This window comes from Drosophila mojavensis, unplaced genomic scaffold, assembly GCF_018153725.1.
Source record: "Drosophila mojavensis isolate 15081-1352.22 unplaced genomic scaffold, ASM1815372v1 contig_82, whole genome shotgun sequence".
Taxonomy (NCBI): domain Eukaryota; kingdom Metazoa; phylum Arthropoda; class Insecta; order Diptera; family Drosophilidae; genus Drosophila; species Drosophila mojavensis.
In genome coordinates this window covers 374,134-650,704 of record NW_025318908.1, presented here as the reverse complement: position 1 = coordinate 650,704, position 276,571 = coordinate 374,134, and the positions used below count along the sequence as shown (strand labels likewise).

Below are 276,571 nucleotides of genomic sequence, written 5' to 3'. Positions count from 1 at the left end.
TAGAACAAACCAACAGTTTTAGCTGTATTTAATTTTTGGCAATTCGTTTTTGTTGCTGTTGACGCCGCCACCGCCACAACTGCTTGTTTGCTGGGTGTTTTTTTTTTATACCCTGAACCCATCGAAAATGGGAAATCAGGGTATAATGGTTTTGTGAAAAAGTATGTAACGGGCAGAAGGAATCATCGCAGACCCCATAAAGAATATATATATATTCTTGATCAGCTCGACGAGCTGAGTCGATATAGCCCTGTCCGTCTGTCCGTCCATCCGTCCGTCTGTATGAGTGCATCGATCTCAGAAGATACAAAAGCTAGAGAGCTGAAATTTGGCATGCACACTCGTGTATACCATACGCAGCACAAGTTTATCTTATTTTTCCGATAACTTATCCGATAACTTTTTTATAGAGAATAATCGAAAAATCGACTTTGTTTTTTCAGCCGCATCGGAATACTATGTATTAGACCTGGAGACTTCAGATTTACCGTGTATATACATAAGATGAATACAAACATTTTGTAATTTTCAGATTTTGGATATCACGCCCCCTTCGCCCAATTGCACTTCAAGTACTAGAGACTTGTGCTTTGGAATGTATATACATTTAAACATTATGATTACGTTCTGAAAGTTTCATTAAGATTTTACGTCTAGAAATTAAATTATCCAACAAATAAATTCGTACATATAATATTGCCCACATTGCAGCGCAGCCCAAGTGCAGTCGCTGCTTACTGCGCAGTTAGCAGAGTGCGTTCTAATACGTGCGTGTGTATGAATGTGTGCTTAACTGATGTGCAGAGTGATTAGAATATCAGATTGGAAGGTTCAGGGTATCTCCTAGTCGAACAGTCTCGACTAGAGCCTTCTTACTTGTATTTTTTTTTTTTTGCTTAAACGTTTCGGCTTGTCATGCGATGAAAGAGCTTTTGTATCTGTATTTGTGAATGTGTGTATTCTCTGTCTGTGCGCATATGTGCGTGTGTGTGTGTGTGCGTGTGAGTTGTGAGCTGTTACGCGTCGCCACCCAGAAGCTCAAGTTTATAAGAGCCTACATATTCCATCATCATCATCAACATCGTCATTGGCGGCATCATCATCCTGCTCCTCATCAGGTTGTTGTTATTATTGTTGCACAACTTGATGTGTGGGTTTTCAGTAAGTTGTTGCTGCCACGCAACAGCAGCAGCATCACCAACTAACAAGGGATAGCGATCATGAGGATGTCATGATGAAGTTGATCATGATGATTGTGGTAATGATGATGATCGATGCCGTTGCCAAAACAAAAACCAATGCCGAATGGCAATAGTCAACGCCAACAGCAGCAGCAGCAACAACATTGGGGACGGCAGCGTTTGATTTGCTTGGCCTGCTACGCAGCCCATTAAAAGTACAATGACCAGAAAATAACGTTATAAAGCGAGCGCCTTGGCCAGGCACAAAACCCAAAAACTTCGGAATCAAAACAAAACAACCAAGAATTGCCCAAGACACGCACACAGATCACAGCCAGACGCGAACACCCAGTGTCCAGGTTCCGGTATATGAGAAACGAGAACGAGACGGAGATTGAGATGGTTAAAGATCCCAGTTTCGATTCTCAACTCTTGCTCGAGGCACGATCGAAAGCGAAAACGTTGGAGGTCCGCCGCATAAACAAACTCAAGGCAGCAACAGCAGCAACCAAGAGAAGAAGAAGATGTCAGAGGACGCATGCACTTGATTGAAAGCTACCCTGTAAATAATCATTTATATTGTCGAATATGAGATGCCTTAGAACATTTGGTTAGTCTCTTAATTTAAGCTTGAATCAATAACAGGAAGTCCTTGATGCATAACAAATAATAGATAATGTTCTCTCTTAGTAACCCTAAGGTTACTAAGTAACAGTAGAAGTGCCGACGGCGTTTAAAACAATTCCATATTTCGGGCTTGTCAAGTAGGGAACGATATAATGTAATATAGAATGTATGATGTATATCATATATGGACTGAGATCCAGTTCAAGACTAGACGAATGCATGAATCGGATTTTATGTCTCTCGAGCCAATAGCTCTCAAAATGTAGCACTACACCTATCTATGTATTGAACCAAGCCTGGTATTCGTCAAAAAAACAACAACTTAAGCCGACATAGTCGACATAGCCAGTGTGGCAGCCCCTTAGGGTATAACTAAAAAACATCCACTAACAATTTTTATTTCATTCTTCTTGATTGCTGGACTAACTGTTTATCACATGAGTCCCGGCTAATTGGTTGACTCTTTTGAGTTGGGTTAGTTTTGATTAGAAGTCAGCACTACTGCAGCAACAACATCAGCAACAAAAGCAACAACAACAACAACTGCTGCTGCTGGTGCTGATGTCCGACAAACAAGTCAAATTACATAGTTGAACAGTGTTGAAGCCCCCGACAGGACAATGGGTCGCCAGGGCAATTGTCAGCAATGCAGCAGCCACTCGAATCAGGGGCCCAAATTGCAGTTGCCCAAAAGGCGGCCAACTGCAAAATAGTTCTCTGTGACTGTGGCTTAAAATTGATTGAAATTATCAGCTTTGGGCTTTGCCATGTCAACTGTGAGCGTGTGCATGTGTGTGTGTGACGTATCTGTGTGTGTGTGTGTGTGTGTGTGTGTGTGTATCAGACATTTAATGGGTTAAACGAGCCAATGTGTCGTCGATGTCGCTTGCCAAGTGGCTTACGCTTGTTACTTAATTGGATCTGGGTTAAGCCATAAAATTGCAGCTAACATAGCGCACAATAACACTAAACACATCCATGTGTGTTAGTGTGTGTTTAATTTAACTTTATTAAAATAATTATCAACCAAAATGAAAATGCAGGCAGCACGTGAAAAAGTCAGAGCGAGCAGAGGAGAAGCAGAATCTTTATCGGGCGAGTCAGCTCTTCTCCTATATAATTAATGTCAGCAATCAAATCGTAGCCACATTTCAAATATTGGAAATATCACAGGACTATTCATATACATGCACAAATATTTTGAATACAATTCAGCTTTCGTATATTTCTTAAGAGTTCTCTTTTTGGGCCAAAACTAATTTACATGACTAAAATTAATTACCGAAATGAATTTATAGTCCTACGCTGAAACTACAGTTGGGCACATAAAGATCTACACTGGAATTAGAGCTGCTCATAAAATTGGAATTAATAACTGAAAACAATAGTCATTTGGAATATCTGGACTACTTATTTTTTCAGCAATTTATTCATTCGTTGAAGCATAACTTAGTAAGTTAGTAGGCGATTAGGCATTTTCCCAAAATAAAAGACCTGACATCCGATTCATGTCTCATACGCAATTTGTTAGTCGAATCTGGTGTTAACTGTACGTGCGCTGGCAATTGCGCGTGAATTATAAATAAATAGATATAAATATATATATAAATATTTTAGGATCAAGACCGAAATAAACAACTAGTTGTGGCCACATTTACTGTCACATGCCGCAGACTGGCAATAATGTGTGCAATTACTGGGGCGCACGTCTCGTGGCTGATCTGGTTTACATAGAACACTCTATATGTGCTATAAACAATGAACACTCAGCACTAATTCATGTGGGAATAGTTTTTAAATAGCTGGCTCGGCGCCAGCGAAAAGTACCTCTCTAATAATTTAGATTAATTGATGCGTGTTTGTTATGTTATTTCACACAAACATACATACATATATAAATGTACACGCGAAAACAAAATATATATGTCGATACAGTTATTTCCGGATAATATGAATATTTCTAGACCCTGCCAAATATTATCGAGTGAGATTTAAGCATGTGAGAAAGAGAACTGAAATATTTGAGAAAATTCCTTCTCGCATGATTCACTTGTGTTCAATCTTGAACATTTTTAACATCTGTACAACAGAGCTGATTAAAATAACTGTCATGGAATGCTCGTTTAGAAGATCAAAAAGATGCCAAGTCGAAGAACTCAAGCAGATTTTGATGAGTATTTAAACTTCGGTATATGTGTATCTTATTATTAATATTCATTTTATTTTAACAACATTTCAGAGAAAAAGGAATTTTTTTTTTTTTTTTTGTATGTTAGTTTTGTTTAGACTTTCTTGAATCAAAGCATAATCATCATTGATCATCATTCCAGTGCAATGAAAGAGCCCTTTCGATAAGAGTCTCCACGCACTTGGAGTTGCTGCGTTCTTCGCTGTTTTCCATTTTCGAAACACAGCTAACACTTGCAGCTTGAAATCTTGACATGCTATTTACATTTCTAACTTGACTTGCCTCAACTGGGGTCCCAATTCAACTTTCAACTGAATTTTACTATTATTGTTGTTTTGTCTCTTGTGGTTGTTGTTGCTGTTGTTGTTGTTGTGCCCTGTAACATGTTGGCATTGCATCCGCCATCGTTGACATCGCCTCCTTTCCATCTGTCATATTTTCTTGTACGACAACTGTCAGTTTATATATATGTATACACACACACATACACACACACACACACACATGCGCGCGCGTACACAGGCAGACATATTTCGGGGTCTTTTATATCGGCATGAGGAAAGAATGTACACTGCACTCATGCTTAAACACTCACTTAATGCTGAATTGGAACATCTACGTTAGGTTAAGCAACAATTCTACTTGAGAAGTTAAATTGTGTATTATTCTGTGATATCATATCTAACATATGGCAGATTGCAGAACATTGTAATTGTAATTATTTATTTATATTCAAAGTGAACTGCTTTGAGCTCATACGGCACATACAAACGTGCCGATGGACGGACAGGAATACGGAAAATAGTAAGTGATTATATAATTAATAATTATTACAAGTTATGAAAATAAACATGTAGAGTCCGGTTATACCGATGCTCAATGGGCCGTCGCTATATCCGGAAAACGCTGTTTAAGCTAGCTGGCGATTATAATTGGCATCTCAGTAACCATAAGGATGCTATAAACAGAGTCGTTTAGTTCTTTCAGCTGGGTTAATTATCCTTACATACCACTACATCTGCAAAGGGAGTTGGGAGAGTAGAAGTACTAGAGCGAAAGGGCATAACTGCTTCGGCATAGCACATACATCCAACACGTATTTTGTTTTTCTCTCTCATCTATTCTATTTATATCCTTCCTATTCCAATCCCCTCTTTTTTATTGTGCTCGGTAGCAACATATTCCACTGCATTATTTCATAGTTGAGCTCGTAACGCATGCAAAAGACAAGAGAAACCCCCACAGTGAGCAGCGAACAAAAAACTTGGCATGGGGACAGTCGTAGCCGCTGCCGTAGACGGAGCCGTAGCAGTAGCCGTAGCAGTAGCCGGTGTCGTCTAACTGACAGTTGTCGTGTTGTTGTTGTGTTGGGGGCACTGCCTTGTTATCATTTTTTAATAACATTGTTGCGCAGAGCAGCGAATTTGCATAAAGCACTAACCGAGAGACAGCAGAGGCAGCGCCGGCCAACGCGTGGTATGAGTAATTTTTTCTTAAGCACAAGAGAATGACACGCGCGTGCATTAAGTACGTGTGACTGGGCGAGTGTAGTGCGTGTTACTTAAAATAAAACAATTTTCATACAAATTCCGCGCATTTGCATAAATTTCACAAGATTTCAGAGACGTCAGAGCTAGTGCCACGCCACGCTGATCCTGTCATGACGCGACACAGCTGACAGCATCAGTAGCAACTGCTGCAGAGGCAACAGCAACAATTGCAACAAGAGTAACGAAGGCATCAAAGCGCGACATTTGGCCAAGTGCATAACCCGTGGTTGGCAAAAAACTTTTGTGGGCAAATTTTTTGTCTTTTGTCTTTTTTCGGCAGTAATCATAAAATTTCATTGCATATAAAACAAAAACCAAGAGTTTGGGCAAAAAAAAAAAAAAAAAAAGAGAGACTTATATACATACTGGAGATGAGAACGCGTGATTGCAACATAAAAGCGTCATTTACATGACGTCGTTGTTGTTATTGTTGCTGTTGCTCCCTTAGCTGCTGGCAATATGGTCAGGGGTGCTGCGCCTGCGCCGCAAACTTTTCCGTTTGCCATTTGCCGCTTCAATAGTTTGTAACGACCTCCAACCTCGCCTCCTGCTAGCCACCTCCTACCTCCCACCTCCCACCTCCCCCCCCACCACCATCCATTCTGGCAACGGCCAACGGCTTTATTGAGGTTTTGTTTAAGCTTTTAGCGTACTTTTCTTTTCCCAGTGCAAAGTTGGGCTGTGCCGTATGTGTGTGTGTGCGAGTGCTCGTATGTTTGCCCGGCAGCATTTTTGCAATTAGGCAACAGTTTTGGGTTTTTTTTTTTGTGCTGGTAAATGCAATGGAACTTTTCAGTTTCGGCTACAGTTGCAGAGTTTTCATTGCTAACAGCGTTCGACACATACAAAAATGCTGCGTAATTGAGACTGATAGTGGATGAGGGGGCGCAAGAGAGATTGGGGAAAGTGGGGAGCTGGAGGTAGAGCTCGGTAGTGGGAGAGCCGGGACGCGGAGAGCCGCTTGTAGCTGCTTTATGAAAAAGCTGAGTCCTGTACGGCATTTGAAGCGAATTTGGCATTCCGTCTCCACACTTACACACCCACACTCACACACACACAAACTCATCTATATCAAGTGCGTTCTATGCGTGACTATGTGCGATGAACGAGTTAAAAGTATCGAGTAAAAAACTTATATATGGAACACATCGGGCTAAGAGCATGAACCAATATTAGTGACAGAAATTATTTTATCATTTGTACGTTTAACGAAATAACTTCGCAGTCAATATTCTTCTTCTTTTGTGCTAATGGCAAAAGTGAGGGGAAATTGATGACTTATCAAAAATGAAATAGTAGAGAAAGTAGCTCATAAGAACTCCAAGTCTCACCTCTAGAACTGGGGATAAATAGTTATCGCAATTCTACGGTCGACGATGCAGTCGAAAGTGTACACTTTCACCAGATCATAAACTTCGAGCAGTAAAAGAACGAAATGAACGCCTAACCATTGCATACTCATTCGCAAATTCAAGTAGATTTATAGGTTGCTATCTGTCCGTGTTACCATCTCGCCTCTATTGAACATAGAGACTTCGAATTCTGAATACATGCTGCATTTGAAATACCAGAAGCCCTTCTACCTAAATCGATTTTCTATGCTAAGATAATCTCGTGAAAGGCCACTAGTGTTGATGCGGATTTTTAATACCCAACGCTCGCAGCCAGATGAGAACCTTATCATTTCATAGACCAGCTCAATTGACTAGGAGACAGGTTATTAGATAGAAGGAGACAATTACAGTATTGAATTCAAACTCAAACATATATCACCTGAGTGTATTTATAGCTTGGTGAATGAAAATGTGCAGTAAATAAAATATGTATATATGTAAATAATTTCTACATTCAACGCTCAGAAATGTAACTAGAGTTAAATTCTATTTAGGTTAGCCTTTGGTTAGTTGCTCAACTGCAGTCTCTGCAATGAACAGCACAATAATATCTACCTCAAATTATTATTAATTAATATTTTAACCACATTTGTATTAATATTGAGATCTGGAAATAAATCTCCATTCTCACCTCCGCAAATGCTGCTGAGTAGTAGAAAATTCACTTCAACTAATTTCAGGAAGAAGAAGTGCTTAGGTCTTCATTTGAGAATGCATTCGTCTGCTCCTCTGCCCAGGGTCTAGAACGCAATTGTCTGAATGTGAAATGTTCGGCACTTCATTTAATTTAGCACCCATGGGCTGGGTGGAAACCAGAGGTCGAGCAAACAGCTACAAGAGGTAGATGAACGGAAGTGCACAAACATGGCAAAGCCTAGGTATAAAGATAACCTTGGACGAACTTATCTCTGGGGCTATCCTGCTGAAAGCAGGAGGAACGGCCGCAAATATTTCTGGACCCAAGAAATCGACAGGCGAGCAAAAACGTGCGTGAAAAAAGAACAAAAATAAATAAATAAAGGACTGTCGGACTGTCGGTTCTATCGGATTGCCAGACTGCCGAGCTGCCGGACTGCCCACCGTTCAAGTCACGAATAACATACAAAAATATTGACCACGTTGACAGCTTAACGTACAAAATTAATGTGACAATCTAGCTAAATGCGTGTGTGTGGGTCGAACATAAATATACGAGTATACAGCATACATATGTATTTGCGCATTGAGGCAGATAAACATGTTGCCGAAATGACCAAACGAACCTAACGAAACGAGCAGGAAGTGGAAACTAGCAGCAGCAGCAAGACAAACAGCTGCCAAACTGTTGGACATTAATTACGCACAGAAATATTAGTGGGCAACAAAAACTACAGCAAAAACTAAAACAACACCAACAACAACAGTAGCAGCCACAGCAACAGTCATAGCTCAAACTCATTAAATGGGTCTGACCAACAAATTTGGCGGCACAGCCGTGCGTATGCGTGATGCGATCTAATGCTCAGAGATATTCCAGCAAACAACATTAAAAGTTTTTATTGCCGAAGCTCCCACTTTTTTGCTGCCTCTCGCTCGCCTTACTCTTGCCATCTCACTCTGTCTCAGTTAATGGACATGCCCTGGCACCCTTGGCGACTATCTTATCGTGCAGACAACAAAAAGCATTAAATTACTTTATAATCCGTTTATAGCTCCAGCCGGAAGTGGCCGAGACAATCACCCACACACACAAACTCACGCACACACACACTCACTCACACACTCACCAGGGAACTAGAAAAGGACATCTCAGCACGTTTTGTGCACACAGTGGAGCCAGCTCAACAACATAATCAAATCAAAGATTATGTTGAAACATTGAAATTACGTACAGAGCCGAGATACAGCACTCACACACACACACACACACACACACACTAGCGCAAAACAAACAATTACAGCTGCACACACACACACACACTCATAGATATCTACACTCAACTGATGAGATGTCAGTAACCTTCCACTAAAACACTGCAAAAACAGCAAAAGTTTTAATTTAAGTTGCGAAAACTGCAAGACTTACAAATACCCTGTAGTAGGATGTAAAAAAATCTTTGAAATTTATAAGATAAATTACTCCATATAGGTGAACTAAACTGAATGTTATTAAGAATTTAAATTAATTTGAATTTAAATTAAATCTTAAATAATGTTAATTCAAATCAAAAATAAACAAGTAAGAAAGCTCTAGTTGAGACTGCTCGACTAAGAAATCTCCTAAACCCTTTTAAGAATTGTTATTTCAATAATTATTTGCATCTTTCTGCTTACACAAGAAACACACACACAGACTAGCATAGACATGCACGCATAAACACGCTTACTATGGGAACTTAATTGTTTAATAACTTTTCTTGTCGATCGACTATGCATGTGCCAAAGCGCAAGTCTTTACTATTTGAAATGCGCCTTTTACAAAGGTGAGGGGGTGAATATAGGGGCTGGGTGTAGAGGGGGTGGTTTAAAGCTTGGAGACTGTAGCTCTAAAGGTGTAGATATAATTAAATAACAAGTTTTCGATAAGGTATTTAATCGATAACGAAACAAATATCGGGAGTTTAGGGTGAATAACGCGTGATATACACGGACCCAGGAAAAAATGTCACGTCTATTGCTCTTATATCTTCAGCGATCGACGCGTTCATTACATTACATACGGGCGTGCGGACGGACAGACAGATAGACGGACAGTGCTAAATCAACTCAGCTCGTCACCCTGATGTGTCTCTGTTTCATCGGTTCCAAGGCTTCCGCCTTACCTCCGCTTTTAAAGTTGTTATGAATTTGGTGCTATCATTGGGAGTTGGTTTTCTTCTCTTATATAATATTTCGAAATTTTTCGCTTCTTAGTTAAACCATTAACGGTTGCTGGAAAGTCTACAACCGTTTTTTAGTTTCCTTTCCTTTATGCATATTTGTATACCCTATCTTCAGTATTTGTTATCTCTTTTTATCAGAATTTGTCATGACTTATTGTCAGAGTCTTGTAAACTCGAATCGATTCCCGCCCCTTCTCGACAGCTTCATTATTACAGGGTATTTTAAAAGACTGCTGCATAGCACGAGGCGCCGCTCGACTGCCGCCAAACAATTACACACATAAAGCAAAACGCGCTACAACTTTGAACTACTACCCGCTCAACGTAACGACGTAACATGCCCCTTGCCACGCCTCGCAACAGAAATCACAACAGCAGCCGCAGCAGTCGATGCAGAACCAGCCAACGTAAACAGGCAAAAATCTTTGGTTCATTCACAAGCAGCTGCCAAGGGCGCACGGCAGGTGACAGCTTTTTAGCACTCACTGTGCGCCCGACATGCGCAATGCCCGCAGTCAGCTGCTCTCTCCGCGGTCTGGCAACGCTGCACCACCTCGACAGCCCAAGCACAAGCACGGCGCCTTGCTATCAGTTGGCTGGCTGCCCTCGGCTCGTAAGCATCGCGGCTGCTCATATCTCTCACCTGAACTATGCGGCTGTCTGTGTGTGAGAGAGCGTAAGTGAAAGCGTATGCGTATGAGGGTGTGTGTGTGTCCGTTCGAGCGTTTGCGAGTGTGAATTTGTGCGTGCGGGCGCCAAGCTTTTGTGTGCTTAACTACCAACAACAACAGCATCATTGAACCACCTGCCACAGCTCTCTGCTATTTTCAGTGACTGTTAAAAAAGGAGAAATAAATACACACAAAATAAAAGAATCCCAAACTTCCGGCTGGCGATTTGCATATAAAAAAGCGAACGAAACTGTCGTAAACTCTGCTTTAATAGCAGCAAAGAAACACCAGGAGCAGCAACAACAACGACAAGAACGACAGTAACGGTAAACAAGCAAAAACATTTCGCAAATCAACACAGCGCGCAGGAAAGTAGGCAACAGTTTTTTGTTGCGCACCATGGAAATGGACGTCAATCGCCAGACACGCCACAATGCCAACCTAATGACCATATCCGCCCGCTGCTGTGCCAACAACAATGCAACAACAGGGACAGCAACAACGACAGCAGCAGAGAGTGAAACGCCAGCAGCGAGCGGCTGCTGCGGCATCTTAAGTCGTTTGTTCTGCGTGAGCCGCCACAAGGCGACACAGTCCGTGGCAGGCACCGAGTGCAGCCAAGGCGAGCCGCTGTTCATGCAGCGCAAGACGCTGACAGCGCAGCCGGCAGCGCAGCGACGTCGACGGACTCCGCAGGAAATCTATTTCGAGAGTCGCGGCAAGTCCTGCAAGAAGCTATTGAAATTCAATGGCCATTCCAATAAGGTAAGTGCCACAAAAAGCATCTGCAGCTGAATAGCTGAACGAGTGTGTATCCATGTGTGTGTGTGTGTGTGTGTGTGACAAGCCAAGAGATAGACGCCAAGTAGCTTAGCCTTAAGAAACCTATTTGCATGAGGCTAAAGACGACCTCAAAGATTCCTCTGATTGAATTTTCTTTACAAGGGAGAGGGACTTTCATATAGAGTTACGGGATATACATACTCCAGTATGAGTTCTGCTAATTATCAGTAATGTACTAAGGTCGAATTTGAAGATTATCGATAAATATAATGTCTTCTGAGGTAAGTCAGCCAACAATAAAGTATGAGATTGACATATATAAATAAAATAGAATCAAAAATATTCTTTGACTATGTAATACGAAAAAGTAGAATTTAGCCATTCAGTCGACTGCTTGTAGCTAGTTCAAAGCCCGATTCGATGCAGCCTGGCACAGGGAAAAGTCAAACCAATACACAAGTGATTTCACTTCACGGAGCTCACACACGTATTCTGTGTGCGCGCTATTGTTACAAAATTTGGAAAATTTGTAGCTATAACGAGTCGTATGGAATCGTATGAAGTCGATTGTTGGTCTTTTGTTTGTGGCGCCTGTAAAGGTGCACACAGTCACACTCACACACTCACACATTCACACTCACCCCATGTGGCGCACACGCACAAAGAGAATGGAATACTCATAGTAATACTCATATTCAAGCTCATGCCCACAGTCTGAGCACTTTGCATAAATCATCTGGCATTGTGGCTGGGTCGCAATGCGCTTATGAAATATTTCATGTTGTTTAATGCGCCAGCAACTTAAAGCACTGTTGCCACATTCAACACGCCATACGCCACATGCCACACGCCACACGCCACATGGAACTACTTTTTCTATGCTCCCCTGCACTAATTAAAAACGTGCAAAAAGTAAGCCAATCAAACAGGTCGATGCACAACAATGGCCTACCCAAAAATCGCATATGCGCATATGTGTGGGTGTTATCGTGTGCCCGTGCATGTGTGCACGTGTGGGTGTGTGTGTGCAAGGCTCTCGTGCGCTGCCGGATGCAATGCCATGTGATGGCTGTCCAACCCAGCACTAGGCACGCACTGAAGCGCAAGCAACAGGATGAATTTGTTAAACAACATGAACGTGAAGCTGGAGGAGCTGTTCGGACTGGTCAAGAGCCTGGCTGGCCTGGTGTGGGCTCGACAGCCCTGTTGGAGCCTCAAACACAACTGGCTTCAATGTGAAAAATGGAAAATGAAAAACTCATTCGCCCTATCAAGTGACATCATCAATTTCAGTCAATTTTGCACTGACCAACCGAATGCAGCTGCCACGGACAATAGTAGAAACAGAGGTGGGAAAGGGACGTTGAGCGCCAGAGAACATTAGCTATTTCACCAGACGGAATCGCACTTTGCATGTGCTGCTCGGGTTTGGGACGGCAGAAAGACTATCAGGTCTCTGTGGCCTAGCAACGAAACTACAAGCTGCATTAGAACGGCTCAGTTTCGGTTGCTGAGCCAAAAGATACCCTTCGGCCTGACTGCACATACATATATGTAGGTCCTTATCCTAGAGCATATACCTTTATAGCCCTGAATACATAAAATTTGTATCTAAATGTATTTTGTAATGATGATTTGTGATTTGTAATGATCAATCCAAAGCTAGAGCAGCAACTGATAGATTCAAATGTAACTTCTTGAAATGAAATTCAAGTACAAGTATTTAATTTGAGTGCATGAGATTTTGCCTATCGATTGACGTACAAGTTACATAAGATTCGTCTGCTTTCTAGGAACAATACATATTACATATACAATATACAAGTATTTAATTTGAGTGCATGAGATTTTGCCTATCGATTGACGTACAAGTTACATAAGATTCGTCTGCTTTCTAGGAACAATACATATTACATATACAATAGAATCATCTTCTGCTGCCTGTTACATTTACATAAGCAAAGCCAATATACCCATAATAAATAGAAAATAATAGAAAAATTCTCGCTCGCCTTGTTTCAAGCCAAGCTGTTGCTTCTGGTTTTCAGCCGGAGCAGATAAATCTCTAGGATGATGTTTGTTGAAAGCTGAAGAGAGGGGAGAAATAAATGATCGAGATTGAAAATGTAAAGTCCTAAGACTTTGACTTGAATCGACTGAAACCCATTAGAAACCCATTATGGTATATAAGAGGCGGACAGACAGACAGGCAGACAGGCAGACTGTGCAGATATAGACGCTATGAAATATCTTTAGCCAACTAAACAGATTGGGCTTCAGTGGAATATAATTGCCTTGCCAGGCTTAGTAACTTTATTTGAAAACTTCTGGCGCATCTCATTGCTGACTTTTGCACTTTAATTATGACTTGAAACAGGTTTTCAGCTGCGAACAAATTTAATTCACTTCATGTAATTAAAGCTGCTTTAAATTTTCCATGTTGCTTAAGGGACACAAGCTTGAATCCTAATGACTTACATATAGTAGAATGTAGCTCCGAGCCAAGCAAACTTCTATTAAGTCCTATCACGACCTAAAGTTTTGTTTGTGCCTAATTAAATTTTAAGGAAATCGAATCCAGGGTCGGGTCGGAGTCTCAGTGGACGCGCATTTCTGTGACTTAACCCTTAGGTCAGCGCTCAGCTTACATCTCAGCCCACTCATCGATTTTATAATGAAGCTCTATAGCAGATTGAAGCCAAATGTTTGCTTCACCACAACGGACTGCACGGGGTGAGTGGAGCACGAGACACCGTTTGCAACCACCGAAAAAACCTACCCCGACGAATATTCGGATTATTTTGCATTACGGAAATTTGAGGGCGACGCCTCGGTTGTGTTACCTTCAAAAGCGCCCTAATGTCATTACTTTTATGTCATCACCGGAGCTCCGCGTGTTCCGTGGCAGCCTTGAAGTGCATTCGCATCCCAAGATGCCAAGGCCAGGCGGAGGACAGAGCTTGAACTGTGGACCAAATGTGTGCCTGCACGAGCTTGATTGCAAAACAAACTCAATTTATTAGCAAACACATAGATCTTGAAAATCATTCAGAAGAAGCCGTCTTCAGCTAATCAGCTTGAAATATTCTTATGCAGATTGAGCCAATTTGTTGAAAATTCAATTCTTCATTTTAGGATGTAATTACGATACAAATAAGTTAATTAGATCGACAATATTAAGGGTTTATATTTAAAGAAAGACAGCAATGGCCCCCTTATAATATGGGAGAGTGCCAACAATGGCCACAATGAGGTCTTGTAAATAAATAAATAAATTATATGTGGGCTTAAAAAATGGATTCATTAAAGTGAATCAAATTCAAACCTTGAGGTCCTACATATATTTTATAACTGTTAGAGCTATACATTCAGTCAAATAAGTTCCCGGAAATTCTCATTTTAAATTTTCCCCGTAAGAATATTTCTAAAAAATGTTTTCCAAGGCTGGCACAACTGTCAGCCACTATTCTGTGAATTTTTAATGCTATGTGTCATTTAGTTTGGTTACGGCGTCATTAGGAACAAGTCAACCTTTTGTATGCGTTGCGATTTTTACTATGGATAAAAATATCGAATAAAGAGTTTGTGTGAAATTTGGTGTTATATAAATAAATATATATTTACACAAATATTTCTATTCCTTTATATATATATAAATAAAGCTGTAGTACTTTTTACTAAGATTTTAGAATGATTTTATGCTTTATGCATTACTTATCAAATATATTCTATATTTTTACGCATTTAGTGCTTTGTAGAACTTTAAATTCACGAGCGTTCAATCTTCTCGAGAAATTTCGGTAGTGCAATTTTCTGTCAGTTGAAAGTTTAATTTTGAGGACATACTTGAAGAAAATTGATTGAATTGCATGCACATATATATGTGCTGAAAGATGCTCATATGCAGTGGAAAGCTTGGAAAACTTCGCAGGAACTGAAGAGAGCTAGCTGCTGCTCCTCAATTGCAAATATTCAAATGAAATGAAATATTTCAGCCCATCGACCGACGCTTGTCTTTCTGATTAAACAGCAGCAGAGAGTAAGCTTCAGTATTTACCCCGTATAAAGCATTTACGTTTAATTGTTAGCACTTTGTGCACAAAAGTGCCTATTACGAAGTAAACAAGCCAAAACTATCCAAAAGTTTGTGGTAAGCGGCTTAAAAGCTTCAGTTCGTTCAGATCAGAGTGTCGGAGGAACTTGCCCCACTCACTGATTGCTGAGCAGTCTTGGCCAAGTTTGCACTCGAAAGAAATCATCATGTGCCAACATTAGTGACCCGGCGAATGCATAACAGACTAGCTGGACCTAGTCCTTCGTCCTTTCATCGTCATCCATAATTATGCTGCAGCTAGCAGTTCAGCTGCTGGTTGCCATTGGCCAGTGGCCAGAGGCTGGGCATAGGGCTCAAATGCAAATGCAAAGCAAGCAACTGCCCCGGCAACAAAAGCCCAAAGAGCTCAAATAAAAAAGGGTATTATAAAATGGACAGCCCTCGCCTGCAAGCGGAAGTGACTGGCCCATCTGTCCGCCTTCCTGTCCCCTCCCTCTCTTTCTGACCACTCTCTTTCAAACTGTCGCCTCTGTCAGCTGCAGTAGCTGAGTGTGTGAGTATGTGTGTATGTGTAAGTGTGTCTGTGTAAGTGTGTGCGTGTAAGGCTGTGTGAGTGACTGTGTCGCTTTGAGCTCGTCGTGCTGTATGCGAGCATTGTTATACCCGTTTCAGCTATGAGTTTACTGATACTGATGATACTTCCATATACATATATTTCAATATATCATATGAGAGTCATATATGAGCTCTTCAAGCGACCTATTCGTTTAGAATTGGGTATTTGGGACTCGAGTTTATTACATTAAACACTATAGTGAACAAGATATATTTAGTCAACCGACTTGGCTTGATATATTAGGGTCTTCTAATATTCTTCTTAATATTACCTTAAGCTCGATTGTCGGCAGTGGTACAACTAATGAAATTCAAGCCAAGTGCAGGTATCACTCGGGCGAGCTGTTTGATTTTGTCCCAAAATCTTATAAACCAAGTAAGAAAGCTCCAGTCGAGTGTGCTCGACTACGAGATCCCCTAAACCCTTCGAGCAATAGCTATTTCAATAATTTTTCGCGTCTTTCTGCTTACACAAGAAACACACACACACATGCACACAAACATACACAGACACATACACACACATGGGCTGCAGTGTGCGCTTACTATGAGAACTTAATTGTTTAATAACTTTTGTGGACATACGATCTTCATGAAACTTTCTGATCGCAATTATAACCATAATATGCGTGCACTTGGCAAAGCACAAGTCTCTAATATTTGAAATACGCCTTTTACAAATGTGAGGGTGAGGGGGTAGAAATAGGGGTGGAGGTAAATTTTAACAAAAACCGAAATTGTATAAAATGCATATCAATATACATTCAAAATTTGGAAACTGTAGCTCTAAAGATGTATGAGATATAATTTTCTAACTGATTTTCGATAAGGGTTTTTATCGATAAAAAAGACCGGGATGATTTATCGATTTTTAGTGATAAACTCGATATCCGCGCTGTAAATACGGACATTTTAAAAAAATTTGAAGTCTCTAGCTCTTATATCTTCTAAAATCGACGCGTTCATACATACGGACAGATCGACAGATGGACGGACATCAATGTTTCCCATTGAAAATGGTTTCAGGGTATAAAAAGTAACAAATATCGCATCAACATTGTAACGTTGTAATTGTCAACGGACAACGGGAAGCAAGTGAGAACGGGGAGCTGAAGTTGCAAACAGTTGACTGCTGCCACAAGTCCTGCAGCCCGTTAAAGTGCCTCAGCCCAGTCGGAAAGTATGTGTGTTAGTGTGCCTTAACAAGAAATCGCGTTGCGTGAGCTGTGCAACATGTAGAGCCCTTGGCTTAGAGCTCAGAAAGCCACAAATGGCGACACCCAGCGAACTGCAAGTCCCAAGCCTGATGAGCCTCGGCATCCTATCGGAGGACCTAGCTGACATCATCAAGCCCGACTGCTCGCATTATTAGAATCAGGCCTGATTAAGTTGGGCCGAAAATAATCTGGCGCCAGCGACAAAAACTCAATTCAAGAGCAAATTTATTCCAATGTCGACGTATGGCCCAACAAAAGCATCACACACAAAAAATTGAGAAAAAGGAATACATAACAAGTAAGAAAGCGCTAGTCGACTAGCTGCCCGACTACGAGATCCCCAGAACCCGTCGAGCAACAGCTATTTCAATCATTTTTCGCGTCTTTCTGCTTACACAAGAAACACCCACACACAAACACGCACACAAACACACAAGCACACACGCACGCACACACACAGGACCCACGCATAAACACGCATTGGCTGCAGTGTTGGCTCACTATGGGAACTTAATTGCTTAATAACTTTTCTTGTGGATATACTATCTTCATGAAATGATGATGATGATTCATGAAATGATGATCGTGATTATAATAATGAAATGTGTGCATTTGCCAAGCACAAGTGTCTAGGATTTGAAATACGTCTTATACAAAGGTGAGGATGAGGGGGTGGATATAGGGGTAAATTTTAACAAAAATCGAAATTGTATAAAATGCATATAAGTATACATATAAAATTTGGAGACTCTAGCTTTGAATATATAAGACATATAATTTTATAACTGATTTTTGATAAGGTTTTTTATCGATAAAAATATCGGGATGAGTTATCGATTTTTGGTGATAAACTCGATATCCGCGCTATATATACGGACATTTAAAAAAAATTGAATTCTCTAGACAGGACAGGACAGGCAGACGGACAGACAGACGGACAGAGCCAAATCAACTCAGCTCGTCACCCTGATCAAGAATATATATATATTGTGTGGGGTCTGCCAAGCCTCCTTCTGCCCGTTACATACATTTCAACAAAACCATTATACCCTGATTTCCCATTGAAAATGGGCTCAGGGTATAAAAAAAACAAAAAGTCATAAAAATGAACCGTTAATCCAAGTAGTTGAGGCAATGGACTCCAAGCCGTTCGGCCCAACCAGATGAAGCATTCGCTCGCCTTTTTGGGAGCTGGCCCCGCACTCTGGGCCGCTGCTGCCAAGTGTTGACGATGACAAGGGTGCTTTGCCGCCTCACTGACTAAATAAAATTGGAATTTATTATCACGATTTGTAGCAAAAAGAAGAAGAAGCTGGACTGCAAGCGGTGGCGGAATCAGCAGCCGAGGCAGCGACAGCAGATAAAAGAGATAGAAGCAGTCAAAATGCCAACCTCGCCCCAACTGCGGCACTTGGCTCGTTTACCAACACTGGCTCATTGGCTACCGCCAATGCAGGCCACCAGGCCAGAAGGGCAGAAGGCCAGAAAGCCAGAAGACGCCGATAAGTAGCCGCTCTCTTAGATTTATGCAGCACGGCACTGATTTAAATGCCAGACGAAGTTTAAATCACGCCTACAGCACTGGCTGCAGCCAAAAAGACTTAACTATGCAATTCAGCTAGTTTATTGAGGCTTGAAACTCACCAACAGCAGCAGCAACATCAACAGCAACAGCGATTTACGCCGGGCCACGCATCGTATGCGTAATTCAAGATGCGGCGTTGGCAAAATCTTGAATAGATAACGATTACTGAACTGCTGAGTGGAAACTTTTACGATTGGGCGAAAGGATGGAGCCGCGGCTGCAGCCCACCATCAGATTGTGAGCCGGCAACTTAATAATTCAATGGCAAATATGCAAAAGCCTCAAAAGCCCGAATTGCATGCGCTAAAAAGTGGACTTAAAATATGAATTTACCTTAAAGCAAGATGTGTTGTTATACTTATGCCACTGAAAAATACCACAAAATCGAATTATAGTCAATGATATTAAAGTATGTTTACATGTAATTAATAATTGACTTGGTGTCTGAAACTAAAGATTTGAAATATCAAGATTGCTTAAAATAATAATAGATAAAGACTCTAGTTCAACTCTAGTTCCAGCAATTCAAAAACAGAGTTCAATAAAAATTGCTGTCGATTTACAGTACAGTTTATCAATTGATTTATCAACATTTTATAAATGAACAAGTAAGAAAGCTCTAGTCGAAACTGCTCGACTACGAACTCTCGCAAGTGATATTTCAACAATTCTTGGGGTCTGTCTGCTTACACAAGAAACAACACATACACACACATAGGCACATAGACACGCACACATAAACACGCGTAAACTGAGCTTACTTTAGGAAGTATTTTAGATCGTTATTATTAAAATGCGTGCATTTTGCAAAGCACGCGTTTTACAAATTTAGTGATAAGTGGGTGTATAAAAGGGTATAGCAGATAAAATTATATTCACGAAAGTGAATTATTATACTTATTCACGAAAGTTAGTATATTGGTTTTGTGCAATGTCCGTCTTGCTATCCGACCGTCTGTCCGTATGAACGCAGCTTATTTCGGCGCTTTTGAAGCTAAAGACTGAAATTTGGAACACATACTCGTGTATATTTCCGATTTATAAAGTGCTAAAGTTTTCCTGATCCGCCTACTAGTGCGTGGCAAATCGGAAAATGCATGATTCTATAAAGTCTAATGACAAAATTATATGTCTACGCCGATTAGGGGCGTGGCAAATCGGACCTGAAGATATAATGATTTTTTAAATTCTGCTATATATTGGACACTATTGATGCCAGAGACTTCAAATTTTGTATATATACTCGCGAATTTCCGAATCTCTAGCTTCAATAGTGCCGAAAAAACTGCGTTCGTATGGACAGACTGACAGACAGGCAGCAAGACGGACATGCACAAAACCAATATACTCTCCTCACTTTCGTGAATGAGTATAATTATTGACAGTCCTTATTCAAGACCTAAGCTCCTTCATTTCCTTAACAGTCTTATATAAGCATCTTGAAACTACTTTCAGTCACCGGCTTACGCAAGTGTCCTTCTGAGCCGTTCGCAGGGCTTATCAGCCTTTGTGTTGCTCACTGCTTTCAATGGATGATATATTTAACTTTAACTTAGTGTAATATTACGCACAGGCTACTCAGCATAATTTATTCTATATGTGTGGCATGTTTTCCTTGTAATGCATCTACAGATCAGTGCCTCGTTTCTTTCATTTATTGGCTATATTTACATTAAAAATGAACCAGACATAACTAAATAAGTCAATTCGGCCACAATTCATTCAATGCGATTCTGAATGAATCGTCCATCCGCATAGTGTTGATCATCATTGAGAGAACTCAGTTTAATAAGTCGGTGTGAGTGGAAGTGGGGGAAGTGGGGAATACAAATATTCTCCGACCATCAACGCTCGTGATGCTCTGCGTCCAAAGGGATTACCAAGGAGGGCGCCGCTGGCTCCCCAAATATAAAACAGCGCTAACACCTGCACTTGCACCTAAAAGGACAAAATACCAGAACCGGCCAAAAAGAACTCGTTTTCGGTTGAGTTGAGAGCAAAGTGCAGGCGCTGTTAAGCCAGCCACGCCCATTCAGATGGGCTGCTTTTTGCTGCTCTTCGAAGAGAGCAGTTTTAGTATTTTGAGCCGAGAACTTTTAGTTAGCTGGTAAAACTAAAATTTGTAGCTGTCAATTCTGCGAAATTTTTTCATTCTCATGCCGTTTGCATTTCAAATGAATGTGGTGCTTGAGTATGGTGTGTATTAGGATATATGTATATGTGCGCGCGTGTGTGTGTGGGTATGCACACACAGTTTCATTTTACCTGTCGGCTCAATGTGCCATTGTTGCTGTTGCTTTTAGACAATGTACGAAGGGAATACATAAATAAAGCATGCTACTTTTTTGTTCCGTTTTTGGCTAAGCTATACAGCTCGTTGTTGGATGAGGCGGTGCCTCCGGCCTGCTGCCACTCGCCAGCCGCCTCCCGCCTTACGCTCGGCTGGCGTGACAAATTGCGTTAAGGCCACGTTAAGCTGCAGGCAAAAGGACGCTCACAAGGACTCAGCTGCCTGCAGCCGGCTGTCCTACTGCTAGCTTAATGCAGTTAATTATTGCAGCATCTACTAAGCATTTGGCCAGAATGCTTTTCAAAATTATAACCGACAGACGCTGCACAGTATCCTGCGCTCTTTATTTCAGGCCAGTTGTGGCATAGACAACAATTTGATGCGGCACACAGCTGCCGCTTGATTAGCTTTGGGTATGTGTGTGCGTATAAGCATGTGTGTATATGTGTGTGGGTGCAATTTCGATGCCACATGTGCTGTCAACAACATTTTTGGCTCTTCCTGAGATTTTAGCCTGGCACCCGATTTTGATGGCAACAAGATTTGTCTGGACCCAACCAGCTGTGTTCTGTGCTCTCATTTTGTCTTTGCCAAAAATCTAAAAAAAAAATGGCTAAATCAAAAAAAGGAAAGAGAAAAAAATAAAATAAAAAAAGATTTGTGCCAAAATTAAAAGCAAATTCCTTGCCAGTCCAAAGACCAAAAAAGCAGCTCAATTTCCAAGAGCCAGTTTAATTCAATTTATTTTATGGCCATGTCCGTGTGTGTACCTTGTATGTGAGTGTATGTCGAGCTAATTCAATGAACTAGACAACAAAACAACTTTAATTTTATGTAGCAGATAAAGCCCTGCGTATCAGCTCGGCTATCATAAAACCGCCTGCCTTTAAAATTTCGTGATACGCGTCAGCAGAGCTCCCGCTAGGCCATGTTGGCGAACGGGTATGGGTGGCTCTTGCAAATTTGACGACTTGACGGGAGGCAGTCGAAGTTAGTCGACCCGCATACACACACATGCAAACACACACACACATGCATATAGACATGCCAGCAACTCCTGATATTTGATGGATGGTATCGCAGATATGTTAACGTGCTGGCAGGCAACGGATTCGCGGAATGGCGACGTATTCAGCGACTTGGCAGCATGCCTTTGATATACGAGACACAATGGGCCTGAACAGAATTGAAAATCAGTAAGGGACAATACACTCCGAGGGAAGCACTTCAACAAAGTAAAAACCGAGACACCATAAAAAGTCTGATTAAATGAAGTCTGATACAAGCCTAAGTCTATTTAGATCAAGCATAAATTCCAATGGCTTTATGTATTTGATATTTTATTTCTACAATTAGTATACATAAAAATGGTATACCTGTAAATGAATACATAATAATCAATGTTTAAAAAAAGTGAAACGCTAGTGGTTAAGCAGCTGCAGTAGAAAGTTCATTTGTAATTTTGACACTTAATAAATTAAATTTGTATGAATTCGCTGTCCAATGCTACTATTTAGCAAAATTTATTTTTAAGTACATCATTTGAGCAAGTGGAAAGCTCTAGTCGAGACTGCTCGACTACGAGATCCCCGAGCCCCAGCAACAGCTATTTCAATCATTTTTTCGCGTCTTTTTGCCTACACAATAAACACACACATGCACGCAAACACACAGGTTTGGTTTAAAGTTTGGAGACTGTAGCCCTAAAGATATAATATTATAACTGATTTTCGATAAGGGTTTTTAACGATCAAAAATAACGGGATAAGATATCGATTTTTAGTGATAAACTCGATATCTCCGCAGTATTATTATTTTTATGGATACTCGTGTATACCATAAGCAATACAAATTTATCTTATTTTTTCGATAACTCATCCAATATTTTTTTTTATCGAGATATTGGACAATAATTTTGGATACCACGTCCCCTTAACTTTCAATATGTAAAAAACGTATTTGAAGTATTAAAGACTTTTGCTTTAGAATGTACACGCATTTCAACCTTATGATAATGTTCTGAAAGTTTCATGAGGATCATCCAACTATAAGAGAAATTATTTATGAAGTAAATTCTCATAATACTATCCATACTGCAGCGCAACCCAAACGCAATCGCTGTTTACTTCGCAGTTAGCAGAGCATGTGCTTGTACGTACGTCCGGAAGTATGTGTATGCATGTGTGCATAAAATAAGTTCAGAATGATTAGAATAACAGCTTGGAGGGTTCAGGGTCGTCCTAGTCGAGCAGTCTCGACTAAAGTACACTTACCTGATTTCAATAGTATAGAATTTTTGCGATTTATCGGGATTTTTCATATAGCGGAGTAATAATTATGCAGAGACTTGACTGTATAATTACTACAAACCAATTTAAATAGTTGTCAAATTAAATATTAGCAGGAAAAAAGAAAATATTTTTAAAATAACGATAAGAGGGCGTAATGAGAAGCAAAGAAATGAGAAGAAATGAAAATAAGAATAAGATAGGATTGGAAATCGCTGATGTGAGTTTAGAGAATTTGATCACATCTGGGTATTTCGAGTGCTCTTCCTAAGATTAGTTGAAAGCAATGATTTTATCAACAGATTTTTTTTTTTTCAAAATATATACACTTGCAGCTTTTCTTTTCTTTGTATAAGCTTAACTTAATAAAATGGACAGAATTTCAAAATAAAATGACAATAATTGAAGGTATAATTAAATTGTCTATTCCAGTCATTAGAGTTTTTCCAGCTTGCCGACTTTCCACTGTGCAATGTATTAAGGAATCTGCTGTTGCCGCCTTTAAAGCCATCTCAAATAAAATAATTTTATGTTATGCGAGTGCGAGGGACGTGCGGCGTGAGGCAATAGGGAGGGGCTCAGTTGAGCGGCTTTTATATGGCGCCACATAAATTCGGGGAGCCCATACTTCAGGCGCCGCATTACGTTTATGGCTGGCTAAATTAAACACAAGAAGGCAGCGACGCTAAAGTGGCAAGGCAGTCAGTAGTATGTGAGTACGTGTGTGTGTGTGTGTGTGTGTGAGTGTGGCGGAAGTGAGCAGGGAGCTGTTTGGAGGGAAATTGCTACAAGTTGCTTTATTTTATGCGCATATTTGCGCATATTACTCATACGCCAGGCTGGCATACATCTTCATTTAAGCAAACGTCTTCGAGTCGACTCCGGCTCCGGCTCCGTTTCGCTCAGTGCGCCCTTCGGAGGTCTTCGCGCTCGGTTTGCTGGCGCGTAAGCAGTCGTATATTTTTATTTTATTAAATTTTCATTTCATTTGGGCTGCTTAACATGTTGCATGCTGCTTCAAGCTGCCACATTCGCCTCCTTTCAAAGGAGAGCGGAGCATGGCAGTTGAAGCCGCCTGTCATTAACAGTAATTGAACGAACAAGCAATGGAAACAGTTTCCACTGATTCATTGATTGGCTGCCAAAAAACTTCAACACAGAGGCTATGGTATTTCATTTCCGCGGCTGATTCATACGAGCCGATCGAGCTCCGAGCGCTATCAAAGTATGAATACGCTTTGAATAAATGTGAATCGGAGGTGGCCTCTTTGAGGTGGCACACGCAAACGGCATACATTCGCTCGGCACGTCTCCTAAGCTACACATCGCCATCCGGTGACGACTCCCAGCGGAGGTCAGGCCTTGCCGTGCCCTGCCCTGGCCGACTGTGACCTGTGCTCAGCCTTTTCAGCAGCCTAGCATATCGGCAAATGGGTTATTGATGAGCTATTTTGCAATACGCTGGGGAGCTTGGCATTCAGTTCGCATAAGTTACAAAGCGCGCCAATTTCCAAGCTGCTACGGCTCGGAGCATCTGCCAGAGACGGCGAGAGAGGAAGCAGGAGAAGGAGTAGGGAAACGAGAGACAGCAGGCTGAATATGTGAATGGAGGCGTGACTGGGATTTAACTGGGAATACAGAATGCAGCAACAACTTGTGGCTGTCTAATGAGAATTTTAACTTTGAATCGCTCAAAGCCCTAAGCTCAACTGCTTCAGAGCTAACCTTGCGCTTGGAATTCAGGAAACATATTTCCAGCCTTAGGCTAGCGACAAGGCAAGAGAAATGAAAAGAGTCATTGAAGACCTAACGTGTGTTTGTGTTTATTCAACTTGAAACATAAAATTTCACCTTGTTTCAGAGGCAACTGCTCAGAAGTAAGCATATAGTGGATATAGTATTGCATTATGATTATTTAAGAATATTGCTTTGGTCAAAAATAACATCAGTCGATTCGAAAACCCTTCTAATCTATGACTGTCCTCTAAATTTACAAAATTCAAATATTAAAATATAAATTTGAGCTGTGCCTTCTGCCTAGGCCCATTCATTCAACACAGCCTCACTTTTGTTAGTCCTGTCTCACCGAAACTTTTACTGTGATTAGCTCACTAATCTCATTTATGTCTTAACTCACGAATCGTGCAAAATGTTGAGTTTATAGCAGAGTTTTCACTGCTTAACTCTGACTGCTTACGATTTGAAAGAGTGTTGCTAAGAAAAACTATAACTCTAAACTTATCTAAACACCTATCTGCTGAGCCAGGGATCTGCTCTATAAAGTTTAGTTGCTCTTGGCTTATCCTGTCAGCCGATTTAGTGCCCCTTTAATGCCGACAGCGACCAGCATGCTCTTGCTCCTTAGATACTCAAATTCCTCTGCGTAACTTTCGACTACTTCAATCCCCCATATACATATACACATATATCTATATATAAATATATTGCATATGTGTGCGTCTGTGTTGCCTGCTGCTCAAATTTCATTAGCGCTACTTTAAAGTTGTGGCACATGCGAGGCACATCGTCTACGCTCGCGACTTCAGCTCCGTTACATAAATGTTCTTAATCTTTTACACGACAACCCGCCGAGCAACATAGTCGTTAGTGTGCGTTTGTGTGTGCAGCACAGTGGAAAAGCATTGTTTGGCATAGAATATGACACGACATTGTGATATGTGATTATCCAGCATAAGTGTTGAGTCATGTCAGCCCTCAATTGTTGGGAGTTGAGGAACATCAGTTATAGACTTACGTTAATCTTAGTATCATGTATGTATTCAGTATAGGTAAAATGTATATTGACTGGCCTCAAAATATTTCTACAACAAAATCTAGATATTTGAAAAACAGAACAAGTTCAAAATACAGGTCATTGGTACAACAGCATAAAGCTATTCAATTTCACTCTTCAAACAAGTAATGTTTACATGACCGATTAAAAATGTGTATTGCGCATTGAATATATTAATATAAATATATCGAGACAGCTCGACTAGGAGATATCCTGAACCCTCCAAGCTGATACTCCAATCATTCTGTACTTCTTTTTGGCACACACACACATGCATCCGCACGTACAAGTACGCGCTCTGCTAACTGCGCAGTAAGTAGCGACTGCGCTTGGGCTGCGCTGCAGTGCGGGCAGTATTATGAGAATTTACTCTTGTAGTGGGACTATCATCATAAAATTTTCAGAACGTGATCATAATATTGAATGTGAGTATATTCCAAAACACAAGTCTCTAGTTCTTGAAATATTTTTTTTTACAAATTGGGGGCGAAGGGGCGTGGTATCCAAAATCTGTAAGCTACAAAATGTGTGTATTTATCAAATGTATATATACAGTAAATATAAGTCTCCAGGTCTAATAGTGTCCAAATTAGTCTGAAGAAACGAAATCAATTTATCGATTATTCTAGATAAAAAAAAAACAAGTAAGAAAGCTCTAGTCGAGACTGCCCAACTACGTGATCCCCTGAACCCGTCGAGCAACTGATATTTCAATAATTATTCGCATATGCACACATACACGAACACACACAGACATACGTACGCACGCATAAACACGCATTGGCTGCAGTGTTGGCTTACTATGGGAAGTTAATTGTTTAATAATAATAATTTATACCATGAATAAAATTATAAAATGTAAATAATTTATAATAATATCATATCAACCCGCAATAAGCAGATATTCCAAAATTGCTACACACACACACACAAATGCATCCCATGCGCATAAGCGCAAGCTCTGCTAACTGCGCTGTTGACACTGCGAATGCGCTATGAGCTGATAATAACATTAAAATTTGTGTATCTCGAATCTCCATCTGTAAGAGTATTCAAAGTACGATTCAAAAATGAATTCAAATTATCGACTATTGTCAATAAAAATTAATGAGATGGGTTATCAATCAATTATGATAAACTTGTACTGTGTTTGGTATTAAATCCGTAAAAGTTAATATATTTGATTTATGTATATTACATATATGTATTTAAGGACTAAAACTAATTAAAACAATTGAATGGCTCAATCAAAATTGATAATAAGCAAAATCTACGCATTAAAATGTGCTCCACATTGTCTTAACGGGGCCCACTGTGGCTTCGTTTTCGCCACATCACTTGTCTAACATATCAAATTTGTAGCGCCGCATATCCGGCGCCTCAGCTTGTCAACTGCGAGCTGTGTGAAAACTTTTGGCGGCGCTTGTACTTTGGCAAAGAACTTTAATTTCTGCATTACCAGCGTCGCCGCAGCGAGAATGGGGCTTGCGCTTGGGAGGAGCGAGTGCATCCGAGACACATGAAAAGTTTGCCATATAAACTTACGCTTAACAACGCGCCCTGACTTGAGCGTGGAGCCTGGAGGCTGGTTAGGGCGGTGGTTGTAAAGCGGTTGTTGCAAGGAAATAGTTACGCCGTGACAAACTTTGAGGCCGTGGCATCTTATGCCAGGCGTCTGCCTAACATCCGTTGATATCTACATTTACAGCTCACCGTAAACTTGGCCGGAATGCGGCTCCAGCTGCGCCGGACTTGAAAGGATGGATACATTCAGCTAGCATGCTTCCGCTCGGGGCACTCTCCAAGACATGAAATTTAAGTTGCGTCAAGTTTAATTGCAACGGATGTTGGGCGTGTAAATTATTTTGTTTCGGCTGCCTCATTTTGTCTGCTAATGAGGAACTTATTAAAACTTTTCGACCTGCCAGCTGCAGGCCAATTTGAATGCCGGACTCGTGGTTCAACTCCGTCTGACTTGACTTGGCACTCGCTTTCAGGGCATGGTACAGTGCGTGAGGTGCATAAATAAATTCGAATAGCTACGCCAATTGAAAAGAAATCCACTGATAAGTTTACTACCAGCCAAAAACTCATTTACAGTTGGCGAGCGAGCTCAAAGAACAACAACAACAAACGGAACAGAAAGAGGAAGCAATGAAGAAAACTTCAATTTCTGCTGCACTTCCGTAAAAGCAATAAAGGGGAAAAGCAAATTCTATGAAATGAGAAGACGGCAAAGCGAATGAAGGACTCTGAGTTGCCTTATCTTAGATTTGGCTTAGATTTAACAAGAGAAATTATATATACAATATTTTAATTACGGCTAACATTTCGAAAATGTATTGAATAAATTCAGAAATCAAATTGATTTGATGTACGATTGCAGTCAGTAGATAGAAATTTGGTAGACTAGCTATAAACAAATCTGTTATTCTGTAGAATATCTGTTGGTTAGAAAAAAGACTTTTAAATTCTATTATAGATAATTCAAATCAATTCAATTACAAACCTAAAACAAATAACAACGTTGCAGTAGGGCGTTACTGACTGCGGAATACTCATTCACATTAGAGCTGGGGATCCATTGATGGTGGCCCCACTCGATGGATATTGCAGGTAGGGTTGCAAAACTATCGATTTTTTCACAACCGATAGTGAAAACAATCGATAGTAAAACGATTGATGTTGAAAACTATCGAGTATGAAACCCGTCTGTACTATCGATAGTACTATCGAACATTTAAAATAATTAAAATTTTTTCTTCGCTTTAATTTCTTTCAGAAGTCTTAGCTCTTCAAATCTAAACTCAGCTCTTTCAGCTTCAACTCAGCTCTCTCGATCTTTCTCTTCTGTCATTACTCATTATGGCATGCCAACCATCGACCTCCTCAGCCATCGATATGGTTAACTATCGATAGATGAGTATCTTGATGATAGATGATAGATGAGTATCTATCGATAGTTAACCATAGTGCTGGTCCCTCAAATCTTATACTGGTGACACAGATTTTAAGTTTATATATTCAAATCAATTGTTTTATATTCATATGATTTTTTGTTTTTTTAATGAATGATTAGAGTGAAAATTTTTATAAAATATATAGAATTATTTACAAAAGCATTTATAAAACAAATATATTATATATTGATCTTATCTGAATCAATTAGCAAGTTGGAGTTTTTATAGAATAGTTATTTGATAATGTGGTATATACGCGCTGTAAAGACTTGCTATTGGCTAATGGAACAGCGAATACGGGATGTCTTCTAGCAACTGTTTTCGTATGCTACAGCCTGTGCATCGAGTGCTCAGACAATCATGATAAAGCTTTGATTATCGGGCTTACGCCGGAATTGGCTGTGCACTGTAGCATACTTATGAGGACTGCTAATTACCTTCGAGTGCTCAAAACATACATACATGGGTAGAGTGAGAAATTTTGGCTAAGTAATAATCAAACTGACAGACTGAGTGACTGTTAAAGTGTTGAAGTGTCTGCGGCAGCAGTTAATTAATTAATGTCAGCAGCCATCGAACGAAATGAGAAAAGTTTTCCACTGCCTCGAAAACTTGGAAGTTACTTAAACATTTGTTAAGTCAGAGCGAGGCGTGCGATATTTGTCAATGAACTCATTAAGCAAATTAATAGACAAAGTTGCCAGCTGAGCACTGACAATGCAATGCGGTTCGACGATTCTGTTGCCGTTGCTATTGTCAGTGAGTGGCTGTGTGCATGGGTGTGCAAATTTATTTACTCTGCTGCTGTATGGCAATAAAATGGCAACGCAATAAAACCAAAGTCAACAAACAATTGCGTGCCACGCAGAAATCGATTATGGACGCCTCAAGGCAGGAGCTACTTTAGTGCGCTGCCGCCCAAAGAGCGCCCCAGTCACAAACACAAACACAATCACAGCCACAAGCCACGCTTTCGATTTTGCCAGTGCCAATGGTCTTGGCCACCTGATGCCCCGGCGCTGAAATTGCCAACGCTGCAGTTGGCAAACCAAAGCGGAAGTGATTTCCACGTATTTGTATGAGTGCTGTCGATGTATGTGTGTGTTCGTGGGGGTGGAGGGATTTTATGACCCTTGATAGTCGCTAGCGATTTGTTGCGTTGCATTTTCAATTTCGCAGCATGCACTTTCGTAACTTTGAATAATGCAATGGCAGAGCGGGCCCCAACTGCAGCGCGCACATGAACCGAGCCCGAACTCCAACCCCAAATTTAACTGGCTTTGACTGCGCATTTTGGCAGCTTATTAAGGCCATCCTTCTGCTGCTGCCGCTGCTGCCCATAGCCTGTAAGTCTTATTTTATACCCTGAACCCATTTCAATGGGAAATCAGGGTAGAATGTTTTTTTTTTAATGTGTTTAACAGGCAAAAGGATTCGTGGCAGACCCCATAAAGTATATATTCTTGATCAGCACGACGTGCTCAATTGATATACCCCTGTCCGTCTGTCCGTCCGTCCGTCCGTATGAGCAAAAGGATCCCAGAAGTTATAAGAGCTAGAGCGCATGCACACTCGTGTGTACCATACACAGTACAAGTTTATCATATTTTTTCGATAACTCATCCGATAACTTGTTTTTTATCGAAAATAATCGTTTTTTCAGCCTAATTTAAACACTTTTAGACGTAGAGACTGCAGATTTACTGTGTATATACAGTTGATCTATACAAAGATTTTGTAATTTACAGATTTTGGATAACGCACCCCCTTCGCCCCCAATTTGTAAAATTCAAGTACTAGAGACTTGAGCTTTAGAATGTATACTCATTTTCACCATATGATTACGCTCTGAAAGTTTCATAAAATTTGTATGTATACAAAAGAAATTATTCAACAAATAAATTCTCATAGTATTGCCCACACTGCAGCGCAGCCCAAGAGCAGTCGCTGCTAACTGTGCAGTCAGCAGAGCGCGTGATTATACGTGCGTGTGTATGCATGTGTGCATAAAAGAAGTGCAGAATGAGTAGAATATCAGCTTTGAAAGTTCAGGGTATCTCCCAGTCGAGCAGTCTCGACTAGAGCTTTCTTACTTGTTTCTTTTCTTTTTGATAATTTTCAAACACGAGCGCGCAATTCGAGTGCAGTAGCATTTGGCATGTGGGACAGCTTGACGTATATATATGTGGCACGTGCGCTGCTATATGTTACCCACTGTGTATGTGTGTGCACGTGTGTGTGCTAGTGAGTGCCCAATCTGCGGCTGACGATTGCAATTTTGTGTACACTACCTTAAAGTTTGGAGTTCAATTAAGATGGTAACATAAAAAATAATACATTTTAATACTTCGAAAAAACGACTAGATACCCAAAAAACGGCCAAATTTCCCATAGTGGATTAATGCGCCATACCCACAAGTGCACTCACATAGATATGCGACTGCAATCACAAGCATTCGTTATTGACCTCTGATTACGGCTGGCTCTATGAAGCATACCAAAAACAAAAGCTTCAACTGCAATAATAAAGAATACCTAACTTATTAATTTTTTAAATCAAAAGAGACTTCGAATGACACTTGAGCACAAATACGGAATAATTTCACGAGTTACGGTCCAAAACAACTGGAATTTAAGATAACTAAAACGATCCGAGAGATTCGTTTTTACTTTACCAAATCATTCCAGTTTACGATAATTTAATTACGATAATTACAATATAATCTTGACAAATCGAACTGGAAAGGTGCGAACATTTTAATACCCTTAATAATTCAAAATGGCAATGGAAATTGATAAGGGGAAATCAGGGTATAAGGGTTTTCTTAAATGAAAGTATGTATTTTCTTAAACATATGTAACAGGCAGAAGGATAAATACTCATAATTAAAAAGTATATGTAAATATTCTTAATCACGGCGACGATGTGTGAACGCGATGAAGTTGAAACTATGAGCCAGAGTTTGAAATTGTTTTCTTTTTCGTAAGTCTGTAAATCGATTTTGCCTTCGTTCGATTCGATTGAAACACATATAGAAAATCATTTATAAAATTATATCTCTTACATCTTCAGAGCCAGAGTCTCCATTTCACAATAGATTTAGATGTATTTTATATATTTCGAATTTTCTATAATTATAAGCTTAAAATTGTTGAAACATTTGTTCCTCAGAAGGTTCATGGGATCTTGTAATCGAACACTCTCGGCTTCTTTATTACTTTTACTAATTTATTTATTTATTTATTTTTTTTTTTTTCAATTTTACAAATCATGTTGGAGAATGTAACTATGTAGCATACTAAAGCAACCGAAAAAAAATTAACAATTTGGCTAGAATTTTCTTTACACATTTCTTCTAAGTATTTCATCTAAGTTTCATTGCTCTAAGTACTAACACGAGATATTTCCTAAAAGTATTTACACTAAGTATTTCTTCTAAGTATTTATTATAAGGGTAGTATTTAATGACCTGGGCGACTGAAAAAATGCTCAGCTGCTGCCCTCTATATAGGACGACTGTCCCTCAAAACCAAAGTCGAGCTCAAATGTTGAACCCGATGACCTGCAGGGATCGTTGCAGTTGAGGTTTAAATGACCAATGGGATCACTTTATGCTACTGCAAGCATTTAAGCTTGATTTTACTTTAATATGAATATCAAATTAATAATGTTGGATACATATAAAAAATTAAATGGTCTTCGGTAGCTCTAGAAAACAGAACAAACAATTTTTTGGTATAAATTTGCAATTTAAACTACATTTGCTGATTCTGCAGTACGCCTTATTGTTATCGTCATCTCGGGGTTATCCACGACTTGAAATCTGGCTTCTGTAGCCAACAATCTCGAAATCGTTGCCTATAAGTTGCCTTGGGCAGTTTATCACTCGTATCGCATTGAACACAATTACAAACGATATCAATAAGACATACAAAGCACCTACACAATTCAATTTATCACTGTTATACTCATTTTTTGGCACCGTTCTTAGCCAAATATCGGTACACAATTAAGTTTATTTAATGCTAAAGTTATGTTCAACTCATTTCCAAAGTTAATTAATAAAATTCTGTTGCATCCACAAACGATTAACTGAAAAAACTACCAGCCAACTGAGAAAATATGAACACGATTCGGACAGATTTTCCTATATGTTTGATATTTTTTTCCGGACGAAGCCTTTAAAAACAGGACAGATCTGTCCGGAAAAAGGTCAAATTGGCATCACTGCTAACCATAGATCACAAATGCTTCTATAAGAGTTATTCCATAATTGTGAGCATCGCGTCCCCTGCGTACACACAATCAAACTTGATCTACCAAATGCAAATGCTGGGCTTTAACATTACTGCAGGCAGCAAGATACTAGCAAATACTAGAGACTTGTGCTTTGGCAAATAAATGTATATCCATGTTATAATCATAATCTGAAAGTTTCATGAAGATCGTATGTCAAAAAGGTTTTTAAACAATTAAGTTCTCATAGTAAGCGCACACTGAAATATCAGTTGCTCGAAGGGTTCAGGGGCTATTGTAGTCACTTGTTTTTTCCTAGGTCCGTGTATATTACGCGCATATCGAGTGTTTCTCTAAATATCAAAACTACTCCCGATATTTTATTATCGATTAAAAACCTTATCGAAAGATAATTATTTTATATCCTACACCATTAGAGCTTGAGCTTCCAAATTTTTAATGTGGATTTATATGTATTTTATATAATTTCGATTTTTGTTGTAATTTCTCCCCCACCTTTATATTCACACCTCACCCACACCGTTTTTAAAGGCGTATATCAAATACTAGAGACTTGTGCTTGGGCAAATGCATGCATATCTATGTTATAATCATAATGTGAATGTTTCATGAAGCTAGTCAATCGACAAGAAAAGCTATCAAACAATTAAGTTCCCATAGTAAGCCACCACTTCAGCTAATGCGTGTTTATGGGTGCGTGCGTCTATCTGTGTGCGTGTGTGTGTGCATGTGCGAAAGGTTCAGGGGATCTCGTAGTCAGACAGTCTCGACTAGAACTTTCTTACTTGTTTTACCTAAAGGGGATTGTATCTTCCATGTTCAGGAGCAAATACACATATCAAGGTAGCTTCCTTCTGCAAATTTGGTTTTCTATAGCAAACAAGCAAGAATGTTGCCGTCGACCGTTACCGGTTGCGGAATAGTCATTCACATGCCATCAGCAATTTAATAGTTTTTTTAAATTCTAATACTGTAGAAAATTTAGCTTTTTCCGATTTGCCTTATTTCTGGTCAGTTGTTAGAACGAGCTAACGGTAACCCAATTGCATAATTTGAATGCTTACTCTCCAAAAATGTGAAAATTACAGGGTATTTTTCGATATGCCACGTCCTTAAAGAGGCGTAAAAATTATTTTTGGGGCATCGATAGAAGAGGTTACTTGTAACTTAACTATTTATTTATTTATTCAATTTGAAGCTTCTGGCTATTATACTTTAGGTGATATAATCTTTTGCGGTTTGCCGCACCCTCTGTGGGCGGACATATATCTTTCGAAGCTTTTTGTGTGGTCAGCCCGAGTATATATACAAAAATTAAGGTCTCTACCATCAATAATGTCCAAAATATTGGAGAATTAAAAAAATCACTATATCTTCAGGTCCGATTTGCCACACTCCTAATGGGCGTAGACCTATAATTTTCTCATTAGACTTTATAGAATCATAACATTAGCTTACGTGCGAATTTTAGCATTCTAGCTATAATACTCTTGGAGATACTGTTTTATCCGATTTGCCACGCCCCCAATAGGCGTAGATATATCCGCCATAGCTCGGGATCTTGGGTGGCCGACGCGGATCTACATTCCAAATTTCAGCTATCTAGCTCTTCAACTAATATGATTTCTGGCATATCGGAAAATGCATTTTCTGAAAATTTTAACACTTTATAAATTGCAGATATACACAAGTATGTGTTCCAAATTTCAAGTCTCTAGCTTCAATGGCGCCGAAATATACTGCGTTCATACGGACAGACGGACAGACTGCAAGACGGACATTGCACGAAACCAATATACCAATTCACTTTTGTGAATGAGTATAAAAACTAACCAAAAATCGGCATAAAAACGCACAAAATCTACCCAAGAGGCCAAATTTGCATGTGGCTGCATGCAGTAGGTAGAAATTCTTACGGCAAATCGAAGGCTTGGGTTTGTTGGTAAAACAAACATTTTTTTACAAATAAATTTTTTTTACAGAAAAGTAAAATTTAAAAAAAAATATCATTTTCAGCAGATAATATTCACAACACAAAATGGGCTAATGTCTTACTGTGCGTCACCTAGGGCTGTCGAAAACTTTTAAAATATCGTATCGATAATATTTTAAGTTAAGTTAATATCAAAGTGATATTTGATATGCAACTTTAAAAAATCAATATATCAAAATATTTCGATTTTGTTTTAAATTTTTTTCCCTCAATAGATTTATAATCCGACCCAAAAAACAAATATAATAGGTATACGTATTTTTTTTTAATGATAAAGAACGCTTAACTCTAGTATTCGGTACTGTCGTTGACAACACATTTTATTGCCGAAGCAAGTCGCTCCAAAGGCACTGAACTGGGATAGGCATCGTAATGCGATCGTCAATATTCCTGGCACAGCCGCCATATTTTCCCTTTCACCATATTTGATTCTTTTACTTTGTGCTTGCGAGTGACCAACTCAGATATATAAATAAATCGGAAAAATATTCGATACCTTGCCAAAAAAATATAATTTTAAAAAAAATCGATATATTGATAATTCGATATATTTTGGGCAATCCTACCGTCGCCTTATATGAAGGACAACACCTGCAGCATTTCATAATTAGCAAAAATATTTGGACGAATAACTTTAAAGAAATAAGAAATACTGAGATAAAACAACGGAAACACAGGAAATACATCGAAATCTACATTAAAATTTAAACTCTGGCACTAATTGCAAACTAACGAGGGGACCGAAATGTATGGAGCTTTCACGTATTATCAAATTTTGTAATGGCTATTGCGATTTTTGATTTTTGTATTTTATCAGTTCTAATCGCATTTTTATGTCCTAGCATTTATGTTAACTCAAATATAATTTAATCGATTTGTGGTTCAATTATTTCAGTCACTGTGCATTTTATTTTTAATTTCGTTTTAACAATGGAGCGACCGCAAATGTTCTTGATATTGTTGCTGTGGTATGTGGCACATGGCACATGGTTCATGGCGCATGGTACATGTCACATGCCACATGCCACATGCCACATGCCGCACATAGTGGCTTTATCTCAATGCCAGCTCATAAATAAAATGTGTTAGTTAGTTTATCATCAACTGGCAGCGATTTTGCATCGCGGTTACTGCGGCCGCAGCAACAATTTTATTATTAATGTGAAGCTGTGAGCTTTTCCCTGTTTAACTGGGCGCATGCTTAATAAGCCAATGCAGCTGGCTAGACGACGCTAATCAAATACGAAATTAACCGCACAATGGAGCGACAGTCAGCATCACCACGGTGAAATGTGTCGCGGAAGCGGGAGAGCAAAGATAAAAAATCTCTGGAATTCAAAAGAATGTTTTCATTTTGTATACTTTTCTTTTGATATGAATTGAAATAAAGCAGCAAAGCGTAAAAGAGAAATGGAAGCTTGAGCTGGCCCCAAAACCCCACAGCCAACGGTGAACTCGCATTTACCACCAGCAATGACTATAGCAGCGACTGCAGTAGCAATAGCAGCAGCAACAGAAGCAGGAGCAGGAGCAGCTGCTTTTGAAATTGAAGTGGCTGCAGTGCAGCTGCAGGCGCTCGGCTTCTGGGAACTGCGATGCGTTAAGTTCCTGACTTTAAAATAATATGCCTTTGTGGATTTTTTTTTTTTTTTTTTTTTTTTTTTTTTTTTTATGCCTTATTTTGTGTGCATGGCAGGTAAATTGTTTAAAATTAATGCGGTGCAGACAACGGTTAAAAATGCATGCATAATTTCCTCCTTTATTTTTTTTATTTAACTTAATTTTTTATGCTCTTAACGCATTTAACTAGCAAACGGCGCACGGAACACAATGCGAATTCACTTGCCATGGCCATGGCACATTAATCCCGGATAAAAACCCACTTGACTATTAATGAAAATTAAACGATTTTCGAGTGGCCGCAGTTAAGAGAATATTATGGAAAATTAAATCGCGGGCACATGCAAATGAGACGGCAGCAAGTACTCATTAATACATAATCAGCGTTGTAAAGAATTGATAGGTCGTTCGACTTAACATACCATATATACATATATATATATATATATATATATATATATATATATATATATATATATATATATATATTTATTTATTTATTTATTTATTTATGTTGTTTCTAACAAAGGTGAAAGGTATATAACTAAATATGAAGCCAGATGAGTACACGTGGTCCACAGCATAAATCATAATAAATACATGAGATACGAGAAACCGTTGATTGAGTCCAGCTAGGCAATTTAGGGCGATTTTTATATCATTGAATCATAGTGTTCGCTTGACTCGCCTAAAATTCGCGATCTCGCGCCTCGTCTTCTGCTAACATCATTCTCATCTTATTATCGATGGCATTTTTTATTACTATCGATACCTAGCTATAAGTATATTGATACATAGCCTTCAAACGAATTTAATATCAACTATTGCTGAATCACATTATTACATTCAAACATTTCACACAAATTTTTTAAGCAATCTTTCGGGTAGAGCAGAACGTATGCCCCATGGAACTATTCATATGACTAATGACTGGCACTTAGTTGCTGACATAAATTTCGTTAGTTGCGAGATAAACAATGACCCAAGGCTACTGTAGTTGCTGCGGATGCAAATGTGGGGCAGTTTGCACATTTTAATTACGATTTTCAATTAGGGCAGAGATAGCAGCGATACACAAAACCAATTTGCAATTGGCGCTGGCTAAAATCTCACTCGATTTCTCTTTGCTTTGCATTCGCACACAGATATTGCTGTATCCGGAGGAGGGCTGGGCGCGCACCGCCTCATCCAGCTACTGGACCATCACGCCCTGCTGGTGGCAGCCGAACCGTTGTCGCATTGTAGAGTGCGCTGGCACGCAGCGGCAGGCGACCAAGGCCAGGATGCTGCCCATGAACCAGCAGGGCTCTCTGCTGATTGCCGGACACTTTCGCAGGCCGTCAATAACATCGACAGGCGGTGCTGCAACAGTCGCAACAATGGCAGCAACAACAACGCCACCATCAACGGCTGGAAGGACAACAGCAGCAGCGGCAGCGGCAGCAGTCGGAGCAGCAGCAGGAGCCATATCTCGAGGAGGAGGAGGAGGAGCCGCTACTGCTGGCCCAAATAGTAGCTCGCAGTCAAAGTCGAAGTCACAGCTGGCATACAATGATGAGTTCAAGCTGTATCTGACATCGAACATATCGATGGAGGACTACAACATGGGCTACTGTCTAACTGGATTCGTCGAGCGTCGCTGCCAGCTGACAAACACCTTTCAAATGACGCACTTTGCTGTTATCAAGCGGCAATGGCCGCCACCGCCGTCCAAGCTCACCAACTCATAGGCATCCTGGCATCCAGGCCCCCAGGGATCCCTCTAGCCACGCCCACTTAGTACGTAGCAACATTGTAAGTTGGAGTATACACTGTGCATACTCTCTATTCTCTAACCTAGCCATTAAGTAGTGAAATTTCGCAATGCTGTGGCCAACGTGATAGCAGAAAAAATGCAATACGAGAAGTGCAGCATACTTTTCAGCGCGGTGTAAAAATATTGAACTTGTAGAAACCGCAAGCGCTGGGCACTTTGTCGCCACATTTTTTATTTTTGCTATAGCAACTTCTATATGTGTACTAGTGCGTAATTTGTAATTTTAACTAAATGCTCTAAACGTGCTTACTTCGTGTGCTTTCGATGTTGTGCAAACAACGAAACCGAACAAAACAAAAAACAAAACTTTAAAACATTAAGCAGTGTAAAGTAAAATCAAAATATTCAAAAGCAGTACGCTTCGGTATACCGAAGACGGAATACCCTTGCAGGAATTTCATTTTATTACATTTATCGCGATTCTTGGTCAAGTCGAAAGGACCAATGCAAGGGTAGGACTAAAGCCGAAAACAAATAACTGCAAAATACAAATACTAGATGCTTTTAAAAGCTAAAATACAACTAAACCGCTTTGCCGGCCAACGCACACGCACAAATACACACACATTGCATTGCACACTCACTCACACACACTTACAAACACACATTCCATTAAAGCCAGGGCAGCTACTTAATGCTTAAAAAGTGCAACAAATTGAAACTTGTGCTTGTCGAAGCATATGATTGTGTGCCAAGTAGAGTTTGTGTGTGTGAGTGCATGAGCTTTTTTGTGTAAGTATTTGTGATTGTATGTCCATGTTTCTCTCAACTACGTAAACCACCATGTTCAAGCGTATTGCCTTTAAGCTTAAAATATGCGCAGCTTAATAAACAAATTTTCCTGTTATTTTCATTAACGAGCATTAAGGCTCATCATCATCAATTAATACCGGCATCACATGGCATTAAGGCCAACACACTTTTTCTGTTCACACTTTATTTGAAATACGAAATTTCATTGTAACCATTTTAGATCTATTTTGAAGGCTTATTTAATGCTCATTAATTGAATTAAACTTTTCATGTAACAGGAAATATTTATAAACAATTTTCATTTATATTTACTTTTAGATTTCCTAGCATACATATTATGGTTTTATATTTGAAATATTTCTGATTCCACGAAAAAGTGCTACTGCTCTCTAGCTCTTTACTCCACGCTATACTCTACTCAAGACAAGTCTGTCAAAATTTTCACTAACACACACTCTCACATACTCTATTTCTGTGTCTATCTCTCTCACTTTTTGAGCATAAACCGCAACGTATATCAACAATTCGTCCAATAATTGGAGTCTTTCGGCGCAACAAATGGCGCTCACGCCAATCAAGGCCGAAACTCCAATTGCCAAAACCCTAAGTGTTAAAAACAAATGGTAAAAGAAAAATGTAAACCAAAGCTATTTAAGACAAAAATAAAGCTACAGCTAGGCTAAGTGCTAGACATTAATAAAAACTTTAATAAAAACAAATAACAAAAATATTTACAAGATAGTTTATATATATGATATATACCTATATAAGCTATTAATATGATAAACTATTTATGTGTGTGTAGGCTTGAAGTGAACTCAAAGTTTTTGCCATACTTGTATCGGTGTGTTTAGATATATATACCATATATATGTATATATGCTAGGAACTCAATCACTAACATTTTTTGCTGTAGGGCATTGCTCGCTTTTAGGCGCTTTTACACGCAGGAGAAACCACGGAGAAAAACAAATCCAAATCAAAAAAAAATATATATACATATATATTAAAATCAATAAACTTTTATTTATACATATATTATTATACAAGGCCTATAATAAATGCGCTATCATTTGCTCTTACTCACAGCCTGTCCCAGTAATTGATATTCAAGTATCAGGTACCTGCAAAGAAAAACAAATAAATTATATTAATAAATGTGAAACAAATTGCCAAAAACGGAAAATAGAATGCAAATATTTGAACAGTCCCAAGTCCAAAAATTTAACCAGGTAGCACCTAAACCAACTAATAAATTTTTTCTAAATATACACAATCAAAATGTTTTCTATTATACAAATCCCATGGCACATACACACACACAGGCACACGCGTGCATTTTGATGTTGTTGTTGATTTCTATGTGTCTAGGTGAATGCGTCTTGGTGTGTAGCATATTTATCAGCGCTTATCTTAGGGCCGTACTTCAAACTTAAATAATGAACTGGAAAGAGAAAAACATCAAAGCATAAACATAAAAAATAAGAAAATACAAGAAAAATAATAGAATATCATTCGTGGAGGACACGCACTGAGCTTCTTTCTAGCGAACGGTAGACTAAATATAAATAGTTTCCAACTAGAATCATTTTAAAAAGCAACCAGAACAAGTCAAGCATGTGCGCTGCGCAGAGGGGCCTCAAATTACAATTAATTCATTAAATTAAGCTTGTATTAAATTAATTACATAAATGGAAATGTTTGTACAATTAAGAAGCATTTGTCGGCAATCGAAAATTACTGCAAATACAAAATAAAACTCGATCACTAAACTGAAATCAGAAAACAAATTTAATAACAACCATTAAAAAGAACAGAACAATTAAAAGTACTCTCAAATGAACTGACAGGTAATACCCTGTAGCCAGCCTTTGAAGCTTATTATTGACTCGGTCTTTGAGTTTTGTCCTTTTCTTTCAATCCAAATATATATCTCCTTTAATTAATAATAATTAAAGAACTTGAAGTCATTTTCAGAATCATCAAAGATCCAAGATATTCTGAAAATTTTATAAGCAAAGTTGAGCAAAAACCAAATATCCAAAATTTCGACATATGCCCCTTTCTGGGACAGGGTATTACTTGGCAATAAAAAAAATGTAAGTATTTTCTAATAAAACGTTGTGTGCAGAAAAGCAAGTGAAGTAGTTGTGGCCCGGTGCAAAAATAGAAAATTCGAAGAATGTATTATAATAAACAAAAGAAGTCTAAAAGCATAGAAAATAAAGCAAACATCAAAAACTAAGAAAACATATGTTTTACTTTATGTTCACTGAGTATTTATGCATTCTACGAAAAAAAAAAAAATCCTTAAAATGTGAGTATAATGTATTATATTTTATATTAATTGCCCTTATTAAGAACGTAATCACAAATTATTTAAAAAAGAGATTTTTTGGTTTTCATATTATTGAATAGTTTTACTTTCTAACTAAAGGAAAAGCTCAGATAATTCACAGCATATGGAAAGAGACTGGACATGCTTGCCCTTCTCTGCACAGCGTTTCGCTTTTGAGTTAGTCTGAAAAAATATTTGATTTGATTCCCCTAAAAACTGAGCGGTTTTCAAAAAGAAGAATTCACAACGTCTCTTTTTTCCAATTTCCCTTGTCTTCCGAATCTTTTATTTCAATAATGGAGCTCTTTGTCTTTTTCGCGTTCAGCTTTAAATTGAAATTAGCATTTTTATACTCATTCACGAAAGTGAATTATTATACTCATTCACGAAAGTGATTTTTTCGATCCGCCCACTAGGGGCGTGGCAAATCGGAAAAGGAATTTTCCGATATGCCAGAAATCATATTAGTTGAAGAGCTAGAAACCTGAAATTTTGAATGTAGATCCGCATCGACCACCCAAGATCACGAACTATGGCAGATATATCTACGCCCATTGTGGGCGTGACAAATCGGATAAAACTGTATCTCCAAGAGTTTTACAGCTAGAGCGCTGAAATTTAGCACGTAAGTTAATGTTATGATTCTATAAAGTCTACTGACAACATTATATGTCTACGCCTATTAGGGGCGTGGCAAATCGAAAGATATAGTGATTTTTTAAATTCTGCTATATTTTGGACACTATTCATGCCAGAGACCTAAAATTTTATATTTGTGGCAAACCGCAAAAGTTTATATCTCATAAAGTACAATAGCTAGAAGCTTCAAATTTAGATAATTAAGGTACTAGTACTATGGCAACTATGGTACTAGATGGCAACGTTCTTAGTTGTTTAATTTGCCAGAGCTGCAACTTCATTCAACTATTCCGATTCGGTTCTTTTGCTCGATTTTATTGCCGACATTTCAGCTGTTTTCTGATTTCGATATGTAAATTAATTAAATTGATTTTACATGCGAGCCACGTTTTTTAGTTCGCTTCTCTATCTATCGCTCTCTCTCCCTCTCTGTCTTCACTGCTTTCAAGCTGAATACACTAACAAAGAGAAAAGCAAACCGAATTCGCATTTCAATTACAATTTCTATGGCAGCAGCGCTTTTCATAATTATATCTCCAATCGGAAAACTCGCAATTACAGTTTTCATTGCCGCTGCCGCTTGTGGAGCATCGCTTTGTTTGCATGGGAGCTATGTGGGAATGCGCGTTTTTGATTTATTTGTTTCAGTTTTTTGCGCAATTAAGTTTATATTTACATGCGATATATGTATGTGCTCGATCGGTCCGAATAGATATGTAACACAGTTTGAATTTCCCCCGTTTTTTATTAAATCAACATTATATTATTTTATTTTCCTTGCGTTTTGTGCTGAAACTGTTTTGTCTTTTACAGAGACATGCTGCAAATTAAAGAGGTCTATCTGGGGACAACGCATTTCAATTAATATCCGTTTCATTTGAAAAACTATTTTTGATTTAATTTGTTATACCCTGAACCCATTGAAAATGGGAAATCAGGGTATAATGGTTTTGATAAAAGTTTGTATAAGGCAGAAGGAGGCGTGGCACACCCCACAAAGTATATATATTCTTAATCGGGACGACGAGCTGAGTATATACCACGCGGATATGGAGTTTTGCTTCGAAAATCGATAAATTACCCCGTTATTTTTTTATCGATTAAAAACATTATCGAAAACCAGTAAAAGATGTTGACGGCTTCCAACTATCCAGGAATCCTTATCAGGGCGTTTGGAATACAAACAATATAAGACCCTGGGCAAAAGCATAAAAAAGATTTTTAAGTCGTTTTGTAAATATTAATTTCGTAAGTAGAACGTAACATTATGTTTAAGAATTTCATTTTCAGAACATGTAAATTTAATATCTGTACGAATTTGTATACCCTGAACCCATTGAAAATGGGAAATCAGGGTATAATGGTTTTGTTGAAATGTATGTAACAGGCAGAAGGAGGCGTGACAGACCCCACAAAGTATATATATTTTCTATCAGGGCAATATATCATATCAATATATTATTTTATATGCAACTATAAAAATATCGATATATCAATATTTTTGGATTTCTTAAAAACTTTTTTCCCACAAAAAATATATAGTCCGCACCAAAAAAATAAAAAACAAGTAAGAAGGCTCCAGTCGAGACTGCTCGACTAGGAGATACCCTGAACCCTCCAAGCTGATATTCTAATCATTCTGCACTTCTTTTATGCACACATACATACACATGCACTTATAGGCACGCGCTCTGCTAACTGCGACTGCGCTTGGGCTGCGCTGCAATGTGCAATATTATGACAATTTATATGTTGAATAATTTCTTTTGTAGACATACAATCTTTATGAAACTTTCAGAGCGTAATCATATGGTTAAAATGTGTGTACATTCCAAAGCACAAGTCTCTAGTACTTGAAATGCGTTTTTTCCAAATTGGGGGCGAAGGGGGCGTGGTATCCAAAATCTGTAAATTACAAAATCTTTGTGTCCATTAACTCTATATACAACGCAAGTTTGAAGTCTCTAGGTTTAAAAGTGTTCAAACTAGGCTGAAAAAACCAAGTCGATTTTTCGATTATTCTCGATAAAAAAGCTATCGGATGAGTTATCGAAAAAATAAAGCAAACTCGTACTGCCTATGGTATACACGAGTATGCATGCCAAATTTCAGCTCTCTAGCTCTTATATCTTCTGAGATCCTTTTGCTCATACGGACGGACGGACGGACGGACGGACGGACAGACGGACAGGGCTATATCGACTCAGCTCGTCGTCCTGATCAAGAATATATATACTTTATGGGGTCTGCGATGATTCCTTCTGCCTGTTACATACTTTTCACAAAACCATTATACCCTGATTTCCCATTTTCAATGGGTTCAGGGTATAAAAAAAAAGCAAAAATAAAACAAGTAAGAAGGCTCCAGTCGAGACTGCTCGACTAGGAGATACCCTGAACCCTCCAAGCTGATATTCGAATCATTCTGGACTTCTTTTATGCACACATACATACACATGCACTTATACGCACGCGCTCTGCTAACTGCGCAGTAAGCAGCGGCTGCGCTTGGGCTGCGCTGCAATGTGGGCAATATTATGAGAATTTATTTGTTGAATAATTTCTTTTGTAGACATACGATCTTAATGAAACTTTCAGAGCGTAATCATATGGTTAAATTGTGTGTACATTCCAAAGCACAAGTCTCTAGTACTTGAAATGCGTTTTTTACAAATTGGGGGCGATGGGGGCGTGGTATCCAAAATCTGTAAATTACAAAATCTTTGTGCCCATTAACTCTATATACAACGCAAATTTGAAGTCTCCAGGTTTAAAAGTGTTCAAACTAGGCTGAAAAAACCAAGTCGATTTTTCGATTATTCTCGATAAAAAAGTTATCGGATGAGTTATCGAAAAAATAAAGCAAACTCGTACTGCCTATGGTATACACGAGTATGCATGCCAAATTTCAGCTCTCTAGCTCTTATATCTTCTGAGATCCTTTTGCTCATACGGACGGACGGACAGACGGACAGGGCTATATCGACTCAGCTCGTCGTCCTGATCAAGAATATATATACTTTATGGGGTCTGCGATGATTCCTTCTGCCTGTTACATACTTTTCACAAAACCATTATACCCTGATTTCCCATTTTCAATGGGTTCAGGGTATAACAATAATAATAAGAATATATATTTTTATACCCTGAACCCATTGAAAATGGGAAATCAGGGTATAATGGTTTTGTGAAAAAGTATGTAACGGGCAGAAGGAGGCGTGGCAGACCCCGTAAAGTATATATATTCTTGATCAGCGCGATGAGCTGAGTCGATATAGCCCTGTCCGTCTGTCCGTCCGTCCGTCCGTATGAGTGCGTCGATCTCAGAAGTTATAAGAGCTAGAAAGCTGAAATTTGGCATGTATACTCGTGTATACCATACGCAGTACGAGTTTGCTTTATTTTTTCGATAAATCATCCGATAACTTTTTTATCGAGAATAATCGAAAAATTGATTTTGTTTTTTTAAGCCTAATTTGAACACTTTCAGACCTAGAGTCTTTAAATTTGCGTTGTATATAAAGTTAATCGATACAAAGATTTTGTAATTTACAGATTTTGGATACCACGCCCCCTTCTCCCCCAATTTGTAAAAAACGCATTTCAAGTACTAGAGACTTATGCTTTGGAATGTACACACATTTTAACCATATGATTACGCTCTGAAAGTTTCATTAGGATTGTGTGTCTACAAAAGAAATTATTCAACAAATGAATTCTCAAAATATTGCCCACACTGCAGCGCAGCCCAAGCGCAGTCGCTGCTTACTGCGCAGTTAGCAGAGCGCAGGCTTATGCGTGCGTGTGGATGCATGTGTATGTATGTGTGCATAAAAGAAGTGCAGAATGATTAGAATATCAGCTTAGAGGGTTCAGGGTATCTCCTAGTCGAGCAGTCTCGACTAGAGTCTTCTTACTTGTTTATTTATATGATAGAGACTGCTTAACTCCAGTATTTGGTACTGAAAACTATCACAGTGTTTGATCAGGAATATATATACTTTACGGGGTCTGCGATGATTCCTTCTGCCCATTACATACTTTTTCACAAAACCATTATACCTGATTTTCCATTTTCAATGGGTTCAGGGTATACAAAATTAACCGCATTTCACAGCACCTTCACGTAGCCTAAACCGGTACACAATAATAATTATTTATAATTATTGTTAATTTTCAAAGCAGCCGAGCAACAGCCACAACCCACAAATATATATATATATTTTTTTTAAACCTAAAACTAAACTAAAAAAAAAAAAAATGAGAAGCCATTAGAAAACCACAAAGAGACCTCAATTAAAATTCAAATTAGACCGCTTCGGAAATTTGCTCCCGACGCTGGCGGCCAAAGTGCGAATGCTTAAAACCGCAAAGCCGGCGCAACGCCAACTCCGCAAACTACGCTCCAGGAATGAAATATGAAGCCCGGTAGCACGGCAACAGCAGCGGCATAGGAGTAGCAGCAGCAGGAGCAGCCGCCTCGTTTCGGACAAGTAATAAGAAATTTGTGAACTTTGCAAATTTGCCATCATTAATTCTGTGTAGGGCTGGCCGCTCACTAGTCCCTGTCACAAAGCATATATATATAAATTGTCGAAATCGCATTCGAGCGCCAAGCTTCCCAACCCGCATAGCCCCAACACCAACACTAACAAAAACGACGATGATGAGGACGTCGCGATGTAGTCCCCGTCATTGTGTAATAATTGTCAAGCAATTTAAATCGAAGCTGGGCGCATAATAAATTGTCATATGAAGGCGCGCTCACTGCAAACGCCTCCTCTGCTGGGCCTTCCCTTGCCCTTCCCTGCCCTGTCCTATCATGCCTAAAGGACAGTCCTGAATATGACTCAAAGGAGCATGGTAGCGAGCTGCGGAGAACTACTTGACTGGATAATACCCTGTATGCTTCAGTTCTTAATCTTAAATATTTAGTTGAAATGATGTATTATATATATATGTATGTAGTATAAAAAGATTATTTAGTATATTCTATATTTATATATATTTTGTAAGTTTACACAATTCAATTTTGAATCAGTTTTCTTTACTGTTATCCACTCGTTCTGTAGTCATATTTATGATATAATCGTCTTCTCTAATAAAATATTCCACTAAATATCAATAGATTTAGATATATATAAACGAGTATAATACCTACTTTACCTATACCTGTACATATGCAAAGGACAGAAAGATATGAAAGTAAGTAAGGTAAACAAGATAAATAACTGTAATCGATTAGCTGATCGATTTAAGAGCTTATCGATTTTCTCAGGCGAAGAGCTAGAGTCTTGGGAGGAAACGCATCGAGCCATGGCTAAGATGAATCTCGGTGATAGAAACTTTCAACACTCTTTTGGGCGCAGGGTATGGAAAAGGTAATGAGGAAACGGAAATTGCTGCCGGAAGTGTATGCGAAGGCGGAAGCTCATTTTGCAATATTCACAGTTGACTGATTTCTAGCGACTTTTTGCCCGTCGCCATCCTGGCGCCATGAATTGTAAATTGATTGTTGCCAAAGTCGTTGCCCGTTGCCCGTTGCCGATTTTAATCATTAATAATGGGGGAGTGAGTGTGGGTGGGGGCCGGAGAAGTACTGACTGTATTGGACTTTAGCCAAGGCCAGACACAAAACATTGAGACACTGCAGAATGACACAGCCGCAGCCGGAGCTGAAGCCGGAGAGAGACAACGACAAACGCTGACTGAGCACTTGGACTGCGCCTAAGGTTAGACAACGACTTTTCAAGTGCCTTTCAAACGCGCTGGCAACAAAATGGCTGCGCACACCCACAAACTGCTAAACGGGGCAAGTTACCGTTGCTGCTGCCGTACTTCCAAGTTGTTCTTTGTGAAGAGCTGCTCAAATAGCAGCAACGGGCACTGCACCAGCAGCAGCCGCGCGAGCAGCAACAACAACAACTTAGTTTCATTGTTGACATTGCAGAAACAACAACAACAACAAAAATATATATACATATAAGGAAGGTAGCACGGCAACAAAAAGCAATTAACTTGGCTTACATCTTTGTTGAAAGTTGAAACTCATGGCGCGATTTATGCCGCTGGTTGTGTTCTTGCAACTGCTGCTCTGCTGCAATTTTTGCTGCTGTTACCCTGATTTTGGCTCTGGCTTGACTTTGCCAGAGGAAGTGCGGGTGCAGCCAGTTTGCCCAATCCTTGAGCTGTCAGCACAGCCAGCTGGCTGCGAGTCGTTGCTGTGTTACGCTGTGCAAACGAATGCAGGTGCAGCCCGGACCTCGCACCCAGATAAAACTTAATGGCTTGCCCCACTTCAAAGGTTAGATCCTACTCTGATTTTGTGGCAAATTGCATAAGCACCTGGTAGCGCGCTTAGCCGCTGTGCACGCACGCCAGCATAGTTGGAAATATTAAGAGCAATCTCTGAAGCTCAAAATTGTGGATTGCAAAGCAACCTTGTATTAAAACACTTATTATCTAAGTATGTTTATTATATTTATTGAACCCATTGAAAATGGCAAATCAGGGTATAATGGTTTTGTTGAAATGTATGTAGCAGGCAGAAGGAGGCGTGGCAGACCCCACAAATATATATATTCTTGATCAGGGCGACGAGCTGAGTTGATTTGGCCTTGTCCGTCTGTCTGTCTGTCCGTCCATCCGTCCGTCCGTCTGTCCGTCTGTCTTCTGAACACGTCGATTTCAGAAAATACAAGAGCTAGGGAGCTCAATTTTGTAGTAAAATGTCCGTGTACACCACGCGGATGTCGAGTTTTGCTTCAAAAATCGATAACTTGCCCCGTTATCTACATCTTCAAAGATTGTCTCCAAAATTTTAATGTATATTTATTTGCATTTTATACAATTTCGTTTTTTGTTTAAATTTACCCCCGCCACTATATCTACCCCCTCACCCTCGTATTTCAAATACTAGGGACTTGTGCTTTGGCAAATGCATGCATATCTATGTTATAATCAAAATCTGAAGATCTGAAGATCGTACATCCACAAGAAAAGTTATTAAACATTTAAGTTCTTATAGTAAGCGCACACTGCAGCCCATGCGTGTTTAGGCGTGTATGTGTGCATGTGCGCGTGTGTGTGTGTGTGTATGCGTATGTGTGCGTGTGTGTGTGTGTCTTGTACAAGCAGATAGATAGATAGATAGAATGATTGAAAAAGCTATTGCTCGAAGGGTTCAGGGGATCTCGTAGTCTAGCAGTTTCGACTAAAGCTTTCTTACTTGTTATACCCTGAACCCATTTTCAATGGGAAATCAGGGTATAATGGTTTTGTTGAAATGTATGTAACAGGGAGAAAGAGGCGTGGCAGACCCCACAAAGTATATATATTCTTGATCAGGGCGACGAGCTGAGTTGATTTGGCCCTGTCCGTCTGTCTGTCCGTCTGTCCGTCTGTCCGTCCGTCCGTCTGTCCGTCTGTCCGTCTGTCCGTCTGTCCGTATGTATGAACGCGTCGATTTCAGAAGATATAAGAGCTAGAGACTTCAAATTTTTTTTTAAATGTCCGTAATTACAGCGCGCATATCAAGTTTATCATTAAAAATCGATAACTCATCCCGATCTTTTTTTATCGATAAAAAACCTTATCGAAAACCAAATATAAAATTATATCTTCTACACCTTTATTGCTAGAGTCACCAAATTTTTTATGTATGCTTATATGCAATTTATACAATTTCGGTTTTTGTTAAAATTTACCCCCCACCCCTAAATTCACCCCCTCACCCTCACTTTTGTAAAAAGCGTATTCAAATACTAGAGATTTGTGCTTTGGCAATTACATGCATATCCATGTCATAATCATAATCTGAAAGTTTCATAAAGATCGTACGTCCATAAAAAAAAGTTATTAAACAACTAAGTTCTCATAGTAAGCGCTCACTGCCGCCCATGCGTGTTTATGCTTGTGTGTGTGTATGTATGTAATTGTTTGTGTATGTGTGTGTGTGTGCGTGTGTGTGTGTGTGTGTGTGTGTCTGTGTGTGTGTATGTATGCCTGTGTGCGTGCGTGTGTGTGTGTGTGTGTGTGTGTGTGTGTGTGTGCGTGTTTCTTGTGTAAGCTGAAAGACGCGAAAAATTATTGAAATAGCTATTACTCCAAGGGTTCAGGGGATCTCGTAGTCGAGTAGTCTCGACTAGAGCTTTCTTACTTGTTTTTTAAATGAATATTGTACGACGTCTAGCAATTTCTTACTTTCTATACAGATATAAGTTGCCAATCAAATCATACTGATAACGTAATCCCATATACCTTACACTTTACATTTCATTTCATTAACGCATCCCCATCGATCTGGACCATTAAAGCTTCTCGTCAGTCAGGTGCAGCATCCTCCTCGAATCATGAGTCCATGAGACAGTTGGGACTGCACTCAGATTTGATTCCATTCCATTGTATTTTAATCCATAAAATATTCTGGAGTGTGAGCCATAGACATTTATTCAATTTCATTTAAAAAGTTAGCCACTGCTCTAGGCTCTTACCTCAATAGCAACCACTTGGGCAGACCAAAGAATTTTGTAATATAAGATGTGCAACAAAAATTTGGTTAACTCGACTCGAGGGTTTTGCATACTTTTCCGTTAAGACTAGTGAAAATTCATTTTTCCAGTTGGAAATCAAAAAATCTTGCGTAAATTGCGAGCACAAAAAAACTCAACTCAACTCGACCCTGAGTCTGAGTCTGAGTCTGGCTGGGCAGGGGAAGAGTACTGGTCAAGGGATGGCAAGCCCTTAAGCCAAAGTTAAGTAAATATGACTCAAGGACACTTGACGCATGGAATCCTTTGGCCACTTACTTTTGTGCTCGCAACGGCTGCAGCTTCAGCGTGGGCGGACGAACGGATGGACGGTTGTTCGGGCAGGCACTTTGTCTCATTCAGTTCCATTTGAGAAACGATTTTAATACTTTCTCCCACACAAAAGCTACTTAAAGTTTTCCTTGCCGGGCTTAATTCGCTTTATTCTTCTTTTTTGTCAAACAACAGCAAACAACAAAACAGACATTAAAGTAAAAAACAAAACCAAAAATAACACGAAAACTTTTTAAATTGAGTTAACTTAATTTTTATACCCAGAACACATTGAAAATGGAAAATCAGGGTATAATGGTTTTGTGAAAGGTATGTAATAGGCATAAAGTATATATATTCTTGATCAGGACGACGAGCTGAGTCGATATAGCCCTGTCCGTCTGTCCGCCCGTCCGTACGTATGAGCAAACCGATCTCAGAAGTTAGAAATTTGGCATACATACTCGTGTATACTATACGCAGTACAAGTTTATATTATTTTTACGATAGCTCATCCGATAACTTTTTATCGAGAATAATCGAAAAGCGGCATTGTCTTTTCATCCTAATTTGAACACTTTTAGACCTAGAGACTTCAGATTTACTGGGTATATGCAGTTGATGGATACGAAGATTCTGTAATTTACAGATTTTGGATACCACGCCCCCTTCGCCGCCAATTAGTAAAAAATGCATCAAGTACTAGAGACTTGTGCTTTGGAGCGTACATAGATTCTAATCATATCACGCTCTGAAAGTTTCATAAAGATAGTCCTACTAGAAGAGAAATTATTCAACTAATAAATTCTCATAATATTACCCACACTGCAGCGCAGCCCAAGTGCAGTCGCTACTTACTGCGCAGTCAGCAGAGCGCGTGATTATACATGCGTGTTGATGCGTGTTTATGCATGTGTGCATAAAAGAATATCAGCTTGGAAGGTTCAGGGTATATCCTAGTCGAGCAGTCGCAACTGGAGCCTTCTTACTTGTTTGTTCTCTCTCTGTCTGTCTCTCTCTCTCTCTCTCTCTTTCTCTCTCTTCCTCTCTCTCTCTCTCTCTATCTCTCTCTCTCTCTCTCTTATCCTGTCTTTAAGGTATTTCTTATGCCAACTTGGTTTTCTGGTTCTGGTTTGCCTAATAAATAAGCGTGCCAACAAAAGGCCAGATAAACAGCTGGCCAGCAATAGAGAGAGAGAGAGAGATAAAGAGCGAAAGCGAGTGCGAGAGAGACTGACAGTTGTAGCGACAGCTAAAGGATAAAGGATAATGACAGCCATTAGTCGTAAGTGCGCGTTGGCTACTCTGGGCACTGGGCAGTTTTTGCCCGCCGCTCATTAAAGTTGTTAAGTACTTTGCGTAAACGCTTTCCAGGCTAAGGAGAGCGACTGAGGTGGATAGAGTGTTGGGGAGCGACTAATGATCAAGGCGTTAGGTCTACCCCCGAATTAAGTCAATTTAAAGTCGCCCAAATCCCGCCGACTTAATTCGTTAACAAAAGAATATTAAATAAGAAACTTCGCCGTCAAAAATATTTTGCGTGGCTAAATTTTGTCATCGCGATGGAACTAAAATCACCCCACAATTCAGATTTCACCACACCAAATAAGTTATTTAGTGTTAATAGAGAGCACACTTGCTCGGAGAATTTTACCGCTTGTGGCGGAACTAGAGTTTAAATAAATTTATTTTGGATATTTGAGTAGTCATACGAATATAAAATGATATTGATTGAAGAGAATAATAATAATAAGAGATGGGCCCTATATATGCAATACATTTCAATAAGTGTACACTTGCCTCGGTTAAAGCGTGAATGCCAACACCGCCTAGAGTGCCGTATTCGAGCTCATGGGCCAGCGAGACGATTTTTCGACAAAAATGAAACTTTTAAAGCTAGGTGATAGTGTCGATGCACATAAAAATATATCTAAGTTTCAGACCGCCCTTATGATAATGGTTTTCTCTTATTTATACTTTACGGTAATTAATATTGCTACCACTCATTAAATTCAACAAACGTTTGTAATTTGTTTAACTTTTATCCTTAATATTAATAAGTTATAATAAAAAAAAAAATAATAATGCTTTCAAAATGACAAAGTATTTCACATTTAAAAATGTTCTAAAAGTTCTGCTAAAGCTTCATCACCGAAATTTTTCTTAGCCTTATTAAGGTTACACGGATAAGAAATGTATTTTTTAACACAAGGGATGTATCTTTTTCGTTCGATTTTCAGCCGAAACCGCGGTGGCAGTTAGAGATGTGTGCTGACCCTGATTTACAGCTAAATCGGGTACCAGTTTTCTCTGCTGGTGGCGTTAACATATTCACATCGATTTATACACATCGGAGCAAAATGGAGCAAGCAAATTTTTTTACATTAGTTTATATACACTTGGCACTATAATGCCACATAATTACTTTTTAGCAAAAAGTTAAAGCAAAAATCGATATGCGCGTGGTATACACGGACCTAGGAAAAAATTCAACTCTCTATCTCTTATATCTTCTGAGATCGACGCGTTCAAACATATGGACGGACGGACAGACGGACAGGGCCAAATCGACTCAAATCGTCGCCCTGATCAAGAATATACGCCTCCTTCTGCCTGTTACATACCTTTAAACAAAACCATTATACCCTGATTTCCCATTTTCAATGGGTTCAGGGTATAATTGCCCGATCGTATGTTCATGATTTTTCACGTCATGATATATCTAGTATTTCTAAGTTAAAATGTGTTTCCCAACAAGAAGGCATATGAAGATAATTTAAACTTAATTCTCGTACAAAATAGTAAGAAATCAAATTCAAATATCAATCCTGATAGGCCCTCTAATAAAGAAATAAATAATACCAAAATAACTTCATTCAATAACACTCCATCCCAGCAAAGTAAGAAGGCTCTACACACGCATCCACACCAGTGCTGCCAACTATTGTTGAGCAAAAAAAGCTGTTTTTAGTGGGAAGAATAAAAAAAATCTGAAATTTTGTGAAAAAATCGGACATAAAAACTGATGGTTTTTGCTTTGATTTGATTGATATTTAAATATATTTTTAGAAACGAAGTCGTGGCAGCATTTCTTCAACCGTGGCAAGCCGTATCTGTAAAGTTTTACACTATAATATCTTTTGCAGATATACAATCTTAATGAAACTTTCAGAGCGTAATCATATGGTTAAAATGTGTGCACGTTCCAAAGCACAAGTATCTAGTACTTGAAATACGATTTTTATTAATTGGGGGCGAAGGGGGCGTGGTATCCAAAATCTGTAAATTACAAAATCTTTGTGTCCATTAACTCTATATACAAAGCAAATTTGAAGTCTCCAGGTCTAAAAGTGTTCAAAAAAGGCTGAAAAAACCAAGTCGATTTTTCGATTATTCTGGATAAAAAAGTATTCGGACGAGTTATCGAAAAAATAAAGCAAACTCGTACTGCCTATGGTATACACGAGTAAGCATGCCAAATTTCAGCTCTCTAGGGCTTATATCTTCTGAGATCCTTTTGCTCATACGGACGGACGGACGGACTGACGGACGGACGGACAGACGGACAGGGCTATATCGACTCAGCTCGTCGTTCTGATCAAGAATATATATACTTTATGGGGTCTGCGATGATTCCTTCTGCCTGTTACATATTTTTCACAAAACCATTATACCCTGATTTCCCATTTTCAATGGGTTCAGGGTATAAAAAGTCAAACTTGACGGGAAAAAGCTGATTTGGCAACACTGATCCACACACACGTATAACAACGCGCTCTGCTAACGGCGCAGTAAGCAGCGACTGCGCTTGGGCAGCGCTGCAATGTGGGCAATATTATTAGAATTTATTTGTTGAATAATTGAATTTCTAGACATACAATCTTAATGAAACTTTCAGAACGTAATCATAATGTTTAAATGTATATAGATTCCAAAGCACAAGTCTCTAGTACTTGAAGTGCAATTGAGCGAAGGGGGCGTGGTATCCAAAATCTGTAAATTTCAAAATGTGATAAATACAAATATATGAATATGAATATGTATATACACAGTAAATCTGAAGTCTCCAGGTATAATACATAGTATTCCAATGAAGCAGAAAAACAAAATCAATTTTTCGATTATTCTCGATGAAAAGCTATCGGATGATTTATCGAAAAAATAAGACAAGCTCGTACTGCGTATGGTATACACGAGTATGCTTGCCAATTTCAGCTCTCTAGCTTTTGTATCTTCTGAAATCGACGCACTCATACAGACGGACAGGGCTATATCGACTCAGCTCGTCACCCTCATCAAGAATACATACACTTATATAACTAACGAAATTGTCAGCAATCAATATCTTATGCCACACTATGTCCGACAGAACACATTTAATCAGGGACGACCTTCTTTACCAACCTGTTTATCATCACCAAATCCACAAATATTTAAAGAATTTCAACAAAAACTTGTACAAGGTCAACAAAGTGATGCCTATAGAAAGTCAAGTCAAGGTTATTCGATACCAAATTTATCTCAACCTCAAAAACGCCAACGTGAAAGTACAAGTGGCCATCAAAAGATTGAAATTAATGATTACCATCATATAGAAATGCCGTTTGATCAATACTATAATCAAAGTTGCGAATATCAAAATAATAGCGACGAACTTTATTGCGAAACCGACTAACAGAATCTTAGTCATCCATACCAATAATCAGATGAAGATATTGCCGAAAATTTTCGTGTCTCAGCCTCCCTACACACCAAAATATTGCCTTCAAATTTAAAAACAAACTCTGTCGCTGTCTAATTGATACAGGTAGTTCAATAAATATTATGAGCCATAATTTCCTTAACCTACCCATAACATTAAAACCTACAGCAGTTCGTGCATTACATGGAATAGTGAATTTCAACCAAATAATTACTGTTCAACCTAATGAACTTTTCCAGTACAGCAACATTTTTACATATTTCCATTTTCACACTATTACGACATATTATTGGGACGCAGTTTTCTAAAGGCAACTAATTCAATTATCGGTTATTCCAGAGATCAAATTATAATAAACAAAAAACATTTTCTCGCCAACTTGATTTTCCTGACAATAATAAAAATGTCACAATTACTCCAGAGCTTACTTACGCAATTGAAAATCCAAAAGACGAGCAGCTCGATCACCTCAATAGAGAAGAACAGGCTTAAGCTTTTAAAACAGTTTATTGACATTCAGTATCGCGAAGGCCAAATATTAGGCTTTACTAATAAAACCAAACATAGAATTGAAACCCTACACAATAATCCCGTTTACAAAAAACCCTACAGTTATCCGTTTGCCGCCGAGCAAGAAATAGGGTATCAAAAATATTGAGTTGTCGCCGATTATCGAGGATTGAATGAAATTACTATAAACGATAAATTCCCTATCCCAAATATTTTACGACAATGGATCTTGCAAAAAATTTCCACCAGATACAAATGGATCCAGATTCCATCACCAAAACTGCATTTTCAACAAAAAATGGACATTGTGAATACACACGAATGCCATTTGGGTTGAAAAACGCACCAGCAACTTTTCAGCGTTTCATGAATAATGTTTTAAATGCGTTAATAAATAAATGTTATTTAGCATATCTCGATGATGTAATTTTATTCTCGACATCATTAACCGAACATTTGGAATCGTTGAGAAAGGTGTTTAGCAAATTAAGAGAAGCCAACTTAAACTTGCAGCTTGATAAGCCGAATTTCTTAAAAGGGAAACAAAGTTTTTAGGTCATATTATAAGTCTATATGGTATCAAGCCCAATGATGATAAAATAATTAATTAAATATTTTCCTCTCCCCAAGAGTTAAAAAAAAATGAAATCATTTATTGGATTATGTGATTAGTATAGGAAATTTATCCCAAACTTCGCACAAATTGCCAAACTTATTACCAATTGTCTTAAAAAAGGAAATAAAATTGATTTAAGAAACGAAGCTTATCTCCAGCCTTTTAAAAATGAAAAATTCTAAATTTAAGTGACTCAATACTTGTTTGCCCTGATTTCAAGAAAATGTTTCAAATACAGCTGACGCTAGTAATGTAGCAATAGGTGCTGTTTTATCACAAGAAGGTAAAGCTATTTGTTTCGCTAGTCGAACACTAAACGATCACCAACAAAACTACAGCACCATTGAGAGAGAATTATTGGCTATTGTTTGGGCAACAAAATATTTTCGTCCATATTTACTTGGTAGGACTTTCGAAGTATTAAGTGACCATAAGTCATTGGTTTGGCTACACTCAATACAAGATCCCAACATGAAACGCCAAAGGTGGAAAATTCGCCTGTCAGAATACGATTTTACAATAAAATACATCCAAGGAAAAGCCAATTATGTAGCCTATGCGCTTTCACGCATACAATCACAACACGAAAAAGTAATGTAAGGAAGTACTTGTGCAACTGTACATAGTGGAGAAGAGGATAGTTCACTTTTAATCCCTTTAACGGAAAAACCTTTAAATGATTTAAATGATTAGAACAGACAATATTTCTGTTAAAGTAAAACATTATTTCAAAACACAAAAAATTATAATAAATTATAAAGAGATAACTTTCGAATCTGCAAAGCAGTTATTAATAGACCACTTTTTTGCAAAATCTAGTTCACTCTATATTGAAAGTGATCCCGACTTTACCATCATCCAAAAAGCTTACAAGGAGATAGTCCATGACCATAAAACTTAAATTTTAAGAGCATTACGAGCATTTGTATGTGAAAGATATAGAGAATTTACGCTGAATTTAGAGAATTAATATTAGAACAACATATTAAGCTGTGGTATAGGAAAAATGTTAGGAATCTTCAAAGAAAGTTATTAAGCAGAAAGACGCGAAAAATAATTGAAATAGTTTTTGCTCGAAGTATTCAGGGTAGTATCTAGTCGAGCACTCTAGACTAGAGTTTTCTTACTTGTTTTTTTATTTTTTTTTTTTTTAATTTTTTAGTAATTGTACATGAAGAAAAGCATTAGAAATGTTTTTCAATATATTCAATTTATTAATTATAATAAAATAGAGAAAATTCGAAGTATCATATTTCATTGCATAGTGTCTCAATAATAAGAAGAAAATGTGCAAAAGAAAAGCTCAAAATAGAACTTTTGCACTTGTTCGGCTTTTTGTCTCAATCTATATATATAAAAGAAAGTTGTGTAAAAGTGAAGACTGCTTATAACTTGATTTGGGCTGAACCAATTTTCATGGTTTTTGATTTGTTGGATTTGTCTCCGCAACGAGTTTAGTATAGGGTCTTAAAAATACTGAAAAAATTTGCCGAATACTTGAAAAACGCGGTTTTTTCCCCAAATGTTCAAATTTTTTTTATACCCAGTAGGCTTGGTAACAGTGACAGTTTTGACAATAGTGTAGAAGTAAATAAACAAATGTAGTCAGTCAGTCTACGGCACAGCCTCAGGCGAACCTGACTATTCATAAAAAAGCACATTTGTTAAAAAAAAATTTTTGAAAAACAATACGCATACGGACAAAAGCAAAATATCTCGAAAGTTCAGGTAGGTATTGTTGAATTTGTTTTTCTCAGACATTATTTTTGTAAATAATTTATATTTGTATTTCTCGACATTATTTTTGTAAATAATTTTTATTTATATTTCTCGATTTCTCGATATTTTATGTGGTTTTGTGCGATTGTGCATATTCAGTATTACTATTAATGAAAATGCCGCGTCCTAGAAGATCTAATCTTTCCCAGCGGACCCATAATGCAATTAGGCTACGGAATACCGCGAGTCAATTATCTGACGAAGAACGAGAAAGGCGCCGCGTTAGTACCCAGCAAAGAAGGGCCTTAATTCGTGCTTCTCAAAGAGGGAGCCCGTGAAACGGCAATAAGAAATGGTTCAAGGATTGATTTGAATCGAGCAGCGTTTCGATATGATTGTACCATTGACTACAGCTTGAATCGTTTAGTTTGCATTGGTCCAATGGACGTTGTTTGCCAGCATTGTGGCGCATTGAAGTTTGCTGGTGAAACGCCCGGTTTGTGTTGCCTTAGTGGTAAAGTGACATTGCCATTAGTGGTCTCGCCACCAGAGCCATTGCGTTCCCTGCTTTATGGCGAAACACTAGAATCACGACATTTTCTAGCGAACACTCAAAAATACAATGCCTGTTTCCAAATGACTTCATTTGGGGCGGAAATTATTGAAGAACACGGATATAATCCGACATTTAAGGTAATTTACGTTAAAAATTTTATTTTCTTATTTGGGATAATGTAGTTGGTTAGATTTCTGTAAAAAGTGTTTGTAAATCTAACTATAACTATGGCTTTGAATGTAAAGATTCAAGGCCAGATTTGCCATCGCATTGGATCATTGCAACCTATTGAAGATGAACAGCACAAATTCTTGCAAATATACTTCATGGGCAATATGGAAGAGCAACTTGATCGGCGCCAAGAAATCAACACTGCGATGAAAAGAGCAATTCTCCAAAATTTGCAGCAAATGCTTCATGAACATCATGCATTGGTCAAGTTGTTCAAGACCGCTTTAGAGCGCATGCCAAGAGATGACTATAAAATAGTAATCAGAGCAGATAAAAGACCAGCTGGAACACATGAACGCACATTTAATGCTCCAACAATCGATGAAGTGGCAATCCTGATTGTTGGTGAAAGCTTGGAAGCACGCGATATTGTGCTTACACGACGCAGTGCTGCGCAACTACAAAGAATATCTGAAACGCACCGTTCATATGACGCTTTACAATACCCGCTGATGTTTTGGCAAGGAGACGATGGATATCACTTTAATATCAAAATGATAAATCCATTGAATGGTAAGATCAATCATTGTTTTCATTTTAACTTTATATATACATTTTATTCTGTTTGCTTTTGGTACACAAAAAAAGTTATCACTCTTAATTTAGTAGAGAGTAGCTGTAAGAGTCGTAAACCTATTAGGGGCTCTAAAATACAATTTTTACTGCATTTGTTTCAGGTGAGGAAACTGGCAAGAAGGTTAGTTCTATGAATTATTACGCATATCGTTTGATGATTCGTAAAAATTCTGACAATTATTTGTTGCGATTTCGTCGACTGTTTCAACAATACTGCGTTGACATGTACGTGAAAATCGAAACGGAGCGCCTGACTTTCATCCGTTTGAATCAAGCTAAATTGCGTTCGGAAGAGTATATTCATTTACGCGATGCAATAATTACAGACGGAGATTCTGAAAATGTTGGTCGATTGACTATTTTACCAGCGACATACACAGGTAGCCCGCGTCATATGCATGAATATGCGCGAACCAGGAGATGCATAACCAAGCCTTGCTTTTGATCGAAGATATATGTTACCTCATATGCGGCAGTTTGTTAGATAGGTTAGGAATGCCAGCGCCAGATCGCGGAATGAATAACGCATTTAATAGAGAATTAGAACGTGAACGTGAATATGATCCACATGAACTAATGCAATCAGTTCAAACGAATGTACCACTGTTAAATCCTAAGCAGAGGGAAATCTATGATACACTGATTAATGCAATTAATGATGGAAATGGTGGCTTATTTTTTTTTGGATGCCCCCGGTGGAACTGGGAAAACATTTCTCATGTCATTGATTTTGGCAACTGTACGTGCGAGATCCGAAATTGCGGTAGCAATTGCTTCTTCTGGAATAGCGGCCACATTGTTAGACGGATGCCGTACGGCTCACTCAGCGTTAAAGTTGCCATTAAATCTTCAAGCTACTGAACAACCGACATGTAACATTTCAAAACACTCCGCAATGGCCAAAGTTTTAGTAGCATCAAAAATTATCATATGGGACGAATGCACAATGGCGCACAAACGCGCATTAGAAGCACTAGACCGAACATTAAAAGATCTGCGCAATGACTCGAGATGTTTTGGTGGTTCAATGATTTTATTATCTGGCGATTTCCGACAAACACTACCAGTAATTCCAAGATCTACTGCTGCCGACGAAATAAACGCTTGCCTTAAAGCATCAAATCTGTGGCGATATGTAACCAAACTTCAACTGTCTGTAAATATGAGAGTTGCATTGTTGAACGATCTATCTGCTGATGATTTCTCGAAGCAGTTGCTGAATATCGGTAATGGCCGTATTCCTGTTGACGAAAGGAGTGGCTTGATTTCATTTCCTCAAAATTTTTGCAATTTCGTCTCCTCAAAAGATGAGCTTATCAACAAAGTATTTCCGAATATCATTGCTTTCCACAAAAATACTAAATGGTTAAGTGAGCGAGCAATTTTGGCAGCTAAAAATAAAGATGTGGATGACCTTAATTTTATAATTCAAAATAAAATCGTTGGTACTCTGTATTCATTTAAATCTATCGACTGTGTAACAAACGAAGATGAAGCCACTAATTATCCAACTGAATTTTTGAACTCCTTGGATGTGCCTGGTTTACCACCGCACAATTTACAACTGAAGGTTGGCTCGGTAGTTATCATGCTTAGAAATTTAAACCAACCAAAACTGTGCAATGGAACGCGTTTAGTAATAAGAAAACTGTTGAGCAATGTTATTCACGCGTCGATACTCAAAGGAAAATTTAAAGATGAGGAAGTTCTTATTCCAAGGATTCCGATGATCCCAACAGATATGCCCTTTGAGTTTAAACGAATTCAATTCCCGATTCGTCTTGCCTTCGCCATGACGATCAACAAATCACAGGGCCAATCTTTGACTATTTGTGGCCTCAATCTAGAAAATGCGTGTTTTTCTCATGGTCAATTGTACGTGGCATGCTCACGTGTTGGCAAACCATCCGCATTATTTGTTCTTGCACCTGACCAAAAAACGAAGAATGTCGTTTACCACAAGGTGCTTGAATGAAAATCTGATTAATAAATTAATTAGAGTGTATCCCAACCTGAACAACATACCTTTTAATCATTTTTTACCTAGAAATAAGGGTAGGGCAATGCAACGCTTGCTGGGACTGCTAGTATTATGATAAAATGTAAACTTGGTTTATATTAGTTAAATTTTATGGATTATTTATAAAAACAGAAAATGCTTTCATTGACTTTGAATATTTTGGCTGTGGTTGACCTTTCTGGAGAAATGCCCATATACATGTTTATCGAATTTTTAGCATATATGAGAAACGAATGACATAGAGCTATCAAAAATATCAAAATTAAGAAATCCTTATAGTTGTGCTGTTTTATAGTTATCATATTAGTGAGGCATTTTTGCCAGAGCAAAACCGAAAAGTCTGGTCCACACGACATATAGGCAAGCCAGAAGGTAGGGGCGCTACAGCGGATAATACATATCTGGCCAAAAAGTGTCTTCAAGAAAATCGGTTTCATTTTCTTCGCTTTTTCCCATTCCCTATTTCTGGTGCTCTTTGTTTTTAAGTCGCCCTTCCCCACTCCTTTATGGTCTGCGACAGAACGCCACATTTGCGTTCAATGAGCATGAGTTAATGTCATCATCAACGCAGCGTCTGCCCCTCCGCCGGTCCTCGCCCCAGCGAGTGCATCATCCTGTCGAGCGTGTCTTTGCCAGTGGCTGGGTATGGGGCAGGTGCGACGCTTTCGTTGTCTGGCATTTTGCTTGAGAAATTGCATTCAATTTAATGAGCTCTACGTTTTTAATTAAGTCGTGCGGTGTGTACGGGCTGCATAAATGAATGGCCACACACAAATGGACGGAGTGCTAGGTATTGTATGTAAATAGATAAGCACAATAAAGATCACGATAATTATGATTGCAAACAATTAACTATGAGCTGGCCACAGTGGATCCGAGAATAATTAATGTGGATTCATTACAAATCACTGAATAACAATTTCCCCTGCTTAACACAGAAGAACAATAACTATTTACTAAGCAACCACCACATACTTTTCTCATATTATTTATATTATTATAATACTCGTATTATTTATAGTCGATTTAGATTGAAAATATATTCAATTCAATCTCAATAAGAAACACCTAAACATTCCAACGCTAGTCAATAATAACATCAGTCAATCGACGGACGAAGAAAGGCTCGATCCCTTTAACTAAATCATACGGTATATGCTGGGCTCGGCGATCCGTTAACTAATGCAGCCGTCGTTGCCTCAAATCTCTCAGTCTCACATTTATCTATGAGACCACGTCTACTTTGTTAGCATTAATGTTATAAAAGACATATTGAATAGGCTTAAAAAGAAGAAATCACCAGGGATTGAACAAATTGACAATACCTACCTACCTACGAAGGGTTTAAGATTTATTTATTATTTGCATAGTCAATAAATGCCTAGACCTATGTAATTTTGCTTCTGCCTGGAATGTGCCAAAGTTGATCCTATCTTAAAACAAAATAAGCCTGTCGAGTTGCTCTCTTCCTATAGGCCTATTAGTCTTTTGTCGGCAGTCAGCAAAATCGTTGAGAAGGTTATCAAAGATAAATTAACTCATTTAATTGATTCTAATAATATCCTTCCAAATCATCAGTTTGGCTTTAGAAGCGAAAACACAATACTGTTCAGCCCCTTTGTAGAATTAAACAAATTATTAAAAATAATTTTGCTAGTTCTATGTCATCGGGAATGGTACTGCTGGACATCAAAGCCGCATTTGACTCAGCTTGGCACTACCGCTTAATTCACAAAATGTAATGTTTTAATACCCTGAACCTATTGAAAATGGGAAATCAGGGTATAATGGTTTTGTGAAAAGTATGTAACAGGCAGAAGGAATCATCGCAGACCCCATAAAGTATATATATTCTTGATCAGGACGACGAGCTGAGTTGATATAGCCCTGTCCGTCTGTCCGTCCGTCCGTCCGTCCGTCCCTCCGTCCGTCCGTCCGTCCGTATGAGCAAAAGGATCTCAGAAGATATAAGAGCTAGAGAGCTGAAATTTGGCATGCATACTCGTGTATACCATAGGCAGTACGAGTTTGCTTTATTTTTTCGATAACTCATCCGATAACTTTTTTATCGAGAATAATCGAAAAATCGACTTGGTTTTTTCAGCATAGTTTGAACACTTTTAAACCTGGAGACTTCAAATTTGCCTTGTATATAGAGTTAATGGACACAAAGATTTTGTAATTTACAGATTTTTGATACCACGCCCCCTTCGCCCCCAATTTATAAAAACGTATTTCAAGTACTAGAGACTTGTGCTTTGGAATGTACACACAATTTAACCATGATTTATGATTACGCTCTGAAAGTTTCATTAAGATTGTATATATGCAAAAGATATTATTCAACGAATAAATTGTCAAAATATTGCCCACACTGCAGCGCAGCCCAAGCGCAGTCGCTGCTTACTGTGCAGTTAGCAGAGCGCAGGCTTATGCGTGCGTGTCGATGCATGTGTATGTATGCGTGCATAAAAGAAGTGCAGAATGATTAGAATATCAGTTTAGAGGGTTCAGGGTATCTCCCATTCGAGCAGTCTCGACTGGAGCCTTCTTACTTGTTAATTTTCATCCTGCGACCATAAAGATTGTTCAAACTTATCTACAAAACAGATCCTATGTCGTGTATTTAGTAAATGCTTCATCCACAGCAGTCAATATATCGGCTGGCTGCTCCCAAGGCTCATGTCTATCGGCTATTCTATATAATATATATACCTCTGATCTCCCAACAGTACGCCAATGCACCACCGCGGCTTTTGCGGATGATACGGCAATTCTTTCTGGGGGAATTCGTTCCACAGATATAGCTAGAAACCTCCAATCAGCATATAACTCTTTAGATGCATATTTCTCCCAATGGAAAATTTTAGTCTGCCCAGAAAAGACCAAGGCAATATTTTTCACAAAAAAAAAAAAAAAAAACAAGAAAGCTCTAGTCGAGACTACTCGACTACGAGATCCCCTGAACCCTTGGAGTAATAGCTATTTCAATAATTTTTCGCGTCTTTCAGCTTACACAAGAAACACGCACACACACACACACACACACACACACACGCACGCACACAGGCATACATACACACACACAGACACACACACACACACACACACACACACACACACACACACATACACAAACAATTACATACATACACACACACAAGCATAAACACGCATGGGCGGCAGTGAGCGCTTACTATGAGAACTTAGTTGTTTAATAACTTTTTTTTTATGGACGTACGATCTTTATGAAACTTTCAGATTATGATTATGACATGGATATGCATGTAATTGCCAAAGCACAAATCTCTAGTATTTGAATACGCTTTTTACAAAAGTGAGGGTGAGGGGGTGAATTTAGGGGTGGGGGTAAATTTTAACAAAAACCGAAATTGTATAAATTGCATATAAGCATACATAAAAAATTTGGTGACTCTAGCAATAAAGGTGTAGAAGATATAATTTTATATTTGGTTTTCGATAAGGTTTTTTATCGATAAAAAAAGATCGGGATGAGTTATCGATTTTTAATGATAAACTTGATATGCGCGCTGTAATTACGGACATTTAAAAAAAAATTTGAAGTCTCTAGCTCTTATATCTTCTGAAATCGACGCGTTCATACATACGGACAGACGGACAGACGGACAGACGGACGGACGGACAGACGGACAGACGGACAGACAGACGGACAGGGCCAAATCAACTCAGCTCGTCGCCCTGATCAAGAATATATATACTTTGTGGGGTCTGCCACGCCTCTTTCTCCCTGTTACATACATTTCAACAAAACCATTATACCCTGATTTCCCATTGAAAATGGGTTCAGGGTATAAAAAAACATCTACATGCCGATAACTGACATCAGATTGGGCTCGGAATATATTAAGTTGGAACCGAATTTCAGGTACTTGCGTATTACACTTGTCAAAAGGCTTACTTTTAAGGACCATATAACCAATACAATAAAAAACTCAAACATATAGTCCGTACGCTATACCCGTTTAAAATAGAAACTCGAGACTAAATATAGAAAACAATATTCCAAGCAATAACGCTCTACGGTGCACCAGTCTGGCCAGATATAGCCAAATGACACATAAACCAGTTGCAAATCACGCAAAATAAAGTCCTAAAGCTTATTTTTAATCTTCCATGGCATCATACCATGATTGATCTAAATTGTCGAGCCAATACTGAATTGGTAGATATAAGACTATCGCGACTATCGCAAAAATTCATAACCAAGTGTCAGGAATCAACATATTCTTATACAAAGACCTGCCATAGAAATACTGCATTTCGTACAGTATTAGAACTAAACTTAGCTATTAAATTGCTGATGGGCCGACTGCAACGTTCTTACTTTTATACCCCGAACCCATTGAAAATGGAAAATCAGGGTATAATTGTTTTGTTAAAAGTATGTGACAGAAGGAGGCGTGGCAGACCTCATAAAGTATATATATTCTTGATCGGGGCGACGAGCTCAGTCGATTTAGCTCTGCCCGTCTGTCCGTCCATCCGTCTGTCTGTCCGCGTCGATCTCGGAAGATATAAGAGACTTTAAATTTGTTTTCCTAGGTCCGTGTATACAACGCGCATATTGACTTTTGTTTTAAAAATCGATAACTTGCCCCGGTATTTTGTTTTCGAAAGCCAGTAATACATCTTTAAAACTATTGTCGCAAAATTTTAAATACAGATTTATTTGTACCTTATAGAATTTCGATTTCTGTTAAAATTGTCCCCCACCCTTATAACCACCTCTCACCTTCACCTTTGTAAAAAGCGTATTTCAAACGACTTGTGCTTTGGCAAATATCTACATATATTATATTCATAAACCACAAAAAAAAAGTTTTTAAACAATTAAGTTCCAATAGTAAGCCACCACTGCAGCCAATGCGTGTTTATGCGTGCGTGCGTATGTCTGTGTGTGTCCGTGGGTGTGTGCATGTGCGAATAATTATTGAAATATCAATTCTTAGTATGGTTCAGGGGATCTCGTAGTCGGGCAGTCTTGACTAGAGCTTTCTTACTTGTTTTTCCATACAATTTTAACATGAATCTTTATAGAATCATAACATTTGCAAATTTTTAATATTCTAGCTTTAAAACTCTAGGAGATACAGTTTTTTCCGATTTTTCACGACCCAATGGCCGTAGATATATCCGCCATAACTTGATATCTTGGATGGTCGACGCGGGCCTACATTCCTAATTTCTAGCTCATCAACTAATATGATTTCTGGTATATCGGAAAATACATTTTCCGATTTGTCACGCCCTTAGTGGGCGGATCAGGAAAATTTTAACACTTTATAAGTCGGAGATAGACACGAGAATGTGTTCCAAATTGCAAGTCTCTAGCTTCAATAGCGCCGAAATAAACTGCGTTTATACAGACAGACGGACGGACTGCAAGAGGGACATTTCACATAACCAATATACTCATTTCACTTTCGTGAATGAGTATAATAAAAGAAGTCATTAAAGAAAACTAAAATCTTTTATTATTAATATTGGATTTATGCTTCGAGCCACATTAGTTCCATCAACAAATTATTTGCCCAACTCGATGGAGCTACAATCAGTGAAGGGCATCCACTTATTGATGACGTCACTGCTGGAGGTCTATTATGGGATGAGCATACAGCATGTTGGCTATCAGCACTTCCGGTACTCCCTCCGCGACTCGATTCGCCCTCGAGACCCTCGACACCCGTTTGACGTCACATCGGCTCTATGTAATAATATCACCCTCTATCGCGGTTATTTTAATTAGCATGATTTTATTTTCGACACGTAGACGAAATTCAAATTGTAAATCACATTGGCCGTTAAACATGTGCATCCACATTCACGCTAAAATCGGTATACTATCTGTGTACATATTACATGCGACCATACTTGTGATAGTGTGAATACGTGCTATATATATATAAATCTAGTGGGCCGATTTGGCATGTGCGACATTTATAACGCAGGCAGGCGGCTGAGGCTTGAGCCCGCTTCAGTTCGAACCACAAAACTGTGCAGTAAATTAATATTGCCAATTAGGACGACAAGGCCGCATCATCAACGTCGCCTGCACCACTTATTTGAGGTGGTTGCACCACCAAGCGCCGAGTTATTCGGCCGGCAATTAGCACGTCAACAGCGCTTGATACATATGATACATATGTATGTATCTAACACGTTATTCATGACGCCAGCCAGATAAACATTTTCATCATTTCGATAGAAAACTATGAATACCAATACATGTACAATGCTGGTCTAAAATAGCAGTTTTATTTATTTATTAGGCATGTTTCGGCTGGCAAAACTTTTTATACCCTGAACCCATTGAAAATGGGAAATCAGGGTATAATGCTTTTGTTAAATGTATGTACCAGGCAGAAAGCGGCGTGGCAGACCCCATAAAGTATATATAGGGCGATATATAGCTGAATCGATTTAGCTATGTCCGTCTCTCCGTCTGTCCTTCCGTCCGTCCATCTGTCCGTATATTTGAACGCGTCGATCTCAGAAGATATAAGAGCTTGAAATTTGTTTTCCTAGGTCCGTGTATACCACGCGCTTATCGAGCTTTGCTTTAAAAATCGAAACCTAGCCCCGGTATTTTATTATCGATTAAAAACATTATCGAAAGCCCGTAATAAATTTATATCTCCTACATCTTTAAAGCTAAAGTCGAAAAATTTGAAATAAATGTATTTTATAAAATTTCGATTTTGGTCAAAATTTACCCCCACCTTTATATTCATCCTCTCACCATCACCTCACCTTATGAGAATTTTCTCTTATAGTGGGGCTATCATCATAAAATTTTCAGAACGTGATCATAATATTGAATGTGAGTATATTCCAAAACACAAGTCTCTAGTTCTTGAAATATGTTTTTTTACAAATTGGGGGCGAAGGGGCGTGGTAACCAAAATCTGTAAGTTACAAAATGTGTGTATTTTTCAAATGTATATATACAGTAAATCTAAGTCTCCAGGTTTAATAGTGTCCAAATTAGTCTGAAGAAACGAAATCAATTTATCGATTATTCTAGATAAAAAAAAAACAAGTAAGAAAGCTCTAGTCAAGACTGCCCAACTACGAGATCCCCTGAACCCTTCGAGCAACTGATTTTTCAATAATTATTCGCATATGCACACATACACGAACACACACAGACATATGTACGCACGCATAAACACGCATTGGCTGCAGTGTTGGCTTACTATGGGAAGTTAATTGTTTAATAAGCCAAAGCACAAGTCCCTAGTATTACAAATACGCCAGATAATAGCCAGAAGCTTCAAATTTAATAAATAAATAAATAGTTAAGTTACAAGTAACCTCTTCTATCGATGACCCAAAAATAATTTTTACGACTCTTTAGGGGCGTGGCATATCGAAAAATACCCTTACCATTTATTAAATATATCTATTGTCATCCAAGCCATTTTATTGTGTCGGTAATCTATTGGAATAGTGCAAATGTTTTTAAAGCACCTTGGTTTTGCAGACTTTCCAATTAGCAGCGGCTTAAGTTTTTCGGTGCCATCCATATTTACAGCAAATAATAATGTTATTCGTTCCTTACTGTGCTAGCCACCATGACATTTTTCGTTTCGTACGATCTGGCAAACATTTTCATCTGCATTACAAATTTCCTTAGCTTCGTAAACTTTTATCAGATCAAACCATATTTCTTTCCCTCCAAACACACCTCTTGATTAATATCGGAACTTTCGCCGCACAATTTTTTAAATGCAAATGTTGTATCGGTTTTTAAAACGATCCAAACAACCACTGCTGGCCTTAAAATCATTAAACTTCAGTGCTTTTGCAAGAAGCAAAGTTTTTTTTTTTTTTTAATCTCTCCTCCTCACTAGCTGATATTATGTCTTGTTTTTGTGAAATTGATTAGGTTTTACGTGGATGTTTTTTTGACATTTTTACGAATCGTCTGCGAAACCTATCGTTAATTTAACTTCCAGCATTAGGATATACAAGAGATTTCGAAACGAAATTCGAATTATAAGAAGCAAGGTCATCGCTGAGTAGGCGGAAAACCTTCGAAATAACCCTCGTATACCTCATATTTGATAAGCGCTACCTCTCTGTCCTTGTTTCCAGGCTCTGTCCGTCTTCGGTAGAGTCTCTGGTGCAGCACTGGTATTAAATGATCATGCTTTCTGTCCTATCCCGCACAGCCCAATACCACATCATAGCGCACTCAAGCTAGGCGAAATACAGACAGTGGTTCGTCGACTGTTGAGCATCACCAGCGCGCAACGGCTCGCTAGCGATTGCCCCGGAGTGCTGCCATTGCTGCTGGCACGGAGGCCTGATTACAATACACGATTTGCGGCGTCGATTGTGGATTACTTAGCGCAGCACAGATCCGCCGTTACGCCTGGTGGTCATCGAATCGTGTGGCGTCACGGTGCGTATACTTAATGTTACGCATACCACATGTTGTGCGTGGCTAATGCTCTGCTCGCGCGTGTTTTGCTCTTGCTGCCGTTTTTACACCGGCTACTCCATCAGATGGACCACTCGACACTAGCCAGCCTTGGCGCCAGCCACTTCTGATATGCGCAGTGCCAGATGCTCTTGCACTACGTGGGCTTCGGCGAGCATCCGCTAGATCGAGGGACTACAATTATATGTGCAGCCATAATTTAGACAACAAAGCGGCCCTAAAGTTTTGTTGTATGCAAAAGTTTTTATTGCACTCAGGAGCGTGCACACACACATATGCACAGAACGAAAACGAACGAACGCACACCCGCTCACACACGCACAGCCAAGAGCCGGCTTTAGTTTTGGTAATAAAAGTTATTTGAATTTAAATGTGTAAACGAGCTGCCTGCCCAGCTTCCTGCCAGTTGTGCCAACTACTGTGGCACGTTTATTCTTACACTCGTCGGCAAGAGCTGATCAACTTTGTCAGTCATCTAGAGAAACAGAGAACTCAATCAGCACAGAGTGTTCACAGTTACTATTTGTCTTAATAAATATTACAGCGAATGCTAAACTAATATTAAAATCTGAGTAAACTGAGTACTCTGCTATATCTCTCTACCTCTACCTCTACCTCTCTCTTTCTCGCCAACTGGCCTTTCTTCTTTCTTCCAAGGTAGATAAACAATTCCCTTTTTCATGATTAATTTATCTAAGCGAATTATGAAAAAAATTAGTTCTTACTAAATTTTTAATCAAAACTTAACTAGCTTCTGAGCTCTATATAGCCACAAAAAGAGATAGGATGATCTTGATATTTTTGTGAAATTCAAAACTTGTCACAAAACATTAAAATTATACATATTTTGAATACACATAAATAAATATATATAATTTTGTTATACACTAGAATCACGATAATTCGCAAATGGCAATTGAATCAGTTTATTTTATTTTTTTTTCTATTTACTCAGAAATTCAAATCATCGACAATTAATGAGGACGAATTTCTTTCAAGGGGATGATTTTTTTTTTTAATTTTTAACGGGGTACGAATTTTCGAGTCTCGACTATATATACATATATATACACATAAAAATAATTTTGTTTCTTGTCTATATATTATATCTATAAAGATAAATAAAGATAAAATTTAGTCTCGTAACAGTTTTTTTTGTCACATAGAATAAAATTCGAGTCGCTGGATCTGTGAGGGTATTAGATATTCGTTCATTAGTTTCCCTGCAAAATGCACAGCGGTGTGCTAAACTTTTGCCAGCCGTTGGGATCGTGGCCAGGCAGGTGGGGCTTCAATGGCTGGACCGGCCGTGCTCTACTACACGGGTAACGATATATACAATACACGGTACGTGTGCGCCACGTTGCCTTAAACACTTTTTGTTTTCGCATTTAAATTTTGGTTCGCCATGAAATATGGCAAATAAATCGCGCCCGTGTTATTTTTGCGAAAACTTTATGGCTTATCTGTGCTTCGTTTGGGGCTAAGCCGTGCCACGGAGTGGAGGCTGAACGGGCCAAGAGGTTAGCGCCAAGTGCTTGGTTAGTTATTAGGCTAAGGGCACTAGCAATTGGCTCTGGAAAAACATTGCGGTAGATTGTTGTGTGTGTATTGCCTGGGCTGTTCCTTTTACTGTTTCTTCCAAAAGGTATAAAAGTTTGACAGGCTAAAGATAGTTTCGGAATCTTTTTGGTAGTGCAGCTAAAACTTTGGCGTACACAAACAGTTTCGATAACACCTTGGGAAAACTCAACCATATCCAACAAAGGCAGCTGAGTCAAATAAATTACTTTGCACTTTAGTCAAATTTCAGCCACTCAGATTTATTTACCTTTCTTGACTTTGTACAGCATTACGCATGATAAACAATAATTCCATTATGCATTTGACCAATCAATTTCAATTTCTTAGACTATATTTGATCATTTTCTATGAAAGCTTTCTAAATATTTTTATTGCATTTCTATGATACTTATTCTATGATACTTATTTATTATTGAAAGTATATATATTCTTGATCAGGGTGACGAGCTGAGTTGATTTAGCCCTGTCCGTGTGTCTGTCTGTCTGTCCGTCCGTCCGTCTGTCAGTACATTTTCCTCTCACTTCTTGGGGCTTCTTTTAAGCCTCAATTTTTTTAAATTCATAACTCTTATTTGCGGTCCCTGGTATTACTTAATTACTCAATTTACTTAATTCAATTTTCATAAATATTATTATTCACTAGAAAAACAACACTTTCAAATTAAATTATTTCGAATAATTGAAAGAATTGCCACAGTAAAAAATCACATCGAAATTAAAGCCAAACCATCAAATCCACAGGCAGTCGGAGGATAAGTGCAACCGCGTGCTGTATCTTTGTAAGTCGCAATAAAAAAGAAGTCAACAAACAAACAGGCAAATAGTAGACGAGCTCAAGCTGAGTCGTAGACGGCCAAAATTGCTAAGCAAATAGCGCAAGGCGACGAGTTCGGGGGTGGGGGATTTGCTGTGACAACTGCCGAACATGCCCCACAATATACACGACTAGCTGCCCCAGCGTGCCCCTCCAGTCCACTTTCTACACACACAGGCCCCCTCTTCCCCCTGGCTTGCTGTCTACAGGCTCTGCTCGCTGCCCGCGCAAATAAATATTTGTGCATATTTAGCTGAGTGCCCGCTCTTCGCCCCTTCGCGCCACATAAAGTTCAACACACTTTGCAACTGCAGTGCAAGTGCGAGAAACATGATTTGATGCAACAGCAACAGCAACAATAACAAAACTGAAAGAAAAACAAATCAGAAAACACAAAAAACGAGAGCCACACAGTGAAGAACTCTCTGGTAACACAAACAAGCTGCCGGCTGTGCGAGGAAATACAAAACTATTTGCCACAAGTTGCAGCGGAGCTCGTGCAAGTGGCAGCAATTGAAAAGCAGCCCGAAAGAGGAAGCCCAGAAACGAGAAAAATGCAGCGGGCAGCCGGAAAATCAAATAAGCATCAAAACAAAACAAAATGCGTCGCCGCAGGACGTGAGACATGGACTGACAGAGCAACTGTCAACAAATTTATATAAAAAAAAAAAAAAAAACAAACAAAAACAAACAAAAAAAACAACAACAACAAAAAAATCGAAGGATAAAGCGAAAAAGAAAAAGCCAAAACTGCAACATAAGAAACCAAATAAGAAATATGCAGCCGGGGTGCCCTACTTGGTGATGCCCCGAACCCAGGGAAAAGCTGATATTCCAGTCAGTCTGTTCCACATTTATTCACATATCCATATCGCATGTCATGAGTGCTTTATAACTTTTCTTTGAGATATTCAATTTAATAATTAAGGATACTTACAGAGGGCGATAAAATTCGTATGATAACGGCATTCTCTAAATATTCCTTAATTATTAGGTTTACTACGAAAATCTGAGAAATACTAAGTCTCATTAAATACAGATACAAAATTGCGTAGTGCTAGTAGTCTACAAGATCATTGCGACCGGAAGGAGGAGTGGCAGAATGAGGATTTGGTTCTTGAAGGACGAGTAGATTCAGTTTTATTTTTATAGAAATTTTTAATTTATCCCTAAAGGCATCAAAAGTTCTTAAACAATATTAAATAAAGAAGAGTAAAAAATCTGGTCAACCTCAGCACATCCCACTCCTTTGCCAGCTCGAACACATTCACGCGTCTGTATGTCTGTGTACATGTGTGTCGCTACATGCACTTCCGTGTGCTTTGTGTCACAATGGAACGGAAATAGCAGCTTGAACACGCTTACCTACCCACACGCACACACACACACACAGACACATTAACACGAAAGCACAAGTCAGCACACACGCACACCCACACATGCACAAGCAAACACTCCACAGTCGGAAGCAGGGAAGATCGTAAATTTCAATGCTTGACTTTTGACTTTTGAGCCTCAATTGAAAATTTTGCATATTGCAAAACATTTTAGAACGGATTCCAGGTACGACTCCGGCGGGCATCTCACGTGGTCAGCTACTGCACTGGCGCCAGCTCATCAGCAGCGATAAGAGAAAGTTCCAGCTGTTACTGCTTTATCGGCTTTATCGGAAAACCTCTAGTATGCCTCGCTGGACTATCACTTAGAGCGGCTCCAATTGCGGCACTATAGCAAAGTCATGGATCCATGTGTCTACTGGACAACGTGAGCTTCAATCTAATGCTCTTCCATAGCAATGAAGATGAGTCGTCGAGTCGCCGGGACGTGCAACACTTGGTGCACAGGTTGGTAAGAGGCGATTCAAACTGCACCAGTTGCGAGGCTGGGAATCACATTGATTTCCATGCGATAGTCCGAATTTTCATTATTTAGTTACTACAATAAAGAAATTATAAACAAGTAAGAAGGCTCCAATCAAGGCTGCTCGCCTAGGAGATACTCTGAACCCTCTAAGCTGACAGCGCGTGGGCTGCACTGCAGTGAAATGAAACGTTCAGAGCGTGATAAAATGTGTGTACATTCCAAAGCACAAGTCTCTAGTACGGACAGACGGACAGAGCTATATCGACTCAGCTCGTCGCCCTGATAAAGAATATATATACTTTATGGGGTCTGCAATGATTCCTTCTGCCTGTTACATACCTTTCTCAAAACCATTATACCCTGATTTCCAGGGCCAGAGCGAATGGCACTTGCACAGACCCTTAAGCGCTCACCACTAATCTGCACTTATGCAGCCAAGCTTCAATTAGACGAAGTTCTTCTTGAGTCAGATTGAACGCAACAATTTTCTCAGCGCTCGTAGCTTCACAGAATTCGTTGTAGGTAGGGACACACGTGTGTCGAATTTTATTAAAATAACCTGATTTCCCGTTTTCATTTACCCAGGTATAATAATAATAAGCTATTATCAAGTAGTTCAATTGCTTCAAACAAGTTCAGTATCGAGTTTACTAACCTTATGATTTATTGTAAGTCAATAGATGCAACAAAAGTATTTTAATTTGAACTTCCGCTTGCTTCCGCCCCAATGGAACGGAAACAGCGGCCTATACGCCCCGCACAGACATATCCAGCCACTTGAATGGAGCCTGGTCAGTCGAGTGAGACAACTCGAAAATTCAACTATGTAGCTTTTAGGTCTCAATTTCAACATTGTTAAACGATAACGATTCCAAAACAAATTGTTTATTCGTTTTTTTTTTTTTTTTTTTTTTTTTTCTTTTTTACATTTATATTGTGTCCTACGAAAAAAAAAACACAAATCAACTAAAACGAAAACTTGGAAAACAGACCTCATAAGCTTCATACTTTACATTACACAAAATATTACGTTTATCATAATTACATAGGTAAATGAACTGGAATAGTTTGCTTGCCAGCCATCGGTTTTATTGCTGGATGGGAGTCCTGTTGTTCCCAGTGTGGGTTTATTGCATTCGATATGTGTGGGTAATTGATGGGGTAGATAGCAATGCACACCTTAGCTAAGTTCGAAGCCCACACCAGACTGTATGGCATAGATTAGTTTCTCGCGCATCTGTTCAGCATTCTTAAAGGGCGGTAGCTTCAGGAGGTTCGTGCAGGTGCTGGCTGTGGGCAAACGCTCCATATCCCCAGCGTTCTGTATAAAGAACGGTGGATCCAAGTCCTAAGAAAAGCATCAATAATAGCAATAATTATGATAACGTATCGGCTTTGATGCGTATATAGCTCACCTTAAAGCCCAGCAATGGGGGTCGTGAGCAGCTGGTGACAAATTTGAGCAGTTGCCGTCGCTGCAAATCGTCAAATCCCTCCACAGCCTCCCAGAAGGCGACAATTGACGGATGTTCTGGGGAATATTCCCCGCCATATTTGCAGTGTTTTTTCAAGTCCTCTAGATCGATAGGTATTTCGGCGCCCGATATGAGTATTTGCAGCTCTTTGTTGCTGAACATGTAAAGCCATTCAATGGGCAAGACATTGGACAATCCCTTGCGGAAGGCTTTGCAGTGACGCTTGATTTGCACATTGAGCTTATAGTTAGCTATTAACTGTAGGTACTCGATCCGATTTGAATTGGTCACCGGTGTGCTCTGACCCTGAGGTTTGAGCTCCACCACCTGTGTCTGCCCCAGCGAGCTGCTGGCGACTGTAAAATCTAAATTCAGTTCACTAACATCACCCGGATAGTCCTTGAGGTAAAGTAGATTCTTGTAGAGTTCCGGATCTAGTGAGGCCAACTGATGTATATCTACGTCTGAATATTTTCCAGCTAGTTTGGTGAGGAAAAATTCGGCCAGCGGAAGCTCCACCAATAAATTTTCATAGATTGCTTTACCCAAAATACGACCGATAAAATAATAGTGCTTTTCAAAGTCACTAAACAGATCTGCGACATTCGGATTAGGATACAGTTTGTTATCCGTCGTTACCCTAAGAAGAGAATACACATTAGTATTAAATCAAAAAAAGTTGTTCAATTGTTATCATCTTACATAAAAAATCCCCGATTGGGATCAAACGATGTTTTTATGAGCTCCGACAGAAATTCTCGAAACACACCACCACCATCAATGCCCGCCTCATCCAATCCCAACTGCGAAACAAACTGTATGCGAAACTTCAAGCGTAAGTCCGGCTCTGAAAGAGACATGGCCGATTAGTAGACAGAGAGTGGTAATCAATATTAAAGCTTCATACCATTCTCTGGCCGCAGTTTGTCGTAGGCATCTTCATACAAATGCGTACGACGCACAGTTACCATAATAGAGGGCCCTTGCAGAAAAGCCTGCAGATGACCCTGCACGCGCATCTTGTTAGCGGCAACCAGACCCTGCAGTATGCTCACGCGCTTACTGAAAGGCACGACGAAGGGTATTTCGCGCAATATGGTAATAGAGCGTTTTTGCTTGGTCGACATGGGCGGCCCGTTCTCAAAGTCTTCGCGTGTGAAGTCGCGTATGGGTTGAAATGGGCGTATACCACGCATGCGACTGCTGTGTGTCAACGGCAGATCCGTTGGCCTGTCCAGTGGCAAATCCAGCCGAGAAACAGTCCAATGCCCTTCCGGGCAAAAGCCAAGCCGCAAATCTCGCGAGTGTATTTGATTGAGCACAAATACGACGACATTTAATAAATTGGCCCAAATCTGCTTCTGATGACGCAGCGTTTTGCCATCGGCGTCTGTGTGGCCTAGCACACTGCGAAAAGCGAGCTCCACCAGGCCCAGGCTAATGTCCTTAAGCGTCTTCGACATTTGCACTATCTCCGCAATGGAGAAGGGCATAAGTCTCGCATGGCGCAGAGGCGCCGCTTCCAAAAACTTTTTTTCGACGAATTCCACATCGTGCAACGTGGGCAACAGGCGTCCAAAGAGCATGCAAAAAGTGGCTAATAGAGGTATTGTACGGTCTACGCCCTGCTGCTTGGCTGCAAAAGTATTTCGATTAGATACACATTTTAAGTACTTTCGCTGACCTTTTGTTGTCTTCACTTACGGACAACACCCTTGGATATAAGTGAAAGTGGGGATGAAAATCCGAGCTGAGTTGACTCAGCGGCCAGCTTAAACCAAACAGCACGTATGAATTTTGGCGTGAAAGCCAAAGTGTAGAGCAATCTATAAAATCAAATCAGAGATAACCATAACAGAGCTCGCGCTACGATGAATTTTACCTGTATTCATAGACTGCATGCTTGTTGTAAATCATCAGATTGTGACAGATCTCGCATAGCGCATAAATCACCTGGCTTTGCTCAATGTGCGGCTCAATTTGCTGTACAATGAAGTCCACTCGCTGGGTTTCGTTTAATATGGCTATCGATTCTAACAGGCTATTCCGCTCCTTGCTGCTCAGCTCGCCTGGCGTGCGGCAGGACTGCTCCATGTCGTAATCGAGCGTGCGAGTGGAGGGCTGTCCCTCGTCCTCCTCGCCAGACTCATCCGACTCATCTTCATCGTCGGAGTCTGTGTGCCGATGTGGTGTCGCATGCGTGCGCAGCGTAGATTTGGGCAGCTGCAATATGTTCGGCATCATTTGAGCAATGACACGCACATAGACAATTAGTAGGTTGCTCTGTTCTAATGTGCCTGCAGATTAGTCAACACATTAAATATATTTCCATGAGCGAATATTTGTATACGCACCTAGGTGGCTGCGATCCAGCACCAAGAGCGAGTTTAGCAAGTACGAGCTGAACAGTGCATCAGTTGTCTGCGGCTTTGACGACTTTGCTTCCCCATGCACAATCCCATAAAACACATTATTAGTGCTAACATTATCTGTCGCTGTGGCTGTGGTTGTGGGTGTGGCTGTAGTCGTGGTCGTAGTCGTGGCTTCAGCAACGGACGCCGCCTCGGTGAGATCCAGTAGTGCATGCAGCGTGTGCATGAGCAGCGCATAAGGAAAGTCTTTGCTCTCCGCCAAGCAGGGCAGCACGAAGTTGCGCACTGGTTCTGTGTGAGGTGTGGCTAAAATATCAGAAATGAATTTGCGGCAAAAGAGCTGCGACAACTCGCTGCAGGGCTGACGCAGCGCCACGCTTAAGGGCCGCAACATCAGCTGCATCAGCGCATCAACAAACGGAGTGGGAGCGTGCAGTGTCTCGCCGTCCAGCGGCGGGCATTTCTCATCTAGCAGCTGGCGCAAGCGCACGAAATAGTTGCGTTTGATAAGGAAGCCAAAGACACACTCCAGATACTTGTACAGCACTGTCTCATCCTCCACATAGCGTTCCACGGCTGCCACTGTAGTGAAAGTCTCCAGCATGCGTAGCGGAATAGCCTGCGCCTTGTGCGGAAGCGCCAACTGCAACAGGCACGCGTCCAAGACCTTGCACACCCGCAGCAACCAAACGGAATCTTGCGCTGAATGCTGGAGCAGACGTGTTGGATTTCGCAAAATCTGTTGACAAACTTCAATCTGGAAAGGCAATCAAATGAGTATTGATATAGCTATTTGCTAAAAGGAGCTCACCAGTCTGTCGCTGTCCTTGGTCACACGATTGCTGTAGAAAAAATTGAGGCGACGTAACAGGAAGCAGAGGCTCACATCCTCCGTAACGCGATCCCGGTGCGCCTGTAAATACGCATCAAACGCCTCCCTTTCGGCTCGCTTGCGTCGCTGGCGATGGATGAAGGAGCGTGCATACGACTGCAGAACGACTGCACCGTGAGTCTTCTGTCGCAGCTCATTGCGCTTCTGTCGCTCGAGCGCCGCCTTCCGTATCGCCGTGTCTCGGTCGCAGGTCTGCGAGGCGCCTCCAAGACTTTGCACTGGTCGGCGCCGATACTCACCGTCGAACCCAAACATGACACTGCAATTGTTCTGCTGCGAATGTTGTTGTTGCTGCTGCTTAATTTTCTCCCAGCTGATCAATCGCACTCCCCCACTCAGCACATAATTTTTGTTTCTTGATTGGCCGACGTCTTTGCACTATTAAAAATACCAAAATGCAAAGGACAGCGGCGATGCCACGATTATTCGCTGATTCAACTCCAACCCAAAACACACTTTTCACTTGACTACGTTTAATTTTCTGGATGCGTAAAAAAAAACTTGCTAAAACGAATGATTTGTATATTTTTTCTGTGGTGCGCAAAAGCGCTAATTAATGACAAAAATTGACAGCTGTTCGTCGCTGTCCAACACTATGCGACTTTACAGTGTTATTAACCATCAAGGGAACAGTTGAATATCATTGCGAACGTTAGAAAAATTCCTCTGAATTTCATGTAACTAATACTCGTTTAAAATGTTTATTCTATTTTTGTTTCTTTTTATAATAGTGTTATGAAAGAAATATCAAGCAACCTTTATATATAGTTGATCATTCAGCACATATATTTAAAAAAAAAAAAAAGTATGAATTTAAAAGAAAACTTGTAGTATAATGTAAAATAATGTAATTTGTTTATATATTTTTGTCGTAAGCGTTTACATATGTTCCAAAATATTTATGTTCCATCATCAAAATATTGAATATGTGCCAAAACAATAATATATATGTATATTATTTGTATACAAATATTTTGATAAATAAGCGTCTCACATTCCATAGTTTATTTTTATTTCTACCCCGTCTCATTGATTTTATATCCCCATAAGTAAATATGATATATTCGAGTAGCTGCCGTAACAGAAGATCAGCTGATGAAACGTAAATACAACAGCTGGGAACTTGCAAGTTGCAACTGATAAAAACATCGGAAGTTCGCGTCAACCAGAAAAGTAAATATGTATATCAAAATCATTTTTCCTGGCATAGCGACCTCTGTATACACTCACCGGCCTCCAGAATTGATGTAAACAGCGAAATATGCGAATCGGTATAGTCTGGTATTTATTTCCATGTCTACTCAAGTACAATTTTTGTAAAATTACTAGGTAAGACGCTAATTTTAGCTTAAATAAACAAAATCAAATGTGTGCAAATATATACTATATATGCATCCATAAGTTATAAAGACTTAACTGAATTTTAGAGAGCCTGATAATAAAATTGGAATGAGTTTTAGATACAAATGAATTAGTCTATTTGTATGTAAATCCACGTACATACATATAGAGAGCAATTACCAAACTCTGAAAAACTGATAATAAAATATCAATTTTATTTTTACATGTTACAATTTTTTTCGAATCGGATGAGGGACCTTTTAAGCCTAAACTGTCTAATTAGTAGCTTCTGATTCTGTTCTGTATTCTCACTAATAACCGTCAAATCCAAATTACCCATAGGAAAGCAATCGAATATCCATTTCACAGTGCAGCATTCGGCAAAGCTTGTATAGAAGCTGTTCCATTGCTTGCGTGTGGGTGACGCATTTGATGACGGTTGTCGATGAGCGCGAGCAGAGCTTGAGGCACACTCATGGTTTGATCGTCGACGAGCACAATGTCGAAGGCGTTCATGTACTTCTCCATGTTGGCCTCTACGTGGTGGAAGAGGAAGCCAATCCTTAGAATGTGCGAGGACGCTGGCACGCCGGCCGCCATGTCCGCGTCGCCCAGGGAATCCCCCATGACAATAATATGATCACGCGTATGTACCAACTCGTAATATTCACCGCCCTCGAGCACAGTTTCGTTCTTGTTGAAAATGTGAATCATCGGCTCCTGAAAGCCGTCCAGTAGGCCATCCCGAAAGCGCAGAAAGTTCGAAACGACCTTTACATTCGGCTGCATGATGTTCGCCTGCTGCATCAGCGACACCACCGAGTTGCCCAGGCCGGCGGAGAAGACGAGAACCGGAATTTGCAGACGCTGCAGTGCTTCGAAAAGCTCATGCGTTCCGTCACGTAGCGCATGCTTAAATTGGCCAGCCATTTGATCCAATTCGGCCAGATCGAAGGCGAAGCCACTGGCCAGTTTGCCCGACTGCGTCCACCACTCAATCATGTACTGCACCTTGTCGGGTATCGGCATATGCGGATCAATCTCGATGGGATGGTACTTGTGAAAGAGCTTGTCTATCTCCTCTTTGAAGTTGTCCGGCAGGGACTTGCACGAGTTGAAGATGCCAAAGCTCGAGGGCACAGCAACGCCGTCATCCGTGCGCTGCTTCGTGATCGTGTAATCAAAGTCGGATACTATCTGCATTCGTTCCGGTCCCCCGCAGACAAACTCGTTGATAATCCGTTCCACACGCTGCGGATCGCGCATTCGACAATGTTCCTGATTCAACTGTGGAATATCCTGAATGCGCACATAGCCCACGCGATCCTCCTGCGATTCGTTCGATTCGGTGACACCCATTTTACTATTCGTGTGGTGCCTAATGCTCTTCCTCCGATCTGTTCGACGTGTGCTAGGCCCGAATAACGCTCAATGACTGAAAAGAAAATATAAGAATGGTATTACTCGATGTGCTGTCGTTGGCAAAAGTTCGCGTGTGTCGGGGAAAATTGTTTACTGGTATTCTCATACATATGTATATATGTATAGGTATATGTATATTTACAAGGGTGCAGGTGTCTGTGAGTTTGTACTTAGAGGTGAGCGATTATGTATCTTTAGGCCGAAACACAATATTACAAATACGATCTTATTTGGTTTGGTTTCAACTATTTCTGTTACATTTGATTGAATTTGTTCTCAAAATCCCTATGCATTTAAGCAGTCGGAATTACTTTGTGTTTAACAATGTCCCCTGTGTATTTCACGAATCCGCTTTTAAGAAACATCATTCACAGAATACGAATATAATTAGCACGAAATTCAGTTCATACATCCAAAATTATTTATTAGCATGGAACTACTGAATAGTTCATCACTATCACGTATGTACGTATGTATGCATGTGTTTATATACATACATATGTACGTATGCAAAGAGATTCGCGCATTCTTAGCTGGCCTTGATTGGTAGTTGTTGCGAATTTGTGTTTCTTTGGTTCTTGACGGTTTATCAGGCTTTCGGGGAAGCTTTTTTGATTTTGCACTTATATATTTGCTGACACTAAATGCCGCACAAGCATACGCGTATTTACTTTTCGATTTGCATTCCCTGACTGCGCACTGCGCACCCACAACACAGGCTATCAACCGCACAACACAAACAGAACGCCGTGAACAGCTGTTCCTGTTCCGCCAGAACGAAATGGAACTGGAACAAAACGTGAGGCCGAGTAAAACGAAAAAGTGGGCATGAGGTTTTATAACTTGTTTATTTTTGTGCTCTCCTCTCTCCTTCTTTCTAGCTCGATGGTTCTTTTGTTTGTTAACTGAATAAAAAATAAGTTTCCTTCAATTCAGAATTAAGGATACATTAACAACTTAATTATATATTCATTAAATATGAGTTATTCTTATTCTATCTGCTGCGCGGGTATTTTTCTACAATATTCTTTTTTTCTTTTTTTTTTTAGAAGTGACTTTCCTGGCCACCCTTTCAATCTTCGATGACAATGGGAGCTGCAAGCGGGTCTTTTTGATTGTGACTTTTATTTTCAAATGGCAAAAACTTCCAATCGCCTGGCAAAGAACCCTTCAGGCTCAATTCACGGGACAAATATCTGCAATTGAAAAATGAAACACAATATTAGCTACAATAGTCGACAAGAGTCTATGCGTCGGAATAGCTACCGGTTGAGATAGTCGCTGGCGGCGTGGCCAGTTTTGAACGAGTAGAGGCCCTCATCTGGCAGCTTGACCATAAGCTTGCTGTCCACTAGCTTGGCTCTGAAACGAGGCAAGTTCTTGGCCACCAGAAATCCATTCTTCTCTTTGGCATTCAGCAAGTGCTTCTGTGGCTCCACAGCACTGGGTGGCTTCGGTGCCAAAGTCTTAAGCCCTGTGGACTGAGTTGTCTTGACCGCCGACTTCGGTTGTGGAGCACGCGTCAGATGCGGCAAATTGCTGCTGGCATATGTCTGCTTGGGCATTCCAGAGGAAGCTGCCGCACCCGCTGGCAGTTCTTGGATCTTGCGTTTGGCGCCAATTTTGATGGGCTCGGCGGCAGGCAGTGGAGCGGCTTTATCCTTGGTCCTCATCTTGGTGATTGTTAAGCCGGCTGTGGAGTTGCCCATTTTAATGTTGCCATTGGTGTTGTTGCTCAACAGCTGCTGCAGCGTGTTATTGACCTTGGGTGCCATCGGATCCTTGCCGGCACTTGCTGCACTGGTTGCCGCTGTCGGGGTACACCGCTGCACTGAGATGCGGTTTATTTTGGCTGGCGGCGGCTGTGCATTAAGCTCGCTGCTGGCCACGGCTGATGGCGACGGCGCCGACGTCTGGGTGAGCTGCACCTGTGGTGTTAGGAATTGTGTAACTGGCACTGTGCCGCACACCGCGGGCACGTTCGAAATGAAGGGCATGAACGCGCCGGCTAGAAGATTGCTATTGATTTCCTTGACCATGGCCCCTGTTTGGGGAACAGCTGCTGTTATGTGCAGGCTGCTGCTGCCGCTGCTGCCGCTGCCGCCGTCGCCGTGGGGCAACGCCTGAATAGTGAAGTTGATGAGCGGTGCGGATGTGGGCGCCTCCTGTGCCGTCGCATTTGGCTGCGCCACCTCGTCCACTGGTTTATCCTCGTCATCGTCGTTGATGACGATCACGCAATCATCATCATCATCAGTATCTGCTGCCTCTGCACCTACAGCTGCCTGCTCCAACGTGTTCAACGCTGGCGAGGACTCCACCCCAGCTGGCAAATCAATATTGAAGTGCACTTGGCCATTGATCTGAAGCAGCCAGAAGGCCATGGTACGCTTTTCACGTTGCACCGGAATGTTGTGATTCCGCTGGTAGACCTCGCGCAGCATCATCTTGCCATCCACACTTTGCAGCAGCACTAGCACAGGAGGCGGCGTGTCCAGGGGCAGCGGTCCGAAGTAGATGACCCGCTTCGAAGACGGCGTTATGAAGGCATCATAGGGGGCGTCCTGGAAGAACTGCAGCTTCACCATCTTATTGGTGTCATGTGCGACGCGGGCCACATTGTGTATGCGATCCAATGAGATCATGTCCTTGAAGGCAGGCACAAAGATATGCGAGAAGTCATCATACAAATTAAGCACTAGCCAGCGATGATCGTGCGTGTGTGGCTCCGGAATCTGCAGGTCTGGAATATCCGCTTGCATGACTTTACGGAACTCGATGTTGCTGCAAATAAGTGAGGGTTCCTTGCTGTCGGCAGATGCCTTGCCCCCCCATGCGGATGTAGGGACGGGGGTAGGCGCAACAACTGCAGGGGAACCTAATACTGAGCGGGATGTGGATGCAGCAGCAGACGGCGCGCTCTGTGCAGGTGCAACTGGAGGCGGAGCAGGAGCTGGAGCTGCAGTTACAGACTTGGAGCTGGCTGCTACAAGCGGTGCTGCTTTAGTGCTAACAACACTCGCCGCCGCCCCTAGAGCAGTCGCTGCTGGCCGCTGATGACGTTGCTGCTCCCTAATGCGCTGCTTCACCATCAGAGTGCAGAGGACATTTATCTTCTTTGTCAGTACGGGATGTGTCTGCGGCGTTGGCTTGGTGCACGCGTTGCCCTCCATGTAGCGCAGGAAGCCCTTTACCAGCCAGTACTGCTGCCTGCCCTGCATCACCACAGCCAGGCGACTCGTGTTATCGTTTCGTTTGCCCTCGAGCAGCATGCGCGCCATCAGGGGCAAGCTGTTGCGGTCGGGAGCGAAGTGCGTGTTGACCACGGCAATGGCGCCACAGATGGCTGGCATCATGTTTGTTATCGTAGCCGCCAGGAAGCTGTGGTTCTTCATTTGCACATCCCAGATGAACACATAGTTGGACTGGAAGGCGGCCAGGAAGTTGGCCCACTTGATGATGCACAATATCTCCTCGTTCGGAGCTGGGATTATTTTGCTCTCGCGCTGCAGCGCCAGATCGATGTCCTGCATTTTCTTGCTCACATGGGTGTTCATCTTCTTGATGACTTCGTTGTAAGAAGCACGGAACGAGACAGAGTCCACACTCGGACTGTCTTCATTGATAGCCATAGCCATGGGCATCTCATTGCTGCCCACGGCAACATCTAAGGCGTTGGCATTCAGCGAATAGCAAGCTGATATCTTGGGCATTTGAATGTCCAGCTTGGGTGCGGGCTGTACTTCCTGCGGCTCTGTCTGCTTGGCTGTTTGTTCTGCTGGCCCTGTTTCCTCTGCTTGTAGCTTCCTTCGCTTGACCTCCGGTTCTTCCACGTTCGCTTCCTCCTTGGCGCTGCGTTTGCTTGCCATAGACTCCGCTTCACTCTGATCCGAATCATCGGCCACCTCAATTACTGTTAGCTCTGCAGTCTGAGCCGATTTCGCCAAGCGGCGCTGTTGCTCAAGCTCAGAGCGATAGTAGCTAACGGCGCTGGCCACACGCTGATCAAGCAGCGCCTGTGCTTTCGGAGTCTCAGCTCGTGTTGCCTCCACGCGAATGCGATCCGCACGGCGTCTGTTCAAACGCAAATAGCAGTTCCTGGGCACGGATACCACACGGCGACACAAATTGGGCCGCGAGCGATAGTAGCTGAAGATGATATCTAGCTCGGCGGGACGTTGAGGCACCACTACCACGGCTGGCACAGGTGGCACTTCCACTTTCAAAACAGGCGCTGGCTTGGGTAGCAGTTTAACTGGCTGCAGCCTAATGGTAGCACCGTCCTTGCCCAGTTGCTTCTGGGGCGTTATTTGCTTTGCTGTTTGCTGTTGTTTTGGCGGCGATGCTTGTTTAGATGGTGGTGTCTGCTGCTGCTTCTGTGGCATCACCTGTTTCTGTGGCAGTGGCTGCTGATGTTTCTGCTTCTGTGACTGCTGCTGTTGCTTCTGTGGCAGGGGCTGCTGTTGCTGATTTGGCTGCTTTTGTGGCAGTGGCTGCTGCTGCTCCTTCTGTAGCTGTGGCTGCTTTAGTACCGGCGACGTCTGCTTTTGCGACTGTGGCAACTTCAGCACAAGCGGTGGCAGCTTCTGAGGTTGGGTCTTTGCCTTCTCTTTGCGCCGTTTCTTATTTGACTCATCGGGCGGCCGCTCGAAGCTGTAGTGAGCGCGAGTCGCCAGTTCGGGAACATAATGAGGTATGGGCAGGTCGTCTTTCTCCTTCTCTATTACAACCGGCTTGCCGTCGACCGCCAGTCCGCCGCAGAAACATTTGTATAGCTGATGGGTCATGCAGAAGGTAGCCAAGTTGGCGACATCGGGCAGGCGGCGCAGCGCAACCTGACAATGCTTCAGCTGCTCAAAGTCCGTGTCCTTTATTGAGCACGGCTCACTAAGCGACATGGGAACGCTCTCGGTGCTTCCGCGCGTGCATTTCAGATTAATATCGCGCTTTGCAAACTTGCTGGGACGCAGTGACCCCTCATCATCCTCGATGGAGTCGTCGAAGTCCTCGTAGCGCTTGGGCGCCTTAGTGCATCGACGCTTCTTGTCACACTGCGTCTCGTTGATGAGCAGCGTCTCGTTGTCGGTCAGGACCAGCGTCGAGGTGAAGTCCTTTTCCATTTTGGCCAGACGCGCCGTTGCCTTGCGACGCAAGTTGAAAGCATCTTCGTTCGAGAGACCGCGTCCCTGCAGATGAGCGACAGTTGGTTACACGAAACGGATGTCCAAATACTTTTAATACTCACGTCAGTCTCCACGCGCATAATGCGCGTTAGCTCGGCGCCCGTGCAGCTGCATTCCAACACGCAGTCCGCACGCCCGCAATGCTCCCGAGGGGCCAGATCCCCACCCACGCTCTCGCAGACACAGCCCAGTTGACAGTAATCCTTGCTGCACGGTTTATTTGCTACAAAGGGGAATTTGCATTAAATGTAAATTACAGTTATCGATAAAGGCAATCGATTTTAGCTGATGTTTCTATATGCTGTTCATAAAGCTAATGAATAATGAATTTATTTTAATGAGCAGAATGTGTCCTATAATAATCCTTTTTCGTATTCGAATTTAAATTTATAGGCAATTATTTTAGTCAAAAAATTTAAATTCTCCAATCACTGACTGCTGGCATTGACCAGAGTGCTGCTGGTTACTTATGATATATGTATGTATGTATGTATGTACATATGGATATATGTGTGTATGTTTGTCACTTGAAGAACGCCTAATTGTCCCTTGCAACAATATCGATAAGACCATCTTGGTTATCGATACTACTTGCAATGCGATCGGGAATAGTATATTTACACTATTCGAATATTTATCATTCATCAATCAATTGCTGATTAAAAATAACTATTTCAAGCCTCGAGAGGCTGACAGAATATTAATATACATATTTACATATGTAGATAATATGTGCGAATCACATTAAGTAGAATTAAGAAGTGTGACGTATCTAAAGATCTACTACCATCTTAGCAATGGTTCAGAGCATAGACTTACCATCCTTGGCTATGGCGGCCGCATCGATTATGGTGGCATTGAGGCGGCGCAGCTCTTTGGCTAAGCGCTGCTGTTTGTTGGGGCGTGGCTTGCTGGTGACTTGGGAGGATTTAAGCCCCGTCTTGGTGTGGGCGTCGCCTTCAGCCGCATCCGAATTGGCGGCACCAGCAGACTCCTCCTTAATGGGGCTTACATCCAGAGGGAGGCCACGTACCGCATCGACATCAACGCTGATGAACGAGTTCTCGCTGCAGCTGATGGCTACGGTGTTGATCATATCATTGACCATGTCCGCACAGTCCAACGCAATCGCATCTGCATTTTCGGGCAGCAGTTTGCGAAACTCTAAGTCGCGCAGCTTCTCCGGCGGTTGAGAAGCACTAAAGCTCTCGTCCAGCTTCTCGGAGCGATCGACAACGCGGCGCACTAGAATGTGATTGCGATCGTTCATATAGGGAATCACAAATGTAAAGCTCTTGCGCCTGCCGACATTTGTGGACTGGACGGCGGCCTGTGCCTCTGCCTCCCGCATGCTGTTGGGCGATTCCTGCAGTGTGGACACGCTGAACTCGGCCCACTCGCGCGTGATGTCATGGTGCGGCAGAATGTACTGCAAATACCGCTTGGCGATCTCATTCAATGGTCGACCCAGCTGCGGCTTCACGTCCAGATGCACGGTGGGCATGCTGACCACGGCCATGCTCCCGCCGGCTAGCAAGAGGGCGGCCGTGTCGTCGTCTAGCGGCTTCTGATATGGCTTCTGTGAGAGCGGGCAGGGCCTGAATACGGCTGGCAATGGATACTGATTGAGCTTCTGCAGTTTGCCTTTCAGCTGACACTGGCGCGTGGGGATCACTTTCAGCTCATTGCGCAGAGCCGCGTCCACGCACCGGCTGCTACACTGCAGCGTGGCCAACTCCTGCGCAGTGAGCGCGTTGCGATGCGGCTGCTTTTCGCGGCGCGCATTGTTTCCCTGGCTGCCAGGCAGACGCACCATCTCGCCATCAATGCGGATGACCTGGTAGTAATACTTATCCGTCTCCGTGGACACGTAGCTGGCCGCCTGCCAGCCCTGCCGGGTGAAGGGCATTTGAGTGATGGGCGACTGCAGCTGCTGCATGGCGGCGATTTTCACCTTTCGCTGGCGCTGCTTGCGCTGCAACTCGCGGTAGATGTTCGCCTCGTTATTGATGATGGCCATTTTTTGGTTCTTGGAGCGCTGCAGATAGTGGCGGCGTTCGGCAACAGTGCGCAGCTTCTGTAAGCTGTCCGGCACCGCCGGCATATCCATATGCGGCGGCACACTGTGCGCCGTGACACGCCCATCCTGGTACATGGGCTCGAGCAGCTCACGATCTGCCGAGCGAGTATCGCGCAGATTATTCTTCTTCATATACGCTTCCAGCGCATCGCTGACGAAGGCCCCGTTGCCATCGACCGTTTTGCAGCTCTGTGGCACCAGTGGAGTGAGCAGCATGCCCGGCTGATGAGCGCTGTCATCGAATTCGACGAAGTCTTCACTCGCCTCGTCGTTAAATCTAAAGTCGGCTGTTCCCTCATCGGCGGGCTTATCGCTTGGACCATGCAGTTCATTATCGGAGCTGGAGAAATTCAACTCTTTGGCAAAGGTCTTCACACGCACTTTATTCATTAGCATGTCCAAAAATTTGCTGTCCGACGCCTTTTCTGTGGAAGGTTCAAGCCGCTTGTCGGCTTTGCTTGTGGGCGACACAGCAGCTGGCTCCAGCAACTCATTTTCAGCTGTAGGTCGGCGAGCTGGCTTTTCTTTAGATATTTCAGATCTTTTTAATGTCCCTTCGATTATTGCTAATAATTTTGCTGACTCATCTTCTATATGTTGCTCTTCCAGCTTATCCTCTTCTGCCTGCTGATGACTTGGCTCCGCCCTCTCTTTCTCTATGTCCTCCTGCATATTGTCCTCTGGCTGCTCTTGGCGGAGCTCAACGTTTTTATTCGCATCTTCGATCAGTGATAGACCACGTTTGCCGCTCTTCAGCAGCTCCAATTGCTGCTTCATTTGCTTGGACAGCTCCTCGCCATACAGCTCCGTCTCCTCGTACTCCTTCACATGCCCCATTTTCTTGTAATATCGTACCATGTTCGACGACCATTGCTTGAAATTAGCTTTTCGTCGTTTGATCATGCGCTTCAGTCGTGGGTCGAAGAGAAGCAGACGGACCCGGCGTATGATCACGACCCTGTGATTGCGCTTGCGCCATGCGTAAGTGCGGAGCACGCAGCGCGGATTTAGAGCGTAGATAATGAATCGCTTTGCATTAGGCCAGTTGCTGTGCAGAAACTCCTGCGAAACTGGATATTTGTGTTTCAGATAGAGAAATTTTCTCAAATCGTTGCCTTTGAGGACAATACGCGGCAGTTCCTGTATCATCCTAAAAATAAATAAATAATTATAAGCCTTCATTCGACATATTTTGTACATTATTTAAAGATACGATTTTCCCTATCGCCGCGTCTATTATAATACGAAAACGTAATCCATTCAATGAATTGTTATTAATAAAAGCTTTACTAGGGTAGGGGCCCCCTAGTATCTCCTTAAATAAATTCAACTACTGTATAAAATGTGGACTGAGTACGTCAAGATATATCGGCGCATATATTTGTGATAACCCGACGACGGCACTTTCATTAAAAGCTGGGCAGCACTTTTTCGGTAATCGAAACAGGCAGCACTGGTGCGCTTACAGATACACACAGGAATCACCTGACGCACGAAAATGTAATTAAAAGTCATCAGCTATACACAACACTATTATCAATTTAATTTCATATGCCCAGACATCAAAAAGGAATTGCTCCGCAACTTTAATCTGTTCAATACATACATATCTTATAGAATATCAAGTTATCGAGCCTCACAAAAACATATGACATGTCCACATGTCATTTGCACATTCGCAAAAGGGAATACACACCTCATTTAAGCCACACAAATTAAACGGCAAATGCCGCACAGAACGGTCACAGGAATTGGCCTAGTTATCTGAACGCCTTTGAATAAGCCTCGCACACAACAGATTCCGCTCGCATAAGCACACACACACACCCACAACACAACAAAGCAACAGCAGAGGCAGAGGCAGCTACAACATTTTCTCACTTTGCTGTTGCACTAATTCCGGGTTTCAGCTAATGCCAACATAGTCGAATTTTCGTTGACATTACGCATGTGCACAATGAAATGACATTTTCAATTAATTAAACTTTGATTCCAATTCAAGAAGAACGCGTGTATAAATTTTACGATCACAAACAGCTCTGCCTCTGCACGGGCCCTGCGACGACTGGCTTCTGTGTATGTGTATGAGTCAGTGTAGCTGTGTGTGAGCGTAGGCCAGTGTCTGTGTGTGGACCCGTTTTCAGTCGTTCCAACGAAATGCAATGGAATGGCACAACAGTAGTATTCTTATGTCATACACGTGCAGATGTACCTATGTATGTATGTACGTACATATCGTAAGTGTATTTCTGCAATGTACATATGTAAAGCTGTGTGCGTACGCACGTGGTCGCCGATAACCGTTTTATTTTGGTTAAAGAGGAAAAAGCGAAGCAAGAGATATCAAATTTAAAACCAACAGATATTAATTAATATTATTATTACCTTACGAATTATTACTTAACGCATTAGTTTCAGAATCACCTATAATTTATTAACTCTACACAATAGAATAAATTTAAGAATTGCGATCTTTTCTACTTTTTAATAGAATTTATAACTTTAAATGTCTACTGTTATTAAAATTTTGTTAGTGAAATTTTCAATTTGATTATTGCTATTATATTCCTCAAAGGACACAAGATTGCTTAGCTTGCAAACAAAAAACTACATTCCGTAATGCGTATTAAATAAATCGATAACCTCAAAATAAAATCCAAGATGGCGTCGCGGCCGTACGAATTCACGTATACGGTTTTGCCGATCGGATGCGTAAGAATTTAAACCACCGACAACTCTTTGTCACACATACAAATGAACGGTAAAAGTCCGAAGAGAAAATGTAGACTAGCCGAAAGGGTCCTGCCAAGTAAAACTGATATCGAAATAGAAAGTAAGACACTTACCTGCACAGACCTGTGCACACACCGAGCACTACTATACTTCCTTCTGTCCGAATTCAAAGGGGCACTCTGATATCTCAAACTTTTTTCACCTAAACGCGCAATTACTTGCGCCACTCGCTGCTGACGTACTTAAAAGCGCACCACATACGAACTAATACATATATGTATACATACACATTTCGCATACATATATCGACGACTGCATGATGAATTTCAATATGGAGACCGATAACAGAGCAAAACAGGCAGCTACGTGGAATGAAACGCAGGGTTGCTGAGCGCCAAAAACTTGAACACAAGTGATATTCGAAGCTGCATAAAAGCTGTTGAGAGCCACAAAACTAATTACTAACCGACTCTAAATGTTTCAGTTTATCTGAATTCCGTGAGCACTCCTGTATCTTTCCATTTGATTCAAGCGTCAGAGTATAAAATACATGTTTAGTGTTGACTTATATAATTAAAGCACTCTACCTAACTACTCATAACGAGCTTGCTCAAGGTGATTCCACGTCAGCAAACCTCAACACATTATCGTTTGATAGGCGACGGTGGCAACCCTGCAGATTCCGTTTTATTTAAATGATTTAAGGTTAGGCGTTGTCACGAAGTGTGCGCCACTAAAAGACTTTATTTATAATTGTAACGTTTACTTTTATTTTATGAATATTAATACAAGAAAATTAGGTAACACAAAGCGTCACGTACTGTACCTGTAAATGAACAGAAAAAATTAAACAGTTAATTCAAAGTTGATTGATTTAGATAATTCAATTTGAAAATACAGTTCAGTAGGACCTATTTTTGAGGATTGTGTTGTTGCGGTATTTGTGTATCATATCACATGTTCATATTTCCTTTTTCATCATTTTAAAGGTATATGCTTTATGAAGTCAGCATTGTGAATAGACCCACCTTGTAATTACCGCAAATGCGAGGGATCCATCAAAATTCTGAAAATTAAAGGAAATATATAATAGTAAAATAATTGCATTACATTTTTAAAATACCTAATTAGAGTTTTAGTTCAGTAGGACCTATTTTTGAGGATTGGGTTGTTGCGGTATTTGTGAATCATAACAAATTCAGATTTCCGTTCTCATCAGTATACAAACAAACTCTAAGCTACTTTAAATACAAAAGATTTTTACCTTTACAAGTCAAAGCGTTTCGAAGATTAGCTCCGTAGTAAGCCTGCAATGTAAATTCACAGTTTATTAGCTTAGTTTTATAAATGGGTTTTGATATATTATTTAAAAATTATTTTCAGTAAGACCAATCACGCATTCAACATTGGAAGTTTCTCTTTATTTTCAGATAGGGGCGAAAGCTTGAAGCTCATCATGTAGAAATCAAATATAAATATTATTAAATGTTTCCATTGATACATTTATATTAAATGCTTACCTTATCATATAATTGATTCGAAAAATACTTTCCAAGATATGACTGCAAAATATAATGAAAGGCTCGTTAAGCACAAATATATGTTAAATTTTAAGATATTCAGTTTAGTTTAATTTCAGTAAGACCAATCACGCATTCAACATTGGAAGTTTCTCTTAGTTTTCAGATAGGGGCGAAAGCTTGAAGCTCATCATGCAAAGATTAAAGCTAAGTATTATTCAATATTCCCTTGACATATTGCTTACCTTATGAATATAATAAATCTCGTGAAGAATATTCCCAAAGAATTATCTGCAAAATATAATAAATGCTCGTTAGGCACATATATAATATAAATATTTTAAGATTTTGTTAGTTTCATTTCAGTAAGACCAATCACGCATTCAACATTGGAAGTTTCTCTTAGTTTTCAGATAGGGGCGAAAGCTTGAAGCTCATCATTGAAGGATCAATTTAAATTATGCGAACTTTAATGGATACTAACCTTTAATAAGCACATCACCAATATTTTGTGTATTTACAACAGCCGTAGAACACCTATAAAAAAATGAATTGAAATTTTGATTAAAATTGGATTCACAATTAAACTTTGTATATTGATTTAAGAAATGTGCGTTTCAGTAAGACCAATCACGCATTCAACATTGGAAGTTTCTCTTAGTTTTCAGATAGGGGCGAAAGCTTGAAGCTCATCATTGAAGGATCAATTTAAATTATGCCAACTTTAATGGATACTAACCTTTAATAAGCACGTCACCAATATTTTGTGTATTTACAACAGCCGTAGAACACCTGTAATAAAATGAATTGAAATTTTGATTAAAATTGGATTCACAATTAAACTATGTATATTGATTTAAGAAATGTGCGTTTCAGTAAGACCAATCACGCATTCAACATTGGAAGTTTCTCTTAATTTTCAGATAGGGGCGAAAGCTTGAAGCTCATCATGCAAAGATTAAAGCTAAGTATTGTTCAATATTCCCTTGACATATTGCTTACCTTATGAATATAATAAATCTCGTGAAGAATATTCCCAAAGAATTCTCTGCAAAATATAATAAATGCTCGTTAGGCACAAATATAATATAAATATTTTAGGATTTTGTTAGTTTCATTTCAGTAAGACCAATCACGCATTCAACATTGGAAGTTTCTCTTAGTTTTCAGATAGGGGCGAAAGCTTGAAGCTCATCAATATCTCAAGATTATTTGTTAAATTTTAATCATAATTGCATTTACCTTTTCATTTTAGGAGTTTCTTAGACTCGTTTGCTTAGCAAGACAATCTTTCGGATTAAGTTCTGCAAAATATATATACAAAAAAATGTTACTAAGCTGATTAATAAGATTGAAATATTTTTATCATTTTATAAAGCCATTCCCCAAATGTTTTTCTTTTCAATTCAGTAAGACCGATCTCGCATTCAACATGAGAAGTTTCTCTTATTTTTCAGATAGGGGCAAAGCATTTGAACATTTTTTATAAATTTGCAATCATCATTCAAAACTCACCTTTTAAGTTTAAAGCTAATGCACTTTCTACCTAAAAATCTAAAAAGTGAACAGAATAAAATTATATATTCATAAAGATTTACAATAAAATACAATTTATTGCATTGCGAATGTCACTTATAAATGCTTGAAAATTTGCATTTGTACAGCTCACATGAGCAAGAGGCGGTCTAAAACTTTAACCTTAAAAGCTATGAAAATGCTCTCGAAATTGTAGAGGATTAATGCCTAATGCCTAGATTAATAGAAATTATTGTATCCTATTCCTGATCTTCTCTGTCTCTATCCTTATCTTTCTTCTTCTTTTTCTTCTTCTCCTTCTCAACAGGTACTTCAGCAGTGGACTCTTCCGCAGCCGGCGCCTCTTCTTCTCCCTTATGCTTCTTTTTCTTCTTCTTCTTTTCTGTAGTTGCGGGTGTGGCGTCAACTGCCCCTTCCTCTGCACTAGATGTGCTATGTTTGCGCTGCATACGGAAATTCTTTTTTAGATTCAAATTCGATTATATATAATTCATGCATTTCTGCAAACCTTGCTGATCTCATTGGAGCCATTTGAAGGCGTTGCAGCTTGCGGGGCGACAGCTGCGGCTGGCTTCTTGGCATTGTAGTCCACAAAGCCTGTTAGCCATTCTTTTGGTGTGTTTTCATTGGGTCTGCCAAACTTATCCAGTTTGCCAGCAGCAATGAGCGCCTTCTTGGCCGAAGCCTTAGGTCCCAGTCCCCACTTGCGCGGATATGTGTCACGCTCCATGATCACACGCTTGATCTTTGCAACGACGCCATGATCGCACGAGGACATAGTTGCTGTGGTCATCATTGCAATGGCGAGGCAAATTGCCTCGCCCTTTGTGGTGCAGATGACGATCTCCTGTTCTATTTCAATGCCATCCTCATAGCGCAGGACGCCAGGCAACATAATTTTGGCACCGTAGCAAACAGCATTGACCTGATGGAAATTAAAAATAATTATGTACGAACTATATATTTGCTAGTTTTAATATATATAGAATATGTCGTCTGAAAATTACTTTGTCAGATACGCATGGTGGGCGCAACACCAACATACACACATCAGCGGCATTTCTGTTCCCAGTCATAGTCACAGTCGCCGCTGGTTAAAATACGAACGACTGCCGGCTTAATATCTTGGGGTATAGCTTACAAATCTCATAATACTGTGCAACATACCGAACTGTCCTTCATGATGATGCGTTTGTGGTTGATTAGCAAGCCCTCCAGTGGCTTGATCACGCGACGCAGCATAGACTCGTCCTTGTGATTCTCGTAGAGCCACATGGCATCGAGTACGTCATGCATGGTTACCATGCCATCCCGCTCGGACTGTATGCCGGAGCGAACACGACGCAGCTCCAACATCTGGCCACCTACGCCAAGAACTAGACCCAGATGGACGCACATGGTACGTATGTAGGAACCGGCTTCGCAGCTAACCCAAAAAACACCTAAACACGTAAGTATAGAGACAAAAACAACAGACTGTGTTACCAATATGACTGTGCATTCGCTAGAGCAAATACTGTAATTATGCTGTGTTCCATTGCATTTTTAGCACTGTGCGCCTCTGTCTTAAGCCAGACGGTGACGCACTGGCTGCATTTGGAGAGTAAAGAGTGCTGTATTTTGTTGACTTACCCATATTACGTGTTTCGTCGTAGTCCAGCAATTTGCTGTCGTAGACTGTGCGCACACGTAGTTGACGCTTCACAGCAGAGATGAGGGGCGGGCGCTGGAAAAGCGCACCACGCAATTTCTCCAAGCCCTGACGTACCTTGGCCACCGACTCAACGGGACCGTGAAGTTTAAAAATAGCAACATACTCTTTGCCGGCACTTTGTTGCGACTTGACAAGACGTGTGGCGCGGTCAATGCAGACAATCAAGCAGCCTGTGTTAGAAAATATGCGTAGGCACGTGCGTCAGTAACGATTTTTAGGTTGGATTGAAAAAGTATCGCGCGTTAGATAGGAACGAAATATCGAAAAGCCAACATTATCACAATTTTAGTCGGCACGATTTAACTTACCTGTAACCTTCGGATCCAATGTACCCGAGTGCCCGGTTTTCTCAACTTTCAATATTTTCTTAATCCATGCGACCACCTCGTGCGAACTGGGATTTGAGGGCTTATCGAGATTAATGAAGCCGGTTTTGATGTACTCTTTGATATCACGATTGAGCGGCGAAGAGCCATGTGCTAGCGGAGTATAGTGATTCGAGCGTATGTTCAACTTATCAAAGTTTTTGAGCAGTAGAGGCCACTGGGAAGTGTCCAACTCGGCTATTTTCGACGATGGTTTTATTTGAAATTGGTTCTGTTTCTGCAGAGTTCCAATGTCTTGTCCATCTTGTGGCTCTTCCTTGATTTTCTTCTTTTTTTTGCGAGAATCTGAAATTACGTATTACATATTTGAGCACTTTAATTGGTGTTTTTTATTTATGGTCACTTACCAACGTCAGTCATTTTAATTAATTATACTTCTGATACAATACGTGCGATGCAAGAATACGTCCGCACGTGGCGGCAGGTTAAGGAAAATGGCCGAGCAACGCACGTGTTGATTGAGTTGAGTAGTTGAGTATCGAACTAGTTCCAATCACTATCAGATTTTTTTTTCGCATAGACTATCGATATATAACAGTGGTCATCAATTTATATCTAGTAGTGTTAAAAATTAATAATAAGAAATAATAAAAATTCATTAAGTGAAAACGACAATGATATTATTGATTGTACATATTGTTAGTATTAACGTCCAAGTAAATATATAAATCATTTATTTTCTGCTTTTCAACAAAATTACTTTTGGTATTTTGGCGCATAAGTATAGAGTCACTAACCAGAGAACACATAGACCGGACAAGTAGTGTAAAGCGTTTTGCACACTTTTTTTCGGGAGTTATCTCCCAGACACTTCGTATTTGCTCGGCTCTTCACTTTTTGGGTTCGAGCTACGAAAACATACGAAAGCACAATCATTTCGCTTCATGCGCTCGACCGAGATGGTCAACTGTTGAACAAAGGATCCATCTGCGCTGAATGTTTCCCTTGCTCTCTCTCTCTCACGATGCTCTCTGCTCTCTCAAATATGTATATGTATGTATGCATGTGAGCACAAGCAGCGCTCACAAATTGAAATTTCTTCGCAGCGAGAGCCCATGCCTACCCTTATGTGTGAAGAGTATACCGAACTTTTCAAACCGTTTGCCATGCGTTTTCGTTATTATTTGTGGGAAGGGTATGAAGGCGTTGGTGCGCATAATGAAAATGTTTTCGCGACGAGCATGCACACACACACTGTCCCTTGCTACATGTACTATGTACTGCATGTGAGCACAAGTACGCTAACGAAAATTGAAATTTCTTCGCAGCGAGAACCCATGCCTTCCCTTCTGAGTGAAGAGTATTCCGAACTCTTCAAGCCGTTTGCCATGCGTTTTCGTTATTATTTGTGGGAAGAGTATGAAAGCGTTGGTGCGCATAATGAAAATGTTTTCGCGACGAGCATGCACACACACACTTACAGTATGCTACATGTACTATGAGCATTTGTATGCCTGTGTGCGAAGCTCTTGCTGCCTGTAGCAATTTTAAATCCCAGCATTTGCATTTGGTCGATCTTGTGAAGTGCTCACATACATATGTATGTATGTATGTATATACATTTGATTGTGTGTACGCATGGGAGGCGCTGCTCACAATTTTGGGATATAACTTGTAGAAGCACTTGTATGCCTGTGTGCCTTTACATGTGCGTGTGTGTATGTGTTTGTATGTATGCATGGGAGATGAACATTGGCGTGTGCCTCCCTCAACTTAGAATGGTGTGAACGATTTTGGGCTTTGATTGAAGAGGCGCGCTTATGTTTAAGTACCTGTTTTGATTCAATTATCGTGGGTTTACCTATCAGAATGAATGTTTTTTAAAAATGTGGTACCTGATTAATCCAAATTTTTGTAAAAATTATCAATTTGACCTGTATTTACGTATTCATCTTTTTAAAAAGGTGTCAAATTGACCTACATATGTATGCACAAGTGCAAGGGTTAAAAAAACACATCCCATTTTGCCCATTGGAATTAATCAGGTACCACATTTTTAAAAAACATTCATTCTGATAGGTAAACCCACGATCATTGAATCAAAACAGGTACTTAAACATAAGCGCGCCTCTTCAATCAAAGCCCAAAATCGTTCACACCATTCTAAGTTGAGGGAGGCACACGCCAATGTTCATCTCCCATGCATACATACAAACACATACACACACGCACATGTAAAGGCACACAGGCATACAAGTGCTTCTACAAGTTATATCCCAAAATTGTGAGCAGCGCCTCCCATGCGTACACACAATCAAATGTATATACATACATACATACATATGTATGTGAGCACTTCACAAGATCGACCAAATGCAAATGCTGGGATTTAAAATTGCTACAGGCAGCAAGAGCTTCGCACACAGGCATACAAATGCTCATAGTACATGTAGCATACTGTAAGTGTGTGTGTGCATGCTCGTCGCGAAAACATTTTCATTATGCGCACCAACGCTTTCATACTCTTCCCACAAATAATAACGAAAACGCATGGCAAACGGCTTGAAGAGTTCGGAATACTCTTCACTCAGAAGGGAAGGCATGGGTTCTCGCTGCGAAGAAATTTCAATTTTCGTTAGCGTACTTGTGCTCACATGCAGTACATAGTACATGTAGCAAGGGACAGTGTGTGTGTGCATGCTCGTCGCGAAAACATTTTCATTATGCGCACCAACGCCTTCATACCCTTCCCACAAATAATAACGAAAACGCATGGCAAACGGTTTGAAAAGTTCGGTATACTCTTCACACATAAGGGTAGGCATGGGCTCTCGCTGCGAAGAAATTTCAATTTGTGAGCGCTGCTTGTGCTCACATGCATACATACATATACATATTTGAGAGAGCAGAGAGCATCGTGAGAGAGAGAGAGCAAGGGAAACATTCAGCGCAGATGGATCCTTTGTTCAACAGTTGACCATCTCGGTCGAGCGCATGAAGCGAAATGATTGTGCTTTCGTATGTTTTCGTAGCTCGAACCCAAAAAGTGAAGAGCCGAGCAAATACGAAGTGTCTGGGAGATAACTCCCGAAAAAAAGTGTGCAAAACGCTTTACACTACTTGTCCGGTCTATGTGTTCTCTGGTTAGTGATAGAGTCTAGTTTGACCATCTTCAGTTTTTTACTGGGATGAACCAGAATAATGAATAATCATATCGATAGATACTATCGAGCTTTCAAGTCAAATTTTAAAAAATTCTCGATTAATATTTCTACATCTCTAGTTTTGTTTGGGTTACCAAATGGAGCAAGTCGAAGAACGTGGAATTGGCACATTAGTTAAAGAAAATTCTCAACTAAAAGCTACAAGGAACACAGCCATAAGGTGCTTAAAATGTGACAAAGTGTTTATATTCCCTGGTGATAAAGACGACTGCTTGGCACACCTGTACCTCGAGCATCGTCTGGTCATAGCAGATGTGGAGGACATAGCGCTCCTAGAGGACTATCTTCAATACTGGCAGAAGGAGTTCCAAAGTAAATTTATTCGTAATCTTATTAATAAATGACACTTTAATCATTACTAATATCTAGCACATGAGTTCGAACAGTACTGCACGACAATGTTTCTGGATCAGCTGCCAGATGGAAGCTACTCCAAGAACGAGAAATATTATCTACTCTGTGATATCCTGCCGCAGGACTTTGAGTTACGCAAGCAATTACAGGACCAGCGGCTAGCTGCTGCACTAGAGCAACATCAATTTGAGCTAACGGATCGTAGCTTTAGCAAGGAATGCCTTTTCTGTCGTACGGTAATTAAAGGATTGCGCGCTGACTACCTGGAACATTTGTTCGACAAGCACTTTCTGCTTGTTGGCAAGCCAGAAAACTTGGTCTATGTGGACGAGTTGCTCGACCAGTTGGAGGACAATCTAAACAAACTATTGTGTCTGTACTGTGAAAAGATATTCAAGGTAGACTTAGCAGCATTATAGTATTCATTGCTTTACCTAAAGTTTCGGTTGTCCCCAGGATAGGCCCACGCTGAAGGAGCATATGCGCAAAAAGGGCCACAAGCGGATAAATCCCAATCGGCGTGAGTACGACAAATTCTTTCTGATCAACTACAATCGCTCGACCTCAAGGCCTGTGTCGCGCAAAAAGCCGCGAGAGGCGCGCAAGTCTGGCGCATCTGCAGACAATGCCAGTGTGGACTTTGACAAGCACTTTGCGCGCCAGGACTCGGATGGAGACTGCGACTCAGATTGGTCCGACTGGGCAGCTGATGGCGAGCCTCATGTCATCAAGTGTCTCTACTGTGCTCATCAGGAAAGTCAGTTTGGTATACTGAAGCAGCACATGATCGAGGCACATCATCTGGACTTTGAGGCCGTCACCAGCTCCTTAAACTTCTATCAGAAAATCAAAGTTGTAAACTATGTGCGACGGCAGCTCTGCCTATTGCGTTGTGTTTGCTGTGATTTGCAATTTGATGAGTTTGAGCTCTTGGCTGAGCACATGGCTAACGAGTCGCACTGTGTCATCGGCGATCGCTCCAAATGGGATAAGCCGGAATTCTTTTTTCCTTACATTGATAATGATGGACTCTTGTGCGTGCTGGACGACAGCCCGGGTGACGACTTGGATGCAGATGTGGTTCGCATCATTTCTGAAGATAGCGTGGTGCAGATAAATAAGGATGCTGAGCGTTTATCGCTAGAGAATTTTAAACTATAAACTATAAATCCTACTGCAAATAAACAAATTATTTAAATGAACTTCGATAATCGCCAACTGAATACGATATTTAATATATCGAAATTTAAAGGTTTCTAACGATACAGAACTATTGTATGAATTAAAACAAAGGTAAAAAAAATATGAATGATTCATCACTGTGTGCAAAAAGTAGTTTTTATAATATTAATAAAAGCAATTAGCGGCGATACACATAAATGTATAAAAAAGGTATCAACATATTCAAATATACCAATAAAATATCGATATTCCTATTTATCTGATTAGTGTTGTAAAAGATTACCATAATATTGCAACGCGTTTTTCGGTATTTTTGTGTGTTTTTGTGTTTTTTAACTGCACTGACATCATTCCATTTTCTTTAAGAAATTTGCTTATTATAATGGAAGCCCTAGACATTTTGGAAAAAAGAATAGATGCATTGAACCGTGTGCTAGGTCCCCTGCCGGAAGCACAAGTTGGAGACGATGGAAACACAACGAAGACTGCCAACATTGTGGACACTCTTTGTTCTGCCAACGCCTTGCTGAGCGAAGCCACAACGGGACGAATCCAGGTGCAGCAGTGCGTGGGACGTGCAGCGGAATTGGAGAAATATTTGGATCCCAACTACTTGGAGGAGCAGCAGCAGGTTCGCGCCAAAGAAGTCTACATAAATGCCGTTGCCCCTGAGCTATATGCACAAAGCGAACAGCTGGCACGAATCAAACAGCTGGAGCCGGCGCTCGGTGCCGAATATTTTCGGAGCATACCCAGCGAGTGTCTTGACAAGCTCAAGCAGATCACGGAAAATAACGACGAATATGCTCAGCAAAGCGAACTAATTGAGGAGAGCCTCATATTGGCCATGAAGCGTTACGGTGAAATACAAGCAGGCCTGCTCACCTCGCTGGATGCGATGAGCGAACGCCTCGACCAGGTCGAACAGCGCATGGAGCAGCAGAAACGTGCCGAGCTCGCAAAGGATGTGTCTCCAAAGGACTAAAATGCTCAACTCCCTCCCACAAGTATTTAACCTTAGATATTGTTCCACTGTTCGCCTGTAAGACTTTTATTTAATACGATAGCAAAATACACGGATCTATTTACTAAAACAGAGCTTATCTTAAATAGATTCGGAAATGTGAAACTAGCTTTGTCGCTCTGGCAAAAGTAACCTGTACCCTTGTAGATGTAATATTCGTAAAGTACATATTTATGTATATTTCTCCAAAGCTTGAATGATTTTCCTATTCAAGCGTCTTACACAAAAGACATCTTAGATCTTAGATCTGTGTGAGATATGACTAAGTTGCAGCACTTCAAGGATACTCGTTCTATCTTGTTAGTCTTATATGATACTTAAAGCTAAGAACAACAGCATTAGTTCATTAGATGGCTTAGAAGCGCAGCTCGGCACGTTGTATTTGGTCGTAGATGGGCTGCGTCAGTGGCACATAGCAGCCATTGTCTTGGGAATAGTAGAAGAGCTCGTCCTCGATTGTGGCTGGATTATAGCCCTGCTGCTGCAGCTCCACCTTACGCAGCTTGAATGTTCCTGTTAGATCGATGCGACGCAAGAAGCGCAGGAATTGCGGACGGGCATAGCTGGGCACGGCGCTGGCGAGTGCTGTGCCCAGCTTGGACACATCCACCTCCCGGGTGGGATCATAGATGGCGGCCATGCCGGCGCGTCCCTCTGTCTGGGGTATGAACACTCCGTAGACAATGGTGTCCTTGTAGTTGACCAGATTGCTGAGCACTGCCTCCACTTCGCTGGTGGAGACGTTCTCGCCCTTCCACCGGAACGTGTCGCCCGTGCGATCCTTGAAATATAGATAACCGTATTCATCGGCCACCAGCAGATCGCCCGATATAAATGCCTTGTCGCCTTTGCTGAATACGTCGTAGACGACCTTCTTGGAGGAGGCCTTGGTGTCCACATATCCCAAGAACTCGCGGGATGGATTGCCCTTAACGATTTTTCCTATGAACACGCCCGGCTCATGCGGCGCACACAGCTCACAGAGACCCTTCTCGTTGCGTATGGGCTCGCCAGTGTGGAGGTCAGCGCGGATAATAGAAATGGGGTAGACCTGCGGCAGTATGCGGGAAACGAAGCCAATGGCACCAACAGTGTTGTCGTTGTTTATGATGTTTGCATTGCCTTCGGTGGCGCCGTAGAACTCGCCCACTTTAGCTATTTTGAAGCGCTCGACGAACCGCTTCCAGATCTGCGGGCGCAGTCCGTTGCCAAAGACCATGCGTACCTGGTGCTGCCGATCGTGTGGCGCATCCGGCGTAGCTAACACGTAGCGCGCCATCTCGCCAATGTACTGGCCGACCTGGAAACATGCCTGAGATGAGAACTTGTCAAAGATCGCGCAGTGCTGCCTGCTTACCGTGCAGTTGAAGCGGGCGCAGTCGGCAAAGTAGCCCGAGGCGCTGAATTTCTTGCGTATGACCACGGTGGACCCGAAGAGCAGCGCTTGGCCCATGGTCATAGTGCCGCCAGCCGTGTGGTAAAGCGGCAGTGGGGTGTAGAACACATCGTTGTCCCGGAAGCCCAGGGTGTAGTGTATCCCAGCGGCTATGAAGAAATAGCTGTGGCCACAGAGTATTAAAGCTACATAATCTGTCCTGCAGAGTCTTCTGGACTCGAACTTACCGCGAGTGCGTAATGACGGCCGCCTTAGGCAGTCCGGTCGTGCCCGATGTGTAGATGTATACCAGCTTATCGTGGTGATCGGCTCGACTGGCCCCGGCGGCGACCTTATCCTTGGCCGCCGACTCCAGCAGGGTGTTCAGCTGCTGCGCTAAGCCCTGGGCTATGCCTTCCGTGGGTACAGCTGCAGTTGTCTCGTCGTTGAATTGATAGAGCGCCACATGGGCGGGCAGATCCTTGGCAATATCCATGACCGCCGACCGGTAGCTTACGCCGTAGATGAGCGCCGTGCAGTTGCCCACTTTAATGCTGTGCTGCAGCGAGGCGCCACGCAGGTTCGTGTTGATCAGGGGCGTGATAACGCCAATCTTGGACAGGCCCAGCCAGGTGCCCACGAACTCGGCGCGATTCTCCAGCAGCAGGCCGACTACGTCGCCCTTCTTATAGCCGTGACTGTGGAACACGTTGGCGACGCGGTTCGCATGCTCGTTTAGCTGACGGAACGTCCACTTCTGCGACTCGCTGACGATGGCCAGCTTGTCCGGCTGCCTAGCCACAGTCGCCTCGAACACGTCGCCCACGTTGAGGTTCTTCCTCTCCAGCCGCTTGATAAAGAGTAAGACGCGTATGTACGCAATCAGAGCGCTATAAAGAAACATTTGAGACATCTCATGGACAGGAAGAGCATCCAATTGGTCTTACACCGTATCGCGGGGCCCAGTCACCGCCGCTATGTAAAACCAGCGCCAGCCTGGCTTTACCACCAGCAGCACCATCAAGCCCAGATAGAGGGCAGCCAGTCCATACCAGGTTCCCTCGTAGTACCAGACCACAGTGACAATCGCGGCTACGACTGGCACCAAGAGCACCAGCAGAAGCCAGCTGCGGCAGTTGCTCTTCTCCCTGGCATTAGCGTTGTCCTGGCCCATGCTAATTTGCACTTCCTTAGGTGCAGTCTGAAATGAATACCAATAGGTCGATTCTAAGTAACTTTCCTTCCAGCTGGCTCTTTGCTCCCAGACAATGTGGAAGCTGTGCAGACTCGTGATAATCGTATCAATATTACATTTTATTGTAAACAAGTTTTTTTGTTAAAGCCAAGAGCAGGGACAGAAAAGCTGTTCGATAATTCATATCCCTTACTGGAGATCATACTGTAATATTGCAGCCCTATGCAGAATTCAGTGTAAGCCCTAGTCAATCACTCCCGATGCTATTGTCGCTATGTTTTATTTACGACATTGACAGTTTCGCTTGAAATATACAGTAAATAGTATATAATCGAGTATACTAAAGCGTAAAGCCTTAAATCTTTTGAAAACGGAATAATTTTTTCGATTAATACCGAGAACTAGTTACTAACGTACATATACGACTTTCAGGTTTGATATAAGCTGATCTAAGCTATAGCGCTTAACTATGTAAATCAGCTATCTGACGCGAAAATGTTATTTACGTATGCTAAATATGTGCATGTATAGATATTTTAATTTAATTGTTTTGCAATATATAGCAGTTCCTATCCAAAGTGTACTGTAGGTAACCATGATATTGTAGTTTCGACATTCCCAAGCGCAATGTCTTTTACTTACCTTAATATCGGTATATATATATATATTAAATCAAATTTTTTGTTGACTCTTGACATCGATTTTGAGAAACTCGACTCCAAACAATTTAGACTGCTTTTGCATAGGGTAATTAAAAACTAACGTACATTTCCCATAAATAAAACCTGACGCCTGATCCCATTAAGTCTGTGCCCTTTAAGTCGCTTAAGGTCAAGAGCGACAAGTTTTCATATTTATCCGATTGAGTTCGCGATTTTGCGAACTTTGTTTTGTTTTTGTTTTTCTTTCGTAGTATTGCTCAACTTGCTAACTTAAGGTAAGACAAAAGAAGACAAGAGAAGACAAGACATCTTCAGACTTTGAATTTTTAGCTTATGCTCATTTTTGCATTCTCATCACATATGAGATATGTAGGAGCGTTTAAAACATATATTATATATTTGATATAAGTCCAATATTCTGAACGATCTTCACTGCAATCTTAACGAACGTTTTATTAGAAGAGTACTCAAAGTTGATTATCTTGATTTATGCAAATGTTTTCGTGAACATTTCGTGAATAATGAGTCATCACTCTGTGGTTAGCTCCGTGGAGGTCCACGACTCTGGTAATTGCGGCTTGTTTAGCTCGCACATGGATCACTTGTTCACTTTTTTTTACCCTAAGTAGTAGGAGTTCTATGTGGGCGAATTGTTACTTTTAGCAAATATAAATATTTGGGTGTCTGATCGAGACTGATCGGCGTTAATTGTCGAAGCGGTGGCCGATGCGGTTCGAGATCTCTTTAAAGTGCACCATCGCCTTTCGTTGGGCATCGGCAGCCAGCTTGTTGGATAATCGGATCAACAGGCAAATGGTCAAGGCCGCAGTGAGACCCACGAAATAGAAAAGTATCTGAATTTGGAAGCAGTTCCGTCAGTTGATTACAGGTGTTTGGCTACTCAGCTTTACCTTGTGCCAGATATTCAGTTTCACGGCAACGGGCGGGAGTTCCCCTTCCTCGGCTAGTCGCACATTCTCAGTGCTTTTCATCATGGTCCTTAATATTGTATCACTCGATGACTCTATCAGATTCTCTAGATGTTTGTCTTTTGAAGCTATGTTTTTCTGTTCGAGTATTTGATATTATTTTTATTTCTGTTATTGAGTTTGATTTCCCTTGAATATTTTTTAATATTCATAATATTTGATGTTTACTTCTTAGCCGTTGGGGATATTGAGATTTGAGAAATGATTGAATAAAAAGAATTATATACTTAAATTGAAATTTTTCCTTTTTATATCTCAAGATTCCCTCGTATATCCGAAATATTTGAAGAGCATCTAATCTTCGCTGTATATAGTACACAGTTTTATCTATTCTTTTCTAGACTATTCTTAGACTATATTAATCCGCGTTACTAAATAGATTCATGGGCATTCAGTCACTATTAAGTAATCTGGGGCCATGCAGGAAATAGCATTAATAAAATCTGAAGTCTTGAGTGCTAATTGTTTACCGTCCATGAGCTCATCTTATATTTCGGAATTCCCCAAGCGCAAAGCACTTACTTCCTTATAAATGGTATATTTAGCGACTACCATGGCAATATTCTATATTTGTGTACATATAGCAGATAATGATCGATGGGTAACTGGCAACTGAGCAGATCTCAAGATTTAACGCACGAGAAATTATGTAAACGTCGCAAATGCTATACAAAGATGGAAGAGAATGTATTCTGTCAACCAGTTTAGAGCTGACCTACGCCATGGACTTGACTTGCAAACCCAGTCGAGCATTTCATATCGAGATGCGACTGAATGGCTAAGCGGAATACAAGAAACTTGTTTCCAAAGCTTAAAGCGGGCACTACGATCGAAGTATATCTAAAATATATGCGGCGACCGAGTATAAAACTATGTAACATAAAAAGGCACCGACAACAACCCAGAAATAAAAACAATTAACGACATGTGGTTGGACTACACTTTGAGATACCCTGTAATCCATCAAACGCATACGCCTGGAAAATATAGTTTTATTTGAAATTTGGAAAATATTGAGCAACAATTAAAATATAAAATTTTTTAAAATTCTAGTCCGAAATAGTTCAACTTTTTACATTGTATAATTGGGACTCGTATCAAGCAAGTCTGCTGCATACGCCCTGGCTAATTGATCAAACTCGTTTGCCCAGTTCTCTGCTCACAGGGTGTGAAAAGCATCGGTAAAAAACTGGTTTCGTGTGTTTTATCACATATAAGGTTTTGCCTCAGATCGGGCGTAAAAGCACCAAAAAATGTTAATAATATATCGACTATAGGTTACCTGTGTGGAGTTCAAGGCTGTCGGACCTTGGCCAGGGGCAACAGCATCATTCATTTTGGGCTCCGATGTGAGACAGATGATGCCGATAAGAGTCGCTCAGCGGCGTCGATGGCAGTGTTGATTAACGTCTGCAGTCTGCGGGTAATTAAGCTTGGCTTTATTACTACTGTAAGTGTTAAGTATTAGGCTTTTCTTTTCTTTTTGTTTTCGATGTTTCATTCGCCTCTCTTCTTTCCTCGGGTTATTTGTTACTTTCAACATGAGATTGCTGGCAATTAGATGTGAAGTTGAATTGTAGCCGAGCCGACACAATGAAAAATTGCCCTTTTCGTCAGTTGCGGTTCGCGGCGTTACCTGGTACTGGAGGCTGCAATTGGGGCCTTTTCTATTTGCGTGTGGCTCAAGGTGAGGCTTATTTACGGCTTTGGGCTTGGCTATTGTCAGGGGCTTTGGCTGCGAGGTTTATGCGTGGCCGTAATTGTTAAAATGATTTTTGTTTATATTTTTTGCATAAGCGGATGCAATTTCGACGCCTCATTAATGGCTAAGCCAAAGCGTAACTCAACTCATATGCGAGCCTCCACTTTCAAATGTATTTTCAAGTACTTATTATGACTCTCAACTAGGAAAGACCTCTTGATTAAAGAAGAGGAAGGCGTACTTGGCTATGACTATAAGTAGTTAAGTATTTGTTACATAATTTAATAGAAATACTAGCAGCCCAGTTCAGGTTTCTTTCAACTTGAAACCCTTTCCACAATTTTTGACAATTGTCTGAAAAAACTCGATGCGGCAAAACTTGTTCTTTAGTTATACAAACTACTTAGTTGAAATATAGCTTAGCACCAAAAGTATATTTTGAACCTATTCGCACATGACTAATAAAACTCAGTCAGACTCATCCAGTGTCAAGTAAAGTAGAATATTCATTATGATCTTTTTATTGCATTAAAATATAGTAAACAAGTAAGAAAGCTCCAGATGAGACTGCCCGACTACGAGATCCCCTGAACCCTTCGAGCAACCGATATTTTAATAATTATTCGCACTTGCACACACACACTCACACACACAGGCATACGCACGCACGCATAAACACGCATTGGCTACAATGGTGGATTACTATGGTAACTTAATTGTTTAATAACTTTTCTTTTGGGTCGACTATCTTCATGAACATGAACAGATTATGATTATGATTATGATTATAGCACGGGTATGTATGCATTTGCCAAAGCCCCAGTCTCTAGTACTTGAAATAAGCCTCTTACAAATATGTGGGTGAGGGGGTGAATTTTGACAAAAATAGAAGTTCTACAAGGTACATATGAATCTACATTTAAAATTTTGGCGACTGCCTTAAAAATGTAGCAGATATAAATTATTACGGGTTTTCGATAGTGTTTTTAATCGCAAACAAAATAACGGGGAAAGCTATAGATTTTTGAAGCAACACTCGATATCCGCGTGGTATACACGGGCCTAGGAAAAAAATTTCAAGTCTCTAGCTCTTATATCTTCTTAAATCGACGCGTTCAAGCATATTGACAGACGGAAGGACGGACAGACAGACAGACGGACCGGGCTAAGTCAGCTCAGCTCGTCGCCCTGATCAAGAATATATATACTTTGTGGGGTCTGCCACGCCTCCTTCTGCCTATTACATACATTTCAACAAATCATTATACCCTGATTTCCCATTGAAATCGGCATTGAAATCAGGATATAAAAAGACGATAAAGTCTGGAACGCCAAATAGTCTGCTTAGTTTTCGGATAATAAATAAGAAAATATAACATCGGTGTTTTAAAAATATAAATTTATATTTTACTCGTAATCTTTGCTAAAATGGAAATATGCTTTGAAATAATTATAAACATTTTATGCTTTCATTTTAAACAGTTTCGTTCTTTACTTTAACATCTTGTGAGTCTATTTAATACAGAGAGACTACTACACTACAATTTTTAATATAAGGAGACATCGATGAGGGATTCATTTCTAACTATTTGTGATTGGGTAACGTACAAATTATATATAAAACAGGTATATAATTACAGATAATCTATAGAACACTGACTTTGAAGCGCAATTATTTTCTTTGCATGGCTCTTGCTATTTTATTTAGTTAATTCAATCAAAGTCAAACGACACATTTGCTACAAGTAAACAACAAAAAGTAGTTAAGATATTGCAACTGCAGCTGGGTTTTTTTACATTCAGCTTTCTTGTTGCTGTTGTTTTTTTTAAGTTTTGTTATTATTGTTTCCCTGACGTAGTTGCAATGAGGCCAAAGTCCCGGCCAGCAGTCACATCTTCACAAGGCAACAATGCTGAATGATGAAGCATCTTCACTTTCACAATGTGTTTCATTTTCTCTGCAATTCATTTTCACTCTTTACTCTTCACTCTTTGTTGTTCGTTCTTTTTTGCACTCCATCTGTGGCACATCTAAACAACCGTTGCCCACTCTAAGTGAGGGCTCGAAAAGCAAACCTATCGACGCGACGTCGCGACGCTCAACTCGAATACGATCTTCAGGCAAAGCTTTGTGGCACGCACTTATTCACTCTTGTTGCATATGCGATTTCCGTGAGGTTCCAGTTGATTTGCTGCCAAGCGTTTACTGTTTCATTGTTCCGTTTGCTCGTTTTGCCGGTCGCGTCTTTAGGCCAACAGCTCAGCTCGTCAACTGCGCCCAAGCCGAGTCGCTGCCCAAGCTCAAGCTTATGGCTTCAACTGGCAGCAGTCGCCGTCTGCGTCGACGTCGCGACGTCAAAGCTGGCTTCAGGTTAAAACAATACAAGCGCAGCTGCACCTGCAGATGCCAGTGTGTGTGTGTGTGGCAGTGTATGGGTGAGTGAGCGCTGGCTCTGCTACAAGTATCTTAGATAGAATTTGATTGCTGCCTTTGATTGAAGTTTTGGCTCCTTGCGTGCATATTTTTATTTGGTTGCACGCACGTGCAAATTGCTGCAAATATACTCTGTATACCGTTGAGTATATCAACGACACAGTGTGGTATGTCACAGTTTTTTAGTTTAGAAAATATTTCTTAAAATTTTTTCATCATTGTTGAATTTAATTTTATAAAATATTTATTTATACTTTTTGTAATTTTATTGATATTAATACTTTTTTAAACATATACTAACATTTTTATATATATTAAAAATATATATTTTTCCCTTATTTTTATGTGCTGTCATTACTTATTGTTCATCTCCTCGTGTTGTTTCCGTTGTGACTTCTTTGAGGAGCACGTGGAATGGAAACGTATGTAATATGCTGCCTATTTGAATTATTTTATTTTTATTTCAATTATTCGTCATATGCTCGTGATTTTTTAGTTGTAGCATATTAAATAAAGGAAAACAAAAGTTATACAAACTATTCAGTTGAAAGAGAGATTTAACAGCAGAGGCACATTTTGAACATATTCGCACATGACTAATAAAACTCAGTCTATCCCGTCTCAAGTATAGTAGAGTATTCATGAAGAGCATTTTATTGCATTAAACTACAGTAAAAGAGACGATCAAATCTGGAACTCAAATAGAGATGAAAATAGTGCACACAGTTTCAGTTTTTTGTACAAAAATATTTATAGTAGCATTTTATAGGATCACATGGAATTGAAACGTAACTTTCATATTTTCATTCTTACTGATAATAGTCATTATTCAGACTTTACTAAGGGTGTCTCACGATCGAGCATTTTTCAGTTTTAGAATTCTAGCAGATCGGTCTCTTATATGTTTGTCTCTCGCAGACCGGTTGCCGTTAACATTTCAACGGGGGACGTAAAAGACACATCGACAATGTCGCTATAAAAACAGAACCGAATATAACAAGCGAAAGATAGAGAGAGAGAGAGAGAAAGAGAGAGACGAAAGCCTAAGAAAATGCTATTAGAAATTCTGCACGCAACATGCGAAGGGTAGAGCGGGGGCGGGACAGAGCAAGACAATTGCATTTAATTCGAAACACGTGTTTTGCTCGGCTCTCTTTATCATATATACATATTTATATATATATGCATGTATGTTGTATATGCGTTGGCTCGTAGTCGTGAAGAGGGAAGGAAAGAGACGGAGAGGGAGGGAGAGGAGGTAGTCGAGCCCTCTCTTCCTCTGGTCATGCGTGCAAACAAGTGCATCACAGTTCAGTAAAGCTTTAAATTCAAATACACACAAGCTTATAAAAGAAAACATATATATGAAAGATTTTTATATTTGTATGTGTGCATATGCATGTACATGCATATATACAGATTAACATGACTTGGCTAAATTGTCTCAAGAGCAGAGCTCAAATGAACCAAATGCATTTGTGGGAGATTCGGAACGGGGTTAATTGACATTGCGAAACTATTTGAAGTTTTCAGATGAGAGGTATTTATAGTTAGTGTTAGTAATATGCAAGTAAGCATATGTATGTATGTTGAAAAAATTACTTCTGATTTTTATTATCGAGAATTTCACATTTATTTATTTGGTGCTTGGGTGGATCATCTGACAATTCATTAAAAACAGGCGTCTATTTAGTGTTATTTTAACAGTGCTTTGAAGTCAATTACGAATCGATTAGCTCGTTCGAGTGTGGCTAAGCATTTTTGCAAACGAGTTGAGTTTATTGATCTACGAATATGTATGGATACAATAAATCAATTGAAAGAACAGTTACCTCAGGTGTACCTAGGTGCCTTAGAATGTGTGCTTGGAAGATAAGCAAGTAGCTAAAATTATTTGTCTTTCATTTTTATAATTGCTGGCGCTTTCTTCCCATTCTTAATGGGGGCTTAAAAGCAAATAGTGGACGCCTAATGGAGACATACATATGTCAACTCATCTAAACTGAAAGACTAAAATGCATTTTATACTGACAACGAATTTGAAATGCTCTTTGTAAGAAGATACAATATTTATAGACTACTTAGTATAAATCTGAATAACGAACTGAAAAGCATTATACACTTTATTAATAATATTAATAATCGGGCGCTCCCGACTAGCACATGCCCTGAAACCTGCGCAGAGCTACTACTTTAATGATGATCCTAGCAAACAGATCAATATAACCTAAATACTTAAATAAGAGATTTTAGTACTGTATTTCAATATATATTTCTGGGACTAGAATCTTTGAAATACAATTGATCTGCGCTACAGTTTGTTGTGATAAGCGCATGACTGTTAATTGTGCCTGCTAATCGGCTATGTATATCTAACAACCCTTTGATAAACTGCTGGAACGTTTGCAGTGTAAGATTAAGCAAAATAATATTACTCGTGACTTTATGAGTTTATTTTTCAGAGAGAGTTTTAATAGACCATTAACAGTACTAATATTAATACAGATATTATGCTAGCATTACTATTCCAAATGGATATAAAGATAGTGTTAAGTAGTAAAGTAATTCCTACTTAATTAATTTTTTATTTAATTAATTATTGCTCTGACACATACAAATGTATAAAAATTCATTTATGAAATTCAAAAATTATTTTTTATGTACTCAGTGCTTGCAAGCTTATAGAGTTACATGAACTCTAAGCTATTAATATTTAGGATTGGCTTTTAAGAATATGTTTGAATTTGAAGAGGTTTTCTCGCCTCGCAATCGCATCCCATCGTACATATACCTGCTTCAGCATCTGTCATCAACAACTTTCAATGGCAACTCATGCATGGGCACTAAGAATTTTTATAGCTATGCCAATCAACAGTACCCCGACCATGCAGATGCTATAACGCCATATAGATGTATGAACTCGTATACAACAAATATAACAAGCCAGCAAAGAAATGCCCGACATTTTACCGACTTTTTCACACATTGCCGGGACATAAAAGTGTCCGTCCGTGCAAAAAATAAATGCATATATATATATATATAGATATGCACATAACTTAATATAGGGCTGTATGTGTACAATACAAATATATATACATATATATGTACACACGTCCCTTCAGAGACGAGCTGCACCCTTGATGCTGGCCCCCCTTGCCCGACTGGAGTGAAATATCTGTTCTGTTGTTGTTTTTGTTGCTGCTGCATTTTGTCAAGTGGATTCTGGGTCTGAGATCATTAACATAACATCGTTAGTGCGCTTATAATGAAGTACTAAACAGCTCGAAAGAACCGAACCTGAATGCATGGTAGACGTTTGAACACTCTTCACAAGAGAGATATACTCTTCATACTGAGATACAGAGAACATCCTATATGGATTTCGAGTTACGAGGCAAGGAGCCCGAAAAGCAGACCTATCACGAGTAGCATGATTGAAAATAGATGATTAAATATTTGGTTAGTGTTATATGATTATGCGACTGATTTATTCCGACGCCCTGATCAATGAATTGCCTCTCGCCCTTTATGACTAACTTACAATACCCTCCCCAGAAGCCAAACTGAATATTGTCAAGTGGCTGTTGGGCGATGTTTTATGTCTCCGCGCTTGGCACATGATTAGTTTTAGAGACCCATTGACGCCGAAGAGCTCTGTTCCAGGCCAGTGCCACAAAGAAACGCATATATTTGAATCTGTATGTACGTATATATTATATACACATATCTGTAATACGAATTCAATTGTATTTGAAAGTCTTGTATTACGACAGCCGGCAGCACGAATTGATAGATGCGGCCGTGAAAAAGCGTGGCGTGGAAAACGCGCATCAGTGTCCATCAGCAGCTACAGCCGAAGCTGTACATCAGCATATATGTATGAGTATGGGTAAGTGTGTGTGTTTGTGTTGGTATGATTGGCCTTTGGGGATGCTCCCGCGCTGTCAGAAATTAATCTTTTTGGGCAGCCGCCAGATGTTGGCTGCTTGCGGTTTGCCTCGCCGGCGCAAAGTGTCAAGCGTTTACATCAAATGATGCAGCGGACACTGTTCCCAGAACCCCCACCGAACACAAAACCAAGCTGAACATAATGAAGATGGAGACGAAGAAGAAGGAGAAGAATAAGAAGAAGCAGCAGTAGAAGGCGAGCAGCCATTATTTTGGTAGCTCGATAAACGATCTTTCTTTCTTTTATAATTTCATTTTTTAATTTTTTTTTCGTAGAGTTCAAACAGGCATTTTACTTAGTTACTTCCTGACTACCCCTGTTCGAGTCACTAAAATCTTTTTGTGTAAATAAACAAAAAGTGCGTCGATTGGTCGTCGTTGTTGCTGTTGTAGTTGATGTTGTTTTTTCATTGGCGACCGCCAACGCTGACGCGATGTCGCTGCCAGCGTCGCTGCCTTCGGCCTGTGCTTTTTTATGGACGCTTTTTTGTTTATAGACAGCGACTACGTAGGGGTTTATGTGCTGCGCTCCTTCGGCTGAAAAAATATAAAAGCAAAATATTTATGCGCTCGACGCGAGACCCGCCATCAACTACCAGCAACTAGCTACCCAAACGGACGGACAGACAGACAGACAGGCGGTTCCTTTTCAGTTCAGCACCCGCCTTGCGCCTTTAACTATACCGCTCTCTCTCCCGCTCTCTCGCTCTCTCTTGATGAGATTGCTCGATTTTTGTACACTATGTCTAGCAGGCCCTAAAATGATTGATATCTAAAAGGGGTATTCGTGTTGCTAGAGGGAGTATGCACAGTCGGTCTATCTATAGCAGAGTCCTTTAATTAATAAATGATTTTTGTTATGTACATATTTTTCATTTATTTGATTTACAAAACTTAAATTTAGGAATATTTTAAATTGCTCCCGGATGCTCTTACTTATTGTTATGTACTTAATTATTTATTTCGATGAATATAATTGTACTTGCATACTTTTGGGAGATAAGAAATAAGCATTAACGGATGTCAAGATTACGTGGATCATTTGGATTCGGCAACAAAGGCTGAAATTATTATATTCCGTGGATCGCCGGAGAATCAAATGAAATTGACTGTTAAGGAATAAAATAAGGAATCATGGGTGTAGATTTAAGATTATGATTAAATTGACATTAAAAAAACTGTAAAATATTGAGCTGAATTAAAAGATTTGCAGCTATAATAAAATATAATAATATATAAGAATATATAAGAAAATAATAAAAATAATAATACATAAGAAAATTTTAGAAATATGCCATGAAGAGAATATGTATAATAGAATATTATACATCAATATTCAATAATCTTCAAAATACACAATTTGAAGCAATAAATAAAAATGTTGGAACGAAATTGATCTAATACATCATATACGAAAATAGATTAGATTATTTATTACTTAAATTATCTATGAATTCATCCTTCATATATTATGTAACTTAACTAATTTATATGTATTCAAAATCATAAAAAAAACTAAACAGTAATAAAATAACTATTATCTACACAATTCATAGCATTTGGTTAAGGATATTAGAGAGTACTTTTTAGTCGATCAATTGCCAGTTCGTGGCAACATTCTAATATACATGCGTTTTTCTATTATAGTATGTACTTTTATGCCTATACGAATTCAAGATACATACATATATTTTTATGTAAGCGTACTTCTGTCAGTGTATGTGCGTGTGTGTGTGTGTGTGTATACATTAGTGTGTCTAGTACATTAGCGCAACTTGCTGCTGCTGCTGCTGTTGTTGTTGACGTGCGAAGCCAACTCGGGCGTTTGCCATTAGTCAGCTGGGTCAACTTGATGAACTTTGATCGTTGATTGATCGCCGCATGCACTCGAGCTGCAGTCAGCGGCAGCGAACACGACCAAAACAACATTAACAGCAACAACGATAGCGAACTGAAAGCAAATTGCATTTTCTGTTGATTCGATGCTGGTCCAGTTCGACAAATGCCTGAACACCTCGAGACGCGAATATTGATTTTAATTACTCAGTCTGTGCATATTTTGTCGCATTCAACGTTGCGTGAAGCAGATGTTCTGCTCAGCGAAGGTTTTCTAGTGCGAGAGAGAGAGACAGAGAGAGAGAGAGAGAGAAACGGAGGGAGACAGAAAGACAGGGGCTTCCTACTAAAAATCAATCAACAGGCCTCAAATGAATGCGTTCGCCTTCTGGGTCGCACACAATACAGTCTCCTACTGCTCCAGCTCTTGATCCTCTTCCTCCTCCTCCTGCCATGTCTCGCTCGCCTCCATCGCTAGCTTCCGTTCTTCGAGTAGCTGCTGCTCGCATTTCGAAATCCGAAACGCCTCGTATACTTTTTGGACACACCGTGTTGCTCGCAACATGGGGGCAACTGTCTGGCGGCCCGCAGCACTCGGCAATTGTTTTAGATTTTGTTTTAATGGTTTTGCCAATAAATAAAATCATTCATAGAAATTGCCATTAATATTTTACATGGCCGCAACTCAATAAAAATATAAATGTAAAATCTTTATTCGAATCGAGCATCGTTCTTCTTCAAAAGTTATATAGAGCTCGGCATAGCACAATAATAATAATTTATGCTAAGTAAATATCAACACAGAACAAATTTCGAAAGACTTAAATGTGGCCTATCATACTCAAATTATAATAGTTAATATATTCGAATAATACATAAGAAATATAGAGGTAAAATATATTTATAAATGTTAAAACAGCAACGAGGCATTTGTTTAGCGTGCTTAGAATGCAGCCAGAAATTAACTGTTATTTAAGAGAATAAATATTAAATATCAAGAGGATAATTCAACAAACTGAAGCTGACTTCAGTGCAGTTAGATATTCATACCCAGGACTAATATCTAAAAACTAAAGTTATAGAAACTACAGCTAATTAAATCTGGAGTTTGACAGGCAACAGAAGAAAATAGGATAAGGAAAACAATTCTAATATACCATATATGTCTGTTGTTCAGTGTAACGCCCTTTTGTCGGGGCTGGTAAGTTGCCTGAATGAATCGAAATGAGAAAAGGAGGATTTTTCGACACATACATGGACCATGGCTGAGAGTCGAGGAACCATTAGGCGGCGCCTACTTCAGCTCAGGCAATAGGTAAAAAGGACACAGGCACAACACGCATTCAGCGCCTACTCCCACGCGCGTTGTTTTCATTTCATTTACGAGTCGAGTTGAGCCGCGTCGAGTCGAGCTGCTGTCACATATGTTAGGAAAAAACGGTGTTTGGCAAGCAACATGAGGTCCTTTGGTCAGAGCCTTGCTGTGATTCGCAGCGCATGCCATTGACTGCCATGTGCCACAACGATCGTCCTTAACAGCCATGTGAATTTTTGGCATGCAAAAAACAATAGGAAAATACAATGGACCGAAATCAGCTTGAAAATGGCGGCGCAAGGACATGCATATGTTTATGTAGTAGTGTGCGAGATCCCTCATTTCTAAATTTAGTTACACAATCTATACGCGCGTTATTTGAGAAGATTCTCAAATGCTTTTTAGGTACCCAAACATCGCAGACATAGTTATTGGGGGCGTTGACAGTTCGGGGTTGGGGCATTCGGCATTCCCACATAAAGGTGGTTTCGTTCGCTCCTTGAAATGATGTATATATGTGTACATATATATGTGTATATATCTGAAAATGTTCCTGCGTTTCAGGGAAACTCTAGCTCTCAACTGGATTGAGTGGAACTAAATATGTTTTCTTATACTGGAGAATTAGGGTTTTCGGTTTCCAATGTCAAGGAAAATATGATTTTCCTTATAAAAATTTAGTATTTCCTTATAAGCATATAGTATAGTTCGACTGAATCTTTTATAAACGTACTGTGAAAACCGTTTATTAGAGGATTTCGTATTGTTATAAATTTTATTATGCTTATTATCTTAAATTATTATTCTTGTATATATATTGTAAAGTTACATTGATGTGTTTTACCAAAAAATATTATTAAATAATTTAAAGTTATGTTATTGTTCATCATTTCCTTTATGTTTCATACTCGCCAAATATTGTTTATTCTCCTCTCTTCTAATACTAAATACTTGTTCTTTATTAAGACAAATACTTAAACAGATGAATTTATATTTCCTTGAAGTTTTTATACTCTGAACCCATTGAAAATGGGAAGTATGTAACAATAGAAGGCTCCAGTCTAGAGCCAATCAGTTTCTCAAACACCTTTCCCATGGTGTCTAACAGACAGATGTGTCTATACGAAGATGGGTCCTCTGGTGGTTTGCCTTGGGTACCAATACCAAGTTCTGGGCTTTCCAGGCTGCAGGGAACGTCGATGCGCGTGTGTGTGTGTCTTGTGTAAGCAGAAAGATGCGAAAAATGATTGAAACAGCTATTGCTCGAAGGGCTCAGGGGATCTCGTAGTCGAGCAGTCTCGACTAGAGCTTTCTTACTTCTTACATGCGGGGTCTGCAACGCCTCCTTCTGCCTGTTACATACTTTTAACAAAACCATTATACCCTGATTTCCCATTTTCAATGGGTTCAGGGTGTAATGTCAAAATTCTGCAAATCAAAGCGCTAAGAAGATGGACTGGAGCAAGGTGGTTCGTGAGGAATACAGTCGTACATAGGCATCTAGAACTGATTTTAACGATTGCAGACAAGGGGATAGACAAGCAACTCATCCATCCGTTTGTGAATCCTAAATAATTGATATAACAACGACTTTAAAAGTATATCACAATCTTGTAATATTTAGGTACCCCTGCTTGATGTTCAAACTTAAGTAGAAGAGCTCCTTTTGGCCAGTTTGAGTAGGCAATATATATCTTTCTCTCTCTTTTTCTCTGGATGTCTCTCTCTCTCCCTCCACCACTCACTTTGGCATTCGTCATTCAAAGAGTCGCAAGTACCGCTGTACATATTCAAAGATTTACCCCACTTACGGAACGACTGTGTGTGTGTGTATCTACAACAACCTGTCAACGTGGTTGACTGGATATTTATCTCTCTACATATGGGCAAAGGAATAGGAATAGCGTAGCCCGCAGTAGTTTGTATATAATTCGAAACATTCATGCCAGGCTGTCATTTAAAAAGCAATTAAGCGTAGCAACTAAAAATGATATTTGGTTCGCCTTTGAAGCGCTCCACGCAGACTAAATCAACTGACTGAGCTAATTATGTGAATTTTAAATAGCCATTTTTGGCGACATAAATACTTTTGTGTACACATTGTAAACAGTTTTATGCGCAGCCCGGGGAAACTCCAAGCAAAATGAAATACAAAAAACAAAAAAGCGAAATGAAATGAAAGAAAAATAAAAATGAGTATTAAACAAATGAACATAAATCACCGGATGTGGATGGTGTTCCCATTGCCAAGCCCTCGGCTGACGTCGTCTCCGGTTGCCATTTTCTTTCTCGACAGAATTTCGCTTTAAACGCTTCTTTCCCATGAGCAAACGAGGGCGAGAGAGCGAGAGACAGAGAAAGAGAGAGAGTGAGAGCGAGAAAGAGTGGAACAGATCTTCGGCTCTGTATCTTTGAGATACATAAATGTGGCTGCCTCGACTGAATCGTCCGTGGTATGACGTTACGCTCTAAGTATGTCGTCGACGCTGTTATATATACATTAATATATATGTATGTATGTATGTATGTGAACTTATGTTCATATATTGCACTATAAAGTTGGACCCCCCCAACGGCGACATTTTCGCGCCTAATTTAATGGGGGGAAAATATTCAACAACAAAAACAACAACAAGAGCAACAACAACGAGGAGGAAAAAACAGCCGCAAGAAGTAAGAAAAATGGCGGCGATGCCGATTTGATGTTTTTCGTTTGTTTGAATTATATTTTCTTTTAATTTATACATTTTAAATTAGTTAGCGCTAGACATACAATTAAACCTAAGCAATATTTGGCTTACATACTTTTAAGGATTTTCTTCTCTTCATTCCCCCTTTTATTTCGGTTAATATTTAAATAATGTTTAGCTTAGTCATCTATAAGATATGGAAAGAGCTGCAAGTGCTCGCTGGCACTCGCATTGGAATTATTCACGCTGTGTGCATTATGGTTCAGTAACTGGAAGCCCCAATGGCAGTCGGCACTACTTCTCCTGCGCCCACTCCTGCGCCTAGACCTTCTGGTGCTGCGCGTCGCCCTCCATGCGCCAGACCCCAAATAGATAGCTCAGTTTCTCGGGCGGAATAATCGGCGCTCCGTTCGCCTTGCGCAGGCACTTGAGATCAGCCTCGGCCCCATTGGCGGCACTCAGCAGGGTGTTGGCATTCCCATAGCCAGGCGACAACGGCGACGACTGCGCCTCCAGCGCCTTTAGCAGCGAGATGTCGCTCGAGCTGAGCATGCGGCAGAGGAAGTCGATATATCTGCAAGGATGAGAGAGATTTCGATAAGTTATAGAAAATCCTTTAAAAACTCAGCGCAGCTCAGAATATTTTTGAAGCATAGAAAATAGCGTATTTTTAATTTAATAAATAATTATAAAATTACGAAAATGTAAGTAAGAAAACTTTAACTTTCATTGAAAATCCTTTTTATATTTAATATTTAGAAATTCTTGAAATATTTCAACAAAAATTAATTAAAATTTTTGTCAGTTTTACGGCATTTTCCGTAAAATATTTGTACTTTTTAACAACTAATTGAATTATTCCTGACACTTTGCGCTTTCCCTTGAGCTGGGGATATTTATTTGGGTTGCGCTCCTATTCGAAATAGTCTTCGGTTCATTGGAATTTTCGGAATTGCGTAAAGTTCCCAACTCAGGTATGATCTAAAGAGCTAGCAAGAACTGGGTTAAGCCCAGGCCGGAAATGCCCGGCGTAAACGATTACGGACTTACCTTGTGGCCAGCTTGAGCGTCTGTATTTTGCTCAGCTTGTCGCTCGGCAGAGTGGGTATGATCTGCTGCAGGGCCTTGAAGGCGTCGTTGAGGCTCTGGGTGCGCTGGCGCTCCCGGACATTGGCCATGACTCGCTGGTTGCTGAACTCGTCCGTCTCCTCCGACTTGCTGGGCTTGCGCTTGAGCCGGCGGCGGGGCTTGCGAAACGCTTTTCCGGTCACGTCGCCGGCATCCAGCAGGCTGCCCTCGTCGCCTAGACAGGTGGGCGACATGTCCTCGAGCTCATCCTCCTTGGCGTAGCCGCCCACTGAGCTGAGCGCGGTGTGGCGAGCATATTCCATATCGTCGCGATCGGAACTCGAGTAGGCGCTGCCATTCAGACTGTTAGCCGGTTCATAGGCGTCGTAATTCGGTCTAAGGGGGATACATATAAAGTAAAGTAATCAAGAATACATAATAAGTAAATAGTAATCCATTATTTATAGAGATTTTGTACTTTGTATAAAATAAAATACTTTGTACAAATCTTATGGACTCATCTGTATTTTTTTGTATTTTCACATTCATAAAGAAACAAATTAGTTGAAATTTATTTATTTTGAAAAACAAAAACAGATCTCAAGTTCTTTTTTTTACACTAGAGGCAGACATATGTAAATGCTATGTATGAATTGGAAATCTCTTTCAAGGATATTGACTGGATATGTTTTACCATTCAAAATGATCAAAAAGGAGGAGTATTGAAAAATGCACGTAATAATAATATCTCGTTATTCGCATAGAATATATGTGAATATAATTTATATTCAATTTTCATTTGTGATTCGAGAAATGTTTTTTTCGAAGTGCATATTCGATCTGGTTTATGTTTCTAAATAATAAAGCCTTCCCGCTATAATATTTCTCAAATTAAATGAATATTTTAAAAGGGAAAAAGCTTTTACTATTTGTTTACTTTTGTTCGTAGCAGAGTTAACGGGGTATCTATCAGAAATTGGTGGAACGATGCTGCTCTATTTAAATTTAAAGGATTTACATACCCTGCTCTGTAGTTGCTCTGGAAGTGAAGTTGTTGTTGTTGTGGGTGTTGATGTTGTTGTTGCTGCTGCTGCTGCTGTTGCTGTTGCTGTTGCTGTTGTTGTTGCTGCTGATTGATTGCTTGGGGATATCCGCCATATTTGAAGATGTGCGGCTTGTGATCTTGCAGCTCCTCGTCGGCGGCAAAATCGAAATGCGACTGTGAATGAGAGTGGGGCGAGACGCAGGAGGTTTGTTGGCTGGGCGCCTGCGCCTGCGTCTGAGCTGCGGCCACCTCGTCCACAGTGGTGGGCAAATAGTCCACATACAATTGTTGTTGCTGTTGTTGTTGCTGTTGTTGTTGTTGTTGCTGCTGCTGCTGCTGCTGCTGCAACAGTTTCTTGTGTTCGGGCTGCATGGACAGGGCATCCGATTGGCAGTCGTAGTCGCTGCTGCTGCGCGACCGCTTGCCGTGCTCGTTGAGCAAGTAGCCATGAGGAGATGCAGCTGCCACGCCTCCTGCTGCTGCTGTTGCTGCTGTGGCTGACGCCTGTTGCTGCTGGTCAAAGCTGTTTTGGTTGTTGTTCAGCTCCAGGCTGCTTTGAGCACTCTGATTGCTACTGGTACTGAGCACCTCGTTGCTTGGAATATTATAATCCGTATCCTCCAACTCAGTTATGCCATAGGCCGCATAGTCCGCAGCGTTGGGTGCCAACGAAGGCAACGGCGCATATTGTTGCTGCTGCTGTTGCTGTGGCTGTTGCTGATGCTGTTGTTGGTGCTGTTGGTGTTGGTTGCTGGGTTGGTGCTGGTGCTGGTGTTGCATGTAGTGCGCTGTGGGCTGATCCATCAGCTGCATATAGGCGTGCTGCTCCACCTGGATGAGCTTGATGACATTATGTTGCAGCTCCATGATGTTGGGCAGCGTTGGCTTGTAGCTAATGTCCAGCAACACCTTTGGCGACACCGAGCGTGTGCTCATTGTTTGATTGGCAATTTTGAAACTACTTGACTTGACTTTTGCACTCAACAATATCTGTATATATATATATTGAAATATATATTTATATATATAGAATATATCTTTTGCACTGTTTATCTGTCTTGTCAATTTGGCTGACTCACGCCCCGCTATCCGTTAACTTAGCTCGTGGGTGCACGCAGCGACAAAGACGAAACACAACTGACGCACGATCCTGCCGGCCATTGCTCAGATCGATGTTTTGCGCTTTGCTCGTTCGCTATTCGCCATTCGCTGCTAGCTCTTCTTGCTGCGCAGCACATTAGTTGTCTCGCTCTAGCACATGGAACGGCCGCTTGACGCGAACTCGAGCCTATGGCGGCCGCATCGCAGGTATGACGTCAGCTCAATTCGCCTCTGTCTGCATTTCGCTCTTGGACTTTCTCGATCGCGGCGGCTGCAATTCCGTTCGTTGGGTTTTGTCAACCGACTGAAGAGAGCAAGCGACCGATAGCTAGAGAGCGAGGGAGATGGATAGGGAGCGAAGCAGAGTAGGAGTGATGGAGAGCACATTGGATTTTTGAGAACCTGGGTTAATTTTTTTTTGCGAATTCCTCGTATGCAGTAAATGGGAAAAGTAGTAATATTATATTTAAATATATTATTGATTATTTGTTATAGTATTATTCAAGGATGATATACATATAAAATAATAAATTTATATTTATATTAAAAATTACTATTTATAGCAGAAATCATTATTATGAAGATAGCGAGAATATCTAAAAATTGATAGGGCTTTAGAAAATGTGTACAATGCAAAGAAAAATATTAGTATCTTTTATATTAAACATCTAATAATAAACAAAAACTTGAACACTTTAAAGTATTTATTAAAAGATAAATTTTTAAAATGTATTAAAATACTTTATTATTTATATACTTCACATTTCAAAATATTGTGTAAATCTAAATTATAACTAAGTCATTTATAATCATTACTTTTGTACTAAAATACGTAGCATTAGTCTTCGACCCTACATTAAATATCCAAAAGAGGAAACTCCATAGAAAGTTTTCATTATGCGTAATTAGTAAATTCCCACACACACACACACACACACACACGCTTACATGTATTTATATAGGTACATCTATATAGGATCTCGTCTAGAAAAACAGAAAAAACCTAAAATACGAGCGAAAGTCAAATTTCCGGATATAATTATCCGCCTGCCTGAAAACCGAAAATACCCGATTAATGCGTCGAACTAACTTCCGTTGGAAAATACGAGAGTAGAGGTACGCCGGAATCGCGTCCTTTAAGGACTTACCTAACCCGCGAACGAGGCAGAGAAAAACCACGATAGGGGTTTTTTTGTCTTCACTTTATACTCCGTCGCGGGCAATCTTTACCTGATTGGTGAGTGAAACCTATAAAACATGCATTTCGATGAACCATTTTATATTTACAATATTTCAATTAACTATAAATTCATTTTGCATTAGTTTTCTCAGCATTGCCATTGGCACTGAATGTGAGCTGAAGGGGATGCCTATAAAAACCCATAGGAGCTTGCGCTTGGTTGTTGTCTTTGCTACGATCGCAACTGCGTGGAAGAGAGCACAGCACTTGAGTATAATATAAATAATAAGTTTATAGTGGCGCCTGAAAGTATGCATACACTTTGCTGTGCGCTTTATTTATAGCAAATCATTTGTTTTGTTTTTCTGTTTTTGTTGTGTTTGTTTTAATTTAATTCTTTTTTTGCTTTTTGTTTGAAGTGATTTGCTGTTTTTAGGCATTGGCTACGCTTAAGTCACGTAGTATATTGATTTCAACTGCGTTTATGTTGATTTCGATGAGCAGAAGAAAAAAGTACATGCGAGAGAAAAAACGTAACGTCTGGATGTTTTTCCTATAAGAAATGTGCGCTCTGATCCGAGCTGAGCTCTGTTTTGCGTGCAAAAAGAGAAGCAGCCGCTTTCCATTTTGACAATTCCAATCCTAATCCTGTCATCAAACTGCATGTGCATGTGTGAGTGTGTGTGAGCGTGAGAAGCAACTTTTGGTGCACGTAAATCTCGCTCGACAATCAATTAAAATTAAAATATTTTTTTATGTCTCGCATTGCGGCATGTCAGGCGAAAAGGAATAACAAAGCAACTACAACAAGAGCAACAGCATCGGTAGTAGCAGCAACGAAAACAACAAAAACAATGTTGTCTACATATTTGAATTGACTTTTGATGATGTATCACGATTTATTGTTACCAAAAATGGTTGTCAAAGCGCGTGGAAAAGTGGATCAGCCGCGTCTAACGGTGCAAAGCGCGGCGAGAGGCGAGTGCAAGCTGGGGGTAAAAGAAAAAACTCCCACAGCTACGTCGCGGGTTGCCGAAATGTCTTTAGTCGTCGCTTCGCGTTGCGTCTGCGTCTGCGCTTTAGACTGTGCGCCTGTTCGCCCCGCTCGTCGATTCGCCAATTCGCCTCGTTTGCGTTGTGCGCTTTGCGTTTTGCCTTTTGCGTGGCGTAGATGCAGCGCAAGATTAAGCAGCGAAAACAGAAAACTAACCGAAAACAAAGCGTAACAAGTCTGATGGACGTGCAAGCATCTGAAAAGCAGTCACACACAGATTCAGCGGTGCTTTATGTGCTGTTATATTAATTGCTTTTGGGCAAACGCCGACAGCCAATGAGAAACGCTGGCGCCAACACCTACGCCAAACTTGTCGCGCGTCTGTATGTGGCTATGCATGTTAATTAATAATACGCAAGCAGCCGCACATATGTATAGACGCTCACACACACACACACACAAACACTGCCACTACTAACACACACAGGTGTGAGGCAATGTAAACAGTTGGCCACCCAATAATATGCGCGCCAACTTGTCATTTAGCCTAGCTCCACCTTAACAAAACAAACAAACTGGCGCACACACACAAACACTCACACACCAATATTCACGAATACAGACAACAGCATACAGGTATGCTGAGCTGCTCCAACGCAACATGTTGGCTGCGGCTAGTTTCATTCCAGCAGCGAACGTGGCGCTAGTCGGTCGTGTGTCGCGCTTCGTTCATAGTCGTCCCAAGCTTCGCGTAAAGTTAAACGGTACAATACGAACTCCTTTTGGCTGCCCGTCGACCGTTATAAGCGTACGCTTCGCCTGTGTTTCAGTTTCAAGTCGTTTCTTCGTTCCGTTTGCCGTTTTCCGTTTGTCTTCTTTGGGCTGCCGGCATTTATTGCAGTTGCTGTTATCGTTTTGCTCTCGTTTTTTGCATTTGCTGCGCGTGCGTGCGTGCGTGCGTTTGACTTAATTGGCGTTTTAAGTGAAATTAAAATGACGGATGTGCTGTAATTTGCACACACACATAGCAAACACACACCTACATGAAATACATATGTACATACGTACACGTACATAGCTGAGTGTCAATAAATTTTAAACACGCGGCAGCCCGTGGGGCGTAGCATGTGCCTAGCCTTTTGATTACAACTACACAGCGCGTGATTGCAACGCCCCAGCAGCAGCAGCAACAACAGTTGATCGAATTAAGTGTGCATCGTGTGTGTGTGTGTGTATGTGCGTTTGCTGTGCTGATTGCTGTTTGTTGCGCCCGAGGCTGCGTGTCCGGCAATTTAGCGGATATGCAGGAAAATGTGTAACACCCCCGCCCAGGAAGCCAGCCGGCTGCAATAAGTGCTAATAAGTGAAGCGGACCGGATGTATTCATGAATTTTGTGCGTTTGACGCCCAAGCGTCGGCTCACACAATAAGCGCGGACAGTGGAACAGTGGAATAATTGTGGAACACAAACACACGCACACAATCTCAATACGGTCATGCGCTGCCGCCTCAATAAATATTTGCCTATGGCCAGCTAAGCAACTCGCGCACTCACTCACTCGCTCAGTCGCTTTCTCGCTCTCTTGAATAGCAGCAACCCCCTCGATCGCACGCGTCACGCACTGCAAAGCTTTTCGCTTCGTCTGCAAGTTGTTTTTGCACAATGCGGCGGCCAACGTCGCTGCCGCCGCGTTTGCTGCGTCGCCGTCGCTAAACCCGAAGCAGAGAAAAGAACAACAAATTTTCCAAATTTTAAATAGCAATTACAACTATCGCCCGCCTGGTGCGTTGCACTCTGCCTGTGTCTTCTGTCGTCGTCTCCGTCTCCGCCTCCACCTCCGATTCCGTCGTTATTATTGTTGTTGTTGTTGTTGTGTTTGTTGTCATTGATTTGGCGGGTAGCATGCAGCAGTGGCACACGGTAACAGCTGCTGCGACAATAGAGACTAACTACAATAGTTGCAGCGATTATTTCAAGCACCGTCGTCGTCGTCGTCGCCAGCGTTGCAGTTGCTGTCGTAGTTCCGTAACGTGGCCAGAACGTTGCCGGGCAATTATTATTTTGTAAGACGTTTTACAATTTAATGGTTTTCATGGTAAGCACCACTCGACTCACTATGCCAGAACACCAAAACGCCAATGCCATATGCCATGTGCCCCCGTTTTTGCTCAGCTCAGCTTAGCACTTTCCCACACTCTTACACTTTCCTCCCTCCAGGCTCCTGTCTTCTCGCACCTTCCTTTTCCCTGTCCCAGTGCGAGTCAAGTTTTCTTTGCCTTTTCCCCTCTCTTTCACCATCCACGACCTTGTTTGCTCTGCCCTTTTTGGACAGCAGACGCCTCTGAGTGCATCCGGAGACACACGGAGGCCAGGCTGACACCTTCATAGCAATCGTGGCACACACACTCACACAGACTGTTTCTCATCTTATTATACCCTGTTTGATTTTCGCTTCTTCCTCTTTGCTTTCAGAATGGACTGGGATCCGACCCTCTGTCAGCAAAGGAGGTGAGTTTCGGTATTATATAGAACCTTTAACTACACTGAAGTCTTATAGATTTAGAGTACTCATAATAATCATCGATCATCTTTCGGAATAGATAACAATTGAATACGATAGAATCGGTAAATGGTGGTTAGGATCTATATACCTGCGATATTTTCGATAAAAACCTTATTATAAACGAATCTAAAGGATCCCAACTGATTCCTTTGCACATTAAAACATGACTAAAGTTCCATCACAATTGAATGACAGATAGCATGCAATTAGTTTTGTTGTTGTTAGGTGTGGAATTCATGTTATTCTTAATTTGATATTTATTATACAATTGATAAATTATAATTGATTTTTCGATTAACTAGTTTTGTATTCCTATTCATGTTCTCATAAAACGAATGATAATTACAGCAAGAAAATACATACAAAAAGTACTCATCACCATGAGACTTCTCCTCTATTATAGAAGCTGCCACTAGCAATATTAGAGTTATTTAGATTGTAGATTTAGATAAACAAATAAAAAGTAACCTGAAGAGAATTCCAAGAGAAAAAGATCTCAACATTGAAACTGAGCTGAAAAGGAAATTCTCGATAAAAGATTCTGTATGTATCGGATATGATATACCAGTATAGTCACTTCGTCCTCAGATATTAGCTTCCCCATCCAGTTAATTCGAATCACAATCAATTAAGGTGATTAGCCTTCACTCTTAGAGACTTTGGAGTAGACGATGTAGTTCGGCGTGTGGTAACAGTAATGATATCGCCAAGACTATTCCCAGTCCTGCCACTGGTCAACTTATGGGGCTCATCAATTGCAGCAAATCGCGCACGCCTCAAAGCAAAAGCCGCACAGCAATTGATTTTTTGCCCGAAAAATTCCTGTCGGCAAATATTATTTGCCAGCTCGCATACCAATCGGAAAACAATCCATAAAACTGGCCATCAACTGGGGCGAGAGAGAAAGAGAGAGGAGTGGAGGTGGGCCGGAGACGGTGCTGACGACGCGACGATGCTGGACAGGCGCAGCTAATGGTCAACTCCTCTCGGGCTCGGCGCCTATGAGACATTTCAGCACGTCTCACACAAATTAGCGCAGCGATTGCAACGCCAATAACAATATCGTAAAGAAGGGCGGGCGGCCTGTAGGAGTGGGGACCGGGCTAGGCAGGGGCCTCCACTCTGGCAGATCAAGAGCTCGGGCAATAAATCAGCACAGTTAAGCGAGGCAATTAGATAAAATGGCTGAACGGTTGTTGGGCCCGCATATCAATCGCAATGCATCTCGATTCGTATCGACTCTCGGCTCTCGGCTCTCGGCTCTCGATGTGTCCGATGAAGTTGTTGTCAATGCAATCCATAAGATAAAATAGCCCAAAAGTCATCGATTGCATGTGCATTGGCCTTAACGGCCCCAATGGCCCCAGTGGCTCCAACGACTGCTCCGCCGGACACAATCGAAGACAAACTATCTAATCTAATGTTGTTTTCAAAGGCAATGAGCATTTGTTTGAATAAATAAATGCAGCAGCCGCAACAAACCAACAACAACAATAACAACAACGACAACTGCACCTAACATCGCCTCAGGGGTAGCTCGACTAAAGCAATACCTTGTAATTACCCTGAGCCATATTGCAAGTGAGCGACTTTTAATTATCTGTGTTTAATTACCTAACAAAGAAAAAAACAATATTATTGCGAAAATTACAGACGTTTTGCAGTCGGAGCTAAAAGTTCAATCAGTTTGAAAATCTAAAGGGTTCTAGATGCACATAGCTAAAATCTTTGATTATAGGAAAGTCATATATTTTTCAGAGCTGAAATCGAAAGTATGAAATAGAGTAAGAATGTAAAGTCATATCATTGTATTTAATTTAAATTCTAAAATAATTCTAAATGTAAACGGGTTATTTTTGATAGCTAGAAATAAATAAATAACTACAAATAGCTATATATAAATCGTTGCAGTAGCAAAACTGAGCTTAAATATGAATAGTCTAATATAGTAGTATTTGTAAGATGTATTAATAAGTAGTATTAATATATAGTAGTAAAATATTGTAAGAAAACATACAAATTAAAAATCTATGAGCAATATGTTCTGTTCTGTTAAGATAGATGAGGACCTGAACTTTATTCCAATTTAAAAACTCTGAAGAAGCATACAAAATTTATTTATATTTTCTAAAAATATTGCGGCAATACGGAAAATTAGATTTGACTAATTTACTCAATGGGCTCCCATACTTAGGCTAGGCGAAGATCAATCATACCCTATTAGCAAATGGGCATATACAGGGTAGGCAGCATCGCGTGGCTGGCCAAGTGTAAAAATCTCAGCATCTAGAAGTTGGCCAGCTTGTAAATCGCCCACTCGACGCTGACATTTTTTCATAATTTGCGCTACAAGCTTGACAATTGTCGTTTGTTGCCCACTGGGCAATGTTTTTATTGTTGCTGTTGTTGTTGTTGTTGTTGCTATTCTCGCTGTTGTTGTTATTCTGTTGGCAGCTTGTATGCAACAGCAGTCCGCTGCATCCGTTTGGCCAAAAGCTCTTCGAATGTAGCGAAACGCGAAGTGTTGGCGCTTTCGCACCTCCAGCTCACAGCTTCAGTGTTCCGAGCAGTACCTCGTTTGCCCTCCCCCGTTCTCCCCATCCCCCTTTACACTTTACACTTCGCACTCCCAAACTCCCTGCTTCCTCACTCTGATGCATATGCAATGCTAAATGAAAATTTATCCGTTTTATGGCGCTGCGGGCAGCCAATAACTGTTTTAAGCCAGCTCTTTTTGTAGTTTTATTATACATATATATAAATATCTTTTCTTTTTTTTTAATATTTGTTTGTCGGCTCGGTTTTATTGCCGCTAGTTTATTGGTCAAAAATTTCGTAAGCGCTTAATGCGCAACAATTGCGGTTTCGCATATGGGGCAGCAAGAAGAAGATGAAGAAGCAGAAGCAGATGCAGAAGCGTTCGTCCCGACGGAAGTCGTTTGCGGTTCCACGCAGTTGAATTCAATAAGCCAAACAGCCACCAAACACGCACGGATAGAGATACACACACATACACACACACATATATATATATACACACACGCAGACTCACACAAACTCTCTCTGTCTCTCTCTTCTTTAGCATTTTGTCAAACTTGATTAGCCGTAGCCGTAGCTTATGGCCTTATTGTTTACTTGCATATCTAATAAGCCACATTCTTAATCATAATGATGTTGTTCTTGATAATAATCTCAGAATCTTTTACTCTTTCCGCCTCTTTCTCTCTCGCTGTCTCTCCCTCTATCACTCTTTCTCTCTCTCTCCCTCTCTCTCGCTATCTCTCTATCTGTTACGCTCAATCCATCTCTATCTCTCTCCCTCTGTGTTCTTCTTTTGCAGGCAGAGGGCCCTCCGGTTCAAGTTGAGCCAGTTGATTTGAGTCTACGTTCGCCGCGCGGTAAGTTGCTAATTATACGCATTCCCATCTTAAAGCTCCATCTGCAGCTACTCCTATACACGGGGCTGTTGTTGTTGTTGCCGTTCTTTGCCAACGCTCGATAAATATGGTTCCGAGTAATTAATCAATGGACTAGCCGTAATCTGCGTAAGGTTGGCTTTTCTAAACGGGCCAAGTGAGCATTTCGAAAAGAAACCATTTTGCATCTGGAGTGAAAAGCGATCGGAGGCGGGCTTTTTAATTATAACAGTTGGCAGCTTAAGTAAGTCCCACTTTCGTAGTGGGTGGCAGGTAAAAAATCTGTAATTGATAAGCAGAACCAATTTTATGGCTAAACCCTAAGCGATTTGCCACAGACTCAAGACACTTCAACGAAAGTTGAAAGTTTTCGAATAATTTGGGATGTATCTTTCACAAAAAAAAAAAAAAAAAAAAAAAAAAAAAAAAAACAAATTGGTTTCTAGATAGTCGCTGAAAATACTGAAGCTTAAAACATTTACCGCTTAACCGCTTATAAATCATTCAAAACTATTTGTAAGCCATTTTCTCTAGAGTTGAGAAATAGCCGCTGAAATTTTACTCAATCTTGATAACTTGCTATAACTTGCTATTTACATCTTTTATCGATACCTCCAATTATCTCTTTGAATTTGCTTTTATATCTAAATATACATATTATGTTTATGTGAAATTGTTAGATTGATATATATGTATATGTATTTCAATTAAGACATCCGAACTTAACATTCAATAGAGCTCACGAAATCCGATTTATTTAGATAACTCAGATATACCACTGGGTATACAGGGCTGTCCATATTAGAACCATGTGGCATCTGAATCTGACATTATATCTATTATCTTGTTTTTTATCTTCATTAATATTATTAATTTTAATCAATTAAATATATTCACATTTGGCTGTAATTAAAACTGACTTAAAGGCAGAATAGAATGACAATGTGATTGATATAGTATCGAGATACACAGCAAATAGAGCAACAGAAAAAATAAACTAGATGGAGAATCATTTAGAAGTTTTTCTGCGATAGACTGTCATTGATATTTGTGGAGCTGCGCTTAAGGATTAATCATAAAGTCGCTTGGCTCAAACAATCTTTTAATTAGCGGACTTTATCAAATTATGCAAATGCTTATTTAAACGAATTGCAAACAGAAATGTTTTATCGCCTGAAATCAGATTTATTGCATTTGAAATCAAAAAACTTATCCAGTAGCCAAAGTTCCGGTTATACCTTTATGCATGCGAATGATGTGTGGGGCATGTGTGTTCCGGGTTTTAGGCTTTAGTGTCAAAGTTCATTCGTCTGCGGTGGTAATATATTCAATCTAGGCGAATGCGAATGCCAAACTCTGGAAACAAAAGCTATTAGGGTCTCTGGCTTTTGCCAAATGCTTATGGGCTTATCTCATCTATATTTAAATATTTCGACATGTCATATATAGGAGGGAATGTATAAGCAGACATATATATATATATCATCATATCATATCTATATATATATTCTTTATTGCGAAAGTGAAAGCATTCGCTAACAGTAGTTAATGCTCAGGCCTTACATGCAGCTCGTTTAGCTAATGAAATAGACGCGCTTAATTGTTTCTATTTCCATTTTGATTTCCATTTAATGCGAGTGCCCCGGGCGTCATGCAACCTGTTGCAGCCGTAGCGCTGGCTCGTAATCAACATGAAAATCACTTGTGGGCCCATAAAACGGATTCACGTCGATTCCCTCCGAGCGTGGCTCCATTTCTAACGCAACGACAATGGGCCACAGCTGTTGGCTGCCCACTGAGCCAGAACCCGAGCTCCAGTCGAAGGCAGTTAAATTGAGGCGGCAGCAGTGGAATGGTATGAGTATGAGGGGGGGGGGGGATGGGGAGGGGGTGTTCGCTTGGATTGGGGCATACCATCTAGCGCAACTAACAAGCCCATAGAGAGCGTGTGTCGCTGTTGTTGTTGTTGCTGTTTGGTTCTTGTTGGTTTTACCACTTGACCGACCACCAGCTGTTGACCATTTGACCTTTTTGGCAGCCTTTCTCTTTGACTAGGCGCATAATGTGGCTAGTGTGTGTGTGTGTGTGTATGTCTGTGCGTGTGTGTGAAGTTAACAGCAACGCCCCAAAACTGTTGCCCACTGCGTGGTACTCACCCGTTCCGGGTCTCGACTCATCAGCAGCGACATCATCAGAGACTATCTTATAAGATGGATGTTTGCCTCGGCCAGATAGATAGTTATATGGTTGCTGTAGCTGCCTCTGCTGCCGCTGCTAAGCCTCAGGCCGTAGGGTGCCCCAGCGGTACACATAATTTAATTAAGAAGCAGAGCTCGGCTTGCCTTAAATGGCTATACAGTAAGATTAACAGCTAAGAGCCGAAACGCGTTGCGTTCATTAGACTTCGACTAAAAGAAAAAAATCCAAGAAAAAAAAAAATATATATATATATATATAATAACAATATATAAAGTCAGAGTGGCAGTCGGCAGTTGCGCATATTAATCAATTAGGCATGATATTAGTGAGGGCATCATTAATTTTGTCAATACGCTCGGGCTATCGAGAGGCGCAGAGAGAGGCCCATTCAGTCGCTCGCTCTTAATGGTTTTTCCTCTTCGGCTTTGTGGCGTGCTACCACAGCGCGCGAGTTGTCTGCTGATCTGTGGCAAATGTGTTAAATAGCGTTAAAATTTGTAAAACAAACGGCACATAATGGGAGACCCCGTCTTAATTTTCAAGTTTAACGGTCATTCAGCATTGCCCTACGCTGTGTATATGCTTATATACTATATGTATACGCGAGTATACACATACGAATATGTGTAAACACTTGACTATTTGGCCACATAAATTATGGCTTTTAAATAATTATGCAATTAGGCAGCGGCCACGATAGCCGATAGCCGATAGCTGATAGCCGATAGCCCCGAACTGCGAATGAACCGAGTGAAGCGGAGAAAAGACAACAAGCTGGAAAATGCTTAGCAAAAGAAGTGGGTGCCCACAATATACCCTCTATTGGCAAAGATCTTGCACTATATAATGTCTGCTTATTTAGGAGTAACCAAGAGTAGTGTTACCAATATTTGCATGGTTATCTTTCCTTAAGAAAAGTTACAAATAAAAACCAAAATCGATCGATTATTATTTAAATAGTGTATGTTCTGGTTATTCCTGGTAAAAGATGGCAGTTGAATGATATTGGAATATCCGTTCATCATCTAGTCAGCCTTGCAGAGCGAGCTGGCCAGGGTATAGCCAAATTCAGCCAAAAAAACTGGCCAAATAAAAAGGCTGTCTGCCGAATCCCCGACAGTCGAGTGCGAATTCCCACCAAGTCTAATTGCAGGCTGGGAAGCGTTGCAGCTAAAGCGAAACAACTACAACTTGATTTATTTAAGCTACTCAAACAGCCCATAAATAAAGCTGTTGAACTAGCCGCACTGAGCACAGAGCACAGAGCTCAGCATAGTTCGGCAGAGTTGGGGCTGGATGAGGGGAGGGAGCCGGTGCAGGCGTTGGTCGGTGCCTCAGCCCAAGTCTCCCAGCCTGAGACTCCGCGCCTCGGACTGCTCCTCTGCGCGGCTGGCTCGGCACTTGGGGGCATAGGCTTTCAGGTTAAGTAGATGCGGCGACACGCGGGTCGTTGCCAAAGCAAAGGACCTTAAAGACGAGGCAACGGCAGCGGGTAAGGGGCAACTTGCAACATGGGGCAGCACTCTAGCGAGCAGCAGAGCATTGAATGATATGCAAGTTTCGTTGTGTTACCGTTGCTGCACTTCATCGATGCGACTGCTGCTGATTTTGGCATCTCGAGCGATAGACCCCAGCCTCTCTCTCTCTCTCTCTCCCTGTGTCTCTTTAAGAGATGGCAAATCTTTCATAACTGCAGGCAGCGGCCGCTCCTTGACTCTGAATGCAGCTCGCAGAGAATTCATTTGCCTGGCCCGCACAATGCGATTGTTTTTTAATTATGCCCGAGCTGAGCGGTGCTGAGCTGTTGGCTGTCGGCTGACACCCTGTCGGAGGCACTGGGGATTGGGGATTGGGGATTGGGGACTGGGGACTGGGGACTGGGGACTGGCAACTGGGTACAGGTCCAAGTTCTGTCTGTTTAACATGGCGCGTATGTAACGCGCTTGTCGCTCGGCTCGTTCGCGTTGACTTGGACTCCAGTTGACTGAGTGACTGCCTTTTTGAGGTTATGTGAAAGGTCAAGTTCGTGATCGCATTCAAACATTTTTGCCAACCACTCATCTTGCTGCGCAGATCGGCGTACCGACTGCCTGCCTGCCCACCAAACGCCTCCAACTCCAACTCAACCCGGGCCCAAGTGAGCCCAGCCTAGTCGTGGATGCAGCGAGGGGTAAGGCCGTGGTGCGAGTGTGAGCCCGACCCAAAGCCCAAAGACGACGACGACGACGTCGTAGAAAAATTGAAGATGAGCGTGCCACCACCACGCCACGATTCTGCCATTGCCACACTGCCAGCCCCCTTCTGCCCCACCCAGTCCCCCACCCGCTGCGCCGCTGCACCGCTGCACCGCTGCCCCGCTGCCTGCCTTGTCGCACCAAATTGAGTGAATGTAAACTGTGGTTTACTTGTTTCCAGCGTTGTCATAGTAATTTTTCTGCACTATAACAACGGGCAGCGTCGCCTGCAACTGCTCCCAGGTCCCAGCTCCTAGCTCCAGTGGCAGCAGTCACCAAAAAAAAAAAAAAAACAACAACAGAAAACAGACAAAAAATGGAGATGCTGATGACACTGGAGACACGTTGTCTCTCTGGCAATCGTGCAACTGACACACCAGCACCAGCACCAGCACCAGCAACAGCAACAGCAACAGAAACAACAACAACAACAACGAAATGTTATAGCAGCATATGCCACACGAACCAAAAATTACACTGGACAACACAGGGTGCGGCTAAGGTATGCGCAGGGCGGGAAGTGTGCAGCAAGTTTGTGTTTTTCTTTTTCTTTTATTTTGGGTGGGGAATCAGTTGGCTCCTCTGCTCTTCTGCATTGCTTTGAGGATAATTTGAATGTCGACTGTTGCCTCTGTCGCTGCCGCTGTTCATGTGGTTTCTCAGGCACTTTGATTACTTTGTGGATTAGCTGCCTACATGGAAAATCATTTGCGGAGACACAAAAATTTCATTAAAATATCAGAGCTCGCTCCAGCACAGTTTGATGTTTATTTTAATTTAGTAATTGATTTATATACATACATACATATATATATATATATATATATATATATATATATATATATATATATATATATATATATATATATATATATATATATATATATATATATATATATATATATACCCAGAACCCATTGAAAGTGGGAAATCAGGGTATAATGGTTTGGTTAAATGTATGTAAAAGGTTGAACGAGGCGTGGCAGACCCCATAAAGTATTCATATTTATGTATTTAGCTCTGTCCGTCTGTCCGTCCGTCTGTCCGTCTATCCCTTTATCCGTCCGTCCGTATGTTTGAACGTGTCGATCTCAAAAGATATAAGAACTAGAGACTTGAAACTTTTTGCCCGTGTATACCATGCCAAATTTATATAATTTCGATATATGTTAAAATTTACCCCTCACCCCTATATACACCTCCTCACCCTCACCGAATAATTATTGTGAAATATCAGTTCCTCGAAGGGTTCGGGGGATTTCGTAGTCGACAATTCTTGACTCGAGCTTTCTTACTTGTTTGAATTACTTTTGTAGTTAGTGAAGTTTACATCGTTGCGTTTACTTTTTATTAGTATATAAAATAAAATAAAATAAAAAACAAAAAAAAAAAAAAAAAAAATAATAAATAAATAAAAAAGAAAATAAATTAATAAAATAAAATAAATAAAAGAATTAATTTTAAATAATTAAATAAAACAAATAATTAAATATAACAGTAGGTTTATGAAAATTGAAGCTGCTTTGACTAGGACTGGGGTCACACCCACAATTAAGGAGTCAATTTCCTCTCCTTCACTATTATAACTTCGGCATATATATATATATATATATATATATATATATATATATATATATATATATATACCCAGAACCCATTGAAAGTGGGAATCAGGGTATAATGGTTTGGTTAAATGTATGTAAAAGGTAGAACGAGGCGTGGCAGACCCCATAAAGTATTCATATTTATGTATTTAGCTCTGTCCGTCTATCCGTTTATCCGTCCGTCCGTATGTTTGAACGTGTCGATCTCAGAAGATATAAGAGCTAGAGACTTGAAACTTTTTGCCCGTGTATACCACGCCAAATTTATATAATTTCGATATATGTTAAAATTTACCCCTCACCCCTATATACACCTCCTCACCCTCACCGAAGAATTATTGTGAAATATTAGTTCCTCGAAGGGTTCGGGGGATTTCGTAGTCGACAATTCTTGACTCGAGCTTTCTTACTTGTTTGAATTACTTTTGGAGTTAGCGAAGTTTACATCGTTGTATTTACTTTTTATTAGTATATAAAATAAAATAAAATAAAAGAAAATTAAATAAAAAAAAAAATAATAATAAATAAAAAAAAGGAAATAAATTAATAAAATTTAATAAAATAAAATAAATAAAAGAATTAATTTTAAATAATTAAATAAAACAAATAATTAAATATAACATTAGGTTTATGAAAATTGAAGCTGCTTTGACTAGGACTGGGGTCACACCCACAATTAAGGAGTCAATTTCCTCTCCTTCACTATTATAACTTCGGCATACTTTCACCATGTCATCTGCCCATCTCATGTATTTCGCAGCCAATTAAGATCCTCATAGGCTGTGCAGAATAATTTATAACGCATAAATATTACGCCGTACAGGTACACAGGTTGCGGTCTTGGTTTTTCATGGTGGCTTTGCAGGCGGACTCGCTGCTCAGTCTAAATTTATTCAGTAACCTGAGACTGATCACAGACATGCGTAGCTCTTGGCGTCAGTTAACGCCTAACAAGTGCCTCAGTGCGCTCGACAGCTAGCCTCGGGCAGCTGCGGCAGTTTGCTGGCCATAAATCAACGCCCATGTGCCAGCTGAACAACTGGGCAACTGAGCAACCAAAAAACCTGCTGCATAGTGCACTTCTCACTGAATGTGTGCCCAGTGCGCATCTTCCCAGGAGCATGCGAATAAATGCTACAACAGCAACGACAACAACAGCAGAAGCAGAGCTAATATAAAATAAATAAAAGACCAAACAAAAGTAAAATAAAGAAAAGCAAGAGCCAGACGCTGCAGAGATCTGCAGATCCCCCGGCCCCGGGCCTGGGCTTCAGCTTTAGCCTTCGCCTGGGCCTGGGCATGTAGCAGCTGTAAGTAGATCCACGCTTTCGTGAGCAAACAATTCGAAAGCTGACAAAAGTGCTGTGCAATAACATGTTAACGACGATCTCAGCTGCCTATCGATGCGAGTGCGAGTCGACGAGGGCGGCAGAGCGTGGGGGAGTTCTGTAGTCACAGCCCACACGACGACGAATCATAAGCCACGACGCGAACTGCTCCTTAAGCCAAAAACCAAAAACCAAAACAAATAAATATATTTCTTCATTTTTTTTTTTTTTTTTGGCGCAGTTGAGCTATCGATGCTGATGTATATCGATCGCATCTGCGTCGCGAGCTTTCGCTGCCCGTGTAACTCATTAGCTGGCAACTAATTTCGCAAGCGATGCCAGACAATGCCACAGAGCCGAGCGGCATGCAGCACAGAAACTGTAGCTGCATATTTATTGGTCATAAGTGCGCCGACAAAAAGCAGGCAAGCAACAACAAAATTGTTCGGAAATTTGTCTCCAACTAAAAAATAAAAAAATGGCCAAAAAGCGCCGCAAAAACCCAAAATGCTTGCATATTAGCAATTTGCATTGTTTGGCCCGCAATATGTGTGCAGCAGAGGGACAGACGGACAGAGCGACAGACAGACGAACAGACGAACAGACGGAGGGACTGGCTGGTGTCTGCACTGGTTTCGAGGCCTTTCCAACTGCTGCAGGCCTTATATAAAAATAAAAAACAGCCAACAATAGCCTCTGGCAGGCAGCCATCCAGCCAGCCAGGCTTGTACGTAGCTGTGAAAGAATTCTTGGGCCAAATGCTGGTGCTGCCGTCGCTGCCGCTGCCGCTGCAACAAGCTGCATCCGCCTCCAATTCGTGCACCCGCGCACATGCTCCTAAATGGAGCCTTCGTGTAAACAGAAAAATTTGACTCATGACTTTGTTGTGCAGCAGACTGAACAACAGCAGCAGCAAGAGCAGCAGCAGCAGCAACAAGAGCAGCAGCACCACACATTCACATCCTTTTTTGGCGGGGGCATGCAACACAGTGCTACACTTTTAGTTTTGCTCAAATTAGTCAGCGGGATTTTTGCGGCTGTGTTTCTACAAATTAACGCCAATTTCGTATCACGTTATTAATAGTTACCATTAAATTGCCCGCTCCACGCTCTGATCATTATCTGGCGGCTAACAAGACAACAACAAAAGCCGCAGCTCCACGGATAGTGGATGCAGCCTGCCTGGTGGTGCTGCGGCTGCTGCCTTGTGCCTGGCTAGTGGGTGAACCACTGTGATTCCTTGCGGGTGCGCAATTGGCAGCCACAGCTGGCCAGCAACGTCTTGCCTTAATTATCTGCATTGCCAAAAAGAAAACAGCAGCAGCAGCAGCAGCAACAACAACAAAAATAAACTAAACCAAATTGTTTCTTTTTTTTCTGTTTAGTTTAGTTTCGATGAGGTCTAAGAAAAGCAAAAACAGCTGCAGTCGCGTCACCTTTGTTTGCCGTATAGAGCGCGATAAGCTTGTTAACTGTTAACCAAATCTGTAGCAGGCCACCGAAAAATGGCCAAAAAAGCAGCCAAAATCACTCTGGCTCTGTGTGCACGCCCACGTTCTCTACATTTATGCAGCTAGCCGCACGGTGCACTTTTATTAGGCTTTTTATTCGCCAGCTAATCAATGAGCCAGCCACTGCCTAATTAACATTCGCACGGCCTTAGAGATGACAGCTTGAACTCGATACGGAGTCAGAGTCAAATATATCGGAAAATCTGACAGGATGTCGCACACGCGCATAAGTACAGAGAGATAGACAGTCATAAAGATAGATATATGAGCATATCTACATATTATCATTTAGTTGCAATTATATATGACATGAACTGCCATTGGTTCGCTCTAAAAGCAAAGTCGAAGATTCTTTTACTTTCTTTGGGAATACAATTTGTTAAATATATTTTCAAAACAGACTTTTCTAGTAATTTAAATAATCTAAATATTTTCAGGTTAGCCAATTCTCCCATTTTTGTTTTTAGTTTCAATTTTAGATCTATTCGATTTACTAAGGATCATGTACTTATTTCTTTAAAGTCTATTGCAATGATTGCAAACAATATCATTTGGATTAAAGCAATTACTTTTGGCTGCGCTCTGACTAGATTTACGTCTATATTAATTGAGCTAATGGAACTTACGAGTGCTCTGTGCATTGCACATGTCCATCTCTGACTTGTGGATAGTTGACCGAGATTTGCGGCTGCTTAGAGCTGGGCCCGATGCCGGCTAGATAAGCAAATGTGAATCGGATAATGTCATGTTGCCATGTCATATGTTAGCAGCAGTGGTGCAAAAAAGAATAGATATACAATATAAGAGTAAAAAAGTTACAAACTGGAGCAGTAAGTCAAAAGCAAAGTTGAAAAACATTCTTATCGATTACACCTGAGACCTCAATCAATAAATTGATTGTTAGCGATCAGTTTAAGGCTGGCTGGCTGTGGTAAGTGGTGCCTCGGTGGTGCAGCAGCCACCATGTGCCGCGCATACAAAAGAGTGGTTGTTGTTGTTGCTGTTGTCGCTGTTGCTTTTGCTGTTGTTGTTGCTGTTGCTGTTGCTGTTGGTCGGCTCTTAAGATAATCCGAGTGGCTGCTACTCTGCCTGGCCAGCTCGTAGCCTCTGTGCTAGCCTGACTCTGGGTCCAAGTCCAAGTCAAAGCATTTTGATCCCAGCCAGGCGATAGGCGGCTGAGCTGCGTTGTTAGGAAGTCGTCGCTTGGCCGTTTGTTTGTTTGTCTTGTGTGGCTGTTGGTTTTGTTGTTGTTGTTTCATTTCGTTGGGGCATAAAGCAAGATTTGTGTAAATGTCAGGTGGTAATAGTGACACTGTGCGCCACTTGATTGGTTTTACTTCTGACCAGCTCAGCAGCAGCAGCAGCAGCAGCAGCAGCAGAAACAACAACAAAAACAAACAGTGTTTTTTGTTGGTAGCCTCGTTGAATTGGTCGCAAGGCTGTTATGGTTCTTGTTGCTGTTTGCATTTCTTTAATTGGCTCATTTTCACGGCACATGTTGGCCAAAAAAGCCCAAAACAGTATAAAAAGGCACGAAAAGCAAATGAAAAAGGTAGCCAAATATTTATTGCTGCATAAAATGAAATACACGACTATCGCATCGAAGCCATCAATAAAACATGTAAATCAATTGCAGCGCATACATGGCGTATGAGTAATGTTGATTTCCTCCACCGTTGGCAGTTGTCAACCGAAAAGAACTCTGTGGACGTTGTGACAGCTCGAACGGAATCGAGCTACAGCTTGTCCCTGCGCCCAATACCGTGAGGTAGCTCACATAAATTTATTTTTAATTAGTATAAACATAGAATGACATGAATTTGTTGACACGAAAATATTTATAAGCAAGCCAATATTTTCCAAAACAAATAAATTCACACTTATTTTGAGTTTTGGGTTAAGCCTAGAAAAGCGACTTACATTAAAATTGATATTATTTAATCGGAAGTGCTTTATCCTGGTAATAAAGATATTCTTGGTAGTAAGGACTTTCGAAGATTACACAGTATATATTGTAAATGTTTTATTATTATTATTATTATTATTATTATTATTATTATTATTATTTTTATTTTTAAATAAGTGAAACATTGATATTTTTGCATTTAGTAATTTTAAATTTTCTGAACCTCTGGAAAATGTGAAAATGTTTGTCACAGGCAGAAGGAGGCATGATCTAGCTTTGTCCATGTCCATGTTTCAGTATGTTATCTAATTTTTTATCGATTTATATCGATAGCTTGTTTTTTAAAGCGTCGCTTGTATACTGTTGGAGCTAGAAATTTACTGATACTGTGTAATGTAACAAACATTATAAAGCTTAGATACCACAATCCTTAGCACAAAATTAAAAATAAAAGCTTATTTCAAATAGTAGAGAATTGTGCTTTGAAAAATAGATAGAAGATGTATTCAACAAATAAGGTCTCTTAGCCCGAAGCGCAATCTAAGCGCAGTTTCTGCATCAACTGCGAATCAAGCAGAGCATGCAGATGCATGCGTATGTGTGTGCAGGTGTCGTTTATTGTGTATGCCGAATAGAAGCGTAGAATTATTGGAATACCAGCTCTTTATATAGTTTGGGCATATGATATTAATTAGAAATGCAGTCTCATAGAGACAAATGAAGCCTTCAATAGTTCGTTAAAATCAGAAGAAACACGGTTAGAAAACTGCTGACAATTTAACGGCCACGTTGAAAGCAGTTCGAACTTCGTTTTCCATTAGCGTTGAGACACTTTGTTACACCCGAAGCCCATCAGGCCTATTGATGGTCTCCCATCCACTGATGAGGCACATGAGCACACGAATAAAAGAGGAAACTTCTGTTTGCTTGAGCAACGCCCACCACGAGGCAACACCCAAGCCCAAAAACTAAACGGCAATTGTTGCAATTGCTGTGGCGGCGGCGGTGGCTGTTGCAGTTGCAGTTGCGCAGTTCTGCTGCCTGCTGATCGTAAATTGAAAGCACACGCTGCGTCATCAAAGTCATTAAACTGTCGACTGGTTACGGAAGTTTGTGTGTTTTATTATTATTTTTATTTTCGGTTTCTTCTTTTTGGGTGTGGATATGCGTTTCAGTAAGCGATATATGCGCAAGAACGTCCCGAACATGTTTGCGTGTGTGTGGGCGAAGCTATGTGTGGGCGTAGAATGTGGCAAGCCAAACAGACAGACAGACAGACAGACAGACGGATTGACAGACAGACAGTTGGGCAGACAGACTGGCAGTCAGTTAGTGTGGTTGCCGGATTGTTTGCTGCTCGCTCAGCCAGAAGCTGCTACGAAGCCGATTTTCAAGAAATAATAATAAAAGTGCTAAAGCTCTGCCACTTCCAGCCCAGAAAAGAAAAAACCCAAGCTCTGTCGGGTGTGTCGAAAAGCTGGCGACAATTTCGCAACGCTGCCAAATGATGGCAAATGTTGCTGCTGAAAGGTGTGTTCTGCCCGCCAGCAACACCTGAATGCAGTCGGTGCATTTCAAACGCGTCGACGCTTTAATGATACGCATGTGGCAAGTCGGCTTAAGATGCAGCAATGCAATGCGCAATCACAAGAAATCATTTGCCTCTCGCCTGTTTTTGTCACCTTTTGAGCTGAGCCGACAAATTTGAATATCCGAAACTCTAATCAATCATAATGATTCTGATTCTATTTCGATGAATGAAAAGAGATGGGGCTGGCGCATAAAGAATTGTTGCTGTTGTTTGTAAGTTGCCGCAGGGTAGTCTATGAATGAAATCAATTATGAAAATTGTGGAAAAGTCGAATAATTTGAATTCTATTTAGATTGTTTGTTCTCTATACGTAGAATTATATAAGATTGCTGTAGTGCCGATTATAGCAAAGATAGATGGATCAATATACACGATTAGTCGCCCTCAGCTCTACTTTATTCCCAGCTAACCAATATTGTTAGACAAAGACAGAGGAACGTACTGACATCGCTATATCTGGCTGATACTAATCAACGGCCCCTCCCACTATGCGTTACAGATTTCGTGACACATCTATAATGCCCACGGCAAGGGTATGAGCAGACCTACAGAAATCAAGCAGCGGGAAATAAAACTAAAAGCGACGCCTCCTCTGATTTCGTTGGCGACTCCTCCGTTAATCGTGACTTTCACAATCAACCTTCAAAAGGTTTTTCGCTGCCACAAACGAGTAGCGTGTACCAGGCGCAAAATGAGCTGCAAACAATAACAACAACAACAAAAACTGATAGTCAAGAAGAAGCAGCAAACAAAAAAAAAAAGAAAAAAACATTTGAAGCGTTTACTTTGGCGCTTCATTGAATATTATTTCTCACGTTCTATTTTTTTGTTGCTGCTGTCGCCATGCCCGTTGTTGTTATTGTTGTTGTCGTCGTTGTTATGGGTGATTCGTTTTCTTGTTGCTTTTGCTTATCATCGGAACTGACTCAGATTGAGTCAAATGCAGCATCATCCGCAGCAGGCAGTTCTCATTGCTTTAGTTATTATGCTCCTATTTTTACTGGATCACTTTTCTTACTTCAAGAGTTTCGTTCTTCTTCTTTCTTTTGAGTTTTATTCTACTTAGTAGTTAATGGGTTCCAATATCAACATATATCCGTGTAAATCAAAATGACTTAAGTGTATACTGGATCATGTGGAGTGAAATACTCTTTAGGGGCAATGAATATTCGCATGTCCGCGTACATAATTTTCCATACTTTTATTTAATCACTTTTTTCGTTAGAGTTATGCACTTACATTCATGGGTGTAAAGTTATTATAAAAAAATGAACGAACATTAAAAAATTGTTTTTTATTATTATTTAATTTTACAAATGTACCGAATAAGATTAAATATTAAAATCTGATTGCCAAAATATTTGTTTTGTTAGGTTTTGAAAACAGACATATATATGACATAATTTGTAATTAATAATGAAAGCATTACCAATGTATTTCATTTCGTATTTGTTCAATATTTATTTACTTGATATTTATTTATTGATAATGTTTATAGTCTATTACTTTGTTCTTCCGTGGAATATTCAGAATACAATTTGAATACATAATCTAATGTGAAAGACATCAAGATTATTAGGAATTTAAGATGAACTCACGAGCTCCTTCACTTTTCAGTTATATAAATAATATTAACAAAGTCGACAACTATGCTATGTGAACTCGATTTGTATTCAAACATCAGTTTGCATTAATAGTTTGATCTATTATGTCCGCCTATAAATTAATAAATATAGTAATGCACGCCAAAGAAACCTCAGATTAAAAGGAGGTTAACTAAATGCACTTATCATTTAAATGCAACTGACGTTAAAATAAAATATAAAGTTAACACCTCTGATGTGATCGCATTGGACAAGCTCATGAAAATGTAGTGCAAATTGAAATCATAGCTAAAAACTATGATTAAAGGCAATCGAAGTGGCAATGCCGCGCGGCATGCAACATTGCGATAATGCATGTAGTCAGAAGCACTCAAACCATTTGCATTTCCATTTACAATTAAATACTTCCTGCCTCCGACAATTCGATCGATGCATTAGTTGGTAATTTCAATTAAGCCATAAAAGCCAAACAAAACCAATTTTCAGCTCACTGAAGAATTGAATTGAGCCGATAGACGATGGAGTGTGGACTGAAGACTGTCTCTTGGCCTGGTTGCATGTTCAAAATCATAAAAAAATGTTAAATGACAAGCGGGCGCATGTACGTCTATCCGTCTGTCTGGCTGTCTATTTGGCTGTTGTTGTTGTTGCTGTTGTTGTTCGCATTGTCAAATTGCGATCAAAAACGCAACAAACGAAACATGCCACACGGTGCCAAGTCGGGGGACGCAGTTGCCGACCAGCAGCATCATGAATCAACAAGCCAACAGCTAACAACAACTACAGTCAGGGAGACAGACAGACAGGCGGACAGACAGACAGACAGACAGACAGACAGTTGGTATGTTGGCCAGGTTAACTGCTCAGGCTGAATGCGTTTTAACGGCTACTTGTCTTTGGCTATTTATTGAAAGGATTTTCAACACTCACACACTCGCCCAGTCAGCAGTCTTTCATGCATTCAATCATTTGAAAGCGAATGCTTCTGCGACTGCGACTGGGGCAGCGACAGCGGCAGCGACAACGACTGCGACTTGCAACAAGTCGCACATTTGCGCCTGCCACATGTCAGCTGTGGCATCACCGACGCGAAGCGACGCGACGCAGCAGCATTTGATTATGAGCAGCCGCCTGCGTCTTGGCTGGCTGAGTGGAAGCCGAAATCGATAAAAATAATTGGTTGACTGCGTCTGAAACTGCAACTGCAACTGCAACTGCAACTGCAACTGCAACTGCAACACGGCGACGACAACGGCGCTCGAATTCTGTTGAATTTGCAGCTTGACATGAATTGCAGCTGATCTGCTTGCCAACGGGACGAGACAGGCCACGTAGCAAGACTCGCCAACTGCGATGCCGACGCCGACTGCGACAGCGACGTCAACTGCAAATGCAACTGCAACTGCGAGCATTACAACATGGACAACTGCGAGCGCGGGCAGCTGAGCTTTTCCCACGTTCGTGAAAAATATTTCTGCGCAAATTATTGAAAGATAAAATACAACAACAACAACAACAGCAGCAGAAAAACAACCGAAAATTGAGCGCATTTCAGCTAACGATTTGAATGTGATGTACTCGTAAAGTATGTGCAGGATGTTTTTGCAGCAACTCGATCAATGCAATCCAATTGTCCAAGCCCATATTGAGTCAGCTGGTATTTGGGATAGATTGGAAACAGTTGGGAGCATGTAAGAGCGTGTATTAGCCGCCTAGTAAGCGACTGCTTGGAATCTATTTTTAATTATTCATAGCTAGAGACTTGAAATTTGGCATGCTTACTCGTGTATACCACACGCAGTACAAGTTTTGCTTATTTTTTCGATAACTCATCCTATGTCGACTTTATCGAGAATAATCGAAAAATTGATTTGGTTTTCTCAGCCTAATTCGAACACTATTAAACCTTGGGACTTCAGACTACAGTGTACATATGTATAAGATGAATACGAAGGTTTTGTAATTTATAGATTTTTGATACCACGCCCCCTTCGCCCCCAATTTGTAAAGAACGTATTTTAAGTACTTAAGACTTGGGCATTAGAATGTTCAACCATTTTGACCTCATGACTACGTTCAGAGAGTTTCATGAAGCTAGTTCGCTACACGAAAAAGTATTCAACAAATAAATTCTCATAATATTAACCACACTTACTGCGCAGTTAGCAGATCGCCTGCTTATGCACTCATGTGGTTTCATCTGCATGTATGTGTGCATAAAAGAACTTCAGAATGATTAGAAGAGTTCAGAGTATATCCTAGTCGAGCAGTTTCGTCTAGAGCACTCTAACTTGTTGTGGATTAATTTCTCGAAAAGTTAAAAACGTGGTTTTTTAGTAGTAGCACAAATTGAGAGCCTCTTAATTGAGCATACGAGTGAGCTATGAGGAAATCTTTTGAAATCCTGTTTGTTTGTTTATCTTTCGAGTTAACGAGCGTCATTGTGCTCTTTTAATTTGTTCGATTTTTGTCGATAACAAATAAATAGGATGAGTTATCGAAAAAATATGATAACCTTGAACTGCGTAGTGAATATACTAGCGTACACTAGTAATACACTAATAGAAAGGTAATATCAAGTCTCTAGCTCTTATATCTTCTGAGATATCGGCGTTCATACGGACGTACAGACAGACGGACAGGGCTAAATTCACTCAGTCCGTCGGCCCGATTAACAACATATACTTCTGTCTCTCTGTCACTCCTACTTCTGCCTGTTACATATACAAACCACATAGCAAAACCATTATACCACGATTTTCTTTTTTCAGTGGGTATAAAAATAGTCAATTATTTTTCACTTGTAGTTCGGATCATCATCTAAAACATCGTAATTCCGTATTAAAGTTGCTTCATAGGCATAATTAACTAGAACTAGAGTATAGAGTATATATAGTATATAGTATAGTATAGAGTATATATTTTCGTAATATAAGGCAAAGCCTGTAAATCAAACAAGCATCTATCCTGATTCGTTGAAAATAAATAACCATACCATTTCTGTAAGAGTTGTGTTGGCAGTTTGGTTGTCAAGCATTTCGAGTGGAGCATCTAAAGGGTATCTGTATGTCAGTTGGTCAATTAGTACTGGATGCAGCATCACTTTACGTTTTATGGCTCAGTCGCAATTTAATTAAAGCCCGCAGAGCCGTTAATTATTACGCAAAGAGTCTAAACAAATGTTAGCAACATTTTATGCACTCGCGAGTAGCTCGAATGTTTGCAGTTTGTATCAAGTAGTTGCTGACAGTTGTCACATGGCATTCGCTGTGGTGCTGCGGTGGTGCAGTGCAGTGAACGACGACAACACTTTAAAAATTAATTGCCGAGATTTATGAGCCCAGTTAGTTGGTGCCTGAGAGCCAAAGAGTGCGTGCTCCGACCGTTAGTCGGGGCTGGCCATATATGGCGGCTTTATGCATAAGCTGAACCACATTTCAGTCACTTCACGCTTTTATCAGTTTAAAATATGAAGCGGCAAACTATGGGAAAATCTCTTTAGCCTCGTCTCTCTCCACGGAGCTGCAGTCAATTGTGTGGCAAAGATTCGCGGCCTGCGATAAGGCGGCAGCAGTTGGGGCCATGCGGATGCACTTGAGAGCGTGGGGCAAACGCTCGCAGCATGGGTGCTCCGGCCAGCAGATGCTGCCAGCAGATCTCTGTCCAACTGCAGCAGTCGGTTATTGGAGCTAGTTACTGCTGTCAGTTGCAGCAGCAGTTGCAGTTGCAGTTGCAGTTGCTGCAGCAGTTGCAGTTGCAGTTGGCATGCCAATAATTAGACAGTAAACAAAGCAAAGTCGCAAGGCAACGCTGCAGAGCGCAGCTCATTGGGGCGTTGCCACTAACTGCAACAGAGACTGCAGCCAATCCGAGTGGCTGTGCTGTGGCAATCAAGAGCCGCGACAAATTGTGCACTTTGTGGTCACAAATTGAGTTAACGCTGCCAAATTAGCGGCATAAATTTATCGCTCTGAACCAACGAATGGACCAACGTCGACTCGAAGCGGACTCCACGACACAGCCCCAGACACGGGGCTCGGACTCTCCGCGCTCAAGATTGGGGCTTAATTAAGTCTTTACGAGGCAGCGGCAACAATTTCAAATGGGTGCACAGCTCGGCCGCTTAAATAAATAAATCTGGCTGTTGTTGTTGTTGTTGTTGTTGTTGTTGTGGCCAGCAACAATTGGCGCTTGGCCGCTTTGCCAATGTCTGCGGCCAATAAAAGATCGCAGCACGCTGATTTGACAGGTGAACAATTTTGGGTTGGGCCGCAGTCCGAGTGCTCCAACTTGCCAGACAGCCAGACGGCCAGCCGCCAGCCAACCAGCAGCAACAACAAGCAGTTGCTGAGGTTGTTGCTGTTATTGTTGTTGTCACTACCACCCACCTGGACAGCTTTGTGGCGCACACATTTGCTCGTGCCCCACAGCCTGCATAGATTATTCGAACAAACTGGTGACAACAAATTAATTTAAGCGATTGCCCGATATCTGGCTAGGTAGGATATTGGGTCTATTTGGAGCTTGTATTGTTGGCCTGCCACAGCAACAAGTTGCAACAAGAGAGAAGAAACAAGTAAGGAGGCTCTAGTCGAGACTGCTCGACTAGGAGATACACTGAACCCCCCACGCTAATAGTATAATGATTCTGCAGTTCTTTTATGCACATATACATACACATGAATCCACACACACGTATAAGCACGCGCTCTGCTAACTGCGCAGTAAGCAGCACTGCGCTTGGGCTGGTTATAATGTGTGTACATTCCAAACCACAAGTCTCTAGTACTCGAAATATATTTTTGAAAAATTTGGGGCGAAGGGGGCGTGGTATCCAAGATCTCTCAAAGTCTCCAGCCTAAAATTGTGCAAATTAGGCTGAAAAAAACGATATCAAATTTTCGATTATTCTCGATAAAAAGTTATCGGATGAGCTATCGAAAAAATAAGATAAACTTGTGCGTATATGTATATCATATACAAGCGTATGCATGCCACATTTCAGTTCTTTAGCTCTTATATCTTCTGAGATCGGCTTGCTCATACGGACGGACGGACGGACGGAGGGACGGAGGGACGGACAGGGCTATATCGACTCAGCTCGTCGTCCTGATCAAGAATATATATACTTCATGGGGTCTGCGATGATTCCTTCTGCCTGTTACATACTTTTCACAAAATCATTATACCCTGATTTCCCATTTTTAATGGGTTCGGGGTACAAAAACTTACGGACACTAAGGAGATCTGTGTGTGAGTGTGTGTGTGTGGCAGCTGCTCGTGTCTTATCGAATTCACTTGTTCCTGTGGCATATCGTGTTGAACATATATCACAGATTGGCTGTATCCAGCCGGACAGCGCGACATTGGTTTAAACGTCGTTTAAGCCAGCGAGTCGATAAGCCAGGTTTGTAGTTTGTGGTTTGCGCTGGAGTAAGGGGAGAATGTTCATGACTTAGGACTTGGTTAATTGGTAATTGTTAACTATTTGAATCACTATTTGAATATAGATTTTAATAAGCAACATGAACTGTCTTCATATTGACAGTTTGTTTCTAGTGGGTATTTTTATCAAATATCAGAGAGCAACATTAGTTGCAAACGATTTTATCGTTCCCTCAAAAATATGCAAACTATGTAGGGCATACTATAGACTTGCAAAGATCATTTATAGTTGCCCGTTGAATCCTCGCTTCGATGGTTTAAACTATCGATACTATCAATGGCTCCATCAATTGCTCTAGTATTTCTGGAGCTTATAGGGAACTTAATTATGCCCTAAACTCATTGAAAATGGGAAATAGGGTATAATGATTTTCGTGAAAAGTATGTAACATAAATGGAAGCATAAAAGGAAGCAGACCCCAAAAAGTATATATATTCTTGATCAGAGTGACGAGCTGAGTCGATTTAGCTTTGTCCATCTGTCCATCCGTCCGCGCATATCAAGTTTTGCTTTAAAAATCGATAACTTGCCCCATTATTTTGTTGTCGATTAAAAACACTATCGAAAATCAGTAATAAATTTATGTCTCCTACATCTTTAGAGCTAGAGTCACCAAATTAAAAAAATGTTAAGGCAGATTCATATGTACTTTATGGAATCTCGATTTTTGTCAAAATTTACCCCCACCCCTTATTCACCCCCTCATCGACATATTTGTAAAAGACGTATTTCAAATACTAGAGAGTTATGCTTTGGCAAATACAAGGAAGTCCCGACTACAGCTTTCTTACTTGTTAGATTAAGAGTTTCATCAAAAGTAAATATTGATGCTAAATTGCTACTGATGTTTTGAAGAAAAAGGCGAATGTCTGCAGTGCAGGTAGAAAGGCACTTTACGTTAAATTAAACGGGAAATGATTGAATCTATGTGAGCTTGAGCTACCGTCTTGGACGGTCGGTTTTATGACTCTGCTGCTGTGGCTGCAGCCCCAATGCGCCCCAATCCTCCATCCTTGTCGAATTGTATGCATTTCACTCTGTCAGTGTTCGTCTCAGTTGATTACTTCATTTATAGCTGTCTGGCCGCGATTTTCTTGCAGTGTTTTCTTTTACTGCTTTTTGCTTGTGGCTTATGCAAATCTTGCCTGCTTTAAAATTGATTGCACACTTCAGTGGGGCAGGCGCATGACTGATGCGATCGCAGCGACCATCAAGACGGCCCCAAATAAATATCACAATGCCCAGCCATAAATAAAAAAAAAAAAAAATAAAAAAAAATATATATACAAAGTTTATTGGTAAAACAAGAAAGAAACTTGGATTTCGCAAGGTCAAACGGAGCGTATGAGCAATGTGGTCCAGCGCTCGAGCTGACTTGGCTGCTTAGGCTGACTGGGCTGAGTTGGTCTGGTCTCAGAGTCTCCTGACTGGGCCCTTATACTTTTCAAAAGTCAACAGCAGCTTAAACTCGTTTGCAAAACACTAACGGGCTGCCTCATGCTGCTCCGCCCCTGTCTGCCCCTCTGCTGCACTCGCTTCCACTCAATTTGTTTGCCCTGCGGCATTGAGAATTGGAGTGTCAAACTTTCAGCTTTCAATGCACGCCAGGATGCCGCAGCCCCAGTCGATGTCGATGTCGATGTCGATGTCGATGCCGATGTGGACGATGTTGCCACAGCCAGCTACAGCCACAGCTTCAGCCATAGCTCCAGTCACAGCCACAGCCACAGCCACAGCCACATCCACAGTGAGCAGCAGCAGCAGCATCGGCAAAGATGTTGCTCTGGCCACGGCTCGCTTGCTGTTTTTGTATTGACATTAAATGAAATAATCTGCGATGATTGTGCATTAGTTGCAGCAGTCAGCAGGAGGAGACTCCGGTTCGGCCATGGCCAGAGCGGCATGGAGGGCTAGTCCGTTAATAGTTCTAGACTGCTGTATTTGGGAGAAGCTACGTCGTGGTTCCCATGGCATGATTTTGCATGAAATAATGTGGCGCACGAGTGGGCGGGCAAATGCTGGAGCTCCAGCTAGAGCCGAGCGGGGGGCCACTTGTCGTGGCAATCGTTGCCAAGCTGACTGCCCGACTGCCTGGCTGGCTGCCTGGTTTAGTTCGTATCGGGCTTGGATGCTTCATTCAGTTTGTCTTTTGGTTTAATTTTTTGGATTTTTGTCTCTCTCTTATTTTTTAGTTTTTTGCTTAGCCAAATTTGCGACGAAACAGGAACCGTTAACTGCTGCAATTTGTGCTGCCAACGTTTCTCAGTTTGTTTCCCACGTTATAATTCGTTAGATTTCCAGTGCCCTCACTTCAGTTTTGGGCCTTTCTCGACTTGATACAGTTTTTTCTTTTATAGCTTGGGCTGCGCACACCTAATGACACTCGCTTAAAATAGTAGTCAGGCATTTGGCAGCACAAGGCTAGAAGAATTTGGAGTAGCTATTGCTGCTGGCATAAAATTTGTCAACGCTCGAGTCAACAAATAACACACATAACTTCCTTTTAAGTACGGAGAATTCTTAAAGGAATTCGGATGACTAAGGAGAAGAATTGAAAAGGCTTTGGGATACTGAAAAGAACTATTGAATTTAGTAATTTAAAAATTGAAATATATATAAAGTATCAAGACTTAAAGTATTTAATAAAGATATCCATTATTATATAAGTTCAAATATATCGAGGATACGCTCTTTCCTAACCTACCAAAACAAACTGTTTTTCGATTTTGAATAAGGATTGCGAGAACAATTTAGTTCAATTATCAAACTAAGCTCTTAAATGTTGAGTAAATTAAAACATATGTAGTAAATATGTAAAATACTAAATATACACATTTTACAAAAATTCAAAATACTTTACGTTGTACAATAATTAGTTATTAAATTAAATACTTTATAATCAAGTCAACTTTTTTACAATATTTATAAAATTGAAATAGTGGAATGATATGCTTTCCCAAAGGAATATTTGGCCTGAAATTATATATCTCCTTAGAAATGATATTTTGAATCAGCTAAGCGCATTTCATTGAGCCACTTGTTAAGCTGGGTTGGGCTTGGGGAGGGACATAGCTGGCTGCAGTTGTTCACACTTGGACTTGTGCGGGCATTGCGTGAGGCTTGCAGGCTGGAGCCTTTCTCTTTTTTGCTCCTACTTTTGCCTCTTCTGCTCAGTCTGCTCTTTTGTTCATTTGCTAAGTGCGCATCACGTGCAAGCAATTATTTTATCAATCATTTAGGCACTGTTGTTTCTGTTGTTGTTGCTAGACGCTTGTTGCTAGACGCTTGTTGCTTGTTGCTTGGTGAGCCTCCTCGCCTGGCTGGCTGGCTGGCTGTCTCTTGGCTCTTTTTCTATGGCGCTGTCCCGACTTCGGGCTGGTGCTCAAACAGCGAAAACGCATTTAATGTCTGCTTAGTGTGATTACGACGCATTAATGCCCGTTCGCCAGGCGGCTTCCCTCCGTCCCCCTTCCCTCTTCGTTCCCTTCTCGCACTCGAGCTGCAGCATGTTGCATCTTTTCGTTGTATTTTTTTTTTACTGTTTGGCAGTCACCGGCGGCGCGTCGCGACTCGCTGTTGTTGCAGTTGTTATATGTGTGTTAACTTTCAAATAAATTAAACATGAAGCTGGGATCATTTATTTCACTCGCTCCACCTAACTCGCTAGCTCGTTTGGGCCCGACCCGGCACGGCCCGGGCCGCTGTGGCACCTGGTTCATACGTTCGCATATGTATGCCCACTCCATCCACTGAGATCCCAGGCATCGTCCATACTGTGCGCAATGTTTCTTCATTTTCACATTAAATGCGCAATTCCCGACATTTGTTTGAATTAACACGCAGCAATTACCGCTCACCAGCTCCAGACTGTTTAATTCATGGATATTATCGCGTATTAGAGACGCACGTTTTCGTTTAGATGGATGTGTCGATATGCCAAGCAAAGTAGTGTACCAAAGGGAATATATAAATGTTATTTGACTTTGAACACCGATCGAGAGTAAAATAGAGAAAAACACTAGATAAATGAAAGATTTGTAATATTTGTATCTCGATCGATGTATCGCGATCTACACTCGATAATTGCTTCGATTGAATTAACAGCTCCAATACTTTTGGCAAACATTTCTTTCATTTTTATACTAGCTAGAGACTTAATTTTTTCCTAGGTTCCTCATCTCCACCCCCTCACCCTTATTTTTTTAAAAAGCGTATTTCAAATACTAGAGACTTGTGCTTCGGCACATGCACGCATTTTAAATGTTATGATCACGATCTACAAGTTGCATGAAGATAGTCATTCGACAAGAAAAGTTATTAAACAGTTATATTCTCATAGTAAGCCCACACTGTAGTCCATCGTAGTCGAGCAGTCTCGACTTTTTCTTACTTGTTTAAACTGAGTAAGATGTAAGAATTAATAATATTTACATGTACCATGGCGAAGAGTATCTTAAATTGCACCCCACTGCTTAGTTTATGACTGTTCCAGCTCCCTCAAAGGAAGACGATATATGTATCAAAATATATATATATATATATACATATATACATGAATTGCATATATTTGGCATTAGTAGAAAATAAATAGAGTTCTCTCTAAGATAGCACTTAGTCTAAATTAAGCTCATGCAGCCGATTAAGTATTATGGACAATTTGTCTATCGGTTAGCTGCTTAGCACAGCTCGTGTCCCAATGGGCGATACAGCAAGTTCTCTAACATCTAATCAATAATAAATACGATCAATTAATCATTGCACTAAGCACTAAACGCCTCACAGGCTGAAAAGGCGAACAAACATGTATTCTACACACACACACAGACACACATATACACACACACACAGCAGTGGACACGCATGTAGAAACCACTTTAAGTGACCGTCGCATCGTTTATCTGTTGCAGAGAAAGAAATGCATAAATTATTTCTCAGAGGCATTTTAAAACGCCTGTTGGGCAACTTTCCGCTGCTCAGGCTCTGGCTGTAGCTGATGCTGCAGCGGATGCTGATGCCAATGCTGCTGCTGACTAACTGCTCCAGAGCTGCGACTGCGACTCCAGAGCTGGATGCTGCCTACTTACGAGTGCTGACCATTTGGAAAGCCTTCTGTTTCGTGTCCACGCTTTTGTCCATATTTGTACACAATTAGCAATGACACAAAAAATAAAAGTAAAAAAAAAAGAGGAAAAGAAAAACCACGAGCAGCTCATACAAAACGAAAAGCAACAGAAACAAACTTCACACACCATAAATCGATTATCATTGCGAAAATACACGCACACACACACACACATTCAAACACATGGCACACACTTGTGCATTAAATCAAATAGCGCATTTTACGCCTCTTTGGCTGTGCATAAATTTATTTATCGACTTGTCCATCGACGGCTGGCCGTCGCCTTATCGCTTCAATCGTCAATCGGCATTGCGTATACGCCATGTATGCGGCTGCCGTATGCGCGCGAGCGCATGCATAAAATGTATAACAAAATTGTCATTAGCGTAAAGCATTTGTTAACCGCAACAGATCGCCCGATAAGCCAGCCAGCCAGCCAGCCACGAGGTGTCTGCCCATTCCCATTCCCATTGCCATAGCCATAGCCAGAGCCTAGGCTGTGCTGCCGGCCACTGGCCAGCGGCACATTCATCAGCGCTGCCGTCGACTGCCGTCGCTTCCAAGTGCATCAATCGGTGGCCAACACGCGCTGACAATCAATGTGCGACAGGCGGACGAAAAACGGGTCCAGTTTCTGCTGCTGCTGCTGCTGCTGCTGCAGTTGCAGGCGGCTGCAGTCTTCGCCTGCCTCGCATTGCTTTTCACACCTTCGCGGCTGCCGTTTGTGGCATCGACTTCTTTTTTCTCTTTTTTTGGCCAGGCCTAGACGTGGTGTAAAATGGCTGCATGATTGACATTGCGTTTGGTATCTCATCTTGGCAGCAACAGCTGTTGTTGTTGCTGTTGTTGCTGCTGTTCCTTATTGACAATGCGTTCGGCGCTTTCCTAGGCTTGGCTTGGCTTGGCTTTAGCTGCGGCTTTGGCGGTGGTCGCTGCAGCTGCTTTGATGCCACCACCGAGGAGCCAGCGCACATTGAGGCTAACTAAAAACAAGTTGCGTTGACATACCAATTAACTTGACAAATACATAATTGGTAGCAAACAATTAAATGTTTCTCGTTTTTTGTTCTGCCATCTTTCTGCTGGGGACGCGCCTGGCCAGCCAGCCGGCGGGCAGTTAACTAACGGGCAGTTGGCTAACTGAGCTGCCAGCCCATTTTGCTGTCAGCTTATGAGCGCGGAGATTCATTTAAATTTATCTAGTTGTCAGTTGTGCTCAGCTTTAAGATATTTGCACAATTTGCTCATAAAAAACAAATCGAGCAATGAGCAGCAGCAGAGGGGGACACACAAAAAGAGAAACATGACAGAAAGAGAGGGAAAATGAATAAAAGCCACATTCAAGAAATACAAACAGAAATAAAACAGCAGCCGCTAACGAAGCGCCAACAACGTAGAAGTCAAAGTCGCAGCCGAGGAGGAGGACGACTATGTGGCGATGTGGGCAGAGCCGGTCGACGAGTACCCGCGGCAGGCTATGCTGGACTAAAGACACAGCTTGTAACACTCTGCCAACCAGGAAGAATGTTGAGCCAATCGATCATATTGAATATTTGTATGTATATACATAAATCAAAACTCAAGAGATTTTTATTCTTCTTAAAGGACTCATAAATATTTATGGAATTTTATAGTTTTGGCCGAGCAGCATTGTATATATATTATTTTACTGTTAGTATTAGAATATTCTAAAAAAATATTAAATTTTATTCTTTGCCATTAGAATTTTTAGGGATCTTCTGGGAAACTGTAAAATGGAAACTCTATAACTATAATTTAAAGTAAGACATAACTTTAGCCATAGTAGAGCATTAATAAAATCGTTTGCTGCTGCTAAGAAATTACTTTTCAAATGACTCTTGCTAGTGTTGTTGTTGTTTTGGTTGTTGTTGCTGTTGTTGGCTGTTTGTTTGGCCGTTTGGCAGGTGCAGTTTGCATTCGCTAGTGTTTGTCGCTGTTAGTGTTGTTGCTGCTGTTGTTTTTGTTGCTCATTAGCTTTTCGCTGCCACAAAGTCTACGTCTGCTACCATTTTGGGCTGGCTGGGAATCAGGCGCTGGACTAGCCAGCGCTGAGCCAGTGTTAGAGCTTGGAGTTAAGAGTTAAGAGTTAAGAGCTTAAGCCGAGTATCGCAGCGCTCAGCGGCATTCAGTTTTCAGTTTTCTGCTTGGCCAAGATAGATAGCAAAGCCAAAAGGAAAATCGAAACATTTGCCCAGCTCTATCGCCAGTGTGGGAAACTTTTATTTCAAGGTTCAAAAGACGCCCGCAGAGTGTGAAAAATAGTTGAAAAAAAAAAAGGAAAAGCATATGTGACTCTGTGTGTGTGTGTATGTGTATGTGTGACTGTGAATTTAAAGCCTGGCGGCGTGGCTGAGGTTTTGGCTTGCCCCCACGGCGAATGCGCAACGCCATAAATTCTGATGTGCTAACATCGAAAGTGTTGTCCGTGTGAGTGTGTGTGAGCGTGTGTGTGTTGGGCATTGCTCATACGCCATGCTGTTTCATAATTATAACTTAAATACGACAGTTTTATATAAAAATCCACTAGTAAATCAATGTGCGCGCCTGGCAATTAACTGCCAAGAAACGTAACAGACATAACGACGAGTCAGTTGGTGCTGGGTGCTGGTGCTGGTTGCTGGTTGCTGCTGTGCTAGTGCGGTGCTGCGGCGGTGGTGCAGCGAAGCACGTCGCCAGACAGAGACTCAGACAGACGGACAGACGTACAGACGGACAGACAGACGGGCGGACAGACAGCCAGCCAGCCAAGCGAACTGTCAATTATAACCAATCGCACACCAAGTGCACATTAAACCCTATCAACTGTTTTTGTAATTTATTGTTTGGTTTTGCCAACAAGTCGCATTTGGTGCAAGATCCGCATTGCAGGCAGCGCGCACTGCACAGCAACACACACACACACACACACCACACAGCACTAGGCGCTGGCAACCCGGTTGCAGTCTGCGGCTTTTGGTCGTCAGTCTCATCATAATTATCGCTGGCTGCTCGGGCGGCACGTTCAACGCAATCGCGAAGCTCGCAGCTCGCAGCTCGCAGCGCGCTCCCAGCCAAAGTCAAATGAGCAGTTTATGGCCAAGACGACCATTTTGAAGACGCGCCAAAGGAGCTGCCATGCGGCTACTAATACGACTCTTCAGCTGCGTCTCTCTCATAATGTGTGTGTGTGTGTGTGTGCCACTCGGGGCAACATTCACTTTTTTTATTGCACCACTTTGGCAATAGGCACAAGTGTGATTTCAAATCTCTGGGTCGCCTAAACGCGCACCGCCACTAAATTGGCAGAAATATGAAGTCAGCGTGTGCATTTCGGTAAAAGCGGTGATTATATGCGCAACGGGAAAATGGACATCTGTCCATATACATACATACATATATACATATATAGATACTACCTACATACATATTTATTTGGACACAAAATATATGACAGTCAGCCGCCTGCTGCTGCTGCTGCTGTTGGCCACATAATGCGCATTAGCATATGCATTCGCATTCGCATCCAGAGAGCCGAGATCCAAATGAATGGTCCCTTCTAAGCGTCGCAATTGCAAATGGGGCAACACACCGCAAAATGGCTAAATGGGGAAAAAACGGCACTGTGGGCTGACGTTGATGGCCAGTTCAATTAAATGCCATCAATTTTAATAACACGGGGCAGTCTCTCTCTCTCTCTCATGCATACACACACACACACACACACACAGTGCGCTACCTTGGGCGCTGTGCAGCCAAATGCTGGCATGGAAATTACAAATGCATCAGCAAGAGCCACAGCAAGAGTCGGTTCGAGTTCCCGGTCCGTGTGAGCATGTGTAGACAGGTCGGAGCTCTAACGCTAACGCACTTGAAGCACTTCGGGCTAAAACAAGCGGCCGGCCAACCCGGCCAACAGACCCGCGTTGACGGTCAGTCGCAGCGGCTGAGTCGCTGTGTCCCTCGGTCATGCTGTGGCAGGGGGCCCCAGACAAAGCACTTAAGCATGGGTCACTCTTACAGTTTGCCAGCAACAAAAACAACAACAACAACAAGCACCACAATAGCACCGACGGCGACAGCCAGCCAAAACGAGGGGAGCTTTAACAAGTGAAAATTGAAAGCGGTAGCCGTAGAGAAGGGAGCAAAATCTAAAAAAAAGAGATAAATTATACAAAACTAAAAATAAATTCAATACAAAATAGGTTACATATGTACAATATATAAACAGAATTGGCTAATTATACCCTGAACCCATTGAAAATGGGAAATCAGGGTATAATGGTTTTGTGAAAAAGTATGTAACGGGCAGAAGGAGGCGTGGCAGACCCCACAAAGTATATATATTCTTGATCAGCGCGATGAGCTGAGTCGATATAGCCCTGTCCGTCTGTCCGTCCGTCCGTCCGTCCGTCCGTATGAGTGCGTCGATCTCAGAAGTTATAAGAGCTAGAGAGCTGAAATTTGGCATGCATACTCGTGTGTACCATACGCAGTACGAGTTTGCTTTATTTTTTCGATAAATCGTCCGATAACTTTTTTATCGAGAATAATCGAAAAATTGATTTTGTTTTTTTAGCCTAATTTGAACATTATTAGACCTGTTGTCTTCAAATTTGCGTTGTATATAAAGTTAATCGATACAAAGATTTTGTAATTTACAGATTTTGGATACCACGCCCCCTTCTCCCCCAATTTGTAAAAAACGCATTTCAAGTACTAGAGACTTGTGCTTTGAAATGTACACACATATTCACCATATGATTACACTCTGAAAGTTTCATTAAGATCGTATGACTACAAAAGAAATTATTCGACAAATAAATTCTCATAATATTGCCCACACTGCAGCGCAGCCCAAGCGCAGTCGCTGCTTACTGCGCAGTTAGCAGAGCGCAGGCTTATGCGTGCGTGTGGATGCATGTGTATGTATGTGTGCATAAAAGAAGTGCAGAATGATTAGAATATCAGCTTAGAGGGTTCAGGGTATCTCCTAGTCGAGCAGTCTCGACTAGAGTCTTCTTACTTGTTTTAACTGTTGTTTAGACTATATTCTCTTATAGTAAAGTAATGTAGGAATTTGTCAGACTTTTTATTTATATAATGTACATTCAAATTATATAACATATAATATGATTCTGAACAGCGAGCGCTTAGTTCCAGTGAACTAAGTCTGTATACCTATGATTCATCTCTTCTCTGCTGATTTTAATAAATATAATCAATTAAATATGTGCATGAATAGAAGTCGATATTCATATTCAAAGAACGCTGATCAACCTTATCATTTGCAAAATGTATGTATCTTAGCTAACTCAGCTATAATATCTTGGTTCATAGATCTAAAGTAAAATAAAGTAAATAATCAACAAATAAGGAGATACATAAGAAGAAGATACCCTGAACCCTCCAAGCTGATATTCTAATCATTCTGCAATTCTTTTATGCACATACACATGCAGATGAAACCACACGAGTGCATAAGCAGGCGATCTGCTAACTGCGAAATAAGCAGCGACTTTTTTGGGCAATATTATGAGAATTTACCTGTTGAATAATTTATTTTTGACTTATTTAGGACTATCTTCATTAAGCTTTCAGAACATGATCATAATGTTCAAATGTATGTATATTCCAAAGTATTTACTTAAAAGTTTTTTACGAATTGTGGGCGAAGGGGGCGTGGTATCCAAAATCTGTAAATTACAAAATTTGTGTATTTATAAACTGTATATAAAACTAAATCTGAAGTTGACAAGTTGAATATTTGACAAATTAAAAAAAAATTAAAAATCATTCACAATTAGCTAAACGGGCATCTGACTTGAACTTGCATGTTTTTTTCGATAAAAACATAACGGGATGATTTATCGAATTTTAAAGGCATACTCGACATCCACGCTGTATATACGGTCATTTAAAAAAAATTCAAGTCTCTAGCTCGTATATCTTCTGAAATCGACGCGTTCAAACATGCGGATAGACGGACGGATGGACAGGGCCAAATCGACTGAGCTCGTTGCCCTGATCAAAAATATATATACTTTGTGCCTGTTACATACATTTCAACAAAACCATTATACCCTGATTTCCCATTTTCAATGGGTTCAGGGAATAACAAGAGAGTGAGAGAGAGAAAGAGAGAGACATAGAGAAGAAAGAGATTGCGATTCCGATTCCATTTAATACGGAAATAATCTAATAATGAGTTATAAATTCTGAGCAGACGGTAACATCTAGTAGGAGACTTCCCATTGAATTTTGATCAATATTATTTATTTAATTTAATGCATTTGCATAAGAATGAGTGTAAATAGAACAGTCGTCAAATTAGGCTTATGCAATGAACTGGAAAACGAATAGAACATCTAAAGCAGAAACCGAAAGCAGATTTAAAAATTAGGCAAATTTATGTATTTAAATACAAACCATATTAAAATTTAAGGCGACGGAACATAGAGATATAACAATGTAAGTGGGTCGTAAATATGCAAATACTTTCGTTGGGTTGACTATACAACTCTAAAATATGTTCTTTAACTTATAATATTCAGCCCGTAGTGCATTCATTAATACGAATTTGCTAAGGCTAAAAATGGAATATTCGTCATTTATTGAAATGAGGAAGAAGTGCGAGAAGGCAAATTGAAGACAGAAGGAGACAAACGAATGGAAGGTAGTAAAGGAGTAGCAAAAATATTATTAATAGTTTGTTACTATGAAGAAATTAATTAATGGATGATTATGCTTTAACACAACAGAGCTGAGAGCACGTATTGGCCTTTTAGCGATTGAATCTATCGAGACAAAATGTAATTGGGGCCATTGTGGTTCCCATTCTAGACTAACTTCAAAACATAGTTTAAAAGACTCATAAAAAATATACTCCGACTCTAGACCCAAGGAGAGGCACATTTCAATACTGCGATACAAATTGAATGAAGCGATCAGGTAAACATAGTGACAGATCCTTTTGAATTCTTTGGTCCGAGTTATAAAGTGCTAAAATTTTCCGACCCGTCCACTAGGGGCGTGGCAAATCGGAAAATGCATTTTCCGATATACTAGAAATCATATTAGTTGAGGAGCTAGAAAGTTGAAATTTGAAATGTAGCTCCGCGTCGACTCAAATAAAAAACTATGGCGGATATATCTACGTACATTGGGGGCGAACCGGATAAAACTGTAGCTCCTATGAAAGAATTATATGTCTACGCCCACTAGGAGCATAACGAATTGGATCTGAAGATATAGTGAATTTTTAAATTCTGCTATATTTTGGGCAGTATTGATGCTATAGACCAGAAAAGTGATACATATACTAGGGCCAACCGCCCAAGACCAATAAGCTATGGCGGATATATGGCAAATATGTGGCAAACCGTAAAAGCTTATATCTCCTACAGTTGAGTTACCAGTAAAAAAAATAAAAAATTTTACGCTCATTTAGGGGCCTGGGTTATCGAAAAATACCTTGTCATTTTCACACTTTTGGAGCGTAAGCATCCAAACTTTGCAGTTAGGTACAGTATTAGAGGTAAACATTGCTACTAATGGGACGTGAATGAGTATTCTGCAGTTGGTAACGGCCGACTGAAACGTTCATACTTGTTTCTATTTATTTTTCTACAAATAACATACAGAATAACTAATTTAATCAATGATTCTAGTTAGAAGTCGTCTCAACCCGAGCCTTCTGATCAATATTCATTATTCAATCGGAACTGAGAGCAGAGCACAATCCCACAATCCCAACTCGCGAAAACAAGTACAGTCAAGTGGCTCGTAGCGCAAAGTGGAGACTTTCATATGGAGCACGGCGAAGCCCTTCTCAAGAGGTGGCTCCGACAGAGTAAAGAGAGAGAGAGAAAGAGAGAGAGAGCGAGAGGTTAGACAGTTAGCTTAGGAAACTGGCAGCCGTCACGCAGGCATCATGACACTCGATTGCAGCCAGTAGTTGTGGCAGCTGTTGTTGCTGCTGCTGCTGCGACTGCTGCTGTTGGCAATTGATGTCGCGGGCGCCAAAATCGACACACTTGTCCCTGTACCAGGGGCCGTGTGTTCGCTGCCGCTCGCAGCCGCTCGCAGCCGGGCCGACTTGCTCCGACTCCGACTGGCAATCGGCGGCGCTCAAGCACAGGTTAAATGGATCACGACTGCACGGACTTGATGTCCGTCTGTCGCCGTTGTCTGTCCGACTGTCTGGGGCCCATAAAGTACGCGACATGCAAACGTTTTTGATGCAATGACTCGATCCGCCTGGTTCCAGCCCGGCCCGGCCAAGCAAAATTAGGAAATTGTGTACAACTATTAACTGACAAGGCAAAGTGTTCCAGACAGTTGAGGCAGTTCACTTGATGTCGACTGCCTTCGCCCCCTCCCCTGCCCAGCCTCAGCCTGTCTTGGCTGAAGCTAAGCTGATTTTATGCCAATACCCGGGCACATTTAACGAGTCTCATTAAGCTTTTGCGACCATAAAAACTCAACAGTTGGCCATTTTGTTTAACTGACGTTCAATTGCCTTTACAATTCCAGCGAGCACCTCGCACGCCACCAGCCCCAGCAGCAGCGGCAGCACCACTAGAAACAGCAGCAAATCCGCCACCAAAGCAGGACCCAGCAGCAAAGCCTACAGCAGCTCCAGCAGTAACTACAGCAACGGCAGCTACAGCAATGGCAAGCAGGCCTCATCGTGCTCATCCTCCGTTAGTGGCTATGCAAGTGCTGCTGGTTCTACGCTGGGCGCCTTCGGGCGACAGCAGCAGCAGCAGCAGCAGCAGATATATTCTTCCGGCGTCTCCAAGTTGCCATTCTCGCCATTCTTTGCAGCATCGCCATTCTTCTTCACGTATCGACGCATCAGCAAGCAGGAGGACAACAACAACAGCTGCAGCTACAACAACGGCAGCAGCAGCAGCACCAGCAACAGCAACAGCAACAGCAGCAGCGCCCTCATGCAGGACTACGATCGCAAGTTCAGCTTGCTGAGCCTCTTCAAAAGTCCCTATAAAATCACCGATGCCCAAGCGTCCCGCAAATGCTCCTCAGCGAGTGGCGGCAACAGCATCAGCGGCAGCAAGTCCGCAAGCACAGGAACAACTGTTGGCGGCGTCTGCTCACCGCCCAGCTGGAAGAGCTACACGAGCTCAGGTGGGTCGACGCATGCGGCACTGAACCCCGCCTTTGGCGGCCTGGCACTAGGCGGCGGGGCGCGTAAGGACAGCAGCAGCAGCAGTAGCTTCAGCGGCATCAATTTCGGCAGCAGCGGTGCGGGCAGCGGCGCCTCGTTCAGTCGCGACGCCGCCTCCAATGGCAGCGGCTTCAATGATCTCTATAAGAACCGAAAGGTACACAAGTGCGACACGGAGGGCTGCGACAAGGTCTACACCAAGAGCTCGCATCTCAAGGCGCACAAGCGCACGCACACAGGTGAGTTGCACAAAATGGCGTCTAGTCAAAGCATATTATGTTCCTCTCATTACTCACACTATCACAAGCTCTTATCGTCATTTTGGCTCATTTCCTTTTCCATGCGCAGGTGAGAAGCCGTACGTGTGCACCTGGGAGGGCTGCATCTGGCGCTTCGCCCGCTCCGACGAGCTGACCCGCCACTACAGGAAGCACACGGGCGTCAAACCCTTTCGCTGTCAGCTCTGCACTCGCAGCTTCAGTCGCTCCGATCACCTGTCGCTGCACATGCGACGTCACTGAGCCGCAGGCCATATGGGAATACTCAAAAATTAGCCCCGACTACGCCCACGCCCACATCAACATCATACATAGGAAAGTGCCCATGATGAGGCCGTTTTGTTTTGACGTTTTCTCCTTATTATTTATAAAACACTGTTTCATTCATCACTTTGTTCGTTCAGTTTGTATGTCTTAACGCTTAAGTAGCTCAATTTAGATCCGTAAGCGGGCTCAAAGCCCAGTCGAGCTGTAAGGAATTAGCCAGTAAGTAATTCAATCAAAAGAGAATTTGTAAAATGTTTATAGCATCTAAGCAGACGTTGCCTTCAAGAAGCCAAGTTAACAAGTGGTACCACGAGTATAAAAACAGTTTACTACTACACTACCTAAGGAATTTGATATATTTGATATATTTGATATTTGATATTTAGACATTTGTATTGGTGCTAGCAACTGGTGTGTACATACATTTACTAAACGCGATACGTTTTACATATCCACGATACATTAGCCAGTAAGAAGGTTTAACTAATTTTAGCGCAAATTTATGCATTGGATGTTAAGTAGAAAATTTTATACGAAAACAGAAGAAGACGCTAAATCAAAAGAGACCAGAGACAGACACAAGAGGCAGCAATATTTATAAATGACAATCGTACGATTTAATCAACTCTGATATAGTTTCTCTTATACTTATACACATATATTCCATACGAAACGGCAATCGCAGTGCAGTCGATCGACTAACTCAAAACATTCCAAACCATTTATAAATGAACTTCGTAAAATATTTGACGGTCTATCATCCCATGCTATATCGTAATTATTGCACGCCTTTCAATCCGATTCTCAAGCAAGCAAATACAATATGAAGCTGTTTATTTTTCAGAATTCAGAACTGATAGCAGACTTTATGCTTCTGCTGTGTTATTTTCGTTAGTTAAATTTGTATTCACCTGTTAATTTTTATTACTTGAAAATGATTTCTGTGAGAGCACCGAAATTAAGTTCTTTCTTGTTAGCTCTTAATTACACTTGCTGTGGACTTTGAAGCCAATAAACTGAGATCGGAGTCGATAAATTCGCCAGACTCGTGCAACGAGCGGCGCAACAGAAGAGCTGCAACTGCTACATAGATTTAAACAAGCCTCACAGAAAAAAAAAGAAGCCAACTGCAACCATTCAAGACAAAAACAAACGAAAGAAACAAGATCAAAGTGTATTACTTTTGTACGCCAATACCTTATACATACCTACAATACATATTTTTTTGCTGAAATAAAAATAAAAATAAAAATAAAAACTTTGTGTACCATAAACAAACAGACACACACATACGGACAGGGGCTAACAAACATATTTGCTCGTGGCTGGAGCTGAAGCAGAAGCTGAACAATAACAAGAAACGGGCAGCTCATTAAGCCACACAACAGGCCCGGGTCCAAATCCGCTGTGGATTTTTATTTAAATGAAAAATCAATTGAGCGCACAATGGCTACCAAGTGGCTGTCCCTGTCCACTCCGCTAACCACTAGCCACTAGCCACTAGCCACTAGCCACTGTGCGCAGTCCAGAGCTTAGCCAAAAGATGTGTGGCAAGTTGTCAACAGCGGCAAACGGCGGCAGCTCTGTCTGCGGCCTCTGTGTGCTCCGCTGGCCTCGCCTCGACTCCACTCGACAGACAGCCCAGCTTGGCCCCATGGATTGGGGTCCAGCAACACGCACCCGCCAATTGTCCAGGGGAGCATTGTCGTCGTTTGTCGTCGGCTGCGCGCGCGCGTTGTTTGCAATAATAAAGATGACAAATTTCTCGTCATTTGTAATTTCAATGCGGGCCTTGGATTGGCTTCTTTTTTCATTTTCTTTCTTTAGCTTTTAGCTTTTTATTTTTTCTCAGTTTTTGCTAATACGCGCAACTGGTTAGAGTGCTGCTGCTATCTCTTTTCCGCACGACGACGATGACACCTGCAGCGGAAATCAGTGCATGAATAACGTTTCGATCATTAAGCTAAAATTGTGAAATATTACGTATACGCAGCGGCAATTTATTGGTAAATTAATAATCAACCCGGCCGACAGACAGTAGCTACCTCTGCTGCAGTCGGCGTCGACGTTAGTAGTAGCATCGGCATCGACGTCGGACTTGCTCGATGGGGCCGCGTTTAGCATAAGGTTAAACATATATAACATACCGGTTTTTTCGGGTTAATTAATATACTACTCCTATACGTCTGATTGTATGTCTAACGAATATGCCTTTTGGTCAGGTCATATGTATATGCCTTGGTGAGGTTGACGCCAGGTTTAATGACCCGCAGCACATGCAAATGAGTAAAAGTAAACACACCAGCGAGGCCAACAAACCAACAAACTAATAAAGCCAGCAATCTACTCGAGCTGCAATAAATTTCTAGAATCCCGCGCGTTCCTAATATCTGCACTAATTTTTAAATTATTCAGAGCCATTTAAATAAAGTACAAATGAGAAAGATAGATATATTGCAGTTTTTGGCTAGGTATTCAATAAAATGTCTTGATGAATCATCAAATTATTTATGCTAAATTCTGAAATGTTTTGACGTTTTCATCGTAGCTTTTTAACATCAATGTTGATCTGAATGGAAGTTGAATGCAAATTTTTCCATTATCAATATCTTTCCGTATGTAATTTAGCGTGTTCGTCTGATTTGATAGTAACAAGCCAATAAAAAGAATTATATATACAAAATATTTATATATACAAAAGTGTCGTCCTTTCAACATCATACTGTGCTGGCAATTTATCAAATTTATTTGGATTTTCTTACGAGGGATTAATAGTCATATGAGTCCGTGGGACTTCAACTTAAATATAAATATTTCATTTTTAATTTATGATTCAACTTTTCACACACACGTACACAAGCACCCACGCCTAAACACTCATGGGCTGCAGTGTGCGCTTACTATGAGAACTTAATTGCTTAATAATTTTCCTTGTGGATGTACTTTCTTTATGAAACTTTCAGATTATGATTATAACATGGATATGCATGCATTTTTTTTACAAATATGTGGGCGCAGGGGAGAATATAGGGGTGGGGCTAAATTTTACCAAAAACCGAAATTCTCTAAAGTACATATAAATCTACATTACAAACTTGGCGACTCTAGCCTTAAAGATGTAGCAGATATAAATTTATTTCTGGTTTTCGATAATGTTTTTAATGGATAACAAAATAACGGGGCAAGTTATCGATTTTTAAATCAAAACTCGATATCCGCGTGGTATACACGGACATTTTTCAACAAAATTGAGGTCTCTAGCTCTTATATCTTTTGAAATCGACGCGCTCAAACATACGGACAGACGGACGGACAGACAGACGGACGGACAGACAGACGGATAGAAATATGCATGCATATACACGCACGGGCTTGGGCAGCGCTGCAGTGTGGGTAATATTATGAGAATTTATTTGTTGAATAATTTCATTTGTAGACAGGCAATCTTAATGAAACGCATATTTTGAGCGAAGGGGGCGTGGTATCAACAATCTGTAAATTACAATATCTTCGTATCGATCAATTGTAGATACACAGTAAATCTGAAGTTTCTAGGTCCAAAAATGTTCGAATTCGGCTGAAAAAAAATCAATTTTTCGATTATTCTCGATAAAAAAGTTATCGGATGAGTTATCTAGAAATTATGATAAACTTGTACCGCGTATGGTACACACGAGTATGCATGCTAAATTCCAGCTCTCTAGCTCTTATAACTTCTGAGATCGACGCACTCATACGGACGGAAGGACGGACAGACAGACGGACAGGGCCAAATCGACTTAGCTCGTCACCCTGATCAAGAATATATGTACTTTGTGGGGTCTGCCACGCCTCCTTCTGCCTGTTACATACTTTTAGCAAAACCATTATACCCTGATTTCCCATTTTCAATGGGTTCAGGGTAAAAACAATTTTGATGTTGCATTTGATTTCATTATTGCTTTATTTAGTGCAGTCTCAAACTAAAACTTTCTGAAACTAACTTTAACATCAACTAACTTTAAGAACCGCAGGCTTGGCTTAGTATAAATAAAAATGTTCATGCATCAATTAATGAAAATGAGCTATAAAATAAAATAAATAAAAAAGTATTTGTACATTTTGAGTGCTGTGAACTAAATGCTTAAGAGCTTGTGCCATGCACAAGGCATGCAGCCTTGACATGCATCCACACACACATACATACACGCTCGAACAGCTCATTAAAAGCCAATAAAGTTGCAGCTATGCATCAGCAAACGTGTCCATCAAACGTGGCCTGCCACTTGGAGCTGCATTCGATCAGCTATTGAATGCGGATTCGGGATCGATGCTGTCCATCAGCAACAAAAATAAAAGAAAAACCAAGAAGAAGAAAAAATAGACAACAACGCTCCAATAACCAAATCGCACGGCAGGTGGGCTGGCGGAGAGACGCAGAGCTCGAGGGCAGAAGGAGGTGAGGATGGAGGACAGCAGCTGAAGTGTGTGTGATGGTGTGTGTGTGTTTATGTGCAGATACCTAAGCCAAACACAGTTGGCCATTTTTAATTTATTGTTATGCCTCTATGTTGGCTTTTGGCTGCTGTTGCTGCTGTTACTGCTGCTGCTGCTGCTGCTGCTGCTGCGGTTGCTGTGGTTGCTGCTGGTCGGCAGGTCACCTGCAATTTATGAAACTGTGCAGCTTTAGCGGCCTGATTTTTGAGACACATTTGGACGACTGTCGCAACGCCAGTTACCTCTCCCTCTCTCTCTCTCTCTCTAGCTCTCTATCTCTCTCTATCCGCTGCTCTTGCGCTCTCTTCGTTTGATTTGTGATCGATTGTGTGTCGTTACTTTGCGACATGGGGCATGAAATCTTTGACACCTAACGGTAACTGCCAGCCAGATCGCAGTCACACAATCACAGTCACAATCACAATCGCAATCGCAGTCGCATTCGCCCCCGTCGCAGTTTGCCTTCTAGCTTCTGCATTAAATTGGAACAGCCTCTGCCCCTATGGCGCCTCACCCCTCCCCCCGGCAGCCCCTTGAAGCTTTGTGTCGCCGCATGTGCCTCGGAGTTGTCAGCGCGTTGCCAAAGTGTTGGCAGTTTTGCCATTTATTTTACAGGTGAGTGAGTATAATGGACAGGCGGTCTATGCCCGTCTATGCGGAAATGTGGGCCTCTGCAGCATGCTGTGCGCATTGGCTCAATTAAAAATGGTCTGGGCCACGTTAGCTGCCTCATTTGACAATTGGCAATTGCCTAATAGAGGCAAATGGTCAATGCTCTGCTGATGCTGCTGATGCTGCTGCTGCTGCTGCTGCTGCTGCTGTGGCTGTGGCTCTGGCAGTGGCTGCAGGCTGGCGTTTCTTTTAATTTTGTTTGGCTAAAATGCTTAAATTAAAATTCCCATCACACCATAAAACCCATAAATCATCTTTTATCTGAGCGAGTCTATCGGCGCATGCGCGCGCGCCAGCATTCAACTTGGAGCGAGCCAACAGCAGGAAAAACTCTCCTCACAGCCTCTCTCCCACTGTATGTATGCGTGCGTGTGTGTGTGTGTGTGTGTGTGTGGAAAATGGTGCTGTCTGCATGGCCAGACTCGGCTTTGGGAACTGCAAACTGAACCTGCTTCGTTGCCTTAATGAGAATTTAATATTTTTCAATAAATATTTGTAAAAGGCGCGTTCGCCTGTTGAGGCTGAGGCTTTTTCAATGGCCTCTGCACTGAAGACGCCTGTATAGAAAGATGTGGCCAACACTTTGATAAGTCTTCAGCTGCGTATGCATGCCTGTGTGTGTGTATGTGCATGTGCGTCTTGTGGATGGCTTTTAACTTGTGTTTTGGGCTATAGCCAGACGTCTGCTTGGGCCATGGACTATTTGGCCAGATCTATTATTTGGTGCGCCAGTGACGGCAGCCAAAGGATTCGTTCATAGGGCGGACTACAGTTTCAGATCTGTAGCCCAAGCCTAAATATAAACACGCGCTCTGCTAACTGCGCAGTAAGCAGCGACTGCGCTTGGGCTGCGCTGCAGTGAGGGCATTATTATGAATTTACTTGTTGAATAATTTCTCTTGTAGACATACAATCTTAATGTAACTTTCAGAGCGTAATCATATGGTAAAATGTGTGTACATTCCAAAGTAAAAGTTTCTAGTACTTAAAATGCGCTTTTTACAAATTGGAGCGAAGGGGGCGTGGTATCCAAAACCTATACATTACAAAATGTTTGTATTCATCATATGTATATACACAGTAAATCTGAAGTCTCCAGATCTAATCGTATTTCAATGAGGCTGAAAAAAACCAAATTAATTTTTCGATTATTCTCAATCAAAAAAAAATTATCGGATGATTTATCGAAAAAAATAATAATACAAACTCGTACTGCGTATGGTATACACGAGCATGCATGCCAAATTTCTGCTCTCTAGCTTTTGCATCTTCTGAGATCGACGCACTCATACGGACAGACGGACGGACAGAAGGACAGGGCTATATCTATTCAGCTCGTCGTGCTGATCAAGAATATATATGCTTTATGGGATCTGCGATGATTCCTTCTGCCCGTTACATACTTTTTCACAAAACCATTATACCCTATTTCTGAAAGTTTCATTAAGATTGTATGTCTACAAAAGAAAGAAATAAATTCGCATAATATTGCCCACACTGCAACGCTGCCCAAACGCTGTCGCTGCTAACTGCGCAGTCAGCAGAGCGCGTGATATACGTGCGTGTGGATGCGGGTGTATGCATATGTGCATAAAAAAGTGCAGAATGAGTAGATTATCAGCTTAGAGGGTTAAGAGTATCTCCTAGTCGAGCAGTCTCGACTAGAGCCTTCTTACTTGTTGTAACAGATGTATATAATATTATATACAAGTAAATTTTTATCCAAAGATAATATTTACATCAATCACAGAGAGGAAAGGAAATGAAGTCAAAGCTGCTCATGCTACGAAGTGAGAGTATTCGGGAATACGGCTAGACTCAGCTCGAGTGTTCAGAAGGCGCCCCCTTTATTAATTGTTCATTACCTGACAATGTCACTGCGTGTGTGGACTGCACTTAGAGTTGTCATTTTGCAGTTGCTGCGACTTGTCGCATTTGTTGTAAGCTGGCCCTGCCCCTGACAAAACAAAAGCCTTGCATGCTCTTGCATACCAAATGGGCAGAGAGGAGGAGAGGGAGAAAATGGGGCGCAGGCTGGCTGGGCCTTGCGTTGTGCAGAAAGCGGAGCGCGTCAAAGACCGTAAGGGGAAACCGGGAGTTCAATGCGTTCGAGAACTGCCGCCAAGAGTCGCCAATGCATGTGGCAAGTGGAGTCGAGTTCTTTGGGCTTTGGGCTCGACCGCGTCGCTGGCGGCGCGTGCAGACGGTTGAGCCTGCTTTAATATGCCAAGAATGACAATCAAATGTCACCTCTGGTGCGCCATGTCTAGACGCGGACAACAACAGCAGCAACTGTAGCAGTTGCAGTTGCTGCCCAAAAGAAATTGCATGCAAGCGATAGCTGACTGCAACAACAACAACAATCTGAGCTACCCTATACAAACATATACATACATATATATAAATGTCATTTCCCTCATTATAAAGATAGCATAGAGCGCTGACCAGAACAGCAAGATTGCAGCAGCAGCAGCAGCAGCAGCAGCAACAGTTGCTGCCGCTCTGGGGGCGCAGCAGCGGCGTCACATTTAAACGTTTAATGATAATTTATGAATGTTGTTGTTTTTTATTGCAACAACAATGCCGTAAACCAATAAATCTTAAGGATCACATAAATCTTGACGCTAACTGCGCAGTCGACGTCGCTGTTGCCGTTGCCGTTGCTGTTACTGTTGCCAGTTGCCAGTTGCCGTTGCCAGTTGCCGCTTGCCTCTTCCAATGTGCCACAATAATTCGGCATTGGGTTCTGTTGGCAACTCTGGGGCACACTTGATCAAACGGCGGGAGTTGCTCCGGCTGACAGCTGCAAAACCTTGATGGGATTGATGATTTTGTGTGGTGGTGTCTAGTGGTGCAGCTTCAAGCTCCTGCGGTGCCACATGCTGAATGTGTTAATAGGCCAGTCTATTGGCCAGCCATTTGACCAGCAGCTGATGCTCGATGGCTTTTTAGAAAGGCTGCGCATAGGCTAATTTTTTTATGTGCCTTGTTGCTGTTGTTGTTGTTGTGGTTGTTAATTTAATTTTTGCTTTTCATGGTTCGTTAACATATTTTGCTTATAAGGATTTCCCGCTGCAGAGCAAAAAGAAATCACAAGCTGATCAGTGGAAACATGCCGCCAAGCAGCACACAGAGGTTGCAGCACTGGGCTGTTGCTGCGGCTGCTGCTGCAGCGGTGGCGGCGGCTTCATTGTTGCAGGTGCATGTTGCCGCAACAATGCCATAAATTGTGACATTGGCTGCCTTTTTTTTATATTTGCTCTCTTCCCCCTTTTTGCAACCACTGCTGCCTTGGCTAACGCTTTTTTCTTTTTTCTCTTTTTTTTTTTTTTTTTTTTTTTTTTGTAGTGCAGCAGCAGCAAAAAATATATAAGAGCAGAAAAAACTTAGAACGAGTTTTGGCATTTACGACTCACTCACTCTGCGGGTTCTGCTGCTGCTGCTGCTGTTGCTGCTGCTGCACCAGGCAAGAGCCAATAGTCAACGGTAGCTGAGCTTTTTATATATATAGATTGCTATACATATATATGTATGAATGGATGTATGTATATTTTGTTAAGCTTGCCGCATTATGTTGCTGCTTAATTGGTTATAAATTAATTAAACGTCGATTAATAATCCGGCTTCTTGTCAGTTAAACGCCGCCGACGCCGTTGATGGCAGCTAGAACAGCAGCAGGAGGAACGACAACAAAGACAACAACAATAACAGCAGCAGCAATAGGAACAACAACAACAACAAGCTTCAGCTAGTTGGTCTTTGGCTTAAACCACATGATGAGTTGGCAATAATGAACTTGTTGTTGTCGCTGCTCATGGCTTGAACTTTTCCCAAGAAGCTGGACCAACAGCAGCAGCAACAACAATAAAAACTCATTAATGGGCCACGCCGAAGCAAAGCCAACATTTATGGGCTGCCTGGTCGTATCAATGACCATTTGGGCGTTTAGGGTTAACAGAGGCTGTCAGCTGCTTGTCAGTGTAATTGTTGTTTTTTGTTTCCATACCCTGAACCCATTTTCAATGGGAAATCAGGGTATAATGGTTTTATTAAAGTATGTAACAGGCAGAAGGAGGCGTGGCAGACCCAACAAAGTATATAGATTCTTGATCAGGGCGACGATCTGAGTCGATTTAGCCCTGTCCGTCCGTCCGTTATTTAATTATATCTCCCACACCTGTAGCCCTCTAAGACTACTTTCTAAAGTCAGGGCTGAAATTAATTCTAAAAAAATATTTTTTTTTTGAGTAAATGGGGGCTCTTGAGCTCAAATATGAACTCAGAAAATATTTAGAAGCTTTCGTTTACGTGGAAGGTGAGAAAATGTAAATAAGTACCTCAAGGCACTCTTGGGACTTAGAGGGTAAAAATAAATTGATTTTTTTTATTATTATTATTTTATTTTTTTTTTTTTTTATTTGATACATTTTATTTGTATTTATGATACTCAGCAAAACAATTTAAATAAATGTAGTTTGCATTTTGTGTAAATGCACTGCGTTTGTGAAGTTTTTCAGTGCTTGTACCATCTTTTTCCCGTATTGCGATCCAACCACTCTGGAAAATGATTCAAAAGGTCACACCTTAAGTCCATTATTGGGTGATTTGATTTTTGACCTTGTTTGAGTTGAGGCTGCAAGTCTTTTGACTGATATCCCACTAGGCCCGCTGCAATAGACTCTCGAAAATACGGAAGCTCAATCAATTTCTCGCTGCTTATGGTTTCCTTTTGTATACGGATAGGATGTAGGCGTTTGTTATGGCCATGTCTACAAAATGGTAGAAAATTTGGGTTGCAGCATCTGGAACTTTCCTTCTTATATCGTATCGCCCATCCAACAGATCCACACCCCCCATATGTGCATTATACTCTCTAATAACTTGTGGACAGTCAACTTCAACATGGCGCTTCGACTTTCTGTCGTAACGAGCTGTCTTTGCTGTTCCTTCTTGTGTATTTGACCTTTTACACGGCTAAACGTTTACATAGATCGATAATAAGCGAACGGCCTTGTTGTCTTTCCACAGTATGTTACTAACCTCCACTCCATATGAGGAACCCACGTACTCAACTGAAAAACCTCTTGACTTTTCCTTGATGTCACTGTCGTTTGGTAGCCTGCAGTTTGGTATGCGATTTACTGTTCCCAAACTATAAATACGTTTTTCACAAAGGTATACCATCAAAGGCAGCGATGTGTAAAAATTGGCCAAGTATATTATATGATGTTTGAAACTTTCAACGGTTTTCGTCAAGCGTACAACAATGTTGGCTGACGCACCAAGATCAGGTAATATAGAATTATCACCTGCCCCACTATATATTTCAAATCGATGGGCATATCAACAAATAATTTTATTCCCCACTTGTGTGGCCTATTGGGCATGCATTGCCGCAAATGGGGCTTCATTTTTTTGCTGCACATTTGTTCGGCGACGCATATTCGAGCTTGCTTAGGCACAGAGTCAAATCTTTCATTCAAAATGGCTCACCCTTTCTGATTCACTTGCTCTCATCACACAATGAGAAGTATGTCTTAATTGCTTCAAATTTGCTGCGGGTCATACAGGCTTGTATAGGTGCAAACGCGTTTTGTCCCCAGTAACTTTTCGAATAAGGGTACCGATATATTGAAATGTAAATCAAAATAACGATATATTGATGAATATCTTCCGTTGTGATTTTAAACTTGCTGCCAATAATTTCCTTTAAGGATGCGCGCATTGTTACCTCGACTATCATAATGACCGATTTTAAAACAAGTCAGAAGGCTCCAGTCGAGACTGCTCGACTGGGAGATACCCTGAACCTTCGAAGCTGATATTCTACTCATTCTGCACTTCTTTTATGCACACATGCATACACACGCATCCACACGCACTTATATCACGCGCTCTGCTGACTGCGCAGTTAGCAGCGACTGCGCTTGGGCTGAAACTTTCAAAACGTACTAAAATGGTGAATATGTGTGTACACTCCAAAGCAGAAGTCTCTAGTACTTAAAAAAAAAATCACACAAAAATCACACAAGAATTGCCGTGGAGCCCCAAAAGTGCCTCAAGGCTCTTATCACTTTTACGAGGCTACAAAGCACGGCTCATATGTTTATTAAAACTACCGTTTAAAATGTCCGAGAGCTTTAAAACTTTAACAGAGCATTTAGGCAAGTAATTTTAACAGTCCAACCATTTTTATATTAACTAAAAGTTCTTAGTTATTTTACGTTAGAGGGTTAGAGCTACAGTCTCCAACCTTTAAATATAGACTTATATGTATTTTATACAACTTCGGCTTTGTTGCAATTTAGCCCCACCCCTATATCCACCCCCTCACCCTCATCTTTGTAAAATGCGTATTTCAAATACTAGAGACTTTAGGATGTACACACATATTAGCCATATGATTACCCTCTGAAAGTTTCATAAAGATTGTCCATCTACAAAAGAAACTGATCAACAACAATATAGTCATAATATTGCCCACACTGCAGCGCAGCCCAAGCGCTGTCGCTGCTAACTGCGCATAATTTTACGTGCGTGTGTATGCATGTCAGCTTAGAGGATTCAGAGTATGTCCTAGTCTAGCAGTCTCGACTAGAGCTTTCTTATTTGTTTCTTCTCTTTTTGATAACACACACACGCACACATACACACACGCATACACTATAAGAACTTAATTGTTTAATAACTTTTTTGTGGATGTACTTTCTTCGTGAAACTTTTATACTATGATTATAATATGGATATACATGTATTTGCCAAAGCACAAGTCCCTAGTATTTGAAATACGTCTTTTACGATGGTGAGGGTGGGGGGTAAATTACAACAAAAATCGAAAATATATAAAATACATAAAAGTCTACATTTAAAATTTGAAAGCTCTAGCTCCAAAAGTGTAGAAGTTATAATTAAATAACTTGCTTTCGATAAGGTTTTAATCTATAATAAAATATCGGGAGTAGTTATCGATATTTAGAGAAAAACTCGATATGCGCGTAATATACACGGACCTAGGAAAAATGCAAGTCTCTAGCTCTTATATCTTCTGAGATCGACGCGTTCATACATACGGACGGACAGATAGACGGACAGGGCCAAATCGACTCAGCTTGTCGCCCTGATCAAGAATATATATACTCGTTGGGGTCTGCGATGATTCCTTCTGTCTGTTACATATTTTTCAAAACACCATTATACCCTGATTTTCCATTTTCAGTCATTTGAATTAGGCAAAGAGTCACAAATCAAAAATTGTTGGCAAAGAAATTCTTTCAAAAGGGTATTGACTCAATACTATTGACTGATTCTTTAACTATGCCAACAAGGAAGGATCTCTTCACAGGTTACAGGTCTGCATCCTCAAAGTACTCAATCACAAGCGCAATGGAGCTCAAGGGTAAGCTATTTCTAGACTGTGGTCCATGGATGGATCGAATCATCTGAATTTGTATTTTATATAACTGTGAACTCGCTTATTTGATTGAATATGTTAAGCTATGCACTAATATCAAAATACTTGGACTTTTTCGTACTAGTAACGAGGCATGGCCAAGATGCTTAAGAGTTCGTAAGACGTTACGCATATTAGTAAGCGAAGTTCCGAAATACGTGGAGCATTATTCTCAGCGACCGGAATCAGCTGATGCTCTTTAATCTGACAGCTTTTAGATATGGTTGTTGCTGTGCGAGCGAGCTGTCAATAGTATGTGAGTGCGAGGGAGACGCACTCTTAGCTAGCATTGTTATTGTTGTTGCTCTCGTAGTTTATTTCAACACTTTGTGCCGCATATCCACTCGAGGCGACATCCAAGTGATGCCTTTTGTTGATCGAGTGCTTGCTACGCACTCCACGCACTTCAGCAACAACAGCAGCAGCAGCAACAGCAACAGCAACAACAACAACAATGACCTGCTACATATTCCACGCTACTCTGGAGCGCACGAATCGAACGCAGAAATTTACGAGTGCTCATAATAAGTATTTTTTCTTTTTTTACTTTTGGGCAGTGGCGATTAAATCACGGCCCGACCCGGCCCAAACAAGGCCAAAAAACAGAGGAGCAGCATTCGCGGCAGCAACTGTTGGCCCGATTTGTGGCTGTGTAGGCAGCAGCCGCCGTTTCAATGTTTTGTGTGCTTCAAGTGATTGTTAACCCATAGACGGGTCGCTCGCATAATGAACCTAAGAAATCGCAACAGCGGGGCACTTTCTCACAGTTGCGCCTGCGTCTAGGCAACAAGTGCCAAACACACATGCATGCACACACACTGACACACATTCGTAAACTTCGGAAAAGGCCTAAAACGTCAAAATATACGAGCGCGCGGCGATTTAAACTGTCAACGCGGCCGTAAACATTCCCAGCGGCTCGAAGTCCGAGCCAAAACCGGAACTGCAGCTATCTATGGCTGAGGCGATTGCCCCAAACAGACGCTAAGTACTTGCCGCAACTAAATTTGCTTATGAGCAGCACGAAAAGAGTTGTTGGTGGAGCTGCAACAGTTGCTGCTGCAGCTGCCGTTGTTGATAATGCTGCTCGTAAATCCTGGCCAGCAGTCGGAGTGGCCCGCAATCGCTAGAGGAGCATCGTATTACGCTCTCTCATTCTCTCTCTCTCTCTATGTGTGTCTCTCGTTCTGTCTCTGCCGCAACTTTGTTTTGAGATGTGGAACAGCGTCAATTTGTTAGATTTAGGTGCCATAATTAACGTTCTAATCATCGCAATTTGTAAGACGCGCGGCAGATAATCAACCAACAAGTCAATTCCAGTGCAAGTGCAGAAACTCTTTGTGCTCCTTGAATTAACTACCAATTTTCCCTCTTGTTATAATCGATTACTTGCTTTATATTCTATTTTTAAACATCAGCTGTAACTAAAGATTTTTGTAAGTAGTATTTTACAATAATTTGAGATATTTCAGATATGTATTTATTTACAAACATGACATATGACCTATATGACATAATTATTTGGGGAAAAAAAACAAAGAAATAGAAAACCCCAAGGATACTTACAACAAGCTAACTTTAATTATGCCAGGTCGTTTATATGCGAATATGTTGATTCCCGGCACTTGGTTATGAATTTTTGCGATAGTCGCGATAGTCTAATATCTACCAATTCAGTATTGGCTCGACAATGTAGATCAACCATAATGCCATGGAAGATTAAAGATAAGCTTCAGGACTTTATTTTGCGTGATTTGCAACTGGTTTATGTCCCATTTGGCTATATCTGACCGGTCTGATGCACCGTAGAGCGCTACTGCTATAAACATTTTGTTTTCTATATTTAGTCTCGAGTTTCTATTTAAAAACCAGTATACGTACGGACTATATAGTTTTTATACCCTGAACCCATTGAAAATGGGAAATCAGGGTATAATGGTTTTGTGAAAAATATGTAACAGGCAGAAGGAACCATCGCAGACCCCATAAAATATATATTTATATGGCTATATGGTCCTTAAAAGATAGTCTTTTGTCCAGTGTAATACCCAAGTACCTGACATTTGGTTCTCATATTAAATATTCCGAGCCCAATCTGATGTCCAAGACTTGCACCCGACAAACGCCATAAAAGTTTAGCATAGACTACAACCTACCGAGCTGCTGCCATAAAAAAGCTTTGTCGGGTTAAATGCTGTTGATATTTGGTCAGTTGCATTGTAGCCTTTGGGGCGTGCTCTGAGTTCGCTCGCACCCACAAACACACACACACACACACACACACACATTTTTCAACAACGACACACACGAAAGTTGAAGCTGTCATTAATTTTTAAACTTTTTTCTCTCGCATTGTTGCTTAACTAATAAAGCTAAACTAAGCGTAAATACTTGGAAGAAAACGCCGAATTTCTTATTGTCATCGATGGGGCAAGGGTCCTTGTTGTGCTTTACAGCTTGGCTTAGCCCTTTAGCCGCGCGCCTTTAGAATGTGTGTTGCTGTGGGTGTGTGAGTGTGTGCTAAACTTTAAATTGTCCAATGTTACGTGCTTCGCATGCGGAGTTTATAAATCCAAGCGCTAACTGTAAACATCAACAGTTGGGAGAACTTGTGACTCGCCGGCCAGTAAACCAGGCAGCAACAACAACACCAAAAAACAGAGCAAGCGAAACTTGCAAAGTTCAAACGCAAACGCATGCAACGGCAGCAATACTAGCATAGAAGTATGGCCATGCTGCTCGCACACCTAAAGTTCCGCTTTCCTTGTCTTGCACACGCACAGGCCGGCGCGGCGCGTCACATGCTGGCCACTTTCACCGTTATACTGAATCTTTTGTTGTTTTCGATGTGTGCAGCTCTCTTTAGTTGTTGCTTTTCGTCCGCTTAATGCGAGGCTCGCTGCTCTGTCTCTCTCTGTCTCTCTCTCTCTCTCTCTGTGTGTGTGTTTGTATTCTTATTGTTTGGCAGCAAACGCAAATAAAATAAACTTCATCTTGTTTTCAATGGCTACCCCTACCCTGTCAGGCCGAAGCCACCCTTACGCATGTATTCAGTGGTAATGACCCCAACCCAACCAAACACATATTTCTACATATACGCATGGCCTGACCTTCGAGCCAAGAAAAATGCACTGGCGTAAAAAAAAAAAAAAAAAGAGTAAGAGAAAAAGAAAAGCATGCTTGTTGCACCAGTTTTAGCCCTTTAGAGAGCGTTGGGCTAAGGTGCCACCTGCCAGGTGATAAGAATGCCAAAGTGGAGCACGAGATATGTCCAGTCACGTTTGCATTTATATTATGTTTGTTGTTTAACGTTTGCATTCATAATATTTTCCCTAAATACATTTCAATTTGGTTAAACTTTAAAATGACTGTTTATAGGCATCAAATGGACTATAATAATGTCAAATACGGATAGGTTTTTAGCGCACCCAAACCGAAGGCGAAGGATTAAAAGGCTCCATCCTCAGTAAATAGATATAAATACTGGCTTCTAGCCCACATATATGTAAGTTAAGGTTAAGTGATGACTGCGCTATTAAGTCATAGACAAAGAAAACAAATTTTTCACTTGCGTCGATATGAACTTTTTCAAGTTTACATTCTGAGTTGCATTTTGTGAAAATAACGATTTTTTTATCGAAACAATAGAAAGTCGGAACAATTTCGTGTCAGGTACACCAGGGCATTATCTCTTATAACGGGACAATTCCCGGAATTCCAGGACGGCTGGTCAACTTACACATTCACATTTTTTGAGCGTAAGCATTCAAACTTTGCAGTTAGGGTACCGTTAGTTCGCTCTACGAACTGACCAAAAATTATGTGTCTACGCCTAGTAGGGACAAACTGAATTTTTTTCAGTATTAGAGCGAAACTTAGCTACTAAATTGCTGATGGGATGTGAATGAGTATTCCGCAGTCGGTAACGCCCGACTGCAACGTTCTCAATTGTTTTACTTGTTAAATTATTAATAAATTGAAAGAGCGTATTTCAAAATTATTTTTCAATAATTTTGATGAATTCAAGATTTTAAATGTAAATATAGCCAACGTAAATAAGACTAAGTGATATGCAAATAAAAAATAAAAACAAATTATTTTTGCATTTGTAATTGTAAATGAACTGTAAATTTGAATGTAAAGTTAGGTAAGATTTTAATTTCATTAAAATTATCTAATTTTAATGCTGATTAATGTAAATTAATCTCTAATGAATACTTATAATTACAGTATCTTATAATCAGATCGAAGAATCAACGTATATTGTTCATTTGAAAACATAATCGAGACAGCGAACAATTAAAATATACTGAAATAAATTATAATTATCATCGTGCTTTTACAAATTTGAGCTCTATTAAACAAAGCAATCTAATCTAAATTGAAGTTGCTCATATGGGAAATTTCCGATTATCTAACAGGTTATGTGCGATATTTACAGCTATTTATTGCAAATATTTGTGCGATGATTCATTACTACTCTTTAATACTGACTATGAATATGTGAATAAGATGTATGTACTCTTTATCAGGAGGAAGAGTTCAATTGATTCAGCCATATCCGTATGTCCGTCCGTCTATGTACCTGTCAGATCAGAGGCCTCCGGATATTTCCGAACGATACAAAACTATCGACTTAGCTCTATAATAAGGATGATTTATTCAAATATTAATAAACTTGTCCTACAGCGGATATATAAGAATATTCATTACAAATTCATTACAATTAGTATATTGATTACTAAGCCATTAGGGTTTGTTCATAAAAAGAAAAGTGTTGACTATAGTTGACTTTAATCTCTCGTCGGTGCGAATCAATCGCACCTGTTTTGCTAAATGCACTTTCAGATTCTGCATAACTTGTTGGTATACATATATATTATTTTAACATTCATAAGGGCTTACAATTATATCCGCGTAAAATACATACAAGAATACTTACCCTGAACCCAATGAAAATGGGAAATCAGGGTATATTGGTTTTGCGAAAAGAATGTAACAGGCAGAAGGAATCGTCGCAGACCCCATAAAGTATATATATTCTTGATCAGGACGACGAGCTGAGTCAATGTCCGTCCGTATGAGCAAGCCGATCTCAGAAGATATAAGATATGTACATACATACTCGTGTATACCATAGGCAGTACAAGTTTATCTTATTTTTTCAGAACTCGTCCGATAACTATTTTATCGAGAATAATCGAAAAGTACACTTTGTTTTTTCAGCCTAACTTGAACACTTTTAAACCTGGAGACCTCAAATTTGCGTTGTACATAAAGTTAATGGATACAACGATTTTGTAATTTACAGATTTTGGATACCACGCCCCCTTCAAGTACTACTTTCAAGTACTAGACACACACATACTTGAACTGTATGATCACGCTCTGAAAGTTTCATAAAGATAGTCCAACTACAAGAGAAATTATTCGACTAAGAAATTCTCATAATATTGCCCACACTGCAGCGCAGCCCAAGCGCTGTCGCTGTTAACTGCGCAGTCAGCAGAGCGCGTGATATACGTGCGTGTGGATGCGTGTGTATGCATGTGTGCATAAAAGAAGTGCAGAATGAGTAGAATATCAGCTTAAAGAGTTCAGGTTCTCGACTGGAGCCTTCTTACTTGTTAATTTTCCATCGCTCCAAAATCCATCGAATGGTGCCACTATCGATGGATTCCCAGCTCAACAACATCGATAGATCGAAATCGAAAAATTTCCATCGATCTATCGTACTTCCATCGATACTATCGATAGAGCCCTCGATAGATTTCCCAGCTCTCCGGCCACACCACCTCCTTATTTTTATGATTCGATGTTCTAAATTCGACGTCAATTCCAAATGTAGTTAATAAACTATGTATTTCAGTCGGAAGCTTATTCGAGATAAGATAGATAAATAATTTTCCTAAAATGTGATTACGAGAATTATGTCTTTTTCAAGTATTTACTTGAAAACTTCTTAGTAAATAATTGATATAATTCAAATAAGTATACAAATATGATTTCAAATCAATTTATGAAGTGCTCATCAAGCGTTAAATGTAAAAAGTTTCTTGAACAATCGAACAAAGGACGAATGCAAGTCACCTCCGTCCGTCCGTGTTTGAGGTCCTATTCGTCAACAAAACGGGCCTATCGAATCTATTATTTGTATGATCTATATTTATATTGTAGGCATTTTGGCACGCCTTGACATTCAGGGCTGGCCCTGAACCTTTACAAATATCTCTGTCATAAAAACACAAATAAAATCGCTGCCTAATTTAGTTAATATTTACAACAAATACAAACAAACAGTGTGACAAATTGGCACACAACAAATAAAGCTCAACTCGACGGAATGTTGCATATTAAGTAAATGCAAACAAAAGCAAACACAAATAATGAATTATTGCTCGACTAAGGAATACCCATACTGCTCTAATATACTAAATGTAGATTTATGATTATTTTACATCTATATTGATTTTTTAAAAAAATTTTAATAACATTATTTTACCAACACCAAAACTGTTTTACTGCCTCTAATTACTCATACAACCCTATTGGATGCGATTGCGATGCGAGTATTATAAAAGCAAAAACCTGCGGCCACTTCTCATGGCACTTGACAGGCGCAGGCGTAAGAACGAGACGGCAACACATGAGCGTGACAAGGAAAACAAAAGGACACACGTGTAAATTTCGACACTTGAAGCTAAGTGACGCTGATGTCTGGTGTTCCTGTTATTGTTGCTGTTCTTATTGTTATTGTTGCTGTTGGTGGTGTTTGTGTTACGCAAACATCAACAACAAATATTTTACAGAGCAAAATGAAATTATTATTGGCAACAATTGTCTATGGCTTATTGGCTTATTATTGACGGGGCCATCAGCTTGAGAGATAGCTGGCGAGTAAATCTTATCGTTTTGACGGGAAATTCAATTGGCTTTGGCTTATTCAATTAATTAAATAAAAAATTATCAACTCTTTAATAAATCAAGTTCACGCTGACGGAAAAAAACTAAAACAAAAAAAAACAAAAAAAAAAAACAATATACGTTTAGGCAGCTGATGCGACAGCTGCGTCGATTGGCTTATTTTCAACTGCAGCTGTCGACCCAAAAACAACTCAAGTGCTTGGCAACATGCAGTAACCTGTTGCCAGCTCCGGTTTGCAACAATCTAAAATGTTGCCAGCAACATGCATGCCGAGTGTTAAGCGAACGCCTCACGCAGGCCGTTCGTGCACTCACGAAGCTGCCTGAGCTGTGGGGTCGGGTGACGCCCGTTGCTGCTGCTGCTGGTGCTGTTGCTGCTGCTGCTGATGCGGCGGCGGCTTCTTCAGTACGTTTTTGTTACTCGGACGGCGAACAACGCGGTGCGCTTGCGTCTGGACATCAGCTCTCAGAACTTGGGAAAGTGTTTTCAAATTTCGTGGCCGATCGTCGCGCAGGTGTGAACGCCCTCTAGCCATAAAAGCAATAAATGAAAAGCAATCACAAGCAACAGTAGCAACTTTACTTTGACTGCATTGCCAATCAATAAAATATACATAAAATGTCTTAAGAAAACCTGATTTCTATGATATGCCGGCAGCACACAGATCGCCTCACATCGCTTTGCACCGCAGCGGCGGGCGAGAGGCTCGTCCGACTGCATTCTTTCAGTATCTTTGCACTCTTTGCATCACGTGCTGCACCCTTCCACCCCGTTACCGTGGCGCCCACTTTCAAGGAAACAGCAAATTGCGATCTTTCTCAAAAATAAAGCTCGCTCAATTGCAATTTCGTTTTCATTTACATTTTGCTTGAGCAACAAGAAGTGCGGTCATTCGATTTTGATTCTCGCATCTTCCCGTTCGTTTCGAATATGTTTTAAGTGTTTTGTTTTCCTTGTGAATGCCAATTGAAACACAGCTGATCAATGAGAAATCAATTGGCAAGCTCGAAAGATGATTCGACTTGTGCATTTCGATTTGCATGCGATTGCACATTATCCATTGGCACTTTTGATCATTTACTATACTCAACATCACAAACGATCGACCCTCCATAAATATCACAGGTCTATTAAAAAGCAAAAACATATAGAGACGCGCAAACTAATAACTGACCTTCCCCAATGTACACACACACCTACATATGTATGTGTGCGCATACATGTATGTTTTTGCTGTTTGCTATTTGTTTACTATTAATTGAAGATAAACACGGAGGTATCATTTGTTTATGTTTAAGTGAACAAAAGTTCTTAAAACCCAATAATATAAATAAATATGCGACACACACACATGCACACACTTATACACATATGTATATGGATATGAATCTGTATATGGATATGCATCAGAAAATGTTAAAAGAAATCTAAAAGAATGAATAATTTGGCACAGAAGCCTACTGCAAAACAAAATCATTTTCGTCGTTTGTCTTAACGTTTTCTACGTTTCTGTTTTATGCTATTATGCCAAGAGAGTGGAACAGCGTTCAGTGGGGTATATCAACTATAACATGCAATTTGCATAATCGAAATACACTTAGGGAATTCAAATTCTGTGCAATCGCTTTAAAGATCTTTAATCAAGCCTGTGTTGATTTACGTGATATTTTAATTGCAGATATTAGCATATTTCCCTTATGTGGACAGATCAAATCTTTATGTAAACTGTACTAGAAATTCTAGTGCAAATTTCTACGGCATTTACTTAAAATTATACTAAGTAATAACTTGAAATTCAAACGATAAACGGCAATAAATAATGATCTATAAACGATAAGCGGCAGTTGTTTTACCAACATTTTACCTGTAATTATAATTAGTTATCATTTATTTAAATAAACTTTTTTTTTTTTATGTCAATTTTCAACTAACGCAGTTTAAGCTTGTTCATTACTGTTCAACTTTTGACTACCTCAATGTAGTTTATTCGGGGAGCTGGTAAATTAAATTGTATGATAAAACATCATATCTACATATATGCAGTACATACATATATTTCATGAGCATTGAGCTTTGCACTTATTTGCTACTCTCCAGACAAGACAAAATCAGTTTATTTTTAAGCTCTCGCTCATTCACAATAATAATAATATACAACGAAAAAAAAAAAAAAAAAAAAAAAATATATATATATATATATATATATATATATATATATATATATATATATATATATATATATTTATTTTAATTATTTATAGAATACGATTCGGTACACACTTAAGACTTTTAACCGAGAACAATTTTTAAATTGCGTTTAAATGTTGTGCATTAGCAGCAAAATAATTAATATAGCTTGGCAGATGCCAAAATTTTGGCACAATTAATATTGAAATTTCTCATTAAATTATAATGAAATATGAAATAAACGAATGAGTGCAGTATAATACCCTGTGCTCTAGGGAATTACAAAATGTGTTGTTATAGTCTTATAATATATATATATATATATATATATATATCATTTTTAATATTTATTTGATAAGATGTATTCCTAGCACATATATATGTATATATAATAGAAGAGACTAAATACATATGTTCATTGTAATGATTATCAATTATCATAAAATGTTTCAGGTGTGCAGTTTTTTAGATTCCAATATACAAATATGCATCAGTAGAAAATCTTCAAAGTAATAAATATAATTGCCTTTGGGGAACTCTGTAATCGGCTCGCAGCGCTCTGCAGTTGTTGTTTTTGCTTTTCGAGGCATATCAATTAGTAGCCATTGGTTATGTTCTTTTTTGCTTTGATTTATCAGTATGTAAATATTTTATTTTGTGCTTCTCTTTCGTGTGCAAGGCAGACCTGCGACGCCGAGCGAAAGAGCGAGCGAGCTTGAAGCAAATGACGAGAGCAATTACAAGGTGAAACGGCAATAGACAAAAAGAGAAAGAGTGCAAAGCGTGAACTGCAACAACACAGAGCAGAGAACAAGCAGAGCAAAGGCAGGAGACAAACGCAGAGCAAAATGCATCGATGCTGCTGCAGTTGGAGGGTGCTGATGTCGCTGCTGCTGGCGGGTGAGTGTGAATTATTTATGGCCTGACAAAGGTCAAGATGTGAAACTATCAGAGTTCGAGTCCGCAGACAAGCCCAACTCTAAGTTTGAGGCCTATTTTGATTCCGACTCCAATTCTGCATCCAAGTCTGAGGCTGCGTCTGCGTCCGAGTCCGAGTCCGAGTCCGTGTCCGTGTCCGTGTCTAGGGGCTTGCGTCTGGGAGCTGTCAGTCAGTTATCGCAGTGATCAGGCGAGCACTGTCAGTCGGTATAATTGGCAGCTGCGTGACTTCGACAGATGCGCTGCACTGAAGAGGGGGCGGAAGGCAGCATAAGGGGGGACAGCACGAGCAACAGAGTGAGGAGAAGTGTACCAAAACCCGAAAAGTTTAAATTTATGAAATGCCAATTTCACTTATGCCCAACTTTATTACCCCTGACGCACATTTGCAACTTTGTGCTGCAGCAGCGGAACGTGAGTCGGAGAGGGACAGTTGCAGAGAGTGAGTGAAAAAGAGTGTGAGCGAACGGTAGAGTGGACCAGAAGTGTGAGAGACTTAGCGGCACCAAGTCTCAGATTGCCTTTTAGCTTTCAACTTGAGCACTATCCACTGTTTGTTTGCCAGTTTGTTTATTTGTCTTCTTCTTCTGTTCCGTTCCCCACACACCGCCCGCACGCCGTTCGTTACATTTTTGTACTCGAATTTCGCTGGAACTGAAATGTGCATTGTGCCAAACAGCGTTGCTGATGGCGGTCGTAAGGTCAGAGGAATGCGGCCAGGAGGAGTTCACCAAGTGCGCCGAACCACTTGAAATGCTGCATTTAACGTCGGAATTTTCGATTGGCGCTGCCAAGAAGGAGGAATTGGATAAACTTTGTCAGTAAGTTGTTCCCATTGTTATTGTTGTTGTTGATATTGTTGCAGTTGCAGTTGCCGTCGCAGTTGTCTGAATTGAAACAATAGCATTAACGCCATCATGTTTGTTATCCAATGTCTAATGACTAATGTCTACTGTCTAATGTGTCCGCATCTGCTGCTCCTTTTCAGCGAGCTGCGCAAGGGCGTGCGCTGCATCCAGAGCTATACGCGTCGCTGCATGGATCTGCAGCAGCGCAACCAGTTCAACAAACTGTACCATGGCACCAATCAGTTCATACGAGATCTCTGTAACAAAGGCGAGTTCCAAGAGGGTAAGTTCTCACCATAACACACGCCCTGCTGCTCCAACAGCCGTTGCTCATGTGTTGCTCTTCGCAGAGTACCTGAAGCATGCGCCCTGCTCAGAAATGGCCAAGAAGGATTTCGAGGTGTGCGCCAACCGCTACAAGGAGACCATGGTGTTCCTCAAGCCCAACAAGAACCAGGAGAACGCCGAGAACGGCACGCTGAACGAGAACATCAAAACGATTTGCTGGTGAGTGCAACACGTGATGTTTTCATAATATTTCATATTTAATCTTTCACATTTAATCACTTGGCATTCACATTTCGCTGAATGAGCTTTACATGATCTACTCGCTGATAATCCCCCAGCGCAAAAACAAAATACAAATTACATACGTACACATTAAAAGTAACTAAAACCCGTTTGACAGCAGCTCAGTAGTCAATTCAGCTCTGCATCAACTTTTCCGAAAGTGTAAATATAAAATGTTTCGTCAAACTTGTTTGCAGCAACTCGATAATCGTTATCATGATTGAGTCTAAAAACCCAAGAAAAAAATTAAATTGAAAAGCCAGCGACCCTAGTTCGCCTTGAATTGGCAGGTCGATTCTTGCAGTTATTTATTTATATTTTTTTTAGGAGTAAATGAACTCTTCTAATAGATGGCCTAAATTTTATTTGAAATGTGCATATATTTTTTATTTTTTTTATTCTTATTTATTTTTTTATTATTCGTAACTATTTCACCAGCTTTGTTCTCGAGTAACGATTTACAGTTGTGATTTTGTTTTACTTTTTCAATTCAATTCAAATCTAATTCTAAATTTAAATTAAATTAACGAAAATCAATTGAAATCATTTAGAAATGTACTGAGCCATTATTTCTTTTCAATTACATTTCAGGCTAATGCATTTTTCGAATATTTATGTCTAGAGCCAAAAAGAAAAACCAAAATAAAAATATTTTTTACTAATATCAATTTACTTTAAAAAAAAAAATCATTCATTTTACTTTTAATTTGAATAGCCAAATGAAAAAAATTGAAATGTGTTGGGATATATATATTATACTTTTATATTCAACTTTAGTTAATATGTTTACAATATATAGCCGTATTGAGATATATTGTCTATCTACTTTATAGTTCTATTAACGAGTTAGTGGACTGCTCTGAGAACGCGGCACGTAAAATTTGTGGCAATGAGGCGGCCAAGTTTACACGCGAACTGGTTGATAAATACGCCAACAGCTTAACCAAGGTGAGGTTTTGATACCATTCATCCAAATTACGAATATGCATTTTCAGAAAGCCCAACAGCATTTTATTTTATTCCTTAAGAAGTCTCACCAGGTGAGAGCTAAACCAAAACTTTCTCTTTTTGATCTTTTATTTGCAGATCTACTGCGAGGATTTCACTCGACATCCGCAAATATGTCGTGATGGCGAAGGGGATGGGGCCAGTGCCATGGGGCGCAATGGCTTGGGGCTAGTCATATGCCTCTTGTTGTTACAGCTGGTCAGATAGATGGAGATGATTGCGGTCATACAGGACAATTAAGTTTCCTTTCTGAGCACACACACACTTGCACATCCACAGCCACACATAATTCAAGTTATACAATAGTTAAGGTTTCTAGATCACAGAGAAGCAGCAAGAGAAGAAGAAGAAGAAGAAGAAGAAAAATATTTAGAAGAACCACTTATTGGCTATTCTGTAAGCATGTTATTTGTTGTATACGTTCACGCGCTTGCTTAGAATTGCTAGGCAGAAGATTTAGGGTTGATCGATAGGACGCTGAGGCGAGAGCAAACATACTTAAAAAGTGCTAAGGTACATTTAAAAGTTAAGCGCATAGCCAGTGAGTATACATACTACCCATATGTATATATATATATATATATATATATATGTGTAACTGTACAGTTGCAGCAGGTTAAGTAAGTTGAAAGTCTTCGTAGGTTTAGGTTAGTGTCTACGAGTATGTTGAATGTTACTTCTAGAGCGAAATGTTGTTGACGGTTGGCGATTGGCACATTGAAGCAGATGAAACATTGAGTGCAATAATATATTAGTTGAGTTGCCTCTTGGAGGGCAAATTGTTCACACAAGAATAGTATATAGAAATAAATGCCTATATAGTTGCAATTAATTTGTTTCCGCATGAGCTGCGAGTTTTTATTCTTATGCAATTTATTTAGCCACGGCTGGATTATCCGTAAGCAAACACAATATAAACGCGCACAAAACAAAAGCAATAGTCCAGGGTTAAGAAAAGAAAAAGTAAAAAATTATTAACACACACATATCGGCATATGAATTAAGGTGCATTTCATAATGAATTTAATAATGATTTCTAAAAAAAAGGGAATTTTTAATTTAGCAATTTAATATTTATTCAAAACTTTATAATAAAGTTGAGCACTTATTTAGAGAAAGCCCAAAATGTAAATATATATACTTAAAACTGTATTAAATATAAAATTAATAAACAAAAACAAAACAAAAAATAGATAAAAATCAATTAAAAATATATAAATACAAATATTTCAAGCATTAATGTACGACACAAAAAGCATTAGTTTAAATTAAAAACTGTGAATATATTATGATTAAAGAGCAACACATATATTTTAAGTAAAAACTATACGCAAACACTCACACACACAGACAGGCTCAAAAAAAATTACCAAAAAACACTCACATAAAAACTAAAAACAATAAAATGAAAATAAATTAACAAAGATGCAAAAAAAAAAAGCACAAAAGCCGTGCCAAAATGCTTTTACTGCAGCAAACACCGCAAAAAACTGCAGCCAAGGGGCTGTGGCCGGGCAAGGGAGAGGGGAGCATTGGTTGGGGGTAGCAGTGTGCAAGGGAAGAGCGCGAAACGCTTTTGCCGCACAGCTATTCGCGTCTGGCGCCCAAAAGTATGCCGCGCAAATATGTGAGCATGAGCTGAGTGAGCAGTCGTGTCCATGGGCGCCTGCCACGCCCATAAATTATGCTTATGTATTTAGGGCCGCAGGCGACGAGTAACTAATTTATAGGGTATATACGTAGCCCAAGGACACAAACGCAATCGAGACTCATAATTGTCAATGGTTAGCGAAACACTTAAGGAAACTCTAACGTCCCTCCGCCCCACCGATAGCAGAAGTTAATTAATTTGCACAAAGCTGAAGGAGTTAAGTGAGTTAAGTTAAGCTTTCAGACAACTGAGCTCAGCTGAGATGACTAGGGCTAAGGTCAGTTCAAGTCAAGTCAATTTCAATATGTGAATGCATTTCAATATGTGAATGAGAATGGAATATGAAAAGGAAATCAGACGTGAAATAAATCGATTTGTGGAACATTTGTTCAGATTGTTTCGCTATTGTGATGTATATATATCTGACGTACACATACCTGTATATGTATATACCTTTTTTATTTTGATATTACATTGTGTTTTGAATAATAGTACAATTACTAAGCCATTTCTACAGACTTATTAACACTACGACATATGTACATACATAACGCGCTGATATGAAATATGGTTTTTGGGAAGAATAAGTGGCAAATTAACTGTGTTTAGTAATTCGAAATTTATTAGAATGAGAACAGAATACCCATGGCTGGCTTTACGAAAGCTAAAATGCTTCAATGAACTGAAATGAAAGGCAAATGTATATAATGAAAATATTATAAATCGGATGGCAATGCAAAGGAGGACGCCGGTTGTTTATTAATACGAATGGTATTTTCGGTTGAGTATTCTGCAAAGCACACGTTGATTAATTGCCGCACTCGTTTGCAGGGGCACGCCAAGCTGAGCATCATTCAAATGATTGGCAAACGAAATCGTATTGAGGGAGAGCCATGCCTCATTGGCACTTAGAGCAGCGGGGCGGGGGGAATGCATTTCAATTTAAGTATCTATGAAGTTGAAGCCGACTATTTCGACTACCGAAATTGTGCAAATCAATATGAAGCGAGGTGCCGAGCAGTGACTATTACCTGCATTCAGGTGAGAGAGCGGCTGCAACTGTCCTCCAACTGCCGGCCAATGCAGCTCAAATATTTACGTTCCATTTAAAGTGCCTGAGATAAAAACAACAACAACAAGTATACAAGTCTGCTACTGCTTAACCTATAGGTGCACAGACACACATACACGCATTCACACACCTACACAGTTCTACTACCTAGAGCCAAGCCATTTTCAACTTCGTTTGTTGTGCAAATAGGCGAAACGCATTTCTGACTGTTCTCTCATATCTGTGAGAGTGTGTGTGTATGTGTGCGGATGTGTGTGTGTTTTAATTTAAAGTCATATTTTGGACTGGTTGAACTACACCAATGCTCATAATGTTGTACCATTGGTTGCCCGAAGCTATTTTCCGGGCATTGCAGCGTGCTTGAGGCAAAGCATCTAAGCCACTCGTTCCTCTTCTTCTTGATGCTGCCACAGAAAACAATTTCGAGCTGTCTTTTTTTTTGGCCTTCTTTATCTTTTTTTGTGGTGCGTTTTAATTGATTGAAATATCTTTGTGGTAAACGGCAAGTGACTGCCCAAATACTTAAAAGAACGATAGAGAGGGAGGGAGGGAGGTAAGTGGCTACGGTGGTAGAGGGAGAAAGAATGTGTGGATATATTTGCCAGCTCCCTTGTGGCTCTGTTTGCCTGTCTATTCTCAATACTCTTTTACTGTCTGGTGGCTTAAGCCACGCTTTTTTATTCCTCTTTAGCGACATCAGAGCGATTACAATTGTTGTTGTTTTTCATGTTTCCGCTGCGACTAATCTGCAATTATGTTTTACATACAAACAAAAAAAAAAAAAAAAAACAAACAAAAACCAAAAAAGACAAACAAACAAAAACGTATCTCATGCCGCCAAACAAAACCAAAAACACACAACAAAAGTTTTTAGGTAAAGCTTTGTCGAGTTTGTTAGACTGTTGGACTCTCGACTAGCTACTTGATTGTTTGCTTGTTGTGATAGTCATGAAAAAGCGAAAAACGAAAATGAATAAAACTGGCAAAGCCAGCTGCAACAGCAATAGCATCAACTGTCAGTTGGCCAACAGAGCGTATGTGTGCTTTTTAGTAAGCGGAACAGTTTGTATTGTTGCAATTGTTGCAGTTGTTGCTTAGCATCGTGTACAAATCAAAGTTAATTAGAGAACGGCGCGCGATTACAAACTATTGCCGTTAGCAGCAATACAGCAGCAGAAAAAAGAGCAGGAACTTTTGTCACACAACAAAAGTTGTGCACGAATTCGCATTGTATTTAGACAATTGTTGAGCTTTGAGAATTGCTTAAACTCTCGTTTAACTAAACACATAACTATTAGTTATTGATGTCATTGTTTTTCAGACAACAGCAGTTAAAACTAACACATTCCCTTAAGTTGCAGCCAACAACAAATTTGAGGCAATGCAACATTTATATAAAAACGAAGTATGTAATCCTGTTGCAGCTTTTAACATGTTGAGCCCGAGGCTGAAACGCTTTACTGACAGCCTCTCGAAATATTTTTTTGTATACCCTGAACCCATTGAAAATGGGAAATCAGGGCATAATGGTTTTGCTAAAAGTATCTATATTCTTGATCAGGGCGACGAGCTAAGTCTGACCGTCCGTCTGTCCGTGTGTCCGTATGCTTGAACACGTCGATCTCAGAAGATATAACGCGCATATCGACTTTTGCTTCAAAAATCGATAGCTTGTCCCGTTATTTTGTTATCGATTAAAAGCATTATCGAAAATCAGTAATAAATGTATGTATAATGTAGCCTTGTGCTTTGGCAAATGCATGCATATCTATTTTATATTCATAATCTGAGAGTTTCATGGAGATAGTCCAGCCACAAGAAAAGTTATTAAACAATAAAGTTCCCATAGTAAGCCACCACTGCAGCCAATGCGTGTTTATGAGTGCGTACGTATGCCTGTGTGTGTGCGTGTGTGTGTGCATGTGCGAATAATTATTGAAATATCAGTTGCTCGAAGGTTTCAGGGGATTTCGTAGTCGGGCAGTCTCGACTAGAGTTTTCTTACGTTGTTTTATTGAATAATAGAAGAAACGAAATTACGCAATTCATTAGTGTTTCCATGTAGCAGAGGGATCAAGTTTGTCTCAAATATTCAATAAATTGTAAATTAAAACCTCCTAACAAATACTCCTACAAGTTTCTGCTGAGTGTGTTACACATATCTATATAGGAGACTTTATTTAGATATTTAATTATATTATTTGCACAGAACTGCTTCTGAACTTCTTTAACTCAGAGCCATCGATATGGTTAAGTATCGATAGAAGTATATATTATTGATAGATAACCATAGTGCTGTTCCCTCTAATATTATATTGGTCTATTAGAAATAGAAAAATTACTAATAGCTTCCCGATAGCTCGCGGTAGCTTGGTGTAAAATTCGGTTAATAAATGACACTTTGATTAACTGTTTCAAGGAGTAGAGGAACCCAAAACAAACATATTTGCAGTCATAGTAGCACAAATATGTATTTTTGATTCTACAATACATCTAAGAGGGTTAACTATACAATGCGATGCAATGCAGTTTGTTTTCAAATAATAAGAAGTACCAGTGGTCTAAGTTAGATTGCTCGACCAGCTGATACCCTGTTCCCTGCCAACAACTACTATTGTTAAATCTCTACTTGAAGTATATAAATATATTTCTTTTGTATAAATAGCCCAAAGTTCTTTGTTAGCCAAAGAACTTTTATTGTTTACGAGATCGAAGCGATCGTCAGAGCTCGTTGCTTATATATATGGTCTATAGGGCCTGCCACGCCTCCTTATCCCTATTACATTCATTTTCACGAAACCAATGTATCCCTATTTCCCATCAATAGGTTCTGGGCAGAAACAGACACTAAATTGCCATACGACATCCCTGGTTTCAATTGGATGGTATCCATTCAATATGTGGGATGTTTTTAGCACAATCTTTTCCGTCGACTGATTCTTTTGTGTTCCTCTATTGAAATGGATCTTTGCCTTCCGCGCTGCCCCTTTGCTGTCTGTCTGCCACACGCAAGCAAAGTGTCGCAAAGTGTTGCGAATGATCAAAGCGAAAGACGGACACTTGAAATCTGCTGCAGCAGTGAGTGCAGTGCCAAAGCGGAAACTGCCTTCAGTTATGGCACAAAGCGACAGCAAAACAGCAACTAGAATCAAGGAGAAGAGACAGCAGCCGCACCAGGAGGAGGCGTCGCTACTTGACACCTAGTCGGGTGACTCCCCAAGTAGACCGCGGGTCTCGTGGGGCTAGCGGGAGCCGCGGTACTCGCGAGGCAGCCAACAAGTGTTTAGCATTTTGATTTCAGTGCAATTAAAACGCTCAGCTCAGTTGGCAGCGCTCGTCTACGGTCTTTGTTGTTGTTGTCGCCGCCTCCAAACAAACAGGCAAACAAACAACGAACAGCCACAAAAGACGCACACAAAGGCAACAACAACGATGGGCCCCTTAAAAGAGCTGCCTTCAACAGTCGTGCGCTGAGCTACCCTCGCGAGCAGAGCTGCAGAATGGGTATATTAACAGCTGAAACTTGGCTGAAGTAGTTGAAAATTAAATATTGAATTCGAAATTTCCAACTGTGTAATTTGTAATTTACACTTATATTTTAAAATTTGAAATCATATTAATCCAATTCAATTTTTGTTTGACCAAAATTTGTTTCTAAAAGTTATAAATTCAACAAAATAACACATTTTCTAAAAGTTCTAACTATTGTCAAGTTTACTTAAATGGATATGCCTTACAGTAATACATTAATATTAACTAAAACTCTGCCAATGCTGTTGATAATTGACTTAGGAATAGTCAAATAAATGTAATTCATGCTAAAGTCCTCATATAGAAGAAGAGAGCTCTTCACTTTTAACCGGGTATCTTTCATTCAGTTCGCACTCGGAAAATATCAGCCGGACTAGTTTTTTAGTTGCGATATGACATTTTTCACATGGAGGAGCTAAATCAAAAGGCGGCGACGAGATGTTCAAAGAGCGCCTGGGGATATGCAGTAAAATGGCATTTCAAGCACAGGCGTACTCGGGGAGTGCGCCAGTGAGTCGGGTAGGCTCTTTGCGGAGTCTGTCTGCTCTGCCAGTGGCATATGCTAATGCAACACGCTCAATATGCAATAATTGCACTTTTTGCAACAATCAGCAAAATGTGAGAGGCAGAGCTGAGCTCGAGGAGCAGCAGATAAATTTTAAAATTGCAATTTGGCAGACTGAGAAATGCCTTGGCAGGCTTAAGTACGGCTAAATAATTCAATACTGTGTGCTGAGCATATAAAAAATTACTTAATGCAAATATATACAAATACATATGTATGTACATACGTAAATTTATATACATATATATGCATTTATTTATTTATCTTTTGACAAACCTGTACAGGGGGCCTAAATACGCTTCAATTATTCAAAGCATGTAACTGATGAAGCAGAAATGCAGCAGGCGGGACCCGACGAGGCCCCACATTGAAAGTCTGGGATAGATTCTGTATTTTTGAAAGCAACGTGTTATAGATATGCACATTTTACCGCAAGTGCGTTAGATGTCCTAGCATGTGTGCGCGCATGTGTATGTGTGTGCGTGTGTGTGTCTGTGTGTGTGTGTGGACATTGCCTATTATGCTACCAAATGAAAGTGGTAATAAATTGGACAAGATGTTGCAATAAACCACACCACGACATGCCTTAGCAGGCCGAAATGCAAATGCAATGCAACGCATGCAACAAAAGCAACATCAGCAACGGCAACGGCAACGGCAACGGCAACGGCAAGACACAGGCGCATACCCAAACGTGATTATCATGTACGCAATGCATATGGTCAACAGCTGACGTAGCCGCTTGCCACTTTGAGTTGGCAGTTTCGATGCCCTTCTATCCATCTAAATGCCGCAAAGGCAAACGCATCAGGCCCTACCCGCCCCCGTTCAGGGTAACGCCCACGCCACGCCTACGCCTACGCCCACGCAACCACAAGCTGCTGCACCAGCAGTAGAAGCAGAAGCAGCTGCATAAATTGAGGCAGCAGGTTGGCCATTTAATCTGGCCAAGTGACTTGAAATTGAAAGGAAAATATCAAAGTGAATATGATGACAGCAGGACAGGACGAAATGCCCCTAAACACATGATATACTCATGGCCGAAAAGGGGTCTCACTGCCACCAGCCAGATACAAAAGCAATCATATTTGCGGCTTCAAGGCTAAATAGCCCAGATCCTTTAGCTTCTGTGCGCAATTAGTGGTTGTCTAATATCCCAAGAACTCAATGAATTACTTCGGCTCGCAGCACCACGACTCACATTTAAATGCTTACAGAGCCAACTTCATACTATTAATATATTTGCAGTTCCTGTCTTTATTGGTAACTAATCAAAAATAATTAATTATTTCAGGTTAGACTACAGAATGTTTTCAATGACTGTTAGCCTGTCAGGCTCAGATTTCCAGGATTGCCATCAAAGCAATGCAGCGCGGTAATCTCTTACCTCTTAAGGCTAACATTTCCGAATTGTCGATTGAATCATGAATCGTAGCGAGAATATAAAAATGAATGGGACCTATTCTCTTGTCGCTTCACAATGCAGTCTTCTTATCTTATAGCTAGTATATAACAATTTCAATGCTGAACAATATGGTAATTGATTTTAAATAAAATACAGTGGAATCCGGTTATACCGACTCAGCTTAAAGCGTCCAAGGGGGCTAATTTGAGTCGTCGAACACTCAAGTCAAGAAGCATGCAAGGTAGCAGAGCACAAAGATCAGCTGAAGAAAGGCAACAAAACAATGCAGATGTCCGTGTAAGCAATAGTCAACAGACGTAGAGGAATTGACAGACAACGTCAACAAGTACTTCGAGCATTTCAGTATGAGCCTGATGTTAAATATTACGCTCATTCCATAGTGGTCATTGGTACATCCGACAAGAAATGCCCTTAAATTTAAAAATGAGCCGATCGGGATATGTTGCTCATCAGGAAAAGTAAAACTCCCAGAAATTGATACACCGCCGGAACCATTGCACGGCTTCCTTATTGGTTCAATTCGTGTTTTCAAATGAGATCGTTTGGAGCAACGGAAATAGTAGAAAATACTGCTGCAAATGGTCAACAATTTAACCTTATAAGCTTTTAACAACCTTAAAAATGTTTACAAATTTACTTTATGAGTGGCAAAATATTCCCTATTTCGTTACTTCTTGCTGAGATACGAGCAATAAAAGGCATCGCATTAGCCGTTGCATCATCTGACATTGTAGCATATGGACGCATAACAGCTCATTCGGCATTCAAGGTGCCACTGAACATTCACAATAATCTAGATGCAGTTTGTAACATTAAACAAGTAAGAAGGCTGCAGTCGAGGCTGCTCGACTGGGATATACCCTGAACCCTCCAAGCTGATATTCTACTCATTATACCCTGAACCCATTGAAAGTGGTAAATCAGGGTATAATGGTTTTGTGAAAAGTATGTAACAGGCAGAAGGAATCATCGCAGACCCCATAAAGTATATATCCGTCTGTCCATCCGACCGTCCGTATGAGCAAAACGATCTCAGAAGATATAAGGGCTAGAGAGCTGAAATTTGGCATGCATACTCGTGTATACCATAGGCAGTACAAGTTTATCATATTTTTTCGATAACTCATCCGATAAGACGCATCCACACGTACGTAATTGTATGTCTACAAATGAAATTATTCAACAAATAAAATCTCATAATATTTCCCACACTGCAGCACAGCCCAAGCGCTGTCGCTGCTAACTGCGCAGTCAGCAGAGCGCGTGATTTACGTGCGTGTATATGTATGTGTGCATAAAAGAAGTGCAGAATGAGTAGAATATCAGCTTAGAGGGTTCAGGGTATCTCCTAGTCGAGCAGTCTCGACTAGAGCCTTCATACTTTTTTTTTAATTTTTTAGTAATTTTACATGAATAAAATCATTAGAAATGATTTCCAATATATTCAATTTATTAATTATAATAAAATAGAAAAAATTCGAAGTATCATATTTCATTGCATAGTATCTCAATAATACGAACAAGATGTGCAATAGAAATGCTCAAAACAGAACTTTTGCTCTTGTTCAGCTTTGTGTCTCAATATTTCGAGATGTATTATGATAAAATGTAAAACTGGTTTATATTAGTTAAATTTGATGGATTAGTTATCAAAAATATGTTAGCAGAACATGTTTCATTGACTTTGAATGTTTTGGCTGTTGTTGACCTTTCTGGAGAAATGCCAAATATATATCATTATCAATTTATCATTACGAAAGAATGTCGACTTAACCTTGTCTGTCTATATTCTCCGTCCACATTTAAACTCGTGTATTTTATACTGTTGAAAAACCAGGCCCGAAATAAGAACACAGTAGTTGTTATACTTTGTATTATGACTTATATTTTGATTTAAGCACGGCACAGCACGTCAATCTACAGTCCTTAAATTAAAGTTTGGTACAAATTTAAATTTCTATTAAATTGAAGTTTATTAAATAAAATATATATCGCATCCTTTGCTAATTGAGTGTATTGTTTCGAGTTCGAATGACCTCGAAACAAGTTTTAAATATGATTAATACGACTATAAATTCCCAGCTGACCTCAAACTATTAAAGAAAATGTGGGGCAATTGAAGTAATTAGCGCCAATAGTAGGGATTTTCACGGTAAATAGAGCCTTCTCACTGTTAAGTGTTCCCCTCAGTTTGTGGATTTAATTAAGTGTGGCACTTTATGAACTACAAATACAACGACTATAAATTCAATTGCCTGAAACTGTTAAATTATGCGACAACTTTGTGCATTTTGCATTCAGTCGAAAATCTCAGACAAACGAAAGTTGGAAACTTACTTTGGGACTATTATATCCTCAGCTTGTAAGCACTTGAATAGCACAAAATATTGTTTGTTTAAACAAGGCCGACGCCTAACTGGATTATAGCTGTGTGATATGATGCAAATATTTAAATACTTATGAAATAATTATTGGATGGTTCATTAGCTGTATGCGGATAATTAAACAGCACACATGCACATACACACAGAGCAACAATTTGTCACTAGTGTTGAGCGGAATATGGGACTCTCTGGCGACATTTGAAAAGTTCGAAAATAATATAATTTTCAACGCAAAGGCAAACGAACAAGTTCGACTTTGACGCTGAGACGCCCTCAAGTTTTGCCCGAGCCCGAACAACTTTTTGGCTGCACTGTTGCAGCAACCATGGACTGGGATAGTCCTACACACACAAACACACATACACACACAAAGATACACACACATTGTAAAATATAAAGAAAGTTTTCTTAGCCTTGCTGGCAAACGCTGCGTTTTGGCAGCCGCATCGACGTTGTCTTTGGGGAAATTAAACATTTTCTATTTGAAAAGTTTGCAACGTGCAAATGTATGTGTGTACATTAATGCGAGGGTTTGTGTGTGCTTAGCTGTGGCCAAAAGCAACAGTTGCTTGGCTTTGAACTTTTGCTGCGTTGCCAAATATCACTTCCTCAGCCGCATCCTCAGTTCGCCGCCAATTCCGGCAGTCATAATTTTTTCTAATTTTTCGACATTTGTTTGACAAATTCAGGTTGCAAATTGAGCTACCAAGAAATGTGTGTGTGTGGGTGTGGAGGGTAAAAACTTTTACACTCGCAGATCCTGGTTAGGGTCGGCAGCTGCGCCCTGTTTTATGCAACACTTGCCTCAGACGTGTCGCTGGAGGCCACAATAGCAAATGTCAAGCGTGCACCTGTCATACGTGTTGCATATTAAATGACATTGATGCCACTGCTGGTGCTGCCTGCTTAATACAGAGTTTAAAATAATAACACCCAATTATTTACAATAAACATGATTATATACATAAGAAATGTAACATATACATGCAAAACATATTCTTTTCCAAAGTAGTTAGTTTTAAAATGTCAATAAAAACTTAAGAATAATTAAAACATCAATTTCATAAGTAATTATTCGACTGTTGAAGCTCTGAGGATCTTCTAGAATTTAAGAATTGAGAGCCTTTCTATATTTTATAGAGCTTTGTTTAGTTGTGCAAATCAAAGCAATGTGAATCATTAATTGAGAGTTCGCTCTGCAGAATCCTCAACTGAATCAGAGCCACAAACGACATGTTTCACAGAGCTCTTCATGAATGCTATTTACCCCACAGGGCACCCGCCATAAAAATCAAATGACTTGCCAAATGCAAAAGGGTGAATTGCCGAGCACTGATAAATGCCAAAGGTAAATAAAAGTAATATTCTCTGTCATGATGAAACGCAACATAATGCGTTGCATTGCGATGCGATGCGATGCGATGCGTTGCGATTCATTGCGGTGCATTGCGATATTCTGTGCCATTCCACACATTTTCCGTTATATTTTACTATACGTCTTTTATTTTTCTATTTCTGTGCAGGTCCATGGGCATTATCAAATAATTCAGATGTAATCCCTTTTAATCTCTGTGTGATTTGTGCATGTGTGTGTGTATGTTTTTGTGAATTTGCGTGGAAACTCATCGGGAAAATGTTGCCACAGGTTGACTACTCGTATTACCCAGTGCATTTTACTAAACAGCATGCAGAATTAAATCCATGACATCAGATGCAAACGCACACAGACACACCCACGCAGTCGCGCAGTTGCATTTGATAGAGTTGTCAAAAAATATTTGCTTTACGCGCGTATTTTTTGGGTGCGAATCCATCGCGGGGACCGAAGTATGCGTCTGATTAAATGCAGTCAAAGCGGCTTACTGTAATGGACAAAACTAGGCGACAGCAAAAAAAGGAAATCTCTGTGTGCGGCGGCTTAAATTATAAAGTATAATTTCGACATGAATTAAACATACGCACCGATTATAAATACGTAATCGAGTTAAATCTACTGCTAACCACGTCAATAAAAAACCTATAAAACCAGCAAATGTATGCAAATGCGAGAAAATAATTAAATAAATATGCTTGCTTGGCTTTATGCATTTATTAGAGTTATGTCACTAATATTGACAATTTAATAATATCCATGGAAAGTGCTTAAGCCCCTAAGGGCTTTCAAGTGGAAGTAAACTAACTGTTGCATGCAAAATCAACTTCAAAGAAGCGACAGCTGACCGGGTTTCAATGACCTATCGATAAGTATCGATAGTATATTAAGAGTGCTAGGGGAATGAATATACTTGACTGTGATGTGTTCAATTTTATGTATTTACTAGCTGGCCCGGCAAACGTTGCATTGCCCTCTATGTTATTTCTAGGTAAAAAATTGTTGAAAGCTATGTTGTTCAGGTTGGGATACACTCTTATTAATTTATTAATCGGATTTTCATTCAAGCACCTTGTGGTAAACGACATTCTTCGTTTTTTGGTCGGGTGCAAGAACAAATAATGCGGATGGTTTGCCAACACGGGCTGCCTCTCTTTGAAAAGCACGAATTAAGGCCCTTCTTTGCTGGGTACTAACGCGGAGCCTTTCTCGGGCGATTTCTCGCTCTTCGTCAGATAATTGACTCGCGATATTCCGTTGCCTAATTGCATTATGGGTCCGCCGGGAAAGATTAGATCTTCTAGGACGCGGCATTTTTATTAATAGTAATACTGCCCTCGCACAAAACCATATAAAACAATCGAGAAATATAAATATAAATAATTTACACAAATTTATGTTTGAGACAAACAAATACCTGAACTTTCGAGATATTTAGCTTTTGTAAAAGTCCAAAAATATAAAAAGCCAAAAATACACTTTTTAATAATTAACTTTTTTTTTAAATTTCGAATTTTGAATTTTTTATTTATTTTTTGAACAGTCAGGTTTTAATCTTTTGATTTTTTTGAATTTTTGCAGATTTTTGATTTGAAATATTTTTCTTTTTGATTTGGGAAAAAAAAATTTTTTTTTTTTTTTTTTTTAATAGTCTTTTTTTTTTTTTTTTTTTTTTTTTTTGAATAGTTTTTTTTTTTTTTTTGAATAGTCTTTTTTTTTTTTTTGTTGAATAGTCAGGTCTGCTCGAGGCTGTGCCGTAGACTGACTGACTACATTTGTTTATTTACTTCTATACAGGACCGAAACTGTCACTGTTGTCAAGGCTACTGAGTATAAATGGAAATTTGAATCTTTAGGGAAAAAACCGCGTTTTTCAAGTATTCTTCAAATTTTTTCAGTATTTTAAAATCTACTGATCCGGCTCGTGGCGGAGACAAATCCAACAAATCAAAAACCATGAAAATTGGTCCAGCAGATCTCGAGTTTTAAGTGCTAATACACTTTTACACAACTCTCTTTTATATATATAGATTTTATATTTTATATATATTGTCTTACAATTCTGTCAAACTGTGTTATACTCACACTAAGAGAGACTAAAATAATACAATAATGACCATACCATATGAATAGTTACTGCATTGGTTTCATCTCTATTGAATTCATCTTAAACACAATCATATATGTTACGTTCAATATGTTTTTATCTACATTTGGCCTCCCTTCTCCCCTTCTTGACATGCCAACCTCCTGCACATGTCATTATCAGATGGACCAAAAATATTCTTGCTACTGCTTCTGTGGCTTACCTCTCACCCCTTTGCCCTTACCCTCAGGCTAAGCACTCAGCTGGGCTGCAATCGAGCCCGCCGCTGCCCATGGGCCAACCGAGTGCAATGCAAATTGGGATGTTTTTCGTGTATCTCTTGCATTATTCATCTTGCGAATGGTAGAAAAAACAGTTCGCACTTTGGCAGTCGCTTCGATCGCACTAACGCCTGTGGTTCATGTACTCAAGTTAATTAAGCTGTGTTGTTCTTATACGAAGAGGACACGAAAACGTCAGCCAAAAGCCAAAGACAAATCGTTGGCGCCCTGATGTATGGGCGCGGTTGTTCGCCGGCATTTATAAGCCCTGTGCAGTACTTATTTGCGGGCTACCGCGTGGCAGGTAATGAAGTTGCAGCAAGACGACAGCTTGCCACATATGAATCCGTTAACGCTCACCAGAAGCTGCCAAATGGCAACTGGCAACTGGGAATGGCTACACGGATTTTGCTTAGCTTTTAGCCCAAATTGAAAAGTTTTTGTTAAGTTTCCACTGGCCAGGCCAACAAGCAGACGACTTGCCAGTGCCCAGGCCAATGACAAATATGGCCACTGAGCTTCAGACGCAGCTGGCACAGAGACATCGGCACAAAGCCGTTTTCGACCATTTATCAGCTCTATGTTATTGGTCCAATACAACAAAATAAAACACAATATTAAAGGTCTCTCGAAGGCAAGCCAAATACTAAACACCCTTATAATACAAAGATTTTTTTTTTGTTTTTTTCAAAAAAAGACAAAGACATTGCTAACACAACTAGGCGGTTTAATCAATATATATTTATTACAAATATTTATCAAATTATTTTATACCTTCTTGAATGATTGTTCCTAAAGGCTAAGTGCTATCCAATTGAATTGTTTTGAGAGAGTTTAAACAAAATAGAGTTCGAATCGTGCTGACAAATATAATAAATTAAATTCTGCTTTACCTGCTTATTATAATAGAGCAATATTAAACATATAAATATGCGTTACATATGCATTGCAAAAAATCGAATATCCTCCTAAAGAGTATTCCAAATGAGTGGAAACCAAAGCAAAGCAAAGCAAAGGCAAAAGGCTAGCAACGAGAACAAATGCAATAAAATGCAATGTTTCTATTACAACGATTTACGTTCAACACACACACACACACACACACACACACACAGATAGAGAGAGAGAGAGACGGCCTCTTTTCGTATGTGTGAGGCTCTGTTCACGTCATGCTTTCAGCTATGCCACGCCCCTCTACTGCCCAGCTCATTTCCTCACTCTGCACATTTCGCGCGTTGCAACATTTTTATTGCCTCGAACAGATTTCGGACGGCCAACTAAAATGTTAGCTAAGTTTCACGGCTTGTTGTCCTGGCTGTGACCGCTGGCTATTTTGTTGTTGTTGTTGCTGCCCTTGATGTTGTAGTTGTTGCTGATTGGCGTTAACAATCGCAACTTAAGATAAGCTGTTGTTATTACTGTTGTTGCTGCTGTTGTTGTTGCTGTTGTTGTAGCTGTTACTGCTACTGCTGCTGTTGGCCACTCACATTCGTTTTCCTTTGGCAATTTTAATTGCTGTTGAACTTGGTGTTGGCTAGAACTGCAACAACTGCAACATTAATGACACCAATTACAACAAATGCAATTACAACAATATCAACAGCAACAATAAGAGCGAAGCGGGTGTGCCATATATTTGATTTAACTTGTTGGCGCTAAAAGTTTGCACAATATTTTGTTGCAGCGCGCAAATAAATTTGTTTCTCCCTTTAAAAACTATTGTGGGAATTTAGAGATTCGTAGTGCACATTGTTGCATCCATACAAATGCACGTACAAATACACACATACATACACTCAGACACCCACCCATAACACAATAAGGTTCGATTTATAGCATAGCTGCAATAATATGATATCCATTGGTTTATTTATTTATTATTTGTTTTTTGTTTTTTTTTTTTTCACAGAAACTTTGCAAATAAATAAATATAAATCAAAGTATAATAGTACTTAAAGAACCTAAGTGTACCCATACGCAAGCATAAACTAATAAAAACTTATTCTCAAAATACAAATATTTTTTATTATTTGCTTGAGTTGTCAGTTCGGAAATTGGCACGACGATTGAATAACAGAAGGGATTGAAGAAACTTGATGAATATTACAATATAACAAACCAATAACTGTAGAAAATATACAAGTTTCGATTTCAAATCATATTTGCAAGCTTTGAGAGTTTTAAATATTATATTATGTATTGAAGTAATTAGGTTTGTATTTACATTTCGTCGCATTCAAATATATTTAAATTATATTATAACAAGTAAGAAAGCTCTAGTCGAGACTGTTCGACTACAAAATTCCCTGCACCCTTCAAAGAATTGATAGGCATGCACGCATGCTATGGGAGCCTAATTGCTTAATATTTTTCCGTGATGATGACTTTGCTCATGAAACTTTCATATCATGATTATAACATTAAACTGCGATTATGTGCCTAGTATTTGAAATAAGCTTTTTACAAAGGTAATCGTTAGGGCGTGGAACCATATGGACAGGCGGACAGACGGACGGACGAACAGAGCTAAATCGACTCAGCTCGTCACGCTGATCAAGAATATATATACTTTATGGGGTCTACGATGATTCCTTCTGCCCGTTACATACTTTTTCACAAAACCATTATACCCCGATTTCCCATTTTCAATGGGTTCAGAGTATAACGATCACCCATGGCGACTCTTGGCTTGAAGATGCAGCGGATATAAATGTACTACTCATTTTCGACAATGTTTTTAATAGATAACAAAATAACGGGACAAGCTATCGATTTTTAAAGCAAAACTCGATATGCGCGTTAAATAAATTTCAAGTATCTAGCTCTTATATCTTCTGAGATTGACGCGATCAAGCATACGGACAGACGGACAGACAGACAGACGGACAGAGCTAAATCGACTCAGCTCGTCGCCCCGATCAAGAATATATACTCCTTCTGCCTGTTACATAAACAAAGCCATTTTATCTTGGTATAAAAATAATACTAATTCTTATTGTTCTTGTTTTTTTTACCCGGATTATATTTATAAAAAGAAATTTTTATTGTGGGAAAAAATATCGAGAAATATTCATATATTGTTTTTTTTAAATTGCATATCAAATATCATTTTGATATTTTTTCAAAACTTAAAATAACATCGATACGATATTTGCGTCGATCTTGGAAAATATGAGCTAACGAGCTAGGCCCGTGTAGATGTAGAGGTATTCGATTAAAATAAGATTTTCTTTGCTTACACAAAGGTAATTCGGAAATGATATTGTGTAAAACGAATTTCCAATTTCCAATTATGTATAATATGTTTTTCATATTGAGAAGGGTTTTTTAATAGATACTATGCGAAACGGTTTTTCTGTTATTATGAAATTCGTTTGAAAATGTCAGCTAATTTGAGTCCAGCAATTAAATTTTAGGTTCATTTAAAATATTGTTGAGTGCGGCACGGGGCGTGTGCGTAATGTGAGCAAAACATTTAAATTAGGATTAGTTGACTTTGAGAGAATGTGCGTGCACATTCAAATCGAAACATATGCAAAATGTTAACTGAGCGCACATGGCCGAATCGGCAAATGGGAATAACGCCAAAAATAAGAGAATATGTTTATGCGCAGCAACAATTTTTTGGCCAGTTGGCGAATTTGCATCTTTACGCTGCGGGCATATTGATTTCGTTTGGCAACACATAAATTAATGCCCGTTGCATCGCGTCTAGCGACAGTTGTAACCAAGCAGCGCCAGCCGCTGACCATTGACCACTGAACCGTTTGTCCGTTTGTCCTTTGTCCAGTTTCCCATTTACCCAAAGCTGGAGCAATTGACCCCATTCTCCCAAAGCAATTCGGCTTACAGGCACGTCAACGGCTGGTGCGCATTTTAAAATTATATTATTTTGAATGGCTTTTTAGAAATTAATAATTACATGTGACAGCGCTGCATGTGTGAGTATGTGTGTGCGTATGGGCGTGACTGCGTACGTGGCATTTAATTTTTTATATTATGCATCTATCTGCGTGCTCAGTGGTGCCAGCTTTAATGGTCATTTTAAATTTGAGTCGCAAATGGCGAATGGAAATCAAGTTTCTAAATTCCATCAGTGCAAAGAATGGGCAAAATGATGTGCAAACTAAACATGTAATACAATAATACAATAATGTGCTCAGCTTGAATTAGAAACTGATCTGCAATATTGTAAATAGACCCTGTGGTCCAAAGGATTACTAAATGTAAATGTAAATGTAGTTTCCCCGAATGAAATGTGTCATACACAATCTTTGAATTGATTTGACAGTTTGCTAAGACTTATTAAGCCGTCAATATATTTGAGAGGTCATGGAGGAGGTCAACGAGGATTCATCATCTGAGTTCCAGCTGTAAAAAAGCTTTTGTCTATTAATTTATTATATAGCCATGTCTTCCTGAGTCTAAATTGCAGATACTTGAGTTTTGCAATGTATACAAATTTCTACAAGCAGTTTATGAGTACATGCATGTCTCGAATGCATCTGCTTTTCAGCAGAAATATGCAATATATACGTTTTCATTTAAATCGAATCAAGGATTTAATTTCTTTAGGAGAATTCCGATTTTCATTATGTGACTGATAATTACTATAGCAATATCTTAATCACTTCCACGGCCACTGCTTTTAATGCCCTAAGCCCTTGAAAGTGGCTTTCGCTGCAGACTTAACATTTTGCGAGTCCCATTGGCAATTCCACCCACTGTACAATTGGCCAACAACGGCTGCAGCTGAGGTCCTTTTTAGCCGTCTCTTGTGCCCATATCACAATGGTGGCTTTCTTTTTCGGTTTTGTTTTTTCCTTTCCTTCGCTTAGGTCCCCATACGCGAGCCGCCAAATGTCTGTCCATTGCTTTATTCCCACTACTTTTGGCCATTATTAATTGCTAACGTGCGCTGATTTCTGGCTACACTTTTTACGGGCTTCTCTGTCTCTGCCTCTTCTCAGTTGTTGCTGTAGCTTGAATTATTTGTTGCTGTTCGCCCCTGTCCCTGCCATTCGGTTGTCCTCCTGCTCGGCGTTGTTTGCTCGCTGCTGGTTGGTCGCAATTCGCAGTGCTCGTTGTAGGTTGTCTTGTCTGTTTGGCTCAGCAGTGACATTCATGCACCGTCGAGCATCTGGAGCAGAGGAAGAGCGCTCGCCCAGACAGAGGGGCAACGCGTGCCCCAATACGGCAATAAATCAATGCAAAGTTATAGTCAATATCCTGGCGACGGCACCTTTTTTTAAAGTCTGTCACTGGCAATTTAATGCAGTCGTCTAATGGGTATGAATCACTATCTAAATGCGTGCAATAATTGTGGATTGTGAATTGTGAATATTGCAAAGGTTTCTTTATCGATTTCTTATTCATTACATACATTCATATTCAATCACTGCCTAATGCATTATTTGAAACATCTTACAGAGGATAGCATCTTCTTGTGAAAACAAGTAATAAGGCTGCGGTCAAGACTGCTCGACTAGAAGATACCCTGAACCCACCAGGCTGCTATTCTAATCATTCTGCATTTCTTTTATGCACACATGCATACACACACATCCACACGGACGTATAATCACGAGCTCTGCTGTCGTATCCAAAATCTTTAAATTACAATATCGTTGTATCGATTAACTTTATATACAACGCAAATTTCAAGTCCTCAGGTCGAAAAGTGTTCAAATTAGGCTGAAGAAACAAAGTAAATTTTTCGATTAATATCGATAAAAATATCGGATGAGTTATCGAAAAAATATGATAAACTTGTACTGCTTATGGTATACACGAGTATGCATGCCAAAAAAAAATACAAAAAAACGCATTTCAAGTACTAGAGAGTATAGAGCTTTAGAATGTTAACACATTCTAACTATATGATCACGCTCTGAAGTTTCATAAAGATAGTCTTACTAGAAGAGAAATTATTCAACAAATAAATTCTCATAATATTGCCCACACTGCAGTGCAGCCCAAGCGCTGTCGATGCTAACTGCGCAGACAGCAGTGCGCGTGATATACTGATATTTTATGTCGATATACGACACACAACACACCTTGACGTGCGAAAGAGTTGTAATGCTTATGTCGAAAGAGACACTCGATTAATTATGTTTAAGAAACATGCAACCGCATGTAAAACATGTTCCTTTTTTGTCAAGAGTACTGCGACTCAACGCTGATTAAATTCGATTGTGTTGAATGCGAATCCATTTGCAATGTTAAACAAGTAAGAAGGCTCCAGTCGAGACTGCCCGACTACGAGATCCCCTGAACCCTTCGAGCAACTGATATTTCAATAATTCTTTGCGTCTTTCTGCTTACACAAGAAATACACACACTCACAGACAAATATAGGCAGGTACGCATTGGAATATAACAGATTACGAATATAACATAGATATGCATGTACTTGTCAAAGCACAAGTCTCTAGTATTTTACAACGATGGGTATATATAAGTCTATATTTAAAATTTGGCGACTCTAGCTTTAAAGATGTAGCAGATATAAATTTATTACTGTTTTCCGATAATGTTTTTAATCGATAACAAAATAGCGGGGCAAGTTATCGATTTTTAAAGCAAAACTTGATATGCGCGTGGTACACCCGGACCTAGCTGTTATATCTTCTGAGATCGACGCGTTCATATGTACAGACAGACGGACGGACGGACAGACGGACAGAGTATAATACAAATCTATTATACCCTGATTTCCCATTTTCAACGTGCTCAAAAACTGCCGACTGTGGTAAGCGCACGCTGCTCGGTGCAACGAATTACGGCATTACGAATCAAACCACAGAACATTATATATTGGAGGTAACATACAGTAATAACATTAGATCTACATTAAATGGTATTATATTCCATTGTGTGCATGGCTATTATGCTCTGATTTTGAAATGTCCAAACTAAAGGTGAACATCCCTTCGCCGCAATTATGCCTTTATTTCAGCAGAATTATATGATTCATTCAATGTGCATAATTACGCCGTTCGCATTGGCCGTGTATTTATTTAAGCTGCAATTACCAAAAAATTATATTAAAATAATAAAACTAGAAATTGAATTCTAATTTGTATGGGAACTTAAGAATACCGATTTCTATAGTGTGTACTTTTCCCATTACTCTGTAACTTAGATATACATATTATTATTAACTTAACGTAGAGTTAAGAGCTCTGTTCATGATTAAAATAGTAATATAGGCAGTCGAGCAGTTGAGCTTGTAAAAGGTTTTCTCTCGTACTCAATCTCTCTCGCTCAGTCGAACCTTCTACGAGCCGGCGGAACTTTCAACATGTCCATGGCATATCAATTTTATTTGCCATCACATCGAAAATGGCAGGCCTACTTGCTGATACACTTAAATCAACAGTTGAATAAATAAAAATCGATAAATTATTATAAAATTTTCAGTTGTTTATTAAAGTTTCGCTCAACGCTATCGCATGGCATTTATATGGAGATTCAAGCATTTGGGTTCTCAGCATATCCGAGTCCGGGTCCGGGTCCGCGTCCGATACCAGCTTCACAATTTATTAATTATTCTCTTTTAATTTAATTTGTATTCTGCATCGGATATCAAAGTAGCAAACGACAAATCTGAATATTCAACAGATATTTAATGCGATAAGCAACTTTATCGCAGGAGGCTCAAATAAAAATAAAAGCGAATGCAACAAGCTGTGTAAATTGTTATTGAAAGCTGGCCGACAGCCAGCAGCCAGCAGCCCACAAGGAAGGCAAACAATGCAACGCCAACAACAGCAACAGCAACAACAGCAACAGCAGCAGCAGTTACAAAATTCAACACCCACTGCAACTGCAACTGCAGCTGCAACTGCAACTGCAACTTAGTTACTCACAGTGGTTTTAACGTGGACAAAGAAAAAGCGTTCGAGTGAAGGCCAACAATGGCCAATCTCCAAATATATTGAAAAAAAAAAAAAAATTAAACAGAGAGAAAGAGAGAGAGAGAGAAAGTGAGACGCCAACTGTTTTTCCTGCAATAAATCTGGCTGGAGTAAATGTGGCACGGCCAAGTGGGCGGAAGCTGTTCGTGGTGTGGCTGCTTACAAGTTTTCATGACATTGTCATGCATATGTGCACACACTCACACACTCACACACACTCTTACACGTACACAAAGGAGACATGAGCCTTTGGGCTCTTAATTGTTGTTGGCTGCGTTTTGTTCGCGCTGCTATTAAATTGCATTTAATATTTGCAATAAGCCGGCCGCATGGCAATGCCCAAATTGGCTGCACAATTTAAGCGCCAGTTGTTGCTGTTGCTAGAGCTGTTGCTGCTGCTGTTGTTGTTACTCATTTTAGTTTAATTTCTATTTAAATTCATGTCGTATATGCGCGCACCAAAAACTTTGCCCAGTTATGCTCTATTTTATGGCAGTGGCAACACTCAGCGCTTAATTACCCCAAGCTTATCTAAACATCTACGAGGCGCTGACGTTGATGACTACCACAGCGCGGTGGCGCGATGGGAGACTGGTGGGTGGGGCGGAAGGCGAGACGTTGTGTGCTGTAAAGGCACTCGCCAAGTTTTCTTAATGAATTATTTAATCTGCGCTACATCTTCGCTCGGCAAACGAATTTTACGCGGCCAACCAACATTTTTTGCGCTCCACTTGTCAACCCTATAGACAAAGTGTTGCATTATTAATCAGCACAACGGCGTCTGGACACACTTCTAATAACATAGCTTTGAATACACAAATCAATTTAGTGACATAAATATAAACTTCTAAAAGCTTTACTTTTATAAAGTAATATAATATGTTTTTTCTTGTCGGATTCTATTTTTTTTTTTTTTTTTTTTTTTTTGTTATTAATATTTACAAGAATATTAAAAATATATCAATATTTATTAACAACAGGAAGCGAATACTTATCTCTCTCTCTCCCTGTATCTCTCTCTCTCTGTCTCTCTCTCTCTGTCTCTCTCTCTGTCTCTCTCTCTCTCTCTCTCTCTCTGTCTCTCTCTCTCTCTCTCTCTCTCTCTCTCTCTCTCTCTCTCTGTCTCCATCTCTCTCTGCTTTCTTTTTATATTTTATCTATCTGTTTATCTTTCTCCCATTTTTCTCTCTCTCTTCTTTTCTTCTCAATCTACCTATTTAACTATCAACCCAAAAGATTTCTCAAAATTAAATACACCTTAAGCGTAGGGTATTAAAAGGCGACGAAAATGTTAAGGCTAATGCAAATAGGCCACAGAGCTGGCCAGGCTAATAAGTTAAACGACACCGTGACACAGTTATGGAGGAATGGGCAAATATTAATGCCAAGGCGGCGTGCTGCCCTACACAGACACAACTACTGACTTACACACACATACACACAGATAGAAAGAGAGAGAGAGATACATCTACATAGACTCCGCTTGAGCCAAGTCGATCCGCAAGCGCAAAAGTTGGAGGCGATGTCGGAAATGGTGCGAGAGTCGGTGTCGGTGCACGGCTGGCTGCGTATTTGTTCACCTATTTACCACGCAAATGAAGTTGAAAATAACTGTGAAATGAAGATGAAGTGCTTCAGTCAACAGCAGCACAAGCCGCAGTAGCAGCAGCAGACGATGAGCCTGCCCAGACAACCCGGTGCCTAAATGGAATGTAAATATTTGAGCAGTGCCAAGGAGCGCGTTATACTAGAAATGACTTCTCTCTCCCTCTCCCTCTCACTCTCTATCACTCTCTATCTGTGCGTGTGTGTGTGTGAGTGAGTCTGTTTAAGTTGGCAGCGAGTGTCTATGTCTATACGGCAGTCGTATGTTGACTCAAGCGCACTCGACTGACACCCAGACAGCCAGCTAAAAGACCTTAAGCGCCAAAACAATGGCCAAGTCACTCATATTCACTTGGCTACGTGCTGTGGCCGCTGCTGTTGAAAATTAAAGGCAATTAAAAGGGCTAAAGTGTGCGTGTATATGTCTGTGTGAGTGTGTATGTATATGTTATTAGCTGCAGCTGAAACCAAAAGGCAGCCAACATATTCGACGGGATGTATAAATCAAAAAGCAACGAGCGACAAGCTTAACGTGCTTCCAACATGGCTTATATATACATATTTGTGTGTGTGTGAGAGTGTTTCACGGACAAACACCTTTTCGGTGGACTGCCAAATCATTATAGCTCGAGTCTGTCTGGGAGAGAAGACCTAGATTATTTATGACTTGATTGAACTTTAAGCAGATTGCGTAAATGCCTGATTGATACATTTAAGTCAAAGTTCTTCAATAATAGTTTAATAATTGATTTCTGTGATTTATTTACGCAGTGCATTTGTTAATGCTCTGCAGATACTTGACCAACAATTAGCCATAAAGGTAATTATAATACGTGGCTAATTATTGTGCAGTATATAAGTTTGTCTGGGGACCAGAATTTTCGTCACATTAACCGTACAGACGCTATAAGCGGAGTCGTTATAGCCCGACAACTGTATCCGCGCCAGGTATCTCGTCTATAAGTTTTCCAAAGCATTTCCAGGTGTAAACCTCGGCGTCATATCCTAAAAGAAAACTTAATATATAAATATAAATCAAGGCACATGAAAGCTGAACTCATTGGAAAGGAGAGAAAGAAGAGTTTTGGAATTATTTAATTGTATTATCAACTGATTTATTTAATGCCATGTATATTATACATTCTCCAAATAGACAAATTTTCAATACACTTACACAAAAAAAAAAATCTTTGACTGTTAAATACCAACAGAACATGTTGTATACAAGTTTGAGATGAATTGGAATATACTATCACACACAATGAATATATACATATGTATTTCCCTTTAGTTGTACAGAATGCTCAGCAGTAGAGAACAACAGTAGTCACTTTATTTCTGGCAATTACATATTTATATTTGCGGAGCTCTCAACCCTAATTCGCCCTGGCAAATATTGTCTTGCAAATCATTGAGCTTAATTTTAAGGTCAAATAGAAGCTCGCAACAGACGTAAAGTCTCTAGAGGTAAGCAGCTCATCTCGGACTGATGCATGAGAAACATTAGCATTATAAAGTTAAACTGTTGCCTACCTGTTGACGGGGGGAAGCCGCCCCAAATCCGTTGCGAGTGCAATTTGCAACGTGCAACCAGAAACCTGAAGCCTGCTGCACGTGCATTTAACAACACTTAACGGCAATTGTTTTATGACTGGGAAAACAATGGGAAAAACAGCGGCAACTAGGAAAATCACAGAGTAAAGAAGCCAAAACAAAAGGCATAGAAAAGCAGGCAGACGCACACACAAAAAGACAAAAAGATGATTTATTCAGCGCAAAAAGAGAAATGGAGAAAAAAAGAAATGCGAGCAAAATGGAGGAGAAAAACTTTTTAACACAAACGAAACGAAAATTTGCTAAAGTTGCGTTTTCTTATGCAGCGACTGCCCCGCCCCCCTCCCCTCCGCTCCTTCGCCATCCTCCTTTTCGCCTCACCTGCGGAGTTTATTTTGTGGTAGCCTGCACCTGGCCACAGCTCCTGCCTTGACTTTGGCAACAACTGCCGCTGCGGCTGCCGCTGCCGCTGCCGCTGCTGATGCTGTGGTCACGCTTTTCTAAGCGTTTTCCTTATCAACTGCAAAAAGGCGACGTGACCGCGTGCTTTGCCAGAGCTGCCTTTCAGATTGCACTAAAAGATTTGCTGGCAGTCGGCTTTGGCCACTTTGGCTTTTGTTATTTTGCTCTTCGTTTCATTTCTTTTTTCGGTATTGTATGCGTGTATTTCTGTGCAGTCTTTCCTTGATGCTGCGACTGAGGTCGCCTAATGGTCGGCTGCGGCCCAACCGCGCCTTAAATCTTGAAGTCCTTGAGCCGACAACGCTTGCACTCACAATTAATAACCATCAATGCATTTGCATAATTAAAAGACCTCGTAGGCTCGTAGGCGGCGCACGCCTTAAAGACTTAAGCTGCAGCACGCGGTGCATGAACTTCAGGCATTCGCATAGCTGCTCGTAAAGGCGGGTTTCATTTCATGCAACTCAAAAGTGGCAATAAACGTGGCCCAGGTATGCCCGGGATGCCGGCACGAGGTCACATAGCAGGATAATAAAGCAACTGGCACTCGCCGTCGCACTCGCATTGATATCAGCCTGCGTGATGGCATGCCAGCAACAGTTTGCTAAATTCGCTTTAAGCAACAGCGTAAATCTTTCAATTTGCCTCGCCCGGATGGGGCTAACAAAATGAGAGAGTGCCAAGTGGCAGAGCAGAGCAAAAATAAATACTCAGCTAAGGACGAAATCAAGCAGCAGTCAGAGCAGCAGCTCAAAAGGATACAACTAGCCAGGCCGTTTTCGCTTCCTCCCCCGATTTGGGCAGCTGTCGAGTCAGTTGAATTGAAGCAGCTCAATTGCAGGACAATCAGCACAATTGATTTCCCCAAAGTGCCTGCAAGTTGTCTGACCTCCCTCCCGCCCGGCTGGCGCCCTGCATTAAAAGGATTTAATGCCATTTAAGCCAAACAATGTGAAGACAGCGCTCAGAGCAACGTCAAAGAGTCGTCCGTTGCCACAAGCGTCCCCACCTCCAATGGCTTCTGACGCCCACCTGCTACCCGCGACCCACCCGCGACCCACCCGCGAGCCACTCCACGAAAAAGTTTATCAATAAAATAACTTGTCGACGACGTCGACGACAAGGACAGGGATGAGTGCAGGCAAGAGTGCGAGTTCAACTCCTTGGCAGTCAAGTTGAAAATTGCAGCAAGTTTCTGTCAGTCAACGGCTCGACTACTCGACGACTCGACGGGTGGACGACTCGACGGGTCGCCAGAGTGCAGACGCACAGAGCGCAAAGCACACACAGCACAGCGCAGCATAGCACAGCAAAGCAACGCAGTGAGCAAAGGACATCGAGTAGCGCAATCTTGAGTTCTGCCAAGGAACTTCAATTGTACTTATAGTTCGCTTGCTGCGCGACACAAAGACTTCTCGCATGCATTGAATTGACGACATATGACGCATACGCAGCGTATGCTCGCCCCCAACTAACCCGTGACAAACCCCAATATTCATACGATGACGTTGACGTCAACGACAACTTTTCGGCTATCAATTAGTGCGCTTGTTCAAGGCGGCAAATATCCAGCAGAGACTGAACTAAAACACTTTACCCAACCATGCAAACTGCATTTTAGATCACTTATAGGAAAGTCAGGCTACAGTTTAAAGGGTGGCTTGAGAGGCCATAGAACATATTGTAGGAGGCTTTTATTTCATAACTTTATTTCGCTTTAATTTCTTTCACAAGTCTTAGCTCTTCAAAGCTAAACTCAACTCTTTCCGCTTCAACGCAGCTCTGCCGATCTTTCTCTTCTTCTGTCATTACTCATTGTGGCACACTAAGCATCGACCTCCTCAACCATCGATGTGGTGGACTATCGATAGATGTGTATCTATCGATGGTTAACCATAGTGCGGGTCCCTCAAATCTTATACTGCCCTACTACAATATGCATCCCTATTTATACTTGCGTACTCCTCAGTAATTCGACAAACTTTTTATGACGCCCACAACAAAACAAAAGGAAACAAAAATGTACTTTCAATACGACAAATATTATTAAAATACAACTATTATTAAAATACAGCTTAATTTTTGCAAACAAAAATTCGATTTTGCTTTTCATGTAACTATTTCAAATTAAAGTCTTTACTGACAAGGATCACCAATTTATCACTACCAACTTCTCTCAATACGCTGCCGTCAAACAGTGAAACCCATGCAAAACCCTTTCGTGTGTGTGAGTTAGTGTGAGTGTGGTAAGTGCACAGGCGTCAGCCTAAAATTTCACTTAAGGCACACATCAATTGCTATTGTTCCTATGTTGCTGTTGTTGTTCTTGCCGCTGCAGCTGCCATTGTTGGTGCTGCAACTGGGACCCCAAGCCAAATGCCAAAGTGGTAAACAATGTCCAAGGCTTTTGACTGTGTGCAAAATTAAAACAATAATCGCTGCCTGCCAGACTTCAAACGGCAATCGCTGCATGCTGTATAACGTCAAGGCGGCCAAAAACTTTTGAATACCTCAATGCACACACACATAAACACACACAGCAGTGTATAGATGTGCGTTGCCTGCAATATGAGGCAACAACAGCAACAGCAACAGCAAAAGTAGCAATGGCTACGGCTATGGCAGCCGGTCAACTGGCATTCTACCTTTTAAGCAGCTCTCATGCATGAAATTGGAAGAGTAGCAATTGATTGCAAATTTGCCGAGAGCTGCCATCAAAATCCAACAACAGCAGACGGAAAATAAAGATGGAAATTGCGGAACACATGATATTTTTTGACGTAATTCGAATTTGCAAACTGAATTTGGCTAAGGCAGTGGTCGCATATTGCTGCTGCCGCCCCAATGTAAATTGATAACGCAGCATTATTACGCATACGATGCTCAGGCCACACACCCACACACCCACACACATACACCAAGCACTCAGAGTCGGTTTCATATACACAATATGTATGTAGATTTTAAACGACTATAGTCCAGCCCACTTTAATGGGACCTAGTGGGTGGGAGGGGTCGGGCACAGCTTGTCTAATGCCTCTAAATCCGGCAGCCAAACATTAGAGTAAAGCGCAATTCGAGCGCACAAAGCAGCGCATTTTGGCGCATTTCACTTTTCACAGGATTATTTAGAATTTATGCATAAACAAGCAAAAGGACGTTACCCGAAGTCATTTGTTTAAGTCAGCGTGTGCTCACATGCCAGCCCATAGCAGCCCGCCAACCCTTGCCACGCCCCCAGCCACGAGTGTAGCACAAGCAGCAGCAAAAGCCATTTATAGCCTTCACAATGCTACAAGGACTCTGACAGTCAGTCAGACTCGGCCTCCTTGTGTTCCTCAGTCCGCCAGTTTGTCTGTTTCTCAGTTTGTCAGTTTGGCCGTCTGTCCGTCTGGCCGTCAGTCAGGCGAATAGCTTTGTCTACCATTTTATTGCCACTAGTAAAAACAATTTGACAGCCCCACTTGTGAATGCTGCAAATTGGCGACACATCGCTTCTGCGCCACAAGGGCGGCTTCTTTCTTTGCCCAAGTCGCATCCATAGCCCAGTCCACCAGGCATTTGGAAGAATGCCTACGAGATGCAATGCCAAGCAAATCAAGATAGACAATGTCAAGTCCAACAATCCCCCACAGCAGCAACGTCCACTTGGCTAGTAAAGTAAAGGGACCTGCCAAGCGCCCCAGGTAAGGCCGTTAGCGAGCTGCGTTGCAACACACCTGTAAACACACCATGTTGCACTTGAGTCCGTGCAACAACAGTGCTAAGAGGTGCTGTTGTTAGGCCTTATTATTTATGGCTTGAGATCGTAAACTAAATGCGTTTTGTGAGGATAGAGAGCCGATGGTGAGCACAATCGATGGTATATCTGAGCAATATTTTTATAGGACAGCTAAATTAATTCATTTTGATCCGTGAGTGTAATGCACTGCTACATACTCTTCTTCATAATACAGTCGAAACAAATTCTATCCCCTTGAAAAAAATCGTTCTCGATAGTTCTCGACAATTTGAATTTCTGTGTAAATCGAAAAAAAACGGATCCCCTTGCCAATTTGAAGTATCGGGACTCGACTGTATTATATAAAAATTTTAAATTATAATTTGGTTTATTTTTTTTTATACCCTGAACCCACTGAAAATGGGAAATCAGGGTATAATGGGTTTGTTAAATGTAAGTACCAGACAGAAAGAGGCGTAACAGACCGCACAAAGTATATATCTTCCTGATCAGGGTGACGAGCTGACTCGATTTGGCCCTGTCCGTATGTCTGTCCGTCCGTCCGTATGTATGAACGCGGCGATCTCAGAAGATATAAGAGCTAGAGACCTGAAATTTTCCTAGGTCCGTAAATATCACGCGCATATCAATCTTTTCGCCAAATATCGATAACTACGCCCGATATTTCATTATCGATTAAAAACTTTATCGAAAGCTAGTTATTTAATTATATCTCCTACACCTTTAGAGCTAAAGCTTCAAAATGTTAAATGTAGAAATATATGTATTTTATACAATTTCGGTTTTTGGTAAAATTTACCCCCCACCCCTATATTCACCCCCTCACCCACATATTTGTAAAAAACGTATTTCAAATACTAGAGACTTGGGCTTTGTCAAATGCATGCACTATAAGAACTTAATTGTTTAATAACTTTTCTTGTGGATGGACTATTTTACTGAAACTTTCAGATTATAAATATAACATAGATATGCATGTATTTGCATGTATTTATACTCATTCACGAAAGTGAAATATTGGTTTTGTGCAATGTCCTTGCTGTCCGTCCGCCTGTCCGTATGAACGCAATCTATTTCGGCGCCATTGAAGCTAGAGACTTGAAATTTGGAACACATACTCGTGTATATCTTCGATTTGTAAAGTGTTAAAATTTTCCCGATAAAATTATCACGTTTTCTGATTGCCTAACAAAAGCAACAGGCGAATCAGACCTACAGAAGATCGCTTAAGTTGGGTATATGAAAGCTGCAGTATTCATTTCGTATTTATATTGGCAGAGAGAGTCTTCCCATTGGTCATTTAAAGTTCGACTGCAATGAGCACTACCTGGAGCTTAGATCAACATTCGAGCGTGAATTTCGCTTTGAGTGAGAGTCGCCCTATATAAAGGGCAGAAGCTGTAGCATTTCTTCAGTCACCCAGGCCTGGTGGACGTCAGTAGAGCAATGAAGTGTGAGATCGTTGAGATTGAGAGACCGAGCGAGTGTCCGACTGAGTGACTGACCTTTAGAGCTACAGACCTTCTGAGCGACAGAACGGCTGAGAAACTGAGCAATCGAGCAACAGAACGACTAACGACAGTGTTCCCATTCGTCACCTAAAATTCGACTGCAACGGGAAATAGCTGAAGCGTTTCTTTAGTCGACTAGGCCTTGTGGCGATCAGTCGTACAGTGCAGTAACTTGTGACTTATAAGAAATACTTAATGGACATATTTTGAAGAATTACTTAGAGGAAATAATTTGAGTAAATAATTAGAAGAATATATTTAGAGGAAATGCTTAGCAAAATAATAACATATAGAACCGTCAATACGGAAACCATCGAGGAGTTATCAGAGTGTCTGGAATAGTCGATTAATATCGATAACATGAATTTCATCTGAATATTTATGTTTTGTTTATTCTTAAAAGACTCTTTCCTCCTAAAGTCGGGTACCCTATTCTGTGTACTTGTAAGTACACCTGTCAATTATATTAATGTCAATTTAGCTACCGACAAAGAAAGGAAATTTATGTGTGTACTTCAGGAGAAAGATTTCAGTACGTTTATGGCAGCATGTTGCAGAGGCTAGGCAACATATTGTGGAGCTTGACATTCGGCAAGAAATGTGGCAACCGCAGTTTTCAATGTTGTGTCACCTAATTTTGACAAATTTATCCCCAAAGCTTGTCACTTATTGATGACAAACGCGCCCCGCGCTGTTGACGTGATATGGCGACCTCAGTTAGTTGGTAATCTGCACTATTTATGGGCTGCCAATCGAGTTTCAACGCATAACTAATTATGAGGTTGCCAACTAAATTAGTTTCAGGGCAGTTTTGTTAATAGGAAGCGCGCATACCGCAATACATTTTATGGTTATAGGCAAATACCCTGTAGAATGCAAACAAGGCCATGGTGCATATTCCATAATACAAGTAGAAAGTAGAAAGAGAAGAGCAGAAACTAAGTTGACCGAGAGTTCAACGCCCTTTTAATCCATGTTGTTAACTCTGGTGTTGCACTTTCATAGGTCCAAGTGAATCTAAATTGAGTTTTTCGATTGTGTCTCCACTTGAATCAGATGCAAGGACAAGGGCAAGGGCAACGCATGGTCGAGCACTCACGCCAATTAGATACTTTGTCCGACTTTTTTTTTTTTTTTTTTTTTTGTATCTACAATATATTGAAAATCGCTGAGGTTATTTTGTCTGTTTGTTGTTTGATTTTGTTGTTGTTGTTATTGTGTTGCAGTTACGATTGCAGCATCGCAGCGCCAACTGTATTTGGTTTACTGTTTTTGAGGTTTTTTGCCAGAGTTGCCATAAAGCCCGATTTTATTGTGTTTGCTCTGTGCATGTTGAGCTCTGCGGCTGTGTGCGTATCGTGGAAAAAGTATAAAAAAAAGAAAGGAAACGAGGAAAAATAACAAAACACGGCAGATTAAAAACTTTTCCCATTACGTAAAAATTAACAACTTTTTGTTCCTGTTGCCACACGGACTAGAGAAATAGTTGTGCTGAGTGCCCAGCTCGAGGCAATCGCTTCTAAATTCTGTCTAAAATACGGCAGCAGATCCCCGTCGCAGGCTTTGTTCATGTGCATGTGCGACTGCCAAAGGACACATGACCCACGGGGCTCAGCTTCTCACAGCTAAAAGTGCAACCGTAATGCCAGTCAAGGTCCATTTAACAAATAGTCTAGTTTCTGGTTCGTTTTAAAGGGCATTATTCATGGCATTTGATTACAGATAGCTAGCCACTGAGAAACCAAATTGAAACGCAATTAAGCAACTTGTTTTCGCGTAGAGAAATAATCATGTTGATTGATAAAATTTTGCCAGAGTGTCTAAAACTCAAATCAGAATGTTCGATTCATAAAAATGCACAACCTGCATTTCACAAATTACTGTAAATATATTAGTTACAAGCGATTATGAGCTGTCAATCTAGTTGCAGGTCCCTTGTACACTTTAAGCCCAGCAACATGTTGTCTATGGCCCTCTCAGACCCTCAGACAGACTCCCATGCATGCAACAAGCTGCCACATAACTAACTAATCAGCACGCGCACTTTTCGGTTATTACTTTCTTTTGGTTGTGTGGTTATGGAAGTGTGTGTGGGTGTGACTCTAAATTTCCCCCGCACATAAATTTCAATCCCGCGAGGAGACGCAGCAAACTTCTACTGCAAAGTTTTGAATACCCGAGTCCGACGACACTTTATGCCGCATGAAATTAGGCAGCAGATTCACACACACACACACACACTGAAAGAACAGCTTGCGTTGGCTGTTGACTGCTGGATGGCACTGTTGATGCCACTTGTTACCGCTGTTGCCCCGGGCGGGCCAAACGCTTCAGCATGGACACATCTCTAGCCAGCGGCCTGTGCGGACGGAGCACACAAAGTATTAAAAGTGTCCAAATGATGATTGTTTTGGTTATGGCACAGCGAGCGCTCGACGGTCTCGACGCGCTTAGCCTGAGCGTGCAGGGAATTGCGTTCGCAGAGCGGTCTCCGGCGTCCTCCTGCGCTGACAGCATCAGAAGCCACAGCAGCAGCCAAGACAAATGTGTCCTGTCTGAAGCGAACTCTTCGCCAACAACTTCTTCAGCTGGATTTATTTCAATTCACCAGCTGCATTTTGTCAGGAAAAAAAGCAACAAGCATACAAAAATAGAAAAAGGAAAAAGAAACAGATAAAGTTTTCATGCTTAAAGAAACAACTTGATACTTTTGGCTGCCACTGTAATTATGCGCTTATTGATTTTCAAGCCAGTAGTCAAAGTTAATCGCCATAGAGCCCTGTTAAGCATGCGCCACTATCCACAACAGCATCCAGAACAACCAGGAACTACTGAGAGCTGCTCGACTAGAAGATACTCCATCTGCAGATAGCTTATTTATTTACGCAATTACTGTCATAGCAAAGTTCAATTAACTGAAATGAGTTGCATTAAAAATATATTCACCCCTGATAGGTCCTGCTCTTTTATTCCATAATTTCTCGTTAATTGATTTCATCTAAAAATATTTCTGTACCCTTAAGTAGTTCAATTTTCGTAGAAATATGCCTTACTTGCATTAAGAAATTGCTTTTAATATGCTTTGAAATGCTGCCTTCAGCTGCGTGGCTCATGAATTTATAATCAAATAATTAAATAATCTTTCGCCTGCGCTTCCAAGAGGCAACTAGAAAAGAGCAAAACTGGAATGAATATAAAAAGAACTTATAATGCAACTGATGCTTTCCGATAAAAACATTCAGAAAAGTGTATAGTCAATCAAATAAGAGTACAGCGCACTGTGCTGATGAAGCCAAAAAGCAACCGATGATAATAATTCTAAGCAAGCCCATCATAATATGTCGTGTCTTTGGCTTATTTAATGACACAAAAAAATAATATCAAATAATACAAAATAGTGTATTGCAGCGTATCTCTTGAATGTAAATAAATTATGCCATGAAAATAAAACAAACCATGTAAAGTGCTCTAGTAGACTGCAACAACGAGATCTGCTGAGCCCTTCGGAAAGCTGATATTCCAATGAATACATAGACAAAATCACATTGACATATACACCACACAAACACGAGGTCTGCTAACTAAATTATAGAAAGTTATTTAATAAGTCAAATCGCGAGCTATAAAGGAGCTACCTGCAATTTTTCGTACAGAGTTAAATCGACTCAGCTCGGCGACCTGACCCACGTTTTTTACCGAAACCCTTTTATCCTGATTTTTCAATATCAGGGAAATCAAGGTATAAAATATATGTAGATTTGACATAGGACTTTAGATATATATAACAAAATCAAATAAGCAATATCAAATTGATACAACAAAACATATGTAGACAAAGGTAAACAGAAAATTCGAAAATCTTCTCGATGCATTGCCAAAAAATGCAAAGGCAAATGATATACCCATTGTTCTTATGACGTAACTTATAAAAAAGGCGTTCAAATAAAGTATATGTATATATTTTCAACTGTGCGCGGTGGGTAAACGAGTTCACGAGAAATGTGGAAAAAAAACCCACAAAAAGCAATTATGCTTAAATTAAAACTCATTCATTTGTGTGGAAAATGTTAAAATTCATACGAGACGTTGGCTTCATGCGCGTGCTGTTTGTTATGTGTAAGTGTGTGTGTGAGTACACGTGTATGTGTGTGTATTTGCATATAGTAGCTACGTATGCATGGATGTATGGGTCGGCGCACGATGATGAATACGAGCAACATGTTTTATATAAATGTGTATGTAATTTGAACAACAATGCGGACTCTATGAAACGAAATGAAAATTCAATGCCAGTCCAAATAAGTGAAAAATGTATGCTTAATTTTTAAATTTTTTATTTGTCATTTTTATTTTATTTTATTTTTTTATTTTTATTTTTATTTATTTTTTTTTTTTTTTTTTTTGTTGCGTGGGTTCAAGGGGCGCTGCTATTGTTTCATTTGGGTTTTCTTATAATTTTGTTTTTGTTTTGTTTTGCTGTGTGTGGAGCAGCTTTCATTTTCGAAATGCTTCGCATGCCTAGCGAGCTGTTTGCTTTAGCCGTCGATCCAAGCAATCCAAACAAAATCAGCGGCAATGCCACGTCGTTTACGTGGCGTATGCTTGATTTGTCATACATTACGCATACAACGCGGATTCGTTTTGCTCATTGCAGCCAATTAGCAGACGTACGGGCGGCTTCAATACCTTGTACCTTAAAGTTTGACGAGAGCCATACCAGCTCTGAGCCCCGAACTTGTGAGTATCACACGCAGAATTTTGATTTGCCTCGGCATTTCGGATATTTCGGAACCGAACGAATGCAGCCTCTCGGAGTGGCCGGGACAGTATGTCCTTTGTGTTTTTGTGCGCTCGTTCTTTCTTTATTATGCAGTAAAGTTTCGCAGCAAAAGTTTTCTTCAAAAATAATTTGTAAAAAAAGTTTGCCGGCCATATCTAGGAGTACGTGCTTGGTACCTTACTCTAAATTCAATTTCATTGTTGTATTTCGATGTGGCGATAAAGAGGCAAAGGGAATATATACATATATATATATACGTGGGTGTTTGCCACTTTTGTGTGTGTGTGTGTTGCTCCTGGTTACACGAGCTTGATAAGTCGCATTCTAGCCTATGCCGTTGGTTCATTGTCGTTTGAAGTAATCTACTTAAGGTAAGTACAGCTAAAGCTAGAAGTATTCATATCATGGACATTTACTTGACGAATTTGGAAATATTAAAATAACAACCAAACGTAAATCAATGAAGAGCCCAATTTTGAGAGTTAAAGCCACGGACCCTCAATTCCATTCTTCCGTTTTCCACCACTGCGCTCAGTCAACACTCCTTGGGCCTTTTTTTCCAGGGAAAAATCTATTTATATTTAATAGTTAATTTCCACAGCTGGATATAGGTGTTTGCTTACCTTTACTGCAAGATGTTTGATTGCACTCGGTCCATGAGTTTGGCTTGAATTTCTTGCTCAGCTGTCCAGTTTTTTCCTCCTCCTGCCACTCAACTGGCAAGGGACGCTTCAAACAATTCTTGGAGAAGCGTTTACCGAACCTCATTTTGAAATTAAAAAATAAATTCATAGACATTTTCAATGATGCCTGCCTCTTCAAATGATTGAACGTGTAAGCTCCATTTAAAATTCCGTCAAATACATATATATTTTCGTCGCCTACTATTAAAGCGCTGTTTATTTTCAACTAGCTCCCAGTGCCCCTCTATTCACTTTCTATCAGCTTTGGGCCACTTGACTTTTCTGACTTTTTTATCAGACTCGCTATTCTCTACTCGTTTATCGAAATCGACCCCATGCGAAGGACTTAAGTAGCCCTGAGACAACGCTGAGCAACAACAACAATTGTCTCTCCAAATCTTCCGACTGTCTCTGAAATGCCAACTCTTTCGAATAGTACGAGCGGCGAGATATTCCCAAATATCATTGCAAATAATACAACATACTAAATATTCAATAAATGCTAAACTTTACATTCTATGTAGTTCCCTCATACATTTCATATCTGTGCAGCTCACACAATTTTAAATTTATTCAGTTTAAAGCATTATCCGCCAGCTCTGTGGCATATTAACCATAGTTGCACAACAATGACTATGGATATAGCAATTTCACTTAAGACTTGAGATACTAACTGACTAAGCGCCCAGCTCCATCATATTTTTAACTGAACTTGTGACACTTGGCACTTTCTTAGCGGCCACATCATGACTTGCTTGACAGAGCATAACTCAGTCAAGATGCACATTAACCCATCACCCAGTGCTCCGAGCCTTCCTGTCTCCTGGCTTTCTCGTTCCTTACCCATCCCATCCCACCTTTGCCTTTTAACAGTCTCTCTGTCACTGGTTGCGGCACGCTTAACGCGTATTTTCAACAATTTTATGGGTTTTATGCTAAGCTCCAGCTCCGCAAACAACTCCCGAGTTGTTTGTAGCTGCTGCTCAACTATTTAATAATGTTGGCTACCATGTTATGTGCTTCACGGTGGCGCCGCGAGCATCATTTATATGCCGCCCTTGCCGCCGCAGGCAGAATCAGAGACAGAAGCAGAGGCAGCAGGCGAAACACTACCTGGTGCCGCTGTTCATTTGCAAGTGTCCTTGTCTGGGGTTTGCATTTATTTATTTTCTACTGCTGGCTTTTTTCAGCCAGAGGGCAGAGGACAGAGGGCAGAGCATTGCAGCGCCTGCAGTCTGCAGCCTGCCGCCTGGCTGCAATCCACTTTTGCACTTAGCAGGAATAACGCTCGGCTTTTTGTCAAAGGACAAGCCAGAGACGACAGCATGGGAAGGACGAGCGTTTGGTGCGATGGCAACCACAGGTTGTCGCAAGTGTCACAGCAACTTGTCATGTCCAACAGTTTATGGCCATGTCAGGCTGCCATCTGTCCAACTGGCCATTGTCTCAAAAATAATGTGGCACGTCAAGAAGCTGCCTCAATGTGGCAATAGATACTAAGTAAATTTCAATGAGTCCTATGATAGCTCATATCACTTGGCCCTGGGCCATTTGCCAGCCGTGGGGGACACACTAACAAGCTCTACTAATTGCACACACGCACACATACACACACACATTCGCACACTCACACATATGAGCGCTAGTCCATAATGAGCCGTGGCCACAAAGCAAAGCCAGCACTAGAAATAGTTACGGCAGCAGTCGGGAGAGCTGGATCAGATGCGGTAGCTGTGGAAGCAGCATAGAAACTGTAACTGGGGAGCCGGTGCTAATGGCTCTTCGCTTCCGCCGCATCAGTGCAATGCGCAGCACAAAAATTTTGCAGCTTCTTTGGCGTTGGCAAAAATTTAATTTAGAGCCAAAAACGTAACGCAACGTGCCGCTATCCGTTGCACATTGCAGCAGTCAGTGCAACAGTATGAGGATTTCATGCGCCGCATCCCGTGGCAGCCAGCGCCCAAACGAACTCTGGCGGCCCGCCTCGGACTTTCGACTCGCTTTGCCGACAACGTTATTTATGGCATTCCAGAACGGCCTTTGGACACTGTAACCGCATTTCTTGCTACCGCTGCTCCTGCTGCTGTTGCCATGGCCGGAGCTGCAGCAGCTACCGTTTGCCACTTGGACCATTGCCCTGTATAGAGCTGCAATACACACACACACACACTAATGCACACACTTTGCTGCTGAAATGGGCCAACTGGCCAAAAGGGTTGGCCAAAATGCATTGCCGTCTACGATGCTGGAACATTAAAAAAAAAATGTGCTAGCAAAAAATTAACGAAAATGGAGCTAAAGGTTTTCGTTTCTATCCTTTTTTCCTCTAGCCATTTCTTGTTCCATGAAACAAATATATGGTTCTCTGTAAGTTTATCATCAGCTCAGTGCAATGGCAATCGCCCATAAATGAAAATTGATTTTAAAGTTAATGTATTTAGGCCCTAAGAAGTGTGTTATTTATGCAGAAGAGGAGAAATCTCAAAAATTAATGTTGTTCTAATTTGGTTTGCGCTTTTTATTGAATTCAAAAAGAATAAAGTATCTTCGACTCATACATCCTGTTATAGAAGCCTAAATTTCCACAGTATGTGGTTTACTTGATATTATGGTTTACTTGATATATTGCGGGCACCACAAAGTATACGTCTCTTGATCGGAATTCACTCGTGCGATCTCGTGTCACCACACGCAGTATGCGTTTATCTTCCTCTCAAGAACTGATGACATTTCCATATATTCGAAAATGAACTTAATTCTATAAAGGTAGTTTTAATACCACGAAAGACTGAAACATATATAACTCGCCCTTCTCATTGGTCTCACCAAAACATTTTTCAAATACTAAAAGGAAAACGATTTGCACACAAGCACAAATGATTTTGTTGATCAATCCTGAAAGGAAGAGACCCGAGCGAAGACTTTGTTGAAAGTAACCCAATTGTAGTTGTAGTTGAGTGGCTTTTCCCATATTACAGCTCAAGCTGAGTAATGATTGGGTACATATCCGTATGTATGAGGATGGATATAAGGTCTTTAGCTCTCCAATCGCTGGTCGAATTCGCAAAACTGAGTCAATGAATAGGAATATGCGATTCAATTTATTGAAGACATTTATGATGAACTGTTAATCCAGAGTAAATACTCTTGAACGTGACTTTGAATAAAATAAATATACACAGAGAGTATAATAAACAGGTTAGCTTTAATTGAATTAAAAACAATAAAATACATTGATCAGAAGCAGCAACCACAATGTCGAATTCAAAACAAGTAAGAACGTTGCAGTCCGGCGTTACTAACTGCAGAATACTCATTCACATCCCATCAATTTAGTAGCTAAGTTTAGTTCTAATACTGTATAGACTACAGTTTTCCCCCCAGTGGGCGGATCGGGAAAATTTAAGCACTTTATAAATCGGAGATTTACACGAGTATGAGCTCCAAATTTCAAGTCTCTAACTTCAATTGCGCCAAAATAAACTGCGTTCACACGGACAGACGGACGGACGGACAGCAAGACGGACATTGCACAAAACCAATATACTCATTACTTTTTCGTAAATGACTATAATGAGTCTATGCTACTTGAGCTTTGCTGTTTAAATTTGTAGTTATCAAAGTAATGCGCCTCAAAAGTCAGAGCCATACACATAGGGTTGATCCACAACGTCTGGCACCTCAAGCTTGTAATTATGTGCGAACCGTTATCACAAAATATCCAAATGAAACTTTCATAACTGTGCGCAATGTTCAACAAATGGGCGGAGCACTGGGGCATTGCAGGGCTCAGACAAATGGCAACACAATTTTTCCAATTCGCTGACTTTGTGGCAGACCCCCAAAGCCTTGCCCCGCACCGAGCCCCCACTCAGACTCCCCACCAACTCACTATCCTGCTGACCATGGCACAAAACAGAAAAACTTTAAATGTTATTTGTTGTTGCGTTTAGCTGTATTTTCATTACATTTGTTGTGCATTTAGGTGTGCACGATTCTTTAGCACACGGGTGGATCGAAGGACTTCTGATATATCGTGAAATATATTAAATGATGTTGCAATTATATTAAATGATGTTGAAATATTATTATATGAAATAAATAAACGATTATAAGCCACACAGGCTCTTCTATTTATATAGCAAATATAAGTACTTTAGCTGTCAACTTAAAATTAGTTAACGATTATGCAGTGGTATATTCTATACATTATAATATAAAATATTTCATTAGACACGAAATATCATAAAAATAACCAAATAGTTTTTTTTTAAATATATAATATAACAGCTTTAAATTTGGTAAATCAGGACACTACATTCGTAATTCAAAATTTTGAATAAAAAAATATATTTATAATAAGAGCTTAGTCGCTAGCTAAACGAAAACTGGTGAAGCAGCTCTACCTGCTCGCCTTTGGTTTTTGTTTGCTCTGCCCCTCGCAGTAGATGTTTTTTGGTATTTGTGTTTCATGCGAAGCAAAACTAATTTTGAAGTCAATTAAAAATCTAGTTGATACGTGTTTAAACAGATGAATCAAACGAGTGGCCAGCTGCACTGGATGAACCGCAGGCCTCACCTCCCAAGCAGCCCGCAGTATTAACTATAACTCTATGTAATTTATTTGGTATATGCATATAATATGTATGTATGTGCATGTGCGTATTTATATGTGGTATACATGGTTTTATTTATGTGCAAGTGCTCAGCTTATTTCCTGCGCTTATTGTCGATTTCTTACTTATTTTTGCGCACTTTCCGCAATATTTCCAGCGCATTTTTTGCGATTTATGATCCGTGCGCGCTCCCTGCCGGCAATTGCAACGGATATAAACATTTTTGAACTCATTTCAACTTCACATATTTGCCAGCTATCTGCCATCCGTTATCTTCTATCTGCCAGAAGGGGGCAGGGATTAGAGGGGAAACGTTTATGCTGCTGCCTCATGAAATGGCACGTGTCGCTGCTGCGAGTACCTCTACGGCTAGATACGAGTGTATATAAATTTCGTTCACATCTCTTTTTGTGCGCTTGTTGTTAGCTCGGCAAAGTCGGTGCAATCCAGTGTGCTTATGTTTCACTTTTCACAACATAAATCCCCCAAGCAGCCGTAGCCGCAGACTCAGCCAGAGTGCTGCAGGTAGTCAACTAGCATGCCTGCTCCTAGATACAGATACGCAGATACGAAGGTACAAAGATACAAAGATACAGCTGCTTACTTAGCAGCAAGTTAGACAAACTTCTCTGAGCCGTTGAGCAGAAATGTAAAACGCTGAGCTATTTATTTAGATACCCCCGCGGCTTTGCAGGAGTCTTTTGTCAAGCAAAAACTGTAAAGGAATCTGAGCCATGCATTATGCTCACTTCGTATTATTATTATTATTTGCTGGCCCGTCTGACAGCTAAAGGCTTACGGCACAGCTCCAGCTCCTCTAAGCTTAGCTCCTGTTCCTGCTCCTGATCCTGCTCCTGCTCCTGCTCCTGCTGTGCTCTACTCACATAACATATAATTCAGCTGCTTTGAGAAAAATCAAAGTTCGCTTTGCCAAACGACAAAATCATTTCGTCTTAAGTTTTTTCCTCTCCTTTTCTTATTGTGTGTTGGGCAAAGTATTATTTAAATTTTTCGCTCCAGCCGGCCTTTTAATTTTCCATATTTTTGCGTTCTTTATTTAGCACAAAGTAATGGCTGCGCGGCCATATTAAAAATACAGAGTGTACATATTTAAGTGCATCACAGCCGCCCAAAGAAAAAGTGCAACAGCGTGGCATTGGAGCAGCGGGCGAGAGAGTCATAGAAGATGGCGGATAGCGAAGGCACCGTCAGAACTTTGGAAATTATTACTTTGCTTTGTTTTCATTGCATTCAAGAAATGCGCTGCCGCTGTTGATGATGTTGCTGCTTCCCAGCCGGCGGCTTGCTCCAGACTATCTGACTGGACTATCCGTAAGCCAGACTCCCGACCCCTAGCTCCTAGCAGCCGCAGGCTATCTGTGGTTTAGTCTCGTAGCACCTACAAACTCATCTTCGTCAGGTCAAACTTTAAAAATAATAATTTAATTATAAAGAACTTGCAGCCCCTAAGGCCCCATAATCCTATCGCCGCCAATGAAGTTGTTGGATTCTAAGAGCTAAATATATGTTTAAGCAATCTTCTTTGATTGTTTAGCATTTCCGCTAATTAATTCAAGTTCCTAGAATGATTCACAGTTTCTATAAAATCCATTTAAGTCTTTATTATTGTATACCTTCAGTAGTGCATATAGTTATACTCAACTTTCACTTCAGTTACATAGATGTTTAATGTATTTCGGCGCTTTAAGTTTTGCAACTGCCTTGAAGCGAAATCGTTAATCAAATATATTATTAATTCCACGGCTGTAGCTCATCTTGTTGTCCGTATGCGGTTTACTAAATATATCTATTAAGCTGACTCTCGGCTAGTACTTAACGGCTTCTCCATTTCTATGGCGTTGCCGTCTCCGTTTGGCTGCGAGGCATGCATTTTCACTTGCTCATTAATAACGTAAACCAAGAGCAATACAACACAAGTTGCAACAACTTCGAAATAATAATAACAACAACAAGGAAAGCTGAAAACGTTGACTGGCCACGAAACTTCTACGAAAAACAAAAGTCAAAATTGAATTATGAATATTTAAAATGAAATTTAAGCATTGCAGCAGACGCAAAAGCTGCTCTTAACACTCACGAAAATCCGATACAGATACTAACTAACTCCAGTTAGTTATACCATATACTATTCTATATAGCAGGCGAAACGATGGTGTCGAAACAATTTGCGACACTAGTGCAATTAATAAATAGTAAATGCGCCCAAAAGTATGCACTAAAAATATGCAACAGTAAATTCCGTTGCATGGGCGGGCGACAACGTTGCCTAAGTAAATGTCAAGCCTGGCATAAATAATTCACCGGCAACACAGCTTCAACAGCTCTGGCAACATCATCAACATATACAAACAAACGCGCACACGCACACACGCACACATGCACACGTGCACTCACACATTTGCATTGTCCTTGCATGCAACATCATGCCTCATAAATTTGAGCAAATGCAGCCATGTCAGCCAGCTAGTCACTCAGTCAGTCAGTCATTCAGTCAAGAGTACCTACTGCCCCGCTACCGTGTTTAGGTCCTGACTGTTGCTGTCCAGCCGCACCGTTTCGTCACAGGAAAATCGCTCGAGGTGAAAATCTTTGCACTAATGGCGCTGTTTTACATAATTGCCGTGACATTGTACAAATTTATTCAACTGCATGCGGGCATGTGAGCACAATGTGACCTCCACATGGAAAAAAAAAACGAAATGCACAAAAAACAGAGCAAACGAAAAAAATAAGTGAGAAAACTCTGATAGACAGTGTCCGATTTGGTGATACCCTTAATATATAGTAATATATATAGTTATAGTTATAGTTACATATATATATATATATATATATATATATATATACATATTAACTATGGGACTTAGTGTTAGTTCCCTATCCGACGTCTGCATTGGGGACTAACAAGTCCCATACTTAATATTTACCATCAAATCATTATACGAGTACCATAAACTGAGACAGAGATATTTAATATCTGAAGTTCGGCAACGCTTTTGAATGATCTGATTATTTTGCACAAGCTTTATCATAAGCAATAAATATACATAAACACGTGGAAAATTTCCTGTCTCTAGTTCTTTCAGGACATACATCACTCACATAGTCCCCATAAAGAATATTGTATCTGTGTACATTTGAACAAGTCGTTATACACTGAATCCTTTTTGCAATAGGTAAGGGTATAAAAATGAAAGTAAAAATAAAAGGATGTTAAAGTGTTGCAACAAGAACCTGGACTTATGCACTCATGCCGCCAAAGGGCTTGGCAAACAAGTAACTATATCAAAAATGAATAGCATGTTGTGGAGATCCGAAGGCACCCAGCCTAACCTTTCATTTGCCCAGACTCGTCTCATTGTCTAACAATGAAAAGGCTGCCACAGAGCGCTTTGTGCCACATGCGACTCGTGCCTCAGAAATATAATAAGGCAACAGCAACAAGGGCAAACAAACAACCAGAAGCACACACACAAGCCATGTTACCTCTGACGCACTGACTGACTGACTGACTGACTGAATGACTGAACGAATAGCCGACAGTGCCTTGCATCCCTTTGGCACAACATGTTCATCCTTAACCTCCTCAACGGCGTCCTCGTCGTCGTCGTCTTCATCATTGTCACCTTGAGCTTTGGGTTATTGGGTTTTTGCACACTCGTCCAAGCGTGCGCCTTGCGCTTCACTCGATCTCGGTGTGAAATACAGCAACAGCAGCAGCAGCAATCCCAATCTAGTTAGGCCACGAAAAATGTCAAATGCTCTACACAAATTCAAATATTGATGTACGCACTTTGAGAATTGTATTCTCCTCTTTCTTCATTCAATTCAATTGTGCAATAAATCATTTGTGCTTAAATACATTAAATACATTCTCAGTATGTTACTTATCTCAATAGATAAATAACTTTACTCCAATGCTCGTTAATTGTTTTGCCTTTTCTAAACCAGAAAGCATCAAAATTTAGCTGCCTTCGTAAATCAATATGCTCACATGTCTGTGTGTGAGCGAGGAACAAAAACGGCTGCAAACAAACAACTTTGACTTTGACTTTCTAGCTCTGCATTCACCCTGCACTTTAGACACCTCTAAGACCCTGCCTCCCCAGTACACTTATTCCAAATGTGTGAATGTGTGTGTCTCCCCCATAATCGCATGCAAAGGCCAACGAGCATCAAGTTGATAAATATTTGCTTTTCTCAAAATATTGTGATATAGTCTCGGGCACAACACATTCTCAAGATTTCACATTTATTTTCTTCAGTTTCATTGACTTTGTTTCGATTTAATTCTCTGAACCCATTGAAAATTGGAATGGAAGGTATAATTTTTTGAGAAAATATATGGCACATAAAGATTATACAAATATGTATATTGCTGATAAGAGCTAGTTGAGTCGATATTACCATGCCTGTCTGTCTATCTGTCCGTCTATCCGTCTATTCGTCTGCTTGAACGAGTCGATTTCAGAACCTATAAGAGGTTGAGAAAATTTATATTTGTTGTAGGTCCGTCTTTGTGGAGATGGAGTCTCCATCTCCTCGCATTTCCGTCTCCTGCACTCATAAATTTTTAATAACCGTATTTCAAATACTAGAGACTTATTAAAGCATAAGTTCTGTTTAGGGTCCACGGGATCTCGTAATCGAGCCGCTTCGGTTTTAGCCTCTTACTTATACTTACTGAATTTGTATAATTCCAGTAATCGGGTCTCTATTTGACCAAATTTGTGTAAAGCGGAATGATGCAGTACTGTTAGAGACTTTTCTATTAAATTTCCATTGTAATTTCAATGGGTTTTTTACCATAATAGAGTTTTACTTTTCAATTTTGTATTGATTTATTGTTAGGACATTTCTTTTGAAGAGCAATCAAGAAGCAATGGTTTACCACATATTTATGACCAAGGAAACTATTGCAACTATCGGAATCTCGCACTGTGAATAGCCATTATATTTGGTATGAACTTTCATGTATTCATATTGTATTTTATGTGGAATCTTAAATAAAACCGTAAAAATTGAATCGGCTATGCTGATAATGTAAGGTACCTTACCTAATCGATAAAAACAAGAGATGATTGGGACCAATGTATACTATTTTCAAGATTCAATCCAAGAAGTCCATAAAAAGTGTCTAGGAAAGACACAACACAAGTCGGATAAAAATATGATTGTCAACTGGAGCTTAATTATCAGCCTACAACTCCTTACTGCAATTGAGGTTGCTGCGTCCCAACGAGGAAATCTGCGCATTGTGGGAGGAAAGGTCCTTTCTATAGTGAAAGCACCCTGGCAGGTTTCAATACAAGTGGATAGGATTCATATTTGTGGCGGCTCTATTTTGAGCCCTTCTATAATTGTAACAGCAGCACATTGTGCGAGGCGGCTTAGACGCAAGAATTCACAAATTCGGGCAGGATCCAATTATTGGAAACGTGGAGGGCAGGTCGCTCAAATAAAAAAAATTACTGAGCATCCGAAGTTCAATGCCGTTACTTTTGAAAACGACGTCGCCATTTTGCATTTAAGTACGAAACTTAAATTTGGTCTGACCACAAATTCGATTCAGCTGGTAAGAAAAGCACCACAGAAAGGAGTTCGTGTGTCTGTTTCAGGCTGGGGTTTTACGAGAGAGAACGGTTTTAATCGTTCGCGGGATTTGCAATATGTGTATGTGAAAATTATAAGTCGCAAGTCTTGCCAGAACTCGGGACACGCTAAAAAAGGAACAAAAATAAGAACGGGCATGATATGTGCTGCCGGCAATAATAAAGATGCATGTCAAGGGGACTCTGGCGGCCCGTTGATTGGAGATGGAAAACTAGTTGGTATTGTTTCATGGGGCGTGGGATGTGCTAGAAAGGACTTTCCAGGAGTTTACACCGATGTGGCATTCTACCGGAAGTGGATATTAACAGGATCGAAAAAGAAAGTGTAAAAACTATATCTTTCAATTTATATGAAAGTATCTTTCGTATTCCTCTACAACTAGTAAGAATCCCCCACTAGATTTTGATCATCATATATCACCGAGCAGCAGTATGTAGTTGAGTTATCGATTTTCATAAACAAACTCTATATCCGCGTGAGGACCTAGGAAAAAACAAGTAATGGTGCTCTAGTCGAGACTGCTCGACTAGGAGATACCCTGAACCATGCAAAGAAATTCACTTCTTTTATACACATATAAAAAATCACAACTGCACAGTTAGCAGCGACTGTGCTTGGGTTGCAGTGCACTGAAGGCGTGGTCTCCAAAATCTTTAAGTTACAAAGCCGCTATATTTATTAAATATATACACAGTAAATCTGAAGTCTCCAGGTCTAAAGGTGCTCAAATTAGACTGAAAAAAAAAAAAATAAATAAAATAAAATTTTCGATTATTCTCGATAAAAAAGCTATCGGATAAGTCATCCAAAAAAATGTGATAAACTTTTACTGCGTATGGTACACATGAGTATGCTTGCAAAATTTCTCTAGTCTCTAGCTCTTATATCTTCTGAGATCAAGGCGTTCATACGGACGGACGGACCGGGCTTTATCGACTCAGCTGTCGCCCTGATCAAGAATATATATACTTTGTGGGGTCTGCCACGCCCCCTCTGCCTGTTACATACTTTTAACAAAACCATTATACCCTGATTTCCCATTTTCAATGGGTTCAGGGTATAAAAAGTCTCGAGCTTGACCAAATTTTTATAAAACTGAATGATGCAGCACAGTTAGAGATTAGATTAGTTAGAGAGAGTAGAGGCTCACCACATATTTAATCTTAACACAATGGATGCACCCTGACCTAGGAAACTATCGCAACTGTCCACTGTGAATATTCATTCTACAATATTTCGTGCTCTCAATACATTGTACAGCTTTATCTTATTGTGCGTGGAATCTTAATTCAAACTGTAGAATTTCAATCAGATATGCTGATAATGTAAAGTACCATGCCTAATGTACAACAAGAGATTCTTGAAGTCAATATATACTATTTTGAAGATTCAATCCAAGAAGTCCATAAAAAGTGTCTAGGAAAGACACACTACAATTCTGATAACAATATGATTGTCAACTGGACCTTAATTATCAGCCTACAACTCCTTAGTGCAATTAAGATGGCTGCGTCCCGCTCTCCTCGTTTTCGCATTGTGAGAGGAAAGATCATTTCTATAAAAAATGCACCCTGGCAGGTTTCATTACAAGTGGATAGAGCTCATGTTTGTGGCGGCTCTCTTTTGAGCCCTTCTGTAATTGTAACTGCGGCACATTGCACGCAAATATATAGTGCCGAGGAATTTCGAATTCGGGCAGGATCCAATTATTGGAACAGTGGAGGACAGGTCGTTCAAGTAAAAAAAATAACAGAGCATCCGATGTTCAATGCCGCTACTTTTGAAAACGACGTCGCCATTTTGCATTTGAGAGCGAAACTTAAACTTAATCGTTTCACAAAATCAATTCATCTGGCAAGTAAAGAACCACAGGAAGGAGATCGTGTGTCTGTTTCAGGTTGGGGCGCTACGCACGACAACAGTACAAATCGTTCACCTGTTTTGCTACATGCGAATCTGAAAATTATTAGTCGCCAGTCCTGTAGCGCATCCGGATATGCTAAGAAAGAGAGAGGAATTACAAGCGGCATGATCTGTACTTCGGGCAATCATAAAGATGCTTGTCAAGGAGATTCTGGCGGCCCATTGGTTAAAGGTGGAAAACTAGTTGGTATTGTCTCATGGGGCATCGGATGTGCTAGAAAGGACTATCCAGGAGTTTATACCAATGTGGCGCACTACCGAAATTGGATATTATCAAATAAGAACAATTAATATAACTCTAGTCTGGGGTGCCCGACTAGAATATCAGCTAACCGAATGAGCTGGTGCTTTAAGTATATGCATTTATGTGATTAGGAATGCTAAAAAGAAAAAAACAAAAGACTTAAATATGTTTTCGACAAAAATTCCCGTGGCATTCGAAATCGCACAATAGTCGAATAGCCTAGTCAAAAATAAAAGAGATAACCAAGAAATTCTAAAATCTAACGTGCACTTGCTCTGTCAATCCTTGTATTCATCATATTCAACAACACAGTAAATCTGAAATCCTTAAGTCTAACAAAATTCAAATTACGCTTACAAAATGAAATCAATTTATCGATTATTCTCGATAATCGGGTGAGTTATTGGATAAATATGATAGGCTCGTACTGCGAATGGTATATTGCGACAGAGTGATATGGCAGGATCGACACAGTTCGCCGCCCTGATCAAGAATCTATATACTTTATGGGGTCTGCCAGACTTCCGCTACATACATTTTCGCAAGAATATTATAAATTCATTTTCCATTTTCAATGGGTTCACGGTATGCAAATCAGTACGAAAAATTCCATACATCAGAAAACAATATAATATCATTCGAATACCTTACACGTTTGTGTGTGGGGTATGCACCAAAAAGGCAGCAAACAAACAAGTTTGACATTGAGTTTCACTCTGCACTTTAGACCCTCCGTCCCCAGTACTCCTGTTCCAATAATAAATATTTGCTTTTGTCAAAATATTGTGAGTCTCGGGTGCAGATGAGGCTTTTCTTTCACATTTATTTTCTCAGTTTAATTTGTGAAAACGGCAAACCCTGAAAATTATATTCTTGATATCTTAAACCAAGAGGTAAACTAAAATATAAAATTACACCTCAGTCAACTTTAAAGCTAGTCTCAAAATTATAGTTTCGTCCTTTTCTACCAAGTATCCAAAAAACGCATTTAATAGTATTCCAAATAAGCCCAAGAAAAAGAATCAATTTATCGAATAATGTCGATAAAAAGGAAATTCGATGACAAAGGAATTCGATGAGTTATCGAAATAATATTATAAACTTGTTCTGGGTATTGAATTGAAAATTACAGGGTATTTTTCGTTATGCCACGCCCCTAAAGAGGCGTAAAAATTATTTTTCTGGGAATCGATAGAGGAGGCTACCAGTAACTCAACTATCCAAATTTGAAGCTTCTAGCTATTATACTTTAGGAGATATCAACTTTTGCGGTTTGCCACGCCCCCTGTGGGCGGACATATATCCGACAAAGGTTTTTTGACATCTCTGGCATCAATAGTGTCCAAAATAGAGCAGAATTCGAAAAATTACTATATCTTCAGGTCCGATTTGCCACGCCCCTAATGGGCGTAGACTTATAATTTTATTTTTAGACTTTTGGAATCATAACATTAGCTGACATGCAAAATTTCAGCATTCTAGGCTTACAACTTTAGGAGATACAGTTTTTTTTTTGTTTTGCACGCAAACTTTTGCATGGCTATTTCGTGCAATATATTGCATTATTGTCTACACGTGTTTTCATTTTTTGTTTTTGTTTGCACTGCTTGCAAGTGACACTCATTTGCAAGTTCAGTTGAATTGAAAAATTCAAGGAATAACGACGTGTTTATATTATGTCGGCACAACAATCGAGAGTTGCTGCTGTTGCTATATTAGCAATTTTGATAAAACAAACAAGTAAGAAGGCTCCAGTCGAGACTGCTCGACTAGGAGATACCCTGAACCCTCCAAGCTGATATTCTAATCATTCTGGACTTCTTGTATGCACACATTCATAAACATGCACTTATAAGCACGCGCTCTGCTAAGTGCGCAGTTAGCAGCGACTGCGCTTGGGCGCTGCAGTGTGGGCAATATTATGAGAATTTATTTGTTGAATAATTTCATTTGTAGACATAAAATCTTAATGAAACTTTTAGAGCGTAATCATATGGTTAAAATGTAAGTACATTCCAAAGCACAAGTCTCTAGTACTTTAAATGCGTTTTTTACAAATTGGGGGCAAAGGGGGCGTAGTATCCAAAATCTGTAAACTACAAAATCTTTGTATCCATTAACTTTATATACAACGCAAATTTGAAGACTCCAGGTCTAAAAGTGTTCAAATTAGGCTAAAAAAAACAAAATCAATTTTTCGATTATTCTCGATAAAAAAGTTATCGGATGATTTATCGAAAAAATAAAGCAAACTCGTACTGCGTATGGTACACACGCATATGCATGCCAACGGAATATCGCGAGTCAATTATCTGACGAAGAGCGAGAAATCGCCCGAGAAGAGCGCCGCGTTAGTACCCAGCAAAGAAGGGCCTTAATTCGTGCTTCTCACAGAGAGGCAGCCCGTGAAACGGCAATAAGAAATGGTTCAAGGATTGATTTGAATCGAGCAGCGTTTCGATATGATTGCACCATTGACTACAGCTTGAATCGTTTAGTTTGCATTGGTCCAATAGACGTTGTTTGCCAGCATTGTGGCGCATTGAAGTTTGCTGGTGAAAAGCCCGGTTTGTGCTGCCTTAGTGGTAAGTGAAATTGCTATTAGTGGTCCCGCCACCAGAGCCATTGCGTTCCCTACTTTTCTAGCGAGCACTCAAAAATACAATGCCTGTTTCCAAATGACTTCATTTGGGGCGAAAATTATTGAAGAACACGGATATAATCCAACAATCGATGAAGTGGCAATCCTAATTGTTGCTGAAAACTTGGAAGCACGTGATATTGTGCTTACACGACGCAATACTGGGCAACTACAAAGAATACATATATGAAACGCACCGTTCATATGACGCGTTACAATACCCGCTGATGTTTTGGCAAGGAGACGGTGGATATCACTTTTATATCAAAATGATTAATCCATTGAATGGTAAGATCAATATCATTGTTTTCATTTTAACTTGATATACTTTGTATTCTGTTTGCTTTTGGTACATAAAAAAAGTTGTCACTCTTAATTTAGTAGAGAGTAGCTTATTAGGGGTTCTAAAATACAATTTTTACTGTATTTGTTTTAGGTGGGGAAACTACCAAGAAGGTTAGTTCGATGAATTATTACGCATATTGTTTGATGATTCGTGAAAGTTCTAACAATTATCTATATTAATATTTTTTGTATTATTGTATTACGTTCATAGAAGCCTAAATTAGTAAAACACGACATTACTTACTGATTTTAATACAAAAATTTGACAGCTCCGAAATTAAAGAACTTTTAGGGAAAATAACGTATTTCCCCAAATTTTTCAGTATTTTTAAAATACATACTGCTATTCGGGGCGGAGACAAATCCAACAAACCATGAAAATTGGTGCAGCAGATCTCGAATTATAAGTTTTGTAACAAACTCGACTTTGTTTTATATATATAGAGACTGTTAGGCGGTACGAAGTTCGCCGGGACAACTAGTATGGATATAAATATATAATAAAAATTAAAATTGTATAAATTATATATGTATGTAATTTGTATGCAATGATGCAATGATCATAGCAATAGCTATCGATGATTTTCCAATTTTAATGGGATCATGCCCTGTTTTTTGTTGCGCACTAGACTTGAAAATTGCACTATATACTCTGGTTGACAGCGTTTGGGCTGTGAATGAGTCTTCTGCAATCGGTATCGCCCGATTGCAAGTCGGGTCAAGTCAAGTCCCTAGCTCTTATATCTTCTGAGATCGGCGCGTTCAAACATACGGACATACGGACATACGGACATACGGACAGACGGACGGACGGACAGACGGACAGGGCTAAATCGAGTCAGCTCGTCGCCCAAGAATATATATACTTTATGGGGTCTGCCACGCCTCCTTCTGCCTGTTACATACATTTAACAAAACCATCAGGGTATAACAATTAAGAAGACTCTAGTCGAGACTGCTCGACTAGGAGATAACTTAAACCCTCTAATCTGATATTCTAATCACTCTGCACTTCTTTTCGGCACACATACATACACACGCATTAGAACGGGCTCTGCTAACTGCGCAGTAAGCAGCGACTGCGCTTGGGCTGCGCTGCAGTGTGGTCAACATTATATTTAATGAATAAATTAATTTCTAGACGTACAATATTAATGAAACTTTCAGAACATAATTATAATGTTCAACTGTATGTACATTCCAAAGCACAACTCTCTAGTTCTTTACAAAGGTGATGGTGAGGGGGTGGATATAGGGGTGGCGGGTAAATTACAGCAAAAATCGAAATTATATAAAATACATATAAGTCTTCATTTAAAATTTGGAAGCTCTAGCTCTAAAGGTGTAGCATGTATAATTAAATAACTAGCTTTCGATAAGGTATTTGATCGATAGTAAAATATCGGGAATGGTTATCGATATATAGAGAACAAGTAAGAAAGATCTAGTCGAGACTGCTCGACTACGAGATCCCCTGAACCCTTGGAGCAATAGCTATTTCAATAATTTTTCGCGTCTTTCAGCCAACACAAGAAACACGCACACACACACACACTTTCAGATTATAATTATAACATGAATATACATGTATTTGCCAAAGCACAAGTCTCTAGTATTTGAAATACGTTTTTTACAAAAGTGAGGGTGAGGGGGTGGACATAGAGGTGGGGGGTAAATTTTAACAAAAATCGAAATTGCATAAATTGCATATAAGCATACATTAAAAATTTGGAGACTCTAGCAATAAAGGTGTAGAAGATATATTTTATAACTGGTTTTCCATAAGGTTTTTTATCGATAAAAAAAGATCGGGAAGATCTCCAAATTTTTAATTTACGCTTACATGCAATTTATACAATTTCGGTTTTTGTTAAAATTTACCCCCCACCCCTATATTAACCCCCTCACCGTCACTTTTGAAAAAGGCGTATTTCAATTACTAGAGACTTGTGCTTTAGCAATTACATGCATATCTATGTTATAATCATAATCTAAAAGTTTCATGAAGATCGTATGTCCACAAAAAATGTTATTAAACAATTAAGTTCTCATAGTAAGCGCACACTGCGCCCATGCGTCTTTATGCTTGTGTGTGTATAAATGTTTGTGTATGTGTGTATAAATGTTTGTGTATGTGTGTATAAATGTTTGTGTGTGTGTGTGTGTGTGTGCGTGTTTCTTGTGTAAGCTGAAAGATGCGAAAAATTATTGAAATAGCTATTACTCCAAGGGTTCAGGGGATCTCGTAGTCGGGCTGTCTCGACTAGAGCTTTCTTACTTGTTTTATCTTAAGACTTTATAGAATCATAGCATTAGCTGACGTGCAAAATTTCAGCGCTCTATCTGTAAAACTCTTGGAGATACAGTTTTATCCGATTTGCCACGCCTTCAATGGGCGGAGATATATCCGCCATAGCTCGTGATCTAGGGTGGTCGACGAGGACCTACATACCAAATTTCAGCTATCTAGCTCTTCAAATAACATGATTTCTGGTATATCGGAAAATGCATTTAACACTTTATAAATCGGATATATACACGAGTATGTGTTCCAAATTTCAAGTCTCTAGCTTCAATAGCGACGAAATAGATTGCGTTCATACGGACAGACGGACGGACGGACAGCAAGACGGACATTGCACAAAACCAATATACTAATTCACTTTCGTGAATGGGTATAATAATTCACTTTCGTGAATGAGTATAAGAAGCCGACTACTCTTTCGCAGTCTTCACCTTAGTGACAGCACTAGCTATTGAGCTAAATTAAAGGTTGTCACCTATTGCCAAATCATGATAACCATTTAATGGTTGTTTCTCGTACTATCCACTGACATACGCTTTTTATACCCTGAGCCCATTTTCAATGGGAAATCAGGGTATAATGGTTTGGTTGAGATGTATGTAACAGGCAGAAGGAGCCGTGGCAGACCCCACAAAGTATATATATTCTTGATCAGGGTGACGAGCTGAGTCGACTTGGCCCTATCCGTCTGTCTGTCCGTATGTATGAACGCGTCGATTTCAGAAGATATAAGAGCTTGAGACTTCAAATTTTTTTTTTTAAATGTCCGTATTTACAGCGCGGATATCAAGTTTATCATTAAAAATCGATAACAGCCCGATCTTTTTTATCGATAAAAAACCTTATCGAAAACCAGTTATAAAATTATATCTTCTACACCTTTATTGCTAGAGTCTCCAAATCTTTTATGTATGCTAATATGCAATTTATGCAATTTCGGTTTTTGTTAAAATTTACACCCACCTCTATATCAACCCCCTCACCCTCACTTTTTAAAAGGCGTATTTCAAATACTAGAAACTTGTGCTTTGGCAAATACATGCATATTCATGTTATAATCATCTGAAGGTTTCATGAAGATCGTATGTCCGCAAAAAAAGTAATTAAACAAGTTCTCATAGTAAGCGCACACTGCAGCCCATGCGTGGTGTGTATGTGTGTGTGTGTATGTATGCATGCGTGTGTGCGTGTTTCTTGTGTAAGATGAAAGACGCGAAAAATTATTGAAATAGCTATTGCTCCAAGGGTTCAGGGGATCTCGTAGTCGAGCAGTCTCGACTAGAGCTTTCTTACTTGTTTTCCATTGAAAATGGGTTCTGGGTATAAAAATGACGGCTCACAACAACTGAAAGAAAAGTGACGCCGCATAGCTTAGAGAGCAAGAAACGAGCGCAAAGCTCGACGCATTAAAGAGAGCATAATAGCAGTGCAAATGCAAATTGAGCTTTGCAGAGCCGAGAAACAACATGGATCTTGACGTCACTCATAGACGTCACGACGCGTCGTTGGCCCGACCTACGATGGAATCGAACCTGCACGGTGCACCGCGATGTGATGTCCTGCTGCTCGCAGCTTTCTGATCTTATGCAACACTTTCATTCTATGTTGAAATTGAATTATGTGCAAGTATTGATTCTAGTGTAAGCAGAAAAATGCGTACAATTATTGAAATATCAGCTGCTCGAAGGGTTCAGGGGATCTGGTAGTCAAGCCGTCTCGACTAGACCTTTTATACTTGTTTTTAATCAAAAAAGTCTCGAGCTTGACCAAATTTTTATAAAACTGAATGATGCAGCACAGTTAGAGATTTTTCTGTCAAATTTCCACTATATTTTCAGTGGATATTTTAGTTCATTACCAGTATAGAGATATGTATGTCTGTCAAGTTTTGCCAGATTAATTTTTAGCAGTTTTCATTTTAATCAAAAAGTAGAGGCTCAGCACATATTTAATCTTATCACAATGGATGCACCCTGACCTAGGAAACTATCGCAACTGTCCACTGTGAATATTCATTCTACAATATTTCGTGCTCTCAATACATTGTACAGCTTTATCTTATTGTGCGTGGAATCTTAATTCAAACTGTAGAATTTCAATCAGATATGCTGATAATGTAAAGTACCATGCCTAATGTACAACAAGAGATTCTTGAAGTCAATATATACTATTTTGAAGATTCAATCCAAGAAGTCCATAAAAAGTGTCTAGGAAAGACACACTACAATTCTGATAACAATATGATTGTCAACTGGACCTTAATTATCAGCCTACAACTCCTTAGTGCAATTAAGATGGCTGCGTCCCGCTCTCCTCGTTTTCGCATTGTGGGAGGAAAGATCATTTCTATAGAAAAAGCACCCTGGCAGGTTTCATTACAAGTGGATGAGAGTCATATTTGTGGCGGTTCTATTTTGAGCCCTTCTGTAATTGTAACTGCGGCACATTGCACGAAAATGTTTAGTGCCGAAGACTTTCAAATTCGGGCAGGATCCAATTATTGGAACAGTGGAGGACAGGTCGTTCAAGTAAAAAAAGTGACGGAGCATCCGATGTTCAATGCCGCTACTTATGAAAACGACGTCGCCATTTTGCATTTGAGAGCGAAACTTAAACTTGATCACTTCAAGAATTCGATTCATCTGGCAAGTAATGAACCACAGGAAGGAGATTCTGTGTCTGTTTCAGGTTGGGGCGCTACGCACGAAAACAGTACAAATCGTTCACCTGTTTTGCTACATACGAATCTGATAATAATTAGTCGCCAGTCTTGCAGCGCATCCGGATATGCTCAGAAAATGAGAGGAATTACAAGCGGCATGATCTGTACTTTGGGCAATAATAAAGATGCTTGTCAAGGAGATTCTGGCGGCCCATTGGTGGAAGATGGAAAACTAGTTGGTATTGTCTCATGGGGCATCGGATGCGCTAGAAAGGACTATCCAGGAGTTTATACTAATGTGGCGCACTACCGAAATTGGATATTATCAAATAAGAACAATTAATATAGCTCTAGTCTGGGGTGCCCGACTAGAATATCAGCTAACCGAATGAGCTGGTGCTTTAAGTATATGCATTTATGTGATTAGGAATGCAAAAAAGAAAAAAAAAAGACTTAAATATGTTTTCGACAAAAATTCCCGTGGCATTCGAAATCGCACAATAGTCGAATAGCCTAGTCAAAAATAAAAGAGATAACCAAGAAATTCTAAAATCTAACGTGCACTTGCTCTGTCAATCCTTGTATTCATCATATTCAACAACACAGTAAATCTGAAATCCTTAAGTCTAGCAAAATTCAAATTACGCTTACAAAATGAAATCAATTTATCGATTATTCTCGATAATCGGGTGAGTTATTGGATAAATATGATAGGCTCGTACTGCGAATGCACTATAGGAAAAAAACCCGAAATTTTGGCATAAATACAATTTTTTTTTTTATCAATTTTTAACCTTTTTTTTTATTTTCCAATAATAAATATCTTAACTAATATAAAATGAATTTTTTAAAAATTTTATGGACTGCCCCTACTATATAACGCGGGGCTGCAAGTCAGCTGACCCAGAGTTGCTTTGTATGCAAAAAAAGGGCGGGAAAAATTGTGCAACTTTGAAGTTTAGTACTGCGGTAAATAAAAATAAAATTTATAACTTTAAAAATGGAAAACATTACTGATGGTATGTACTATAAATTGTCAATTCAAATTTTTGAGTTCATTTGTTTACTTGTCTAATTGTTCAATGTTTTGTTGTTGTGTATTTTAGCTAAAAAATAACAAAATAGTTCGTGTTTCGTGGAACATAACTTACAAATAGAGGAGACTAGTGATGAAGTTTAATTGCAAACGTGTTGTCTGAAACTTCTATTATTAGAGACTTTTAACCGTTTTTGCTCCTTTTTGCTCCATTTCGAAAAAATAACGTTTTTATAGCTAAGTATGAGTTTACGCGCTCAGAGCTTCTAGACGTATGGGCAAGCAACAATCGCCAAGCAGACGCGGTGAAATTGTTTATGATTGAAAAAATTAATAATAATGTGGATGAAAATGTAGAAAACAGTATTTCTACCCAAGTAGCCCAGTTTATTGCTTTTGTTAAAAGATATTTGCCCAGATGGAACCGTAATCTGCATAGATTCAAAGCAACACATTCACGGTGGGTCGAGGGCAAAATATTTATCAACTTAAAAGAAGTTAAGTCCTCGCAAGATAAAGCTGGCCGTAAAGAACTTACTTATGAAGAAGCAGGCAGTCGGCTGAAGAGAAAATTAGCTTCTGATCTTGCAAGTCAAGAAGAACACACAACCCAACTGTTTATACATGCTGCATCGGTTTCAGCAAAAAAATGCAAAGAAAATGATATGGCATTCGTTCTACGAAAAACAATGCACAGTGAGAATGCGAGTGAGATAAGAAAGAAAATAGAAGGAAATTTACCAACTTCTATAGAACCATCTGAAGCATTGGCTTTTCTTATTGAAAACGGGTTAACAAAAGAGCAGTATGGTAACATTAAGTTGATCTGTAAACAACACGGATGTGATATTTTCCCATCTTATTTGGAAGTAGTGAAAGCTAAGTTGAAATGCAGGCCAAATGGAATATCAATTTGTGAAAAAAAAGCGGAAGTGCCTTTGCAGAGCTTACTAAATCATACAGCAGATCGGATTCTAAAGCTGCAAGAGGATGTTTTAGAAGTAGTTCCAAATGCAACGCACTATAAATTAATAGTGAGCTACGGTTTCGATGGATCAACTGGGCAAAGCAGTTATAAGCAATATTTTCAGAGTGATGAGTACAATACAATGGATCATTCCCTTTTTGTTTCCACAATAATTCCCCTAAGATTGACGGATGAACATAACCGAATAATTTGGCTCAATAGAACACCGCAGTCAATTAGATTTTGTCGACCTTTGAAAATCGAATTTGTTAAGGAAACCACAGCCGTTATATTGAATGAAAAAAAATATTGGGAGGAGCAAATAAGAGGTCTTAGTGAGCATAAATATATATATAATAACAACGCAATATATATCCAGTATGATATGCATCTGCCCTTATTGACGGAAAGGTTTTGAATATTGTAACGGGTACAACGGTGTAAACCAAAACAATTGTTAGAGATTGCTGATTTTAACTCAGCGTGTTTTAAAGTGAATGAAAAAATCTTAAGTATGGATTAAGCCCACTTCATGCTTGGAAAAGATTTTTAGAGTTTGTGTTAAGAATATCTTATAAAAATGATTTAAAGAAATGGCGCATAAAGGAAGCAGATAAAAATCAAGTCGCAGCACGGAAGCAACAAATACAAGAAAAGTTATGGCTGGAAATGGGTCTTATAGTTGATAAACCCAAACAGAACGGTAGTGGAAGCAGTAATGATGGAAACACCGCCCGAAGAGCGTTTTCAGATCCTAGAAAGTTTTCTGACATACTAAATCTCAATTATGAAGTTATCAGGAACTTTCATATAATATTAATTGCTATCTCATCCGAACATTATATAAATAGCGATAAATTTAGAGCTTTCTGCGTCCGTACATTTGAAATATATATGAATAACTATTCGTGGTATCCCATGTCCCCAACTGTGCACAAAGTTTTGATCCATGGATACCAAATAATGGATAGCTGCATAGTTCCTGTTGGTGTTCTCGGAGAAAACGCATCAGAAGCTCGAAACAAAATTTATAAAAATGACAGAAGGTCGCATGCCAGAAAGAGCAGTAGGCTAAACAACATCACTGATGTTTTTCACAGGGCATTAGATTCATCTGATCCGCTTTTGTCAAGTCTCTGTCTTAAAAAAAGACAGAAGCTTCACAAAAAATTAAAATTTCCAAGCGAAGTGATTGATCTGTTTGCTCTGATTGAGCCTCCGCAAATCGCGCATCAATTTACAAATGAAACTGAAAGTTTAGAAGCTGAAGATGAGGATGAGGATGATGCAAACAATTTCGACCCGAATATCGAATTGGATGAAGAAAATTATGATTATTGATGTTAATTTTTGGAGATGTGGTAATTATTGTAAAATAAAAATACAACATTTTTTTTCATATTTTTCTTAATTTTACAGGGTATCAACGGAATGAAAATACACATTTTAATTTTTTTATTATATAATAAGCTGTACACATTTATTTTTATATGAAAATATGTAATGTAAGATATATATAATATATTTAAAAAATTTATGTCTGAAGTACACATGATTTCATTAATGGGTAACAAGAAGGCGGGGAGAAGGCGTGGTCAAATCGAAAAAAAAAAAATTCGAAATTCTAACTTAGTCTATCTTAGGTGTATGTAAAATTTCAACCTCCTAGCTCTATTTTTAGAATTGATGCCAAAATTTCGGGCTTTTTTCCTATAGTGGAATGGTATATTGCGACAGAGTGATATGGCAGGATCGACACAGTTCGCCGCCCTGATCAAGAATCTATATATTTACTTTATGGGGTCTGCCAGACTTCCGCTACATACATTTTCGCAAGAATATTATAAATTCATTTTCCATTTCCAATGGGTTCACGGTATGCAAATCAGTACAAAAAATTCCATACATCAGAAAACAATATAATATCATTCGAATACCTTACACGTTTGTGTGTGGGGTATGCACCAAAAAGGCAGCAAACAAACAAGTTTGACATTGAGTTTCACTCTGCACTTTAGACCCTCCGTCCCCAGTACTCCTGTTCCAATAATAAATATTTGCTTTTGTCAAAATATTGTGAGTGTCGGGTGCAGATGAGGCTTTTCTTTCACATTTATTTTCTCAGTTTAATTTGTGAAAACGGCAAACCCTGTAAATTATATTCTTGATATCTTAAACCAAGAGGTAAACTGAAATATAAAATTACACCTCAGTCAACTTTAAAGCTAGTCTCAAAATTATAGTTTCGTCCTTTTCTACCAAGTATCCAAAAAACGCATTTAATAGTATTCCAAATAAGCCCAAGAAAAAAAATCAATTTATCGAATAATGTCGATAAAAAGGAAATTCGATGACAAAGGAATTCGATGAGTTATCGAAATAATATTATAAACTTGTTCTGGGTATTGAATATACGTCAAATTTCAAGTCTCTGACTCTTATATCTTCTAACATCTCGGCGCTCATATGGATGGTCGGACGGACGGACATGGCGGACATATCGTTGCGTTCCCGAGAAATGATCGTATGTTGATTTTTTTCGAAATTGAGATTTTAATGCAGAACGGTTAGAAAACGTCTGTCTCACATGTTTACAAAAAATATAAAAATATTTTTATACTTATTCACGAAAGTGAATTATTTATACGCATTCACGAAAGTAAATTAGTATATTGGTTTTGTACAATGTCCCTCTATCGTCGGCGCTATTTAAGCTAGAGACTTAAAATTTGGAACACATACTCGTGTATATCTTCGATTTATAAAGTGTTAACATTTTCCCGATCCGCGCTCCGCCCGCAAATCGGAAAATGCATTTCCCGATATACCAGAAATCATGTTAGTTGAAGAGCTAGAAAGCTGAAATTTGGTATCTACGTCCGCGTCGACCACCCAAGATCATGAGCTCTGGCGGTATTATCTGCGCCGATTGGAGGCGTAACAAATCGGATAAAACTGTATCTTTTAAAGTTGTAAATCTAGAATGCTAAAGTTTTGCACGTAAGCTGATGTTTCGATTCTATAAAGATGGGTAAAAAATTTATATATCTACACCTACTAGGGGCGTGGCAAATTGGACCTGAAAATATTGTGCAAACAAACAAATCTCCTACAGTTTAAGAGTTAGAAGCTTCAAGTTTGGATAGTTGAGTTACTAATGGCCTCCTCTATCGATGCCCCAAAAATAATTTATACGGCTCTTTAAGGGCGAAAATACCCTGTAATTTTCAAATTTTTTGAGCGAAAGAATTCAAATTTTGCATTTAGGTTAGCGGTTGCTCGTTCGAAGAACTGGCCATCAGGAGTCTACGGGCACTAGGGGCGTGGCAATCGGCATTTATATGCGTCAGCCATCTATTAATGTATTTGTACATATAAATAAGCTTAATAGATATTCATTATACGGAAAGAAACATTTTTATGAAATTTAAAAAATATAAAAAAGCTAAAATAACAAAAAACGAGCTTTCCGCGGGATTTGAACTCGCACCCAAGCCAAATAGCATGTTCATGTCAAAATAACTAAAATAAAGATCTCCGGCGCTTCTGCCTACAGCACCACCGCGTCGTTTCGAACAACAAAAATCACATTATTGTTATGACGCCACATAGCAAAGAAAAGCCAGTGTAGCGGCTGGAAAAACAATGCAAAGACAAATCAATCGCAACTGAGATTCTTATAATATGCTAGAGTACGCATTTATGTGTACATACATACACACATACAAACGAGCGCGTGTATAAGGCTGGAATGCTTAATGATATGCGTGCAGACTTATATATACATATTTACTTATAAAATTGTTCCACTAAGAAAAAGAAAAGTATTTATAGCCGTTATATGTAATTTGAAGATGATTCAATGATGATAGCAATATCTATCGATGATTTTCCAATTCTAATGGGATCATGCCCTGTTTTTTGTTACGCACTAGACTCGAAAATGGCACTACTCTGGTGGACAGTTTAGGCTGTGAATGAGTATTCTGCAATCGGTATCGCTCGACTACCACGTTCTTACTTGTTTTTCTAAGTAAAGTTAACTATATTTAACGGGAATTTCTTTTTCTTTTTATTTGTGCCGTTATTTCTTGGGTATTAATATACTTTGATTAAGCAGATAAGAAGCGAAAGCTGGAATTAGTGTTAAGTTGAGTTTTAGGGCATCAACTTTCAGATTATGAATATAACATTAATATGCATGTATTTGCCAAAGCAAAAGTCTCTACTATTTTAAATACACCTTTTACAAATGTGAGGGTGAAGTGGTGAATTAGGAGTGGGGGTAAATTTTGACGAAAATCGAAATTCCCTAAAGTACATATAAATCTACATTAAGAATTTGGTGACTCTAGCTTGAAAGATGTATGCGATATAAATATATTACTGTTTTTAATCGATAACAAAATAACGGGACCAGTTATCGATATTTAAAGCAAAACTAGATAGTCGCCCGGATCAAGAATATATATACTTTATGGGGCTACATACATTTAACAAAACCATTATGCCCTGATTTCCCATTTTCAATGGGTTCAGGGTATAAATATACAAGGTATAAATTCAGGGTATAAGTATACAAAATCAAGTCTGAGCCTCTATTGCGATAGTACCGCTGACCAAAATAAAAACATGGCTGTGTTGCTGTTTTAGCACATTAAATTAAATTATTCAAACAAAAATTATTTAAAAATCAAACTTGAATCAAAATATTAATAGTTTATATAGGAGTAAGTTATGTGTTTCAGAAAAGAAGATTAAGATTTAAGAAATCTATTTAATGGAAATAGTATACCGCCTAAATATCATAGTGAATATCTAAATCTTCAAAATTGTATAACAATCCCAGATTGCTTAGACGAAACCGATGAAGAAGATGAAAACTGAAGAGGTGTCTCAAACTGAAAAAGAAAAATTTATATGAATTCTTGGCTTATATTTAATAAAAACAAAAAGACTTTTAAAACATTCTTTTTACAAATAAACAAGCTTTTTTTTCATATCGTATGTTGAATTTCCATTGCCTTGCACCAAAAACATGACGCGCGAAACAATCGTATGTTTAATTACCTTGCTGTTGCAAACAAAATTGGCGGTAATGCAACAAAATTGTATATGCTTTTGCTATTACAACTATAGAATAAAAACTTATAAAACAAGTAAGAAGGCTCTAGTCGAGACTGCTCGAGATACCCTGAACCCTCCAAGCCGATATTCTACTCATTCTACACTTCTTTTACGCACACATGCATACACACGCATCCACATGCACATATAATCACGCGCTCAGCTGACTGCGCAGTTAGCAGTGACTCCGCTTGGGCTGTGCTGAAGTGTGAGCAATAATATGATAATTTATTAGTTGAATAATTTCTTTTGTAGACATACAATCTTAATTAAACTTTCAGAGCGTGATCATATGGTTAAAATGTGTGTACATTCCAAAGCACAAGTCTCTAGTACTTGAAATGCGTTTTTACAAATTGAGGGCGAATGGGGGCGTGGTATCCAAAATCTGTAAATTACAAAATCTTTGTATCCATTAATACAATAAATCTGAAGTCTCCAGGTTTAAAATTGTTCAAATTAGGTTGAAAAAACAAAATACATTTTTCAATTATTCTCGATAAAGAAGTTATCGGATGGATGAGTTATCGAAAAAACTATTATAAACTCGTACTGCGTATGGTACACACGAGCATGCATGGCAAATTTCAGCTCTCTAGCTCTTATAACTACTGAGATCGACGCACTCGGACGACGGGCGGACGGACGGACAGACGGACGGACGGACAGGGCTATATCGATTCAGCTCGTCGTGCTGATCAAGAATATATATACTTTATGGAGTCTGCGATGACTGCCCGTTACATACTTTTTCACAAAACTATTATACCCTGATTTCCCATTTTCAATGGGTTCAAAAATGCCACTATATTTTGAGAAAATTACATTTTTCGACATACGATCATACGACGATATCGTCGCATTCTCGCGAAATAATCGTATGTTGATTTTTTGCTAAATTGAGATTTTAATATTGATAGAAAACGACTGTCTCGCATATCAATGGATTTCTTAGTTCATTACCATTATAGAGTTCTTTTTATCATTTTTTTTCTAGATTAAATAATGATCAAAACGCAAATGCTCACCACATAATGGTGCTCTCAACATAATGGATACAACCTGACGTAAGCGAAACTATCTAAACTGGCGGAATCTCGCACTGTGAATTGCCATTATATTTCTCTGAAAATTGTACAACTCTATCTGATTATCTTAATCTTAATCTTAATTTAAGCTGTGACATTTGAATCTAAGGTACCATACTTAATGGACCACAGCTAGAGATGCTTGAAGCCAATTGATACTATTTTGAAGATACATTCATGGAGTCTATAAAAAGTTTCTCGGAAAGTCAAACCACAAGCATTTTATTTACGAAGACAATTAACAGATCTGATATATTTATATATTCAAATCCGATTTTCCACATGCCTCAATCCGCCTCATTTTAATATCCACCATATAAATTTAACCATGCTTGATCAGAGTGAATATTCATCAAAGGCAAAGAAATTTATTTGATTTATATTAACAGTGACTAGGACTCTTAAACTCTATGATCAAAAGTCGAAAAAGCATTTGGTACATCTTCGAGGGGAAAGTAGACCCGAACATGAGGGGAAAGACAATTCCTAGTCCAAACAAAACAAGCCAACTCATGTTTGTTATTTATGTGGGACTGCATGCGTGTGAGTGTGCCTGTGTGTGCGCGTGTGTGCGTTCGTGTGCATTCGCAATTTTAAACAGCGCCAACCACTTGACCATACGATTTGACAGTACCCCCACCCTCCCTCAGCTTCCCTTCCAGACCGGCGCCATCGCGTATTTATTGCGCACGGCGCATGGAGAACTTGTCTAACATTTTATGCTTCTCGCGCCCCCCACTAAGCGACCGTTGACTAGGGGGGGCTATTTGTGCCCCTGGTGTGTATTTGTGTGTGTGCTGCTCTGTTTAGTTTCGGCCCACGTGCTTGGCATAATAAGAGCTGCCAGCCACCGTTTGCCGACCGCGTCTACCGACCTCTTGGTTGCTGCAGGTTAAAAGCGCATTACGGCTCCAACTTCATAAATTGCGGACGCAAAGCCAAGCAGCAGGCAAAAGCCGCAGAGGCAGCAGCAGCAATGTTTACATGCCAAGCAGCTGGTTAAGCATACCGAGACCGAAGCCGATCCCCACTCGACATTGCTTACAAGCCTGAAATTTAAATCCGATTCCCAAACACAGACTCTAATCACAACTGTCTTCAAAAAACTGTGGCATCGCGCTTAATGCAAACGTTAATTTTCAAAAAGCAAAGGAACTCGCTCCACATGTCAAAGGACTACATAAATGCCAGACCATATTGCTATAGAGAGCCGAAAACGCACAAAGCTCTTTAGAATGTAATATTTGATTTGAAATGCCCTGTCAAAGCGATTTGACCTGATTTCACTTGCTTAGCAGACTGAGTAACTAACTGATTCTTTCTTAATTAATCCACAGGCGGTGCGTTATAGGTAAAACTTCCATTGGATATACCATATGAAACGCAGCAAAACGGAATTAAACAATAAGGAAGCATTTTATATGAATTTTCACTTAACATAAATTGCCATAACTCATACGCAATAGATGCACTATTTTCATTCTATTTAGATCCTTATAGAAAGAGCTTCCGGCTGCAATGAAATGCAGTAAATTAATTTAAATTATAAGAAATATAACATTACAAAAGATCTATTCAATGAAGTCACAAATAACTGAGGCAAGGAAAGCAGATCGGAACTGACGATCAACTGAGTGCCAAATCTCGTACTTCATATTAATTTCCTTCATCTTATACCTTGAGAATTTTCTTGTTGAATAATTTCTTTTGTAGTTGGACTATCTTCATGAAACTTTCAGAACGTGATCATATGGTTAAAGTGTGTGTTCATTCCAAAGCACAAGTCTCTAGTACTTAAAATAAATTTTACAAATAGGGTGCAAAGGGGACGTGATCTGTAAATCTGTAAATTACAAAATGATTGTATTCATCATATACATATGTATATAAGTTAAGCGCTCCCACACTAGAGTACTAGTGATTGGGGACGCTGTGTTGGGCTCTTGTGAATATATAACAGCTTTGTGTTCAATGAAATAATATATTTTATACAATTTGGAACAATAAGTCTAAACTCTCTCTAGTCCGAATATAAACTGAACTAAATCTGTTCAACTGGTTAGGTTCTCCTCTTGAATGTCTGGCTGGACTCTCCAGCCTCCTTAGATTGTCGAAAGTCTTAACTTATATACACAGTAAATCTGAAGTCTCTAGGTCCAAAAGTGTTCAAATTAGGCTGAAAAAACAGGTTGAGATACCCTATGATAAATTTATTAATTGGATTTTCATTCAAGCACCTTGTGGTAAATTACATTCTTCGTCTTTTGGTCAGATAACTGACTCGCGATATTCCGTTGCCTAATTGCATTACGGGTCCGATGGAAAAAATTAGATCTTCTAGGACGTGGCATTTTTATTAATAGTAATACTGAATATGCACTCGCACAAAAACACATAAAACAATCGAGGCAACCTATGAAAAGACATTTACACTTTTGTTAAACTGTAGAATAAATCTTTAACATAATAAACTGTCACTGTTATCAAGCCTACTGGGTAAATTCTCAATGAAAATTTGACAGCTCCGAAATTAAAGAACCTTTAGGGAAAATAACGCGTTTTTCAAGTATTCGTCAATTTTTTAGTATTTTTTAAGATATACTCTCCTAATCGGGGTGGAGACAAATCCAACAAATCAAAAACCATAAAAATTGGTCCAGCAGATCTCAAGTTATAAGTGTTGTAACCAGTGCTGCCAACTTTTCCTGGCAAGAAAATGCTAAAGTAGAAACTGCTAGATCAAATTCAAGGATAGCTCGAAATATAGCCATTTCAGTTTTTATACCCTGAACCCATTGAAAATGGGAAATCAGGGTATAATGGTTTTGTGAAAAGTATGTAACAGGCAGAAGGAATCATCGCAGACCCCATAAAGTATATATATTCTTGATCAGGACGACGAGCTGAGTCGATATAGCCCTGTCCGTCTGTCCGTCCGTCCGTATGAGCAAAAGGATCTCAGAAGTTATAAGAGCTAGAGAGCTGAAATTTGGCATGCATACTCGTGTATATCATAGGCAGTACGAGTTTACTTTATTTTTTCGATAACTCATCCGATAACTTTTTTATCGAGAATAATCGAAAAATCGACATTGTTTTTTCAGCTTAATTTGAACACTTTTCAACCAGGAGACTTCAAATTTGCGTTGTATATAGAGTTAATAGACACAAAGATTTTGTAATTTACAGATTTTGGATACCACGCCCCCTTCGCCCCCAATTTGTAAAAAACGCATTTCAAGTACTAGAGACTTGTGCTTTGGAATGTACACACATTTTAACTATATGAACACATTCTGAAAGTTTCATAAAGATACTCTTACTACAAGAGAAATTATTCAACTAATAAATTCTCATAATATTGCCCACATTGCAGCGCAGCCCAAGCGTAGCCGCTGCTTACTGCGCAGTTAGCAGAGCGCGTGCTTATAAGTGCATGTGTATGTATGTGTGCATAGAAGAAGTGCAGAATGATTAGAATATCAGCTTGGAGGGTTCAGGGTATCTCCCAGTCGAGCAGTCTCGACTGGAGCCTTCTTACTTGTTATATCCTGAACCCATTGAAAATGGGAAATCAGGGTATAAAAGTATATATAATCTTGATCAAGGCGACGAGCTGAGTCGATTTAGCCCGGTCCGTCTGTCTGTCCGTATGTATGAACGCGTCGATCTCAGAAGATATAAAAGCTTGAGACTTCATTTTTTTTAATGTCCGTAAAAAAAGTCCATCCACATGAGAAGATATTAAACAATTAAGCTCCAATAGTAGGCCCACACTGCAGCCAATGCATCCGCTTGTGCGTATATGTGTGTGTGCATGTGTTGTTTCCTGCGTAAGCTGAAAGACGCGAAGATCATGTAGTCGAGCAGTCTCGACTAGAGGTTTCATACTTGTACGAATTGTATGTGCCAATAATATTCAAGTACTTTGGAGGCACTTTAAATAATGCTGATTTGATTTTAAAAAATGTAAAATGTCCCGCCACCAGCTAGATTATTTTTCCTGCAATTGGTAGTTGAAAAATGCCGGATCTGGCCGGTAAACGGCTTTGTTATATATATATAGATATATGTATATATACATATATGCAGTAAAACTGGTATCCACGAGTATGCATGGAAAATTTCAGCTTCTTCAGAGATCTCGACGTTCATACGGACAGACGGACGGACGGACAGACGATAAGGCTATATCGACTCAGCTCGTCGCCCTGATTAAGAATATATATACTTTATGGAGTCTGCCTGCTACATACTTTTCACAAAACCATTATACCCTGTTTTCCCATTTTCAATGGGTTCAGGGTATAAAAAAATTTCCAAATGAATTGGTTTTTGATTTTAGCTAATGAACACTTGCTGAAGGCTTACTCTTTAGCTATAAAATGACGTTCTAAGGAATGGATTTTTACAATTTATTGTTGACTTCAGCAGCTTAACAATGGTTGCTTGTATCCAATCTTAAGCGCAGCCCTTGCAATCTGAAAGCACTTGACAACTTTCAACTGGGACGAAATTGTTGTCTTTGTGTGCTTTGGCTAAAAAGCAGTTGCAGTCAATTGAAGTCAGTCTGTCTGTTAGTCTGCCGAGTCAATCGACATGAGCGAACTCATCCGGCACATGTCTGGCAGTCTGACGGCAATCGGAGAAGAATCGCCAAACGCACACGCATAATTGACAACATATCCGCGGCTGCCTTTGTTGTTGCTTGGCCATTGAAATCATTTTAGCTGAAACTGAAATTGAGAATCGCACTGGCTGCCAGTCGCAACGCCAATTGCAGTGCCATTGATAGAGCCAGCAATACAGAAGCAGACAGACGAGCACTGAAAACCAAAACGGATGCGAATGCGAATGCGAATGTGAATGGGATGCGGGCGTAGACATGACAGCGCGTGGGTGTCATTATGACTCGCGGTGCTCGGATTGCCGCCGCCAGCTGCATTTCAGCCATACTCGCATCCATTCATTCAGCCATCCATCCAGCAGTCCGTATGCCTGCCTCATCAATGTTTAGAACAATGCCATCAATTTTCGTATTGAATTTTAATCAAGTTGACGTTAGGGGAATATGATAATTAAAACTGCGTGCACAGCTCCAGCTTCTGCTGAATACAACAAAATCACGTTAAGCAACAACGCCGCTGGAATTGGACTACCCTGTAAAAAGTCGTAATGCTTATGGTCGCAAAATAATGTTAAGTTTACGTTTTTGAGCACTCAACTCCATGTAAATTAGATTGCTGTTTCGAAAAATAGTGGACTCATGTGTGAATATGTTTTAATAAATAGAAAATGTTAAGTATTGGATTCAACTTACTCCCCAAAATATTTTCTTGACTTCTGTGTGAATGAAAGAAATTAAATTTTGTAATCTATAAAAAAGGAAATATGCCCTGATTTGTGCTTTTCAATCATTATAGCCAAAGCTTTGCATAATGAGCTAAGATTATAGTTAGATTCCTTTTCAAATGGATGGTTGAATAAAATACCCAAAACTAAAACAAACAAGTAAAAAAGCTCTAGTCGAAACTGCCTGAACCCTTCGAGCAACAGCTATTTCAATCATTTTTCGCGTCTTTCTGCTTACACAAGAAACGCAAACACATACACACACAAGCCCCTACGCATAAACACGCATGGGCTGCAGTGTGCGCTTACTATGAGAACTTAAGTGTTTAATAACATTTCTTGTGGATATATTATCTTCGTTAAACTTTCAGATCGTGATTATAACAATGAAATTGCATTTGTTACAGCACAAGTCTCTAGTATTTGAAATACGCTTTTTACAAATTTAGGGAGGATCGGGAGGATATAAGGCGGGGAAAATATAAAAAAAATCGAAATTCTATAAAGTACATATGAATCTACATTTAAAATTGGTAGACCCTAACTCTAAAGATGCTGGAGATATAATTTTAAAACTGATTTTCGAAAAGGTTTTTTATCGATAAGGAAATAACGATAACGTTATCGATTTTTGGTAAAAAACTCGATATCCGCGCTACATACACGGACATTTAAAAAAATTGAAGTCTTTAGCTCTTATATCTTCTGAGATTGACGCGTTCATACATACGAACAGACGGACGGACAGACAGACGGACAGGGCTAAATCGACTCAACTCGTCAAGATCAAGAATTTATATACTTTGTGAGATCTGCCACGCCTCCTTCTGCCTGTTACATACATTTAAACAAAACCATTATATCCTGATTTCCTATTTTCAATGGGTTCAGGGTATATAAATACTCTTCCACGTCTCAGTACAGGGTATTTTCAAACCATCAACATAAACACTTATGCGTGTAACTTGTTTGAAGGTGCATGCAAAAGTTTAACGGTTCAATGCAGTCCCAAAACAAACAAAAAAACAAATTCCATTAAAGCTGTTTCTAATGGCAGCTAAAAGTGAAAATGCTGTAAACTGGGAAACTCTTTTGATAGATGCGTACAATTCGAGAGCTCGACCCGCATAATTCGAGCTGCAGGTGGAAGGCGATTCGCTAATTTGAAATAGCCACAATGGTATCGCCGCCGTCTGGCCACTGATTGCAATTATTTTCAATTTGGAATGCTGGCAGCAGAGGCAATTCGAGTAACTAGATGCCACGGTATACAGATGTTGGAAGCGCAGCCATTAATAGAGAGAGAGAAAGAGATAGAATTCAACAGGATTCATTACGCCTACTTAATGTGAATTGCAGAATAATCATAATTCAATTAAGATGCAGGCAACTTTTCGGTCGGATACAAATGAATAACTTTAAATAATAATAAAAATAGGAATAAAATATTATTGATTGACAACAAAATTAGCTTATGGGTTAACCTACAAATTTTTTTAGCCCCTTTTATCTGTATTTATTTATGTTGCTTTTAATAGCAATGTAAATAAAATCGTAATCAAATATATTATTGCATATATAAATATATGTATATACAATATATATACTTTCGGAATAAATCTCAATTTAGCTAAGTTCTTTTCAGCTACAGCTTTATCTGGCCCCAGCTCGTGTTTTGAGCACGGCGCAGATGCTGCCCTGGCTATAGAGTTAACACAACCGCGATTCAGTTAACTGATGCTGCAACTGGTATTACCAGGTACTACCAGCTAAATATAGATAAAAATGGCAGCCTCAACCTCAAAGAACCCCAAACCAAACCGAAAAACCAAAAATGCGTTCTTTCATGCGCACTACAAACGCCTGAATTCGGGGAAGTAACTACTGTGTAGGGTTAGAGCGGTAGGCGGCAATTGCACCGTTAATTTGGTGTTGTACACACATGCTCCTTCTCTCCCTCTCTGTCTCGCTCGCACACAAACAGTTTTGGTCGGTGGCAGCGTCGCCAAATGAATTCAATTAATTAAATTAGTTCAACTCGCAGCTGCAGCCGCTTTTCCCTTGCAACGGGGGCACCCAGATCGGATAAGGGAAATGGACGGATCTAGGTATGGGGAGAGCGGGAGTGCCGGGAGCTTGGGACAGTTGTCGACGCGGCCATTACGCAGCTGAATAAAAACGCGCTGCGGTCAATGCTTTGCGGTGCAGTCGGCGGCGCTGTCGACTCAATTATCGCTTTTATGAATGGACAGCAAATTTTGCAAAGCGCCAGCGACGCGTCGTCTGCCTTGACGGAACTTTTTGATTATCCTACTGTATTATCGGCATAATGATTTTAATGACCTGCTTGTAACAGGTAGAGTAACTGAAAATTTAGTGAATCGCTCTGCTTTTACAGGTTGTTAACATCTATGTTATGTCACTATGAATACTGTTGTAATAGAGAGACAATAGAACTGTAAATCAGTTACATTTCAATTTAAATATAATTCTATAATTCCCACTCATTTGTGGGAGTAGCTAAAATAATTTGGGAACACTTTTTATGTTTGTTATAATATATTTAATATTATTATTACTAATATATTTTATAAAGTTTCCATCCAGAATCCAATAATACTTAATCAACAATTCAGATGTTAATATTATAAAGTGTTTCATTGCAGCATTCCAATTAGACATGCCAAACATGAATTTTAAATGAGTGTAAGGGCATTCCCAAAGAGTGGCTGCATTCGACGTAATTCTGTTCGGGTTTCTGACTGCGTTTGGCATTTGCGCAATTTGTGCTTCGATTTTTCGCTTCGTATAATTACGTTAAGCGAATAATTAAGTTGTCCGACTGCAGGTAATAAATTATGAGCAGGAAAACCCTTTGCCAATATTTCTGTAGCCGTTTTCGTATTTTATTTTTAATTTTACAATCTTTTTTGCCGGGAGCAGCTCATTTGATGAAATTGGATTTGATGTGCGAGCGAAATGAAATTAGCAACATTTTTAATAAGTTTAATTCAATTTTCAGCAGAACAGAAAAACTCGCTCCCACCTCTTTTAAAATGCCAACATATGCTGTAGCCCTTCCTCGTCATATGTAAAATGTCAGCAAAGGAACAGCAACAACACAACAATATGTGGACAAAAAATGGGGCTTTGCAGTTGGCGTTCATCCTGCCATGAATTTCGGGGCGTCAAACTGTCAAGCACGCTCCCAGTCCAGCGCTTGACAGATGAACTAACGGCCTGGCCACACTGTCTGTGTCAAAGTGTGCGTGTGCATGTGTGCGGAAGGCATGGTTGTTAACTTGCCGCCCACTCCATTTGTGACTATTGCTATTCATAAAAATTGCTCAATTCCGCACGCGTTTGCTATTTTTGTTGCAAGGTTTTGTTTCCCTTTATCATCGCTCCACTGCGACATCGTGAATGACACCAAACATATGTGGGCGCCATGGGCACCACTCAGCATTCACAATTCAGTGAGTTAAGAGTAACCCTCCTCCCCTCCATAGCATTCACAATTCAGTGAGTTAAGAGTAACCAACCTCCCCCAGCCCACCTCCACCGGCTGAGATTTTCATGCAAACAAGTGATATTTTTGTTGACAACTATAAACCCCAACATAGCCAGCAAACAAATAGGCCGAAGCCCTGAAACCTGAAATTCATGACGAAGAGCGGGTTACCCATTAAAATCAAACTCAAATCAGCTGTCTTAAAAGCATGTATTATGAATCACCAAGCAAATTCCTATATAATATATTACAATAATAATATTTAAATTGTTTCATGAACAATTTTTTAAAATATTTAAACGTTTTTGTAGAACTTTAAAAACAACTTAGGAAGAATTACGTATTTCAAGAATTCGAAAAGATTAAATATGAGTGAGTAAAAATATTTCATACATATATGCTGTAAGCATGAGGAATTTTGCAATATTGCCAATACTACGATCAATTTGGAATATTTGTATATTATTTATATATTCTTATATCGTCTTGTCTGTTTGCATTTCTACTCAAATTATTTATAAAGAGTTTCGATTTCTCTATGAATAGACACAATTTGTCTTGCCTTAGACACAATTTATATATTCCCTGCCTAGTTGCCTAGTTTACAAGGTAGAAGCATTTACGCTCAACATGCGCTGAAAAAACGCAACGCAGCGCGATCCGATGCGCAGGCAACAAAAACAAATGTGACTTGTGAACGGGTTAAGTGCCAACGAAAGCCCCTTTCCTCTCCCTCTCCCACTGCCCACTCCCCACTCCCCACTCGCTCAGCCTACCGCCCTATGTCACTAACGGACAGCCTAAAGCCCCATCTACGTCCCCACCCCTACTCTTGCTCTCTCTCGCCTCTCTGCAAATGGAATGCGGGCTTAAAAGGCAGCCAGTTGGTTTTTCAAATTATACCTCAAAATTATGCAATTCCATGTGTATAACTTTGCCTAACAAAAAATTTGTTTTGCAATGCTTGCAAAACTTCACGGCAAAAATAATATTAAAATCAGTTTCGAGCGTTGCAAAAATTAAAAAGGAATAACAGCGCCGTTCGCCACAGATAAACTAAATATATTACAAACGCTGCAGTTTATACAAATTTAATGCAGTTCCTGCACTTGGTGCATAGAATATGTAATTCGGGCGGCACTGACTACATCATACCTCCTGCCGGCCCAAAAATAGTACAGAGCGTATTCAAAATCATTCTGCGTTTTGAAGTTTGTTAATTGGCAAAATGGCAATAATTTGAGTGTCCACCTGAATGTAGATCAGTAAGAGTCTCTGCACAGTGCCAGGCACGATTGACCCAACGGCGCACATGACCCACATTAGGCATGCCGATTCTAAACAAGCTTGCCCTTAAAATATATACAATGTATGCTTGCTCAAGACCCGGCGTAGTAGGCTTCATTTATCACATTCGCCAATACTGAAAATACTTTAGAAAATAACAAATGATTTCCATAATATTTTCTAACAGGGCAACCAATATATACTTCGAATTTTAGGCGTTATAAAAGCTGTTTAATCAAAGAATGCCCAATATTTTACCGTATGAGCTCAATGCGCCTGATTCGAGGCTGGCTAGACTATTGCTGAATCGCTACCTGTTCGCCACCTGGCTCTGCTACCTGACCGAGTATCAACTGTTGACAGTTTTTGTGATCTACCAGCGAATAGGACTCAGCAATCCAGCGAACTGGCTGCTCGAGTGGGTGGACCAGATTCTGTTTTCCTTTCGCACAGTGGCACGCATCCAGGTGCTGGGCATCCACATGGTCGCCTACAGCCTGCTGCTGGCCCGCCTGCACGAGCAGCTGCCCAGCTGCCACAACTGGCGGCTACAGCGCCTGCAGGAGGAGCTGCTGATTAAGCTCTGTCTGCTGGCAATTCTGATGAGCCTGGGCTACTGGAGCAGCTGGTTCTACCTGAAGTATATGGTCGATCTGAATGCTGATGTGGATGTCAGCTTCATCGGGCACTATCTGCGGAAGAACGGCGTCTTGTGTGGGCTTGTCTACTTTCTGACTGAGCACTTGCGCTTCGGCAAGGAGGTGTGGCCGCTGCCCCTGATACGACTGGAGACTGCCACGTGGCAGTGGCTGTACTGCCATCACTTCGACCTAGGTCGTACTCTACCCCGATCCCTGCTCTATACGATTGGCTTCGCCGCCCTCTTCTGGCCCAACATGAGCGGCGACCACAGTGCCAGCTGCCAGCTGCTCTGCCTATCCAGCTGCATGGTCACGCTGATCACTGTCAAGCTGAATGCCATCAAATGCATCTTTAGCACTGTGATGCATGAGGAGCTGCCGCTTACTTTTCAGAAGCAACAGGAGCTGCCGTCACTGCAGTCCCAACGGACGCAGGATCGGGGACTCCCCATGTGCCTGGCTCTGAGAGTGGATAACCAGCTGCATGGGTTCAGGCTGCAGGCAGCCAGGGACTTTTACATGATCGCGACCGCGCCCGGCTACGAGCTATGTGAACTATTCCAGCTGTGGGGCATCTTGCGGAGAAGGCCCAAAAACTGGAGGGCGTTGAGCAATGCCCTCATGGGCAACATTACGCAGTTTACGCAGTTGCTGAACGAATGCCTAGCGAGGCAGACGCAGCCTAAGCCTAAGCAGCAGAGTACGCGCTGCCATCCCAACATGCGACTCCTTGCGCCACCTGCACCAGCTCCAAATTATTGGAGTAGGCGTTGCGAAAGCGAGGAACAGGCGCCAGAGCCGCAGAAGACCCCCTTCCTATCTCTATTAGAAAAACTGCAACAGCAGCTGCAAAACTGTCAGCTGTCGGAGCAGGTGCAATGGTTTTGCAACTGCTTACCTGTCGAAGCCACGCAGCTTATGAGAACGGATAAGGAGGACTGCGAGGTGTGCGTGGGCCGGCCATTGGCCTGGCTGATTCCGGGACTCGTCTCTATATGCGTACGCTCATTGAAGGAGGACAAACACGGCTCGCTGCAACAGGATCTGGCAATGATCTTCTATGCCCTCATCGGGCTGGAAAAGCAGATCGCCGATCTTCTCGAGCTGCTGGAACGGCGTCAACAAGAGCCATGCCACACACTTAGTGTGCTCTCGGAGACGCTAAGGCTGTCTGTGAACAAACTAGTCTATCACTTCCACGAGTATCTGGACTTCATTCTAGAGGATGAGCTACTAGTTGACTCACTAAAAAATCGTAAATAAGTTGTTATTCTAATTACTTTTATTCGAAAGGCACCTAAATTTATTTGGATTCCAGGTTTGTAGTGCCTTTTTATTTTTACTTCATGAAGGGAAAAGAAGGAAATCTGGTTTGGAAGCTACCGTGCCTTGGAACTAGACTTGGTCCTAAGAGAGTTAATTGCTATAACTCGTATAGTGTACTTGGCTTATTCATCCTCCGTTATCTCTGCACTACTCTCTATAGTAATTTCATATACATATTATCCATTCACCTTTGTTATCCATTCACCTTTGTCATCCATTCGTAAGAAATCAGTCTCTATTAATCTATTTGGCGTTCCGTACAGGTCAATGCAATCCGTAAGTTACTTCATTCATTATTTGGTCTAAACTCTTATTATGAGCATCAAGCTTTTGATTTTAGATTTAATTCGGAGAAACAGTGACACAAATTTTAACATACTTTCTGCAGGGATGTGATCTAGGAAAACTATTCTTGAATATCGAATTGTTGATAGAATAAAATATAATTTTTTTCGTTTCTTGGCGCATATGGAAGAAGCCTCCGCAAGTGGATTATTTATAACCTCCAATCTATCTTCTCTTATAAATGATATAAATTGATTTTCTATAACAAACAAAATATTTATTATGTTAAGAAATGCATTCTGATTATATAGTTATTCGAATTCCTACTTCAAATAAATATAATTATTCCATAACTACGTCTACGCCATACAATTGTATTAAACTTATTTAAACTGCTTAGATTATTGCATGCAGCATGCATAAATATTTAGATTTATATTGAAACAGCAATTATAATCCAAGAACAACACCAACTATAAAGCATATGATTTATAATTGATACACCGGCCTACCGTTAAGTCCAGCTAAGAATACCGAAGACAAAACGGCTTTGCGGACGAAGAAAGTGAAAATGACGTCTGGTTCTATAAGTGAAGCGCTTCACTGTTGAATTATATCCACAATTTTTGGAACATGAATAGAATGCTATTTGTACATTTTTTTGTAACATTAATAACATTAATTTTGACAGCTTTTCATTAAAGCAAATTAAATTGTTTCCATTAAAAACGCTAAAAACATTTCATTTCATTTATATTATTATTCGATTTGAATCACAAATTCTGATCGACATTACATTTTACTCCAGATCTTTTTATATAGTATCATGAAACATGGTAATGCATACATGGGCACTTATTCAGTCTTGAAAACGCTTCAATTATAGTGATAAACAAATGATAGCATGATAGCATAATTTTAACAAAAACCGAAATTGCATAAATTGAATATAAGCATCAAATAAAAAATAATAAAATAAAAAATAAAAAATTTGGAGACTCTAGCAATAAAGGTGTAGGAGATAAATTTTAATACTGGTTTTCGATAAGTTTTTTATCGATAAAAAAAGATCGGGATGAGTTATCGATTTTTAATGATAAACTTGATATCCGCGCTGTAATTACGGACATTTAAAAAAAATTTGAAGTCTCTAGCTCTTATATCTTCTGAAATCGACGCGTTCATACATACGGACAGACGGACAGTCGGACAGACGGGCGGACAGACAGACGGAACCATTATACCCTCCCTGATTTCCCATTGAAAATGGGTTCAGGGTATAATAACCGCAAGCTACAAAAAGTAGACCTCTGCAGAAGTTCCTATATATTATTTTAACGAAATTGATAGTTATCCTTCCAAAACGGTTTATTTATCTATTTATTTTTTTAGCAGTGGAAATCTCTCTTAGTAGAGTCTATTCACATTCGGTCAGTCGAGAGGGCCATCTAGCGGGTAGTGGCGTCAGCTTAGGCTTTCAGTTCAGTCCGCGAGGGTGCACCTTCTGTCAGGCGGCGACGCCTGCACATATGCAACAAGTTTATGCAGCTGCACGCAAGTTGACATTTTGGCTCGGTCTCATAAATTTCATCTGGCAGCCCCCAATGCCCGTCATGCTTCCGCTCCGACCGGCCCATCGCCTTGACTGATAAAAGCTGAAAAACTGAAGAAAAAACTGAACAACAGAGAGCACAAAACGCTGCCACAAGCCGCAAACATGCTGAAAAAAGAGCCACTGGACATTGCACCAATGTGCGGAAGAGGCGGCACTGCCAGCTCTAAGCACGTGTCAAGTGTGGGCCAAACTTTTAATTTGCACAACGTCCCGGCCGGCAGCCAGCCCGGAGCCTGACTGACGCTGAGTGACTGTCAGGCTTGTTAGTCCCTTTATAGCCCGGGGTGCGCCTTGCTGTCTGACAATGTCATCAGTTGCAGCTGACGCAGCAGCAGTGGCTGCAGCTACAGTGATACCGCCGCCGCCTCCCGCTCCGGCACGACCACTACCACTTCTGCCCCCGGGCCACGCCCAGTGACTATTGCTGCAGCAGCTGAAGCTGGGCCAGTTGCAGCTGCAGTTGTTCTCTCTTTTTTATACGAATATGCTATCCCAGTAGGGTGTTCGAATACTACTTGTTCAATAAAGCTATGTCCGCGTTTAATGTTTAACTAGATTAAGCCAATCCTTAACTTAAAAAGTCAGGTCAGGTAATGTAATACATGTTATGAATTATTTGCACAATAATAATCGTATTGGTTTTTATTTAAATTAGTCTTAATTACACTGAAAAAGAAAGTCGTTTCAAATGAGACTTTCACAGTTGCTTTAAGCTGAGAGTAAACAAATGTCGTTGATAACCGACCTGAAGCGCCTTGCAGACAAGTGGCGTGCGTGTGTGTGTCTGTGTTGGTGTGTATGTGTGTATGTGCGTGTATGTCTGTGTGTGTGCCCCAACGCAGATAAAGCGAGCTCAGCGCTCACTCAGGCGCTGTCAGTTAGCCTTGCCCGGTCAGTCAGGCAATGAGTCTCTCCAGTCAGTCAGTCAGTCAGTCAGTCAGTCAGTCAATCACTCATTCAGTCAATCAGTCTGCAGTGCGTTGATTCACAGTTGCCTTCGCACCATCAACAATTTCATAGCCTACTCATGCGTCATTTGCGCCGGGTGGTGTTAAATCCGTTTGGATTTTTGTTTTGTTGATTGCCGCACGCCTCAATGACATTTCATTTATTAAATGGCGCTGCCTCCGGTTCTTGTTTATTTCTCTTTTACTTTCTCCATGCATGTGTGTATGTATAAGTATTTCGTCAACTCAGCGCGTCCAGCAATTAACTATGCAATACGCTGACCTCACCAGCTTCAACTCCAACTCCAACTCCAACTCCGCCTCCATCTCCATCTACGATTCGAGCACCTGTGATTGTGTCAGAGCCACACAGAGAAGAATCGAAAGTGCCGCATCATGTTGCCGCTGAATGACGCCTTTGATTTGTTTTGCAAGTGTGTTGTTGTTGTTATATCCGCTATAAAGGAATTTGCATTTCAAATGAATTACTACACCCCGGAGAAATATCAAACCAAAGGCAACAAAGAGCGGAAAAAAAGAAGTGGAATCGCATTGTGAGCTGAACAGGAGCCGGGCCTGCTGAAATATAAATGTTAATCCAGGCAGCGTCGATTGCAAAACGTTCAGCGCTGTTGACAGCATCTACCCGGACAACATCCAGTGTCCAGTCACAGCGCCCCTTGCTGCACACAATCCAATGAGCTGCCCATTGGCCAGAGCCGGGGCATGGCCGGAATGTCAACGGCTTTTTAATTGATTTTCATGGGCTGCAGTTTTTGATTGTGCTGATTGACGCATCAAATGAAGTGACTTCAGGGTTCGAGCTCGGGTACGGAATTGGGGGTTGGGGTTGCTCACAGCTCACAGTCAGTGTCTGCTACTGCAACTGGCCCTGATCCTGCTGCTGCTCCTGACCCTGTTGCCATATCAGTAGCGGTGCAAACAACACTTTTCCACACACACACACACACGCACGCACGCTCAGTGGCTCACACACACAGCAGACATGAATCCGGCAGTAATTAAATTTGTCAGTCATACAAAACGTTGCTGCAGCGCCCAAAGAAGTGGCAAAGTGTACAGCGCGTCGTATGCGTGATGCGATTGCATGCAATGCCATGAGCATACGTGTGCGACTGCGCTTGTCTGTGTGTGTGAGTGTGGCAAACAATGCCACTCTGCCTCCAAAAGAGCCGGATAAGTAAGCAAGCCATAAGTGCAAGTTAAAAGCAGGTTGAGCTACAGATATATCGCACACTCACGAAATACTGTGTTATACAACATTTATATACAATATAAAACTTAAATATACAATTTAACAATATTTCCAATAGAGAGATATATGATAATATTTTTAATTTTTTTTTAAATTATAATTGATATTTAAAGACACTATAAAACATTCACAACTTTAAAGATTAAAAAGAAAAACAAGTGAATCAACTTACTTTTTAAATAAATAAAAAGCATTTCAGCTATAATTATATGCATATTTAAATACTCCATTCGAAATACATTAAAAAATTTACAAATAATTTTTATTACGTTTTTTTATATATGTACATATATACATATTTATTACATTGTATCATAAATCAATCTATTATATGATAATATATACCAAGCACAACTGACATACCCCAAAGATATACAATTTTCCAGAGGTATATCGAAGCAAATATAAGACAGAGTCCGAATTGAATACTGGCTAACAGATTGTTGTTATTGAACTTTAATTATTGCATTCTGGACTGTGTTCGTCGGTTTTGCTGCTGTTACCCCAACTGTAATTCAATATAGATACGGTCAAACACCCAAAATGCACACATACACACGAACAGACAGACAGAGCCAGAGCCAGACAGCGGCTGATAGACAAACAGCTGCACATGCGTCGCTAATGAGCCGCTTTTTAGTACTGGCATCCACTTGGCTGAAATTCGCGTTGTGGCCAGGTGCTCCAGTAAGGGTCCATTCGCCCACTCGCCCAGTCGCCCAGTCGCTGGAGATAGCAAACGAGGAAGCGCGTCCAAATATTGCACAATGCTGAAACCGAAAAATTTGAAATCGGAGACGCAATTTAAAAATCATTAGAAAAACACATTAAGCGTAAAAAATTAATGAGCAGCTTGTGTCAACAGAGAGTCAAGACAGCCAGCAGTAAGCCAGGATATCAGGACATGAGCCAAAAATACCTTTAGCTGTGTATTTTCTATATGCCTCTCTTGGTATATGTGTGGGTGTTTGTCTATGCCGCAGCTGCAGTGCGGCCAAGCTGCAGCGGAGCGTCTAAGACATTGGATCCTGTGCTCAGGTTAAAGTGAATTGCAAAACAAGTATGCACGTTTCAGTCGGGCGTTACCAACTGCAGAATACTCATTCACATCCTATCAGCAATTTAGTAGCTAGGTTTAGCTCTAGTACTGTAGAAAATGGAGTTTTCCCAATTTGTGACCCCCCTACTGGGCGTAAGTACCTAATTTTTGGTCAGTTCTTAGAACGAGCTAAAGGTAATTTAACTGAAACATTTTTTTTGATATGCCACGCCCCTAAAAGGCATTACAGTTACTTTTGGGTCATTGATAGAGGGGGTTACTGGTAACTCAACTATCCAAATTTAAAGCTCCTAGCTCTTCAGTTGTAGGTGATATAAGCTTTTGCGGCTTGCCACACCCCCTGAGGGCGGACATATATCCAGCTCTTTGGACTTGAGTGGTCAACCAGCGTATATATACCAAATTTCAGGCCTCTAGCATCAACAGTACCTAAAATATAGCATAACTTAAAAAACCACTATATCTTTAGGTCACATTTGCCTTGCCCCTAGTGGGTGTAGACATATAATTTCTTCAGTCTTTATAGAATCATAACATCAGCTCACCTTCAAAATTTCAATGCTTTACCTTTAAAACTATGGGAGATACAGTTTTATCCGATTTATAACTTATCACGTTATATATCGGAGATATACACGAGTATGTATTCCAAATGTATTCAACTCTCTAGCTTCAATAGCGCCGAAATAAACTGCGTTCATACGGACAGACGGACGGACATTGCACAAAAACAATATACTCATTTTACTTTCGTGAATGAGTATAAAAAAGAGAAGCTGAAATAGCGGTAAAAAGGAAACTCATAATAAACGGCAGCTGCACCCATGACAGGATGACGACTTCAATGGATACGCCGTTGTATTTGAGGCTCGCTATTAGGGCTCTGTGTGGGATATGCCACAGCGGAAGGCATGGGCTTACCATAGAAATCCAATGGAAAGGGGGGGTTGGAAAATAGAAACGGAGACTTAATTGATAGTCAATGTTATATTATCTAGCAAAGTAATCGAAATAGTAAGAATTATATTGTTATTAATTTTTAACTATTAAATGTAATTAAATATGCAAAATTACTAATTTTAATTAATTTATTGCATAAAACATTTTAAATTCATATAATTTTGGATTGATTATAACAAAAAAAAAATACATAGCAACAATAATAATATAAATATATACATATTATACTTACATACATGGCCAGATTATTCCGAAATTAATTTATTTGTTCAATTATTTTCAGCTGTAGCTATATTTTTTTCTTGCACCCTGTTTTATTTTAAAATTTTTCACTTTTCAGGGGCCCCAGCCAGCTACCTACTTGTTAGTCTGATCCCGTGTACATACGTATATAGCAATTTCGCTCGCATTATTATATAATCATTTTCGAGAAATAGTTATGCAATTATTATATATATATTTATTTTTGTAATTGTCAAATTTGGTTCTGCTACAGTATTAAATTAAATTGCATTAAATTAAAATATAATTTTTTACATTGCATTGGATGTTTTTGGACTCTTTACTTTGATCTGCACTCAAAGTGCTATCTATCTCCTATGTAAGATAGATTTCTGCACAGTATCAATATCAGCAGCAAATAATTTTCAAAAACTTGAAGCGTCCCACTAAGCAGAGGCAAACCGCACAAACATGACCAACTACGCCTCTGGCCTCAGATTGGGGCCCTGTCGGTCGCTTGCCAATGTCTACAATGTCGTTTACTTTGCCTAACAATATTTAGTTAGCCAACAAAAGCCAGGCGTACGTCCACGCACCCCCTCGCACCCCCTCGCACCCTTCGCACCCCCTCGCAGCCCGCTGGCAAGGGCAGCACGCAACAGTCTGCGGATG

The 276,571-nt window shown here is 40.1% G+C and overlaps 18 protein-coding genes, 1 long non-coding RNA gene and 8 other non-coding genes across 39 annotated transcripts; 12 read left to right on the top strand and 15 right to left on the bottom strand.

Annotated features, from left to right (window-relative positions):
• The first annotated feature begins 10,394 nt into the window (after positions 1 to 10,394).
• Positions 10,395 to 40,991, top strand: LOC6581138. Its single transcript, XM_032730266.2, has 2 exons — positions 10,395 to 11,237; positions 38,075 to 40,991. Exons 1-2 carry the CDS (start codon positions 10,872 to 10,874, stop codon positions 38,657 to 38,659), a joined length of 951 nt encoding a protein of 316 aa, XP_032586157.1. The 5' UTR covers positions 10,395 to 10,871; the 3' UTR covers positions 38,660 to 40,991.
• Positions 40,992 to 70,717: 29,726 nt separating this feature from the next.
• Positions 70,718 to 75,045, top strand: LOC122757819. Its single transcript, XM_044011371.1, is given in 2 exon segments — positions 70,718 to 70,880; positions 74,644 to 75,045. Coding segments are annotated over 2 exon segments (216 nt in total). The 5' UTR covers positions 70,718 to 70,819; the 3' UTR covers positions 74,799 to 75,045.
• Positions 75,046 to 75,951: 906 nt separating this feature from the next.
• LOC6581137 (ubiquitin-protein ligase E3C) lies at positions 75,952 to 80,403 on the bottom strand. The gene is made up of 8 exons (XM_002006852.4): positions 79,614 to 80,403; positions 78,785 to 79,559; positions 78,313 to 78,727; positions 78,135 to 78,256; positions 77,338 to 78,066; positions 77,133 to 77,277; positions 76,371 to 77,070; positions 75,952 to 76,303 (listed from the first exon to the last, which is right to left on the bottom strand). Exons 1-8 carry the CDS (start codon positions 79,947 to 79,949, stop codon positions 76,136 to 76,138), a joined length of 3,390 nt encoding a protein of 1,129 aa, XP_002006888.1. The 5' UTR covers positions 79,950 to 80,403; the 3' UTR covers positions 75,952 to 76,135.
• Positions 80,404 to 80,956: 553 nt separating this feature from the next.
• Positions 80,957 to 83,217, bottom strand: LOC6581136 (7-methylguanosine phosphate-specific 5'-nucleotidase). 4 transcript variants are annotated; one of them, XM_015164622.3, is made up of 2 exons: positions 83,129 to 83,217; positions 80,957 to 82,470 (listed from the first exon to the last, which is right to left on the bottom strand). In XM_015164622.3, exon 2 carries the CDS (start codon positions 82,392 to 82,394, stop codon positions 81,399 to 81,401), a length of 996 nt encoding a protein of 331 aa, XP_015020108.1. In that variant the 5' UTR covers positions 82,395 to 82,470; positions 83,129 to 83,217; the 3' UTR covers positions 80,957 to 81,398. The 4 variants fall into 4 exon arrangements, with proteins under 4 accessions (XP_015020108.1, XP_015020106.1, XP_015020107.1 ...); XM_015164620.3 differs by having other exon boundaries at positions 82,955 to 83,187; XM_015164621.3 differs by lacking the exon at positions 83,129 to 83,217 and adding an exon at positions 82,769 to 82,858.
• Positions 83,218 to 83,286: 69 nt separating this feature from the next.
• On the bottom strand, positions 83,287 to 92,719 carry LOC6581135. Of its 3 annotated transcripts, none has more exons than XM_032730737.2 (5): positions 92,567 to 92,719; positions 88,460 to 90,870; positions 87,703 to 87,863; positions 83,724 to 87,643; positions 83,287 to 83,653 (listed from the first exon to the last, which is right to left on the bottom strand). In XM_032730737.2, exons 2-5 carry the CDS (start codon positions 90,867 to 90,869, stop codon positions 83,530 to 83,532), a joined length of 6,615 nt encoding a protein of 2,204 aa, XP_032586628.1. In that variant the 5' UTR covers position 90,870; positions 92,567 to 92,719; the 3' UTR covers positions 83,287 to 83,529. The 3 variants fall into 3 exon arrangements, with proteins under 3 accessions (XP_032586628.1, XP_032586627.1, XP_032586629.1); XM_032730736.2 differs by lacking the exon at positions 92,567 to 92,719 and adding an exon at positions 91,417 to 91,807; XM_032730738.2 differs by lacking the exon at positions 92,567 to 92,719 and adding an exon at positions 91,602 to 91,807.
• A 1,104-nt stretch (positions 92,720 to 93,823) lies between these two features.
• Positions 93,824 to 93,917, bottom strand: LOC6581134. The gene has a single exon (XR_047687.2). It is a non-coding gene; the product is annotated as a small nucleolar RNA Me28S-Gm1083 (small nucleolar RNA).
• Positions 93,918 to 94,079: 162 nt separating this feature from the next.
• LOC6581133 lies at positions 94,080 to 94,177 on the bottom strand. Its single transcript, XR_047686.3, has one exon. It is a non-coding gene; the product is annotated as a small nucleolar RNA Me28S-Gm1083 (small nucleolar RNA).
• A 149-nt stretch (positions 94,178 to 94,326) lies between these two features.
• LOC6581132 lies at positions 94,327 to 94,420 on the bottom strand. The gene has a single exon (XR_047685.2). It is a non-coding gene; the product is annotated as a small nucleolar RNA Me28S-Gm1083 (small nucleolar RNA).
• A 161-nt stretch (positions 94,421 to 94,581) lies between these two features.
• LOC122757826 lies at positions 94,582 to 94,675 on the bottom strand. The gene has a single exon (XR_006357992.1). It is a non-coding gene; the product is annotated as a small nucleolar RNA Me28S-Gm1083 (small nucleolar RNA).
• Positions 94,676 to 94,836: 161 nt separating this feature from the next.
• LOC6581131 lies at positions 94,837 to 94,931 on the bottom strand. Its single transcript, XR_047684.2, has one exon. It is a non-coding gene; the product is annotated as a small nucleolar RNA Me28S-Gm1083 (small nucleolar RNA).
• A 152-nt stretch (positions 94,932 to 95,083) lies between these two features.
• On the bottom strand, positions 95,084 to 95,174 carry LOC6581130. Its single transcript, XR_047683.2, has one exon. It is a non-coding gene; the product is annotated as a small nucleolar RNA Me28S-Gm1083 (small nucleolar RNA).
• A 196-nt stretch (positions 95,175 to 95,370) lies between these two features.
• Positions 95,371 to 95,462, bottom strand: LOC6581129. The gene has a single exon (XR_047682.2). It is a non-coding gene; the product is annotated as a small nucleolar RNA Me28S-Gm1083 (small nucleolar RNA).
• A 104-nt stretch (positions 95,463 to 95,566) lies between these two features.
• On the bottom strand, positions 95,567 to 98,065 carry LOC6581127 (H/ACA ribonucleoprotein complex subunit 4). The gene is made up of 6 exons (XM_002006849.4): positions 97,957 to 98,065; positions 97,532 to 97,894; positions 97,142 to 97,393; positions 96,677 to 96,951; positions 96,018 to 96,434; positions 95,567 to 95,952 (listed from the first exon to the last, which is right to left on the bottom strand). Exons 1-6 carry the CDS (start codon positions 97,967 to 97,969, stop codon positions 95,749 to 95,751), a joined length of 1,524 nt encoding a protein of 507 aa, XP_002006885.1. The 5' UTR covers positions 97,970 to 98,065; the 3' UTR covers positions 95,567 to 95,748.
• LOC6581128 lies at positions 96,500 to 96,641 on the bottom strand. Its single transcript, XR_047681.1, has one exon. It is a non-coding gene; the product is annotated as a small nucleolar RNA snoR639/H1 (small nucleolar RNA).
• A 143-nt stretch (positions 98,066 to 98,208) lies between the features above and the next one.
• LOC6581126 (zinc finger protein 277) lies at positions 98,209 to 102,329 on the top strand. 2 transcript variants are annotated; one of them, XM_002006848.3, is made up of 4 exons: positions 98,209 to 98,247; positions 100,833 to 101,085; positions 101,143 to 101,525; positions 101,584 to 102,329. In XM_002006848.3, the coding sequence occupies exons 1-4, from the start codon at positions 98,224 to 98,226 to the stop codon at positions 102,286 to 102,288; spliced, it is 1,365 nt and encodes a 454-aa protein (XP_002006884.2). In that variant the 5' UTR covers positions 98,209 to 98,223; the 3' UTR covers positions 102,289 to 102,329. The 2 variants fall into 2 exon arrangements, with proteins under 2 accessions (XP_002006884.2, XP_015020105.1); XM_015164619.3 differs by having other exon boundaries at positions 101,589 to 101,744.
• Positions 102,330 to 102,618: 289 nt separating this feature from the next.
• On the top strand, positions 102,619 to 103,403 carry LOC6581125. The gene has a single exon (XM_002006847.4). The coding sequence runs from the start codon at positions 102,692 to 102,694 to the stop codon at positions 103,292 to 103,294; it is 603 nt and encodes a 200-aa protein (XP_002006883.1). The 5' UTR covers positions 102,619 to 102,691; the 3' UTR covers positions 103,295 to 103,403.
• On the bottom strand, positions 103,332 to 111,541 carry LOC6581124 (long-chain fatty acid transport protein 4). Of its 3 annotated transcripts, none has more exons than XM_015164618.3 (6): positions 111,399 to 111,541; positions 108,837 to 109,104; positions 105,656 to 105,909; positions 104,957 to 105,598; positions 104,691 to 104,892; positions 103,332 to 104,633 (listed from the first exon to the last, which is right to left on the bottom strand). In XM_015164618.3, exons 2-6 carry the CDS (start codon positions 108,888 to 108,890, stop codon positions 103,689 to 103,691), a joined length of 2,097 nt encoding a protein of 698 aa, XP_015020104.1. In that variant the 5' UTR covers positions 108,891 to 109,104; positions 111,399 to 111,541; the 3' UTR covers positions 103,332 to 103,688. The 3 variants fall into 3 exon arrangements, with proteins under 3 accessions (XP_015020104.1, XP_015020103.1, XP_043867307.1); XM_015164617.3 differs by having other exon boundaries at positions 108,837 to 108,971; XM_044011372.1 differs by lacking the exons at positions 108,837 to 109,104; positions 111,399 to 111,541 and adding an exon at positions 106,546 to 106,826.
• LOC6581123 lies at positions 106,994 to 107,719 on the bottom strand. The gene is made up of 2 exons (XM_002006845.4): positions 107,477 to 107,719; positions 106,994 to 107,419 (listed from the first exon to the last, which is right to left on the bottom strand). Exons 1-2 carry the CDS (start codon positions 107,558 to 107,560, stop codon positions 107,270 to 107,272), a joined length of 234 nt encoding a protein of 77 aa, XP_002006881.1. The 5' UTR covers positions 107,561 to 107,719; the 3' UTR covers positions 106,994 to 107,269.
• Positions 111,542 to 121,535: 9,994 nt separating the features above from the next.
• LOC6581122 (protein twist) lies at positions 121,536 to 124,744 on the bottom strand. The gene is made up of 3 exons (XM_002006844.4): positions 123,573 to 124,744; positions 122,533 to 122,946; positions 121,536 to 122,056 (listed from the first exon to the last, which is right to left on the bottom strand). The coding sequence occupies exons 1-3, from the start codon at positions 124,529 to 124,531 to the stop codon at positions 121,804 to 121,806; spliced, it is 1,626 nt and encodes a 541-aa protein (XP_002006880.1). The 5' UTR covers positions 124,532 to 124,744; the 3' UTR covers positions 121,536 to 121,803.
• A 2,797-nt stretch (positions 124,745 to 127,541) lies between these two features.
• LOC6581121 (Krueppel-like factor luna) lies at positions 127,542 to 168,385 on the top strand. The gene is made up of 5 exons (XM_032730303.2): positions 127,542 to 128,966; positions 129,344 to 129,379; positions 132,775 to 132,832; positions 165,928 to 166,821; positions 166,931 to 168,385. Exons 1-5 carry the CDS (start codon positions 128,955 to 128,957, stop codon positions 167,101 to 167,103), a joined length of 1,173 nt encoding a protein of 390 aa, XP_032586194.1. The 5' UTR covers positions 127,542 to 128,954; the 3' UTR covers positions 167,104 to 168,385.
• An 18,671-nt stretch (positions 168,386 to 187,056) lies between these two features.
• LOC6581120 lies at positions 187,057 to 193,354 on the top strand. Of its 3 annotated transcripts, none has more exons than XM_002006842.4 (7): positions 187,057 to 187,164; positions 189,521 to 189,737; positions 190,456 to 190,597; positions 190,765 to 190,907; positions 190,975 to 191,131; positions 192,028 to 192,142; positions 192,281 to 193,354. In XM_002006842.4, the coding sequence occupies exons 2-7, from the start codon at positions 189,686 to 189,688 to the stop codon at positions 192,407 to 192,409; spliced, it is 738 nt and encodes a 245-aa protein (XP_002006878.2). In that variant the 5' UTR covers positions 187,057 to 187,164; positions 189,521 to 189,685; the 3' UTR covers positions 192,410 to 193,354. The 3 variants fall into 3 exon arrangements, with proteins under 3 accessions (XP_002006878.2, XP_015020102.1, XP_032585812.1); XM_015164616.3 differs by having other exon boundaries at positions 187,059 to 187,164; positions 189,517 to 189,737; XM_032729921.2 differs by lacking the exons at positions 187,057 to 187,164; positions 189,521 to 189,737 and adding an exon at positions 189,999 to 190,218.
• Positions 193,355 to 193,582: 228 nt separating this feature from the next.
• Positions 193,583 to 198,487, top strand: LOC26527207. The gene is made up of 3 exons (XR_001449329.3): positions 193,583 to 194,624; positions 194,685 to 194,894; positions 197,753 to 198,487. It is a non-coding gene; the product is annotated as an uncharacterized LOC26527207 (long non-coding RNA).
• Positions 198,488 to 238,580: 40,093 nt separating this feature from the next.
• On the top strand, positions 238,581 to 239,929 carry LOC6581119 (trypsin beta). Its single transcript, XM_002006841.4, has one exon. It carries the CDS (start codon positions 238,637 to 238,639, stop codon positions 239,405 to 239,407), a length of 771 nt encoding a protein of 256 aa, XP_002006877.2. The 5' UTR covers positions 238,581 to 238,636; the 3' UTR covers positions 239,408 to 239,929.
• A 326-nt stretch (positions 239,930 to 240,255) lies between these two features.
• LOC6581118 (trypsin beta) lies at positions 240,256 to 241,509 on the top strand. The gene has a single exon (XM_032730561.2). It carries the CDS (start codon positions 240,415 to 240,417, stop codon positions 241,291 to 241,293), a length of 879 nt encoding a protein of 292 aa, XP_032586452.1. The 5' UTR covers positions 240,256 to 240,414; the 3' UTR covers positions 241,294 to 241,509.
• Positions 241,510 to 248,384: 6,875 nt separating this feature from the next.
• On the top strand, positions 248,385 to 249,756 carry LOC6581117 (trypsin beta). 2 transcript variants are annotated; one of them, XM_015164611.3, is made up of 2 exons: positions 248,385 to 249,225; positions 249,306 to 249,461. In XM_015164611.3, the coding sequence occupies exons 1-2, from the start codon at positions 248,664 to 248,666 to the stop codon at positions 249,377 to 249,379; spliced, it is 636 nt and encodes a 211-aa protein (XP_015020097.2). In that variant the 5' UTR covers positions 248,385 to 248,663; the 3' UTR covers positions 249,380 to 249,461. The 2 variants fall into 2 exon arrangements, with proteins under 2 accessions (XP_015020097.2, XP_032586362.1); XM_032730471.2 differs by having other exon boundaries at positions 248,388 to 249,756.
• Positions 249,757 to 249,843: 87 nt separating this feature from the next.
• On the top strand, positions 249,844 to 251,620 carry LOC116804168. The gene is made up of 2 exons (XM_044011385.1): positions 249,844 to 250,218; positions 250,306 to 251,620. The coding sequence occupies exon 2, from the start codon at positions 250,553 to 250,555 to the stop codon at positions 251,618 to 251,620; it is 1,068 nt and encodes a 355-aa protein (XP_043867320.1). The 5' UTR covers positions 249,844 to 250,218; positions 250,306 to 250,552.
• Positions 251,621 to 267,675: 16,055 nt separating this feature from the next.
• Positions 267,676 to 270,181, top strand: LOC6581116. 2 transcript variants are annotated; one of them, XM_044011375.1, is made up of 3 exons: positions 267,676 to 269,463; positions 269,527 to 269,810; positions 269,923 to 270,181. In XM_044011375.1, the coding sequence occupies exons 1-2, from the start codon at positions 267,810 to 267,812 to the stop codon at positions 269,532 to 269,534; spliced, it is 1,662 nt and encodes a 553-aa protein (XP_043867310.1). In that variant the 5' UTR covers positions 267,676 to 267,809; the 3' UTR covers positions 269,535 to 269,810; positions 269,923 to 270,181. The 2 variants fall into 2 exon arrangements, with proteins under 2 accessions (XP_043867310.1, XP_043867309.1); XM_044011374.1 differs by having other exon boundaries at positions 269,875 to 270,181.
• The last annotated feature ends 6,390 nt before the right edge of the window (positions 270,182 to 276,571 follow it).

Bases quoted from the DNA above. Each gene is read 5' to 3' on its own strand.
- LOC6581138 (XM_032730266.2), top strand. From the start codon at position 10,872: ATGGAAATGGACGTCAATCGCCAGACACGCCACAATGCCAACCTAATG. The intron at 11,238-38,074 runs GTAAGTGCCACA...ATTCGCACACAG, and splicing joins TCAATGGCCATTCCAATAAG to ATATTGCTGTATCCGGAGGA.
- LOC6581120 (XM_032729921.2), top strand. From the start codon at position 190,014: ATGCGCTGCACTGAAGAGGGGGCGGAAGGCAGCATAAGGGGGGACAGC. The intron at 190,908-190,974 runs GTAAGTTCTCAC...TGCTCTTCGCAG, and splicing joins CAAAGGCGAGTTCCAAGAGG to AGTACCTGAAGCATGCGCCC. The intron at 191,132-192,027 runs GTGAGTGCAACA...TCTACTTTATAG, and splicing joins AACATCAAAACGATTTGCTG to TTCTATTAACGAGTTAGTGG.
- LOC6581123 (XM_002006845.4), bottom strand. From the start codon at position 107,560: ATGATGAAAAGCACTGAGAATGTGCGACTAGCCGAGGAAGGGGAACTC. The intron at 107,420-107,476 runs GTAAAGCTGAGT...TTCCAAATTCAG, and splicing joins AACTGAATATCTGGCACAAG to ATACTTTTCTATTTCGTGGG.
- LOC6581126 (XM_002006848.3), top strand. From the start codon at position 98,224: ATGATATTATTGATTGTACATATT. The intron at 101,086-101,142 runs GTAAATTTATTC...ACTAATATCTAG, and splicing joins CTGGCAGAAGGAGTTCCAAA to CACATGAGTTCGAACAGTAC. The intron at 101,526-101,583 runs GTAGACTTAGCA...GGTTGTCCCCAG, and splicing joins ACTGTGAAAAGATATTCAAG to GATAGGCCCACGCTGAAGGA.
- LOC6581116 (XM_044011375.1), top strand. From the start codon at position 267,810: ATGCCCAATATTTTACCGTATGAGCTCAATGCGCCTGATTCGAGGCTG.
- LOC6581118 (XM_032730561.2), top strand. From the start codon at position 240,415: ATGCCTAATGTACAACAAGAGATTCTTGAAGTCAATATATACTATTTT.
- LOC6581136 (XM_015164622.3), bottom strand. From the start codon at position 82,394: ATGGGTGTCACCGAATCGAACGAATCGCAGGAGGATCGCGTGGGCTAT.
- LOC6581122 (XM_002006844.4), bottom strand. From the start codon at position 124,531: ATGAGCACACGCTCGGTGTCGCCAAAGGTGTTGCTGGACATTAGCTAC. The intron at 122,947-123,572 runs GTATGTAAATCC...TATCCCCCTTAG, and splicing joins CAGAGCAACTACAGAGCAGG to ACCGAATTACGACGCCTATG. The intron at 122,057-122,532 runs GTAAGTCCGTAA...TCATCCTTGCAG, and splicing joins ACGCTCAAGCTGGCCACAAG to ATATATCGACTTCCTCTGCC.
- LOC6581121 (XM_032730303.2), top strand. The intron at 132,833-165,927 runs GTAAGTTGCTAA...TTACAATTCCAG, and splicing joins GAGTCTACGTTCGCCGCGCG to CGAGCACCTCGCACGCCACC. The intron at 166,822-166,930 runs GTGAGTTGCACA...TTCCATGCGCAG, and splicing joins GCACAAGCGCACGCACACAG to GTGAGAAGCCGTACGTGTGC.
- LOC6581137 (XM_002006852.4), bottom strand. From the start codon at position 79,949: ATGTTTGGGTTCGACGGTGAGTATCGGCGCCGACCAGTGCAAAGTCTT. The intron at 78,067-78,134 runs GTAAGTGAAGAC...ATACTTTTGCAG, and splicing joins TATATCCAAGGGTGTTGTCC to CCAAGCAGCAGGGCGTAGAC. The intron at 76,304-76,370 runs GTGAGCTATATA...TGCTTTTCTTAG, and splicing joins CCCCATTGCTGGGCTTTAAG to GACTTGGATCCACCGTTCTT.
- LOC116804168 (XM_044011385.1), top strand. From the start codon at position 250,553: ATGATTGAAAAAATTAATAATAATGTGGATGAAAATGTAGAAAACAGT.
- LOC6581124 (XM_015164618.3), bottom strand. From the start codon at position 108,890: ATGAATGATGCTGTTGCCCCTGGCCAAGGTCCGACAGCCTTGAACTCC. The intron at 105,599-105,655 runs GTAAGACCAATT...GTTTCTTTATAG, and splicing joins ACTGGGCCCCGCGATACGGT to CGCTCTGATTGCGTACATAC. The intron at 104,893-104,956 runs GTAAGTTCGAGT...CTGTGGCCACAG, and splicing joins GCCGTCATTACGCACTCGCG to CTATTTCTTCATAGCCGCTG.
- LOC6581135 (XM_032730736.2), bottom strand. The intron at 87,644-87,702 runs GTGAGTATTAAA...GCTCATCTGCAG, and splicing joins TTATGCGCGTGGAGACTGAC to GGACGCGGTCTCTCGAACGA. The intron at 83,654-83,723 runs GTAGCTATTCCG...TTTCAATTGCAG, and splicing joins GCCAGCGACTATCTCAACCG to ATATTTGTCCCGTGAATTGA.
- LOC6581119 (XM_002006841.4), top strand. From the start codon at position 238,637: ATGATTGTCAACTGGAGCTTAATTATCAGCCTACAACTCCTTACTGCA.
- LOC6581117 (XM_032730471.2), top strand. From the start codon at position 248,664: ATGCCTAATGTACAACAAGAGATTCTTGAAGTCAATATATACTATTTT.
- LOC6581125 (XM_002006847.4), top strand. From the start codon at position 102,692: ATGGAAGCCCTAGACATTTTGGAAAAAAGAATAGATGCATTGAACCGT.
- LOC6581127 (XM_002006849.4), bottom strand. The intron at 96,952-97,141 runs GTAAGTCAACAA...TTACGTGTTTAG, and splicing joins CGACGAAACACGTAATATGG to GTGTTTTTTGGGTTAGCTGC. The intron at 95,953-96,017 runs GTTTGCAGAAAT...TTCCGTATGCAG, and splicing joins GCTCCAATGAGATCAGCAAG to CGCAAACATAGCACATCTAG.